This window comes from Neolamprologus brichardi, chromosome 7 (genome assembly GCF_056152115.1).
Source record: "Neolamprologus brichardi isolate AB-2024 chromosome 7, ASM5615211v1, whole genome shotgun sequence".
Lineage (NCBI taxonomy): Eukaryota > Metazoa > Chordata > Actinopteri > Cichliformes > Cichlidae > Neolamprologus > Neolamprologus brichardi.
Window position 1 is genome coordinate 22,688,950 of NC_142110.1, and position 262,166 is coordinate 22,951,115.

The 262,166-nt window shown below is 39.8% G+C and overlaps 14 protein-coding genes and 1 non-coding gene across 24 annotated transcripts; 8 read left to right on the forward strand and 7 right to left on the reverse strand.

The window, feature by feature from the left end:
• Positions 1-1,470: 1,470 nt before the first annotated feature.
• LOC102775868 (uncharacterized) lies at positions 1,471-7,569 on the reverse strand. Of its 3 annotated transcripts, none has more exons than XM_035915967.2 (10): positions 7,355-7,569; positions 6,041-6,120; positions 5,573-5,770; positions 5,305-5,444; positions 4,441-4,621; positions 3,774-4,354; positions 3,561-3,684; positions 2,596-2,670; positions 2,244-2,396; positions 1,471-1,697 (listed from the first exon to the last, which is right to left on the reverse strand). In XM_035915967.2, exons 3-10 carry the CDS (start codon positions 5,750-5,752, stop codon positions 1,494-1,496), a joined length of 1,638 nt encoding a protein of 545 aa, XP_035771860.2. In that variant the 5' UTR covers positions 5,753-5,770; positions 6,041-6,120; positions 7,355-7,569; the 3' UTR covers positions 1,471-1,493. The 3 variants fall into 3 exon arrangements, with proteins under 3 accessions (XP_035771860.2, XP_035771867.2, XP_035771856.2); XM_035915974.2 differs by having other exon boundaries at positions 3,561-3,657; positions 6,041-6,245; XM_035915963.2 differs by having other exon boundaries at positions 6,041-6,245.
• A 2,161-nt stretch (positions 7,570-9,730) lies between these two features.
• On the forward strand, positions 9,731-15,821 carry rpl27a (ribosomal protein L27a). Its single transcript, XM_087844613.1, has 7 exons — positions 9,731-9,874; positions 10,990-11,099; positions 11,568-11,670; positions 12,276-12,339; positions 12,435-12,510; positions 14,571-14,745; positions 15,646-15,821. Exons 1-7 carry the CDS (start codon positions 9,731-9,733, stop codon positions 15,772-15,774), a joined length of 801 nt encoding a protein of 266 aa, XP_087700739.1. The 3' UTR covers positions 15,775-15,821.
• LOC118456020 (small nucleolar RNA SNORA3/SNORA45 family) lies at positions 14,263-14,393 on the forward strand. The gene has a single exon (XR_004844322.2). It is a non-coding gene; the product is annotated as a small nucleolar RNA SNORA3/SNORA45 family (small nucleolar RNA).
• Positions 15,822-17,013: 1,192 nt separating the features above from the next.
• akip1 (A-kinase interacting protein 1) lies at positions 17,014-19,163 on the forward strand. Its single transcript, XM_006782364.3, has 5 exons — positions 17,014-17,267; positions 17,792-18,017; positions 18,160-18,234; positions 18,323-18,454; positions 18,832-19,163. The coding sequence occupies exons 2-5, from the start codon at positions 17,862-17,864 to the stop codon at positions 18,979-18,981; spliced, it is 513 nt and encodes a 170-aa protein (XP_006782427.1). The 5' UTR covers positions 17,014-17,267; positions 17,792-17,861; the 3' UTR covers positions 18,982-19,163.
• On the reverse strand, positions 19,111-21,811 carry cunh11orf16 (chromosome unknown C11orf16 homolog). Its single transcript, XM_035914312.2, has 4 exons — positions 21,785-21,811; positions 20,917-21,148; positions 20,212-20,691; positions 19,111-19,453 (listed from the first exon to the last, which is right to left on the reverse strand). Exons 1-4 carry the CDS (start codon positions 21,809-21,811, stop codon positions 19,260-19,262), a joined length of 933 nt encoding a protein of 310 aa, XP_035770205.2. The 3' UTR covers positions 19,111-19,259.
• Positions 21,812-21,976: 165 nt separating this feature from the next.
• vwa3a (von Willebrand factor A domain containing 3A) lies at positions 21,977-23,191 on the reverse strand. Its single transcript, XM_087844614.1, has 3 exons — positions 22,985-23,191; positions 22,228-22,590; positions 21,977-22,132 (listed from the first exon to the last, which is right to left on the reverse strand). Exons 1-3 carry the CDS (start codon positions 23,189-23,191, stop codon positions 21,977-21,979), a joined length of 726 nt encoding a protein of 241 aa, XP_087700740.1.
• Positions 23,192-24,425: 1,234 nt separating this feature from the next.
• LOC102799645 (nuclear receptor-interacting protein 3-like) lies at positions 24,426-27,654 on the reverse strand. Of its 2 annotated transcripts, none has more exons than XM_087844402.1 (7): positions 27,301-27,654; positions 26,464-26,628; positions 26,257-26,339; positions 25,989-26,128; positions 25,766-25,887; positions 25,572-25,660; positions 24,426-25,113 (listed from the first exon to the last, which is right to left on the reverse strand). In XM_087844402.1, the coding sequence occupies exons 1-7, from the start codon at positions 27,652-27,654 to the stop codon at positions 25,083-25,085; spliced, it is 984 nt and encodes a 327-aa protein (XP_087700528.1). In that variant the 3' UTR covers positions 24,426-25,082. The 2 variants fall into 2 exon arrangements, with proteins under 2 accessions (XP_087700528.1, XP_006782426.3); XM_006782363.3 differs by having other exon boundaries at positions 25,835-25,887; positions 27,301-27,562.
• Positions 27,655-30,261: 2,607 nt separating this feature from the next.
• On the forward strand, positions 30,262-41,199 carry znf143b (zinc finger protein 143b). Of its 4 annotated transcripts, none has more exons than XM_006782362.3 (15): positions 30,262-30,606; positions 32,675-32,790; positions 33,037-33,225; positions 33,466-33,546; positions 34,052-34,248; positions 35,003-35,071; positions 35,156-35,272; positions 35,412-35,487; positions 36,057-36,182; positions 36,776-36,955; positions 37,559-37,786; positions 38,207-38,355; positions 39,233-39,385; positions 39,706-39,834; positions 40,851-41,199. In XM_006782362.3, the coding sequence occupies exons 2-15, from the start codon at positions 32,685-32,687 to the stop codon at positions 40,932-40,934; spliced, it is 1,884 nt and encodes a 627-aa protein (XP_006782425.1). In that variant the 5' UTR covers positions 30,262-30,606; positions 32,675-32,684; the 3' UTR covers positions 40,935-41,199. The 4 variants fall into 4 exon arrangements, with proteins under 4 accessions (XP_006782425.1, XP_006782422.1, XP_006782423.1 ...); XM_006782359.3 differs by lacking the exon at positions 30,262-30,606 and adding an exon at positions 30,608-30,714; XM_006782360.3 differs by lacking the exon at positions 30,262-30,606 and adding an exon at positions 30,640-30,714 and having other exon boundaries at positions 32,678-32,790.
• A 1,104-nt stretch (positions 41,200-42,303) lies between these two features.
• wee1 (WEE1 G2 checkpoint kinase) lies at positions 42,304-56,111 on the forward strand. 2 transcript variants are annotated; one of them, XM_087843324.1, is made up of 11 exons: positions 42,304-42,585; positions 42,680-43,259; positions 43,708-43,922; positions 44,322-44,388; positions 45,234-45,406; positions 45,700-45,968; positions 53,243-53,332; positions 53,426-53,511; positions 53,601-53,771; positions 54,307-54,452; positions 54,860-56,111. In XM_087843324.1, the coding sequence occupies exons 2-11, from the start codon at positions 42,768-42,770 to the stop codon at positions 55,011-55,013; spliced, it is 1,863 nt and encodes a 620-aa protein (XP_087699450.1). In that variant the 5' UTR covers positions 42,304-42,585; positions 42,680-42,767; the 3' UTR covers positions 55,014-56,111. The 2 variants fall into 2 exon arrangements, with proteins under 2 accessions (XP_087699450.1, XP_087699451.1); XM_087843325.1 differs by having other exon boundaries at positions 42,683-43,259.
• Positions 56,112-57,314: 1,203 nt separating this feature from the next.
• swap70b (switching B cell complex subunit SWAP70b) lies at positions 57,315-88,677 on the forward strand. The gene is made up of 12 exons (XM_087843326.1): positions 57,315-57,528; positions 59,830-59,970; positions 67,212-67,385; positions 68,654-68,881; positions 69,395-69,541; positions 69,776-69,884; positions 71,126-71,307; positions 76,688-76,795; positions 80,045-80,211; positions 82,595-82,793; positions 83,441-83,537; positions 85,229-88,677. Exons 1-12 carry the CDS (start codon positions 57,433-57,435, stop codon positions 85,336-85,338), a joined length of 1,758 nt encoding a protein of 585 aa, XP_087699452.1. The 5' UTR covers positions 57,315-57,432; the 3' UTR covers positions 85,339-88,677.
• Positions 88,678-106,615: 17,938 nt separating this feature from the next.
• Positions 106,616-108,236, forward strand: admb (adrenomedullin b). Its single transcript, XM_035914303.2, has 3 exons — positions 106,616-106,889; positions 107,361-107,486; positions 107,836-108,236. Exons 1-3 carry the CDS (start codon positions 106,732-106,734, stop codon positions 108,119-108,121), a joined length of 570 nt encoding a protein of 189 aa, XP_035770196.2. The 5' UTR covers positions 106,616-106,731; the 3' UTR covers positions 108,122-108,236.
• Positions 108,237-113,186: 4,950 nt separating this feature from the next.
• Positions 113,187-135,091, forward strand: ampd3b (adenosine monophosphate deaminase 3b). Of its 2 annotated transcripts, XM_006782356.3 has the most exons (16): positions 113,187-113,422; positions 116,151-116,222; positions 121,447-121,669; positions 121,796-121,958; positions 122,367-122,532; positions 123,951-124,170; positions 124,288-124,417; positions 124,598-124,792; positions 127,162-127,293; positions 128,497-128,660; positions 128,809-128,935; positions 130,943-131,106; positions 131,189-131,309; positions 132,363-132,536; positions 132,766-132,876; positions 133,989-135,091. In XM_006782356.3, exons 2-16 carry the CDS (start codon positions 116,162-116,164, stop codon positions 134,163-134,165), a joined length of 2,328 nt encoding a protein of 775 aa, XP_006782419.1. In that variant the 5' UTR covers positions 113,187-113,422; positions 116,151-116,161; the 3' UTR covers positions 134,166-135,091. The 2 variants fall into 2 exon arrangements, with proteins under 2 accessions (XP_006782419.1, XP_006782420.1); XM_006782357.3 differs by lacking the exons at positions 113,187-113,422; positions 116,151-116,222 and adding an exon at positions 117,832-118,138.
• Positions 135,092-138,166: 3,075 nt separating this feature from the next.
• LOC102796701 (RING finger protein 141-like) lies at positions 138,167-140,713 on the reverse strand. The gene is made up of 4 exons (XM_006782354.2): positions 140,478-140,713; positions 139,883-139,979; positions 139,406-139,560; positions 138,167-138,563 (listed from the first exon to the last, which is right to left on the reverse strand). The coding sequence occupies exons 1-4, from the start codon at positions 140,612-140,614 to the stop codon at positions 138,467-138,469; spliced, it is 486 nt and encodes a 161-aa protein (XP_006782417.1). The 5' UTR covers positions 140,615-140,713; the 3' UTR covers positions 138,167-138,466.
• Positions 140,714-143,360: 2,647 nt separating this feature from the next.
• On the reverse strand, positions 143,361-150,162 carry LOC102797002 (RING finger protein 141). The gene is made up of 6 exons (XM_006782355.2): positions 150,065-150,162; positions 148,733-148,936; positions 148,072-148,180; positions 146,903-147,084; positions 146,086-146,193; positions 143,361-145,998 (listed from the first exon to the last, which is right to left on the reverse strand). The coding sequence occupies exons 2-6, from the start codon at positions 148,867-148,869 to the stop codon at positions 145,848-145,850; spliced, it is 687 nt and encodes a 228-aa protein (XP_006782418.1). The 5' UTR covers positions 148,870-148,936; positions 150,065-150,162; the 3' UTR covers positions 143,361-145,847.
• A 9,240-nt stretch (positions 150,163-159,402) lies between these two features.
• On the reverse strand, positions 159,403-234,717 carry LOC102796408 (alpha-1,3-mannosyl-glycoprotein 4-beta-N-acetylglucosaminyltransferase C-like). 2 transcript variants are annotated; one of them, XM_087844403.1, is made up of 5 exons: positions 234,504-234,717; positions 224,174-224,268; positions 160,921-161,066; positions 160,662-160,809; positions 159,403-160,565 (listed from the first exon to the last, which is right to left on the reverse strand). In XM_087844403.1, the coding sequence occupies exons 3-5, from the start codon at positions 161,047-161,049 to the stop codon at positions 159,403-159,405; spliced, it is 1,440 nt and encodes a 479-aa protein (XP_087700529.1). In that variant the 5' UTR covers positions 161,050-161,066; positions 224,174-224,268; positions 234,504-234,717. The 2 variants fall into 2 exon arrangements, with proteins under 2 accessions (XP_087700529.1, XP_035771063.2); XM_035915170.2 differs by lacking the exons at positions 224,174-224,268; positions 234,504-234,717 and having other exon boundaries at positions 160,921-161,100.
• Positions 234,718-262,166: the final 27,449 nt, after the last annotated feature.

Genomic DNA, 262,166 nt, shown 5'->3' on the forward strand with positions numbered 1-262,166 from the left:
CTCGCTTGCCTGGCTAGCTGCTGTTAACCATTTTTGTGTTGTTATTGTAATTTTTTAAGAAACATAATAAAGTAACTTAATTATTGAAACTCTGTTGTTTTTGTTTGGGCTTTTTCTTCATTGCAGCTCCAATCTCATTTCTTGATTTCTTTATTTTTATTCCTTATTTGTTACTTTTACTGTCAGCTGGTAATATAATCAAGCTTTAGATTATAATTTAGATTAATATTTCCAAAGGTGCAATTCTCTGGTTGAACACGCTGGTAAAAATCCAGACATTAGTTTTACTTTTTCTCCATTTTATATTAACTGTTTCTAGTTTTGGGGCAGAATTTTATTGATTAAATACATCACTTGCTGCCTTTTCGGGCTTTACATCTTTTTTTTTTTCTTTTACTTGTCATAAATTATGAAACTGAATGCTGTCATGGATGAGGATTTATTTTTATGTGAAGTCTAACCACACAATAAGACGAAGGCAGAGCAACTGTAGGTATTAAGAAAGAAAGTGGATAGATAAAGATGAAAGTTGATAGATAAGATGGTATAAATGGGGAGTGGGACACAAAAGCCTCTTGTGCTATAATGGGCTCACTGTCAATAGCATAATTTGCACTGAGGGTACATTCAAAACAGATGTCCTTCCAATATTAAGTCTTACACGGGCTCCCCCTGCTGGGGAAAGTTCGTAATAACTGCGGAACCACAATAACCAACAATCAACCAAAACAATTTTAATGATATTTATTTGTCATCAAACCCACATTGCTGGGATGTATGACACATGTGCCAATGCACCATTATGAAGTAGTTTTTATGAAAAGGTGGAAAACCTTCTGTCTACTGTATAAAGTATACTTGCATCACCTAAAATCAGTGTTGAGCAGTGATTTAACATTAACAGAGTTAAAGTAGACCTATTGTGCTCATTTACAACTCAATTTTTATTTTTAGTCTTTACGAGAGTAATGCTGGGCCTATGAGCAGCTCCTCAAATAAGCCATTTAGCTTAGTTCTTCTAGCCTTCAAGCTAATGTTCTTCTGGTTGGCTACCACTCATAAACAGAGGTCAGCCAATCAGAGATGTCAGAGATGTGTACCTGAGATTACTATATTAAGGATATTCCCTTTTATCAACATTATACCGAGCCAATAGTCAAACAAACAGCCTGAAACTGAGTATTTAAGGAAGCGATCAGAATAACTTTTACATAAGCTGATATTATTATTTAATATGAGCACTTTAATATGAAATGATAAATCATGCAACTGATCTGATTTGACTGATTTCATTTAAAAACTGTAAATAGCATCTGTCTCTGTTTCATTCCATGAACATCCCTGAAAAATGTCACAAGTTTTCAGTTCCATGACATGTATTTTTAATATAAAAAACACAAGTTATTAATGTTATTGTCACAGTTTTTAAAGACTTAAATTTCAACATGTTTTGTATTAAATGAGAAGCTGTAAGGAAATTAATCAATTGCAAGTTATAGGCAATATTTTTTCCCGCTAAAAACATTTCTCTTCTTTCTGGAGTTTTCCTTGTTCTTCCTGTGGAGCCACTGAAGGCGAGCTCTGTCTGTTGTGCCCTGGTTGGCTGATGGGAATGTCTGGTCTGGAAAAATCTCCTTCAGTTTGCTCAAGAAAAACATCTCCAGGTTTCGACCAGCCTGAGCCACCTCTGAGTCTGGCTGCACAGCACAAGGAGAGAAAAAACAACCCACAGTGACCTACGATGAATTAGCTTACCAGAGTAAAGTCCTAAATATTTCAGACCAAGCAGGGGATCCTTCCAGCTTCAAAATCTGATTTCTATTTTGGTTAAACTTATTTTAAAATACCTCAGCACTTACTTGATTACCATACAGTTTACACAAATATCCACGTTCCCATGGCATATTGTCTACTACGCCATAACCATGTACTCAGCACTGAGGAGAAAGAAAATCAAAGACTACAGATTTCCTCCAATATACATTATTATAACTGCCTTGGCTGTAAACATCTTCATTCCTGGTAGATGTAAGTAGTAAATCCAGTCACATCTGCGATACCGCCTGAGATTTGATTGATACTTGATTTGCAGATGAACACAACCTTGACTGGGAGGCCCCATGTGAAGAAAGGGGCCCCGCTTGCTGATACGCGTGGAACTTATCTCCACAGACTGCAGTGCAGGAATAACTCAATTATACCAGAAATTAGGTCAAAGTGGGAAATCCGCTCATATTCCTTACGTAATTGAAAGTAGCGCAATTCTTGAACATCAACAAGACGTCATTAACAAACTGCTCAGCAGTGAAGTAGTGGAGAGTGTTGTTCTTGTCCAGTTTCCTGCGGATCACTGACAGGTCGATGGGCCTTTTGATGATCTGGTAGTAGTTTCGAGCCTGGCACACGAGAGCATAGATTTGATGTAAGATCACAGAGGTGGAACATTTTACATCCTCAGTTAGGCTGTAAGAATTTCGCTAACAGCAATGTCTTGTAGTTATTGCTGTATATACAAATATGCAATGTATATTTGAACCGTTTGGTGCTCATGTATGTTACATTACTGCTGAGGTGATTTGTTGTTGTTGGACTGACCAGAGGGCTGACAGGTTCATGGAAAGGAGCGCTGAGGATTTGACAGTATAGCAGCAGAGTCAACTTCTCACATCTCTGCAGACAAAAGAGCAAAATCAGTTCAAGCTTCTTTACAGTGGAGCACAACACGGATTTATTACACCAGACAGAGGCGAGTGTGAAAAAGCAGTCTGATCTGGTTTGTTTAATAAACATTAATAACCCTCACGTGACACGGTATTTTAGTCATTTATGGCCCAAATATATTTCACACAGGAATACTTTATTAATACTATACTGTTTCCTTTAATTATTACAGATATTATAAAGTGCTATTAATTATGGTTTTCAATAAATGGTTTTCTACTCTATCAAAGCACTCAAAGCACTTTGCACAGGAGATTGTTTGCGTCAGAAAAATCTGGACGCAATCCCCTTAGTTGTGGTGAGGGAGCAGTCTGGGCAGAGGGGGCAATAAACCAATCTGTTTTCATCATCACTCTGGCCATTAACTGTCTAATAGACAGCTTCTGCACCAATAAATATTACTGTTGTAAGTCTGTTAATCATTGTTGACCCCAAACTGGACTCAAAAACGGCAATAAAATCAAAGCTTAAACCCTAACAAATGTATATGAGAGAGTCATAAATTAGTCTACACAACTTAAAATTGTGTGGATTCTTGCTACACCGGTGGATCAATTTCAGTTGGAGAGTAGCCCTTTAATAGTTAATAGTCCTTTAATTTTACAGTAAGCGGGTGAACGTGTGTGTGTGACCTAGTGTCTTCACACTCTTCCCCAGGCAGCTCTCTCACCAAAATTAAGTGAATTGTTTCCAGATTTGTCTGAACCAAACAATCTCCTGTAAGAAAGGATCAACATTTAACAAGCAACCAAAATAAAGGCTATCCTCACAGCAACAGAATGAAAATAAGCATTATAGCTGTACTTTCCCCCTTTAATTTAGGAATTAAACCAGCTTACCCTCTGGTCCAGGTTGGATAGTGTATAAGGTGCCTTGACTCCCTCGCAGGAGTCCATGATCTCACAGTCGTAGGCCTCCACGGGCTCCTGCTCACTTCTACACAGAGTACACACCCAGTCACCTCTGTGGAATACACAGGACCACAGTCCATGAAAAAATACATTAAACCCATATGTCATATATCCAGATTTGTATGTTCACACAGCACTTACAGCGGGAAGCTGCTGAGAGGAGGTATATGACAGCCTATGTGATAAACTTTGGGGCAGCGGTCACAGCAGAGCAGCTCTCCTCCGTTCAGACAAACAGCGCAGAAATCTTCACTCTCCTCAGTCCCAGCCTCAGCTCCAGGCTGCTGGGTGGATGAGTCGGCCTGTTCTCCCAAGCATCTAATTTCACCTCTTTGATCTTCACCATCGTCCCCTTTGATTATATCAACCACACATGTACTTTCAACTTCATCCTCCAGGGGCAGGCATTGGTCCTGATCTGCTTCTTCTTCTCCTGGATCCAGTTCGATAACCAGAGTCTGCTCTGGATCTGGATCCAGATAAAATGCTTCAGATTCAGCTTTCCCATCATCAGATCCACAATCAAACAGGATGTAAGGCTGATCTGGATTAGAGTCACAGTCAAAGCCTGAGTCCTGCTCTGGCTCTCCAGAAAGGGAGCTGTCAGGACAATATGGTTCAGTCCAGGATGTTGGACTGAGATCACATGGCTCTACTGGTTTAGGCTGGAATGATCCTTCAGTTAGCTCCAGTATATCTTCCTCAGTTTGACTGAATCCATTCTGTTAGCAGAGATCAAGACACAGAGGTTAAAAAAAGGAACTTATCTTTGTTGTACATGAAAGTGTTTAGACCTTCAGCTCTGTACCTGTTCAGAAATATTTAATGACACATTGTCACAGAGCTCAGCTTGTTTTTGGCACGGCAGACGTTGCAAAGACACCACAGGCTGCAGTGATGATAAAGACACAGACTGGAAGTTCAGACGCTCCAGGCTCACTACAGGTATGCAGGAATTACCCAGAATCCTTTGGGCCTCTGGGTGAATCCTGTGAAAATGAAGGTGTCTTATGGCAGTGTCTTCAATTCCATTACCAAGATCATTTTCAGCATAAAGTCTCAGTGAGGCTAAATTTCTAAACCGGATTCACCCAAAAATGGAAAAAAACAACACTGATAAAGAAATAGTTCAGCATTTTCCAAGACTTTGGAGGAGTTCATTGATAGGGCAAGCTTTTAAAAGTGATTATCAAGGGTTAGCATTAAGAGTGTAAAATTCATAAGAACATTTTCCATTTTAAACCCATGGAAAGAACAAACAAAAACAATCCTGCCTAAACATTGTTGCAGATCAAGAAAACCACTTCGAGGCAACAACATTCCCCAGTGCCTCCGCAAAAAGGGCAATACACAACAGAAACAATTTAGGAACAGGCATGACCACGACCCCAAACCTATATCACCCTGACTTTTGCTGGGCTTTATGATCATGCAGCTACAGAAACTATAAATAGCACTCAAGTCCAAATGAATGTATTCTACTACACTGTGGACCATGGATATCTGTCAACATCTAATCTGGCAATAAAAGTGTCTATAAACTGGCTGCCCAGTCTGTAACGTACCAAAGCATAGATTGGTTTGGATAAAGAGGACTTTAGGTTCATCCATTGCTCTGTTGTCATCCTTTAAAATCAACATGGCTTTACCACAGCAGACTCCCCTTTTTTACCTTAATCTTCTCAATAAAGCTTTCACACTTTTGTCTGGAGGCCTTTCCCATTTTTCAGATGACGGAGATGTTGCTTTTGTTTTTCTGTCATAAGACTGGTTTGGCTCCTTTTCCACCTCACAGAATCCAGTCACGCTGACCTATTTTGTTTAAAAATTCAAAAAAAGAGAATTTGCATTATTTTCATCTTGCTAAAATCCCATTTACTCATCTCTCATTTACTACTAGTTGTAGTGATGAATCCCTCCTTCTTTAAAACATTGTTTACATCTATATTCACATGTTCTGCCCGGGGGGTTGGTTCCTCTGCTGTGGTTGCCAGATTTGGACCAGTCTCAGATGGCATGGCCTCCAGTGCCAGCCTTACCCTACACTTGGCTACGCATGGTAACATGGTGGCTCGCCTTTGTGGGAAGTTGCCATGGCGTCTGCGAGGCAAGTCTGCCATCTCCAGGAGACTGGGCCTCTTGGGGTGAAAAAACAGAAGAGAAAACAGAGAAGAAGCCGATGGTTTAAAATCTTCTGTGTGCTCAGTGTTTGACAGTGAAAAAAAAATAGTACAAAACCATAAAAGAGGTAGATTAAGAATCAGCAATGTAACACTAATATAACTGCTCATTTGCACAAAGAGTAATGTTTACAACACAAAAAGAGACGTTATGAGCATAACAAAAAGTTACATCACATTAACATACAGAAGGAATTAGGTATAAGGTGAATTGTAATCAAACATTACCTCAGCTTGAAGGCAAGTGATGAAAAAACAAGATGTCTGCTTCAGAAAGTCAGGTGAATGTGTCCTCAGGTGGATGTGAGCTGAGCAGGAGAGGAATAGAAATGTTCCATGTGTCCAGTGTCAAGGGGAACTCAAATGATTTGATTGGTGGAGTGAAGATTCAGCCTCAGCCCCCTGATATTTCAGCACAGCTCACAAATAGAAACTGCAAACAGGTGTTTAATATTTAATGCATTTTCCAAGTAATCATGTGATGCCTTTTTGTGCAGTATAGGTAAAAGATATATTGAGGGTGTAAAAATAAAAGCTCTGCATGTAAATCAGCTATGAAAATATTTGTATATTGTAAAGCCAAAAACAATGTGACAGTGTGTGTGGTTGCTAATAAATCTGTAGCTCTATCAGTGGTTGGCCACAAAACAACCCCTATGCTTTATTATCAAACTTTATTAATGACATAAAAAATAAAAATAAAAACAGCTTTGTTTTGTAAAAATGATGGAATTCCTCTTTAACGTACAAACCAAAGTCTAAAAACGTTTGGACACTGTTCCATTCTGCTTTTATTTACAGTTTTGCACAATTTGCAAATCTCATATTTCATTTACAGAAAGCAGAAACACATCTCAACAAAGTTACATTAATGAAATGAAAAGTTAATATTTGTCTAAAATTGGTGCATTTTCTCATTTTAAAGATTTAACGCGTTGTCTACATTCTGATTGTTGTGAACAAAATATGGGTTTTCAAGGTATTACAACTATTACATTCTGTTTTATTTGCATTTTACAAAACAACCAAATGTTTTTGGAACTGGGGTTATAAAAAATAACCTTTTAAATTTTGAAACACCAACATTGGAGTTTGTGTCTTTTATCAATTCATATATCAGACTGCAAATAACTGATTCACTGTCTTATTTTACTCTTCCAGTAGGTGGAAGTTAAGTTTAATTTTAATAAAACATTTTCTATATACTTTATTAATTTAGTAAAGATTTTCCTCAATCTGAGGGCCAGGCTCTTTACAAAGGCCAGAAAAATACATTTGAGATGGACTCTTGACATGATACATTTTTCCCCTTTTAAGCCAAATGAAATCTTTATCATGGTTTCGTGTGAGTAAAGTGGCGTGAAATGGAAATACTTCAAAGCAGAACAAAACTTTGGGACACGCTTCTACAGAATTATTTATCTCTTATATTAACCTTATTCATTTCCTTGTTTCTGAAATAGAGACAAAAAGTATAACTTCAAACTCATTAAATATATATACGCAAGATAGATTAGGGATTAATAACAAAAATGTCCTTACTTGCTCAGTGGTGCTGATCTCTAGGGCTGCAAAAACCTGGTGGCATGGCAGAGGTGTGTCTTATCTTCCTTCAGAGGCTGATTTTGCAACCTGTTATTCTGGCCAATGACAAGTTACACGCTGGACATTTCACTCAAACTTTGAATAACAGACTGACTTTATGTAAATCACCTTTAACTGTGTCTGTTTGCGGTTGTGTCGCCACAGAAACCCAATAAAGCTACGTGGACATGTATGACTACACGTCATCTTTAACTGTGTGCACGTGATCCAAGCGTGTGTGTGTTTTTACTCAGGGTTTATATTCTCTGCATAATGTGTCAGGGTACTGTTTTGTTACACACATTAGTGACTAATATTTTCTTTAAAATGGAGCAACATGTAACAGCTAAGTAATTAACAAGTTTAAAGAGTTCACTCCTTGTAAACCGGTCAAAGATTAACCCCTGAGTGTGGTGCTGACGTCAGATTTGATTATTTATTCACAGTGTGTACAAATCATCACTATAATTGGCAAACACTATGAAACTGGTATTAAAGGGGCGGGGCAACAGCTTACTAATGTAATGATGAAGAAGGGGAAAAAGCAGCATATTCAATTTGTTTCAGTCAACATTTAAATCTGCATAGACAGAAATGTAAGCAGAGCGTGTCATAGACTGACAGTCTGCCACATAATGATTTAGTTACATTATTGTTTTATATCTCTAGATTGGTGGGAGAATAGAGTCTATAGGCTACTGTGTTTAATCAAAGACCAGCATTACTGTCATTTTCTTTTGTAAGTTGTTTTTAGTTTTCTTTTCCCTAAAGTTCTGGTTCTTTTTTTATTTCAATAGTTTTGGTTTAGCTGTAATAAACTCTAATAATCTTGTTAAGGACATTATATAAGCGCTCTAGTCTGACTTTTATATATGATGATTATATGTTGAAATAGTTATTATTATATCATAGTCTTGTAAGACCCGGCATTTCACTTTTGTCCTCTGTGGAGGACATGTGTCTGAGACCACTACATCAAGCCCCATGTGTGGAATTTATACGGCTCCTACTGAACTGTCGAGATGTTTATGGCATGAGTCAGATAACCTAGCATCCAAATTTGCTAGTTCCTAGTTATAGTCAGTTCAAGAAGTCGAGACAGATTCTTCAAGATTAGGCAGTCCATCAAAGTTATCTCTTATAAGAGGAAAAGAATAAAGCCCTCTTGAAGGTGAGACCCCTCTTAAGCACTTTTTATCCATAATTGACGTTGGACCTCATTATTTTAGCCCTGCTCAGGGTCCTCAAAAACTGGTACGTCCCGAGCATTCTCCTTCCTAATGTCTGATCGCCATCTCAGCAACTATCTCACTCAGCCCTCTGTCAACCATGTATGGTCATTTTAGTGAGCGACATGACCTGAAAACCCAGAATTATTTCTGTCAAGGTTCGGTTGTATAGCAGGCAGAGGTAGGAGCCAAACACAGGGCTCAGAAACAAAAAGATCAACTAAAAGTGGCAGCTTTATTTCCTGAAAGACGAAACTCCGCCCCAAAATTAAAAACTCTGAAACTAGAACCTGGGAACTATAAGCTAGAAACAGACAACTAGCAATTAGCAGCCAGGAAGTTACAAGGGAAACACAGAACACAAGGACCCACACGACGCCACAATGAGCAGAGGGAGACTGAGGACTTAAACACATACACAGGATAACGAGAAGTTGGACCACAGGTGGGAGCACAGGTAGAACTAATTACACACTAACAGGACATCGAAAGCAAAACAGAACACAGTTCACACAGGGCAAAGACTACCAAAATAAAACAGGAAACAGATGGACCAGACACAAAAGGCCAGGGGAAACAAATACTGAGACGAAACAGACTAGATACAGGGAACACTGGGAGGGAACAGAGACAAGGCTACGAAGACAAGTGCAAAAACACTGAAGATGGAGAGAAAGGGCGAGAGCGAGGAGCAGAGAGTGAGAGTTAGGGAAGGGAGAGACACAGAGAGGGGAGATGTAAAATGAACTACACCTAACAAATCTAAATCACAAGCAATATACAATAAAATCAGAAAACTCATAAGTTTCGTTATGAAAAAGTCCTCTTAGATTAAAGACTGGTCCTACTCACCGACTGGCCTCTTCTATAGTCCAGTCATCCACATGGGCAGTTACAAACACTTCAATACACATTGCTGATGCACCCATCACATCAGAAATGGGTCGGTAGTTTATAGTATTCCACTAAATTTGAATGTCAAAAGTGAACTTCAATTAAACGTTAATATTTAAAATATTAGTGTTTGTTGCTCTAGTTTGAAAACATTTTCTTTTCTTTCCTCGTGTTTGTCCTCAGCCATCCAGGATACTTTGGTAAGGTGGGCATGAGACATTACCACCTGAAGAGGAATACCTCCCACTGCCCTACCATCAACCTGGACAAGCTGTGGACACTGGTGAGCGAGCAGACCAGGATCAACTACAGCAAGAAGCCCGATGGACCCACCCCCATCAATGTTGTGCGTGCTGTAAGTATTGCCAAATGTTGTTAAATGTTATTAAAAATGTTCTCTCATTAAAATGTCTCTAATTAGCAGTTTTTGTCATAATAATTAGACCTTTCATTCAGTTAAAAGGACTAGATCACATCTTTATGGGAGTTCTTGTTGCTCTACTTTACTGTAGCTTGGAGTAGGTGGTGGCATGTCGACTTGCCATTTATATTTATTTAGAGTTTGTTTCGCCAATAGATCCTTCTGTGTCAATTTCAGTAATTACTTCCTCCAAACCACAAATGTGTCTTTTAGACCTCATTCCTACAAAACTGCTCAAAGAAGTTCTGTCATTTATTAATGCTTTAATCTTAAATGTGATCAATCTATATGGCTATGTAGCACAGGCCTTCAAGCTAGCAGCAGTTAAACCATTACTTAAAAAGCCATCTCTTGACCCAGCGGTCTTAGCTAATTATAGGCCAATGTCCAACCTTACTTTCAGGTTGGACATCCTTGAAAGAGTAGTTGTCAAACAGCTAACAGATCAACTGCAGAGGAATGGCTTATTTGAAGAGTTTCAGTCAGGTTTCAGAGCTCATCACAGCACAGAAACAGCTTTAGTGAAGGTTACAAATAATCTTTTTATGGCCTCTGACAGTGGACTCATCTCTGTGCTTATCCGGCTAGACCTCAGTACAGTGTTCGATACTGTTGACCAAAATATTCTAATTAGAGCAATCAGAGCATACTGTAGGCATTACAGGGACTGTGCTGCAGGGGTTTGAATCATATCTAACTAATAGACTCCAATTTGTTCATGTAAATGGAGAGTCCTCTTCACATAGTAGTTATGGAGTTCCACAGGATTCCTTAATTCTGTTTACATTTTACATGCTGCCTGCAGAATCATTAGAAGGCATAGCAGCCATTTTCACTTCTACGCAGATTACTCCCAACTTTATCTGTCCATGAAGCCAGCAGGCTTAGATTTCCCGAGTGTGATGAACAGACAGGGACCCAGTGAAGTGCTTGCTCATAGGGGGTCATATGATTGTTGGGTTTTTCTCTGTACCTATGAAGCGCCTTGAGGTGACTTTTGTTGTGATATATAAATAAAATTGAATTGAATTGAACTAAATTGGGTTCAGGTTTTGGTGTCCCTCGGGTACATGCAGCGGGGTAGAAGTCGTGACAGGTGGCGGCGTGATGGCGGCGTGAAGTCCGCGGCAGGTGGCGGCATCCATGGCTGCACGAAATTGTAGAAATGGATGATTTCTGTAAATGTTAGATTTCCATTCATCTAATTGTAATTTTCATGAAATAAAAAGACATTGTACCAGAAACAGAAATAATGTTGTTATATTACATCACATAATTCTGTAAACAAACAAAACATTAGTCAACTTTTGTTTTTCAGTCACTGTACTTAAATTATCTAAAGAAAATATCTAAATATTTTTTTCTTCTGGATCTCAGAAGGATATTCATGTATTATTTTTGCATAGTGATTAGTTATTATCATTAGCTTGTGTTTTCAAATATATATTTGCTTGATGTAACATGAGAATTTAATTGCTAAAATACAAGTAGAACCCGTTTAATTCTATCAATGTCAGACTTTAATCGTATCACTTTTTTGTTAAATTCACAATTGTCTTCTTGGACTAAAAAAAAAGAAAGCAAATTTCCAGTTGACTCTTGTGTCGTTTCTATCATCAATCACCAGATGTCGCTATGGAATTATTGCACTTTGTATTGTTGGGGGCAAATCTCGCACAAAATCGCGTTCGTTCCGAATCCCGTTCCTCTTTCAACTAGCCTCCAAGATGGTAGGTTCTACGTTTTATCCCTGTGCATCCAAATTGGGTTAAATCTACTTCCATCCTTACTAACCTGTATAAAATAATCCACTTTAGATGGTGTCTTATAATACACTCATGTTGTAGGAATAAATGTTGGGTGTTATTACCGTTATTTACTCATTTTTGTGAGGACTTTGATGGGTTCACTGTGTGATATGTTGCTTCTCCTGGGCCTCGGCTCTAGCAGGGAACCTATAGTTTTACCCACACGCAGAAAAACATTTTTTTGACAACGGTAGTGAGAGTAAGGTAAATGTGCAAGGTGTTGGTGGTGTAACCCTGAAACAACCATTGGCATAAAGCGTTAAACCTGCCGGTAATGGTGGTTGAGCTAGCATTAGCCTCATACATGCTAAGCAGCATGCAAGTACTCGGACAAGCTCAGCGGTTTACTTTAGCGTTTTTGTGGGGAAAACATGCTATATATACTCACTTTATTACAGCTTCTTAGCAGACTAACATCACAGTCGACCTGCCGGATTGTTAAGTCTGTTACTTTGCTAGACGAGAGCTATTGTTTCAAATAAACCTCATCCTTTCTTTAACAATAACTGCAAAATATTTGCTGACAGCCTACCAAGAAGTCGAAGACCAGGAAACTCCGAGGACATGTCAGCCACGGACATGGTCGCGTTGGTGAGTATACTCTTTTTGACACAAGTTTTAATTGATTGTTTTTCATCCCCGGACGATATCGAAATGGAGTAAACGTTTACCGACTCTCTCCACAGGCAAGCACAGGAAGCATCCTGGAGGTCGTGGTAATGCTGGTGGCATGCATCATCACAGAATCAATTTCGACAAATAGTAAGTCACTCATAATGATATTAGTGAAATTTGAGTACAGTGTGACTACTGTAAAGTGGAACTCAAGTAAACCTGGCTTCCCTGTATTTGGCCATAAAGGTCTTTGTAAGGTAATATGTCTAAAAATACAAAGTATGCTTTTACCTCAGATATTTAAGTTAGATTATGATGTCCCTCTGTGTTGCCTGATATGATTTGGGGTGTTGTGTTGGATTCCTTTAGAGATAAAGCCAGGTTTTGTCGCTAAAGCAGTAGGGCTGAGTAATATGAGGAAAATCTAATGTCACAATATTTTTGGCTGTATCACAAAAAAAACTATTTTCAGCTATATAGAGCCTAAAATTGCACTGGTACACTCTTTCAAATTAACTGTTTTATATTTTTGACAATAATATATCTGAATGAATCGAAATGTTTGGTTTTTTTTTTTTTTTTTTACCATTTGTTGCACACAGAGGTTTTTGACAAATGACAATACTGTCACAGTAAGTCTCTTTCTGTGGTCAACACTAGATGTTTAACAAACAAAAGATCATAGCAACAAAAAGGGACATTGGCAAGAATTCACAAGACAAATTAAAACAATTGAGATTAGAAAGATGCTCTTTTGTTCTTATAACATAAAAATTGTAAACCAAAAAATGTGATGGCCTTACATTACAGGAACGAACATTTAGATAGTGGCTATAAAAACAACTAACCTACAACCGTCACAGGTATCACAGCTGGTTTATTTAACGTTTCTTTGCTGTGTGGGAGACGCTGACATGCAGGGTTTAAAACGTGTCAGCAGTGGATGACTTTTCAGCTGATGGAATAAATTTGTGGTACTTTTTGTGTCACTAGTTTTATGGCATGTCTTGCAAATTACCGTATTTTGTCTCCTTGTGAAATCCAAACAGTCTCATTGCCTTGCTCCTCTGTAACTCCGGCTGTCGCCATATTTTTCCTTATCAGGAAGTAAACACGCATGCTCGGCGCAGGTAGAAATTTTTCCGGTTGGGAGGGGGGATTAATGATGCATTTGCAGCGTGTGGGAGGAAAAAAAACTGACAGTGAATTGCATGCAGACAGCTTTATATTGCAGCAATTTCAACTTTTTAGGTTTTACAGTAATAGTTTATTTATTGTGTACTATAGAGCTTGCTGTAATATATAACAAAATTAATTGGCGGCAAATTCAGCAAGTCCCTCAACCTGTAGATGGACTCGAGTTACATCAGCTGAGTTGTGGCTGCTGACAATATTCCCTGTTCTGCTCCACAGCCTTGGTTAGCTACAGCAGAACAAGGACTACTGTCACTGTAGGGCAGTGGAATTGGAGTGTACCTCACACAGGCAGAAGAGAGTTGAGGTAGCTGATTGAGATGCCACCACAGCAGCTTGGCCAGTCTTTCTGTAGATTAATACCTAAACAGCTGCGTTTTCAAAGAAAGAGTAAAGATTTCATCCAGTAAATCAGAAACATGGTAGACCATCCCCACTACAGAGCTTATTTACTCAGCCCAAGTCTACTTGGTGAAAACTGCCATGCAATATATTATTGAAAGATATGGAGAGCAGTGCACTGATACTGGGTATTATGAACACAAAGAATTTATTGAACTTTCTCCCAATTTGGGAACTGTGCTCATCTGTGGAACACATTTATGCAAGGTTAGTTCTGCTGTCCAGTTAAGAGATGTGCTGATTAGTTTTTATCTGCTTGTAAAAAAGGCTGTAGGAAGAGAAATGCATTTATCTAATGTTTCTATAGAGACTAGAGTCTCATCTTGACAGACTTCATTGTCTTGGTGTGCTTGAGTCCTCTTAGATTAAACACTGGTCCTACTCACCGACTGGCCTCTCCTATAGTCCAGTCATCCACATGGGCAGTTACAAACACTCTAATACACATTGCTGATGCACCCATCACATTAGAATTGGGGCTGTAGTTTATAGTATTCCACTAAATTTGAATGTCAAAAGTGAACTTCAATTAAACGTTAATATTTAAAATATTAGTGTTTGTTGCTCTAGTTTGAAAACATTTTCTTTTCTTTCCTCTTGTTTGTCCTCAGCCATCCAGGATACTTTGGTAAGGTGGGCATGAGACATTACCACCTGAAGAGGAATACCTCCCACTGCCCTACCATCAACCTGGACAAGCTGTGGACACTGGTGAGCGAGCAGACCAGGATCAACTACAGCAAAAAGCCCGAAGGACCCGCCCCCATCATCGATGCTGTGCGCGCTGTAAGTATTGCTAAATCTTGCTATTATTAAAAATGTTCTCGTCATAATAATTGGACCTTTCAAATCTTTACGGGAGTTCTTGTTCCTCTACTGCAGCTTGGAGTTGGTGGTGGCATGTCGACTTGTCGGCATTGAGTATCACCTTAGGAAATTAGATTGTTTTCTTGTTGAGCAGCTGGAATCAGACATCAGAAACCGTTTTCTTGGTTTTGTTTTTTTAAAGAACAGGTGTCCTTTAAAAAGTTGAAACACTCATAATGGAAAGTTAAACCTTTTGGATGGGTTTATGATGAATTTGGTGCAAAAGTGTACATAGTGCTAATAAAACAGATTTAAGACTTTTTGGTTTTCCTTAATTTTTCTGCTTTCAGGACTCTTTTTTTCCCTCCATTTTACACAAAATTATACTCAGATATTTACATTTTTAAAGAGCTATAAAGTCTGGATTTGTACCAGATAATTTTCCTGTTTTCAGTCATTGAAAATTATTTCTTTTTGTAAACATACTTTCATTTTTATAGAATAGTTACTCTTGTCTATTAAAACTTGACTTTTGTTTTGCTGCATTTTGCTTATTGTGCTCATGTTGGCACACTCCCTTCTTACAGAAAGTTATACTGGGCATAGCCCTACCTGATGCAACCCCAAAGGGGATTTGTGTCTCTGGCTAGAGTTGAAACAGCAGCCTTTTTCCTCGCCAAGCCAATTTCTAACGTTTGAGTTTTGTTGGGTCGACAGACGTTTTTTACTTAACTAGTGTGGTTTTGTTTGTGGTGGTTATCAGTTCATCTTAGTTTGGCTTAGGCTACATGTCGTAGTTTTAGCTGTTAGTCTTATAAGAAAATATTACAGTGTATTGTCAGATAAAATAATGATCTCCATCTGTGCTTTCCTTCGCAGGGCTATTACAAAGTCCTGGGCAAAGGCAAGCTGCCCAAGCAGCCTGTGATCGTCAAGGCCAAGTTCTTCAGCCGACAGGCCGAGGAGAAGATCAAGGCAGTGGGAGGAGCCTGCGTGCTGATGGCATAACGATCTTGTCTGTGTGTTTTTGCAGAAATAAACTGTATAAATGGAAACTTGTGTGTGTGTATTTTTTTCCCCACTCCCAAGTTGCAATTTGATTGGCATGGAAACTGAAGAGATGCTGTTAATTTTGATTGAAAGGTGTGAGGAGCAGAGGAAACTTTTTCATGTGAGGAAATCACCTGGGTCCTCAGCACTGTTGGTCTTGTCCTTGTAAAATCTTTTTGACAAGTGTCCAAGTTGCAGACTGAACAATCTTTAAAAATGCACTGACTTCCTGTTTTGTTCTTTTAATATAGCAAAAGTCAGTCGTTTCTAATGACTTACAATGAAACGGTATTGCTATGCTTTTGGTAATAATAATATAAACTCACCAAAAAAATACAAATTTTGCCGTATGTGCTTCAGAAAGTCAGCACTACATTGAACAATTAAAGAAATGGTCAGAAAGTTAATCCTGATGTTTTTTTGTCACATCATTCCAATTAGAGGCAAAATGTATGTATATTCAAATTTCTAAGGAACTTGTTTATATAGTGCTTAATCAGCTGCTTTTAAACTGCTACCTTTAAAAGAATTTTGTTTATTGGGACGTGGTGATACCCAACACAAACTACCAGATATAACTTGACAGCTTGTTTTTTATGTCTGGAGGCCCGAAATGCTGCATCTGACAAGTCATGTATAGAATAAAACTGTCAAAAATAAAACTTTAATATCAGTAAATATTAAAGTTTTCTCAATTGCATCTGTGTGCAAGCAAAGCTGAAACAATTCAGTAATTGTTGTCATGAAAGTTGTCCATCATTTTAAGAGCTTTCCTTGGAAACACTGGCAGTGTGCTAGACATGGCAACATGAACTTAAGAAGTTCAATTATGAATTTCACTGCAGATTCAGGATAGTTAGGGACAGTCCTGCTCTTTTATTTGCTTTTCCTTTTTATTTGAAGTTATATGAATTAACTAGCTGATTGATAGAAACAAAAATGCAGACTAATCCACAATCAAAATATTCATTATTTGATTTCCACAAAACCGCACAGAAAAAATAACAAGGTACAGCACAACAAGTGACTTGAAGCAATATTTTCGTGATTGTGCAGACATTTTAAACGCATGAATTTCACTCTGGTTCATGATTTGAATACTTCCTCCACCACTAAGGGGCGGGCTTTAATATGTATGATTTCCTGCCGTGTCATTTGAAAGCAGCTAAAAGCGTGACGTGAATGCGACTGAAACGTCAAAGCCAGAGCGTAAGTGTACGGAGCACAGTTTTCTCTAACTTTGCATTCAGTAATCTGCGTACATGTTAAACGTGCAGAGCAGGTAGACGAATAGTCTCCTGACCTGAGGTTTGTTGACGGTTCCTGGAATAAGCAGAATGTGCTCTATGACAACGTCATGCTCTAGAATGTGAGGCGTGCACTTCGAAGTGTTTCACGTCTCGGTGTTGAGCTTCCATCGAGGGAAACGGGTCTGTGCTTAACAGCTGAAAGTAAGTAGCTTCAGAAAGAAGTGACAGCCCAGCTGATTTAATTTGCACGCATGCGCTGTTTCTAGGATATCCGTCCCATACGTTCCTGTTTCCCACACTGCATTTATGGTGATTATAGTTGGTTCAAACCTTGTCGGAGGGGAAAAAAAAACATTGATCTTTGTTAACTGGCCAAAATTTGTTAACACAGTCTTATTTTTGCACTGATGTACATCAGTGCAAAAATAAGACCCCTAACCCTAACCCTAACACAATATGTCAGAAAACAAGTTAACAGAGCTGTTAACTTGTTTTTTGACATATTGCGTTTCTTACGAAGCAGCTGAAAAAGGGTTTTCTCAATATCAGATTAGAAAAATCAGATGCCTATTAGATATGCTGGATTCACAGAGCAGTTTGACATCTTAGTTTTAAAAAATCCCAGTAAGTGGTAAATTCTTTTGTTGTATTATTATAATTTTTTGAACTAGACTGGTATATTTACAATTAAATTCTTGTCTTTTCAATATTTGTGTCCTGTAAAGCGATCTTAAAGCGTTCTTTGTGCCCGTTCCTTGGGTGAAGTGCACCTGATTTTTTTCCCTCCACCTGCCCATGGACAGTCAAGCCTGGCTGGAGTCCTCCCTGCAGCGCTCTGCCAGTCTGGGCTTGGAGGTGCTGCAGCGAGCCTCCAGGCGGAATGTGGACTGGGCGAGCACTGCATCCCAAAACCGCACTATGGCAGATGAAGACACAGATATAGCTGACGAGGTGCTTTTATCTTTCACCTTTAATATTTATAATAATATAACCTTATAATGTAATCTAAATATAAATACTTTTAATTCTTTGTTCAAAGTTTTGTTTTTTGTTTTTTTATCAGCTTGTCTCTTTTCATCTCTTGCTTTTCCAGAGAAATCCCACAGAGCTTGATGATGCCTTTGCAAAAATCGCTGAGTTCATGGCACAAACCACTAGTCATTGCAAAGTTAGTGACTATGTCCCAAAGCACCTCTATGTGGACTTCCAGCTACAGACCTGGGAGAATAAAATGTGGATTTTTGTCTTTGTTGCAGAGATTTTACAAGTCTGGTTGTTGCACGCAGCCCAGTGATATTGAAAAGAACCACATGTCCAGGTTTCACACACAGCCAGCATCTGCAAAGACATCAGCTGCGCTACCAACCAGGAAATGCAACAAATACCAAGTACTTCTGCGTTGTTAAGAGTGTTTTTGATTATTTGGAATAGGAAAAGCTCAGAGGCTGACAAACCCAGAACATTTAAGGCTTTATATTTAAGCAATTTACAGTAGGTAATTTGTTGGCCAAAAAAGTGGCTTGATCATGAGGAAAAGCGAAACAAAAAATTGAGTTGGAGGCTTCAGAAAGTTAGCATTTTACAGTGGCATAGACAGTACCAGCAGAATTCAGGAAACTCCTTTGAAGTTGTATAGATCAAGTTTGCATTTCAGTTTGGGGGCCTGAGTTTTACTATTTACATGTTGTCAAAAAGTTTGACTTTAATTCATCTAAAATGTAAAAAATAATCATTGCATTAAAATCTTTTTATTTGTTGCTTTCAGAACCGCGTGTCTGGATCCAGTGAGGACTTTTATATCGAGCTTTCACCTGGAACATATGCCATCACTGCCAGTGTGGCAGAGTCACAGCAGCAGACTCAGCTGGTCAGTGTTAAAGCTGGGGAGAGTGTCAACCTCACCTTTGACCTCTGACCCCTCAGCTGACCAAACCTGTGTCACTTCAATAACAACTGACCATTGCACATGCTCTTTGTTTGTTTCTTGCTTCTTGTATATAGATTTTTGCATTAAGAGTTTACATTTTATTTTACTGTAATGCACTTAAACACATTCTTACCTGCACTAAGACCACATCAGTGTATTGAAATAAAATATTTTTGTAATCAGTTTTTTGTTTGGCTCTTCAACATGCACTGTACACTGTACACAAGTTTACACTGACATAATATGTAAATATAGTGACATTGTTCTCAGAGAGACTGCAGTCCCACTGGTGGTCGAGGTTTGAAGCTGGTTGTGGACAAAATGTCTCTAATGTTTGCTCTTCTTCCTCTGGTGCCAGGAAGTGACTGGAACAGGGAGCTGTGATTTGGTGAGGCACTAATTTGTGGTTCAGGGATGCTAAAACTCACAGGTTGGGTTGTCCTCCTGGGAGCAGCACTCCCTGCACAAAAAAATAAATTCCATTTGAGCTCACGTATATTGCACACATATCAGAACGCATACTTTATACTACTATCATCAAAAACAGCATGTTGCATCTTTATTAACATTTTGTGAGACAAGTTTGCACTTATTTGTGACCGTAAAACGTGAGGGTAAATGGACTGGGATTGCATTTATGTTTACAATACATCAAAAATAACATGCATGTGTTCATGTGCGCCCACACTGTGTAGCAAGCAGCATCTGCTATAAAGGTAACAGAATAACATTTAATCAAAATATGAAAAACCAGGACCACTCTACACAGCACTTACTGGGGTCCCCAGTAATACACCCAAAAAAGGCGAAGAGGATCGGATGTTTTTAAGATTGGATAAGAACAGACTAGCAGATGGAAATACACTGATTTTTTTCCAAGTTATTTATGAGTTTACAAACAACAATTCAACCAGGCAACATAAGGTCAGGTACAATGTCTTTTAAAATGTTTAATTTCATACACTTAAGTAGATGACAAGGGATTTTAAACATGATGTGATTAAGTCTTCAATTTCAATATTTCCTGTCTTCTAACAGTAACACTCCAGTGTTCTCAGTAAATGTGTCATTAACCTCAAACACTGTAGGACCCATTTGTTTATGTGATATCTCAAGTGGAATCTTCCTGTGATCTATTTTTTCACAAGGTTTCTTTTTTTTTTTGCTCACTTTTCTTTTGATCAGAAGTTATTAACTCAGTGTGTGTCTGATTCTCACCTGGCTGCCTGTGCTGTGGTTCTGGTCCAGTTCTTCTCCAGTATCTCCAGGGAGGATGCTGTTGTTTACTTCTTATCTTCACTGAAGGAGAAGTTGATGCTCTGGTCTCATCATGGGAAAGAGATGAGGAGGAGGAAGATGGCAACTCGGGGTCACTCGTCCTCACATCTGCATCTCTGCGGTCCACCTGCTTGACTTGCTCTGTTTTATCAAGTTCATCTGATTTTCCAAAGCTAGCTCCAAGACTGGGTGGAACTAAACAGGATGAACAGTAGCAAGAGGCACATGCTGAATGGCAGCAGTCGGTGCAGTACAGCTGGGGGGCACAAAGCCAGCTGCAGCACTGATTGTGAGTGACTGCTTGGAGCTCCCGTACTATTCTGGCATGGCGAGAAGCAGAAATGGGCAAAAGCAGACTTTCAGGAAGCACATACACACAACTATTCCACATCAGCACCCGGAGGCTTCTAACACCGTTACCTACAGGAAGGAAGAGTGAGCCCTTTGAGTGGATTACAGATGGTGATCATGAACAGACATTGGTGATTTATCATATGAATATTTATCTTAGGAAACTAGTCTCCCGTTTGAAAACCTTCTCATTAGAATTATTGACTATAAAGAAAAATATCCTTGATTGTATATCCACACCACTGAATGTCATATGATGATGTTATAATATAAAATATAAGACTTCTGCCATACCTCCATAACCATCTCTATGTTCTGCGGCTGCCACCACTTGACCTGGACCGTATCTTCTCAGATCTTGTTCCCATGGTGACAGGACAGCATCACCAGGAGCCAACCTGCATGTGCAATCTCTGCTGTCATTGACCATGTCAAGTGAACAAACGAGCTGGCGCTGGGAGGAGGCAATCTCAAACGTTGCACTTTCTGCATGGTCAAAGTCAACCACCCAAATTCCACTGCAGCCCTAAAATTGGAAGACAGTCTTCAAATATTTACTCGTCCCTTTTTTAAAATTAGATTTTTAGTCCGTTAGAGTCTGACTTTTGGATAAGAGCAGTGACTTTGAGACTAAAACTTTTTTTTTAACTTTGGCTCATCAGGTTATATTTTTATGATCAGTTTTTGTTGGATTGTACTGAAGCTGCGCCACAATAGATTAAATGCTCTATATTTATTCTGCTTTTCCTCTAAACACCAGGACCTTTTCCGCCACTTTTTAAATGGGATGGCACAAGGAGAGCCTTGTGAGAGATTGGCGACCTTACCTAGATCTACCCCACCACGGACCCTGTGACAGCTGGGACATATGGGAAAATTGGGAAAACACTGGGCACAATTTTTGGGCAAAGTGCTTATTAAAGCAGTCAGCATCAATGAGAGCCCTGCTCCGTGCAGCTGATGTGCCCCTGTGCACTCATCCAGATGGTAATACATTAAAAGTGGTGTGGCTGAATACCCTTAAACTTAAAGTCAGCAAATACTGTAAATGTATAGTTTCATTTTTAAAACAGTTGTGCTTTTCCAGGAGTAAATAACTGAATTAGCCCGTATTAGCCCGTATTAGCTGCAGTAGAAACAATATTCAACAGTCATGTGTCACCTGTATTTGTTTTATGACAGTGCCCATGTAATAAAGGCCATCCCGCTCTCTCCTGGCCAGGACTCTGCATCCTGGGAAGAATTCTGGGCTGCTTAGGGTTTGACCAGACAGGATACAGGAGGTAACCGGAAGATTGGGAATACTCCGACTGCTCCTATAGTGTTAAATTGTTGTTAAAACAATGCTCAAAATTTAAAAAGATAGAAAAATTGTGCAACTAGACCTGAGCAGGGGTGAAGATATGTGGTGCAGCTGTGGTATTGTGACAGAGGTGGGGGGACAGCACCACTTGGCTGGATTGAAGCTTGGCAGTGATGGTTGGCTCTCAACAACGTACAGAGGAATCACCTGACAGTAGTAATAGAACAACACATACTCAGACTCACAGTCACTGTGGGGCCTATTTTTTTTAGAACTACCGAGCAACTCTCAGTCGCCTATACCTTCTCCAGCGTGCCATTCAAATCGAATGGAATCAGATAACAGCTCCCCCTTGTGGTCTGTGTGAAAGACTGCAGATAGTCCCTAGTGTTTCTGTCCAGTTTATTTCCTATATCTTGCAAGTAGAAAACGTTCACAGGCCTCCCAACTGCCAGTGCAGGAAGAGCTCTCAGCACGGCCTCTGGTTGATCAGGAAAGCCTGTGAAAAGAAGGTGGATGGCATGACAGGCAGGGTCGGTGAGAGCAATACTCAGAGCAGACAAGAGATCTCTGCCTGAGCTGGAGCTGATGGAGTGAATCCAGGACAGAGCTGTGTACACTGTGTCAGGAGCACAGGAGCACATGTGGCGGGACCAGCAGGTCACCTTCAAGGGAAAGAAAGACTCAGTAAATCTGAGGTTCTGCTCAAGCTTAAAAAAAATGTCCTCAAAGTACTAAAAGCTGAGATAAAAGGGTGAGATAAAAAAAAATGAAGAAAAGGAAAGAATAAGAGTGATTAGTTATTTAAAAATCAAATCATATAAAGGTGAGGTAGTATACTATATGAGTTTACTCAATTTTGCACTTGACTGACTTCATGCGCAGCTGTGATCAAAAGCCCTGTGTTTGAATTCACTGGATCAAAAATCCAAAAGAAATTCAAACTTGTGCACCTGATTCTTGTTTTAAGTTAATAGTATGCTGTACAACCATTCTACCCTGGAAATGAGCATATACAAAGAAATTATTAAAAGCCCCAAATTATCAGATCCCCCTCACCTTGCTTGAAAAGCTCATGATGTTAAAGAGAGAGTCCCTGTGAGACGCTTTATTCAGCAACGTCTGGATCAGCAGGTGTTTCACTGACCCCAGAACAGCTCTCATGTTCTCAGAGCTTTCCAGGACAAACGTGATGTTGCATCCCTGCTTTCCCAGGAGTAGTTGTATCAGTGCAGCCTCACATGTCACCATCTGTCCAGATGTCATAGTAACACTGTGGTAATGGGAAGGAATCACACAGTTTTCTTTTATTTTTTGCCTTTTTTGTAAACTGTAATAGTAAAAAGACAGTGAGAAAGGGCGAGGAATCACCTGAAAATCTTTGAACTATATTTAGGCCAAATGTAACATATGATCACAAAACACATAACAATGAAAATATCTCCATATCTTGTGAACAATAATCAGCTTATGCACTTTTCTAAATGTATAGATAAATTAGACAGATTTATAGATAAATTACAGTTTTTGTTTTTAATGTTATGTTTTTAATAATTATTCCAATTAGTCATAATGCAAAGAGGCCAACTTTAGAACTGTCTGTATTACTGGATCATATTGGAATAACTGATATACTAATGTGTACATCTCTTTAATGTTGCAATAGGTGAAGATGGGACTCATTTAATTACTTTCATGTGTGACTATATATATACTGAACATATACTGTATATATATTGTATATGTTGTATATACTAACTTTATATTTTGCTGGGTTTTTTACATTTTAATATATATATATTTAATATTATATATATATTTTCTTATTTTATTGTACTTTGTAATATCACCCCAAATCTACAAATTCACCATACTATCAGATAAATGTAGTGGAATAAAAGCATGTAGTCTAATCAAATGTAAAGTTAGAGGACTTAAGTAAATCTACTTCCATCAAGTTGACTCAAATACGGAGAGAAACTTGAAACATTTCTTTCTATGTCCGCAAAAATAGCTCACACACTTATTAACCTCCTTCAGTAAAGAAAGCAGCTACAAACATGAGTCACTACAATTGAAATATAACACATTTAAAACACAGATTACATTACCTACATTTTTTGTGTCGATCACAGTCAGCTGCAGACAACAACTTCAACCCATTGTTGATGTCGGTTTCCATGGTGTTCAAGCCCGAGCTGGCCCTCTTCATAACCACTGGAGGGCCTGTTTACCTGCCAGTCGGCAGGCCAGGTCACGCTACAGTTGCTATGGTACAGCTACACAAAAACAGCAGCTGTGAAAAATGACAATAATCTCTGCAGATGTGTCAGGAGTTTTCTTCTCCTAACTCTATTTGATTTTTCCTCTAATTAACAACTCTAATTAGGTCACCTTCAGCTGGTCCCACATTCATAAATGGCTCTCAGATAAAATGGCACTGATAAGATTTTCATGGTGCTACAGCTCATGAGAAAAAATGAGCAAAGGCACAAAAATGTCACCGTTAATTTGTTTATTCAGTGGTACACTTTTGCCTCCGTTGGGTGATAAAACCTATCACAAGTGTCACTACAATCCTGTAAACATTAAAAGGCAGTGACCTCAATGCAAATACATGATTCAACTAGAAAATACATTTACAACATTATCAAATATAGTAGAGAAACGTCTAATCTGTATTCAATAGGTTGTGCTGAGCTCCTAATCTACACAAACTAACCGTTGTTCTCCACGGCTGTAGAATACCATGTCTGGCAGCATAATACTAATTTGCTGGATATTACAAAGAGCTAAAAATCACAGTTATATCACAATCTTAGAGATTACAGCTTCTGTTAACTACCTGCACAGCACGTACTACTCTAGCGACTGCTAATACGAGACTCACACACTCTGGGCTAAAAGAACGCTACATGTTAACCTGCAGGTGCGAGCAGCTGCAGAGTGAGAACGGCTGCCTTAACGGCTGCCAACGTTAAGATCGGTGAAGTCATTGTGGAGCATCAGGATTTCTAAACGCAGCAAGCAAACCGGCAAACAGAAACTGAAACTGTGTGAAGGTAGAAATCTGAAGTTCTCCAATGAGGCATCTGGTTGTAGGAGTAAATGTTCCTATTGCTTTTGGTCAGTGTGGGTTTATTGGTGGGTAGGAAGATTAGTAACCCAGGTCTCTGAAGTCTGTGGAGCTGCAGAGATGAAAGTTGGGGGAGAAGAGGCAGATTTGGTTAGACTTACACAAAGATGATCTGGCTTTGCCAACTTAATTAATAATTAAAGGTAAGCAAGGGTTAACATTAATGAAAGTCACCATTATTATGTTTTCCATATACTGCTACAATAATGAAAATGCAAAACTACTCCAGAAAACAAAATGCGGTGCTTGAAATAAGCAGTGTACGGATATTTTTTGCACTGGTTCTTTATGCGTGAAAAACTCCCAGCAATGCACAACTTTCTATAAGTAGTGGATTACACCCTAATTTAAAAATGAGAGTTTTGTGAAGGTTTTGAATGTTTGATTGCACCTCGTGATACTAATTTGTAGGTATGATAAACTGCATGATACCTTATTTTGAAAGGTATAAATATAATTTGCACAAGAAAAAAATGTTTTTAAAGCTAAACGATGAGAAAAACATCTTACCCTTCACTGAATTGCTTTTTGGCAAAATGAATCTGCTCCCTCACAGTTGTCCCAATCACCATGATCTGCTGTTCTGTATCGATCACACACTGCAAAAACAGAAATGTCAAAACATTACAGAACCGCGCTGGTTATAGTAGAGCCATTTTAGATAGTGTAGTTAATCATCTAGCTTTTATCTTGTATCTGTTTACATCACTGTGTTGTTTCCCCTCCAGGATTGATGGTGGTGATGGATGGTGGTGGCAAAGCAGAAGATTTACCTTGAGTGTCTTTAAAGTCTTGCTGCCCAAGGACATGAGGTGCGTGTTACTTTCTGAAAATAGATGTAATAGATGAACAGTAATATGATGACACTGCTTCATATAAAAGTGTTCTTATAATTTTCATTCAGGCAACAATTGTTGTCTTCCTTACCCACTATGGCAAATGAGCAAGTTATCCTGATTTGTCCGACGGTCAGGCCGAGCTCCTTGATGTGACCATCAATGCAGAGCCTGCGCTGAAATGGGAAGCCATCGATCTCCATTTTGATCTCTTCGACCAGTTCTTTTAAACTGAAAGGGAAACAAAATAAGTCAACAGTTCTCACCTCACATGCTGCAGGTGTTTGCAGTACATACTTAGGAGACACTGAAAAATGAACTGGTGTCAAGAAAATGAAAAATTAGTGAAGACATCTCACCCAAATCTCTCCGCAGTCACGGAGGACATCAGATTCAACTTGCAACCTGTATCAATCAGCAAATTCACTTCCTGTCCTAAACACTGTATACACAGGGGAGGTGCATGTCAGATAGGAGAAAAAAGAAAGAAAAAAATCCTTTATACAAACCATTCACGGATATTTTGTGCTTGAAAATAATTTTTAAGTAGCCCAACGTCCACCCACCTTGCAGGGCACGAGGATGAAGTCATCCTCCTCATCCTCCTGTGAATTTACATGGCTATGGCTCAGACAAACTTCTCCATTGTTTGGTGTTACTCCAGACATGTTTATCCTACCTCTGCACAGCTTGGCCTCCAGTAGGCGCTTCTGGAGAATATTGTGTGGCTGCTACAACAGAGATTACAAACAACACAAGCACGCCTACTGAATATAAATCCTCAGTATTGTCGAAGCCTAAGATCAGATCTACAGTCTGAGCTAAAAATGCTATAATATAAAGACCATCTTTAAGCTCATGTATACAGTTTAGAAAGTACTGTATCGCCTGACTTTGACATATTTTTGTGTTATGGTTTCTTCACAGAATCCAGAGTCATCCGTGTTTGGCTCATTGGTGATTCTAAATTGGCCCTTGGTGTGAATGTGGAAGCAAATTAAATAGCTGTCTGTCTCTTTAGCCCTGTGATGGACTGGCAGTCTCTCCAGAGTATACCTTGCCTCTCACCGTGTGGCAGCTGAGATGTGCTCCAGCCACCCTGCTAGAAGTGGTTAGGAAAATGGACAGACTGATAACAATATAGATTAAGGTTTTCACTTTAGAGTATTTATCATTGATAAATCTCTCTCTCTCTCTCTCTCTCTCTCTCTCTCTCTCTTTCACACACACACACACACACACACACACACACACACACACACACACACACACACACACACACACAAACACACACACACACACAGAAAGAGAGAGGCAATGGTCCTCCTCCCCATCACCTATATAATGTCTATATAATAATGTCTATAACTATAATAATGGAAGGTCTTAGATATGAGGCTCACCCCCTGCTTAGAAGTCCCGAGTTTCTTCAATCCATCCAAAGGAAGCAGATCAGCGGAGTCCTTATGGAGGAACTGGATCGCCTGTTTCAGCCTCCTCTGTTGCCTCAGAGTCGCTGCATCCAGGACCCCCTTTTCTCCGCGGTTCTCTGTCCGCATCCCTGTAAACATGATGGCGGGCGTGTGCGTGTGTTGCCCCTGCTCTCTGACGGCCTGCATACAACCGAGCCTAATGAGGAATCCCCGATGCGTCAAGTCCACTTGAGAAGAGGAGACTCCCCCGTAACATGACAGGTAGTTAAGACAGCCCAAGTTGTAAAAATGAATCCTGCTGTGGACTTTCAAAATAAAACCCATTTTCCAAACGCTGCATAGCCCATCGCGCAATGAACACGGATGGATGTTTTTAATGCTGCATTACAGATTCATGAACTGCTCAACTCTGAGACCCCTGAAAAGTGGATTTACTTCGTTCTTCCACTAACACAACCCCGAATTTATGTTTTTATTGTACAACCTTTAAAAACACTCAAAAAATTTATTTCTGTGTACAAAATGCTGAATTAAGAATATTTCAGGTAAAAGTAAGATTTTTTTCCCTTTGGCTGCTTGAGTGTGCCATGTCAGAAAAAGATTGAGAACTGCTATAATGCGAATCTGGTAAGCTATGTTCATTTGCTTCAGATAACTCAGACTACAGTCTATTAAAGTGCCTACAGCTCACTGTTTACAAAGATCAGCTGTACTGCATATGTCCGCACCACAAGTTTATTTATTAATTTATTGTGTTTCATATAATGTTCAAGGAACATAAATGATTAGAAAACAGAAAAGACGATGGGCCAATAATTCACTGGAACAAAACAGATGCAAACATCAAAAAGTAAAAGAAACACTGTGGTGCACTGAATGTTTAATAATGACTGATAGCGCTTGCACATAATCCACAATATGTTATATTCATGTAGCCTATGCATTTCTTGGGTGTTTGCAAATTTTAGTGGGATGACAAATTTTGTTTAGAACTTTCTGAATCCTCACCGGTTTTATTTTGACAGCAGCTTCCGGTCTCATTCGGTATGTTTGCGTGACTTTGCTTTTACTTGAGGCAGGTAGAACGAAAACAGGGAAACATACGTCACTTTGCTGCAGCGTGACTCCAATAACACGCTCTCACGTGGAGAAACCACTTGCACAAAATGTGATGCTCTATGAGCAGCAGGCCTGTAAGAGTTAACTCACGTTTTGCACAACAAAGGCTTTTTGGTGAGGGGTATAAAGGGGTATAACAGGAAATAAAACTTTTTATCAAATCCCTTTTTTTCTAAATTCTATTTTTAATAACATTTTATTGTTTGTTAGAAAATATGAATCACTAAAAAGAAAGCACGTGCACTGGGCTACAGCAAATAATACAAAATTATTCTCTCTATTCAAATGGGGAAAAAATGTATATATATGACAGCACTGTCCAAATGTTCTTTCAGTGAGCAGCTCACCCTTGCTTTCACCAAAAAGGAGGCATATCCACAAAGCCATCTCCTCTGTCATTTTGCCATCACTGTCATTTGCATCTGAGCAGGAGACAGTGGTTTATGCTCCCTAACAGGACAGACTGGTATTCCTGACATTTAATTCATTTCAATTCAATAGACAATGAAGCGTTCCCTTCGTGTTTGTTCTGTTTCGTGTCTCTGAGGTTATAAGTGTTGGTTTCAGATAAGAAGGCTCAAACCTGCCCCAAGCTGGTTGTGTTTGAAACCTAATTATTGACATCAGTTGGAGCTACATTTACATCATGAAGGTAGTTGTTTACTTAATTAAAAGCAATAATACAAGACTAACAAAATCATTTCTCATTACAAATCCATATTTTTGCTCTGAGGTCAAAGTTTATAATGTGAAAAAATGTACTGAAAGTGTAAAAAAAAAAGTCTTACAGATAATTAAATCATTATTTTCTGTGCATGTGTGTAATTAACATTTCGTTTTTCTCCATTCCATAGCAATCACTTTAAGCAGTTTGTTTACTTTATTATTTTATCTTTATTATTTTATCTTTTTAATTAATTCTATTTTCTTTTTTCAGTATGACATATAGATCAATATTATTATTGTCATATCAATCTATTTGGATTTTTTAAAACTTTAATTGCATCTTTGTCAGGGTCAAACTCAAGGTTGTCAAACATTCCAACATCCCAAATCTGTCCCACCAAAGAGTCCAACACGGCCCACTGTATGACTTTGCAAAGTGTGAAAACTGTAGCCAAGTCACTAAGTATTTCTAGATTTTTACAAAGTTATGATTCATGTGAACATTTGGTGCCTTTCCTCCTGTGATCTTTAAATGAAATGAAATTCTTCTTCTTTTAATGAATGAAAATGTAATGATAGTAGACTCAATGAATGTCAAAGAACTGAGATGTATTTTTGAAAACTGATTTTTCTTTAGATATCCAATGCTAATTATCTATTTTGGTAAACAGTCCTGTCATCTAGAAGACTTGGGAGGGCAAAGGATATCTGTCACTGTGGCTTATGGTTGAACATTTTTAAAATCTTAGTTACCTATACCAGGTGAACTTTCATTCAGATGTACTTCTTTACATTTAATGAAATTATAACATTTGATGGGATTTTCTTATGCAATGACGTTATTAATCTGCTCAACTTCAGATCTAATCGGGCAGTATCTGATGAAATACAAATAGTTAGACAACCCTGAGGTGAATCCTGCATTTCTACAGTCATTCTGGCCTCACTGAGGACTACATCTCTACGTCTTTTCAGCTTCTTTTGTAGGTGTTCATGAGGTGAAATTGTATCAGCTACTTTTAAAAGATGATTATCTGATGTCCTGGGTGTAGTTTGTAGTGTCATGTGTCATTTTATCCCACCGAGCCTCTTTTCACTGCATTGCCCACATTCCCCCTTTTTTTACCCACACGACCTTGTTTTCAACATGGATGCCGAAAATTCTTCCACCACAGCGCAGTTTATGTCGCTGGCGAACCCATTTAACCACATTTTGTGTCGCACGGTGGCTCGGAATCTACAATGTCGGCTGACTATCGTCTACCTTTCATGCTTAAATAATTATTTTGTAACGACGTAGCAGCGCATTTACAGTCAAAAAGCCGAGACAATGCGAAAACGGACGCGGAATGGCGTCTGCCAGGGGCCCGGGAGGCTGAATAACAGCAGTATAGACTCGAATGAACGTAACAGGCACACGCCTAACCCAATAGGAGCGGGCTTTGCGAGTCGGTGACCAATCCCTCAATAGAGAATGGGCGGGACAACACGGTAAGGATAGTTCTGTCATACATGTTCCCGGGTTGTGAACATCGCCGACCGTTTCCTGCACTGTTGCATGGTGGTCGAACAGGAGGAATTGTTGGAAATTTTTCGGAGGTTAGTATATAAATTGGTTTTTACCCAGTGTGCATTATTCCCTCAGCCATCTCTGTGAGAGGGAGTGACAGGTTGCGGTGGGGATTCAGTCCAAGAATGGGAGACGGCTGTTTAATCATAAAATAAAATTGACACCCACCGAGCCAAAATGCTTATGTTATCATTAATTAGCTCGCGGATTCCTCGCTCTTGTTTTCCAACTGCGTCGCTCGTTAGTCAAACGGGAAGCTGTATGGCGTGAGTTAGCTAGCCCTCCGTTTGTCATTCCAGAGCCCTTTTAGACTTCACCAAATCATTTCGAAGTCTCTGTGATCTCGATAACCGCAGTCATCGAGAAACAGTTCGCCAACAACCGCTGTGAAAGTCGTGACAGCGCTGCTTGTCATAGTTAGCAATGTTGTTAGCCTACGAAGCGGCTATCAAGCTTACTCCATTACGGCATGTTTCTGTGGCTGTAGTCGTCAACTCAGCGTTTAGACACGCTGTCAGTGTGATAACTGAATCCTGGGATGCCAAAGCCGGTTAAATACACTTGTTTGATATACAACAGACTTGACTAATGTGGCAAGTCATAGTTGTGCTACATCGTAAGTAGCTAGCTCCAAGTATTGAGTCCAAATCAACAAGCGCCAAAAGCACATCAGCTGTGAGATTATATGCTTATAATTAACGTAAGGTCAAAAAATAATAACTCTTCAGCTGTTAAGGGGAAAAAGCTCTAGTGATAAGACACTAGTAAAAGATTGAATTATCAAATGTGAGCTGAGCAGAGCTGTTAGACTGGTTTATTATAGTTTAATAATTAACTATTATAATAAGTGATGTCATGTTTATGACTTGAACTTGAAAACAGAGCAAGTCAGAAAAACGTTATAACGAATCTTAATATGCTTCTTCTTTCTGCGTTTAATATCCACAATATGTCACCAGAGTTGTAGGGATTTCTTTACATTTTTATTTTGTATTCGTGTTAGATTTTCTGTTCACTTAACTTCCAGAGTTAGTTTGTTCGTTTCGGTTCACTTTTTGTTAGAGATGTTGTAATATATCAGCTGAACAATGTTATCAACCAGTATCGGCCTTATTGACTCATATCACCTATTGGCAAACACATGACATTTACAGATGTTTATCTTTTATGCAACATAAATTTTCCACGTAATAAATGTTAAAAGGTGTGATGAAGATTTGAAATTTTGTTTATTTTTTTATGACGATAAAATAAACAAAATATATGAGATTACTTTGTTTCCTTGGTACAAAAAAGAAAATGAATACAACAATGCAAACACCTAACACTGGTATCAATTCCATTGAGTCAATAGAAATAGATTAACTATGAAGCCTGATATGAAGCAGGTTGTTACATTGGCTCCAATTTCACAAGTGTTGTATCTTTAGTTTGAATGAGGGGTATTTGTCTGGGGCTGAGCTTAGAATAAGAAATATATGTTGCAGACATTTCATAAACAAACTTGACTCACTTCGCAGGTAAATATGTGCTAATGTTGTATGTGTTCACACATGTTACCATGCTGAAACTGGCAAAACAAAAAAAATCATGTAGTGCAGAAAATCTCAAGTTAATTTTTGTTTATAAAAAAAATCTATTTTTGTTTTACTCTTTCACTTAACTTATTTTGTTCCACACTTAGGTTAGGTCATTCTAGTAAATCAAAACTAAGTTATAACACATTATTTCTATGCAGTTGTATGGTTGTTTGCCAGTTTGTTGGTTGTATTTACTGAGTATGTTTAGACACTGAAAAAAACATTTATATATGTATGTATTTCACATATTGGAGGAATAGTGATGATTGGGTTGCACTGCAACAGCAACAACATTAAGTAAGATTCTTAATGGTGACGTCCAGTTATCAAATAACTGCACAGTATCTGCATTTTCGGTGCCTGTGTCAGTATGAATTTCATTTGAGTGTCTTGTCTGTTTCCCCTGCAGCAGCTAAAGAATGCTCTTGGCCCAGATAAACCGGGACTCCCAGGGAATGGCAGAGTTTCATGATGCAGATGGGCAGCCGGTCACACTCTGTCTAGCAGAGGCTGTGACAGTGGGAGGTGAGCCTTTAAACTTTCTATTGTTACAAAAAAATTTACTGACATCACTGCAGAACAGTACATCTAATCACATTTGAATTTCAGTCCAAGTTTTGGTTGAGGATGGCAAAACGGTGTCCAGAAGTAATCGGGTATTAGCTGGGACAAAGTGCATCACATCGCAGTCCTGTTGTTTCATTTTGTGACGATCTACTCCATTACTCCTTAAACTAAAAGTCTATGTTTTACTACTCTCTTATTTCCCAGATGCAGATCAGATGGAGAGTATGGACACAGTGAGTCTGCAGGCTGTTACACTTGCGGATGGATCCACTGCATATATCCAGCATGACACCAAAGGTTCCTTTTCAGATGGACAGATTATGGACGGCCAAGTTATCCAGCTGGAGGATGGCTCTGCTGCCTATGTTCAGCATGTGCCCATGCCTAAAGCGGGTAAATAAAATGGAAATATTGTAATACCAATAGCAGAGTAGAGCTTATTCTTTGTGTACTGTGTTTGTGGCACAGTGCAAGGCTGTAATTTAATTGCATGTCATCTATATTATGTAACAAAAGCTCACTAGTAGCTTTTCTTTCTTTTCTTTGCAAGCTCCTTTGACCACTAGTAGCTAACCAAGAACACACTAATGAAGAAGTGAATGTGAGTAATGTTTATTTTTAATGCATTTTTAGGGGGGGGCAGTTTACAGCTTGAAGATGGACAGGCTGTTCAGTTAGAAGACGGAACAACCGCCTATATTCACACACCCAAAGGTAAATAGCACCTAATCAAACTGAATTTAATTTCTAATTTTTTAAGCATCTTTCATCTATTTAGTTAGATTATTTTAATGTTTCATTTATTGTGCATCAGTAAAAGAAAATAGTCAAAAAACATCTGCTTATCCTTTATTATCCTTTACTCTTTTTTATAAATTTTAATAAATTTTTTTGCAGAGTTTGGCTAAGCTGCAAGTTCACAGACATTAAAAAATGTTCATGTGCATGTGTATCTTCTTTTTTAAAAAACAGTTGTTGTTTATTCATGGGAATTAAAAATGGTTACATAAATGTTAGTGTTGGACTAGAAAATGTACAAAACATTTATAAATAAAAACTCTTAAGGTGAGGGATTTTACCACAAAGAAGCATTAAGTTTGGGTCCAGACATACATGAAACTATTATTTCCCTCCCCAAACTTTTTGATTTTTACTGGAACAAAGCTCAGTTTCATCAGTGAGTTTCAGTTTCTGCGTCCTTCTCCTAATTTCTGTGCAGAAACATATGATCAGGGTGGCCTGCAGGAGGTACAGCTGGAGGATGGGAGCACCGCCTACATTCAGCACACTGTGCACATGCCCCAGTCCAACACCATCCTGGCAATCCAGGCTGATGGCACCATCGCAGACCTGCAGGCGGAGGCGGCAGCTATTGACCCAGAGACCATCAGCGTACTGGAACAGTATACCACTAAGGTACATGTGCTTTGTCTTTGAACTGGTGTGGTACCAGCTCTACATTTTGTGTGTGTGTGTGTGTGTGTGTGTGTGTGTGTGTGTGTGTGTGTGTGTGTGTGTGTTGACACAGAATTATGACAGCGAGAAAGTGGTGGGGTATGCAGTATAAGTGACAGGTGGATTCAAGGATGGGGGTGGGGTGGTACCATCTGAGGCCCTTCCTGTTTGGAAAGGTGATGGTCACGCAGAAGGCTCTGTGGTCTGTGATGTTTACAGATGACACTATGATCTGTAATGAGAGTAGGGAGCAGGTGGAAGAGCTCGGAGAGGTGGAGTGTACTGGAGAGAAGAGGAATGAATGTCAGTAGAAGCGAGACAGAACACGTGTGTGAGTAAGAGGCAGACAGGTGTAACAGTGAGGATGCAAAGAGTAGTATTGATATGAGCTTGCAACGTAGTGGCATTTTATCATGTCACACAATATTTTTAGGTAAAAGAAAATCACTAATACCATTGTGTTCTGCGCACATGTAATTGGCTTGTGTAAAAAGTTATTATCTCGTTATCTTGGCAAGATGGTCACTTGTGAATATGAGATTAAATATTATCTTATTCATAGGTTATATAAAGTTGCCTGTTTTGAATGTTCCATTTTTGCTGTAATAATGGTTTATCAATTTTAAATCTTATAGTTTCATATTTCATATCCCTTGGTTTAATATATTTATGATCATCCAGTAGATATTAAAATAATCTTTCTTTTCCCTCAAAGGTGGAGAATATAGAGAACCCCCTGGGGACCTTTGGCAGAGTTGAAGCAGACAATGGTGTCCACATGCGGGTAATGTTTCTTTTTATTTATTTCTCTTTTTTTTTCTTTACGTTAAGTCTAACATTGAATACATAATTGTGCCTCGTCTTTCAGATTGTGTTACAGGGACAAGACAACAGGCCAGGAAGGGTCTCAAATGTTGGGGAAAAGTCCTTTCGCTGTGAATATGAAGGCTGTGGAAAGCTGTACACCACTGCCCACCATCTTAAGGTAAGTGTGGGTGCTTTGTTTTTCTAAAAAGTTTTTTTTTTTCTGCCTCCTCAAGTGTAGATTATTTAAAGATAACATTTTGTAAGATTTTGCCATTTACTGAAATGCAATGCTTTACAGTTTTGTTTGTGTCCTGCAGGTACATGAGCGTTCCCACACTGGAGACAAACCGTACATCTGTGACTATCCCAACTGTGGAAAGAAGTTTGCAACAGGTAGCAACGGATAATATAATTTTACAAATTGACTCATGGCTAATTTCTTTTATTTTTGTTGCCAAATTTAATTTTTTAAACCCTTGATTAAAATCTCATTATCACCATAGTGATGTTGACAATTGAACTAGTCAGGTTATTACTGTGTAAGTAAGTTATTTTTTTCCTTTTAATGAAGGCTGTAATTGAGTGGGATTTAATTTACTTGCAAAAAATACATTTTTTGTTTATCAAATGACTTGAAATGTGTGGAAAATGCAGACTCTTAAGTAAAGCGCCCCAGACAAACTGCCTTAATTACCACTTGTAAACACAAGTTTAGTCAACCCCATTCAATTAAATTCTATTCTTTTTATAGAGCACCAAATCACAACAACAGTTGCCTGTTATGTTATATTGTAATATAAAACAGTATATTGAAAGAGATCCCTAAAGGTCTCTTTTGAGGTGGAAAAAACTCTTGCTGTTAAATGTAAGACCATATCTGAGATCAGTATAAATATGGAATAGGCTGCTTGTAGGCATGGAATAATAATTTAGCTGAATGTCAAATTGTGTGATCCTTTAAGGCTATGGACTGAAGAGTCACTCGCGCACACACACGGGGGAGAAGCCATACAGATGTCAGGAGTTAAACTGCTGCAAGTCCTTCAAAACCTCTGGAGACCTTCAAAAGCACACAAGGACACATACAGGTAAACAACCACACCCAGAAACTCACTGACAAGTCACAATGTTGTTGCAACACTCAATAAGCCTGATAAGGTTTGTAAACAAACCCAGGAGATTAACTGTTGTTTGCTACTGCTGGTAAAAGCTACATTACTTCAGGGCTGTTAATACAGAAGGGCTGTTTAAGGAGTGTTTGGAATCAAAATGGATTGAACTAACTAGCCACACAGCATTGTCTTTTTTAAACAAACAACACATGGTGGTGAAGAGCTAGGATTGGCTGAACAACTTGAGGGGGTTGTGTCAAGTTGTTCAGCCAATCCTGAACAACAGATGAGGGGAGCTGAAATTTTTCAAAGCCACCATAGTGCAGCAGGAGCACAGGCACATGGTCATCACGAGAAGCATGACGCCAAGTTCCTCCTGCTTGTTTTTTAAAACACAGCAGACATTTTGCAGTTGGAATCACACTGGTTATTTATAAAGGCCTGAAGGCTAGTTTCATACCAGCATTAGTCATGTTAAACAGCTGCTTACAGTGTTGTGTCCTATTTCTGTCAGGTTTACAATTCTATAGATTTCAAGCTGCAGGGTTGACATACTTCATGTTTTGCAGGAGAGAAGCCTTTTAAATGCCCAGTTGAAGGCTGCGGCAGGTCATTTACCACCTCTAATATCCGTAAAGTTCACATCCGAACACACACCGGAGAACGGCCATACTACTGCTCTGAACCAAGCTGTGGACGGTCATTTGCCAGTGCCACTAACTACAAGAATCATATGCGAATTCACACTGGTGAGTCTTCGGTATTTTATAATGACTCAGCTTGCTGAGTCGTTGTGAGTCACTAAGTGCTCTCCAGTTGAACCCCTGGATCTCAGCACAGTTTTTTTTTCCACAGAAGCTGTGCAAAAAGCTTTTAAGCTGTTAATTGATAAAGTTTCAAGATAGCTTAAATCATCATGTCTAACACTGAAGTTTGAAAAACTCTGTTTTACTAGGAAGAACAAACCAACATTATTTTTTATGTATTTTTAAAACTATCTAGAATATCTATAGAATATCTAGATTTTTAGTCTTTTTGTGGACATTTAATCCTTTTACTGGTCTTCTATATAGGATATGTATTTGGATTTCATAGCTTAATGCTAGCTCTAATGTTGAATATATGTGCAGATGGAAATAAGCTAGTAAACTATATCTGGGAACAATCCCTCTGTTCACTGTTCTTCACTACATTGTGATCTTACATATAAAGAAAACATGATGTAAAAGTAAAGCACATATTAATTCTTGAGTGCTGAAACAACACACCAATAAAAATGGGGGTCTTCACTTCTCTTGCAGTTTAATAAATGAAGTCAAAAGCTCATTGTCTTACTGTTTTTTCCACTTCAGGTGAGAAGCCGTATGTGTGCACAGTGCCTGGGTGTGAAAAACGCTTCACAGAATACTCCAGCCTTTACAAACACCATGTTGTTCATACGCCCTGTAAACCTTACAACTGCAATCATTGTGGGAAAACCTACAAGCAGATTTCCACACTTGCCATGCACAAAAGAACAGCGCACAACGACACCGAGCCCATTGAAGAGGAGCAGGAAGCCTACTTTGAACCCCCAACAGGTCAGTAAAATGTAACAAAACAGCTTTATAACAGCTTTATAGCTTTATAAAGCACTTTAAAAACAACCACAGCTGACACAAAGTGCTGTACATTAGAACGAAATAATACAATCACATAAGATATAAATAAAAGCCAAAAAAACCCAATAATAATAATTAATTTGTTAGTTAATAAATAATTTAATTAAAAGAGAAACTCAGTCTCACTACGGTCAAAAGCCAAAGAATAAAAATGGGTTTTAACGTGTGTTTTAAAAGTGGACAGTGAAGGGGCCTCTCAAAATGCCTCTTTTTTTTTTCTTTTTGAAGTCTGTGAGGGATGTAGGAATTTAGAATGGAAACAGATGTTAACAATAGTTCAGATAAAACTGTCTATTTATTAACTTACAAAATTCTAATGAATCCTTAATGTCAATTCAGATGCCATCGATGACCCCAGTGTGAGCTACACGACAGCTGTAGTGGAGGCAGATGACTCCGGATCAGAGCCGGTTCCAGTGGAAAGCTCCGACATGGTTGGTCCGCAGCATGTTGCCCTGGTAACACAGGAAGATGGAACACAACAACAGGTAAGAGAATACAACGACATCATGACTATAAACATATTGCAAATAACAATAAGAAGAAGAAGAAGAAGCGAGGATGCTCATCATATACCGTATGTGAAGCAAACGCCTCAGAAATCCCTTAAAACTACATTCATTATAATGGTCACCAGTGGCAATAGCCATGACTGCAAAATGACATCTGATCCCTGAAAACTATATAGGGAAAGCGACCTTCTGCCCTGACTATTGTAAACATTTTCCTAATGTTTGTGGGATCAATCACCAATGTCAAGTCATGTTAAATAAAACATAAAATTCATTTCTTCTACGAGTCAGGAAGGAGGGAAGCCCAGGATGGTAATTGGCTAACAACTAGTAATTGACAAATGGTTAGACGCTGAGCAGACTGACCTCTCACTCTTTACGTTCGGTGTCACATGACCAAAACAGCTCTGGTGAAAATGGTCTTTACAAACAATGTAGTGACAAATTACTAAATCCATCATTTGAACTGTCAGTTGCTGTTAGTTGGCAGTAATCACATAGCTGAAACTGTTGTGAACTTCTATTGTTCATACTTGTCAGCGCAACTAGACAGCTGGCTGATATGTTTCCTAGTTTGAGTGTTCATTAGGTTTTTGAGGGAAGGGCACATCAACCATCATTAGCATTTCAGAATTTTCCCACGTAATAAATTGTCTTTTTAATTTATATTTTTATAGCAATAAAGTTGCTTTTTTATGCTTTTTTGTTTCAAGTCACAGCTGCAAAGTCTCATGACTGTTTGTCTACTATTGAAAAGACGATTTCTAATCTCAGTGGGACTTTGACCTGGCTAAAGGATGCAATCTGAAGTTGTCAGAGTGTAATTCAGACTCAATGTTCTTTTCTCTTTCAGGTCAGTATCTCCGAGGCAGACCTTCAAGCTATGGGTGGCACAATTACCATGGTAACCCAAGAAGGCACAACCATAACTATCCCAGCCCATGAGCTGACAACTCAGGGTGCTCACTCAGTCACCATGGTAACAACAGATGGCTCAGATGAACAGGTAAACAACTCTCATAGCTCAGTAGACTGCACTCAGAATAATGTGAAGGGCTTTTTTTCTATTTAGAGGGCTTCAGTGTGGCGTTGTATTCAGCTTAAATAACTGAGCTGAAAATCAAGTCTATATATTATAAAAGTAACTTAAGAAAGATCAGCTGCTTTTATTTTTAGTATTTTTTTTAAATCAGGTTTTCAATTTTAATTTATTATTTATTCGGTTTTCTGGTAAACTTCCATGATGGAATCAGATGTGTTTTAAAAATATATTTGTGGCTCAAAAATTAAGCTGTAATTTGAGTACAGCGTTTTTGTCGTCCCCAGGTGGCCATCATGACACCTGACATGGCTTCATTCCAAACTGTGGAGGAGGCAGGTTACAGCCAAGAGCAAGATGATATTCATCCTGTCACATTACTGGCCACATCCAACGGCACACACATCGCTGTACAGGTTGGTAAAGATCATCAGAGGGACCGAGTTCCAGTCATTAAATGTATTTAGTTCACTTTAAGAAGAAGATAAAGGAAAAATTTGGAAAATGTTACATCTTTAAGTCTGGTTGGAACAGGCTCTGTAGTACAGAGGCCCCACCCTGAAAATATGTTTGCCTAAAGGCTTTTGTAAATATAATGAGCAGGTGGGGTTCATCTCAGGAGTGGTAGGTGTGCTGTTGTCCTCTTACTGGTTCAGTCAATTCAGGATCAAACCAAAACTTAGTATGGATGTTATTCAAATTCATGGTGACTGCTAACTTGTTATGCAAAAAAGAAAACCAGCGTTGTAAATAATTGTTTGTTTTTCATTGACACACAATCTTATTATGGAAAGTAAAGGGTTTGGGGTTTTTTTTTTAAAATGCCTCTACATATGGGAGAATGATTTATTTGTTAAAGTGCAGATGTTATCTTTATGTTTATCTAATAAATTCACTAACATTTATCCACTTAAAATACCTTTTTTAAGCTATGTATTAGAGTATCATGCTTAATTTACTATCAAGGCCAAACCCTTAAGGGTATTATAATTACATCAAAGGGCTAACAACCTTTTTATTTCCCTCCACTGTCTTTATTTAACAAATTGCACTGTTTCTGTTATGTTAATGATTTAGCAAAGGCTTATTTTGCATCTTTTCCGTCATGTGACAGTCATCCTCAAGCAGCCTGTTGGGCAATGGTGGTGGTATTGTTTTTGAGAGGGTTGGGAGTATGAATGCATTTACTTCCATATGTGTTTAGACATTGACACAACTTTTATTTTAGCTCCTTTATTTAAGTTGCAATTAAAGTGCTAACTCTCTGAAGTACTTTGAAGGATATTCATGCTCAAGGGATTACAGCACTTTAATATGTGCGCCTTTATTTTGAAGGGACCAAAACCTTGTATGTGCTAATTCTAGTACTGCTCACCTGTGGTCATCAAAATGTCAATATTGTTTGCATTGTTTTCCTCTCTCTTTTTTATAGCTTAGTGATCAGCCTTCGCTGGAGGAAGCCATCAGAATAGCATCAAGAATACAGCAAGGAGAGTCACCAGGCCTGGATGATTGATCGATAAGGACAGTGATTATGAATTAAGACTAATTTCAAATGGACTATGTCAGTGGGAGAAATCATGAGTCTTCCTCAATGTTTTTCCACAAAAGAATTTAGCTTTTATGTGTACATAGAATTTTGATAACTGGAGTTCTGGTGTGCTATTTTGTCCCTCTACATAAAATGTGAGAGGATGAGGGGGGTGGGGAGGGGGGGGCTTTCTAATGTTTATGGTGCACAGTACTGCAGTGTACAGCTAATGCTATTTCTAATAAAAAAAACAAACAACAAAAAGTGTGATTGTGTGACTGCAGTTGATTTTCAACACCCACGTGCTTAATAACTTTGTCTCATTTCAACCTTGCTCCATTGAGAAGTTAAAAATACCTAGAGGACAAAGGGAAACTGTATAACACAAAATTTTTATAAAAGATTACAGAAAGATATGAATGACAAGCACAATAAAAAAAGATCCAGAATAGTTAAAAAGAGCATTGTGCAAACACATTACAGTACATGGAAAACTTTTTCAACTACCCTGAGGAATGGAGAAGAAGTGTACTGGTGCTGATTTTCAAAGAGCAGAACTGTAGTAACTACACGGGAATAAAGTTGATGAGCCATACCATGAAGATGTGTGAAAAAAATGTCTAAGTTAGGCTTCATTCTGAGAAAGCACACTATAGATGTGCTGTTTGCTTCAAGACTGTTGATGGACCCTAGGTCAGAAAGATTTTCACTGTCTTTGTGGATGTAGATAAAGCAGACAATAGGGTGCCAAGAGAGAAACTGGTACTGCATGAAGAAGTTGGGAAAGGGATTTTTGCACAAAATCTTCTTTTAGCCTTTTTTTTAAAAATCTAGTGTCTTTTACGTGTCTCCCATACTCCGTTCCTTCGTGCACAAAATCTGCCATAGAATCCTCATACAACAATATATTTTTCTGCTTTTTTTCATAAATCACTTAATCAACTTGAGCCCTTTTCAAAATGATTAAACATTAATTTATTTTCAAAAATGTAAACTTTTAATGACAGTTTCAGATATTTGAATTATTAAGCATTTATTGAAAAAACTTTGTCAATAAACTTACTAACTACTATAAACATACTAACTCGCATAACTTGTATATAACGGGTGGGTGTTTATGTTAAGGGTTTACTTGATCTTTATCTATCGCGGCGTCTTTGATCTCTTTCCGCCTGAATAAATTGTCCTTAATGGTCGCGTCTCGGTCAGCGTGTAAAGGCACGCGTTCGCGCCAGATTGTTGCTTTGCTATTCATGACGTAACGTCTCCCGAAACCACACTGAACGCCCATCTTTCAAAATTTAGGGACGAGATGTGATTGGCTGCGCATGGCATGTGACCAACGGTCGCGGGAAGTCCTTTCCCACGCGCGTGATAGGAAGGAGTTGGTAGTTGACTCATTCAAACTTTTTGTAAACATTGGAATGGTTTAATTGTGGAAAGACGTGTTTCTCTGTCAGCGAGCCGTCAAGAAGGTAGTGACGGACACTCACATCCGTCGGGTGGGGGCTTTATTTTTCGGAATTAATTCAATATCAGCTCAACTTCGGACGTTGTTCTCGGGGCCATTTTTCAGCGTTGGATGGGCGTGTGAGATTCAGCAAACACGTTAACTTTGTAGGCGAAGCTTCTGAAGGTAAAAGTCGTTCTTTTCAGACTTTTGGATCAGTACCTTTAATTTGAGGCAATTAGAAGTGTTGTATCTCATTAAAAAAAACCCGTCATTTCAGCAGTGCTGTGGATCCGCCGCGTGCTTTTCAGTTTTGGGGTTTTTTGTTTTTTTACGGCGTCAACGAAGCCGGGTTTTAAATCCTGAAAATGTCGAGCTACAGCCGCCATCGGCACGGATCACCTTCTCCCAAAAGTCGGCCAATCCGTCAGAAATTACAGTTCACATGCAGCGACGGAGAGGACGACCTCATCGAGGACATCAATAACAGCACAGGGGGGGAGTCTGGCTTCACGGAGATGGATTCCCCGATGCCAGTGCGACGGATCATCGCCGATAAATGCCTGGACGGGAGCAGCAGCCCCCTGAATCAGTCCGGTGGGGACGAAGACGTGGAGCTATGGGACGAGGAGGAGAGTTTTGGATCCCCAACTCACCTGCAGTCACCCAGCAGTGTTATATTTGCCAACTGCTCGCCATCCCCTCGGAAAAACTCTCGGCTGTTTGGAGGGTCTCCCTGTCGTCCCGGATCTCCGGACGACGGGGGGGGATCCAGCTCCCCGATCCCGGACTGTCCAGACACCCCCCCGCACAAAACCTTCAAGAAACTGCGGCTTTTTGACACACCGCACACACCAAAGGTAAATGTAATTTAATTTTTGAGACATTATTCATAATCAGACTCTTTCAAAACCGAACATTTGAGTGCACTTTCTTGTCTTGTCTCTGTAGTTTAACTTACTGCTTCGATCTTTTCTGTCTTTTCGGGCCTAAAAGTGGAAAGAGATCAGGCCTTTTAGCAAACACACTGATTCAAATTTTTGAACTCCTGGAGAGTCCGTTAATCACCCACTGACCCACTTAATGTATAACTGTACTTATTGCATAACGTTATAGTCATCCAAACAGTTGTATGTCTGGGCATGTCTATCAACGAGTGAGCATTTAATTTAAAGTACCGTTACATTATAAATACCAGTTATTGTTCTTAGCTTATTTTATACGCATTTTGGTTGAAACAGATGGTTTTTATTGGTGTTTTTAGTCCTTCTGCTGTTATTCACTCATCTCTAAAACTGACTTTTGCAGAGTTTATTGTCCAGAGCTAGAAGCTCAGGCCCAGGGTCCTCCAGCAGGAGAGTTTCCTTATTCAAGAAAGTGGACGTTTCAGGAAAGTCACTTATTGACAGTGGCAAGAGACAGCAGACCCCCCTGGTCAACTTTAACCCCTTCACCCCTGACTCCCTCCTCATTCAGTCTGCCACACAGCAGAGAATCAACAGAAAGCGAGCACACTGGAATGAGTAAGCTCATAACTTTATATCTTGCATCTTTAGATCAGTCCTCAAAAACCCCGTGTTACACGTTATTGTAGTTGAAATGTGGCTGCTGGAGTCGATAAACTGCTGTCAATGATTTTGTTCCAGATTTCCCAGCCATAACAGCTAGTCTTTAATTACCTTAATGTTAATACAGCTATGCAACAATCGTTAAACACACAATGTAGTAGCCGATTTTGTAGACCTGTATTAAACTTTACCTGTTTCCTTCAGCACTTTCAGAATATCTAAACATTTGGCAGTATAAGGCCCGAGGTTTACCACGACCTCACTGAACTCTGCCATGTGCTCTTGGAGTCCTCAGTGCTGCCCCCTGCTGTACAGAATGCTAACCCACATTATTCTTTATCTTTAAACTTGTAGCTCCTGTGGAGAAGACATGGAGGCGAGTGACGGTGAAGGAGAGGAGGAAGTGGTGCCACCATCTAAGGTATTTAGATGTTCTTGTCATTTCTAGGCAGATTCAGTGCCTCTATTTTATTGTTGGGGTGTGTTGCTGGCACTGCAAACCAGAAAAATTTTCTTTATTCTGTCTGGGTGTGAATAGTGTTTTCTAGGAGGTTTTATAAATGACTAAATTGTGAGTCATATATTGAAGCCTTCAGTCACAGATATCAAACTCTATAAATATGTGTGGTGTATTTTGGGCTTGTTAAATACATCTTTCCATCACCATCAGTAAGAGCACCAAATGAGAGAATATTTTTTGAGAAATGGTTTTCCATCTGTAGGTAAAGGTCTAGAATTCTGTTCTGGTTATGTTTTTTTTTTTTTTTTTTTGATGGAAGCCACAAATAAACATAAGTAAAATGAATTAGGGGGGGAATTAAGAAAAGATTGCTGCTATTTAAATTTTATTTGGTTCCTTTTAAATTCGTAGCTACAGATGTAAAATTTGTGAAACATACCACAAAAGTTAAAAACAAAACCAAAAAAACAAAACATGAACCACACATGTTAACTTTTTTTTAAATTAACAAATCTACAACAAAGGAAAATTTGGTAATTGTTGAAGTTATAAATGTGGTGGAACGAGATTTAAATGGAAATTCCAAAACGAGTATGTTGCACAATGCTCGTTGTTATTCTAAACACATAGAAAAGGCTCATTCACATGTGTATTTCATATGTAAATTGCCTCAAAACTATTAGCTGGGTGAACCTGTTGGTTTCGGTGGTAACTGGACTGGAAAAGTGAGCTTTGTGCTGGTTGATAGTTGGATTTAAATGATTGTATCAGATTTTCTTTTGTTAAAACTCCTCTCCCACCCTCAGAGGATCACAATGATGGAAAGCAACATGACGTCCCGGTATGCTTCAGAGTTCCTCGAGTTGGAGAAAATTGGCTGCGGGGAGTTCGGTGCTGTGTTCAAGTGCGTGAAAAGGCTTGACGGCTGCATGTATGCCATCAAGAGGTCAAAGAAACCTCTGGCGGGATCAGTAGACGAGTAAGTAGATGGATTTGTTTAAACTACTCAAAAGAAGATCATATTTATTTGTGGTGAATATTGGATACAAATTGGATGAGTGGAAAGATGGCTGGGTTATTCAAACTTACCTGTACTACTGTGTTTGTAATAAGACATGTGTATATACCCAAAGAGACCCATGTTTCCTCTTTCATGTTTTTAAAGGAGCTCACTAAAAGTTCTTTTACTGGAAAGTTTTGACCTCCACTCATGTGAACTAAAAAACCAGCTCCAGTCACGTCCTAATTAAAACGGTCTGTTCTCCTTCACAGGCAAAATGCCTTACGGGAGGTGTATGCTCATGCCGTGCTGGGCCAACATCCCCATGTGGTACGCTACTACTCAGCCTGGGCTGAAGATGACCACATGCTCATCCAGAATGAGTACTGCAACTGCGGCACGCTGTCTGACGTCATCGCAGAGAACTACAGACGGCTCGGCTACCTGTCGGTGCTTGAGCTGAAAGATTTGCTTGTGCAGGTCACACAGGGACTAAAGTACATCCACTCAACCTCTCTGGTGCACATGGATATCAAACCAAGTGAGTAATTGATCTTGATGTTAAAATATTGGGAGTTGCAATATTTGATGTATTTTTTTTTTAAAGCAAAAAAGAATGGCCGTCGAACTTATTGAGAAGTTGGATTATTGGGCTTTCCTGCTTGAAAAAAATGTTTCAGGGATCTCGGCAAGTTCAAGACAGCCAGAATAATCATGCACATTGGTTAAAACGAACAGTCATTACAGACTTGATGACTTGTTTGTTACTCAAAAGTAATATACATTTTGTTCTTATTAAATGACAGGAAATAACTGTTATCTGTAATCACTTTATCTTTAGGCCTTTTGTCTTTGCTATATGCCATGAATGGGCAAAATTAAGACAGGCTCTCTTCTGACAGGGCTGTGTTTCCTGGTTCAGTTCAGTTGTTCAAAGTCTGTCCCTTAGCTTTACCCTAGACCAGGGGTGTCGAACATGAGGCCTGGGAGCCAGAATCAGCCCAGGAAAAACAATCTGGCTCACTGCATGGCTTTGGAAAATGTGAAGGAGGACATACATTTTTAGACTTTTAACTGTATTTTCTTAAGTTTTACAGCTTTTCCTATATCCTTGATACATCTAAGTAATTAGTACTAGAAATCCACCTTAGAAATTTTAGCTTCTTTTTTTTCTTTAAAGGAACTCACAACTTAAAACCCTCTTGTTTTCTAATTACAAGACAGTCTGAGCAATGAGATGTCAAAACCTTTTCTACAGTTTTTACACACATTTTACTATTTAAGCTATTTGTATAGTAATGGCTACTATTAAATTGACTAGTGCAGCTTTTCTTTATCATGTTGAAAAACCTTTATGATGTATAGTTGAAATTGCATTACTTTTCTTATATTACAATGTCTCATAGGTTTACACTGACAGCAGGGGACTTTCAGAGACCACGCCTTGAGGCGACAATTGTTGTGATTTAGCGCTATGTAAATTGGATTGAACTGAAGTGGCCCAGCCCACTTGAAGTGAAAGTGGGTTGTATGTAGCCCACAGCGTTAAATCTGTTTGCCCCTTTTAAGAATCCAAGATGGCGCGGCCACGTCCAGACGCCTCCCTGACCGCTCAGCTCCGACTATCCACATTTCTTGTGCTTTTTACTTATTTTTTGCTCTGGTTTACGTCCCAAAATCCTCTAGTCTTATAGTATACGACGGCAGATCACTTGTAAACATCGGTGACAAGGTTGCACATCTAATCTTGGACACTTTTAAACCCGACCCATCCTGGCCGCCAGAGATTCTACGCGGCGCGGAGAACAACAAAGGACGGGTCGCTCATCCGAGGCGTAGAACAAAGAAGCGCCGGGGGAAACGCGCTGGCATTAGGAACAGACTAAGGCTACGTTCACACTGCAGGTCTTAATGCTCAATTCCGATTTTTTGATCAAATCCGATTTTTTTGTCTGCTCGTTCACACTACAAATAAAATGCGACAGCAAACCATTGACTGTAGAAAACATGGACGACGCGACCCCGCCTCCTACCATTGTGCAAAAATGAAGCCAAAATACCCCGCTTGTGGAGGCTGCCATCTTGCAAATTTGGAGCCAGAGTCTGCGCAGTAGTGACTTGAGGTGGAGCGACTGTGTAACGCTCCCGCCCACACACCCGCTGGACCGCAAACACGCCCCCCTACACTTTTTACGTAGCCCGGCTGCTCGAGTTTTTTGCTGGTTTACCGCGACTGACGACTCGTTTAATTAAGGTAAATACAACCATGTCACTGTTATAAAAAAGACACACAGCTTATCATCTTATAGTTCTAAAATCACTTTGTTGTTAATTCGTTAGTTAGATTAGCCGCTAGCATATGCACTGTGTTGGAGGCTTGTTGCTAGCTAGTTAGCGATGCTACACACCTGCTACTCTTAATGGTCTTCAACACTTGTTTTTTTTATCCATTTTTAGACAGCGATGAGATCAGCTGCACACTCTACAGAGGCCCAGAGTTACTGTTAATATCAAAAATATAATGCTGTCATTTGAGATTTTAACATAAGACTGAGTGTAATGGATCTAAAACTGTTTAAATCTCTACAGCCTGGTAACATGGAGACTTTAAAAACATCAGCAGAACGTTTCAGTAGTGTAGTCTAATTTGTTCTAATAATTAATAATTAATGAATAATAATAATTAATAATAGACTCCATATTATATCAACAGCTACATTCACCCTGGAGAGAAACTAGTGAGGGAGACCATCAGGACCAACCTGGGTTTCCTGGGTCCAGAGGTTTGGAGAAACTTCTTCCCTTTCTTTCATCACAGCTGTCCTGTGCCAGACGTTCTGTTGACCCACTCAAAAAGGCATCATTTAAGAAACACCAGGAAGACTGAAGCTCATCGCATTGATCAAGCAGGACTCATGATCTTCACCAGCAGCTCCCTCACAGGGAAATCTTCAGCACTCCTCCGTAGGCCCGCCCCAGGAGATGGATAAACCCAGCATTTCATCAACACTGTGATGAGACCTTTGGTTTGTGTAATGTTATAAATACTCAGATACTCCGGATAATATATTCAGTCCTGTAGAAAGTTATATATTTAAAAATATATGATCCTCTCTGGTTACTCTGGTATGAATAACTCTGAATCACTTTATGGTAAATAACACACTATGTGTGTATAAAAAAAAAAAAAAAAAACAAAAAAAAAACCTGAAAAAATTCCAGATGACAAGATTGTAGTTTAACATACAAGTGACGACCTTTGACCTTCATCAGATTTTGTTTAATTGTGTTAGACAAAATCTCATATGCTCTTCATGCAGCTGAGTACATCAAGTGTTTAAAACGGAAGCTCTGCAGATCTGAGATCAGCAGCTCTCTGAAACACCAAACTGAGGTCCTGTTAATGCTGGTATATAGTGACACAGTTACATGAGTGATTAATCCTTTTGTTTTGTCTTTAACTTTATCAATAAAACAGCTGCAGCTTTCACTGACAGCACATGTGGTACTTTAACCTTTGTACTGTTTTCATCAGTTCATTTTGCAGTTAACATGTGAACATGTTGGATGATCTGTCTGCTGTCACTCGATGGGGCTGAGGTCTGAATCTGAGGGCAGCTCCTGTAATCACAAAGACAACAGAACCATCAAACTCAGATATAAATTTTATCCCTCAATATTGAAATAAAGCTGATTTCTTTAGTAAATTCATTCACCTCCACAGCTAAACGAATCCTGACAGCCGAGTGCTCATTTTAGCTAGCTAGGTCTGAGGAGCTAGCTAGCTAAGGACGGTAGTTACGGATTAGCTTACAAACACGTTTAACTTACCGAAAAAGTGCAGCGGGGCCTCGGGTAGCCTCTGTCGGGTAGTCCAGTTTACTGAGGAACACCTCAGGCTGTCAGGTTAAAACACTCGGTCGTGTTTTCGTAGTGTAAACGTTGGGCGTCCTCTCAGAGCCTACGCTCTATTTGCTATTCGCGAACAGAGATACGCAAGTTTCTCCGTGACTGCAGCTGTCAGTCAAAGCTCTTATGACGACGTTTCACCCCAATTTAACATCACCGCGGTAGGAATTAGAATCAAACTTATGGGAAAGGAGACCCCTTGAACATCAATCAGCGTGATGAGAACTATTGAAAACAAAAGAAAGAATCTTTGGAAAAAAATTACCTAAGGAGAATTAATTAATTTTAGTCTGACCCCAGTCCCATCCGCTAACATGGAGGTTAAGTTATTTTGTTATTTACATAATAATGTAGATAACCTAATAATTATCCTTATTGCTGTTTTAGAGAGGAGCAGTGCTTCAAAGCATAGTTGCAGATTTCTGTCAGAATCTGCAGATTATGTAGTACAAATAAAATGTTAACGTTTCTCTAACGTTGTCTTCCCAGCAGTTTCACCGGATGGCCAGGAAGCGTTCGCGATGTCTTCTCGGGCGCTTCTCCGGCGCATATAATTGGCGTCAGTCTTGTGTCAGTGATGTAAAAGACGGATTTAATGCGACTTGACCATTCACACAGCAGTCGCTTTCTAAAACATCGGATATGTATCGGATTCAGTACCACATACGAAAGTGACCCAGATCGGATTTGAAAATATCGGATTTGTGCCGTTCACACTGTCATACCATGATCGGATATGGGTCGCATAGGGTCAAAAAAATCGGATTTGATGCGCTTTCGCCTGCAGTGTGAACGTAGCCTGAGACAGCAGGCGCATCGGGCACCACTGCCCAGTATCCCACTGGCCAATGTACAATCCAAGGAGAACAAGCTCGATGACCTAAGAGCAAGAGTCACCTTCCAACGTGACATGAGGGACTGCAACATTCTGTGCTTCACGGAGACATGGCAGACTCCGTGCCGGACCAGGCCATAACTCCGTCGGATTCATTCTTTGTGCTCCGCGCGGACAGAACGGCAGAGTCGAACAAAACCAAAGGTGGATGAGTGTGTTTCATGGTAAACAGAAAGTGGTGTGATGCCGGGAGCATTTCTACTCTTTCCAGCGGCTGCTCGCCACATCTGGAGTTCCTGAGCATTAAGTGCCGCCCTTTCTATCTGCCCCGTGAGTTCACCTCGGTCATCGCCACGGTGGTCTACATCCCACCCCAAGCGGACACAGGTATGGCTTTGTCCGAATTACATGATGTGCTGAGTTCGCTTCAAAACAAGGACCCTCATTGTAGCAGGAGAGTTTAATAAAGCGAACCTCAGACAAGTCATGCCAAACTTTTACCAGCATGTTTCGTGTCCAACGAGGGGGGATCGAATTTTGGATCACTGCTACACGCCATACAAGCAAGGCTACAAAGCTGTCTCACATCCGGCTTTTGGGAAGTCTGACCACAACGCCATCTTCCTCATTCCCCAGTATAAACAAAACATACGGAGGGAAGAAGTAACCACGAGGGAGGTAAAACGGTGGTCTGCCCAATCAAAAGCTACGCTACAGGACGCACTCGACGACGTCGACTGGGACATGTTCAGAGCATGCGCAGTCGACATCAACGAGTTTACGGAAGTAGCGGTATGCTTCGTCAAGTCAAAGGAGCTTGCAAAGAAAAGCGTCTGGACTTCTTTAAGTTTGTCAATATGCTAGCGGAGGAGATTATCCCCACTGCGAGAGTCACCACATTCCCAAACCAGAAACCGTGGATGGACAGATCGATCCGCACTGCAGTAAACGCCAGGACCGCCTCCTACAACGCGGGTCTCGCCACTGGCGATATGAGCGTCTACAAAGCTTCCTCATGCGGCGCGCGGTGAGAGATGCCAAACGCCGGTACCGGGAACGTGTGGAGTCCCGCTTCCACCAGGGAGACACACGGAGTATGTGGCACGGACTACGCACCATTACGGACTACAAAGCCAGGGACACTGCGCCGATCAACGCCGACTCTGCACCAACGAGCTGAATCAGTTCTACGCCCGTTTCGAGGTTAGCCAGGCGGCTAATGCTATCTACTGCCTGACTACCGAGGACAATGACGTCATCAGCGAGAGACCGGTGACCAGCATCGCGGAGCATGACGTCCGAGCGGCATTGAGGAGAGTGAACACAAGGAAAGCGGTGGGGCCAGACGGCATCACCGGCGTCTGCTGTGCTGACCAGCTAGCAGGTGTGTTCACTTACATCTTCAACGACTCCCTGGCGAAGTCTGTGGTCCCCACATGCTTCAAAAGATCCACCATCATCCCTGTGCCCAAGAACAGCAAACCCTCATCCCTGAACGATTACCGGCCAGTTGCACTGACCTCGATAGTAATGAAGGTGTTTGAGAGGCTGCAGAAGAACATCATCTCCTCCTCCATCCCAGACACCACAGATCCGCTGCAGTTCGCCTACCGATCCAACAGATCCACAGAGGATGCCATCGCTCACGTCCTGCACACCACCCTCAGCCACGTGGACAAGAAACAGGGTAACTATGTGAGAATGCTGTTTGTTGATTACAGTTAAGTGTTTAACACAATAGTGCCCTGGAGACTGTTCACAAAGCTCAGGGATCTGGGACTTAACAGCCGTCTGTGTGCATTGGTGTTGGACTTCCTCACTGGCAGAACTCAGGTGGTGAGGGTGGGTAGATGCGTCTCTAACAGCATCACCATCAACACAGGAGCACCTCAGGGATGTGTCCTCTCGCCACTGCTCCACTCCCTTTACACTTCAGACTGTGTGGCCACCCATGGCTCCAACACCATTGTGAAGTTTGCTGACGACACAGTGGTGTTGGGTGCCATCTCATCTCACTTCAGAATGAGTCAGCACAGAGACTACAAGCCCATTATCATCAATGGAGCTCCAGTGGAGAGGGTGCAGTCCATCAAGTATCTTGGTGTCCACATCTCCTCAGACCTGACATGGTCTGCCCACATTCAGGTCCAGACCAAAAAGGCTAGGCAGCGCCTGTATCACCTACGACAACTGAGGAAGTTCAGGGTCTCTCCAAAGATCCTCAGGATTTTCTATACAGGTGCTGTGGAGAGCATCCTCACACAGAACATGACATCGTGGTTTGGGAACAGCTGTGTGAAGGACCAAAAAGCTCTCCAGAGAGTGATCCGTACAGCAGAACGCTGCTGCAGGATTGCTCTCCCCCCGCTTCAGGACACCTACACCAGGAGATGCCGGACTAGAGCAGCGCAGATACTGAAGGACCCGTCCCATCCTGGCAACAAACTGTTCCAACTTCTGCAATCTGGTAGAAGGTTCCGCATCATCCGGGCAAGGACAGAGAGACTCAAGAGGAGCTTCTATCCCCAAGCCATCCGGGCCCTAAACACACACACCCGCCCTCTCACATCATCTATAATTGACTGAGACAGGACTCTCTTCCAGGCACTCTAAACCCAGGCACAATGTACATTTCAAATTCCTTTAATTTTAAATATGTTTATATTGTCTATTCTGTAAAATAGTCAGATGTGTATTCATATTAATGTACAGAATTCACCCGCTTGCTGCTACTACTGCACATTCACCCAATGTCCCCCCCCCCCCTATTTTTGCACATGTCAAGGAGCGTGTCAGGTTACATTTCACTGTGTGTTAGACTTGTATAACTATGCATGTGACAAATAAAGAACCTTGAACCTTGAAGAAATGTGTACCCCTGCTTTATGTGGCCCATTCATGCTGATCTGCATAGCTGCCCCCCAGTATGCCCATTTTAAAACAGGAAAAATCCACACTAAGGTATTTGAGGTTGCGACTGGCCTTCATTCTTATATTTTATAGAAAAGGAGATGAGAATTTAACATTAAAGTTTCCTAGTCCGAAACTAATAGAAGCTTTCTTTGTTTTAGGCAACATCTTTATTTCAAGAAAATCCATAGTGAGCTGTGAGGAATGTGACGAAGATGAAGGACTGACTCCTACTGTCATCTACAAAATCGGTACGCTCACTCCAAAGTTCTATAATATCTAGTTTGTCATTTTATTAAATGTCAGATAGCTCATTCTCACATTCACCTGCGTTCCCTCTCCAGGTGATCTTGGTCATGTGACAAGAGTGAACAATCCACAGGTTGAAGAGGGCGACAGCAGATACCTGGCTAATGAAGTTTTACAAGAGGTTTGTTTTCCTGCTTAAAAAACAAACCAAAAAAAAATGCTTGTACTTATTCTGCTGCACTTCCAACATAATTTTTGTTTTCTCTTTAGGACTACAGTAACCTGACAAAAGCAGACATCTTTGCTTTGGCCCTGACTGTTGTCAGCGCGTCAGGGGCCGAACCTCTACCCACCAATGGAGAGAAATGGCATGAGATCAGACGGGGCAAACTCCCTGCCATTCCTCAAGTGCTTTCTCCAGAGTTTCTCAGTCTTCTTAAGGTAACTGCAAAACACTTGTCTTTCCTTTTAGATCCTTTTAGAGTTTATAAGAATGGGTGTTATTATGTCTTAGCTTTTGTGCTAATCTGAGCCAAGCTGCATGTTCCCAATTACTTAAATGTATAAAGATAAACTGGAGGCCATTTCAAGTTTTTCAAGCAGCCCTTTTCAAGCACTTTCATTGGGTGCTTGAAAAGTTTAAAATTTTAGCTTTCATAGGACAGGAGAGAGCAGACAGGTCAGTAGGGAGTGAGTGAGAGGGAATTTCACATGAGATGGGCCGAGGTGGATTCAAACCCTGGCCTCTGGCATGAGTCATTGACAAACCAGATAAGCTATATTAGCCTTCCTGTGGAAAAGTTTCTTGAATGTTTTTATTTATTTTATTAACCAAACAACTGATCTAATAATTGAATTGTAGTTAATGTATTTCTTCTTCTTTTTTGTAAATCTAAGCAATGTCAACCTCAGCTTTTAGTTTTCTGGTGAATTTATTTATAGGTTTTTTTCTTTTGTTTTTTTCTTTTTTCCCCAGCTTATGATCCACCCTGATCCAACAAGGCGCCCATCAACCTCTGTCATCATCAAACACCCGGTACTTCTGACCACTGCCAAAATGAGTGCTGATCAGCTCCGAGTAGAGCTCAACGCAGAGAAGTTTAAGAACGCCCTGCTTCAAAAGTACGTACTGCACAGAAGCTTACCAAGTGTTTATTGTCTTCACTCATCAGTCTGAAAATTCCTAGTTTGTTTGAACAAGTTGTGTGATGGCAGAAAATAAGCCAGTTATGGAGTACCTATCCTGCACCAGTGTTAAAGGAGGGGGCTGGGAATCATTGCTCTGTCACTTTGAAAAATAAAAGTAGCAAACGCATTATAAGAAATGTGTATTCAGCAATTTGTTTGTATTCCTTAGTTAAAATAATAAACAGTGAGCATAGTGAGCTTGAGGGAGAAACCCAAGGATTGTGCTCAGTTATCTTAGCTCATTTGGTTACAGTTTTCAGCTAAGTCTAGGACTGTTCTTAGTGTGGTCTACCGTCTCCTACGTGTCTCATTTATTCCCTTTTTCTTTTAATGTTCTTCAGAGAGCTGAAGAAAGCCCAGCAGGCTAGAGCGGCAGCCGAGGAGAAAGTTTTATCCACGGACAGGATCTTAACCCGCTCCACAGTCCAGAACTCCAGAACCACCAGGCTTATTGGGAAAAAAATGAGCCGATCAGTCAGCCTCACAATCTACTGAGACTTTATTCCATCCTGATAAGAAGTGAAACACGAAGGCTTATGGACCTTTTAACCAGAACGGATCACTTAAAAAAAGAAAAAAAACAACAACAACAACTTTTTGTTTTGGAGGACAACCCTGTCAGTTGAGGAGTTGGGCTCCTCCGTCCAATCAAAGCTGTAGAGTGTTGATGCACCAGACTTGAACTCATCTCACTAGACTCTTTGCCAATATAGTTCAGTCCTTTCACCAGTGGACTTCTTTTTTTCTTTTTGAAAGGAAGGTAGTTGCTTTACCTTTTACACGTTGTCATTCTTTAGGTTTGCATAGATGTCAGACAGTTCTCTCCATTCCTGTCCTTGCACTTCTCTCGACTAAGTCGAAGCGCATTTCAGCAGATCAAAACTGCAGTGAAGCTTTCCCCCCCCAATGTGTGAATGTACTCAATGTAGCCGTGCGCACCTTACTGCCTGTCGCATGCCTGATGCTGGCTACTAGAGGACCTGAGAACTTACAGGTTCTGTGTTTGTAATGGAGCACTTTGGAGGTAACATGTGGCGCTTACCACATTGTTTCAAAAGAGAAAAAAAAAAAGAAAGAAAAGAAAATGAAAACCTGCTGCTATCAATGTTTTTGTGTGTCAGGGTTTGGTCGGTTTCAGGTTGGATCGTTAATTGTCACTGGCTCTTATTTTCAAGTAGCAGGAGCTCCTGTTTCCATCCTGTTTTGTATCTGGTTGGATGGAAATAGATCATGCTAAAAAAAAAATAAAAAAATTATCCAATGTCTGTGAAGTACCGCAACCAGTGAACCAACTTGTTATCTATGAGGTTAGAATTGATCCATGCTTTTAATCTTGCCTATTGATCAGTGCTGCCAACCCTGCCTGTAGCATTACTACAATCATCGTCCCGTTCTTACGATTCTCATGTGTTCTGTTGGTTTGTTCTTTCTTCTGTCTGTTTTTCATAACGCTTGTCTTCAATTACTGTTTAGGCGAGTATTCCTCAACCTTTTGTTCTTGTAACCCCATAACAGTAACTTTTCTGTTGTCTGTTCTGTTGTTGTACCATGTACATATGTTCTTTTTAATAAATTCTCACCAGCTACACTTCACCTTCTGTTCAGTGGCATTTTTATGAGAGAAAAACTTTCAGAAAGATTGAAAATTAATCTTTAAGCACAAATGATTATTTGTGTTTAACAAAAAATAGAAACAACATCCAGCATAGTGATATACCCATAAGTATATCAGCATTAGTATTTCTCACACCAAAGATGTTTGGGCAATAGAATGTGGCCCTTCTAAATCACATGAGTATTACAGGTCAGGTCATCTAGAATTAGTCACAAATTTGGAACAAATTTATTTTTCTGGAGTTTTAATCATAACTGTTTCATTTTTAAACCCAAGTAAAAATTCACTGTGTAAAAACAAAAAATTCATTATATAAATTTTTTTGCATAAAATAACATATAAACTCACTTGGTTCTAACTGAGATTTTCACAGAAGTTCAGATGAGGATATTAAATCTTTAGTGAAAACTTCACTACAGTTTAATCCAAAAATTGAGACCGTCACTTCACTTTGTAAAATATTTTCAGAATATTCAAATACTATTAGCCATCTAGATTTTAACACAAACATATTCTCAGTTACATTTTAGCGCCTTAATCAAGCAACATTTTTAAATACAGAAATTTTATATTGTAATCTTTAATTTCCCATTTTTAAGTTGTCAGAAAACCGCTGAAAAATAAAGAGATAAAAGGCTTACATGACACCACAGATAAATGAATGTCATTAAATATTAGAGAAAGGCATGTGTACACGATCTCTGCACTGATGTCAATCAATCAACAGGTGAACTTAACAACACACCTTTGTATGCATCTACAAAACATCTATATACACATGCAAGTTTTTATCAAAATGAATGCCTAAAATATTATTATTTATTATTTATTTACATATAATTGGCATACTACTACTAATAATAATATTTTTGTGATTTTTAAAAGTTTAGTAATTTTGAGCTGGCAGTTTAGGTTTTCCATATATTTATATGTTAACGACTTTCTCTTTTTTAGCAAGGTAGTTTCAAACACCTATTATGTGTCATTTTTTACATAAAAAATAAATAATGTTTTTTTACCCACAAAGTCCTCACATACTCTCCGCACAGAGCGTCAGTGACACACACTCGTGCCTGATGTGTGTGCGCTCCTCTCGCTGAGCGGTGCTGCAGTTCTTCATCACGATGCCAAGCACGCAGCAGCTGACGGCGGGTCACGTGACCTTTCCCCGTCGTGTCCAACAGCAGAAGAGAGACAGTTCACACAGCAAGAGAGTAAGAGTGACACGCACGCAGCCGGAGAGGAGAGAAGTAAGAGGAAAAAAGTACAGGAGAAGAAGACGACGTATATTCCACCGAGATGGCCTTGCGGGATGAACTTTTAAAGTCCATTTGGCACGCCTTCACAGCGCTGGATGTGGACAAAAGCGGGAAAGTCTCTAAATCTCAGCTGAAGGTAAGCTGCTTTCCTTGATGGTTTTGAGTTTCTTTTGGCCGCTGGAGGTTTTAACTTTTAGGATCTTTGGCTTTTTCCGCAATAGTGAACCCGTTTCTTCCTATTCTGATTTGCGTGGAAAAAAAAAACAAACGCACACACTTCTGTTAGGCAGCATCAGCTGAGACGCACCTGTTGACAGTTCGCACATCGATTAAAGGAGAATCCCACACTAAAAACCACCACAGAACAAGTAGAGCCAACAGATGTTTGAAAAGGAGGCGTTAACGCAGATGAAAGTAAAGTTATTCAAAAGATCTGCACACACCTCTCATCACTGGAAGAAGCCACTTTAAAACACAGCCAAGTAGAAGATATTTTTATACGAGTACAAATTTCCTGGAGATACCTCCGTGTATGTAAACAACACGCACTCACACTCCTGTGCCAGCCAAACATTGTTCAGGAACGGATGGAAAAAAACAAAAACACTTTTCACTTCAGGAGCATCTAACCAAAGTGAAAATGGTCGCTGCTACTCTGGGGTAAGTGCAAAGAGAAAGGGCATGGGACGGCGTGGCCCTTCCTGGGTTCCCACCCTCTATTGCCAATGTACCGGCCATCCATCTTGTTCTCCTTATCCATTCAGGGTCGGGTTCTAACCCAGTTCTCATAGGGTGAGGGGCAGGGTACACCCTGGACAGTGCCAGTCTGTCACAGGGCTAACACAGACAGACACCTATTCAATCCTGCAGTCAATGTGGAATCGCCAGTGAACCCAACCCAACGTACATGGAGAGAACCCAGGCAAACGCAGGGAGAACATGCAGACTCCACACAGAAAGCCTCCAGCCGGTGGATTCAAACCCAGAATCATCTTGCTGTGAGGTGCCAACCACTACACTACTTTGCTGCACCCAGCAGATTATAGTCTTTGGTTATCTAACAATGCCAAACACCAATGGATGAGAGCATGAATAGGAACAATGGCTGAATGTAGCTCAAGTACTTGTTGTTGTCATTTAAGTATTTCTATTTAATAAGTGGAGCTGAAGGTTATACGGTGGGTTTTAACATTGCAAAACCAAGGGTGTAAACTTTTTAGTCATCACCATTCACTACAACTGGTAGTTTATCTTTGCTGGAATAGAAAATATTGTTTGACAGAGCTCAGTTGACTGACTAATACTCCGAACAATAAAATTGCGCAGTGAAGATCTAAGAAGGAGAACAGTAGATTTACACAAGCTGGGAAGGTCTTTTTGGAGCCATTTCTAAACAACTGCAGATTCCAAGATCATCCCTTCAAACAACTCCACCCAAGTACAAGTTATTCTGCCTACAGTGAAGTGACTTTTACATCTTCACTGACTAAGAGGGTGCTGACCAAGACTACTTCAAACTGAAATTTGCAGCTGTCCACACGGACAAGCCAAATGCCTCCTGGAGAAAGGTTTTATATGAGACATGACGAATACTGAGGTGTCTGGTCACAATCACGAGAAGTATGTTTGGAGGAGTAAAGGTGACTCTGTCAAAACTAAGAACAGGGACATAAATGTCAAGCAAGGGCTGTTGTGCTGCCAGTGATACTGGTACATTGCACAAAGTGGATGAAATGATGACGGAGGGCTACCTTCATATTCTTCAACTTCACCTCAAATCAACAGTAGATGGTTGAAACTTGGAGACAGTTGGATGTACCAACAGGACAGTGATCCCAAATGCACATCAGAACTACCTACATATGTTTGGCGACTGTCTGAAATAGTTACTCAAAACAAAACTATCTTTAAATTCTTGTACAGCTATTGCATTGATGATAATGCATAATAACTGCATTGTCATTGGTACCAGGGCACAGGGTTGCATACGTGCACACAGTGTCTTCAACATTAGTTGTCTGTAGTATACTTACTTTAAATATTCTGATCTGGTCCCCCCCCCCCCCCCCCCTTTTTTTTTATTATCCTGGGAATGTCCCTGTTGCTACTTGCACAATAGTAAGACTAGTTTCTACACAACTGTGTGTCTGCCTAAAAAAGGAGAAACAAATGCAATGCAGCTTTAAGACGCTCCACGTCTGTTGAAAATGGTGAAACACCTTCCTTTGTGGTTCTCTTGGTTGCGCCACACTTATTCTCCAATTACTGCTGTTATGTCCACATGTGCAACCCCACATGGCTGCGAGTCGTCAAAAGGAATTCTGGGCAGGGGCCTTTGTATGACAGGGAACAGTATTTACATTTTGTTTTATTTTTATTTATTTTTATTTCGATCGTTATAATATCTAGTAAGTATTGTTTTCACCTCTGATTTCAGGTGCTGTCCCACAACTTATGTACAGTCATGAACATTCCCCATGACCCGGTGGCTCTGGAGGAGCACTTCAAAGATGATGACGAGGGTCCTGTCTCCAACCAGGGATACATGCCATACCTGAACAAGTTCATTTTGGATAAGGTCAGTCAGCTGTGTAAGCACATTCAGTCACACTTTGTCAGCCTAGGATAGTAAAGTGGTGTTTATTATATCTAGGGCGCTGTCTTTTTCAGTGTCAACACACTGACAAACAATAAGTGCCATTGTTATAGAGGAAATAATAATGGCAAGTTATCAGTCTGCGCTACAACTCTTCATTACTTTGCTTTGAAAATGATACATTAGCTGAAGGCTGTTCAGAGGCTTGACCAGTCATAACAAGTACTTTGTGGGCGTTTTATCTATTTTGTACTAAGGCAGGAGATTGGAGTCATGTTATAGTTGCTGATTGTTTGTCCCTGAGAGCAACGGTCCCGAGTCTTCGTCAGGGCTGCAAAAGCTGCCTGTATGGGCCACTCATAAATAGTGGTGTGATGCTCCTCTCAATCACAATTCTAGACAAATAAAATCAGAATTATCTTCAAAGTAGCCAATTCTTTTTGAAATGCAGTTGTTTCAATTTCTTGTTTTCTTGCTTCATCCTAACTTATTTTAACGGGTGTCTGAGAGAGTGCTGTATGTGTAGAGTTAAAGCACTGAATGACTGGTTGAGAAGACCAGAAAAACTATATAAATTGGGTCCATTTTTAGCATCCGGGCCTTCACATAGCAAACTAGTGTCAAACCTCAGTGCTTCCTCCACCATGCTTAACAGTTGACATGTGTTTTTTCATTTCTTTTTTTTTTTTTTTGGTTGGGCAGTGTTTGCAGAACCGTTCTCAATCAGTATTTGCCTCATACTCAACAGAATGGGCACAGATTCAGATTTCTGCAAGTCTTTGCTGTAGTTAATCGTCTTTGTGTAATCTTTATAAGATATCCTCTGCTATGGGATGTAGCAGCTTTTGATTTCGTAGACATTTTGTCTTACGGTAGATGTTTGAACATGGGGCATTTAGACATGAAACTGAGAAAGTTGTGATCAAGATATGATTCATATCGACCAGTCTTTCTTGATATGAGGAGACTTTTTCATTAAGTAGACTTTGTGCATCTCTGAATACTTTTAAAACCTGATCACAGGTAACTTTTGGAGTCTTGATCTTAATGCTACTGAGGTGGTGTGGCATGGGCTGACATTTTGCACAAACATGCCAATATAATTGTATTAAAAACCACGTTTTGGGAGTAATGTTCCCAAATTCTCATCATTGTGGTGTATGTGTCATAAGCAGCTACTTATCTTATAGAGGGTGTTGAAGCTAAATGTGGTTTTTTAGTTACTAAACCAAGAGCTGGCATACTTTTCCCAGCCTGCATTGTGACTGATTACGCTGTGTTAAATAAAGACTTAAAGCTATTTGTCTGTCACTTGATCTAAGATTGGAACCCACTGTGACCAAAGGGTTCACTAACTTTCTCTTGCAGAAACCTTGTTTTTTTTGTTTTTGTTTTTTTTGATCATGTTTAAAGGTTATTTATTAGTCATATTTAATCGTGCACTACAAAGGTCCATTGATTTACACAGTGTATTAGTAGCTACATTGCGCTGGTGTCACCCTGTGTGTCCATCCATCATTGTATTGCTCCGAGACGGCGGCACAAAACCATTTATTGAACATCAGACCTTTGTGATGATGTAATAACGGGGTCACGGGATGAATGAAGCGTTTGTGATTGCATAGCTGGACATCATGACAAGAGAAAATGCTTATTTAGTCATGTCACGAGCAGCAGTGAGCTCTAGTGGAATTCCTTCTGAATGTTTGGAATTCTTGTGTAACATCAGTGCTAAGTGGCTATTGCCATGATTTAAAAAGGTTCTTAAACTCTGTCTTAATGAAGGGCTTAAGACTTCTTATTCTTGAATGTTGCTGATTTTATTTTATTTTTTTTATTTTATATTTTCCAGTAGTTTAGTGTGGCATTTAATGTTTGTTTGTTTGTTTGTTTGTTTACAACTTCCATTTCAGTCATTTTAAAGATGTATGTAAGAAAAAAATAGATACTTGTAAAAATATGAGTTCTGATTGGCTACCTGATAGACTGTGCTCACTGTTAACTTCATGTCTCAATAATCTGTGACACTTTATTAAATTGATCTGTTAATTAACTGATCAATGAATATAAAATACTTTTTCTCCCCTGCTTTATATAATTAAATGACTGGCGTATAGAAAAATCTTTTGTTTTGCCCTTAAAATGACTTGACTATTTCCAGCAGACCAGTTGGTTCAGCCGGAGCTTCAATATATAAAAAGCTTGGATTAACACTAGTTTAGAGAGGCTGTTTGTATTTGTTTATCCTCTTCGTTGTCTCTGTGGCAGTGCACATTTCTGACTGTTTTATGTCTGAAGTGATTTGTGATAAAGCTGCTTAAATAATTTCTTTCTGGACAAACAGACATACGTGTTGTGTAGATAAGACGTGCTCGTGATTGGTGCTGAAAAATTCTAACCACATTTTCTTTAAAGAAACTAAATGCTGGATTTAGTTTGAGGAAGACACACACACACACACACACATCCCACCCATGCATTGGAGTGGGGTGGTGTTCAAAGCATTCAACTTCACTCACTCCTCAGGAAACTCCACCCTGTCACACAAGGAAAGTGTGTGTGTTTGTGTGTGTGTGTGAGACAAACCCAGGAGAGCAAGTATCTTATTTTACAAGGGAACACAGTTGCTAGTCAGGAAAAGCTTTAAACTGTGTGTGTGTTTGTGCCTTTGTACAGCAGACAGGAAGTGCAGATGGAGGCAGTCTGTACATTATCCTCACCAACTCACCCGTATAGTGCTGCAGAAAATAAAAGGCAGACCTCTAACATTTTCTTTTATAAGAGCACTGATGTGTGTTGGTGTGATGAGATTGTTTAACTCTGTACCATGACCCTGAAACACTTACCACTGCTGATGTAGCAGAAAAGTGATGATGATGTTGAAGCTCAGGGCCGTGCACTTTGTTGTGTGATAGCATGTTGCACTACATAGAAATGTGTGTGTGTGTGTGTGTGTGTGTGTGTGTGTGTGTGTGTGTGTGTGTGTGTGTGTGTGTGTGTGTGTGTGTGTGTTACAAACAGAGATTACTTAAGTTCATTGTTCCAAGTCAAGAATTTTGACACACACAGTCACTGAAAGTGTTGACTGCTGTGGTGACTCCTCTTGTTGCAATAGTTCTCTGCTGTTAGGAAAGATGGAGGACAAAATCCTGAGTCCTCACTTCATGTAAAAATGCGTTGAAGCTAATTGAGATTTCACCAGTCTGAGACTGATCAGGTGGGTTTGTAAGGCACAGTGTTTCCATGCTGAGCTGAGATTGGCAGTAAGACATTTGTGTTAACATGCCTTAAAGCGATTATCTTAATTTGAAATCCATTCTTTTGAAACATCACATTTAATAGGGAAAACAGAAATTTAAAATGCATTTATGCACAGAACATGGACTGTTCTGTTAAGGGTTAAGAGCTTAATGGGCCGGTTTCTCTGTTTAGGAACTTTACAAATCAATTAAGAATTCCTTGAATTTTGCCCAAGTTTAGGGGCCTATTTCTAATGTTTTTCCTTTTCATCAGAAATGCTCAAATGTTTATTTATTTAACACAGTTGTGTATGTAAATAATGTCAGATCTGGAGTAATCTGTGTTCTTGCTGCAGAGCGTGTCTTATAGTTCAGATTTGGTGAACTTTGTCATTCGAATTCACATTAACCACAAAAGACATGGAGAGGAAGATTTGGCTACAGTAACTGGAGGATGCTTTCATAGTTGTATTGCAATATACACCTTTAGTTATCTGCTAATGAGAGCCTCAGCAGTCTGTGTTTAGATTTATGTATATTTATTACGCTTTTTTTTTTTTTTTTTTTAAAGAAATGAGGATGTTGATGCCAGATGTTGGTGATGAACCATCCTAACAGCACCTGTTTTGTGCTGTGGACCATTAAAAAAGCACTTTGTTACTACTTCCCCCTTTTCAAATGCTTTCATATCACATCATACCGTGTTGAACATTCAGCTGCTCCTGTCACTGGTGTGATTCTCATTCCACTGAAGTCTGTGATTTTTAAAAAGCAGACAGTCCGGTTGAACTGGTAACAAGATTTTCTTTTTGTCTTCCAGTTTATTCTAGTCTGACTCGACTTGCTACATTTCTGTGTTGTGTTGTTTCGGTGTGAGATAAGGTTGAAGTTTAGATCCTGAATCCTAATGAACATGTGGCAGTGGAGGGGAGGGGGCGATTTGCTGACAAGGATCTCACTGTTGAAGGGAAAAGACCGAGAGGGATCTTGAAGGGGAGGAGGAGAAAAGACAGCGAAAACCAGCGAGCTAAGAACAAAACGAAAACAAGACGAGCGTGACACAAAGAGAAGCTCTTTCGTAACAAATCCTGCTTTCACGACTTCCCCTTTACCCTATCCTCGCATGGTGTGCTGCTGCAGAGTGATTAAGCATTCAGAACCCCAAACATGATGCGAACACATTCAGCTACCTGAACACATCATCATGAGAGACTCATCCTTATTTATAACAACAGCAGAATATGTTGTTTTTGAGTCAGACTTACTGCCAGAACCATTGACGAATGGCAAAATATTCATGATGGGAGGAGCATCTTTACACGAGCATGTAACTTTTTTTTCATTTTACTCCACCCAAAATCTATTTTAGCCTCACAAACAATCTTTACCTGTTACAGTCTCTAATAGTTGCCAGTAATTTCACCTTCACAAAAGACCTGCAGCTGTTTTCAGCCTTAGTAATCTCCAGAAAGCTCCCAACAGCAACAGATATTCAATACACATTTGTACCATCTGAACACGTACAGAGAATCAGCATGACTGATAAGTTACTGGTAGGCAAACCCACATTTAATCTGCATAGCTAAAGTAAATGAGGATATCTATTTTGCTTATTTATTATTGAATACACAATTTATCGCTGCTAAGGTACATGAAATCCATTTTTATTTTCTCTCATTTTTTTTATTTTTGCATTTTCTTCTGACTTGGCTTGAAAAGGCTCTGAATGATGTCATAGAGATTGGCTATCTCTGACGGGAGAGGTGACGATTCAGAGGCCAATTAAAGAGAAGTTTGGCTGTCGTGTTTCTGTAAACACAGTAGCTGGAGAAGTTTGAACAAATTCTGATAAATCTTTGTAGGTGTGTGCAGTGGAGTCATGTTTGCGATGACTGTATAAAGATTTAAAATATTATGTCACATTTGACCTCTGACCTTTCCCTCAAGGTCAATAGATTGAGCTGAAGGCCAAAGTGATAAATACAGAGAATAGGGGGTGAGTTGAATTTGCTGAAGTTTGTGCTGTCTGAGTGCTTCTTGTTTTAAAATAATAATTTAGAACATAGACGCACAGAGAAAAGAGTAATACACTACAGGAATGTTTGTTTTGTTTTTTGTGAATTTAAAAAAAGTGTTTTACTTCATTTAGACGTCAAAATTAATTGACGTTTAGTCCTAGTTTGCTGTGTTGAGTAAAGCAATCATTTTTAATTTTAAAAGTATCTGTAAATGCTTCAGGGTCACTCTCCAAGGTTGAGGAAGTACTATCGCTTTAACATCTAAGACAGGTTTCTACACAGGCACTCAACCTAAATGAGCACAATAGCAGGTTACATCAGATCTTGAGAACCGTTCAGGCTTTCAAGCTGGATGTTCGTCTCTCTCTGTCACAGCATGGAAAATGGATTCGGGTTCGGGACTAGCTGAAGCAGCACACAAGTCAAAGGTTTATTATCATGTGAACATAATTCACAAACTCACTGTTCTGTATGTTGCCTGTGAAAAAAGGACATTTTAATGAAGCATTTGATAAAACACACAAGCTCAGAAGCTATTTGCTTTGTAAATAACTACTTGCTTATTTTAGCGTTGTGCATGCTAGTGTGGCTGAGCCCCTCCCTCTGAAAGCGTTAGTCTTCCCCACATTTACACAGAGGAAAAAGGAGTGACTTCCCACGCAGCTCTGTAAAGGGGACTGCAAAGCGCATTCTGGAGAGTTCAGCTGGAGGTGATACTTTTAGGTGTTCCTTCCCTGAAGCGCTCAGTTCTTCGGCTTAAAGAACTCAAACAAAGACAGGCTATGAGTAAACACCAGGCCGCCTCTCTGAGATGATAAACTGGGGGGGGGAATTTCAAGTAATGAGGTCAGCAAATGACAAATAATGCCTGTTGTAAGCTCAGTCTCCAGATTTGTACACACTTGGTTTCACACATCCCTCCCCCCCGACACTCTTGCCTCTGTATGATGTCATAGAGGATATCCTTAGTATGGTCAGCTAAGTTGTGCCCACAGAAGCTACAAACCTATTTGAACAGTCGTCTTTAAAATAAAGACAACTTATAGGGGATGGAGCTAAATGGTTTGTTAGCCAGTTAACTGGGGTCTCCACTAAGGCTTAGTGTAAGAAAATCGAGGATTATTTTAAATGGAGAATAATGCAAAGCTACTCAGAATAAAAATAAAAAATCTGGAGATGAAAATAGGTGGTAGTTCCACTAACGTTTGTACTGTGTTAAAGGCTGAGTGTTCAACAGCAATATGAAGTGCTACTGAATGTCCTGACTGCCACCTTAGACCAGTGTTTCTAAAAACTGTGTGATGGCCACTGCAGGTGCCGTAACCATGGTTTTGAGCAGGATTCATGGACTGTAAATATAATAGTTGATGAATCCAGTTACAGGGTTGACTGGTTTCTAATTGCGGCAAACGTTGGAAGATGTTTTGGGATCATTTGTTGGTGGTTGGATTTGCGGGGTGACTGCCAGCAGGACAAGATGTGCTTCTCATCCAAACGACTGCGCACTCAGCCAGCCGGTAGTCTCCATGGAGATGCTACTGTTCACTGGCTCAAAGAAAACATCCCCTCCACACCACTGACTAGACCTTTCCTCCCATTTGGCTCTGGAATTTAAACCCTAGAGGCACTTTTTCTTTTTGTCCCTTCTCAGTTTCTGTGTGCGTTGTAATACACAATCTGTCTTTCCAAACACTCCTGCACACATGTACATCTTAGATACCCTTATGACATCATGTTGCCTAGCCACCCTGGACTAACTAGCATGGGCATGTGCTAGTAGATGAAACACATGTTGTATGTTATTAAAGTTGTGTGTTATGGATTTGATAAATGGATATATCCCATATGTATAATATCTATGCTCTGGTTTGAAACGTCAGCTTTGCAAAAATGTGAGCGTCTGGAAAAGCAGACTGTTCTCCTTTGGTGTGGAACATAACCTGATGATGTTTCTGTTGTGCCACAGGTGAAGGATAACTTTAACCGTCAGGACTTCAACAAAATGTGCTGGACGTTGTCGTACAGGAAGAACCTGGAGCAGAATGAGCTGAAGATCTGTAACGATGACGCCTTCAAGATCTGGTGCATTTTCAACTTCCTGTCTGAAGACAGATACCCCCTGATCATCGTCACTGAGGAGGTCAGAAAACATGGGATGCTGTTGTGTTTTTTGTGGCCCTTCCCTCAGTTGGTGTCATAGAGGGTTGGTTAGTCTTAGATTTACTGATTAAATCATTAAATTGAAAAACGTGACATTACTGGGTTTTGTACTTTTGCAGATCCACTTTGAAGTGCTCTTTAGTGCACATATAAGTAACCAAGGCTGTTGATGTGTTGTGTAAATAGATGTTAAATTAAATGTGAATACTTTTAGAAAGCCTTGTGTACATTAAAACAAAAGCACTTTGCAGTTGTTTTACCGCTCCGTCCTACTTGAGATCTCATTCACTGGTATGTAGCTCTGGTCTGGATGTAAGTGAAGTGACATTAAAAGAAAACAATTCATGTAAACATCAGATGGCTCTAGAAAGGAACAGACAAATTCCGGGCGAGTTCTAGGTGTCGTTTTTTTGTTCACATCTCCAACTTAACATGGAGTAAAGCAACATCGAAAGAAACTGAAGAAGCTAAATTAGGTTTTGAAAAAATTCAGACCACACCAATTGTGTGTAAAGACGCAGCTTTGGGATGCCATCTATGCCATATAATTAGCTTAACCACTTTTCTGGCAAAAGCCCTGCCTTGCACCCTGCCGTCATAAAACCACAGCACTGAACACAAATGTCTTTGTGAGCTGTCTTTGCATCAAAAGTGCTTCAGAAGCTACGCAGTAAGACGCTAACCTGTAAGGATGCCATTGACTAGTTCAGGAATCACATTAAGATTTTTTTTTGTTTGTTTGTTTGTTTGTTTGTTGTTGTTTTTTTTTCAAGAGAGACGGTAAACATCTTACATTTTAGACTGGAGCACTTTTTTTCAAAGTGCTTACTGAAAGGGGAAGCACTGGCGTGAACAGCCTTTTATTTATCTGTAGTCTGTTTTATTTGCAGCATATGATATTGTACGTGTCCCTTCACTGTGTCACTTAGTAGCCAGTGGAAAATGTCCGTTGCTCAAGAGCAGAAAAGGAAGTTTCGAGCTTCCTGTTCTTTTACAAATGCTGGAAGATTTATTGTTGTGTAGGAAAAACATCAGAACTCAAACACAGGAAGATTGTTTGCAAAATAAATGCACATTTTGCTGCTGCAGTCATGTAAGGATGAATTGCGGGAAAAATGCAGAAATGGTGAAAGTTATCTTTTATTGTAAATGAACAGCTGTGCTTTTGATGAAAAATGACTCTGTTCATGTGATGTGTGTGTGTGTGTGTGTGTCTTTGTGTGCCTGTGTGCATGTCTGCATGTACAGATTGAGTACTTCTTGCGTAAGTTGACAGAGGCGATGGGGGGAAGCTGGGTGGAGGAGCGCTTCGAGGACTATAAGCTGCAGCTGAACTCAAAGCAGCAGTGTCTGAATGCATGGGAGCTCATCAGCCTAGTTGGGTCGGGTCACTTCAGTAAGGGCATGGACCATCAGACGCTCTCAATGGGAATCGGTGAAGTCTACCAGGAACTCATTCTTGACGTGCTCAAACAGGTGGGCAGCACATCAGCACAGACTGATGGTACAGTCTTCATCGCAAAGCTCTGTCATCTTACTCTGATTTCAAAGAGTGCCGATGCAGCCTACTGTAATAACTGTGAAGCATATACCACTTTAAATGATAGGAATCATAGATTTCACACTAAATTAAACAGCACATTTAGCACCTGGCAATGAAAATGTCAAAATCCCTCTAAATGTCTTAGTTCACAGTAGAAAAAAGACCCCAAAAATGTGCAAGTTTTTCGATATTTCGATTAATTCTGCTAAAAACTAAAACTGTTTTGTTTGTTTTTTTTAAAGAAAAAGAAAAACGCTGTTTGGGACCAAGCATTTTGAAAATAATTACAGATTAAATTCTAACCACAAATGCAAATCATTGATTAAAAATGGTGTCAAATAATGAAATTTCAGTTCATAAAGTGTTAATTATTGATTTATAATAAAGCTTGCTGTTAGGAGGATGTGAATGTTATTTAAGCCGCTAAGTATTCTGTCTTACTGCAGGGCTATATGATGAAGAAAGGGCACAAGAGAAAGAACTGGACGGAGCGCTGGTTTGTGCTGAAGCCAAACACAATCTCATACTATGTTGGTGAAGACTTGGCTGAAAAGAAAGGAGACGTCCTGTTGGATGGAAACTGCAGTGTGGAGGCAAGAGCCTGCTGTCTGTAGTAAAACTCTGTTTCAGCTTCCTGGCCTTGATTTCTATGAGAACAGCAGCGGAAGAGAATATAAACACGTGAAACACAGAGATTAATTCCCTATGCACATAAGAAATAAAAGACCAGAGAACTGTTTATATAAAAAAAAAAGAAGAAGAAGTATGTTTTGTTATTGTTTTTTGTCTGTGTATTTTCAGCTTGTAAATTCCGTTTTTCTTTGCAGCATTTACAAGATAAAGAGGGAAAGAAGTGCCTCTTTCTCATCAAGTCATCACAAAAAAGCTTTGAAATCAGTGCATCAGACAAGAAGAAGAAGCAGGAGTGGATCCAAGGTGAGTTCTATCGAAGCTGCTCGATAGTAGTTCGATAATAGTTTTCTGCTGTCTGCCTCATTGTTAATAAACAGTAAATTAGTTGTTCACTACTTCTACTGCAAATAAACCTCTGGTAGTTTGACACAGTTAAAGAAAAACTTTGTTCTGCTCAAAACACCTGACCTACAAGGTATCCAGGAGCCTGCTGTAGTTGTTCGGATGACTGAACTACTTCATCTTACGCCTTTTTGATGCGGACAAGTAGCAGCTCTACTTTGAACCATTCCCAAATGACTGAGCTCCTCACTGTATCCCTAAGGGACACTCCAGCCACCCTTTGGAGGAAGCTCATGTCCACTGCTTGTTTCAGCCATCTCTTTTTCTCTCTCTCACTATTCAGTGTAACCTCACTAACAGCTGAATTTCTCTCTTTATGCGAATACCCAGGACATGTAGCTGCAGGTCTGATGAAATGCTTACAGAATCAATCATCGACCTGTGACTTAGGATGTCCTCGGGCCAAGTGCACATATGAACATCGTGAATTGTATGTTCAAACACGATGGTCATTATGGACAAGCAAACCATGGCTCAGGCGGTCCCTCCCATTCGCATATCCCCAAATTGTGTCGTCACTAATCTAGTGACAATTCAAGTTGCCTGAAGGGGACCATGGAGTCCCCGGAAGGGGCACCTTCAGTCATCCCATGCATATACCTACCCCTGACTCCCTGACGATTGCCTTTGAGCAATGGCAACTCCAGAGTAGTATAGAGCCCAGGCTGTGTATTGAGGCAAGCCCAACTATCTCTAGCAGTACTTCCCAACCCCTCACACTGGCTCAGGTGCCTTCCTGCCCAAAGAGGTGATATTCCATGTTCCTAAAGCTAGATTTGTCATCTGTGGATTGGACAGTGAGAGCATCCAACCATGACTGCAGCCTGATCCACAAAACACCAAACTCTCATATCCCCTACTGTTGGTGGTGGTCCCACAAGAGAGCAAGCCCGTGTAGTGCTTTCAGACTGTGCCCGGCCAGACCCCATAGGTTAAAGCTCAGCCTCCTTACTGTGACCTCTCACCCAGGACCAGTTTGCCTTGAGTAATTGCCCCTGACAACATAGCTGCTGGGATCACGCTGGCATGCAAAACTGTCCTCCAGGAAAAAAGTGGCAATTCATAGAGGGGCTTGGAAAAACCAAAACATGAAACAGGAAGCTCTAAAACTAAAGATTTTTTGTGTGATATCCATGTCTCAGCTGTTCAGAACTGCGTGACTCTGCTGCGTCAGGGCAGACCAGCGCCGCACCGCGAGGCTCGACAGAAGCGCAGAGAGCTGCGGCTGAAACAGCAGGCTGAACAGGAAGAACTGGAGCTGAGGATGAGGGAGCTACAGACAGCCAATGAGGCCAAGCAGCATGAACTGGAAAATATGAGGAAGGTAGGAGATGAAACTCACAGTCAATAGTCCCCCGTGGATCCAGTGTGGTCAGAAAAAGTCTGCCTCACTATCACTTCTGTTTCGTAGCATCTCAAAGATGAAAATGAACAGAAGTGATAATCACTTAAAATCACAAAAAGCAAAGCGGGGGAGGAAAAAACGAGAGACTTAGGGCAGCTCTTGGCCATCTTCACTATGCTGTTTGTATTGAAACAGGGAAGTTGATCTTTGTGGTCATGTGAGACAGAAGTGCATATCTTCATGGGAAAAACTGAGTGAGTGTGTATCATTTAGAGACAAAAAGCTATAATAAGTGCAAACTGTACATATAGTACAAGATCAACATGTGATCCTCAGACATTAGAAACGCCATGTAAAGTGAAGCCACTGACTTTCATCCTCTGAGCTAAAAAAAATAAAAATAAAAGTTTATTTTTTGTTGGATCACAGATGAACACCAGGATGTTTAAATAAAATTAATTATGAATGGAGCAGAAAAAACGTCTGTGCATTCTTTAGTGAGCGAGACAAACCTGAGGGATTTCCCTCACTGAAGTTCTGAACTTGTATGTTCGAAAACGGCACTCCTCAAAGCACAGCTCAGTATTCAGTCTCAGATTAAAGAATGAGAAAGGATGGGAGGCATTCCTCTTTCAGCATCCAGCATAAAGTGCACTGGAGCAACTGCACCTCATTGTCAAACTATTCACACAATGTTACAGCACACTGGTGGTTAAAGACCAGCTAATTTGTTCTCACATTCATGTCAGAGAAGTCTTAGAAATGTTCAGGGCTCAACTGTATGTGTGAAGAATTTGCAGTGTTAAAGCTGGGGAAGCCCAAAGAAAGAAGGCCTCTGATGAGCCTAGCTACTTTCAAAGCAATCACACCTTTAAGCCCCGGTGGATGGTTTTTTTGAGGTTCTTTGGATGTATGGTTTATTTGGTTTGTTTTTATGAGCGATTCGGTCCCTGTACGACCACAGTGAGAAGTTGGTCTGCGTTGCAGGACGTGAGCCCTAGTGGGTGTTGAACTCTGCCAGGGCTGCCCTCTGTAATTGATTACGGTCATCATTTTTTATGAACAGGCATAGCCAAGTGTTGATATACTCCTAGCTTCATCTGTGGTTACAAACTGTGGGGTAGTGACCAAAAGAACGAGTTTGTGGATACTAGCTGTGAAAACGAGCTTCCTGTAGAGGCTGGCTTCTTGCTCAGAGCTGAGGTGAGGAGTTAAGCCATTCGAGACGGACTCAAACAGCCGCCACTTTTGCACACTGAAAAAAGTCAGTTGAAGTGTAGGATGTTTCCTTGATGAGGTGTTCCAGGCATGTCCTGTCAAGAGGAAGCCCTGGTGTAGACCAAGGACACACTGGGGAGATTATTTCTCAGCTGACCTGGGATTGCCTCAGTTTTCCCACAGATGCGTTGGAGGTGGCTGGGGAGAAGGGGGTTTGAGCTTCTCTTCTTAGACTGCTGCTTCTGTGTGACCTGGCCTTAGATATTAGCAAAAACTGGATGGATGGTAATGGAGCTAACAAAATTGTCCAGTCTGGTTACAACTATAACTGTTTTCATAAATCTCTCCCCCCCCAGACCATAGACATATACTGGCTATGGTCAGCAGCCTGCCACCTCTCTCTGTGGCCACCCACTGCACTGTGAAGTGATAAAACTAAACGGATAGAGCTGACTGGCACAGATACAGCAACTTAGAAATACAAAGATGTCTCTAACTATTATGGTATAATGTTGGGATTGCATCTTGCTTAACCAGTGTTAAGAAGGCGGTTTGTGGCCGAGAAGGAACCACTGTTTTCAGTCAGGTATGTCGTTACGGCTGTCATTGTTTAAATTAAGTGTCAAAACCAACCAACCAATCCAGCAACATTCCTCTAAGATTGCATCACAACTTAAAATAATCATTCAATAATCATTATCTTGCGCACTTTTAGAAGTGACAGTGTATTTTTGTGTCGCACACTGCAGGGTTACACACGCGTCTCATGCAACTATTTGAAGTAGGTCAACTAAAAACGCTCGTTACACTGAAACTTTCTGCCAGCTCATGAATGCCAACAATAGACCAGCTCCACCCTGCAGTCTCTGACTAATAAATAGTCCATCACTTCCTGCAAATGAAGGAATGTGGATTGAAAGAGCAATGTGGGGGCAGGGGGTGCAGCAGCCATGAAACATGTTGCTCCAGAAAATCCTCCTGCTAAACCTCACTCTCTCTGCTGCTACCAACACTGCTGGTTTCTGCAATTTCATTTGTCTTTTTCAAATGCTGATAATTAGTGGCTGCTCGCTGCTAATTCTGAGAAATAACAGGAAGTGCCATCTTCAATATTGTCGTGGTTAAGTATTTTTGTCATTGCTGTTATTCATCTGTGAGAAATCTGTTTGTTTGTACTGTCCTTCTGCAAGGTGGGCAAATGTTACAAATGTTATGAAATAGTCTCTCAACTGTTTGATTTTGTGATTTTTGTTATAGGAAAAAAACATCATTGCAAAGCAGATGGGCTACCAATAATCAAAAAAGGCCTCTTATCTGACTCAAGGGGTCAGATAAATCTTCTGAGAATGGTATTGTTTAGTTAAACTTAAATCACCGCATTGACCACGTATCAGTGGTTAGGTTTTCAGTTCAGTGTAGGACCGGGGGGTTTGCAGCCAGCATTGTGAGTAAAGCTAAGTTGCAGTAAGACTGGTTCACGCTGCGCTCGTCTAACAGACTGAAGAACAGGACAAGAGTTCTTTGTCTGGAACAGCGACCTCTAAACTCACAACAATCTACCATTGAGGTGTAAGTGTACAACTCGCATAGCTAGCTTCATGAATTAACAATGAACACAAACATGTGTAGCCACACACAGGCATACAGTGGACATTCTCACATACTGCTGCTATAAGAGGAGCACTGTGACAGTCTGCAGACAGTTCACATCAGGGGTGAAGCAAAAAGAGGTTATTGATCAACCACCAGCACAGTTTAATTTACCGAAATGTTTTTCCCTGTTGTGTTCGGTTTTGTTTCGAAACAAACCCACGCTCTACACCAACAGCCGGCAAACTTAAAAATGTGTTTTCATAATTTGTTTGTATATTCTAGTATTGTTGGTGTCACATTCCTCATTGGTCAGTGAGATGCCAAGAGGCCAAAAACAGCTACACACAGTTCGCACAAGACTGTGTTGCCATTTATACGCTTCACATTGTATTTAAATGATTGTAGAACAAAAACAATGGCAGCAATTATAAAAGTTTAACCTTGCAGTATATAGGCTAGGTTGGACATATAAAGGTATTTTATTTTAGTTAGTATTATTCTAGTATTTTTGAACCTTTGCTTCTTTTGCTTCCTTTGCTTCTTTTATAAATACAAAAGCGGACCCTATAAAGTTTTTAGAGCTGACTTGACTTGGAGAAAGAGTTTCGTTACTCATCCAAGTGACTTCTTCACTCTCAGCTGACTGCAGGTTTCCCCAACCTTATAAACAGGTTTGACTCTCATCATCCACTGGAGCACAAACTGTATGTCATCAGGATGCTACAGTCACAGAGGCCAGGGAAGCAGAAGAACATCATATCAAGAAGGTCCTGAGTAAATGTGGTTATCCCAGCTGGACATTTGTCAAAGCTGAGAAGGCGCCAAAAGAACGCTCCAGGAGAGAAGGACAACCGCTGCCTAAGTGAAAACTCCCACATCTCTGTGGTTTTTAAACCCCAAAACAATGAGGTACTCATGGTACCATTCGCACTGATCAGTGGTCTTTGATCAATGGTCATGACAATTTGCATATTAATGATCAAGAAACTAACCTGCCAGCCCATTGTTCCTTCAGTGGTGCTAGTTTCAGTCATTGTGCAAAGGTACTTTTTATAAGTTTGGGGAAACCTGCAGTCAGCTGAGACTGAAGAAGTCACTTGGATGAGTGATGAAACATTTCTCCCACTGAAAATGCTACGTCCAGATGAACAGAATCAACTTTTTGTGGAAGGTGGAAGGTCATGAGAGAATGACTAGTAATCTTCTTCTTCTTTTACTTTTTTTCTAATAAAAACCAAAAAAAAAAAACCCCAAAAATAAAATGCAACTGCAATGGTAAAACATTTGTTATTCCAAGAAGTCTGAACTCTGCAGGACAAATTATTTCAGTGTGTATTACTTCATGCTCAATTTGCCTTCATTGAGCGCTGCTGGTGTTACATTTGCATACCTATTCAGATGTAGCGCATACATTTCTGTTAGTCTGTTATAAACCACAGTCTTACAACTAAAATTAAACATGCAGCAATCCCCCCCCCCCGGACAGGTCTTTGCTGAAACTTCCCCCTCACACCAGTTTCGTTGTTTGTTTTCCTTTTTTCATTCTGTGGTTTTTAAAATAGAGAAACTGCTTTGTAATTTCAAGTTTATTTAAAAGTTATGATGTAGTTCGCCAGTTTCAAAATGGAGCATGAAACTGGTGTGCTGCATACTATATATGTGTTACTACTTTTCAGTTCTCATCCTTGGCTAACCTTTTGTCTGCACAGCAGTTTCATAAAACTACTAGACACTTAAAACAAAATAAAACATAATAGATATAATTACCAGGCTTTAGAAGGGAAAATTAAATTGGAAGAGCTACAGTTCTGGTTGGTTTTTAGCCAATCCCTGACCTTTACTGCAAAATCATTTATCTCCTCAACTAGACTTCACTTGGCAATATGTCTCAAAATGATGGCAATTTAAGGAGAAACTGTACAAATTAAGTATTACAATTACGGCCATAGCTATGAGGACGCCAAAACAAAACACAAACTGGCACATGTGCGCTCTAGATGGCTTTTTCTTTGAAAACACTGGGCATGTTGCCAAATTGATATCATTCCCCCCAGTGTGTCGAGTTGGACTGTAGCATGACTCATTAAGAATGATGACTGATGATTGGTTAAGGTACGAGGAGTGAATCCAAGGTAAAGCCAGTTAATAGTAGGTAACTTTTGCCTTGTGTTATTTTAATTCCAATAAAGGATGAAGTCCACGCTTTATCTTGTTTTATGTCATTATTATATACCCACAGCACACAAACATGTGTAGCACAACTTCTGCAAAAGCAGGAAGATGGAAGCCCTTTACAGTTTTCAAAATTCCAGGCTTTTTTTTTTTTTTTTTTTTGGCTGTTTTAGGACTTTAATTTATTGAGAAGTGTAGCTTTTCTAAGCCCTGGTTATATCCCTGACTAGAGTGTGACATTTTAGTGTATGTAAAAGTAACGCCACCAAACAGTCTCTTTAACCTGACACTACAAGGGTGTGAAATGTGTGATTTCACATACTGCTTTAGTCCACTCTGCATTTCATTTTTGGCTTGTCTGTTGCTCTTTTGGCAGGCTCTGGAGGAGGCAGCAGCTAACGCAGCAGAAGAAGAAAAAAGACGCCTTCAGACCCAGACTGAACTCCAGGACCGTTACAGGAGGGACCTGGAGAGAGAGAAACTGGTCTGTCAATCCTTTTCATCTGCATGTAATGTCTAATGTCTAGTCAGTTGGACTTAATATCATACAAGGACATTTCCTCTGCACCATTACCCCAAACCTCTGATTACTCTGCCTGACAACATCTTAATATTGTTCCGCTACACTTCATTAAGTACACTCTAGTACTGGATCTTCCGATCTTCTGATTAAAATGCCAATTTAGAGTTATTTACTTTAATTCCTGAACAGAAAAACAATTTTAGTGGTTTAGTGGTTCCTACTTCCTACTGTTTAAGTTAATTCTGCATCTCCTCGCTGTATCTCTGCATAATTTCCGTGATGGCTGTTCATCAGTGCAATTCCACTCAGTCTTTGGTCAGTTATCTGAGATATGTATTGAAACATCAGTAGTAGATATGTGCAAATGTCATCAATGGGGGGCTTCCATAGTTGAAGTGCCACATTAAAATGACAGCAATGTTAGCACTGCATACTCCTTGTGTAGTCTTAAGTACTATTACAGATAAAACAAAAAATAAGCAAAGTCAAACACTACCAGGTCCTCAGTTAGACCCCACCATCTGGCCGGGGCCTTTCTGTGTGGAGTTTGCATGTTCTCCCCGTGCTTGTGCGGGTTCTCTCCGGGTACTCTGGCTTCCTCCCACAGTCCAAAGACATGCAGATAGCAAGGTCAGGTTAACTGATGATTCTAAATGTGAATGTGAGTGCGAATGGTTGTCTGTCTCTCTGTGTTAGCTGTGTGACAGACTGTGACTAGACCTGTCCAGGGTGTACCCCAACTCTCACCCCATAGTAGCTGGAATAGACTCCAGCCCCCCGTGACATGGATGGGTGGGTGGGTGGGCCACCAGACTGGTCAATTACTGCACTTGCTTTATATTCAGGGACATTAATCCTCAATTATCAGGCTGCAAATATATTTATAATAATGCATTTTATTTGAGGGCACCTTTCAGAAACCCAAGGTCACCTTACAAGGAACAAAATTAATAAAAGGAACAATATATCACTGTATTATTGAGAGCATGCAATAATGGGTAAGTCGGAACAATTTCCATGCAACATTGTTTTGCTATGACATAATTCATAAATTTTAATTCGACATAAACTTGTTAAATACATAAACTGAGATTAGCTACTAAAATAAACACAAAACAGAAAAGTACTGCAGAGTCTTGAGCAGCAATTTGGAGAGACTTGAATGGATGTTGTTTGTTGCTTCACATTTAAGAACATAGTGTGTGGTTAAGAAGTATCTATGAGGCTCAGCTAACGCTGATGGCGTTTACTTTCTTACTCACAAACACTTGTTTGTAAAAGAGACTGTTTCACTGTGCTCGAATGCCACTGATAACATCTTGACATGCTTGCTACACAGCATGGATGTGGTGAAATGGCAGAGAGATGTTTAACTGTGGTTCTTTAGTCACAGTTCTGCTCTCGGATGTCCCACTTAGTTGATCCTAAGAGACGGCGTAATTTTGATTTGTATTTCTTACTTAATCTTATACATCATTAATACGTTACTCGGTTTAAGTTGGTTGTAACAGCACTTCGCTTAACTCCACTTTCTCTCACTCGTCCACACCAGCTGAGCTACCCACTGAGAATAGCATGAGATTTTTAGTGTTTGCTCAAGATCATCTCCACTAATGAGTTCAAACTCATTCTGCTGATCAATCCTGATGGCCCATTGATCAGTTGATTATAAAAACTGCTGATTAAGATTGTGTGTGCTAATTCATAAACTTCTGATCCCAGAGGTGTTATATGAAGCAGTGTTAATGCTAATAAGTATGTTATACTTCTTTCTACTCCATTTCAGACTTAATAATTGTAATTTCATGTCATTTAGACTCTATTTTATTTTATTTATTTTCTTTTTTTTGTTTTGTCTGAGCACATACGTGTGTATTTACATATATATTTGTATTTGTACATGTAAATGCAAGTATGTGTACTTGTATATATCATTTTTTCTGTATATGTCTGAAATAAAGATACAATAACAATGAGTTAGTGAGGTACGCTGAGCTCTAAGGTGACTCTCAAATGCTTTCATTGAGGCTTTTCCCGTCAATAAGCTCCAAGTGGGATTTGGATAATACAGCAGCCTTTTGAAGGCTATTGAACAGCAATAATATTCAGTTAACAGAAAATATTTCAATTTGATCTGACCATAAGCTAAAGTGATTTACAGCTCTCCACCAGAAGGCTGACATGCTTTCAAAAGGCTGCTGTATTATCCAAATCCCACTTGGAGCTTATTGACGGGAAAAGCCTCAATGAAAGCATTTGAGAGTCACCTTAGAGCTCAGTGTTTTGTTTTTTTTTTGTTTGTTTGTTTGTTTGTTTTTTACAGCATGTTACCTGTTCCTCTGATAATGTGTCTGATGGGAGTCATCAGCCCTCTTTTATGTGAACGCACTTGGAGCAGAAAGCCTGAGTTTACAGAGAGCTGATAGCAGTTGTGATAGCAGTTATCTCTGACTGAGGTTTTAGGTTGCACCTGTCTATGTCTGTTTATTTTACACGTCTTTAAATATCAAACTCGGGTTTCCTGTGAGATGTCGATTAATCATGACAAGAGTACTTTACATATACGCACCTGCTGTGGCACTTTAGAGTTGGTACCAATATGCAAACTCCAACGCTTAATTTAAGTCAAGTCAGTTTAAAAAAAAAAAAATATATATATATATATATAGATCTCTATATCTATCTATCTATCTATCTATCTATCTATCTGTCTATCTGTCTATCTGTCTATCTGTCTATCTGTCTATCTGTCTATCTGTAGATAGATAGATAGATAGATAGATCTCTCTCTATATCTATCTATCTATCTCTACATCTATATATAGATATAGATATCATGATATAGATATAGATCTATATATCATGATATCGATAGATATATATCATGATATATATATATGTATCATGAAATCATTACCAGTCCCCTTAAGGCGCTTTATATTGCATAAAGACCCGACAATGAGAAAGAAAACCCTGAAAATTAGATGATCCCCTATGAGCAAGCACTTTGGCAACCGTGGGAAGGAAAACCCACTTTCAACAGGAAATAACATCCAGCAAGAGATGGGACAAAAAACACACTGAGGAAGGGCCACAGATTAATAATATCTAATGATTGCAGAGTGGTGTATAAACACATACGAATGTATCTTATGAGTATTAATTTTGAATTCCAGGTGAAGTATACTTCTGTGTTTCCTGGTTTTAAAGGTGCGGCAGCAGATTGAGAAAAACCTGGCTGAGAAGTCCACTGAGCTGGAGCAGTACCTGCAGAGGGTCCATGAGCTGGAAGACATGTATCGCCAACTGGAGCATGCTTTGGAAGACGAGAGGCGTGCCAGACAGGATGAGGAAATCATCCGTAAGCTGCAGACACGGTGAGTCAAAGGGTGTGCGCAGGGAGAAATGTTTGGGTTTGTATAAAAAATATTCCCCACAGAGCCTCACTCAGATCCTCTGATGAGGAAACTTAGGTCACTCGGATCTTTGCATACTCCTCCTATCTGGAAAGCATAACACTGGGATAAATATATTCATAGAAATTCTTTTTTGTTACCTTAACAATCCAGCACTGGTGCTACCAAATTTCAGTGAAGCATGAAACTTAATATTCCTAATGAAGTGCATCACATGAACCTCTGTCCAAAGAGCTGAGTCTAAGTCTTTGTTTTCCTAATATAGGAGGCTATACACAGCCAGACTTTCAACTTCTCCTTGATACACTCGGCATTTCCTCCCTCATCTTTCCTTCCTATCTGCTGATGAATACATTCCAGGTCACGTTTGAGAAGTCACTCACCAGCGAGTATTTCCTTTAAATGTAGTCGTTGTGTTAAAAATGGCAATCAGTTCTTTAGAAGAGGACAATTTTCAGTGGCTGTTTTTTTTCTACAACCACAGTTAAATGAGTAAAATATGCCTGAGACCTAAATGGCAGTGTTTTATAATGAAACATATAGGTGCTTAATGACATACAAGAAATATTAAAGACTTGCCACTGAAATTTTGAGAGAGGAGATTTGCAAGGGGCACAGTTGTGCAGCACTATATACATATGAACAGTCTCAGTGACAAAAAATATCAACTATACAAATCATGACATCACCACAAACTCAGATCACCTTTATGTAAAATATATTTCATAAAAAAGTTTGAACTTTTAGATAAATTATGTTTGTATATATTTATGTTTATTATATTTACTTTATATTTACTTGTCTAACAACACTATTGCACCACCTGCTGACACATCCGTTTACAACTGATTTATACATTAGCTTCTTTATTTTATTTTTTTTTCTTTCTAAAACAATTATACTTTTACAGCCTGGAAATATATTTCTCTTTTATTTGTGAAAAAGTGTTTTCCTCCTGCCTGATTTTCTCTTTTTTGTGTGTTTTTGTCACACTTAAATATTTCAGATAATCCGAACAAATGTAAATGTTAGACAAACATAATGCAAGTAAACACAAAATTAAGTTTCTAAATGAAGGTGAGCTGATTGCCCCCTAAACCGAATAACTGGTTGGAGCACCCTTAAAACTGCAACCAAGCTATAAGTGGTAATGAGTATTTTACAGCACTGTGGAGAATTTTGGTCCACTCATCTTTGCAGAATTGTTGTAATTCGGTCACACTGGAGGGTTTTCGAGCATGAACTGCTTTTTTAAGGTCATGCCATAGCATCTCAGTCGGATTTAAGTCAGGACAAGGCAACTCAAAAGTCTGCATTTTGTTTTTCTTAAGACATTCAGAGGTGGACTTGCTAATGTGTTTTGGATCAATGTCCTGCTGCCAAATCCAAGTTTGCTTCAGCTTGAGGTCACAAACAGACGGCCGGACGTTCTCCTTCAGGGTGTTTTGGTAGACCGCAGGATTCATGGTTTATTTACCACAGCAAGTCTTCCAGGTCCTAAGGCAGCAAACAGACCCAGACCATCACACTATCACCACCGTGTTCTACTGTTGGCATGATGATCCTTTTCTGAAATGACACACACCTTTTTGTCTCGTCAGTCCACAGAGTATTTTCCCAAAAGTCTTGGGGATGATTAAGATGTTTTCGGGCAAAATGAGACGAGCCTTTGTTCGTTTTGCTCAGCAGTGGTTTTTTTTGTCTTGAAACTCCCATGCAGGCCACGTTTGCCCAGTCTCTTTCTTAAGGTGGAGTCATGAACACTGACCTTAACTGAGGCAAGTGAGGCCTGCAGTTCTTTGGATGTTGTTTTGGGGTTGTTTGTGACCTCTTGGATGAGTCGTCGCTGTGCTCTTGAGGTAATTTTGGTCAGCTGGGCACTATTGGGAAGGTTCACCACTGTTCCATGTTTTTACCATTTGTGGATAATAAATCACTTTTTCCACACAGGGCCATGTAGGTTTGGATTCTTTTTCCTCCTAAGAGTAAGCACCGTCATTTAGAAACTGCCTTTTGTGTTTACTTGTGTTATTCTTTGACATATATTTACATTTTTTGATGATCTGAAACATTAATGTGTGACAAACATACAAAAACTAGAAACTTAGGAAGGGGGCAAGCACTTTTTCGTGTGTGTGTGTGTGTGTGTGTGTACAGTATACAGTGCACACACTGTTGATAATAGTAACTACACAGGGTCTAATATTTTTCTCAAGAAGTGTCAAATCTGTGGAAAACGCATGTACGGTCCACATGCTTTGTTTATGCAGTGATCTGACCCTCCTGGGGGTAGGGCCCATGCTGAAGCCTGCCTGTAGTAAATGATATATGTACTGTGGACCAGATTACTGGAGGAGGAGGCCAAGAAGAGAGCAGAGTTGGAGCAGATCCATTTGCAGCAGAAGCAGGCCATCTCCGTCACGGTGGCTGAGAAAGAGGAGCTGGAGAAGGAGCGTCTGGCCAAGGAGAGCGCCCTGCAAGCTGCAATGAAGCAGCTGGAGCAGCTGGAGCTGGAGAGGCAGGGGGCGCTGGAGCAGTATGAGGTCAGTGATGGGGGGTATGAATATGGATGCAATAGGACTAGTGTGAAAACTCCTCTGTGGAATGGAGCTGTTACCCACAAATAAATCATTAAAACAATAAAAAGGGAAAAACTCAACTTATCATCATTTCTATGAATGTTGCCATTTTATGACTAAATTGTGCCTCTTGCTGTAGTTCAAAGCAGTTACTGAGCAGTCTTTGAGGTTTGCACCTAACATATGTCCTCAAAGCTGCTTTCAGTTGTCCTTCCTCATATGTAGCACACAGCAGGAGACAGTCTGCTCCACTCAAACTACAGAAGCTGCTACATGTGGTTTAGAGGTGGGAGCCACCTGCATGCTGGAGGCAGAACATGCAGCATCCACCTTGCTAGCAGTGACTGTACTATTTGCACACCAGCTTTCCATGCAAATATGCAGACTCATCATGTGATTAGTCTGTCATTCCCAAAGGAATTCACATTTAATCAAATACTTTGTGGAAGCCTCAGGGACACCTGTTCAGGCTTAGCCATTTAGACAAGATTTCTTTAGACAAGAAATTTAATACTAACCACTTGTGAATCAGTATGCTGATAGGTGCCATTTTTGCATCTATTAAACCTCATACATGTGTTGCGTTTTCTGTTTCTCATTGTGTGAGCCAGACGGTAAAGAAGAAGCTGGAAACTGCGACCAACAACACCAAGACCTGGAAGCACAAAGTGGCTGAACATGAGGGGTTGTTACGGCTCATTCAACCAGGTAAACAGAAACCCAATGAGCATCCGCCTGCACCATGTGGTGCTTTTCTTAAGAGCTGTTTGACAGTTAAAATTCAAGTTTAAGGTTAGGGTTGGGATTATTTTTAGGTGATAGTGATCTGTTTATTCATATAGAAAATATAAAATTAGTTGTTTTTTTTCACTAACATAAATTCAGGTTAAAAAAATAGTAAAAACACATGGATGTTAAAAAGCTTTGGACAACCTAATCACAATGATAGTTAGGATTTTTAAAAATTTTGTATTATAATAAATGCCATTCTATTTCATGTAAAAACTGACCTATGATATGTTATAAACTGTGCAGTCAATTGCAGCTGGTTATAACCAGGGCTGCACATAAGTGGTCCGCAGGTGCGCATTCGCTGTCAAAATAAAAGACGTGCACCAGATAAGAAGTTGCAACGCGTGTTTGCGTACATAAGATTTTCTGGAGGAGGACAGACATTTGTTTAGAACTCTTAAAGATGTCGAAGAAACAAGCTCCTTTAAGCAATTACTTTGGTGTTCCTCCACCTCCAAAGAAATGTCAGAAGGAGTCCGAACCGCAAAAGAAGCACGTATTCTTGGAAAGTGGTTGCAGGAGGTGAGCTGGCTTCAAACAAATGATGAACGCACAGAGATTTGGTGCAGAATATGCCGTGAAAATACCACTCTAGCGAAAAACACTGCCTTTTATATGTACGCAAACGCGCGTTGCAACTTCTTATCTGGTGCACGTCTTTTATTTTGACAGCGAATGCCACCTGCGGACCACTTATGTGCACCCCTGGTTATAATCATAGAAGTTGTCAGTTCACTCTCGGTGTCTCTCTCCGTGTCTGCACCATTGCAGACACTGAGACAACGGGACGCACAGCAGTCCTGTCATTAGTCAAGACAGAGATAAACTGTACCTGAAACCATGCATGTGGTTTGGTAGTTGGCAGCACAGCTGGTCGTAGTTGTGTGTGTCGAGTTATGGTTTTGCTCGCTGATTTACAGCAATGACTCCAGTGAGCGTGATGTTGGACAGCGCCACCTCCTCGAAGGGCATTGAATCACATGCCAGTAGAGGAAGGCATAAAAGTAGAAGGCTACACTCTGCAGGGACAGAGTGTAGATAAGAGAGAAAGGGAGAACTCTGTGGGTTTGGTAAACATTTCCTCTGTGGTCTACCCTGTAGCTGCTAATCAGACAGAGGCTATCATCTAGAGTCCTGCAACTTTTTTGCACTGCTAGCTTAATTTGAAGAAAAATGGCAGTTACACATACAATAAATCCTCAGATTTTTAGCTGAGGATCAGCTGTTGTGGCCTTTTTTTTTTAAGACTTTTTTTTTTTTGGGGGGGGGGGGGGGGGGGGAGGGGGGATTTTTGCTGTTGTGCTTGGGATCATTGCCTTGTTGCATGACCCAGTTTGGCTCAAACTTAAGTTGTTTATTAGATGGCCTCAAAAAATTACTCCAGAATACTTTGGTGCACAGAGGAGACTCAGTGACTGCATGGAGCCTGGGTCCTGTGGGTGCAAATTAAGCTCAAATCATCACTGCTCCATTGCTGCGCTTTACTGTTGGTATGGTGAATTTGTGATGATATGCTGTGTGGTTTACGCTATAAACAGTTTTGCTGTGTGTGTGTATTTGCCATGCAGCAATTTTTTTTTTTTTTTCTGTTTCTGTTTCTTGCTCAGGTGCCAAGGGGCAGCAGAATATCACAAACTGGGGCCCTGCAGCTTTTTCTGAAGCAGAGCTCAGTCTGAGGGAGAAACAATGGCAGGAGACGAAGAACCAAGCAATTTAAGCTCAGTAAAGCTGTTGTAAACCATTATCATAACCTTAAACATGTTTAACTAACAAGGGAAAGATGAGACAGGCCTGCTGGGATGTACTGGAACGTCTCTGATGAAGCATATCTTTGCCGGGATAAAAAGGCATTTTATAATAAGGTGGCATTAACTAATCAATAAATCTTACGTTGCCCTGTAGGAAGCACAGATTGAACTGATAAACTTGGCTCTATGTTAGTGTTGGCCACCATTGATTATCTCTAAAACCACCAACAAGAAAAAGTCACCTCATAATTTAGGGAACAAGATTTAAAATGATAATTATTGCAAAATAACTTTTCCCCAGTAGAAATATGAGACATAATCAGCACAAACCATGAGTGACCATGGGAGTAGTGCCAAACCAAACCAGTAACTATGACAACAAACACGGTCCACGGCTCAAAAGACGAAGACGTTGTTGAACAGAGGGATCCAAAGAATTCGGTATTGTGGAGATTTGTAGCTGTCCAACACAGGAGTGGAATATCATACACTGCAGATACTGCACATATGTGCCTTTTTGTGAAAGTTTCAACAAAGCCACGTAACACCACAAAATTGTTTTTGCCGTCCTTGCAAAGTGCAAAACTGACAGTTTCTCTGCAAGATTTTACAGTGTACATTTTATTGTAAAAGAAATGATGGCAGTAAGGACAGTGGCTGATTAAAGTAACTGACCCTCCTTAGCAGCTCCCTTGCCGTAAGCGTTTCTCTCAGATAAGTGCAGGCACGTGTCGGACATGCGATCTACACGAGTGCAGTTTTACCAAAATGTCAGCAAAACCCACATCAAACCACAGACGTCCACAGATTATGTGTAATGATGAGAAATGTCACAGGGAAAAAGTATTGAACACATGAAGAAAGCGAGGCGCAAAAAGGAATGGAAAGTCATGACACCAGCTGAAATCTATCAGTAATTAGAAAATAATCCTGACGCTTAGTGCAAATTAATGTCAGCTGGTTCAGTCCAAACCGACAGCTTATAAAAAGGTGACTCATTACCAGTGTGTCACAGAAGAGACTTCTCATGATGGGTAAGACTAATGAGCTCTCTCAAGACCTTCACAACCTTATTGTTGGAAAGCATGCTGATGGCACCAGTTACAGAATTTCTAAAATACTGAAGATTCCATTGAGCACTGTTGGGGCCATAATCCGGAGGTGAAAAGAACATTTTTCACCATAAGCCGACCACAACCAGGTGCTCCCCGCAAGATTTCAGACAGAGGAGTGGAAAGAATTGTCAGAAGAGTTGTCCCAGAGCCAAGGAGCACTTGTGGAGAGCTACAGAAAGACCTGGAATCAGCAGAAGGCACTGCACATCACCCCCAAAACACCATACCAACAGTGAAGGCTGGAGGTGGGATCATCATGTGTGGGGCTGTTTTTCAGCATACAGCACCGGCACACTTCATAATATTGAAAGAAGGATGAATTGAAAAATGTACTGAGACATTCCTGATATAAATTTGCTGCCATCTACCAGGATGATGACGATGAAACGCTTCAGCAAGATGATGTTCCCAAACACACAGCCAAGGAAACTCTCGATTGGTTTCAGCAAAAGAAAATACAGCTGTAAGAATGGCTGAGCCAATCATCTGACCTGAATCCAGCTGGAAATGTATGGAAGGAACCAAATTTCAGAGTTTATAGAAGAGAAGTGTGGAATCAGGATTTGATGTTTGTGTGGAAGACTGGGCCAAAATCACACCTGAGCAATTTTGAAGCTGTTGTCACAACACAGTCTTTTGTACCAAGTATTAAATGACTCAATATTAAATGTATAAATTATTAAATTATATAAATTAATTATATAAATTAATTAAAAAAACATGTTCAATACTTTTCCACTGTGTCGTTTTTCATTCTGTCACATACATTTTGGACGTGTGGCTTGGATGGGTTGTTACAGACATGTGGAGATTTTGTGTCAATGGGACCTTTAGAGATAATTGGAGATGTGTTCCATACTTTACCTGCTGTATACAGAATGTTTGTTGGGTTTTTGCCTGTAAATCTTTCTTGCAGTTATTTGCAAACCATTTAAAACTGTAAGAATTGGCAGGATCCTTGTGATTTCATTTGTTATCAATATCTACATTATTGTTTCTCGAACTGACCATAACCATAATTTAGTTTTCCATTTTGTGTTCATGTGTAACACATCCGGCATCTGTACGATGATTGTGGAAGGTGACTCTGAGCTATATGATCTCCTGTAGGACCAATGGGAACCTTACCAGTTACCTTTATACAAAGTTAATAAAGAGTGGAGTACTTAGAAGTTAACAGTGGTCAGTGCCTGCTGTCTGTAAAGGCAGACCATAGTCAAAATAGACCTGAGCTAACAATATACATGATTTGAAATTGGTTTTAAGACATTCAGCTTTATTAAAAACACAAAAAAGAAAACTGTTCTGTTTTAACAGGTTTCATGGATGGAGAACTGTAAAGTAATATGGTAATTTCAGGCAGCTAATCTCTGTGTTTGCTTTTGGTTTGACTCTAGGAAAAACAAACTCTTCATGTAAAACTTGTTTTTGGCCAAATATGGTTCCCCGGTATAATTTTGTTTTCTTTCCTGAATCTCTGCAATGGAGGTGGAGAGTATAAATTTAGCATGACCCACAAAAACCCAATAACCTCATTAACAGGAAATGCACAAGGATGAAACACAATGAAACTATCCTTTAAGCCACGAGTATAAACAATGTGCACACCAGTGCTTTGCACCGTTTTTCTTCTTCCAGTTTGTATCGACTGTGTCCATGATATGCACTACTTTTGATCAGAGTCTGACCCGTCTAACAAGAATTAGCCAAAGTGTATTTTAGGTTCTTTGTTTTAATCCTTTTAAAGAAGCAGAAACTACTAAAACTGCTAAAAACTACTCTACAAACTTGTCTCCTTAAGATCATTTTTACATTAAAATGTAAGTGTTTGTACATATTTAGTCGGCTTTATGTTTTAACAATGTTACCTTCAAAAGAATGTAAACTCATGTACAATTCACTAAATGTTTTATCATCAAAGAGCTGTTTTCAATACTTTGTTTCTTCAAGCTTGATTTCTAAGTGACTCTGGAACATTTCTTGTTTCTGAATATTGTTAGTAGGATTATTTTACTGAAGTCTAACTCCCAGCACAGATGCTAACTGCAGAAAGTTTGTTATTTTAGAACAACCAGTGACTTTGATACTGTAAAAATTGAAAATTGTGATTTAAAAAAAAAAAAAAAAAAAAAATCTATATATATATGTAAAAAGCTCGAAACTGAACCATATAATAAATCACATCTTGAATAACTGACTTTTTTTTCTAACACCGTAGAAGAGTTACAACGATCCATTTAACAAGCTTCTTCCACTTATCGAATTCAGGGATGGGGCTCTTGCTCTCAGCAAGGCAGACGATGTGTATCTGCTAATCTACAGGCAACATTAGACGGACAGATATTTGACCTAAAGGCATTTAAATAAGGTAATGTGCTATTTATACTAAGGTGAGAAGTGGGAGCATCTAAACATGAAAGACTATAGCAAAATGACTTAAACAGGTAAAATAAATAAATATATAGCTCAATTTAAAAAAAAAAAAATGTCTCAATGTCTCTGAAATGGAGAAATTCTCAAGATACTCCTACTTTTATCTCTCAAACTCCAGATTCACATTTTTTCCATTAAACTTTGGTTTACTTTGACACATCTCGCTCTGGCCAGTCAGAAATGAATCTGTGTATGAAAGAGGTCAGGTTATATTTGCACATATTTCCTCTACCCTATTAGCCAGTTTATAAAGTAATAACTGTTTTAACCTTGAGTGATCACTAGAAGGCGCTACAGTGTCATAAAATATGTGCTGTGAGTTTATAGAGCAGCAAAACGGTAAGAGTAAAATGTTAACTGGAGCTCATCTGGGGACAGGATAGTGACAAATGTTGACTTCATTTCTGTGACTTCACTGTCTAAACCTTTAGTTTTACAAAAATAAAGCTCATCACTGTCTCATGTCTCCTGTCTGGTTGTTATAATACAGACAAGATCATAGATACTGCATTTTTCTACAGTTATGTAACAGAAATGACATTAATTAAATTGCCATCCTGGCATTGTATTATTGAGTAATGAGGACCTTACTTAATGAGGTCCAGAGCATACAGGGAGATAACATTAGTCAAATATGAGCCAAATATATAGACGATGATAATATTTGGAAAAACCAGATGTCAATACCATTAATTATCACAGCAAGAATTATGGAAATTTATTTGTATTATTTTAAATGTATCATTTCGGATTAATCGTTTCAGTGTTGTTATTTAATAATTTAGTAGTACTATATTTCTATGTTCCATTGAATCATTGAGATTTAGACATCTGGCTGTTGTTTCAGTGTACCAAAAAAGAATCTGAAAGTACATCTGACATTCTTCGAGTTTCTCTGGTTTTGTTCCCGGAAGTTTAAAAAAACCAAACAAAAAACCAAACGTTGACTTTCAAATGTTCCAGTTCCAAAACAACTGATTAGAGTTGATTTAATCCCAGATTTGTTCAGACTTAAGCGAATGCTTTGTGAATGGAAAATAAGGCATCATTATTTAAGACTCTGACACTATGATTCAACATAGCAGTGGGTAAATAAAGAACATCTTATTCCAGCGGAAGCAGAATGTGACCGTGCACATTTATCTTCATCTCACGCAGCAACGGGAGCAATGAATGGCTGGAAATGGAGCACGGAAAAGAGTCGATAAACAAGCATCGCACAGTGTTTATGCAGCAGTTCACTCATTCACAGCGGCACAGGTAAAGCTGAGTTCAAATTTTGGCCGTCTGCCCTACATTTTAAACGTTTTCTTCAAGATTGCTGAAATTTTAAAGCAGCAAAGTTAAACCACCATGAATTATGGAATGTTAAGAATATATGCAGCCTATATTTAAAAACTTACTTTAAATCTTTAAAGCTGCACTACAAACATCCACAATCAGAATTACACATAATTCCATGTATGCTGTATTATGCTGTGCTGAAGTTAAATGTTTGAATATCTTGAAATTACAGATTTATTTAAACCAAACATGACAGAACAGATTAGACCGACATGGTAATTGTATCATATAAATAAGGTAGACATGGATGCATAATGACTGTTGGCCAATTAAAAGTATGACATTGTATTTTTTTTGATGACACAGTATTGACATAATGGCTAATTATTATATTAAAAAATGAATGGTTAGTAAAACTAATGATAAACTTTACCCAAGCAACATTATAATGTCTTGGTGCATGCCCAACCATCCAGGTAAGGAAATCCCAAAAAGTTAACTCTGTTCATCTGGACGTAGCATAAAATATGGAAATCCCGATGAAAGCAATGACTTCATTATCAAGGCTGAAGCTCTGCTCACCTTGATGTCCAACTCGTATTTGTTTAATTCAGTTAAATTGTATTTATATAGAGCCAAATTACCCCAGGAGTCACCGGACCCACTGTGTGCAAGGACTTGGCGACAGTGGGGAGGAAAAACTCCCTTTTAAAAGGAAGAAACCAGGCTCAGGGAGGGACAGCTGCCATTACTGGTTGGGGGGTGAAGGGAAAAGAATTCACTTCAGTCTGTCACAATATTTAATTAATCCTAAAACGTCTCAAATGAGGACATAACCAATGGAAACTACGACTTTAAACTGTAATCTTCCCTTTATTTTGATCAGTTTAATATATAAACAGCCATCTTTCTGTACAGTGTTTTTATAGCTTACGTTACAAAGTGTTTTAGTCAGGGTGGCAGCTTTATAATGGGAAACCTTTTCCTACCTTAACATAATTTTCATTATTTCCAAAAAATATCAGAATATTTTTCATGATGACCTGCATCCCTTTGCAGCACCATTTCAACCTTTCCTTTATTAAAGGATGGTCCAGTGTATCCTGTTTTAAAGGAAGTATTGGAGGACACTCTGAGGTATCTTTCCTTAGTATTACTGTGCTTTCTAGGTTCCTAACTGAGTGACGTGACCTGGAAATGTCTGCTTGGCGGCAATAATAAGCATTTCTACTTGACCGCAACCTTGATCTGTAGTTAATCTGCAGCTCACTAATTTTTTCCTCTGTTGCAATCAACCTAGAGTGTCTGATATGATTCAGAGGAATGTGACTGACACAGTGTAAGTAAACACTGTTCAAAACAGACTAGATTGTAAAGTCTCCACTTTTAGATCACCCCCGCACCCACACACTCCCCCAGCTTCTCCCCGTATGATCCCCTGCTAAGTTAATTCGCTCCATCCTCTCTCCGTATCGTGCAATAGTCGTTAATTTGAGTGAGACGGGGCAGACCAAACAAACACACACAAAATGCGTTCCCAAATCTGTGGTCCAGATGCGCTCGGCACATACCACAGCTGCACTAACATTGCTTTTTTGCAACAACATGGCCTGTCAATAACGTCAAATACTGCACCGGACGCACCCCCACCCCCAGAAACGTCTGTATCCCATCATCATCTTTTCCTTTTAAACATCCTCACATTCATCAGCTTGGGGTTATGAGGCTTGTGGCACGTGTGCCGCATTCCTGGGAGGTGATGCGAAACAGAAATGCATTAAATTCCAGATCTGGAATCCATCGCAGGGGGTGTACATGAGCGTGTGTGTGTGTGTGTGTGTGTGTGTGTGTGTGTGTGTGTGTGTAAATATGTCTCTGTGTGAAGGGGTGTAGGGTAAAGTGGTTAACAGGTCTCGTTGCCCTCGTTGTCCCGTTGAGTATGAGAACATCCGAGTGTCTGAAATGTCTGAGGAATTCAAAATATACAGCATTTGAAGGTTTTAGGAATTCTGGGCATTTACAGCAAATGGGGCTCTCGCAAACCCCCTGGAGCCTGCGGAGGTTTGTGGAGCAGAAGCGTGCTGTTGGGACTGTAAAATAAAATGTCTGCAGAACATTGACTTTCTATCACAGTATCGCATGTGACTTTTCATGGACCCCAGGGGTGTGATGTGAGAGTATTAAGAGTTCAGGAAAGCATCTGGTGAGAGAGTAGACAAAAATAGCATATCACAGCATCTTCACATTGTAGATCTCGAACGGATGATTAAAAGGTCCCCAGAGAATTCCTGTAAGGGTTGACTATGCAAGCAGATGTCCTCCCCTGCCTCATATAAATGAAAAACACCAAAAGTGGGTCCAGAAGAGTGAGGAATTAACAGCAGCCTTCCACTTCACAACAACTACAATAACTATTACTATTAAAAGGCTGTCTTTGCCTCCCTTTGAGACTTCACCTTCGACCTCATTTCACCTGCACGTCAACTTTCTTTTCCAACAGCGCGTTTTTTATCCCGCCGCATCGCCCTCCTGATATTTCACAACATTAGATTTCAGTTGGATTTGTGTAATGTGGGCCTTTGAGGTTTCGTGAGGTTCAAGGATGCGAGGATTCGGAATCTGGGACAAAGGATCTGGCTCCAATCAGAGCATCAGACTGAGGTTGACTCTGCACCCACAGGAAGGCCAAACCCAAGGCCGCAGAGGAGAACTCAAACCCATCTTTCTCAATTGTTCATACCAGATAAAAATATCTCCTGTCAATGCAAAGAGCCAAGCTAAAGGTGAGCCTTGTGCCACTCTGACCTCGAATTTGTGTTTTTACCAACATAGGTCAAAGGTTACTCGTAATACATGCAAGAGTTCACGAACCAGTCAGCTTGCCTCCTGTAAATATTATGCAAATGGACATACAGATGAATACAGGTGTGTAAGCTGCACACCTGACACAAGTATCAGCACTCAAATGCAAACACGGAGGACACAAATGCAGGAAGCATGCAATTGTACCTAAATGTGCTACAGATAAGAAGAAGAAAAACCACCAACGCACGCACGCACAGGCAAATTTTTAATTCAACTCAGTCAGAGGAAAACTATAACAGGGAAGCAGTGAGAAGTGACTGCTTGGCTGAGTGGTCCAACTCCATCGGTGAGGAATGCTTTACGTGACAAGACCGCAAGACTTCAAAAGTCAGCATCTCATCTTCTTCCTCCCCCATGAACACAAAAGAATGTGTGGCAAGGCGCAAATATAAAACACAAGTGTTCCTGTTAAGAAAAAACCTACAACCCCCATGGACTGCACTGCACTCGTTCCAGCACATGAAGTTATTTCTTACTTCAGTTGAAACCGTCTGACTTTTTATGACTAAGCCAAGTTTGGAGTTGGCCTCCAACCAGAGCATTGTTTACCAGCATCCGACTTAATTACAGCTTTATGAAATCATGCTAAAAATATCCAAGAGCAGCAGGCTCGAAGAAAAGAAGTCAACGAGTCAGCAGAGCTCTCCTTTACCAGGTGAAAATCGTGCATGCGTGTGTGTCGGGGGTGGGGTTACCTGCACAGTACTGTCAGCATTTCTTTATTGATGACACACCCTTCCTCCAGGGTAATGAAGGTAAACATAGGGCTGCTATTTCAGACTGGAGAGGAACAGAAGCTGCTTTGTCCTCACACCCAAAAAGAAAAAAAGAAACCACAACAGGAGAGCATGGCACTTAATCTTAACTTCTCAGGCTTTGAATATGGAGCTCTGCCACAGGTCTACCTCCAGCATCCTCACTGGCAGTTTATGTTGAACAAACTGATGAGGAAGCTGCTTTGAATTTGTAACAGTTACTTGACATTGAATGCTGTTCAACTACATCGAAGCTAGCTGAGGAAAAAGTATGTTTTAAATTTTTGAAATTGACAGTGTACGGTGATGTGAAGGTACAAAATCTTAACATACAAACGTTTTTTTAAAAAGCCACAGAGTTGTGTTTATTTCAACGATGGCTCATTTATTCAGAGGTCATCCAGAAAAATATAATGAACTACTTTGTCCTGGATAAAATGTAGAAAAGTCAGCTCAGCTACTGAATATAATGGCCACCAGTTTCAGCTTGCATAGCTCACAGGTAAAAGCTCGAGTCATGCAGAACAAGTCAGTGTTGTGTATTTGCATAAGGCTGTGGCGATGCTCATCCACGATGACAATGCTGCTGATTGAGCACCACCCTGCACTACACAAGGGTCCAGTGTGTTGCTTGTGCTGGCCTGATGAGTGCTTTGCCCAGTCGTTCACAGCCATCAGGATGAAAGAATAAAGAGAAAAAGGGTTCAGCTTAGAAGGAGAAGGGTACTTTTTGGGTTCAGGTATAATCCAAAAATAATTTAATTTAGTGTGCAGATAGTTAACTACATAGAAAAGGATTAAACTTATGTAAGCAAAATATATGAATATTATTACCTCCATCGAGGAGGTTGTGTTTTTTGTAGTATTTGCATGAATGTGTGTCACTTTGTCAATCTGTAAACACCACAGCTCAAAAGGTTTTGAATGAATTTTGAAAACCTTTGTAGGGGTGTAGAGTGGGGTCATGTTAACAGTCCTTTATAATTTGCTTTACATCCATCAAGGTCTTTAAAGTCAACTGAATCATTTATTGGCTGAAAAATGACCAGTGTTGGGTAAGTTACTTTAAAATAGTAACTTAGTTACATTACTAGTTACTTCTATCAAAAGTAACTCAGTTACTTCAAGTTACTCGTTACTTTCAAAGTAACTAGTTACTAGGGAAAGTAACTTTAGTTTTACTCAGAATTCTCTTGTTCATGTGTTGCTTCCACAACTTTGCCAGTCTTCTAGCTTGCTTACTTGCCACAAGTGCACTGTGCCACCTACCAATAGAAAGGAAAATATAATGTGCATATTTCCACGAGAGAAATTGCCTGGATCGTCATTGACTGCTGCCATGATTCTAGCCTACGTCACAGCGTCATGTGCGCCTTTTACATCCAACACAAAAACTGCAGTCGTGGTGCTTTGATTGTACTCAGAACTCAGAAATTCTGCCTTCTGAATAGGAAGATGTAGGTAACACCAGACTGCAGATGAGCTGCATACAGGGCTGGACTGGGACAAAAAATCGGCCCGGGCATTTTGACTAGAGACTGGCCGCCATTATAGGAAAAATCATAAAGCCTTTGAATGAAAACAAACGCTGTTGTGACAGTGATGTACACTGTTCTGATGGTATATATGCATCAATCTATCAATCCTTTGTTGTAAGATTCAGATAATTATTTTTTAAAAGTGAGACATTTTAAATGAGAATAAGAAAGAAAAGTATTTCTTTGTGCCCACCTCTCCCTTTTAATGCCCTACCTGGCCCCCCTGGCAAAACTTTGCTAGATCCGCACCTGCACAGTTACCAGCTGTCAGCTACCTAAAAAAGGATCCTGGGGTTATCTGTCTCTCAGAAACAGTTCATAACTTCCCTTCAACTCATTTATGTCACCTAAAAGGTAAACCTGTTTCTCCATCACCTGCTCAGCTCTGATGATTCAGTAAGGACATCTCCTGGTCTCATCTTCATGTTTCCCTCTCACCAGATAACCAAACCGATATCATGACCAGCAGGTTTACAGCTGTGGCTCCAGCAAACATCAGCTGATAGTAGAAATTAATACTAAATAAATTCTAACAACAGCTGATCAAGCTTAAACGTGCTGCTGTTGTTTAACGCGACATCGGCTGGTTTCCTGTTTCTGGCGCAAAGTGGGCGATAAACAAACAAGAGAGCCGATCAGCTGATCATTGATCAGTTTCATGATTGAAGTAGAAACGGGAGAGGGAGGGGGGAGAATGAAAGAAGAAGAGGCAGCTGTGCAGCAAAGACACAGAATAACTCCAGCTTTGTGTCTTTTTCATTGTAGCTGAAGTCCGGGACAAACTGTTCCTTTTCACCTCAAAACGCGTAATATTTTCTCTTAATACCAGACGGGACGGTTGGCAACTCTAATAACTTATGAACAAAATAAAGTTCAACATCTTTAACATCATAGCACCCACCCAGCTGTATAGAAACTCCGTCATGCTAGCTAGTACGCAGTACGGAAAAAGTCAGAATAACGAAAATAAACTCCACCTAAACTTGGTTTATATCTGACCCAGATAGACTGCAGGTCATAACTTCTTACCTGAAGTTCAGTTCACACTTGGACCGGCGGCCGCCTCGGGTCTCTTTTCCTCCTGCGTCCCCTTTCCCTCATCCACCTGCTGCTGGCCACCACTTGCTAATGTTACAGAATCTGTGGAAGCTCCGCGATAGCCACCACACGAAGTAACGAGTAACGACCCTATCTAAATCCCAGTAACGACTGATCCTGATTTTGGCATAATAACTAGTTACCGTGCTCGTTACCACAATAATAACGTAGTTACTGTAACGCGTTACTTAATAACGCGTTAGTCCCAACACTGAAAATGACAAACAGCCTTTTAACTATGATTCTTACAACTGTGGTTTGTATAGTCGACATATATAAAGGACTGTATAAAGATTTAAGTATAGTTTGAGTATAGTTGATGAATTTGATTATAGCTTTGTTATGCACATTACAATAACAGGTTATAACCTTCTGAGATTTTCAGTACATGTACTATGTTCCTGAATAAGTTCTTTTTTGGGAAGAAAATAAAAATGTGTCATATTATTATTAATTATCATGCGTTAAAAAAACACCTACTCACAATCGTTCCTCCACTAAATTTCCTATGTTATATAAATATCCTATTTATGTTGTAACCTGTGAGAAATTACCAATCAAAAGACAGTTTTATGTGATTCTGTGCAAAAATACAATCACATTATTATAATTAGGAATAATTAAAATAAAAGGTAAATGAACAGCATTTTCTCATCCTTCCAAAGTGCTTACCACTGCAAGCCACTTTCAACCACTTACACTTTTCATCTAGTCACAGCCCTTTCTTCACCTCACACACACTCACGCTGATGATACTCTGGGGGTGTTTAAGGGGTTCAGTTTCTTGCCCAGATGCCAAAATATTTTATAGTTTTTACAGTGAAAAGCACAAACATTCCACAAACTCATGAATTTCACATCATAACGTTATAAATTATGGACAGAACTTCCTTGTCGTGCACCTGGCATGTAATGAACATAAGAATGATCTGGCCATGCCTGAATGAACCCATTAGGAACATTTATGTAACTGATAATAAAGCCTGAATGACAAAAAGAGAAATGAAGCCATAAAGGTTATGTATTCCATGCGTGTAACAGCCGTCAAAGGCAATGAAACAACAGAGGTGAGGTAGTGCTCGAAAGAACACATCTAGAAAAAAAAAAAAAAGTCCAAATGAAATCCACACGTTACACAATCCCTCTCTCCACTTCGTTTGAAAGTCATGAAACATGTCTTAAACTATAAAGTTGTAATGAGGACAATATGACAGTGATCCTTTGGTTCCAAAACTACAGATTAACTCCCCAGCTCTAATGAGGTGTTATACAATCGCTTAGCTCGCTGGAGTGCCAGGTTCACATTTCAAATAGGCTGCATCACCCAGCGTGAGTGATGGTCAGCGATGCTGGCAAGTTTTGATCCCTTATGGATTCAGCGTCGGGTGATGCTTGCTTCCTGCATGCAACGCTGGCGTGACAGCGATGACTCACGATGGCAGAATGCGATGAAGCAGGAAAGATCATTTCCAATCACACGATTAGCTTCGGAAGAATTACTATAGTAAACATGCTATTTTCAAAACACATTTATGGGCCACTTGTGGGATATCCATCTCTCAGGATTGGAGAAGACAACGTGGAATAAAGCCCCGAAACATCTTGGAAATGCAATCTACATTTTCTCCACTTGTTGCCTTAGTGCAAAAATAAACAGGATAAACAAGGCAGCAAGGAGTACACACCAGTGAACCACAGCAGCATGACCACTCACAGATGCACGGATGTTCTGAGTAACTGATGATCTTATGATGACAGAACATGTGAAGTTAATCTGGACTCAATATTTAGTGTGTTGGATATGAGAGGAATGGGCTCGCCTGAGAGTCAAGCTGTTAAGGCCAGGTGACTGGGTTTGAGCCAGTGCAGGGTAGTAAGACCATAAATCAGTATCACAGAATATTTTAAGATTCTGGCAGGATACCCCTGTGTTATTTATATTACTATTATTTTGGTATAAGTGGCCCTTTACGGAAGAATAGGTCATTCTTCTGTCAGGCCAATGTGGAAAATAAAACATGTATCATAATAAAAAAAAAGAAATTAAACATAAACCAAATCAATAAATATCATCATCTTAAGCTTGTTCACAAAGATTAAATACAGGATGTGTGATATAGTGTTTGGTTATGGTTGGTTACTGTTTTTTTTTTTGTTGCTACTAGATAGAGCAGAGATCTGAAGCTTTAAAAATGTGGACGTACCCTTTCACAAACTTAAGTCACAAATTCATTTGTCCTCAGGAGAAACAGCTGTGATTAGGTTTGCCTCACCTGTTTTTCTGTCACTGTTTGTGGAAATGAAGCAAAACAAGTCCAATAAATTTTTATAAGTGAAATTGCAAACAGCAGTCATGACTCTTTAGATAAATCTGTGGTCTCTTTTCTTCATTCCTATTCTGTTGTTAAGATATGTGAAACACTGATTTCATTTATGCAATAATAACCAGCACACTGGTACATGTGGTATACTGTCCAGTGTTAGTTTGAGTATTTCTGAAATGGTAAAGCTTGTGAGGTAGTCCTGGTTTTGACCAGCAGTACTTAACAGTGGATGGGACACACACACACACACACACACACACACACACTAGGGAAAAGTTGGTAAAGGAGTTGAAACATGTTCAAGGAATTCTAACTCAAGACTGACACAACTTAAAGTTACAGCTGCTAAAATCTCACCACTAGATGTCAGTATGTTGCAGATTGCAGTCAACTGAATTTTGTTTTCTTAACCCTCCCATGTCAAGTACATAGCTACGGTGGACGCTGCAGGACTAACAACTCTATAAAACTTTGTGAAAGAAGTCGGATTAAGTGTATGAGTCAGTGAAGCTCACTTCTGTCTGATGATGTTAGACTGAGGTGAGCCACAGACAAAAAATTCAGTTAGTTGGAACTGGGATGTCCATCTGTGTTCAAGATGCATTTGTTCCTAATTCTAAGCTCATGAGAACACATCAATTTGTTGGAAAACACAATTACAAAATTCTTTTTTTCTGTTCAATAAGCCCCAAAATGACTGACTGTACCTTTAAAGGCACAGCTTACGCTGCGGTGCCACCTTCAGCTCTGCTGTGTCTACTCAGAGTTAAACTGTGTCTGAGTGAAAATATATCTGAGTTTAATAACAACAGACAAGAAATGTTCAAGGTAAAATAACTTTTCTCTCTTTTTTTTAACCTAGCAGGGATGAGGGGATGCCTATTTTTGAATAAAACAAGCGTCTCCGGCATTAAACTGAGACGTTTACAGAAAAACAGGACAAGTTCATGAATATTGTTTGAGTTCATAAAGCTGAAAGTAGCAGTAGCAAAAGAAAGAAAGAAAAAGAAACAATAACAATATGGCTCCACAATAGACTCCACCAGTGCACATATTAGCAAAGCTGGTAAATAAACAACAACCCCCACCCACCCCCTTTAAATATTGCCAGAAATGTGTTTTTTTTCTTTTGCCAAGAATGGCCTTAATACTCTGTCCTAGAAATATAGCTATGTTAAAAAAAAAAAAAGCTGCAAATTTCACAACATTATTCAAGGATGGAAGAAAAGCAGCTGAGAGTTAGAAAGATTCAGTCTTCAAATCTTCACAAGAAAACAGCACCTGCAGAATCAGAGGCTCAAATGTTGCTCGGCGGTGGTTGTTTTGATACCGCGTGTGTCAGGCAACAGGTGTGAATCTGTGAAATATTTTATCTGAATATTTGATCATAATTTGGTTCGTTAATGCCAGCTTGTTACATAAGCATGCATGTCAGAGGTTGTTAGCACGAGCAACAGCTGTTTTGAAATCAAGCAGAAGCACGACGCCCGTGCTGACAACACAATGTTGTGTGAGATTTCTATAAATATTTACAAGACTAAGAAGTAAGATATTTATTGGCCAATGGTGCAAATGTAAAATTTATCTGCGCGGTTGACAGCATTGTTAATAAATATCAGTCAAGACTCTGCCAGGTGCTGATGTTTCTGGCTCTCAAAACCCACTTTCCATCCTACATCCCACCCATTGGAATTTTAGGAGTCTCCAAATGGATCCCTGATGAGGGAAAAAAGCTAATTTAGGTGTAGGGTGTTGTGGGATACATCTAAATACAACTAAATGACCACTGATGCAGGAGGTAATATGAGCGACCCGTAAACACGATCGCTCAAGCTTTAAATTTTGTAGCGGTGTATGTTGATTTGTGTTAACATTGGAATATAATTTAGCTTAGATCCACCAAGGTCTTCAAGGTCAACTTAATAATTTATTAGTTGAAAATTGACACAAAACCTTATAACTTAGAAAATACGATTCTTACTTCTTACGTGTGGTGTGCATTATCAACAGAAAGTCCCATTTAAAGGTTTAAATGTCACACGTGACCTCTGACCTCTCCTTTACTGTCACTAGATTGATCGAGGATAATAATGCTACACAGAACTATTTAAAATGATGTTTCTTCCTGTCATTGTTTGTATTGAGAGCGTGTAGGCATATGGGAAATAATATTTGGGGATCCTAAACATCATGTCATGTTGGACTGCTGACCTCTTCTTCAAGGTCAAATAAGGTAAAACCTTCAACTTTTAAAATGTGTTTTATCTGTAAAATTATGCTTAACATTTTTGCTGCTTTTCTGCTTTTGTTTTTATTTGCAACATTTAGGAAATGAAATCTAACATGATGAAAATGGATTAAACTGGTGACTCCATCAAATGGACCAATCTGTATGCAAGAAGGCTGTATCGGGGAAAAAGGAATATAAACCAGAATTTTCTTTTATTTTTCTATATTAAAGCAAAAAGTCTAGATTGTGAGTTTAATGTGATCCCTGTTTCCTTTTGGTGTAACTGAGTTTGACATCCAGCAACATGCTGAACAAAAGTTCCCAATCTGGAATGAATATTATGTAACATTTAAATAACCAGCTGTTTTATTTGGTACACCATACTGGGAATGAGTTCTTTGGCCTTCAGAACCTGACTTAATTTTTTTAACCATCCTAACAGATTTTGCTCCACATTCAGAATCAGAATCAGAATCAGAAAGGGTTTTTTTTTTTTGCCAAATGTTGAGCTGGTTTACAACATTAGGAAATTGCTGCAGTGCTTAGTGCAAAACATACTGTAAGACAACACTTAAATAAACATAAAAAATTTAATTAAAAGTGCTAAGCAGATAGATAAATACATGAATTTCCTGTAAAAGGTGCTCTGTTGGATTGAGATCTGGTAACTGTGGAGGCCATTTGAGTGCAGTGAACTCATTGTCATGTTTAAGAAACCAGTTTGTGACGATTTGATCTTTGTGACATGGTCCATTATCCTGCTGGAAGCACGCTGTCATAAAGATGAACACAGTCAGTACAAATACTCGATAAGCTGTGGTGTTTAAATCGTGCTCAGTTGGTGCCCAAAGTGTGTCAATACAATATATCCCACACCACCAGGCAGGATTCATGCATTCAAGTTGTTTATGTCATAGCATGACTCTGCCATCTGAATGTTGCAGCAGAAACTGAGACATATCCAACCAGCCATTGTTGTTCCAAATATTTGTTGTCCAATTTCATTGTGTTTGTGTGAATGATGGCCTCAGTTTTCTGTTCTTAGCTGAAAGGGTTGGTCTTCTGCTGCTGTAGCCCATCATCTATTTTAAGAGAAGAGGTGCTCTTCTGCATATTTTGTTTGTAATGATTGATTGTTTGGGTTAATTTCACCAATCTAACAGGTCGTGGCCCTCTGAACACTCTCATCTCATCTCTGGCATCATATTTTCTCTTCTTCCAGGCTGTTTTCTATAAACCTTACAGATGCTTATGTGGGGAAAATCCCAGTAGAGTAGTATCCCATAGTAGTAGTAATACTCAGACCAACCCGTCACTTTAGGGGTGACCTAAATCAATACTCATGTTAACTAAAAGTTGAACAGGGATACATAACAAAGTGCCAGTTGAGGTGATTTGAAATGAATGATATATCCAATAACGTAGCTTGGTTTTTTTTCTTGCTTTATTGGCTAGGCAGACAAAAAACTGGAAAAATAAGTCATTAAATGCTACTGAAAAAACAAAACAAAAAATGAAATGGAAGATATGGATTTGTGGACAGGTGTGTTTTATACACATCACAAGTTGAAATCATGAGTATCTATAACTGATTGATTGATTGTAATCTGTGTAATCTGTGTGTCTGTTTTCCAAACAGAAAAAACCTCATATTGTAACTTTCCGTTGGTTGGAAAGGAACAAAAAGGAATGTAAGGGCTCCACATTTAGGAAAGCACAATTCCAGGAAGAAGGCTATTGCATACCAGAGCAAATAAAGAGTTAATAAAATTCCTACAGTGCCTGGCCTTTTATCTCAGTAGTAATAAAAACAGAGTGAAATAAGTAACTATGAATAGACCATGAATATCACATAATGGATGTCTGCCAAAAGTGAGCTCACACTGTGTTCTACTGACCCTTGGCTGTGGAAGTGTATCATATTCACCCGTCTCCAAACCAAACACTACACTGTCTTTGAACTTGTCAAAATGTATTAATGAACAACAACAACAACAACAAACTGATTTTGATACAACAGCCGTTTGGCCCTGGGTGGTTAGATTTTTGTCATTAGTACACTTTGTTTTGGAAATTCTGCAGCAGGAAATGCGCCAACAGCTTGCAAAGCAAATAAAGTACAACTAATTTAAGAACAGGAAGGGATCACGTTGAAACAGATCACTGACTCAACTTTTGGCCCGTGAAAGCTGCAGTGGCGTTGCCATGACACCACTGTGTACATGTATTCTTGGCATCTAAGCTCCAATAGACCACAAAGCTGACACCTGACAGTGGTACAAAGCTTCTAAAAAGTTACATCAGCTGCTTGCAGGTCAATACATGTCGAAGGCAAGATATTATGAACAAACTGGGAAGAACTTTTAATCTACTACTACTAATACAGTTCATCAAAAGACGCAGAGAAAATAGAAAATGTCTTCACTGCTTTTAAAAGAAGCTTGTTTGTCATAGTTTATTAAACAGAGTCACTGTTGAATATTTGTTTAGTACTGTGCTATAGCTTTTAGTAGGGTAGTATTGCAGTATTATATTATACTAGGGTATTTAGAAATTATATCTCCTAACTTTCTCTATAAAAAGGTACTTTTTGCAATTACCCAATGCAAATTTCAACTAAATAAAATTCACCACTAAAGGGCAGCGTTTCACCAAAAACATATATTATACACTGCTGTGGGAAAAAAACAAAACACAGCATTTATTTTGAGATCCAGTGCAAACTGTCTGGTAGATAGCTATGAAGCACAAACAGTCTACTCCAGTGGAAAGCTCCCCTGATACTTTCTCTCGTTTTTAGAATTGTTTAGAATTTAGAATTTCGCACTACAACCTGGTTTGCCTCTTACCTGTAATTATTTTTTATTTAATTTAATAACTGTACAGTACTCTCTGTTTATAGTAACCATTGTCCTTAATGTAAATATGCAAGAAAAATTGTGTATGTTTCTGTTCCGTTTCCTGTGTACTGTTTGTTTGTATATTTGTATTTTTGGCTGCTGTTACAACCAAATTTCCCCCTTGTGGGACAATTAAAGAATTATTCTATTCTATTCTATTCTACCTTTTTTTTGTAAATCCCCAAAAGTTGATTCTGTTCTTCTGGATGAGGCATTTTCAGTGGAAGAAATGTTTTGTCCAGAAGAACAAAATCAACTTTGGCCCCACAGGAGTTAGTGTAAGAGCTGGAGTTGGAATAACATTCTCTTACCATTATTTGCTGTCCCATTTATTAGAACATCTGTCCTTCCACACTAATGTCAGTTTATTTGTAAAATCCTCACATACTGTATATGGGTTTTAAAAATAAGTAGAAAATAAAAATAAGATACTGTAGGCCTACCCTAGATATAATAATCTTAGGCTTGATCTTTACATGTTGTATTTAGAAACAAGAAAACATCTACACCCATTCCTCTTAACCCACCACAGCAAGTTTCAGGTTAGCATTTACAATATATGCAGCTGTTGAAACACAAGCACAAGAAATTTCTATGGCGGATATAGGAACAAGGCCTCTAGAACACAGCACAGATGATTCATTTTACCACACCTTCTTTTTAAGCCTGTTGTAGCCACGACCACAGGAGGTGCAGTTTCAGTTTCTGCGGGTAATAAGCCTGTGTATATACAACACATAGTCGGAACCACAATTGGACCCAGAAGAAAGACAGATGCATGCGTTCATGCATTGGCTTTACAATTTTCAATAGTACTTGTATTGTGATCATTTATTTAAGTATTTGCACCATCAGGGTGTGCCAACAAAAAGGCAGCTCAGCTTAGAGAGAAAATAAACAGTAATCTACACACAGTCCGTGTTTATTGGCTTCAAATCTTGACGTTTCCACAGTTTTTAACATCGCGTTTCTCCAGCCTGGGAGCACACCACCAAAACCTACAGTGCCATTAGCCACGCACTGTACTTTTTTAAAAAGAATTACTGTGGGGACATAAAGGCCCATCAAACAACTGAACATCTGGCCTACTTTGCTTGTGGCGAAGGCATTTATAGTTGAGTTAACAGAATCGGTTCTTTCAAGGATGTAAAATTGGCGCACTATGAGGCAGTTACTCATTCTTTTTTTTAAGGATGCTCCAAACTAGCCACTAAAGAGATCATTACTCAAATGTTTTACATGGAAGAAAAGGACGGGCTGCCAAAAAGACGTGTAAGGCAGTTTACGGGCAGTATTTTCTGTGGAAGGGAGTGAACTCCCTTTTCCTGGACTTTGGCTTGTGTTATAAATAGTGCGTGTTGTAGAAATGCACTGTAATCAGAAATAGATCAAATCCATAGAAGCATGGTGTGGGTTGTGATATGTAACATCTTTTTCAAGTCGAGCTGATTTTAAGTTTAATATTGTAGTAAATTAAATAATAAATTTAATAGCTAACCTTAGCCGTTAGCTCGTATCATTTTTTCATATTGCACCGCTAATTAATGAAGCATTTTATGGTTTCTGATCATTCAACATAGAGTACATGCCTGGCAGCTACATCCCCAATCTGGAGGCCTAACCAAGTTTTTTTTTTCTTTATTTTGGTAATTTGCAAGTTTGATGCAAAGATCGGCCTCTTAAATATCTGAAAACGTTAGCTGTAGCGGACAGAGATCGAAAAACATGTTTAACCTTTATACGCTTCGTTAATTAGGATGCCTGCAAGCAGCTACCAGTGATTGAGAGCAGCACTTTTTAAGAGATCACTTGGAAGTGCACAAAAGCACACTCTTCTTTCCTAAAATTGCCACACTGCATGCGGTTGCCATAACAGCACAGCGCTAATTTACACATGGTTAGCTTTTTGCAGCTACTTAAAACTAACAGATGGCTCGCTAACACTCAAACGGAGTTATCCAACACACACATTTCAATTTATTTCAGTTATTAACACATTTAAACCCAAAATAACTGCCTTAAAGCATGCAAGACCACAGAGTGTCCTCTGTTAACCCCTCTAAACAACCGATTCCTTCACAGTTGCTGAAAGAAAAGACCAAAAATATGTAAATGGACTTGCAAACAAGTCTTCCATTTGCACAATCAAATACAAACCTTTGACAGAGAGAAGCAATGTAGTTAGGTCAATTTGCAAAACCCCTGAAATGCAAAAAAATATTTCAACACTTTCTCAAAGAGAGAGGTGGGGGCTGGAGTAATAAATCAGAATTATGTAAGTATCTATTAGTCACGCTATTTGCGGACTGCTGTGTCGATTATAGTCTCTATCTACGTGTTTTTGGTCTGACTGACTGTACATGTGGGGTGGATGGGGTTGACATGAACTGTCCCACAGTCCCTCCCACTGGGTATGGCATTCAGGTACAACTCCCTCCCTTCTACTATAAAGCCTCTCATGTTAGCAGCATAAACTTCAGACTTCAACTCATGGTAAAGTCTTTACAGCTTTCACCAAAAAACAAAAAAAAAAAGAACAAAACACAGCTAAAGTAGTAAAGAACAAACTTGGATGTGCACCATTAATTTTGTACATCACAACACAAACTAGAGCCAGAGGTAAGTGAATTTGTCGCTGATTTCTATTTGAGTAAGTTTTGTAAAGAATTTAAATTCTGCAAAATTGGTGAAAAAATTCTGAATCACTGGAAGAAAATATTTTATTTACTTATGCTGTTCTGTGCAGAAAACTCTACATGTTACTGCAATAATGTGTCTAAAAGAGCTTCATCACTCAGATGTTGTGGTAATAGATAAGGCATGACCGCTTCAGTGCCATTTCTGTCTGTTTACCATTGGCAGCTCCCAGCCAACATGAGATTATCTCTGCACACCATCATCTGCTGCTGTGTTTTCACCACAGTCCTGCCATTGGTAAAAGGGGCCACAGGAGAGACCAACACCAGCCTGAGAAAAAGGTAAGCTGCCTGACAAAAGAACCCTCTCAGAACATTGTGTTCATTCTACATTCATCTAGTAGAAGATGCCCACTGTTGGTGACACAAGGAACTTTTATGCCAAGTAGATTCTGAATTTTAGTTTTTTCTTGACATAAGGGATTATTAAGCCAATAATGATAGATATATGTTTTTTTTTTACTTGAATATAGTATAGCTACATCAGCACTACATTTCATAATGGGCAAAGTTGTAGTGTCTTCAGTGGACACTGTCTCTGAATGTCTTTGGCATTTATTCATTGCAATTTCCTTTTACTCACTACATGTACGTGTGTATGAACATATTTAGATTGTATAATGTGCTTTGAGTGGTTGAGAGTAGAAAAGTGCTATATATATATATATAAATATATATATATCACTTAACATCAGTGATAATGTGACAGAGTTGAAGTTCTGTGGTTAACAACCTGTTTGTTCTTTGTGGCAGGTCTAGAGTATGGCTGCAGAGCTATATGAAGAGAGACTTGCGCAGTCGCTTAGTGACAGGCGATGACCAACACTTTGGTGGACCGCAGCAGGACAGGCTTGCCAAAACTCTCCCAACCCCATCAAGGTAACAAGAAACATTGGATTGGTGACCTAGAGTCACATAGTCATTCAGTGTGCTCCTAGTTATTTTCCTACTTCGAATACCTCCATGGCTGTCATTTATGTGTATGAAAGATGTCTGACACTAGAGGTGTTCAAATTTTAAAAGTGTTAAAATTCAGAATTTTGAAGCATCTATTTTTGTTCAAGACGCTACAAATGAAGTCTGAAAATGATCCATTCTCTACTGGATAAAACATGCAAAAATCTAGATATGAAACATTTTGGATTTTACACACTGTGAACATATTATGTGTTGCCAAGCTAGACTTAACAGCACCTCTAAAGAAGTAAATCTTCCCTTTTTTTCCCAGCTTTGGCCCAAATATAAGGTCTAGGAGGTCAACGTCAAGTCAATCTGGTTGCCTCCTAATCACATGTATATACCACGACTTGTTCTACCGATTGAGCCTGACAAAGAAGAACCATCAAACAGACGCCACTGCTCCTAAATCAAAGATGGGACCGGGTGGCTTTGGACGTCGCCGCCGCTCACTTCTGGATGCCACTCAGCTCGTCCTCGAGACAGGAACGCATAGATGCAGCACGGAAACTGGTCAGCGAGTCAGCAACCCCAAAAGCACCCACACGGTGGCCTAAGGCAGGCATGAGAAAGCAAAGGAGAGTCCCTGTTGGGGTTATGTGAGCACTGCAGATGAAGATTAGTCCACGCAGAACTTTTATTCCACAGATTCGGCGCTAGATATAGCGAAAGACTGGCTGCTACATCTGCACAGCCCATCAGAGGAAGCTCAAACCACTCTGGATGAAAGGAAGATTGAAATAAATCAAACTGAGACGTTTGTGTGCACATGCTTAGGTTCAGGTTTCAGTGTCTCTGAACAAGTGTTTGATTTATTGATGAATTCAAGCCAGACCTATGGGACTTGACAAGAATGTCTGTCTCTTCTTCAGCATCCAAAGCGAGCTTGGCAGCTGAGACAGAAGACAATTCACGAGGATCTTCTCCGAAACACAAAGCTTGGAGGAACACATTCTGCAACAAGGGAGCCTTTTTATTTGACTTTTTCTTCAAGGAATCAGCATTACTGGGCCCCAAACTATCAAATGCAGAATCCTCACAAAACTGAACTGAATGTACTGAATTGCTTGTTAGCTACAATTTTTATATATAGATAAACATATAAAATATGTACCTTATATGTTAAAATATGAAAGACTACCTTATAATGTATGCAACTATAATTTCCAGCAACAAAACTACATATTAAACATCTTTAGCTTAACTTCAGTGAAGTATCCGATGTATCTGAAATGTGTCAATTTTTTTGTTTTGCTTTTTTATTTCTATGTATGTATCTAAACAATGAGTTGTACCATTTGCCTTCACTTGATTACACCTTTTTGGAACTTACTCATATTTAACATGTCTTATGGATATTTATCTGCACCTGAAGCAAAGCAGGCCTTTTAGTTTGGGGCTGAGCTTTCACTTAAAGGGAAGGAGAAGGATTGATGAAAGTGCTGTGCTGCCATCTAGCTTTGCAGCGGGCTTATGTGTAACAAATGCAGGCCAAGCCATTTCAAAGCATCTACTTTGGTGTGTTAAATGTTAGGTTTGACATTTATCGCCTCCTATATTTGAATGTTATAAATCATAATCATTTGCTCACAATTCAGCTGAAATTACTTGAAAAGGTATTACTGAACCAGATTAATGTCTTGCTTCGAATACCAGGAACTGTAATAATTTTCAGTAATAAATGAACAAATAAAACAATAAAATTAACTTGAAGAAACCTTTATTCTGTGATCCACATCAATTATTTACCTTGTGTGTGTGTGTGTGTGTGTGTGTGTGTGTGTGCGTTCGTGTTAGGGGGAAATACATGGCGTGTCCCTTGTCATTTAAGGATTGCGTGTGCTGTTTAATAAAATTAAACTCTGAGTCATATTGAGAGCAAAATATGTGACCCAGTGGTTTACATTCCATTCTAAAAATAGCACTACTCATCACCTGCACTGTCTCAAGAAACACATGTACTAAAATTACATTTGTATTGGGTAAACATGTTGCTCGGATTGTGTAAGTTCGACCTCCTGGGACAATAAATTACGTTTTGGCAAAGACAGTCCAAGTTCTGCTTAATGGAGAGGAGTGTGCTCTTTTATATATCAGAAACACTTACATGAGGGCTAGAAAGATATAATCACTGTGGAATGTGACCCCCCACCCAACCCACCCACGCACACGCACCTCCCTGTATGCTGAGTGGTCACAGTGCCCTGAAATGATAAACAGATTTGACGTAAATGACATAAATTTGACATAAAAACATCAACTTCCCCTCTAGGAGGATTAAATACTATGATGGTCTCTGGCTTTGCTATGGGTTTGTTTGCAAAGAATCCTACAAACATTTGAAATATTCAATTATAAAAAGCTCATATTTCACCCATTGCTGTTGCCTGTGTTATTTAATGTGCAAGTAATGAACAAATGGCACACAGACATGTGAAGTTTTCTTCCTCTTGTCAAGTCCAGTAAAGAACTATCTAGGCCAACGAAACTCTGCAACAAGCACTGCGATAAAAACAGCCTGCGTTACATTTCCATTTCTGCCACGTGGAAGGTTCATGATGTATCCAGCACACAAAATAAAGATGTTGGAGTGGTTCATCAACATATTGCATGTGCAGTATCTTGAAAATGGTCAAAGTACACCCTTTCATTTCTAAGGATTTACATATCAGGACATACAGTAAAAGCCAAATTGCAGAAGCTGTGTATGCAAAACTAAGCATTCTCTTATTGCTACCATAGGAATTCAACGGTTAGGTAACAACCAGGTGCTGTTAATCAAGTGCACCTAATTAACTGATCAACAGCAAGTTTGAGTGCCTCAATAAAAACCCAGACATGCTGTCAGTTTGCTGGTGTGGAGCAGTGAGGTACATGTTAATACGTTAAAACGTCACTCATCCAAGTGACTTCCTCAGTCTCAGCTGACTGCAGGTTTGCCCAATCTTATAAACACTACCTTTGCACGATGACTGAAACCAGCCCACTGAAGGAACAATGGGCTGTGAGGTCAGTTGTTTGATCATTAATATTGTAAGATGGCCTCCTTGACTCTCCGCTCAAACCAGCATTCCTCCCTGTCCAGGGTATATACATCCTCATCACTGAATGAGTGGCCCTGGCCTGTAGGTGTAGACATACTGCAGAGTCCTGGCCTGATGAGTTAGCTCTTCTGTGTTATGACAGCTCGTCAGGCCAGGACTCTGCATTTATGCTAGCTTGAGTCATTATGCACATGTACTGTTTCTCCCACTGAAAACGCTACGTCCAGATGAACAGAATACATTTTGGGGGATTTCCTTACCTGGAAGATTGAGCATGCATCAGGACACTGTGAGGGTCATGTTTTTTCGACTTTTCTAGTGCATACAATACCATCAGGCTAACCCTCCTGGGTCATAAGCTGACAGGAATGCAGGTGGATACCTCTCTTGTGTCCTGGATTATTGATTACCTGACAGGAAGACCACAATATGTGTCTTCAACATTGTGTGTGTCTGACAAGGTGATCAGCAACACGAGGCCACCACAAGGTACCGTCCTCTCCTTTCCTCTTCACCCTCTACACCACAGACTTCAGCCACTACACACAGACCTGCCATCTTCAGACGTTTTCTGATGACTCTGCAGTGGGTGGATGCATCAGTGAGGGTGATGAGTCAGAGTACCGGGCTGTGGTTGACCCATTTGTCACATGGTGTGAGCAGAATCATCTGCACCTCAATGTGACAAAGACCGAAAAATTGTTCATAAATACCTTGGAGAACACATAGATAATAAACTGGACTGGGACCTTAAGTGCATGAACGCATGTCTGCAAATGTGAATGAAGTGAAGCAACGATCTCCACAACAATCTGAGAGACTGATATGTCATACAGAAAATGATTACTTCAGCTTATTTGTGCTAAAGGTGGGTCTACAAGCTATTAACAGATGGGCAACATGATGCTATGTCAACACAAGACAACCCCGAGTCTCCACTTTTGTGTTAAAGGTTCAGACTTCAAACTTTATACCAGTTTTTAAATTGTGTTGATAAGACACGTAAAACCAGTTATGCTAAAAATGTACATAATGTTTTTCCTGAATACTATCGTTATGTTTACTGCAGGAAGAAACTGTAAAAACAGCGTTTTCTAAGGAGAGCGCTTGAAAGTGATACACCTCCTGCTTTCAGGCCTGCAGGTATCATGCTTATGATGTTTCATTTATCTTATAGTGGACAGAAATTATTGTTTGAAGTGGCAAAAATAATTTGTGTGGCATCTTATCTGATGCAGAACGCCTGATTGTTCTGCAAATAGTTAGAAATGGATATAAAAAAACAAAAACGCTTTGGCTGTGTTTTTATGTAAATAGCTGCATATAACTTTGTTGTTTGCCAAAGTTGAGCATAGGTTTTTAAAATTTACAATATTGTAACTCGGTTACTAACTCAGTTACTTTTCGGAAGAAGTAACTAATAACTATAATTAACCCTGTCATGCATGAATTATAACAACCTCAATCAGGATTTTTTGCTTAAGTATTTTTATTCATCTTTAGGCATGAAAAGATGAATAAAAATACTTTTAAAAAATCCTGATTGAGGTTGTCATAATTTATTCATGACAGGGTTAAATAACAATAATTACAATGGAACACGTCATACATCTATAGGCACATTAAACGACCAGTGGGCGGCAGGGTATGGAGTGACACAACAGTGTCCATTGTAGTTGTTTATGTGCAAGTATACCATCAACACTGACACCAATACAAGAAAACAGCCTTTGCATAGCTGTCCACTGTAGTGACCACTATGCGTGAAAGGGCTAATTACTAAGTAAGTTGCTCAACACTGCTAATAAAAAATAACAAACTGCAGTGCACCAATGTTAAAGTAATATCAACATTTTATAAATTTAGAGTCACCCTAAATTTGAAGTTTGACCAATTTGACCTGTCCACCTGCTGAATGCGCAGCTGCTGTGGCACTGTATGCTACAGCAGCATTGGACCATAAAGAAGAAGTATCATGAATACACAAAGGAGCTTTAAAAAAATTATCTAGCCAACCGAGGAGAATGAATTTTCCTTTGCTGTCCAGATGGTGGTGTTGCAAGCATTACAGTAGCATTACCTTATGCTGAGCATACTCAGGACCAGTTTACTAGTATTTCAGACAAGTGTGTAGCAGCGGTATGCCACACACACACACACACACACACACACACACACACACACACACACACACACACACACACACACACACACACCACCACCACTATTTCTAAATCAGGGGTCCTTATATATCAGTGCTCTGTTGACCAGGTCAGGATCGCACATCTTGACCTTGGTCACAGGAACCTTAAATAAAAAAATAAAAAAAACTTTGTCAAAATTTACTTCTCTTTTCAAAGTGGTGGAGAAAACAATCCTTTTATAGAAAACAAAAGTCACTTCCCCATGTTTGTTTATATTTGCACACACACACACACACACTTTCTCTAATCAAATACCCTAAAAGGAGACGGTGACTTGTCGCCAGCCCAGTGACTTACACATACAACGTAAGTTGACAAAGAGGGGTGGAGCTTATGAAGTCTCGAGGCTTTGAAAAAGTGACACAGAACTGCTTGTTCATACAAACGGTTCCTCCTGCACTTCCTCTACTGCCAAACAACACTGATGCAGATTACTTCCTTGTTTGCAACACCAACTTTGTACCTCCTTCATACTTCAACCCGGCAGTGACAGCCCGAAGCATCCCGGTGTCTGCTGGAACCTGCACTGACAAGGCTTCAGTCTGCTGACACCTGACAACGGTCTCTACAGTCCCAGGACGTTTTAGCTTTGTGCAAAGCCCTGCCAACAGTAAGTACACGGCAGTCATAATGATTCTTTGTGTTTCCATTGTTTATATTAACTTTATGTCATCATCAGCACTTACCTCATTTGCATGGTGAGCTCTGGCAGACATGCCTAGATATAGTTTGCATATAGATTAAATATCTTAATATGAAGGTGCATATTTCTATTTCTTTTTCTTTTTTCTTTTTTGGCTTCCAAAGGAGTGAGAATCTGTAGGTATTAAAACAAAATAAATGATATATCTTAAACTGCAATCTTAAGGCACAGTCAAACTTTTTTTAAGGCAACAGTTAGCTGTGGTTAGCACTGCTGCCTGACATCAAAATGATTCTTTTTTCCTTTTTCCTTTTATTCTGAAACTTTGCTCCTAATGTTGAATTCACAGCATGTCTGTGGATGTATTCTTGCTCTCTTTACAACACAGTCCAAAACAAGCCTGATCAAGTGCGGCAGCCACACATTTCCCAACAGGTACCAACATGTGTCTTAGTTAACTAATACAAAAATAAATGGAAAAAACCCAAACAAAACTAGATGACGACTAATTGCCTTAAAAATAGGACTGGGTGGTATTCATTCTGTTTCCTCTGTTGTAGAGGAATAAATACAAGACTGCGTTACACCCTAGAAAGACACGAACCCGTGATACAGATCTAGTCAAATGACACTGATGAGCTTATGCATGGCATAAGAATAGTTCATGCACTTCAAAGAAGACACTGTGGCAACGACAAGTTTCCCACAAGTACCAAGTTGCCAGAATATCATTTGAAATGCTTAGTTTGCACATACCTTTGGAGTTTTTGCACTGGTTTGCTGTTGTTTTCTCTGGGCTATTTACACCAACAAAGCAACATAACTGTGAAGCCACATGCTACTTTTAGCTTGTGACAACTTGAGCTTTTATGTGAGATCTGGAATATCAGACAGATTTTATTCATTCACGTTCTTTCAGTCAGGTAATTTGTTAATGATTCAATTAGTTTTGTATTTTTTAGACAAATTCTTCTAGACAGCTAAAATTCCCACGACTACCTCCTTAAGTATAATCCACTACAACACTGAGATAACCCTGATGGCAGCTGACAGGATTCAGTCATGTTGGCATTGTGAATATCTGAGCCTGGTTCTATTAGATATCACTTCCTGGCACCAAATACTTCTACATAGAAAACTGCTCGATAGTTGAGTTTACAATGTTGTAGCCTTTAATCTGAAATTATAAAAGGAGTTCTCATAACAGGTGTAAACTGGTGATAGAGAAATTACTTTAAAAAAAAAAAAGTTACACTTCAACACATAGTTAAGTATTTAAAATGTGTTATAGAATCAGCACTCGCATCTGATGCTCAGCAACTGTCTGCACATACCAGGAAAGTAATGTTTCTGAAATGAGCTCTTTTCAGTCTTTAACTGCTAATGCATTATGTGGATATTTTTTTAATTCTATTGTTCATGTTTAAAATTAATGTAAATGGCATTCTATACTAAAAAATGACTACAGGACTTTTCACATGGATGTTGTGACAACACTGACACTGCATGCTGGTATAGAACTTTGAGACACGCAAAACTGTGTGTAATGTAATGTTGTGTAATGTATACATAGAATTATAAACCCTAAACTAACACAACATTTAAAAAAAAGCTTGTGAAACACAACAGCCAAAGACATTAATTTGGCCTCCAAACTTCCCAGATTCCAATCTGATCAAGCAACCACGAACTCTATCAAGTCAAATCTAACGGCATTAAGGATCCACCTCCTTCATTTTGGTTCCACACAGCACAAGACACTCCCAAAGGTGTCCCAACAATGGCCATACTGATTAGAGCAGTTTTTGTCAGCAATCTACTGAAATGACAGTTGATCAATGCAAACAAAACAAATTAAGTGGGATGTTTTTTTGTTGTTTTTTTAACTAACGTTTTGCCCAAAACACAAAATACTTCATTTTACAAAAGTCCAATTAGAGTTCCAGTCCCTTAAAATATGTTAAGTAAACAGCTACATTCAATTTATGATGGCAACATAAAATAAAAAAGTAATAAAGAAAACTAACTGCTCATATAAAACCAAACTCAAGCTAAACAAACCAAAGCTAAACAAAAATGGGAGCTTAAATATTGGCTGATGATCCCTAAAACTTTCCTCTTTTTAACATAATGTGAACACTCCAAATACAAGTAATGCATTTCAACTTCTTCTTTTGGCTACTCCCTTTATGGGTTGCCACATTGGATCATTTTCCTCCACTTCACACTATCCCTAGCATCCTCCTGTCACAACTCTGCATGTTCACCCTGTCCACTAACAGTACCAGAGACGCTCCGGTATGGAAATCTCATTCTTGATGATCTCCATGTTTGACTTGTCACAGACTTTTTGTCCTTCCTGACGCAAACATCCCCACTTTCCAGTTCACTGACTTCCTTTCCACTAATTCCAAGTTAAATCGGAGCATGATACACGAGCATTTCAAAAACTACGATAACTCAAACAGTCAAGTCAAAGTTGTGTAAAATCATGGTTCGGGGTGTGACTTCAGGTGTGACCGTCACACTAGCAAACAAAGGCAAGGAAGAAGGGATTGTGATGCGAGATAAGGCTGCACTGCTTTGCTAGGAGCCATTAAATGACACCTTTAACCAATGTCAAGTTTGAGTAAATGCTGCCTTACTGAACAACATATGTGTGCAGTGTTATTTATTAAAGCTTTGTTTCTTCTAGATCAACTCAAAATGAGTAAGAAAATCAACATGGCCCTTTTGAAGCAACAGTCGACACCATGCATGGGAAAGGGTGAGTAAATAAAACCATGCAGGACAAACATAATATACAAAAGCACAACAAACACGGATCTCACTAAACTAACACAGGCATTCGTCTCACTCCCACGTATTCAAATGCAGCTATTACACGGTTTATCACGCATGTGTTCACACACCACTTAAAGTTGAACTGTCTGCTGTCTGCAACCTTGAGTGGCTTTTTTGAACAGTGCGCGCTCCTTATAGGTGTGCTAAAAATAAGGGCAGTGAACAGATGATTCCAACTAACCAAACCACTAAATAATTTGCATACAAAGATGGACTGTTACCAGCAATGTGCTTCCTTTTACTGCAGTAAAGTTCATACTCGTGTTCTTCAGATTCTTTGCTACACAAATGCTTTTATGAATGATCTGTAATAGTATGTAAAATGGACTACTTGGTGTGTTTTGGATCATTGTCTGGCTGCATAACTCTGGTGAGGCGTGGTCGGCGGTGCCATGCGGACTGACCTGCACGGCATCCGTAATCACGCCCGCCTGTTAAAACACGGGGATTCAGTTGCCGGTGGATTTTTGTGGTGTGTTGCATGTGCGGATGGCAGCCTGTGAGCTGCAACCGCAGCAAATAAAAATGGCTCAAAGCAACATCCTGTGGTCCCGCCGTGCCTTATTCACGCCACAATAACCCAAGTGCTTCAGCTGAGCTCCAGGTCCTAAAGTAGGAAACAAGTCCAGATGACACTACCACAACAACTTGACCGTGGGAATAATGTTCTTATTAATCCACAGAATATCTTGTCTTAAAATACCTAAAAGGCCTTTTTTGGTAAATGTGAGATGAGCCTTTTTTGGTCAGCAGTGGTTTTCACCTGGAACTCTTTCTTTCTTTCTCCCAATTTCTTATTATTGAATCATGAACTCAAATCTTAACTGAGGAAAGTGAGGCCCACAGTTCTTTGGATGTTGTTCTGGGAACTTTTGTGGCCACCTGGATGAGTTGTCGATGCACTCTTGGAGCAGTTCTGGTAGACTGACCACTCCTGGGAAGCTTCACCACTGTTCCAAGTGTTCTCCATTTGTGGATAATGGCTTTCACTGTGGTACGCTAGAGTCCCAAAACCTTTGAAATTGCTTTGTAACCCTTTCTGGACTGATAGATGCCAGTCATTTTGTTTCTCATTTGTTCTTGAGTTTCTTTAAATTTGAGGTCTCTAGTCTGCTAACATACCTCTATAATTGATTTGCTGGTTCAGCAGGTCTGGCTGTTGTCACGCCTGGGTGTGGCTCGTGAAAATGAACTCAGTTTTCCAAGAAGTCTGTTACTCACAGTTCATTAATAATTTAGCAAGAGGAGACCAATACTTTTTCCTACAGGGCCAGCTAGGTTTGATGGCTTTTTTCCCTTACTTTAGTGTTTACATGGTAAACACCGTGACTGTAGCTGCCAGTACTTACTTTTTGTCCTACTGCCCCATATCACAGATCAGAGCTCACATGTTAGCAGCCAGTTGTGACATACCAGCTTGGATTAGCACCCCATGTTACCCTGACGCGCCCAATACCCTAAAATAGAGATAGAAGGACATTCAATACAACAACAACAACAACAACTAGCAGCTGCATCATACATACAGGCAGTGGACCAAATAAACAGCAGAGCAAAGCCCGACAGAGTCAGTCAGAGAGAAAACCCTGAAGAGAAGCATCACAGATACAAGAAATATACAGTCACCAGAACTCAGGACAGTTTACATAGGTGTTGTGTCAGCAGCACTCAGCTGTTTTGTAAGTCCTGCCCCTGAGTGCCATACCTGTAGAAGTGGCGGTGCCAAAGCTAAGAGGTAAGGGGTCCATAAGAGACAGAACCAGATACGTGAAAGCTGAAATACCTGACTCAACAGGCAGAGACTGAAAGAGCCAAACATGGCCCAAATCACGACAGAAGGTAAGAGACAGATAGTGCTACCCCTACTGATTTTATGTTTCTATTAAAAAAAGACTATGAAGACTATGATGACAACTATTCAAAGAGTAATTTCAAAGAAGAGTTTCAAAGATGTTTATTCAGTGGCTACTGCCTGAGGCACAGAAGCAGCTAGATTTGACTTTCTGAGTGATGCTATAAGTACAGCAGTCTTTAGCTGAGGAAACAGGTGGATATTTATATATGCTATAAGTGAGTATTTTGAAATACTGGCACATTTTATTGATTTTTTTTCTTTTTGTGTAACACACTGAAAATTTAAAAATCATTCCAAAATTGAAATTTTATCATAATATTTCAGAATTTCAGTTTAATTGACGTTTCCAACATAGTCAGAGGATTTGTGAATGTTAGGTTTTTATAACTGGGGGGTTGTAATACATCAAGGTCATCCAAGAGACTGTTGAGCTGTTCCAGCAGGGAGAGAGTACACGTGCTGAAAGGCTCATCAGAAACAGCAGCTCCTAAAATGTGCTAGCCAAGGAACAGGCAGCAAGCGTGTCAGTGTGAGGGCAAATGTTAACGGTATCATCTGTGAAGAATTCCAGATCACTCAGAGGTTTCAGACAGAGTGTTGTGTAAACCAGTAGGGATGCAGTGTGCAGCTGAGAAGTTTGGCATCTGATACACTGGAGCTGCATGTGCTATCGTGTGCTTGTTGATTCCAGTATCCTCACACGGATATATTCTGGATGTGTCCCAGTGACCCCCATGGACTGGAACGTTAATATCCACAGTGATGACATGGTGATCAGAATATCCAAACATCTCGACTGATGATGGGATGTTGGGTAGCAACAGTAGCTGTCACACTGTGGGAATTAAACAAGGGGGAGAAGCTATTAAAAAATAGAAAACCAATCTGCTGTCATTCATCTGCTGAAAATACAAGATCAGGGGGTCCTGAGTTCAGAAATAGCATGTCATGCAATAATACAAATAAACTTGAATGTTTCCCACCAAAAAGCCTTGAGAACCAAAATGATGGCATGCTCATAACTGCTGCTCTAACAACGGGGTCAAATATTTCCTTTCCATTTACAAGCCTGGAAAAATCCTGTGAACTACATACAGGATATCTGTCTGAAGATTCTTGAATGTACTTTACTGATGCCTACCATTCAATAGCAGACCTGTATCAAGTCTGGCACCCTTGCGAACCTAAAACAATGTAACATAAGCCAATCAATATTTGCATGAGCCTGAACTAACCTTCTGATAATATTACATGGTAAATGTCAAAATAAGGAAAGATGGACTTCCCAGGGCAAACTGCAGCGGCAATGATAATATAAACTTCAACAGCTGTGCTTTTCCACATGTTTGAATGTGGCACGTTTGTTGGTGCCAGACAGGCGAGTATTTTTGAAGCCACTTTTCTGCTGGGATTTTCCCTCACATATATCTGTAGGGTTTACAGAGGATGGTTTGAACGGCAGTTCTCTGGGCAAAATCAGCAGGGAATGGCCAGACTACTACAGGCTGATAGGAAGCCAAGAGTAAATAAGACCACACCAGGTGCCACAGGAAACTGAGGCTACAGTTCACACATGGTCATCAAAAGTGGACAACAGAAGACTGGAAAAATGTTGCCTGGTCTGTCTCAGTGTTTTAGCATAAACACCATGAAAGCACCAATTTATCCTGCCTTGGATCAGTGGGTCAAAGTAGTGGTGGTGGAGTAATGGTGTGGCACAACTTATCATTACTGAAACACTACATTGTAAACAGTAATGCGTTTAAATGCTGACCATTTCAATGCCTGTATTACAGTGTAAAGTTTACAATGTAGCATCTTCTGATGGTTGCTTGCAGCAGGATAGTGCAGCATGTCACAGAGTTCACATCATCCCAAACTAATTTCTTGACCACATTGCACTCAAACGGCCTCCACAGTCCCCGGACCTCAATCTGACAGGGAACCTGGCTTCATAGCATCTCTGAGGAATGTTTCCAGCAGTTTGTTGAATGCGTACCACAAAGAGTTAAAGTTGTTCCAACCTTGAACGAGGTGCAACCCAATGAAGTGCCCGCTGACTGTATATTACTTATTACAAAATAAACATGAAACTAATGGTGTCACAATATAGCAGTAAGGATGATGACAACCATAAATAATAATAAAAAAAAAAATACAACCTCACGAATCATTATGTCATTTTTGTTTTGCAAACGTTTACGCAGCTCTGGTTTCACAAGTTCCATCAACATGATATTTCCTACATAAATATATCTTGCTTATCATCACAGCACTTCAGTCACATCTAATTAACACGTGGCGATGCACCGACAGAGGTGTACTGTGTAAGCAGGAGCTTTCAGTGTTGTTGCTTTTCCTGCTGTCACATACCGTCCTCAGTGCGGTGTGCTCTCAGAACACGCGGCCAGACTTGGACACACAAATTTGTTTACTGTAACTTACCTGTTGCACTGGCAGCAAGCACTGAAACACGAGTCAGCCACTGTTAACGATCAACACTTTACCGAGTTCTTTTGATTCCTCGGAGGCGTTCGATGGAAGACAAAACACTGCTCAGTAGACCATTTAACACTTTATTTCTCTTTCACATTACTTCTAGAAGGGAGATGCGTCCTGCATGACACGTTGCCGCGGATCTCAAAATGGTGGTGCACCCCTAACAGTTTTATTACAGAAGCTCTCTTATTCTAGTCTAAACAACAGTGTCTCAGTAACTTTTCACTAGAGATGGTCCCCTCTTATCTACTTTTTCCAAGGCAAGTGTGAGCGAGCGTCTACAGCTTTCTACTCCCCAAGGACACATGATCTAATGCCTTTATTTTTCAGGGCTGTGTCCACTCAATACTACACTATATGACTTTATAACAGTTATTAATAAAAAAGCATAGCATTATTGAGGCACTGCAAATTATTTAATTCCAACACCACTCAAGACACATTCTCTGGTCTGTGTGTTGAAATGGGAAGCTGGAAAACAGCCCCACAACCAACCGTCCTCACTCCGGATTATGTTTCTGGTATTCATGTTTACTGTCATTACTAACATAATGTTATTTCTTCTTTAAGCACTCCCATATTTAAACCCGTTTATGAGACATAACATGTCAGTATTTTGTTCCATTTTAGATTTCAAACATAATTATGACATAACTCCACTCCGACTAATAATGACCAGTATTGGAATGACAGAAGCATTCTGAAATATGATTAGATTAAATTTTTAAACACTGCTTTTACTGGTAAGAAAAATACAGGTAGTTGCTAAAAAAATGTTCTCAATTTTTTTCAGATTTACCACGCCTTTTCCCAAAAGTGTCAATACACGAGGTGGATGAGAGGGTTCGTCTGATGGCAGAGAAGGTGTACGCCTCTGCTCTGAAGGAGGAAGACAGCAAGGATACTCTGGCTCTGTTCACTGTCCCAGAAGACTGTCCCATTGGTCTGAATGAGACTAGAGAGAAGGAGCTGCAAAAGGAGATGGCTGAACAGCTGTCTCAGGAGTCAGTTAAGAGGTATGGATTAGAAACATGCTTAACTGAACATGTCTCTCTTTCTGGATAGCCAAAAAAGAACGACTAAAACCATCAAAAAATACTCAGCATAAATAGTGCTTGCTTCTTTTCCCTCTGTGTAACTAGGAAGAAGAGTTTCAAGTTGAAGCGGTCACAGTCGGTATCTTTGCAGATGCCTCCTGATTGGACACCTACCCCAGCGCAAACACCCGCCACTGCTGAATCTTTGCTTTCAGACTCCTTCCCAGACTTCCAGAGAGTTACCATCAGTGGAGATTACTGTGCAGGGGTAATCAACGAGAATAGTCCATATGTTGAAATATAAAAGATGGACCACAGCCTAGTGAGGAAATATACCATAAAAAACAACTCATTTTTAAATTCAGACCAATGATGTGGTAAAATGCATGTTTGGCCTATGAGAGACATATTTTTACCCAGAATTAAAAAGTCGATCCACTCTATACTTATAAAATGACATTTTCACACAAGAAAAAGAAAAACATGACAGTTGTTCTTTTCTTGTTAAGACTTCATTCGTGGCTGTAAGACAGGGCAACAGGAGAGATCCTTCATTTAGCTCGGTGCCATAGTTTAAATAGGTTATTGCAATCTTTAAAGGCCATTTTGAACCTTTAAGACACCGTGGTTAAACACAAACAAAAGTCAAAAATTAACAACCTCACAATGTTTCCAGATCACAGTTGAGGACTATGAGCAAGCAACTAAGGGTCTCCTCAAAGCCCTGTTCATCCGAGAGAAGTACTCCAGGCTGGCCTACCACCGATTTCCAAGGACCACTGCCCTGTTCCTGCGAAATGCTGAAAATGAGAGGTGGCTAGAAGAGGATGAAGTCCTGCCAGGTTTACTAAACTTTTCCTTTTTGGTGTCAAAAAAGTCCAATTTAATCTTCCTGTAAAAGTGCACGTTTTGTAATTTTCCATCTACTCGCTCACACACAGCAAGAGGTTATGTACAACATGCGCAAGTGCAGGTGTTTAACCAGCTCAGCTGTTTAACCAATGAAATACTCCGACATGGAGAGGAAAATGAGCAAGGCCATTAATATTAAGGGTTCAGGTTTCAGTTCCTCAAACAATTCACACAGAGAGCAGAAACAATATTAAACTTACGATGGATGCCAACTCCAATATTCAATAAAAGTGCTCAGACCAGTTTAAACAACTCACTAATGATTTGATGTTTAGTTGTGTATTGGAGATAAAGATGAAACTTACTGTGTGCCACCTATTCTATGCAGAGCTAATTTAAGACCTCTCTGTATGTGTGCCAGAGATGGTGTGAAGTGTCTGTGAGCCAAGGTCAGTCAGCCTGTTTCTGACAACAGATAATGTCGTCAGAAACAGAACCTGAAAATATTCCAGACAACAGATAAAGAAAATGTACAATCTTAAATATAACTCCATTGTAATAAAGTTTACCGGCCTTAAATTATCTTACTCTTTGTTATAATTTTTGCTCATTTTGATACATTTAAGGTTAAGTTCAATCACTTGCTGTTACTTGCTGTACAAAATAAAAAGTAAAACAAACACACAAAGAGAACAAAACAAAACTCAGTCATAATTAAAAGCCAAAGTTTAGGTTTAAGTGAAAAATAAATAAAAGATACTGTATAATTTCACCCTTCCTGAATACACTGGGAAGGTTATACATGCATGGAAATATCAGAGCTCAAACCTGATTGGGCGAAGCCTGACACAGAGCCTAAAAAACTGACCTCAAATGAGGCAAGAGAAAGACTTGGAGAGTTGGAATTATGTACTAGCCATCATTTCATTCAAATGTCAGAGGTCTATTCGACTCATTTCCAGTTCCTTTTTTTGTATTCTTACACTTCACCAGAGAAGCTTTGCATGATTTTGCACACTTCAAAACAATACTTCTTTATCTCAGCCCCTGGGTACATCTCAATGTGTGAAACAAGCCATCTTAGCTCCTTTACCTGCCCTCACACAGTCTTTCTTCTGATTGGATCTCCCTCATAAACAGAAGGTCTAAATAACAGGTGTGTGGCCAGGGCTTTGAGCCTGAAATGAAGGTATTAAGGATATTTGCTCTCTTTGATGAGGCTGACATTCTTATTTAAAATTGCCAGTATTCAATAGGAGCAATTATTAATTTAACAGTATATTTGTATGTGGTAGAAAATAAGGAAAAATACACTTTAAACTTTTTACACTTTATTCTATAACCAACACTTCAGAGAGTGACTGTTTTTGCAAATAACTTCTGATTGAGCTGCTGTCATCATCTGCAGACATCTTTCCTTACCCCCATGAAGGGGAGGACCCATACTCCATGGAGGGTATTCCTGAAGACCTGAACTATGAGCTGCAGATAAAGGATGGTATAATTCATGTTTATGAGAGTGCTGAGGCCCTGAAACAGGAGCAAGCTTACAGCCTTCCTTACCCCGACCTCGAGACCTTTGCTATAGACCTGAGCCATGTACTTGCGATGATAGCTGACGGCCCAACGTGAGTGCAAAAGCTTAGTCAATATTTCTAACAGATTGACATTACGAACCTTTTGACTGATACCGAATGACATTTATTACATTTTACTCGTAACTGTTTCGTTATTTTGCTTCGCAGAAAATCCTACTGCCACAGACGGCTGAACTTCCTGGGCTCCAAATTCTACCTGCATGAAATGCTGAATGAAATGGCGGAGCTAAAAGAGCTGAAAAGAGTCCCACACAGAGACTTCTACAACGTTAGAAAGGTTGGCTGAAATCTTTCTGCTCAGTCTGCGATGCCCCAGACAGAGGAGAGGGGCTGACGCACTTAGAGCAGAAGCTATTCATAACTTTAGTGCTCTCAGTATAAATAAATATCACTTTATAGGGATGCTGTGAGTTGTCCAGTAAACCCCGTGCCACTGTCTGACTTGTGTCAAACACAGGTGGACACACATATACATGCTGCCGCTTGCATGAACCAGAAGCATCTGCTGAGATTCATACAGACCACATACCAGACTGAAGCAGATCGAGTGGTCTTGGAAAAAGGCAGTAAGAAGCTCACACTCAAGGAAGTCTTTGACAGCCTCCACATGGACCCATATGACCTCACTGTAGACTCTCTGGACGTGCACGCTGTAAGAGAACTCAAAGCTTTCTACTTGTTCCTATGTCAGCATTACCTTGTATAAATAGAAATTGTCCTTGATGCAAACAGTTGAGGCAATAACTCAGTGACTATAAATGACCGTTTGGTTGTTTATCTTTACAAACAGCTTAACAGTTCCTGTTCATTTATTTATTCATTTCAGGCACAACAAAATACATATATTGAACATAAAGTGCACAAAACAAAAAACAAAAATTACCTGAAAAGGAGTGGGACGAAGAAAACGTATTAAATCCCACCCCTATACTCACTCATCAACAAAAAACAATAAGCTTCCCACAGCTACGCCCATCGTTACAACCAAACAAACCATCAACAGCCCCGGGCACATGCAAGCATCTCAATGGCAGCTCGCAACAACAATTAGAACCATCATAACTAAATACAGAATATATAATAATTATAAATTGCGTTACCACAGGTAACAGGCAATAATAATTACATAGTGACAAACACACATACATATACATACATACATATATATCTACACACACATATACATACATACGCACACACTTTTTTTTTTTTTTTTTGGAATCCATACCAGCAATGGTAAGAGAACAGACATTACAGAGCACACTAAAACCATCATTGAGTATACTGTGACCAGACCAACTGTTTGTAGAGGAATTTAAATCTATGAATATTTTTGCATTGTTTCAGTTGTAAACTCAGACTGTTCCAGATTTTCACACCACATACAGACACACAAAAACCTTTACGGGTTGTTCGAGTTCTGGGTAATTTGAATTCCCCGAAGCCTCTCACATTATAAACCCTTTCTCGAATTTCAAATATAATTTGTAAATTTGTAGGTAGAAGTTTATTAAAGGCTTTGTATAAGATTAGAGATGTATTATAATTAACCAGATCCTGGAATTTAAGTAACTTTGCCTGAAGAAAGAGTTTGTGAGTATGATCTAGATAACCAGCCTTGTGAATAATACGCAGTGCTCGTTTCTGTACTGTGACTAATGGATTAGTTGTATTTTTATATGTGTTTCCCCACACTTCCACACAATATTTAAGATATGGAAGAACCAGGGTACAGTACAGAGTACGAAGTGCATCTTTATCAAGGTATGGTTTCACTTTGTTCAAAACTGCGAGGCTTCTGGAAATTTTGGTTTTTATGTGTCTGACGTGTGGTTTCCATGATATTTTGTTATCAATTACGACTCCCAAAAATTTGTTTTCACTCACATTATCAATTGGTACACCTTCAATGATAATTGGTAATTCTATATTATATTTTAAATTACCGAAAAACATTGCTTTAGTTTTATTTATATTTAATGATAATTTATTTATATCCATCCATTTTTTAATTAATTTTAGCTCCCTGTTTACGGTCATTACAAGATTAGTATAATCATCGCTACTAAAAAATATGTTGGTGTCATCTGCGAACAGTATGAGTTTAAGTACTTGAGAAACATCAAAAATATCATTTATGTATACATTGAAAAGTTTTGGTCCCAACACTGACCCTTGGGGAACACCACATGTAATACCAAGTTTCTCTGAATGGTAATGCCCTATGCTAACATATTGTTCCCGACCCGTTAGGTAACTTTTTAACCAGTTACCAGCTTTCCCTCGAATACCATATCTTTCCAATTTATCCAATAAAATTGAGTGATTGATTGTGTCGAAGGCCTTTTTGAGATCAACAAAAATACCAACTGCATATTTATTTTTATCCAGTGCATTGGTAATTTCTTCTACTGCCTCAATTATCGCCATTGAAGTGGTTCTTTGCGTTCTGAAACCATACTGACCAACATTTACTATTTGATGTTTTTCAAGGAATTTTTCTAATCTTGAATTAAAAAGTTTTTCTAAAATTTTTGAGAATTGAGGCAGTAGAGAAATAGGCCTATAATTGGTAAAACTGTGTTTGTCATTACTTTTGTATAGTGGTATTACCTTCGCAATTTTCATTTTTTTTGGAAAACAACCTGACTGAAATGATAAATTACAGACATATGTTAAGGGACTAGCAATATTCAGAATAACCTGTTTAACTACAGACATATTTATGTCATGATAATCCATTGAAGACTTACGTTTACATTTTAATGTGATATTTATTACTTCTTGCTCATTTGTAGCTGAGAGGAACAGTGAAAAGGGATTTGATTTTATATTACTGATATTTTCATTTTTTTGACACGGGATGTCCGCTGCTAGTTCAGGGCCAACATTTATAAAAAATTTATTGAACCCATCTACAATGTTACATTTCTACTGCAGTCCCTTTAATGAAATGAAAATGTTGTGATCGCCACTGCGCTGCATGAGCCTCACTGTCTGACCGATCAATTATTCTTCTAGGGAAGGCAAACCTTTCATCGGTTTGATAAGTTCAACTCAAAATACAACCCTGTGGGGGCCAGCGAGCTGCGGGAGATTTACCTGAAAGCGGACAACTACATCAAAGGAGAATACTTTGCACGTCTCATTAAGGTATAGTATGAGTTAAAGCGCTAACACCACTTGAAGGCCTGCTTAGCTGTAGCTAAACTGAAATTATGTAAAGGCATCAAACTACATGCAGAATTTATTTGCTCTTGTTTTGGCCTGTCATGTTTGACACGCGTGCGTGCAGGTAAATAGCCAAGGTGGAGAACAAAAAAGGAACTACTTTACATTATTCATGTTGAAACAGATCCAGATGGTGACAAAATAGGAGGCACAGATGTAATTTGACAATTAAATAATGACATTTATACTTTTCTTCTGTCAGTCTCTTTGAGACAGATAACTGAAGGACATTATCAGCCACTTCTCAAGTGAATCTCTATTAAGTATAAATTCATTTAGAGCTACAGATGTACAGTTCTTGTCCTGGTTTGCAGTCTCAGTGTGCCAGTTGATCTACAGTGCAGAACAAGCACTACCAATGAGAGCTACAGCCTCTTTACAAGATCCTGTTAGCAGCTGAATAATAATGAGGACAACTAGTTAGTAGAGCCAGCTGTCACGGAAAGCATGAAGGCCTTTTTTTCCCATTCAGACAAAAGATATACAAAATACAAAATGCTAAAGCAAGCCAACAAATATGAGGCGTGACCTAATAAAGCCTATGTGTGGGAAACAGTGCATTTACTCATGTTTAAACTTGAAACTGTAGCCTGTTGTTTGACTACAATTGACATTTTTATCAGCGCAACTTGAACTGATCCCACAGAAAAGGAGGAAATTGACCTGGATATAAACTGCCTACAGTTAAAGCAATGAAGTACAGGCCACCATCCCATCATATGTTCAGGATGTTCCCAGTTTTGTTCCCATATTTTTTTCTAGACATTATGACATCACTGTGGAAAAAGCCCAAACATAAATAATCAAATAACAATGGCTAAATTCCACAAAGCTGCTTTTACTTTTTAAGGCCCTGGTGTTGTGCATGCTGAGTCACTGTGACATTTTGATACAATCAAATGTTGCTACACGTACAAAGATTTGAGTCATATTCATGATGAATTGGAATAAGATATATATATGCCTCACACGCACTGGTAGTGCTGCTCATCTAAGCGATGCTTTGGCATATGCAGTAAAAAGCACAAAGTGTTGCCATATCCGTCCACTGAGCAGTTACAACTAGTCACTTCTGCTTTATCAAGAAACATCCTGTTTCTTCCTGTGGTTTGTTATCCGTTTCAGGAAGTCGCCGCGGAGCTGGAGGAGAGCAAATACCAACATGCCGAGCCCCGTCTGTCAATTTACGGCCGCTCTGCGAGCGAGTGGGAGAGCCTAGCGACGTGGTTCATCCAGCATAAGGTCCACTCGCCCAACATGAGATGGATGATCCAAGTGCCCAGGATTTAGTAAGCATCAACTGAAGGCTAAATCCAGCATAATTGGGTTCTGAATAATTACACTTCTCAGTCAGCTGTTTTCAATAAGCAAACAAACTGTAAAATGTTTGTGTCATATGCAGAAAGATGGGTTAAATTTGCTCATCTTGTCTTGCAGTGATATTTTCAAGTCAAAGAAATTAATCCCAAGCTTTGCCAAGATACTGGAGAATGTGTTCCGCCCCCTCTTTGAGGCTACAATCAACCCTCAAAAGCACAAAGCAGTCCACGTGTTCTTAAAATATGTAAGTGTCAAAAGGGAGAAGTTTTTAGTGATGGGATTTCCGGCTCTTTTTAGAGATCCGGCTCTTTCGGCTCGGCTCACTAAAAAGAGCCGGCTCTTTTGGCTCCGAACCAGCTCTTCAGGTTGTTTTGTTGCTTTAATTATTTAATCATTAACAATAATATAAAATTATGCAGAAAAGGAATTACTAATGTAAAAAAAGTGGTTTTATTTATATATGTTTATATATGGTCCCTAGAGACAAAGCACGTACAAACTCTAAAACACATTTCTAGCGTTAACTGAACTTCCAAAACAGAGCTACCCAGATCACTTAAATTACACAATTGAAAGCATGTGTGTATTGTTTGTGTATTTATAGATAAGCACTCATATTTATTCAAATAATTTAAAAAAAAATTCTTTTACCTGTTACTACCACACACCAAATCCGGTTGTTGATAATTCCTGGCTTGTGTAGCCACTAGGTAACACTGCGCCCTAGCATCCTGGAGCACTTCTGTTGTCTTTTTTACGTGATTCTGAGTTTTTACGTGTTTTGGAGTTTGTACGTGCTTTGTCTCTAAGGGCCACCATAAATATACTTTATTTATTCACTCCACATAAAATGTAATAAATAAATCATATAATACAAAAAACAACTATTTACATTTTAAACTTTTAACTATTTAAATTTTCAGCTTTTTCCTTTTAAACAAATTTAACGTGAAACAAAACAAAACACTGCAAACCACAACACAATTAAATATAAATTTAAATATTAAAACAAAAAGAAGATGCACATTCTCTGTCATATGGGCCTGCATGATTTCTGAATCCTTTATCATCTGCAACTGAAAATAGTGGATGATTACTATACCTTTCTAATGAGATGTTGTTGCCCCTGGCTCTCTTTCTCTCTGGCTCTGTTCCTGTGCTGCTGCTAGTGTAACTAACGCCCCTCCCCCCTGTGCCCAGCGCAAAGTACAGGCCACGCATGCGGAGTTTAGCGGGAAAAAAGGGCGAGAGAGAGGGTGAGAGAAAGAAAAAAAACCTCACGGCTCCCAATAAGGAGCCGGATCGCGTCGTTCACTTCAAAGAGTTGGCTCTAAGAGCCATTTCGTTCGCGAACGACCCATCACTAGAAGTTTTAATGTGCAATAGCAACCATATACAGACATGAAAAAATGTAATGGTACCTTTCCACAATTAAATAAACAAAAAACAGAATCATCTGATTCTTATATCAGCTTACAGAAGAATCAGATGATTATTTTATGCTACTTAACAAAATGAAAATGGCAGGACAAAAAACAAGGTGGTGGCCTTAATGCACCTTTTGCAGCCATCAGTACCAACAAGTGATCTCTGTACTTCACAATAAGACGTCTGCATTTCCAAACAACAGGTAGTTTGGCCCACTCTCTCATGTTTGAAGGATGCTGACTCCACACTGCACTTTCAGATGTTTCCATAGATGCTTAATAGGATTAAGATCCTGTCTCATGGAGTGCCATTTAAGAATAGTCCAAAGTTTTATTCCCAGCTATACATGCTTTTAGCTGCATGTATTGGGTCATTATCTATGACCTGCGACTGAGGCTGAGCTTTCTGACACTGAGCAGTATTTTTCACACCAGCATGCTTTGGTACTCTCTAGACTTCATTGTGCTCTGCCCAGATTATATGTTTCCTGTGTCAGATGAAACAAAGCTGCCCCAAAACAAAAGCATCCCCTTACATGTTTCACAGTAGGCTTGGTGTTATTCTCTTATAAGGGTTCATTTTTCCTTTCAACAAAGAGCTGATGTGGGTGGCTAAAAAGCTCCAGCTCTTTCTCCTCAGTCCAAAGGACATTTTCTTAGAAACTTTGGAGCTCGTTTTGGTGAATTCCACTGAAATGATTCATTGTTTCAATAAACTGCAAGGAAACAAACAAATGTATCCACGTCTGTCCGTTCATTTCAGTGTTGTGTTACATATACTTTATGTTTTGCAAATGTGCTGATGAGAATCTGTTTTCCTGTAGGTGACGGGATTTGACAGCGTGGATGACGAATCTAAACACAGCGACCACATGTTCTCTTACAAGAGCCCGAAGCCTGAGGCATGGACCACAGATGACAATCCTCCCTACACCTATTATCTGTTCTACATGTATGCCAACATAATGGTTCTCAACAACCTCCGCAAGTAAGCCCTGCCCATTAATCTCATTTAATGCTACGTGGTTTCCATGTAGTAGTGCACAAAGTAATTATGGATCGTTCTACAGGCAAAGAGGACTGAACACCTTCCTGTTCCGTCCCCATTGTGGAGAGGCGGGTTCCATCACTCATCTTGTCTCCGCCTTCCTGACAGCTGACAACATCTCCCATGGACTCAACCTTAAGAAGGTTAAAACCTTAAAATCATATTGAGGTTTGATACTCAGCGTCTTGTGTTTGCTGATGGCACAAGATGCCGGCAGATGATATTTTCTGCAAACAGGTCCATCAGTAACGAGCAGTGACACGCTAATCCACACGAGTGCTTGTTTTTAGCTGTCACATTTTAGCTTTGCATTAAGCTTCATTTCAGGACCCCAAGTCCCTCTCCGATGTGCTCATAGGAGAATAAAAAGAGCTTGTTTAAGTAAGATGTGTTGGGTAGAATACCATTTACCATCCGGTTGATGTCTAAACACCAGAGAAGTTCCTGCTGTGTAATATAATATTCGACTAAATGTAAAGAGAAAAATAAACAGCCAACAGATGAGGTTAAACACTGCATGTATAAATATGTAGGAAAGATTTAAAACAGTTAATCACATTCTCTAATAATTGCATCATGTTTTCAATACTGCTCAAATTTGGAACACATTGTATTATTGCACACAGACGACATTAGATTAGCATGACAAGTGTTGCTAAGATTAGCGCTGCAGCCCTTAACATCCAAATGCCTGTGCAAAGAATGTGGCTACATGTTGCTCCAGTCAGTTATGTCAGTTTACGTGGACACATCTTCCATACAAGCACTTTCCAGAGTGCATGTTTAAAGCTTTTTCTCTGTCACAGAGAGAGAGGGGAGTGCTGCCATCTTCTGGGCTCCATAGCCCAAGGTTTGTTGTGTCATAACATAAGATATGGTTTCTAAAAGCACCATTTAAACATCTTGTCATCTACTTATGCACATCTGCAAGGAAAAAAAGACAATGTGACAACTCAAAAACTTTGCAGGACAAAAACCTTTTGAATTTTGATGAGAAAGTCAATATTGATTTAACGCTTAGTTTTGAATAACTTCTTATAATTAGGAAGACTTGCGTGTCTGCACCATCTACAAAACGTTTCCCTTGAACTTCTACTTGTTCTGCTTGTAATTTCATTAGGTTTTCCCACAAATAAAATGAAAATAACAAAACAAAATCGTTCTATTCGCATTACTGTGTTGTGTCTCCTCGCCAGAGCCCAGTGTTGCAGTATCTATACTACCTGGCCCAGGTCCCAATTGCCATGTCTCCACTGAGCAACAACAGCCTGTTCCTGGAGTACTCCAAGAACCCCCTGAGAGAGTTTCTGCACAAGGGCCTGTGTGTGTCCCTGTCCACCGACGACCCCATGCAGTTCCACTACACCAAGGTCAGAAACACAGGAGAATATTTTATTTACCTTTTCACAGTCACTTTGATCACAGTAATTTGCTCCAGTCTGGTGACTTCTGTGAGACTAATCGAATAATCACTGTCAGTATGTGGTGCACAGAGAAATACAAGAAATTTCTCTCTTCTTGAAGGGTGCTGTACAAATAGACCTGCCAGCCTAATCATAACATTTCATTTGTTAATATCAGTTTTTTGAAACATTTCAGGAGGCCTTGATGGAGGAGTATGCCATTGCAGCTCAGCTGTGGAAGCTGAGCACTTGTGATTTGTGTGAGATTGCCAGGAACAGTGTCGTGCAGAGCGGCCTCTCACATGAGGTAAGGTCAGACCTTTTGTGCTTGGGGGATGCTCTCTTTAAAAGTCCTTATTGTAAAATGATGCATTTGATACAACAGATACAATGGATAAAATAATAGATAAAAATAAAAATGTCTTTATTTTTTTGTCCCATACTTTTGTATTAAACATCAACTCAAGTTGATCTGCTGCCTGGGTTGTTTAAAAAGACAAAGTCAGTACTTTTTGGAAGTTTGAAATCCTGTTACTTCTGGTGTAAAACAAACAGCATTTCATTTAAAAAAAAATGCTTTATACAAACAGTCACATATAAAGGTGGTAGTGTGATGGTCTGGTGCTGCTTTGCTTCTTCAGGAGCGGGACTTTTCATTATTATTAAAAGATCAGTTCATGCCCTGAAGTTCAAACTGACTTGGGCTTAAACAGCAGGATGATGATCTCAAACACACCATCAGCTGCACTGCTCAAAAATACTAAAACAAAGGCTTTAATGCGGTTCAATCAAAGTCTGCACTTAAATCCAATTGAGTTGCTTTGGCATGACCTCAAACACGCTGTTCATGTTCAATTAAAGCAAATCAGCAACAAAGAATGAACAAAAATTTCCCCACAGCGATTTGAAAGACTCATTGCCAGTTATTGCTAATGACTGACTGTAGTTAACAACCAGTTATTAGGTTTAGGGGAAATTACTTTTTTCACATAGGGTCAGATAGGTTTGTTTTTGTGTTAATAAATGGAATCATCATTTAAAAACTGCTTTTTTTTGCTGTATTTGGGTTCTCTTTGTGTAACCCAAATGAGGGGTCAAATACTTTTTTGAGGCACTAAATAGCAGTGCAGACTTACTGAAAGAAAAATTCTACAATATTCCAGTAATTCTACAATATTCCAGTAATTTCTTTCGAAAACTTTATTGCTCACAAAAATGTAAATTGGCACATCCAAGAAGAACCCTAAAATTAGTACCCATCCTATTACCACTGAAAAGCTAGATAAGAGAATGTCTGACAGTCCAATAGTACTGACTTCATTGACTGCATATTTATTCTGTGCAATGAGTTAATTCTGGAAAATATTATATCTATTTACAACTTTCCAACCTACATCTTTTTAACTGTGCTCCCTATAGGAGAAGAAACACTTCATTGGGCCCAACTACCTACAGGATGGACCGAACGGCAATGACATCAGGCGGACAAATGTAGCACAAATCCGCATGGCCTATCGCTACGAGACTCTGTGCAATGAGCTCAGTTTTCTAGTGGACGCAGTGAAAACCGAGTTCGGCGACAGTTCAGCTCAGTGACCGAACACACCAACACAAACTGTGCTTGGATATGTCACACAGGGATAAAAGGGCACAGGCTAGACAGCACAATCTTTTAAACGCCCTCTAAAGGTTCCTGATGCTTATTAGGAAAAAAATGCAGTTTTCTACATATTTGATGCTTGTTGGTAAAGGTGGCGGTGTTTTGACCTCATGTCACAAAATGAAAATGTGATTGTAACACCTTCCAGTCAGCATGTATATCATTTCATTAGAATAACAGTCTATTTTCATTTTGCAAGTTGTTTACTGTGGATGTGGCTTTTGGATTGACACATTAAGAAAGGGGAAATGGTTTAAAAGTTAGAAAGCAACAATTGATTTTTGTTCTGCATGTTCTCTGCTTGAAGATAATACACGTTTGGGGTCAGACTATGCCGTGTGCATGGATTTCAGGCACGAGCATAATTTTGACAGACGTTAATGAAAGGCCAGGTTAACCGTTACAGTGAAATCTGTATTTAAGACCTGTGTTACACTCGCAAACATGTAACTGTTTAGAATTTTCTTTTTATATATGTGATGTCATTTTTAAATAGTTTTCCATTCCTAAAATAAAGGCTACAGAAATGTCAGAGATGTTTGTCATGAACTTTCTTTGAACCAACCTGCCAATAAGTTACAGAGGAAACAGATGCTGTTTAAACTGAGCAATCGTCTGCTGCCTGCACACGGCATGCAAGGGGAGAGGTTTCAAAACCTTCCACACATGTGAGTGTTTTATCATTATGATAGGGGAAGCAGGCACAGTTGTGATCAGGAATACAAATTTCTAATTGCAAAAGAGGGATCAAGATGTCAGCAAATATTTCTGAATCTCTTTTGAAGCCAAACATCTGACACTAACTTGATAAGAATGCTAGCTGATGTTTAAAATAAATAAATAAATCATTTAAAAAAAAAAACTGACAGTCTCTCTGCAGCTTATGTGTAACCTTATCTTTTGAAGGCTTTTGAGGGCATTAAATCTTGAAAGGTTAAAATACCTTATCACAAAGTTCAGTTAAAAAACAAAAACAATATATCTTATTTTTCACTTTTTAATTTTTCTTTTTTTTATTTTATTTGGAGCCTAAACCAAGTGGAAGGACTAGTCATCAGGGATAAGTCAATCAATAACTTTCAGTCATGAAACAGTGCCCAAGCCTGAAGGCAACATGTTAGATAATAATCATTTGCAAAGTTGATACAAAGACACTAAGACAAGCATTTTAAGTTTTGTATCTTAACTACAACATAGCAGACAACTACCAGAGCAGCTCTGGCCTCTGAAGGTCAAACGCAAAATAAATAACAGGTCAAAATGATCCCCATATACCCATTTGCAAATGTTATCACTATAAATTCTCAATAACCTTTGTCTTTTTTTAATGCGCAGTCATTAAACCACACGAAGAAGTAGTTTTTACTCTTATTTCTAAATGAACCTCCCACACAGCCATTGTTCAGACCTGTAGAACAATGCTAATGTGAGCCATTTAAAACTCAATAACTGAAGACTTTTCTAAGAATTTTGCCTTTACATTCATCAGAGGCCCCACACTGACAGTGGCTATGACATCAACTATTCACACTTGTGAAACAGACTGTAGTGAGTTGAGTTGAAACAGTTAAATGGTAGTCATTTTTTCGTTTTGAACATCCAATTACTTGGCTTGATTAAAGGGAGACTGTACAGAAATGTTACTTTTTAACACAACAAAAAATATATAAATATATTTAAAAAATGAAAACAGGCATCCAGTCCACCGGAACACAAACCCATGAAGTACAAAATAGTGAGCATCTTTTTATTAATGATAATGCTATAAGAACGCATCTGTTTTATTACACTTCTTTTCACTCACTTTCAAATTAAAAAGTATCCTTTACTGATGCTTGGACTCCTTTCAGAAGCAATGCAGGATAATGCTGCCACCTCATGGTTGCAAAATCATATACATCCCACACAGCAGTTTATGTTTTAGGGCATGTTTAAAAATATGAAACTGGTTTATGTAGATTCAGATGCAGGTATGACCTGACCACACAGTCATGTAACCACAAGATCAGATGCCATTTTCTGAAGAACGTGTTGAAAGAGCTGCACATCTTTTGAGCCTGTAAAATCTCAACTTGAATGAATGGATTAAATTGCCAGATAACATTTTATGAATCTCTTTGTTACTTTGCAGGAAAACCCAGAGAACCGAGGTGTCAAAACGTGACAGCTGTGGAAAAAAAAGAAAAAAAAAAACACCCAAAAGTTTTACCTTTGGTCACATAAAATTAACTTCACCATTCACATAAAAGTTTGCCTCATCACTGAACAAAATCTATTGAAAAAACAAAAGTTGTATCCAAGATGGCCGACTTCTAAATGGCCACCATGGTGACCACCCATCTTGAGGAGTTTGCCCCCTCACATATACTAATGTGCCACAAACAGGACTTTAATATCACCAACCATTCCCATGTTATTACGGTGTATCCATATAAATGGCCCATCCTGTATATGTGATCAAATGCAAAAACTGAAATTCACACAACAAAGACCTAGATAACCAATTTCTTTAAATACAACTTTAATTAAGGATTTAATAAATAATAAAGATTAAGGCTACTGCATATTTACATTTAATAAAATCAACACTTTAAATCCACTTAAACAAAACAATTTTAACTCATAACTTAACTGTAAATTATATATGATATCAACGTGGATGGATGGAAAAGATTTCTACAACAGTCAGATTAAAATCATCTTAACAAATAAATGTAAATACTTTTAGAGAAATCAGCACAGCTGACAGGCAAGGTGATTTACAACAGTTAAGACACCACAACGAGCCAAGTCCTTAAAATCACATGAGACTATTCAGTCCTGTGTCCTGAACTGCACCAGAACAGGATTTTAGCATAGATTCACATAACACAGCTCATGGTCCATGTCATGTGGGGTACAAACAAGCAGGGATACATTGCAGACATCCAAACAGCTTTATAGATGGAACATAAATTTTCACTTTACTGCTTGTCCAGAAGCCCTGGCAAATACGACAAGTATGTTTGGTGTCTTGGATTTGCACATGAAGGAAGAATAGGACATTTTGGGAAATAATGCTTATTTGCTCTTTGCCGGAGATTTAAGATTTGATCAATACCAATTTACTGTCTGTATGTTCACTGCAAGGCCAGAGTCAGTTCCCAAATTTAGCACAGAGACTACAAACAGAATGAAAAGAGCCTGATGCTGTACAAAAGTTGAAAACAGTCCTGCAGGGACTTCATGAAGCAACTTAGCCATGAATCAGTCATATTAAGCAAATTAGATATAATTAAATATAACATATTCAAAGATGACTTAATAACACTGGCTACAGCCGGCCTTTTCTCCTTGTTTCCAGTCTTTGTATGAAGATAATCTAACTGCTGTCCTACATTTACAGACATCTGACTTTTCCTGGACAGCAAACAAGACACTTTCCCAAAATATCAAAGTGATGATTTAAATTATATGAACGAGAGTCATACTTATCAAACTTTACAAGAAAGTGCAACTGTGTCTCTCTCATTCATATCGAAGGAAGGCAATGTCAACATTTATCAGCATTTGTTTTATAAAGTGCCACAGTAGAGCGGCTACTCACAATCCCGGAGAACACGTCTATTCTGTTTTATGTCACTTTATCAATGCCCTTTGCTGCTAAAATATTTATTTACACCTATATGTATACCCACACTCCTTACCCATACTCCATACTGGTACTCAGGTTGTTGCACTCTAGTTATAGTATTATTTATTGTATTGTCTTATTACTTGTCATTTCTGTTTCTTAAAAACAAAACAAACAAAAAAAACCAAACTATTTATTCTAACTTTAAGAAAAAAATTCTGTTTCTTCATTATTTTTGTTTCTTTTCTCTCCGGACCGTGTGTACATAATTTCGTTCCACTTTATGTTAACATGTGATGCGAATGACAAATAAAGCTCCTTGGATCCTTGAATGTTACAATTTATTGTAATATACAAATACAGATTTATTTTTCTAATTCAAACAACATATCACAAAACTGGTTTCAAAAAGCATCCTGGGATTTTTAGGACTTAAAAGAGGAGATTTTCATTGTCAGAGGCTGTCACAAAGAATATAAAGAGAAGAAACCTGCTGGATTCTTTTCTATCTTGCTCTTTAGGAGGAAAAAGTCTTCTTATGTGGGTGTATCTCCATTTCCTATGTACTTAGCTAAGTATTCGACATTTTAAAGCATGTATGGGTGGCCTCCCTCATTAGTCACATTAGGGAAGTAGTCTCTGAAGATCAGATATTACCCACGATTCGCTGTCAGCAGTCACATGCAGATGACATGCTAGGTCGCTTAGGCTCTGGCCACTCCTACAGAAACAGAAGAGGGTGTGAAATAATTACTGTGTGTGTGTGAATAACAGGAAGTTTAGATTTTTCAGTAAGGTCAGTCAGGTTTGCAATCAAGGAATTGAGAAAATAATATCCCTCTGTGTTCTAAAAATGTCCGAAAGTTTTAACACAACCCATCAATCAGCCCCCTAGCCTTGCTTCTGGATGAGAAATCACTCTGCTGCAAAGAAATTATATAATTTATGCAGATTGTGGAGCATTAAATAAATATTTCTGTAGTCTTACAGCACTGACACCTGTGGTGAGCAGGAAAAAATGCATTAACTGCATTGTTAGGCCACTTGGAGATTCGGGCCGGAAACACAACATTTGATATTAGCACAAGTGTAATGGTTTTAATGGCACGTACGTTCCAACATTATCATTACTGCTCAGCTGGCAAATATAAGATCAAGTGGGTGTATTCAAAGGGACTGAATGCATTTGCATCAGAATCTGTGGGAGCTGGGGATCACACATGCTCGTCCTGAGGCACCAAAACCTTTAAAGTCTTTAAAGGAGTCCTTTTTTGTTCCAAACAAAACAACGACCAACCTGTGGTTAAATTCTCCAGAAAAGCTTTAGCTGAAACCTTTTAAATAGCTTTTTAAAATGGTAACCCTACAGCTGAGTTTTTAGACCACCAACATGCCCAAGTAGTGAGGTCCCACTTTGATTTGGCTGCAATGACCTTTGGTGTATGTTGTTCCACTGCTCTCCCCCTATTTCCTGTTCATTGTCACTATCAAATAAAGTCATAAAAGTACTTATAATTGCTGAATGTGCTATAAAATGTATGCTTTATGTCATGACTGCCTGACCTGCTGGCCTGGCAGGAGTCAGCCAGGAGCTCAGTAGAGGGGCTCTTTGCAGACGGCACCTGAAGACTCTGGCTGGTGATGTCATGATACAGCTTGATGAACTGATACAGGTTCATGATCTGCGATGCTTCCACCATGCCATTCTCCTTACTGATCTGTGAGGAAGAAAAGGCAATCATGTGACTTAATGACTGGTAGTGCATGCAGTTTCAGTCTTACACTGTGCCAAAATAGTTGGCTATAACCCACCAATGACAGGCTTCTCAAGCCCAGCAGGGTTTTTTAATCCAAGCTACCAGTTGATAGCTGCTATCAGCAATCTATTACAGGATGTATTTCTCTAGGGGCAGTAGGCTGATGTTAAAATTACCTTTCCCCTTTTACAGGAGTATGGTTTCACTCACATCTGTCCCTCTCTGTCATAAATGTGTGTACAGATGCCTCTGTTGGCATGTGAGGAAGGCTCTTTGGTCTCACCTTGGTACACACAACCCTGACAGCCACCTTCCACAAGGCTGTAGCATCAGATCCTGGCTGCACTTCAAACAGCAGGTCATTCTGCTGTTCAGCAGTACTGACAGAGAAGAATGAGAGAGGGGAGAAGTTATGTTTCTCTCCATAAACCATTCAGCCAAATGACAAAGCAGTGCCGCAATATTCATAACAGAATTTTTACATTTATTTTTCATCATGCTGAATTTCAAAAATGTATTTTCATTACTAATACTTAACAACACTGCTCTGTGCTGTTCACTTCGTGTGTTTATTTCACCTTCAGCTGCACTATCATGCCTTGCAGTTATTACCTCCAGGAGCCTGTAAGCTAAAAAACCTAGCTAGTAAACTAGCAGAAATGTATGTAATGCTAGAAAATAAGGAAGGTTAAATCCCAGATATCATAAAAGCACTGACGCTAGCTCTCAAATTGAAAAGTCTACGTAAAATCAGCCCAAAGGTACACTTTTGAACTAGGTTAAGTTTGTCGGCCTGTTCATTCTGCACAAAACTGTTTTTTATTAAAGAAAAGCCACTTGCTGTTCTCTAAAGCTGTCTTTAACGACCTGTCACTTACATGTCATTAAGTTCAGCCAGTCTTCCCAGGAACTCCTCGTAAGTTAAGTAGCGACTGTCACGAAGCAATTCTAAACATTTCTCCAGCTTCTGACGGAGCTGGTTCATAACTCCCTGACCTGAGATCTGCTGACCCATCCCGGTGTTGTGTTAAAAGCACCAGTAACACTCGCAAACCAACAGAGGAAAAATATTTTTCTAAGTGGAGGATGAAGCTGGCGGTTGGGCTAGCAGTTTCCGGTTGCCTAGGTAACCCTCTAACGTATTTACCTGAGCCATTTGGTAAGCCAGTTATTTGGAGCACTTTAATGGTCACAGGTTAATAATAGCTATATTTGTAACTAGTAAAATCGTATAAAAAGCCAAAAATTTGTGACTTGCAGTGACTTACTGCAAAAACAGATTCATGCTGGTCTTTGAACAGTCATAGTAAAACAGCATAGGAGTGATCACACATGGCACACATAATGAACAAAGGTTACACAAAAGTCAGAGAGTGCCTTGACACAGGAATATCTGAATCATTACACTGTGGTGGTGAAGTGATTAGCACTGTTGCCTCAGAGCAATAAAGTTCCTGGTGCAAATCCTAGCTGTCACAACTGACTCATGAAAAATGCAAAATTCTTGAAAGATGGGTTGTAAAACAGCTAACCGATTATTTACAGAAACAATGTTAGTGGAGGTTACAAATGATCTTCTTATGGCCTCTGACAGTGGACTCATTTCTGTGCTTGTCCTGCCAGACCTCAGTAGAGCATTCGGTACTGTTAGCAATAGTTTATTACAGCAATTGGAACATGCTGTAGGTATTAAAGGTATTGCAATTTGAATTTTCAATAATCCTTGGCTTCACTGTGTCTTTACCTCCGTAAAAGCTATGATGGGGTATTGTTATCACTCTGCTGGGCGGTGGGCAAGCAGCTTGGACACCTTAGTTTGTGAGTTAGGTGTTCTCAATAACTCAAGAACGAGGCAATGTAGGAGCTTCAAATTGATACCATAGGTGTAACTACAAAAAATCAGATGAGTTAGAATCTCAGTGACTTCGACCTCAAGGTCAAGGTCAAAGGTAAAGTTTTATGAAAGTCTTATGAATATGATAACCTAAGAATAAGGTGATGTAGGAGCTTCAAATTGACACCACGGGTGCAACAACTAAAAATATTCGATGAATTTGAATCTCAGTGACCTCGACCTCAAAGTCAGAGAATCTTGTGAATGCAGTAACTTGAGAACAAGGCAAAGTAGTCTAATAGGAGGCTGAGGTGTAGCACTGGCAGTTGCCAGTTTCCTTTACCATTTTTTGTCTCTATCCATCTTCTTCGGGTTATCCAGGGCCAGCTAGCAGGGGCAGCAGCCTAAGCAAAGAAGGCCAGACCTCCCTCTCCCTGGCCACCTCCAGCTTATCAGGAGGGACACCAAGGTGTTCCCAGTCCAGCCGAAAGATATAATCTCTCCAGCATGTCCTGGGTGTGCCCCGGGGCCTCCTCCTGGTGGGACATGCCTGGAAACCGTCCAGAAGGCATCCTTATCAGATGCCCGAACCACCTCAACTGGCTCCTTTCGATGTGGAGGAGCAGCGGCTCTACTCTGAGCCCCTCCTGGATGGCTGAACTTCTCACCCTATCTTTAAGGGAGAGGCCAGCCCCCCTTCGTAGGAACCCCATTGCCACCGCTTCTATCCGCAATCTCATTCTTTCGATCACTACCCACACCTCATGACCACAGGTGAGGGTAGGAACGTAGATCGACCGGTAAATTGAGAGCTTTGCTTTTACATTCAGCTCTCTTTTCACCACAGTGGACCAGTACAATGTCTACATCACTGCAGGTGCAGCACCAATCCGTCTGTCGATCTCCTGTTCCCTTCTCCTGTCACTTGTGAACAAGGCCCTGAGATACTTAAACTACTCCACTTGGGGCAGGAACTTGTTCCTGACCCAGAGTGGGTACTCCACCCTATTCCGGCTGAGGACTATGGCCTCCGATTTGAAGGTGCCGATCCTCATTCCCACTGCTTCACACTCGGCTGCAAACCGTTCCGGTGCAAGCTGGAGGCCATCACCTGATGAAGCCAACAGAACCACATCACCACAGCCTTCCACCGCTTGGCTACGCCTAGAAATTCTGTATATAAAAATTATGAACAGAATCGGTCACAAAGGGCAGCTCTGGTAGAGTGCTTCACCCACCGGGAATAAGTTCGACTTATTGCCGGCTATGCAGACCAAGCTCTTGTAACGGTTATATAAGGCTCAAATGGCCCATAACAATGGGCCAGACACCGCACTCCGAAAGCACCTCCCACAGGACACTCCGAGGGACACGGTCGAATGCCTTCTCCAGGTCCACAAAACACATATAGACTGGTTGGGCAAACTCACACGCACCCTCAAGTATCCTTGAGAGGATAAAGAGCTGGTCCAATGTTCCACGATCAGGACGAAAACAGCATTGTTCCTCCTGTATCCGACTAACGGACGAACTCTCCTTTCCAGCACCCTGGCATAGACTTTCCCAGGGAGCCTGAGGAGTGTGATGCCCCTATAGTTGGAACGCACCCTGTGGTCCGGTAAACATGGGAACCACCATCCTGGTCTTCCAATCCAAAGGTACCTGATCTCCATGCAACATTGCAGAGGCATGTCAACCAAGACAGTCCAACGACATCCAGAGTCTTCAGGAACTCAGGGCGGACCTCATCCACCCGAGGTGCTCTGCCAGGCTCTGGGTCTGGAATTGTTTAACTGCCTCAAGTGAGAGGCCTGACCAGGGGACAAGGGCCCGGACAACATATCTCCTGGGGCACACAAACCACTCCACCACGATAAGGTAGCAATTCGCAGAGGGGTATGGTTAACATGTAAACCACATGAACAACTAGGTTTCACTCTTTTTTTATTTTAAAATTAAATGTCCCACACCGCCATTGAGTTTACATGTTCAAACCTGTAAAACAATGCCAATGTTAGCCATGTAAAACTCATAAGATTAAGCATTTATGATTTTTTCCTTTACATCTTAACACCAGTCTGATACAGTAGGTTACATCACTTAGGCTTTTATTGCCAAAGAAAATCTTGTTTCCAAACAGAATAAGCTGTATAAAAATGTAGCTGAGTATCTGTTTATTAAGGATAATACAGTAAGAATGGTTCTGTTATTACACTTCCCTTCATTCACTATAACAAATACAATGTCTGTACTATGCCAGGACCTCAGAAGGAATACAGGATAATGCTACCATCTTACGGTTGCAACATCACATTACACAGCAGTTTATGTTTTTAGGGCATGTTTAAAAATATGCCCTAAAAACATAAACTTTATAATGTAAATATTAAAAACTTTCTTTGACATTTTTCTGAATGGACCATGCAGTCATGCACCAAGATCAGACACAGTTTGCTAAAGAGCTTGTAAAAGACTTCTCTTACTGCTGCACATCTCTGGGGTGTGTATATTTCAGCTTGAATGAAAGGATTAAAGCGCTATAATAACATTTATGAAGGCAAATATAATCATCTCCATCAACTATACACAAACACCCAGAGAAGTGAGGTGTCAAAATGTCATTTGATAGATAAACAAAATGAACAGAACTGAAATATTACTGATATTTCAAAACTATAGACTCATATATGGAATAAATTGCTAAAATAAATGTGAAAAAATGCTAAACTGAAGAATTCACTGAACTTCATACAACAAAGATCTAAATAAGCCATTTCTTTAATACAACTTTAAATGAAGAATTGGATTTGAGTAAAACAGAAATGAAATCTATAAGGTTCATACATATTCACATTTAATAAAAATATTTCCGGAAGAATCAACTTCGAGTGTCACAGCTATGTCAACTTAAACTGAAAGTGCCACTAGGGATCGGTTAGACCCAAAAAAACAAAACACAATTTCAGTGATTTACTTAACTGTTCCCCTACAAGCTGCCCCTCTCTCAGTCATTAAGTTGCTTTTAATTACAGTCACGTCGAAGCACAGAGTGCAGTTTTGGGAGTGCAAACTAAAAGATTTCTACAGAATTCATAATAAAATAGTGTAAATAAAGATGAGGGAAAAATAATTAGAAATAAATTCATAAAAGTAAAAAGAGGAGAACAACTTATGTGACAGGCAAGGTGATTTAAAACAGTTAAGACACCACAACGAGCCAAGTCCTTAAAATCACATGAGACTATTCAGTCCTGTGTCCTGAACTGCACCAGAACAGGATTTTAGCATAGATTCACATAACACAGCTCATGGTCCATGTCATGTGGGGTACAAACATGCAGGGATACATTGCACAGACATCCAAACAGCTTTATAGATGGAACATAAATTTTCACTTTACTGCTTGTCCAGATGCCCTGGCAAATACGACAAGTATGTTTGGTGTCTTGGATTTGTACATGAAGGAAGAATAGGACATTTTGGGAAATAATGCTTATTTGCTCTTTGCCAGAGATTTAAGATTTGATCAATACCAATTTACTGTCTGTATGTTCACTGCAAGGCCAGAGTCAGTTCCCAAATTTAGCACAGAGACTACAAACAGAATGAAAAGAGCCTGATGCTGTCCAAAAGTTGAAAACAGTCCTGCAGGGACTTCATGAAGCAACTTAGCCATAAATCAGTCTACAGCAAACAAATCCCCTTTAAACTTCTCTATTTTTCACATTTAGATATAATTAAATATAACAAATTAAAAGATGATTTAATAACACTGGCTACAGCCGGCCCTTTCTCCTTGTTTCCAGTCTTTGTATGAGGATAATCTAACTGCTGTCCTACATTTACAGACATCTGACTTTCCCTGGACAGCAAACAAGACACTTTCCCAAAATATCAAAGTGATGATTTAAATTATATGAATGAGAGTCATACTTATCAAACTTTACAAGAAAGTGCAACTGTGTCTCTCTCATTCATATCGAAGGAAGGCAATGTCAACATTTATCAGCATTTGTTTTATAAAGTGCCTAGTTAACCCCAACCACCTATTAGTAGTACTTTAAGCAACATTTGGTTATTCTGGGTTCCATTAAAATGTTACAATTTATTGTAATATACAAATACAATTTTTTTACTTCAAACAACATATCACAAAACTCCATAAAGTACATCATCAACAATACTCTGGTTTCAAAAAGCATCCTGGGATTTTTAGGACTTAAAAGAGGAGATTTTCAGAAGCTATCACAAAGAATATAAAGAGAAGACACCTGCTGGATTCTTTTCTGTTTTGCTCTTTAGGGGAAAAAAAAGAAACCTCTCAGTGAAAGTGGTGTTTTGTGTTTCAGTATGTAAAGTCTACTGAAGTGGGTATATTTCCCTTTGCTATCTACTTGGCTCAGTATTCTGCATGTTAAGGCCTGTGTGGGTGGCCCGCCTCATCAGCCAGGTTGAGGATGTAGCCGGCTATGTCATCCTCTGTGGGGATATCAGACATTACCCACGATTCGTTGGCAGCAGTCACTTGCAGACGGCAGATTGGGCAATTTCGGCTCTGGCCACTCCTACGGAAACAGAAGAGGGTGTGTAATTTAATGTTTTACAACGCTATAGATGAATTTGAATAATTCAAGCTTATTTGATTATCTCACCATTTATCAATGCATTTCTGACAGAAGCTATGTGCACAGGGCAGGATGAGGTCAGATTTTCCATCCATGCAGATGCAACACTCCTCTTCATCGGTCAGCTGCTTCACTCTGCATGGAAATGTATATAGAAGAGGGGAAAACAATTTCATTATTTTCTTTAGCGCTAGGCACACTTTATTTTCATTTTTTAGAAATGAAAACAAAAAGCATAAGAAGTGTTTTAGAAACACTTTTTTATGCTCAGGATTCGCCTGAGGATAAATATCTCTCGGGTTATAAAAATGTGTAAAAGCCTTAAAATGACCCATCAGTCACTGCTCCCCTCAACTTTACAGAATAAGGAATCGCTCAGCTGTAAAAAAAAACAAACAAACAACAACCTTAAAAATATATAATTCATGCAGATGGTGGGGCATTAAAAAAAACATTTTCTGTAGTATTGCATCAGTAACACCTGTGCTGAGCAGGGAAACTACATTTTGGGCACTAGGAGGCTAAAGCTGGAAACAGCATTGATATTTGCACAAGTGTAACATTTTTAATAGCGCATATGTTCACAAACATCATTACTGCTCAGATGACAAATAAAAGTCCAATATTCATTATTCTTTCAGGTCTGTCGTAGGAAAACTCTCCTTCAAAATCTGGCAGTGATTACAAGTGAGTGCATTCACTGAACAAAGACCTCTGCTGCATGTTGTACCACTGCTCTCTTTTCCCATAATCCCTGTCCACCTTCTCTATTAAAAAACATCATGAAAATCTAATTGTTGTGTGTGCACTTTATATCATAGCTGTCCATTTCCTGGTAACTGACCTGCCCATCCACATGCTGGCCTGGCAGGAGTCAGTGGAGGGAAGCTCGGTTGAGGGGCCCTTAGTGGCACCCTCTGCAGACAACACTTCGGCTGCCTGGCTGGTGATGTCACGATAGAGTTGGATGAACTGATACAGGTTCATAATCCGCGATGCTTCAACCATGCCGTTCTCCTTATTGATCTGGAAGGAAGCAAAGGCAATCACAAGAGCACTCACAGAGCAACTCCCACCAAAGGGCAAAGGTTATACTAAAACTGTGATGTTTTCATGACAACGTGCTGATGTAAGTAGTTCTCATAGATCATTTGTGCTGATGTGAGCATTGTTAATATGGAAATCTAGTGTAGCATATTAATCTTGTTGTTTGCTGTGATTATAATGTATTCAAAAATAATGTTTTAAAGAGTTCAAAGAAAGGAAGTGCTTATGCTACTCAATGATTATTATACTGCTTTAGAATCTGGAAATGATCAGATGGAAAGTTTTTCCTAATTCATGTGATCCTAAACTTTGACCTTGAAACATTACATACTATAATTGTGCATTTTATTATTTTAACCATATGATTGGACCAGAATTAGCTGACATCTTTTAGCTTCTATAACCTGTAAAAACATGAGACTTTAACATCTATTCATGCAGTATGTGATTTTGTGGAATTTTATGATGTCATGTTATGACTCAAGTTGTTATTAGTATCTACCATCACACAAAATTTGAAAATGATATCTTGGAAACTGCAGACAGTTGACATCTAACAGACAGACACAAACAAATGGAACCAACTACATACACAACTTTTTGTTTCTTCATATTAATTATGAAGAAACAAAAACTTTCTAATTTTGTTTGGCCTGGTCAGTGGCAGTGTTACATTACGTTTAAAGTTAAAAACTGATGTGGAACAATGAGTTAAACTGTCAGAGATCTATTACCCTCACCTACCCTGTAATATTATTATGATCCCCAGAAAGGGCTTGATTTTTGTGAAATAGTAAACATGATTCTGATAGGAGTCCATTTCCAAACAATAAATTGGTTTTAACACGGTTTCCACATATAAACACAATTTACAGGAGTATGGTTTCACTCACATCTGTCCCTCTCTGTCATAAATGTTTGGGCAGATGCCTCTGTTGGCATGTGGGGAAGGCTCTTTGGTCTCACCTTGGTACACACAACCCTGACAGCCACCTTCCACAAGGCTGTAGCATCAGATCCTGGCTGCACCTCAAACAGCAGGTGCTTCTGCTGTCCAGCAGCTAGTTTGGCCGTACTGAGAGAGACGGAGGAGAGAGGGGAAAAGGTTATGTTTATCTCCATAAACCATTCCAACCATCCTCCATAAAGCACACAGATTTGATTCATGATGAATGTTAAAAAAAACTATTTTCATTGCGCCTATTTTCATTGCGCCTTCTTTTTCAGGTGTTTTCAATGATTATTTTCATCAATAACACTGCACTGTGTTGTTTATTTTGTTATCACATTAATCTTTTTTTCCAGAATTGCTGTAACAAAACCTTTCTCTACTCCACCTTCTGTTGCATTATCATGCCTTGCAGCTATTACCTCTAGGAGTTTGTAAGCTAAAGGTAAACTGGCAGAACTGTGTCTAATACTGGGGGAATAAGGAAGGACAAATCCCATATGTCATAAAAGTACTGATGCCAGCGCTCAATTTGAAGAGTCTATGTAAAACTAGCCCAAAGGAACACTTTGTGAAATAGATCAAGTTTCTCCACCTATCCATTCTGCACAAAAACTGTTTGTCTTAAAGAAAAGCTATTTGTTGTACGGGAAAGCTAATAATCTTTAACAGACTTACACGTCATTAAGTTCAGCCACTCTTGCTAGAAACTCCTCGTAGCTTAGGTAGCCGCTGTCACGAACCAATCCGGCATGTTTCACCAGCTTCTCAGGCAGATGGTTCATCACCGCCTGACCTGAGATCTGCTGACCCATCCCGGCAGCAGTAGAACTCACACAAGAGCAGAGGCAAAAGGCAGCACCTCATTCAGTTCTTCCAAACCTGGTGGGAAATGATTGCCTTAAATTATTAGTGCCTTAGATTAATATTTTAGTTAAAGAAAGACATACAAAATATAGTGAAAACATACAAAAATGAAGTGTGCATTCATCTATATTAAAATATGCTGTGGCACAGATGATCGTAGGCATTAGAAAATATGGCATGAAGCATACCAAGACCCAGAATTTAACAAACCAAAATTTCAAAAAGGAGCAAAAGGCATAGGACCAAGATAAAGAAGTGTACCTTTCTTTCTGGGATTAATTAAAGGTCACCCGTTCACATTCAGCTGGTTCAGAATGCAACAGCTCGGCTTCTTAGTGGACAGTGTCACATCACCAAAGTCTTTGCTTTTCTCTACTGGCTCTCTGTACATTTTAGAGCTGACTTTTAAAGCATGTTTGGGTCCTTGCTTCCTAACGGAGATATTGGCCCCAAATGAGCTGGTTTGCAGCCTTAGCTTCACAGCTGGGCTTTCTTGGCCATCCCACATTTTTGGCTTAAATCTATGCATCTAGTCGTTCTAAGAAACACGTTTATCAAATTGCTTTCACATGATATTGTTTGTTTTTTGCGTTTTTCCTTTCATCATCACTTATGGTTTCACAATGGTTTATGTATTGCTTTTAACTGAATTGTCTTGTGTACTTTACTGTTATACTTGTTCGCCCCGGCCTTTGATTTTTTATTTTTGCATTTGCTCGTCTAAAAAGTTACTATTACACTAGTAATCCCTTTAAAACTTAGTTGGAAAGGGACAGAATATTAATAAAACACGACTAGATAATTAAAAACACTTAGATGACTATCAGATAATAACAAACTCATCCTCTCCCACCAACTACCTCGAGACTTCTTGTGGCTGCATGCATACATAGAACATATCGATCTGTCAAACCTCACGTAGACCTGACAATAATCTATAAGTCATAAAAAAATAAACAGCCAAATGCTCGCAGGGGCAGCAGCTCTGCTGTATTAGCTAAATTAGCATCAACATCCAGCGACGCTAACAACGTCGGCATTTATTTTAGACTATACCAGAAGAAGCGAAACGTAGAAAATGAATGAATAAAATGGGATAAATATGATCCTCTGCTGCAACTGTGACACGTAGGTGCTTCTTACCAAACAGTGCAGAGTCCACGTAGGAGGCACCATCCAAATTTCACCACTAGCCTCGCTTTTAGCTTCTGCTTGTCTTGGTACCACAACACTGGCGCGGCTTCATGACGTTGGAGTGTGACGACCTTACGTCAGTCATTTGCGTTGGTAATAATAATAAAATTATTGATAAACAAACCAAAAAATAATTAATCAAACAAATAAATATTAGGCCTACACAACATTTACCCGCTTCTGAAACTTGTTTTGAAAAGATTCAAAATAAATAATAAGTTTGGTCTATAAATTAATTCGTTCCCTATCATTTTTCCTTTCATTTTTTTCCCTATCATTTTTTGTATACATTCTAGAAAGATCTGGATTTTAAAAAAAACTTTACTGAATGTCTGCTGTAGTATTTATAAGTCAAAATAACAATAAATAAATAAATAAATAAAGTAACATAAATATAACTAATAAAAAAAAAAAAAAAAACTAAACAAAAAACAGGAACCAAGCCAACTTTCCTACATTTCCTTAGAGATTAAACAATATAGGACCATGTCAAAAGGAGCTTGCAAAGAAAAGCGTCTGGACTTCTTTAAGTTACTTGAAGACGTTTCACCTCTCATCCGAGAGGCTTCTTCAGTTCTAAGGTCAAATGGTGGAGAGTCCCAGATATAACCCTAGTGGGAGTGTCCCCCCACAGAGGGACAAAAGGACCCCCTGATGATCCTCTAATCGCCTGAGCCAAGGTGTGGAACTGGGTGTGGGTCCCAATCAGCCAGAGTTTCGGGTGGGTTCATTGTGAAACCTGGCCCCACCTTATCATGCGAATTCCTGAGGTCAGATGGCCCAGGATGTGAGTGGGCCTTAAGGCGTCTGGGAAGGGATCTCAAAACTGGATTATAGATGGCAGAGAGTTGGTGTCGTAAACCACCGCCTCTGTTCAAAGATGGTCGCTCACAGTGGACATAGATGGCTTCTTTCACTCCTCTTTCAAACCATCTGTCCTCTCTGTCCAAAATGTGAACATTGGCATCCTCGAAAGAGTGTCCTTTATCCTTAAGATGCAGATGGACAGCTGAATCTTGTCCTGTGGAGGTGGCTCTTCTGTGTTGTGCCATGCGCTTGTGAAGTGGCTGTTTGGTCTCTCCAATGTAGAGGTCTGGGCATTCCTCGCTGCACTGTACGGCATACACCACATTGTTAAGTCTGTGTTTTGGCGTTTTGTCTTTCGGGTGAACCAGTTTTTGTCTGAGTGTGTTGCTGGGTCTGAAGTACACCGGGATGTCATGCTTGGAGAAAACCCTCCTGAGTTTCTCTGATACACCGGCTACATAGGGGATGACAATGTTGTTGCGCCTGTCCTTCTTATCCTCCCTCGCTGGTGTCTGATCTTCTTTTCTGTGCCTCTTTGCTGACTTTAAAAACGCCCATTTAGGATAGCCGCACGTTTTGAGTGCTTCCTTTACATGTGTGTGTTCCTTCTTTTTCCCTTCAGGCTTAGAGGGAACATGTTCTGCCCGGTGATGTAGGGTCCTAATTACTCCAAGTTTGTGTTCCAGAGGGTGATGGGAGTCAAACAGGAGGTACTGGTCCGTGTGTGTGGGCTTCCGGTAAACTTCGATGTTGAGGTTGCCATTCTCTTCAATGTGCACAGCGCAGTCCAGGAAAGGCAAACAGTCATCCTTCGTGTCTTCCCTGGTGAACTTGATGTTTTTATCCACAGCGTTGATGTGCGCAGTGAAGGATTCCACTTCTTGTGTCTTGATTTTGACCCAGGTGTCGTCTACATATCTGTACCAGTGGCTGGGTACTCTTCCTTTGAAAGAGCCAAGAGCCTTTCTTTCCACTTCCTCCATGTAAAGGTTGGCTACAATAGGTGACACGGGGGAGCCCATAGCACAGCCATGTTTTTGTCTGTAATAGCCTTCGTTGTATTTGAAATATGTAGTGGTGAGGCAGAGGTCTAACAGTGTGCAAATCTGATCGGGTGTGAAGTTGGTCCTCTAATCGCCCTCTCCAATCTTAGAAGAGGTTTACAAGTTTGTGGACAAGGCTCAGCGGGCCCAACACTCGAAAGGAAAAGAAAGACAACGCAGGAAATTTCACACCTTGCTTTCAAAAACACACACTCCTCATTCTGAATCTGAACCTACACAACCCATAGAAGAAAACACACCTGAAGACAGTCAGGAGAAATGGGTTAAGAACTTTTCAGACAGGAATCTCACTGAACCTGAAAAGAGAGTATTAGCCAAAGGTCTCAATTTTGCCATTTCTCCACAACAGTTGCCCATAGTGGACCTCATCACAGCCACAGAATCTGCCATTCGGATTAATAAATTATCACAGACAGAAGCAGAGCAAATCAGGATGAAAGTCTCAGCCACCCTCTCCAGTGCCAAAGTCCCTCCGTCCAACCTCACAATACAGGAAAAGAAGGCCGTCGCTTCCCTGAGCAAAGACCACAACATCACTGTTTTACCAGCGGATAAGGGAAGATGCACCGTGGTCCTAAACACTACAGATTACCATACAAAGATCACTACTCTCCTCAGTGACAACAATACCTACGAAGCCTTAAAGCGAGACCCCACAAGCAGCTACAAAAAGAAAGTTATAGCTTGCCTTCAAGACTTGGAAAAGGACAAAATCATTGACCGCCTTACTTATCACCGCCTTTACCCAGGGGATGCCATACCCTGCGTTTACGGACTTCCAAAAATCCACAAGGAAGCTGTCCCACTCAGACCCGTCAGTAGCATAAACTCAGCCACTTATAACATTGCAAAACACCTTGCTACCATCCTTGCTCCCCTCGTGGGGAACACCCCACACCACATCAAGAACTCCACCGACTTCACTGACAAGGTCCAGAAACTTACCCTGGATCCAGATGAAACCATAGTGTCCTTTGATGTAGTCTCTCTCTTCACTTGCATACCCACCACGGAGGCAGTGGAGACTGTCAGAAAACGACTACAAGAAGACAACTCCTTGGAGGACAGGACCAACTTCACACCCGATCAGATTTGCACACTGTTAGACCTCTGCCTCACCACTACATATTTCAAATACAACGAAGGCTATTACAGACAAAAACATGGCTGTGCTATGGGCTCCCCCGTGTCACCTATTGTAGTCAACCTTTACATGGAGGAAGTGGAAAGGAAGGCTCTTGGCTCTTTCAAAGGAAGAGTACCCAGCCACTGGTACAGATATGTAGACGACACCTGGGTCAAAATCAAGACACAAGAAGTGGAATCCTTCACTGCGCACATCAACGCTGTGGATAAAAACATCAAGTTCACCAGGGAAGACACGAAGGACAACTGCTTGCCTTTCCTGGACTGCGCTGTGCACATTGAAGAGAATGGCAACCTCAACATCGAAGTTTACCGGAAGCCCACACACACGGACCAGTACCTCCTGTTTGACTCCCATCACCCTCTGGAACACAAACTTGGAGTAATTAGGACCCTACACCACCGGGCAGAACATGTTCCCTCTAAGCCTGAAGGGAAAAAGAAGGAACACACACATGTAAAGGAAGCACTCAAAACGTGCGGCTATCCTAAATGGGCGTTTTTAAAGTCAGCAAAGAGGCACAGAAAAGAAGATCAGACACCAGCGAGGGAGGATAAGAAGGACAGGCGCAACAACATTGTCATCCCCTATGTAGCCGGTGTATCAGAGAAACTCAGGAGGGTTTTCTCCAAGCATGACATCCCAGTGTACTTCAGACCCAGCAACACACTCAGACAAAAACTGGTTCACCCGAAAGACAAAACGCCAAAACACAGACTTAACAATGTGGTGTATGCCGTACAGTGCAGCGAGGAATGCCCAGACCTCTACATTGGAGAGACCAAACAGCCACTTCACAAGCGCATGGCACAACACAGAAGAGCCACCTCCACAGGACAAGATTCAGCTGTCCATCTGCATCTTAAGGATAAAGGACACTCTTTCGAGGATGCCAATGTTCACATTTTGGACAGAGAGGACAGATGGTTTGAAAGAGGAGTGAAAGAAGCCATCTATGTCCACTGTGAGCGACCATCTTTGAACAGAGGCGGTGGTTTACGACACCAACTCTCTGCCATCTATAATCCAGTTTTGAGATCCCTTCCCAGACGCCTTAAGGCCCACTCACACCCTGGGCCATCTGACCTCAGGAATTCGCATGATAAGGTGGGGCCAGGTTTCACAATGAACTCACCCGAAACTCTGGCTGATTGGGACCCACACCCAGTTCCACACCTTGGCTCAGGCGATTAGAGGATCATCAGGGGGTCCTTTTGTCCCTCTGTGGGGGGACACTCCCACTAGGGTTATATCTGGGACTCTCCACCATTTGACCTTAGAACTGAAGAAGCTTCTCGGATGAGAGGTGAAACGTCTTCAAGTAACTTAAAGAAGTCCAGACGCTTTTCTTTGCAAGCTCCTTTTGACTACGATGACCTGGATGACTGAGAACCTTCACAGACAATATAGGACCATCTTATCGTGGAGTAAACCCCCCCCGCCCCAAAAACAATCCATTAAGATCTTTGTGTGAATGAATGCTATACCAGAAATTCTGACATTGTGAAACGGAAAAGTAACTGATTGCTCTTAGTTAATATCTGTTTTGTTTTGGGGTGTTTTTTTGTTTTTGTTTTTGTTTTAAATTGTTGGTGTACAGTTTTTCTTTTCCCCACCTCAGTTTATTATGCTGAAGAAAATACAGATCCAAGAAAGTCGTGTAGTTGTGTTTTATAAAACACATTAAAATAAGAATGCTGCCACCAGAATCAATCATCCACTGATTCTGTTTATGCATCTTCAGTGAACTTCATCCAGCATTCATGAAAAAAACTTGTGCTTTTTATTTCCTAGTCTGTTTTTTCTGATACAAAGGTTTTAACAGTTAGATTAGATGACTTTGTTTGCACCAAATATATTTTTAATGTTACTGTTATTTCTGCACTGTCATTTTAAATATATTGCATAGATTCATACATACAAATAACACCAGCCAGATATCAATGCTCTTAATCTCCTGAGACCCGCACATGAGGGCATCACATTTTCTTCTTGTGCTTCATCAGTATTGTCTTGGAGAAAAGGTGTCAAAATAGCAGCCAGCTCACCAAAATTAAAGTTTAAAAGTTCTTCTAGATCCAAGTTGTTTAGATTATATTGTGTTGTTTCAAACACTATAAATCTGACTGTTTAGTGCTTTTATCCAGAGATTAAACAGAGTCAGATATGGTCAGCGATCTACAGTGAATGTTGTCCTCATCAATGAGATAAAGGTAAGAAAATAGTTTAGTTTATTCATTGAAACATGTTTATTTGTGTTTAATAACACATATGACTGATGAGCACATGACTTTTAGCACTAATAATGTGAATCCTTTCTGGAATAAATTTCTTTATCAGAGCTCAGACTGCATGCTATATACAGTCTGTGAATAACTGTAGTGATTCTTGAGCACTGTGGTTCTCTCTGTAGGATCTTTACTGTAACATAGAACACACTTTGAGAGGATTGTTATGGTGAATTACTGCTATATAAATACAACTGCACTGTACTCATTAATTGTACTTTGGTCAGCGATGATGGCAAAGTGTGCTCATCCTTTTAGTGAAAATGTGTGAAAAGGTGGCGAAGGAAATGCTCAAAACAAAACAGTTATCTGCTTTATCAAGTTGCTCTTTCACATTAACAGTCTCGGGAGAATGTTTAGCAGGACTGGAGTCTGCCTGTGCTGCTGTTAGTGGTCCTCCATGTGAATGGATGATAAAAACCTTCTGACTGACTAGCAGGTGTATAAGCCCTCTACTGGCTCTTATCTAGAGGGGCTCATTACCACTAATAATGTTCACTGAATGACATACAAAACGTCTTTTATCAATCGCACTGCTTTAGTTCATTGAGGTTTGCAGGTATTTGGATATGCACAGCTCTCTTAAGCTTTCAATGTCACATTTCATCAGGTTTAAGTCTGGACTGTGACTTTTCTTTTTCAGCCATTCTGTTTTAGATGTGCTGTATATGTATCTGTTAAACAGACTGGTTTCTATATGGTGCTTTTCTGCTCTACTTTAGCCCTGAAGGCGCTTTATACAACATGTCACCCATTCATACCCATTCAAACTAGCACTTTTTTCTACACCTAAGGGCTTTCTATCTAACATTCATGCACATTCATACTCAATCAGTCATTTCATTTGATTGTTGGGTTTTTTCTCTATATGTATTATTGTAGGGTCTACCTTACAATATAAAGCTCCTTGAGGCGACTGTTGCTGTGATTTGGTGCCATATAAATAAAATTGAATTGAATTGAATTCAATAAATGCATCAGAGGAATTTAGGGTTCAGTGTTTTGCCCAAGAATACTTTGGCATGCAGACTGGAGCAGCCAGAGTTTGAAGCACCAACCTTCCCACAAGTAGATTATCTGCTCTCCTGAGCTGCATCCTCGTCCTGCATGACCCAGTCTGGGCAAAACAAACGGCCTCACATGTGATTTTAGAATACTTTGGCATGCAGAGGCATTCATGGTTGACTGCATGGTGGCCAGACTCTGTGGCTACAAAACAATCACTCCGACAACACTGTGCTTGACAGTCAGTGTGAGCTGTTTGTGCTGATATGCTGTGTTTGGTTCTGTGCATTATGGCCAAATGTTGGTCTCATCTGTTTGTTTACATTAGTAACTTTGCAGATCTACGCCATGTTGCTATGTTCGTTTCAGAGAGAAGAGGCTTTCTGGGAAGGATTCCAAACTAGCCATACTTGTTCAGTCTTTTTCCAATTTTGCTCTCATGAACTTTAACATTTTACATGCTAACTGAGACCTATAGAGTGAGATGTAGTTCTTGGGTTTTTTTGCAGCTTTTCTGAACATTGCACAGTCTGATTTGCTTTTGTTTTAACAGAGGTTGTCACACTTGATGATTAGTTAATCAAGTGCAGAGCATTAAAGGTGTACTTAGCGTTTCACATGACTGTACATTATAATTTCTAGACAACCATGTTGACGTACAGAATTAAGTTTTATTGTCAGGCACAGTCAAATAAATTCATGCTTACAATTTTTTTAACTTATCAGGTCCTAATATTCCCAAGTAATTAAAGAAATAGAAATATTAATGATCAGATGTCTGGTATAAGGTTGAAAAATAGTGGTTCTGTCATCTTTCTCATAAAAGTGCAGGGGGACGCTGATGGGAGAGTGATTAGGATTGCACATGATTGTAGGAGGTCAGGGTGGCAGAAGGTGATTTAAAAAAAAAAAAGCAAGAGGAGGTAGTGAATGTGATGAGGAGAGGATGAAAGGGACAATACATTAGACTGGAAGCTACCTGGGGACAGATGTAAGTGAATATAATGTAAGCCTCAAGAGGAAGACATCACAAAGTAAAAGGTGAAAAAACACTTACACCTGAACCGAAGCATGAGGGGAAAGTCCCAGAAGATTGCTGCTGAAAATGAGGTTTAGGATGTGCACAGGATGAATAAAAATGAAGGAAAAGCATTGAACTTAGTTCTTGTGAGCTGAAAACTCATTTGGTGTTTGGCTCCATCAGTAATCATGCCATCTGTTTATTTCTGGCAACCACAACACCTGAAGGGGACTCACGCAGAGGAGAAGCTGCAGCGCAGACGACACCTGTAACACTCTCCGACTAGAGCAGGGACATTCTTCATGGCTTACTGTGCTTCATACATGGTTGCACTTTGTTTATTTACAGTCAGCCCCGCGCCTCTGCAGCGTAATGATATTCTTTCTGTTTACTATGCATAATATTTATTTGCATATCTGTTCATCCTGAAAGAAGAATTATGTCCCATAAGTTTCCCAGATGGTGAAGCATCTTCAGGCAAAATTGTGAACACACACACACACACACACACACACACACACACACACACACACACACAAAGATTTACTATAAAAAGTTCCAAAATGGTATTATGTTAAAATATAAATATTTAATCATTTAAGCTTTTTTCACTATAGAGCCAGGTTTCTCAAAGTGTGGCCCGTGGTACCGCATACAAAAAACATACTATGGCACATTTCACACTTTATGTATAATTCTGATATTGCTCTTCAGGAAAAAACTGTGGTTTACTCTTGCTTTGTAGATTGTGACATATATCGCTGCATGAAACAGAGGGTGTAAATTATGACATTATAATTTAGGTGCCTCACTTTCTGCGCTGCCTGTTAAGAGTTATAAGATTTTTAAAAGTTACTCTTTATTTTACTTGTAATTACACTATAGTGTATAGACTATTATTATAATTAATAACATTCTATACACCTTCAATGCACAATTTTAGTCATATTTTATGATATATGTACCTCTTAGGTCAATAGGTAATCTGTATATTTTCCGTTGTTGTTTTTATAATTTACCACAAGGTGGCAGCAAAGTACTCCAAAGAGCATATTTGTCAACTCTCACAGATTCGTTTAAAACTCACCAAAAATTACCTAATGACAAAAACGAGAGCTTGTAGTTAATGTTAATATTATAGTATTTAATTAAATTTCTTGCCCATCTAATTTTTTTGCCAGTACATTTTGCATTTGTTTGAGTAACCTCACACAGGTGGTAGATTCTTTTTACTCAATTCAGGCATGATGATCGTCTGCATATTTTTTTAACAGTATTACACAGCTTGACTTCTCTTTTTTAGGTATGTACTTACACTGAACAGCAGGTGGAACCTTCTTTTTTGTAAATCATTAACAGATTGTCAGACAGCTGTATCTCAGGAACTTACAAGTCCTCACTCGACACATCACGCATAGTTTAATGAGCTTTAAAAACACTTCCCTATAGTTTTTGAAAACTGTGTTTAATATTAGATGTAGATAACAGCTATTCTATGCTCTTGCTCACTTCTTTTAGACAATACTAAAAAAAGGTAGCTGATGAGTCTTTGTGCCATAAAAATGTTTTTGTTTATTTTACACTTGTGTATTTTGCCCCCCACTGTGGATTTAAAAAGTAAGCAACAAGTTTATCTTTTGAACCACAGACTCTGTGGAAAAACCCTTGGGGTTCACTAATTGAAAAAAAGATAAAGATGAAAGAGATATAATACCAGCCAAGTTTGAATATTTTTATACACAGATTTTCTGAAAATGAACAGAAGTATAAAAGCTCCATACTGTACACATCAGTCAATTTAATACATCACAATGAAAACATACAGCAGATCTCTGGCCAACCCAAGAAAAATGTGGATTGATTTGAATTCAGCAAACAGTAGAAGTCCCAAATGAAGTCACAGCATCTGCATTCAAAATCACCACGAGCAGAGAATCATTTAAAAAGCTTTATTTCTATATTTGAGCAACAGGCTGCACGGTCCATAAACTGACACTTCTTATGATGAGCCATTCTTTCTGGCTGGCAGTGATGACAATTCGTACGCACTCAATATCAAAGCCTATCTTGTGGTCCACATTGTTAACCTCAATGTTTCCAACTTTAAACTCCCCCAGTGTGATGTAGGATGTGCACTGCCTGCCCTGTTTGGTGTCCACAGACTTTTGGCCCACTTCCAGAGCTCCGTGGTGAAGAATGTCATTTTGTCTGTCCTCTGTGCCGGTCAGGATTTTAATTCTGGTGATTTTTGTTGGTTTGTTAAAGATTATGATGAAGAAGTCTCCAGTGCACGGAGGTTTCCCCCAAAAATACTCATCAACAATACTGCTGTAAGCCTTGGTGGCGTCATAGTTTTCAAAGACATTGATGTTTGTGTAAAGGCTGGCGGGGGGGTTGTCGGGAATGTCTATGGAGTCTTCCTCAAAGTCATCGTCCTTCAGCTTGTTCTCAGCACCCTTGTAAGAGGAGTAGTAGCCCATGTGCTGGAACAGTGAAGGCTTGAAGCGGATCACGTCCTTCTGTGCCAGCAGGCCTCTGAAGTGGATGAGGAGCCAGTCGCAGGGCATTTCCTGGTAGAACATGAGCAGGAAATGAGCCAAGCGCGGCAGGTCTCTGGAGTGATACAGCTTCCCGATGTAGCCCAGCTTGGAGAATTCCAACATCACCCAGTAGGAACCTTCTCTGGAGGTGATCACCTTCTTCAGTGCCGTCAGGAAGTTCCTGGAGCAGCGCACATCGTCCTCTAACATCATGTAGAAGTCGGAGAGGTTTGTGCAGAAGTTGAGCAGGAAAGCGTAGTCCACGTTCTGCTTGGAGCGGAAACGGACCCTGTCCTCTGGGTCGTTGTAGTTCCTTTTCAATCCGTCCAGAGACGGATAGTACTCCTCTGGAGCTTGGATTACTAAGAGACGTCCAGCTATGATGTGGTGTGCAAACTTCCTGGTGATTTCCTGCACCAGGTTCTCACACCAGACCAGGTCGAAGTCCGCCAGATGGACGACAACCACAATCTCTTTCAGTTCCTCGTAACTGGACTGATCAAATATGGATTTGATCGTTTCCAGGAGGTAGTTTCCCTTTTTCCTTTTGACCGACGACAAGCCAATGGTGAGGTACTCTGTTCCAACAGTGAAAAACAGTTAGTTTAGTTAGTAAATATTTTCCTGTTCGAAGTAAAAATGAATTCAAACTGGTATCTGGTAGAAATGCCTACTTTTACGTGGTAAAGGAAGCCCCGCAAGGTAGCGGTATGTCACGTTAATGGTCCCAGAGAAATTGGACAAGTCTCTGAACGTGTGCACGTATCTTTCAGAGTTCGGAGGATGGATCAGCGTCTCTCCTAGCTGTCTTTTTTCAGCCTCCTAAATCACACACAAACATGCAAACACAAAGAGTAACACCTGTAGGAACACTTCAGGCAGAAGAGTCAAAATTTCAAAAAACAAAACAAACAACAACATGATTAAAGTTACCAGCACATATCCATCATCCATATAATGGTTGAAAAAGAGCAGAAAGGCGATGAGAAAGCCGAGGAAAGGGAAGATGGATCGTTTCCTGAAGCACCTCATCTTGTCCATGGACTTCCACATTACCCTCATGATCACGTCTCTCACTGCTGAACATGACGGATAAAACAGAAATGTAGACATCAAAAAGCAAATAAAACTTTATGAGAGCTTGGCAAAGTAATTTCGGTTTTATTTCAATCACTGTGAACACTGGGATTACAACATCGTTATGAAGGATTAGTGGAAGACTTACGGTAATAGAATAACAAGGACTCGTAATCTGTTTTAATCAGGAGCTGTAATTTAATTTGTACATTGTGAAGACTACAGAGTAAGGTATGCTGACCTCATGTTTAACTGGAAAAGAAGTCCTGAAAGTGCTGATAGGAGTTGCCAATAAACCATTTTGTAAATTTACAACATTTCTATTTATTTTTGTTAACAGAGCTGCTTTATGTAATTTATCTTTCCAAAAAAGCCCAATACTCACAGGTTTCAGATTCTTATGTGACAATTTTCCACCTCAGAGATTTTTAAAAATTCTTTAATTAAAAGAATAAAACATGAAACACATAAAGGAAGAAAATCACAGGGAGGGCAGAGTTGTTAAAGAAAACAAAAGAGAGGTAATCGTGACTGCTTGTAGTGAGTGAGGTTGTTCAATTTGCTGGAAAGAAAAAAAATAATAGGAAAATTTCTCAGTTCAAACTAAACTCTGTGTTTGTACTGAATAAACTTCAAAGAGCTTTTCAGAAACTTGTAACATTTTAAAGGATTTACAATTGATTAAATCATTCACAAATGACATCTGTTGTATTAAATAAGGAAAAATGTCTTTATGGCTTCTGGTGGTTGGCATGCAAACTATAAATATAACAGTAAGATGTTATCACCTTCTCTGGCTGTTATGGCTGATGTGTTATCACCTTTTCATGCATCTACCAGTAACATTAGTATTCATTTGAGATGTTGTTACCTGGCACTTGACATGTTTATGGCCAATATTTACACTCTTGTTGCCAACGCCACTAATTCCAGAGAAAAACCTAACCAAGGTAAGTCTCTGTGTGCTTTGGCTTTTGCTTCTTTTTTGCATTAAAAGGTATAAGCCATAGGAATACAGACACTAAAAAGCTTTGTGGAGCAGAAGAAACTGTGAAGTCAGATGGTAACCCTCTCTGTTGTCAAGCTAGTAACATTTGATCCATTCGTACTGTCTGTGACCTGGGAATGTCCTTTAACTCCCACATTAAGCAAATCTCTGCCTATTTTTATCCGCGTCACATTGTCAACACTGCAGACAGTCTGTGTCAGAGTGACACTGAACAGTAAATGCCTTCTTTTCTATTAGACTGGACTGCAGTAATTCCATACAGTACTGTGCAATTTCTTGACCCGCCCCAGATTTCTTCATATTGTACCTCCACACAGGCTTGCTCCTCTCCCTTTTGTGAGTGTGGACGCTTCCTCTCTTTGCTCTTTAAATGCTTTTCTGCTTTTATTGATTTTTATGCTGATTTTTTCCCTTTTTTCCGTATGAGCTTACCTGCGATAGCTTCTGGACACTTATAGATCATTAGGACTAAAGCGTTCTTAACAGAAACAGCAACATTTTTATACTTACTGTATCTTCAGCGCTTCGTGTGTCTGTGGCCTAGACACAGCTGAAGCCTGATTACAGCATCTGGGCACCGAACAGCTTCAATAGCCTGGAAAGGTGCTAACCGCTAGGCTAACTAGCAACAAGATGCCTTCCCTCTCCACAGATGACTACCACAGCCTCCTGCAGAAGATTGCAGTACTGGAGACAAAAATTCATCGCTTAGAAGTAAACGTGGAGGTAAATGGACTGTGTGGAAATGAAACAACCTTGCCTTTGATTCAAAACAATGGCGATGAGCAAGCTAGTACACAACTAAGGAGCACAGATAACATGACCAAGAAAGTAGACTCTGCATTATAATAAATCCTCAAGCGATAATCGCCACTTGGATTGTTTTGGTGCAAAACCAAGACATAAATCATGTCTCCTGGAAGGGGGAGGACGTATCGCAGGCAGAGCACAGCGAGCTGAAATCTCTGAAACCGACTGGCCTTCACTTCCTACGAGACAGAGAAGCTCTTCTACCCCAGTATATGGGAGGAAACAGGACTGGACAGCCGTGAATAGGAAGGTTAACAACAAACCTCCAAAACAACTGAATGTGAAACTGCAGAACAGATTTGCTCCACTATCAAAGGACCCTGGATCTATATCGGACAACCATCCATCTAAAAGTAGTGAAGTAAGGTCTGAAAATCTGTTGAAAAGCAAAAGGCCACAGGGAAAGCTAAAGGCTAGGCCTGAAACTCTGATTGTGGCTGACTCTGCCATAAAGGATGTACAAAGGATGTGCGGTAAGAACACTAAAGTCCTCTGCTTTCCTAAGGATATGGTCAACAACCTGAAGGAGAGAAGTCTTCAAATTGCAGATGAATATCCAACTGTGACAAACATTGTTCTGCATACAGGGTCAAACGATGCGTCCAAACAACAGACAGAGGAACAAACAGTACTCCAAGAACAGACAAAGCCCAGCAGAAACCTTGAGGAGGAGCCTCATCTGCCCCCACCTGGGATGAGCTTCAGAAAGGAGAGACATCAGAGGCAAGAAGAGGGGTCCCTATTTGCTTCCAACTCTCTCAACAACACCAACGACCAGGACCAGGGACCACGACCTTCCCCAGTCCTCCACACCCCTGACAGGCCATCACCCTCCTCCCCCTCCCTTTCTCCCTCCTCGCCACACCTGAAATTCACTGAGGAGATGATGGAGCGGGTCAATGCTGGGCTCAGATCTACCCCCCGGCCCAATCCCTTTTTGTCCCCCATAAACCCCCCACCAGAGCAGCCAAAGGTTCGCCATCGAGCCCCGCCCTCAACAGAGCAATCAAAGTTACATTGCCCAGCCTCGCCCCCCTTGGTTCAAATTCAAATCAAATTCAAATTCAAATTCAACTTTTATTTGTCACATACACAGTCATACACAGTACGATATGCAGTGAAATGCTTAGACAACTGCTCGTGACCTAAAGAAAAAAAGAAAAGGCTATGAATAAGATAGGAAATAAATATGAAAATTAAAAAGGGTAGATTTAACTAGGAAGGAATAAAATAAAATAAAATATAAAAATTAAAGTTAAAAATGAAATAACTGTACAACACAAATTAGAATGAAGGGTAAATTTAACTGGGAAAGAATAAGATAAAATATATAAATTAAAGTTGAAAATAAAATAACTGTACAACAAAATACACAATACACACAGTATAGAAATATATAAGAATGTATGAAGAAATATAAATATAAATATATATATATATATATATATACACAATAACAGCAGTCCAGTGTGTGTGTAAGAACTATATGTGTGGGTCAGTACTGTGTGGTGGTGTGATTGAGAGACCGCATCGCCTGCGGAAAGAAGCTCCTCCTCAGTCTCTCTGTGTTGGTCTTCAGGGAGCGGAATCGCTTTCCTGACCTCAACAGAGAGAACAGTCCGTTGTTGGGATGGCTGAGGTCCTTCACGATCTTCCTGGTCTTGGTCCAGCACCGCCTGCTGTAGATTGAGTGCAGGTCAGGGAGCTCGGAGCGGATGGTGCGCTCAGCTGATCGCACAACCCTCTGTAGAGCTCGTCTGTCCTGCATGGTGCTGTTCCCGAATCAGGTTAAGATGTTTCCCGTCAGGATGCTCTCTATGGTGCAGGAGTAAAAGTTCCTGAGCACCTTGGAGGGCAGTTGGAAGTCTCTCAAGCGTCTGAGGTGGTAGAGACGCTGACGGGCCTTTTTCACCACGGTGTTGATGTGACAGGACCATGACAAGTCCTGCGTGATGTGAACTCCGAGGTATTTGAAGCTGTCCACTCTCTCCACTGGGCACTCGTTGATGACGGGGGTCTGGTAGTTCCTCTCCTGCTTAGTGCTGAAGTCCACTATCAACTCCTTTGTCTTACTGACGTTTAGAAGGAGGTTGTTCCTCTGGCACCAGTTCTCCAGATTCCTAATCTCCTTCAGGTAGGCCGTCTCGTTGTTATCAGAGATCAGGCCCACCACGACGGTGTCGTCAGCAAACTCGTCGTCAGTTCCTCCTTACCACCTTCATGCTCTGTCTCCACAGTCTGATGTGTGATGTGTGGAGGGTCTGGGCTGCAGGGATTATGGCAGTGGTGACTTTTCCCAGGAGAAGCTGGGACCCTGTTTACTAGAAGGTTTTAAAATTTCTGTACTTTTAGGTGACAGAAGGAGACATGTGGCCTATTCAAAACACAGAGAGCGGCACTCTAAAAGATCTTTAAATATAGTAAACATACCTTGTGTGCCACAGACTGCTCCCAAACACGAGGGGACAAGTAATACCTCTAAAACACTTAAGTTGGCTTTATTAAACGTTAGATCTTTAGCTGGGAAAACATTTTTAATTAATGATTTAATCACTGAGCACAGCCTTGATTTTATGTTTTTAACTGAAACTTGGTTGGACCAAAGTAACAGTGGAGCTGTTCTCATCGAGACGACCCCTCCTAACTACAGTCTTGTCAGTGAGGCCAGGGTGAGCAGGAGAGGAGGAGGGGTTGCTGTCTTATTTAATGAATCATTTCAATGTAAGCAGCTATCTCCTGGAAGTTTTCAGTCTTTTGAATATGTGGCTTTACAGCTGAAGGCCCCATCCAAAGTTGTGTTTCTTAATGTTTACAGGCCTCCCAAATACTGCACAGACTTTTTTAATGATCTCAGTGAACTGCTGTCTGTGATCTGTGTTGATTTCGACTGTGTAATTATTGTTGGGGATTTTAACATCCATGTGGACAACCCTCAGGACAAAGGGACTAAAGACCTGAGTAACACTCTGGGCAACTTTGGGCTGACTCAGCATGTAACAGATGCCACACATAATAGAGGACACACTCTTGACCAACTGATCTGCAAGGGCCTGACCTTTTCAAAGGTTACTGTGTCTGATGTGGGCCTGTCTGATCATTACTGTGTTTTCTTTGAAAGTAAAATTTCAGCCCACACAAATATATCAACAGCAGTGATCACAAAATGGTGTATAACTGAATACAGTAGTGAGATATTTAACCAGATCTTCCCCTTAACACCTGGCCTGTCTAGAGGTTCAGTCAATGAGCTCGTCAATAGCTTCAATGCTAAAATGTTAAATGTAATGGACACTATTGCACCCATTAAGGTGAAGGTTATCTCTGGAAAGAATAAGTCTCTCTGGAGAAACTCCACACTGGTGAAAAATGAAAAAAAGAGTGTAGGAAAGCTGATCGCAAATGGAGAAAAACAAACCTCCAGGTTCATTATGACATCTATAAAGAGAAACTTCACAATTATAATTTACAACTGAGGAGTGCAAGGAGGTCCATCTTCTCTGACACCATCACCAAGAACAGCCATAAATGGTAAATGGCCTGTATTTGTATAGCGCTTTTACTAGTCCCCCCTAGGGACCCCAAAGCGCTTTACACACCCAGTCATCCACCCATTCAGACACACATTCACACACTGGTGGAGGCAGCTACAGTTGTAGCCACAGCTGCCCTGGGGCAGACTGACAGAAGCGAGGCTGCCATATCACGCCATCGGCCCTTCTGGCCAACACCAGTAGGCGGTAGGTGAAGTGTCTTGCCCAAGGACACAACGACCGAGACTGTCCGAGCCGGGGCTAGAACCGGCAACCTTCCGATTACAAGGCGAACTCCCAACTCTTGAGCCACGATTGCCCAGCAAAGACTCCCTCAGATTAACAGCAAAGACCTGGAGGACATCTTAGGTCAACTGAACTCCTCCTCTTGCTGTTTAGATGTCCTGCCAACAAGTTGTTTCAAAAAGGTCTCAAAGACTTTGGAGTCAGACCTGTTACTGATCGTCAACTCTTCTTTAATGTCAGGTGTGTTTCCAGAACCACTAAAAACTGCTGTAATTAAACCTATACTGAAAAAGGGCAACCTTGACAAGACACAAATGAACAACTACAGGCCGATCTCAAATCTCCCATTCTTAAGTAAGATCGTTGAAAAAGCAGTTTCTCAACAGCTCAATTACTTGTTAAAACAGAATAACTGCTATGATGCCTTCTAGTCAGGTTTTAGACAGAACCACAGCACTGAAACCAATCTGACCAAAGTGTTTAATGACATATGTCTGAATACAGACAGTGGAAAATGTCAGTCTTAGTTTTGCTGGATCTCAGTGCAGCATTTGATACAGTTGACCATAACATATTACTCAAACGACTGGAGAACTGGGTAGGTCTCTCAGGAACTGTACTAAACTGGTTCAAAACATACTTAGAAAACAGGAAATACTTTGTAACAATAGGTAACTTCACATCTGAGCAGACAAGTATCACATGTGGAGTTCCCCAAGGTTCCATCTTGGGACCCCTTCTGTTTAACATTTACATGCTCCCACTGGCACAGATTATAAAGAACAACAAAATAAACTATCAAAGCTATGCAGATGACACACAAATATATATCACAATGTTACCAGGAGACAGAGGCCCTGTACAGGCTCTTGGTAAATGCATTGAGGAAATTAATGACTGGTTGTGCCACAATTTTCTCCAGCTAAACAAAAACAAAACTGAGGTAATAGTCTTTGGTGCCAAAGAAAAACAATTACAGGTCTCCAGAGAACTTCAATCTATACACCTAAAAACCACAAACCAGGCAAGAAATTTGGGTGTAGTGATGGATGCAGACCTAAACTTAGAAAAACACATTAAGACAATAACAAAGTCAGCTTACTATCACCTTAAGAATATATCAAGGATAAAAGATCTGATGTCTCAACAGGACCTGGAAAAACTAGTCCATGCATTCATCTTTAGTAGGCTTGATTACTGTAACAGCATCTTTACAGGTCTACCTAAAAAATCAGTCAGACAACTACAGCTCATTCAGAACTCTGCTGCTCGAGTCCTCACTAAGACCAAAAAAGTGGACCACATCAGTCCAGCTCTGAGGTCTTTACACTGGCTGCCTGTCCGTCAAAGGATAGACTTTAAAGTTCTGATGCTGGTCTATAAAGCTCTGAATGGTTTAGGACCAAAATACATCAGTGACCTCCTGACCCAGTATGAACCTTCCAGATCCCTCAGGTCATCTGGATCCGTTTTTTTTTATCAGTTCCCAGAGTCAGAACCAGACATGGAGAAGCTGCATTCAGCTTTTATGCTCCATATATCTGGAACAAACTCCCAGAAAGCCTCAGATCAGCTGAAACACTCAGTTTATTTAAATCCAGGTTGAAGACTCACCTGTTCTCAGCTGCATTTGAATAAAGCACCAAATCCACACTTTTAAGCTTAAATTTCAAAACTTATATTTTAACTACTGATTTTATCTACTGTTCTGATTTTTTTTACAGTTTTTTTTAATCAATTTTAAATCATGCTTTTTATTGTTTTTGTTTTTTAATGTCTCTGTAAAGCACTTTGAATCACCTTGTTGTTGAATTGTGCTATATAAATAAACTTGCCTTGCCTTGTTATTTGTGGTCTTGAGCAATAGCTTTCCAGGATTTCAAAGATTTTCTGGACTGCTTTTTCATTTTCAGACCAGTCCTTGCACCTGCTAATTTTCAGAGGACTGTTTTTTGCTTGTTAAGCCATTTAACACTGACCTATGAATTATTCAGTCATAAAAAAAATAAACCAATTCAAGGGATGAACTAATGTTGTGTCTACATGTGAAAGACAGCCCAGCAAAGGACCAATTTTTAGATTGTGTCTTTAGAACTTTGTTACTTAAACATCTTCTGCAGGACCATCAACACCACAAGTACAGTATGCCAGAGCCAGATAGTGACACTATCATTAACATCTACAACAGCAGTGATCTGCAAAGCTGTCCTCAGGCTGTGTATGTCCTTAGGATGTTTGAGCCACCGCACTATGATACACTGTGGGCTCATCCTCCACTCACTCCTTTTCACTAAGTTCTGTCTAGTCTCCTGTAGCCTGCGTTTTGTCCTTTTTCTCCTCATTTGTGGTTTCTCTATGCTCTCCCTACTGTTCTCATTCCCATCACACCCAAACTGTCATGGCAGAAGGATGCCCGTCCTCGAGCCGGGTTCAGCTGTCGGTTTCTTCCTGTTAAAAGGGAGTTTGTTTTTTCCTTTGCACTGTCACAGAGAGTTTGCTCATAGGAAAGCTGATCACTGCGGTCCTTTCTATAATATTGTGGGATCCTTACTTTATAATATGAAACACCTGTTCTATAGTTATATAGTTCTACAGTTGCTATACAAGAAACTGAATTTTAAAAAAATTGAATTAGTGCAGCTTTAAAGGGGCGTTTCACTCCCAATTCAAAAATACATGTTTTTCCTGTGGCCCGTGTTACTTTTGATCCAGCTTCATTGTTTTGTTGAAAAACTCTACAGCCATGTATCACTCCCAGAAATCCTAACCCAGTTACTTGGAAAAATCCAGAAACTCAGTGAACAGATTTAACCTCCTAGGACCTGGCGTCCACATATGTGGACATCACATTTTGGGTTATTTAGACCAAAATACTGAATTTTGCTCTTGAAGGGCCTGACATCCATTTACGAGGACATTATACTGCCAGTGTTCTATCAAAATTTTATATTAATATCCTCATATGTGGCTCTCATTTTTCTTAGAAACAAAAATTAGGTAAAAAAAAAAAAAATCTGGCAATTCTACATTCATCAGGTCCCAATCAGCCCAAATATCAAAGAGAAATTAAAAATGCATGCCATGGAAGAGTTCAGGTCTTAGGAGGTTAAACCAGTGTTAAGGGTCGACTTGAGTGATGTAAATGGCATTACCGGATTGGAATGCGAGGCTCTAGCAGCATTTGATCCTATGTTATTGTCTGTGACCTGGGCTGTCCTTTAACACCCACAGACTGGAATGCAAGGCTCTGTGTAGGAAAAAAATCTAATAGGAATGACAGTGTCTATGTGCATGTCTGCGACTGAGTACATAGGAGCCATTTCTAACTAGAACCAGTTCACTGCTACCATCCCATGACACGTTCACCCACACAAAGAGCCAGCTGCTCCTATTGTTCCACAGAAAAAGGAGACATCTCTACAGCCGACATCACCAAAACTGGGTAACTTCCACGAAACAATATAGATGCATAAATAGCACTAAAGCCCAGACCAAAAACATTTATTTCCAATTGTTTCAAAGTGGTCCCTGTATCAGGACGAGGTTATTTAATAAAAACACTATGACTTCATGAGAGCTGGAACTGAGAATTTTTAAAGCTGGTTGAGTAGCATCAGTACTACACTGATTCCCTGTTGCAAGGCTGCTGCGCGCTCTGGTTTAGATTCATCATCATCTGACTTCGTGGTTCAGGCTAGCTCAGAGACTTTTTGTGTTCCAATAGTTTCTCCAACAAACAGGGTTCAACGCTCATTTTGGCCACACAGTATTTGAGACGTTTTTACATCAAACTAGGCCTTAAGGGCTTAATCAAAAAATAATAATTGCTGGTTTTTGCAGCCTTGGAGTATCAATCACAAAGCTGGAAGGATATCCATCTTTAATTAGATTCTGATGAGCTGCTCAACATGACAGATGTGGCCAATGGCAACGGCACAAATAGGCTATAGAAGGCTGATTTTGAAGGTTTATCATTGGATTATGCAAAACGGCTGCTATTAATGGATAATTTCTGTCATTAATCTACCTGCTTGCGCAGGGGTCTGTCGGTCATCCGTTTAGCTTGCGTGCAGAAGGAGCACACGCCCGGTGATGTTTCCGAAGTCATTAAACATCAGTGACATCTCTCGAAAGAAAACAAACGCTCCCAGGCCTGTTTGGGGTGATATATGCTCAGTGTCTTCTAACGAAAAAGAATCACACCGACTACACAGTATGTCCTATTTGGAACCTCATCTAAAAAAACAAAAACTAAGCATCCCAGGACACGCTCTCTAATTTTGATGTTTCGTAACACGAAAACGCAGCATTCAGTGTGAGAAACCACAAGCTCCCCGGTGACAGGGACAATTTTGGCAAAGGCCTGCTGCTGGGCCCAATAACTAAATAAACAACTTATTATTCATTGTGTTATTCATTGCTTGAGTTCCATTTTAGAGGTGGGGGACAAAAAAATAAAAGATCTGCCATCTGCAAGAGAAATAAGCCATTTTATGTTTCTGTCATGAAAAAGCTCCAAACGGCGACACCTGAGAGATGCAGCGGTGAAAATAAGTGGAAAGACAACGACGGCTGTAAGTCAATATTATGAACGTCTTCCCTAAACCACCTCCACCTACACACCAACTCACACAGGAACCGTCGTTTTAGATAGAAGCCTGCGAACATCAGATATTGAGACAATGAAAAAATGTCCAACAAGGCCAAATAAGAACCGCATGCCTGCACTGCAAGAGAAAATACAAAGAAATTAGATTTTTGTTTGCTTTCTCTCAGTGAGTCTAAACAACAAACAGGCCCCTTATAGGTCACGTACATTTATATGGAAATGAAGGTGCGTCTGTGAATAAATAAGCACTATTTGTTAGTGTGTTTGCTTTAGTTTAAAATGTTTCTCTGCCAAGTTGTTATTTTTTTTCTCCCCCTCAGCAAATTATCAGTGCGTCTGCCCTGTGAGCTCATTTCTAGGACTGAAGTCATTTTAGATTAGAGCCGGCGAAATAATAACAGGTAGAGGGGAATACCAATGAGTTCCAACGTTAAAAATTGTTATGCGTCCTAGGAGGGTTTATCTTAAGTGCTGCGCATTAACAACAGTCTCTCCAAAAACGGAAATGAGGGGGAGATTTGTCCTGCTCAGTAATATTTTTGTTTTACAAACACAACAAGAACGGCGGTAATTTCCTTTTTTACTGACGTGTTTTCTTAAACCGACGGAAAGAAAGGGAAATTGCTGCAATGCGTAAAGGTATTAGAAGCCAGGTCGTCCTGGCTAAGGCTTTTGGAGGAAAAATAAATTTTTTGACAAAACGAAATAAATGCTGCTTCAAATACAGCGTGGAGACTTTTTACGTAGTCCTAAATTGTTCTGAGAAGTCAGAGAATTGCAGCAAATTAGAGTGACTGTTCTTGAATTGCATATTCAAGCTGCCAGAAATCAAAGCCATTTTTATAGCCCAGCTGACAGGGTTTCAGTTTTTCCTCCTTTTGTATCTCCTTTCCAAATAGGATATACAGTGGGGCAAAAAAGTATTTAGTCAGCCACCGATTGTGCAAGTTCCCCCACTTAAAATGATGACAGAGGTCAGTAATTTGCACCAGAGGTACACTTCAACTGTGAGAGACAGAATGTGAAAAAAAAATCCATGAATTCACATGGTAGGATTTGTAAAGAATTTATTCGTAAATCAGGGTGGAAAATAAGTATTTGGTCAATAACAAAAATACAACTCAATACTTTGTAACATAACCTTTGTTGACAATAACAGAGGTCAAACGTTTACTATAGGTCTTTACCAGGTTTGCACACACAGTTGAAGTGTACCTCTGGTGCAAATTACTGACCTCTGTCATCATTTTAAGTGGGGGAACTTGCACAATCGGTGGCTGACTAAATACTTTTTTGCCCCACTGTATGTATCTGTCTATGTATATATTGTCTATACTGTCTATATTGTCGCTTTCTTTTTAACCCCAGTCATTAGAAAAAGCAGGGAAAGATTTATTTAAATTGATATGGAAAAGTGAAAAAGAACACAGCTTGCCTTTGCAGCTCCTAAGTGTTGCAATTTCAAGCTTGCTTGATCTTCTTCAGGGAGCTTCAAGAAGTAGTTTCTTTACACTACAGATACAGTGGGGCAAAAAAGTATTTAGTCAGCCACCGATTGTGCACTGTGAGAGACAGAATGTGAAAAAAAAATCCATGAATTCACATGGTAGGATTTGTAAAGAATTTATTCGTAAATCAGGGTGGAAAATAAGTATTTGGTCACCTCAAACAAGGAAAATCCCTGGCTCTCACAGACCTGTAACGTCTTCTGTAAGAAGCTTTTCTGTCCCCCACTCGTTACCTGTATGAATGGCACCTGTTTGACCTCATCATCTGTATAAAAGACACCTGTCCACAGCCTCAACCAGTCAGACTCCAAACTCCGCCATGGCCAAGACCAAAGAGCTTTCGAAGGACACCAGGAAAAGAATTGTAGACCTGCACCAGACTGGGAAGAGTGAATCTACAATAGGCAAGCAGCTTGGTGTGAAAAAATCAACTGTGGGAGCAATCATCAGAAAATGGAAGACATACAAGACCACTGATAATCTCCCTCGATCTGGGGCTCCACGCAAGATCTCATCCCGTGGGGTCAAAATGATCATGAGAACGGTGAGCAAAGATCCCAGAACCACACGGGGGGACCTGGTGAATGACCTGCAGAGAGCTGGGACCAAAGTAACAAAGGTCACCATCAGTAACACACTACAACGGCAGGGAATCAAATCCCGCAGTGCCAGAAGTGTTCCGCTGCTGAAGCCAGTGCATGTCCACGCCCGTCTGAAGTTTGCCAGAGAGCACATGGATGATACAGCAGAGGATTGGGAGAATGTCATGTGGTCAGATGAAACCAAAGTAGAACTTTTTGGTATAAACTCAACTCGTTGTGTTTGGAGGAAGAAGAATACTGAGTTGCATCCCAAGAACACCATACCTACTGTGAAGCATGGGGGTGGAAACATCATGCTATGGGGCTGTTTTTCTGCCAAGGGGACAGGACGACTGATCCGTGTTAAGGACAGAATGAATGGGGCCAAGTATCGTGAGATTTTGAGCCAAAACCTCCTTCCATCAGTGAGAACTTTGAAGATGAAACGAGGCTGGGTCTTCCAACATGACAATGATCCAAAACACACTGCCCGGGCAACAAAGGAGTGGCTCCGTAAGAAGCATTTGAAAGTCCTGGAGTGGCCTAGCCAGTCTCCAGACCTCAACCCCATAGAAAATCTGTGGCGGGAGTTGAAAGTCCGTGTTGCTCAGCGACAGCCCCAAAACATCACTGCTCTTGAGAAGATCTGCATGGAGGAATGGGCCAAAATAGCAGCTACTGTGTGTGCAAACCTGGTAAAGACCTATAGTAAACGTTTGACCTCTGTTATTGCCAACAAAGGTTATGTTACAAAGTATTGAGCTGTATTTTTGTTATTGACCAAATACTTATTTTCCACCCTGATTTACGAATAAATTCTTTACAAATCCTACCATGTGAATTCATGGATTTTTTTTTCACATTCTGTCTCTCACAGTTGAAGTGTACCTCTGGTGCAAATTACTGACCTCTGTGATCATTTTAAGTGGGGGAACTTGCACAATCGGTGGCTGACTAAATACTTTTTTGCCCCACTGTATCTCAGTTTCTGTTAATATTTAAAGGGACAGAGTTTCAGGAAAACAAGGTCGAACACTGAGGTGGTTTAGGTCAGAATATGCCACCTTTTACACCCCATAATGGATACTGCAGATATGTCAAGACGCAGGATACACTAGTTTGATTAGGTAGGTTCCTCTGATAGTGAGGGTTCTGTGAGACAATGTTAATGAGCTACACTATATGGACAAAAGTACTGGGCCATCTACAGGAGTTGCTCAGCCCTATAAACTCATGCCACTGAGCTCTGGTGGAGAGTTTTTGAGCTGATGTTTATGCCAGGAGAAGATCTGGAACTATGCAGCTACTGAGTCAGCAGATCGTTGGTGACTTTACACACTATGCACCACTGTAACTTTATATGGCCTTCCACTTTATAGCTGAAGTCGCTGTGGTTCCTCAGTGCTTCCACCGCATAATATCACTTACAGGCGATCGTGGAATATTTAGAAGAGAAGGCATTTCACAAACTGTCTTGTTCCAGCGGTGGCATCCTATTACAGTACCAAGCTAGTGTAGTGGTCCCTGTTGCCAGACCTGAACGCGATGTTCCTCTCCTTTAGCAGCTGCTTGACCTCCCGGGTCATCTAGGGCTTTTGGTTGGGATAAGCCCGGATACATTTGACTGTTGTAACAGTGTCTATGCAGTGTTTTATATAGCAGAGAACACTGTCTGTGAACATTTCCAAGTCCTGATGTTCAAAGATATCCCAGTTAGTCCTGTCAAAACAGTCCTGCAGCTGCTGAGAGGCACCCTCTGGCCCTATGGTAATATTCTTTGTGATGGTAGGAGCAGTTTTCTTGAGGGGGGCATATACAGGGATTAGAAACAGTGACAAGTGGTCAGACTGACCCAGATGTGGCAAAGGTCTGGCCCTGTAGCCCATTTTGATGTTGGAATAAACTTTGTCCAGAATCTTGTCACCCCTAGTGGCACACTTGACGTGCTGGTGGAATTTGGGGATTGCTGTTTTTAAGTCTGCGTGATTGAAGTCCCCTGCTACGATATGTACAGCGTCGGGGTAAATGCTCTGTTTATTATTGATGTTTGTGTGCAGGAGTGTGATCGCCGAGTTAGCATTAGCATCTGGTGGTGTGTAAACAGCTGTTATTATGACAACGGTGAACTCCCTAGGTAGGTAGATGGGCCTGCATTTGACAGTCAGATATTCAATGTCCGGTGAACAGTGACGGTCTGTTATCACTGTGTTGGCACACCAGCTGTTGTTCACATACATACAGAGCCCCCCTCCTTTGCGCTTACTGTCCACTGTTCGGTCATGTGGCTGTGTGGTGTAGCCCGCTAGCTCAATAGCTTCTATTTCTTTTCCATATTGATCCTCTTGGCAGATGCACAGGTTATCACAACACATTATTTAAATATGGAAAGTATGTACCTTCGGTGGGCCCTCTTTGAGCTTCTGCAACAACAGCTCTGTAGTTTCCAAACATATGAAACCTTTTGGCAGCAATGTTCCCTCTAATTATTCATGTGTCTAAGCGAACACACAAACTCCCTGAGCGATCCCATGGACCACTGTGAGCAACATTAGACGTGTGCACTGTGGTCACGCTAGCATCGAATCCATCCAAGTTACATGGTTTATTAAAATAATCAAATTACAGCATTTACATTTATGTTAGACTACTTTTAATTAACCGCTTTAGCCCACTTACAATGAAAATTTAAAAAAATCTTGTTCATGACCTGTGTAGTATGTTAACACTATTGGAAGTAAAAATAACTTGAACTCCAATTTTGAAAACACAACTTTCTTTCTTTTTAAAAAAAGCTCTGACTTGTATCATGAGTCTGTGGTCTGGGAGAGAGTCTGTAACTCTCTGTCTGCAAAATATAGTATATAATGACCAAAGCTGGGCAATTAATTATATAGTTACTTCTTCAAAAAAACAGTAACTGAGTTTTGCAAACAACAAAGTTTTTTGCAGCTGTTTACCTAAAAATGCAGCCAAGATGGTATTTTAAATAAACATTTCAAAATATTCACAGAACAATCAGCTGTTCTGCATCAAATTTGATGCCACACAAAATATTTGTGCTACTCCAAAAAATAATTTCTGTCCACTATGGGATAAAGGAGAACAACAGCCTGATACATGCAGGCCTGACAGCAGGTGTATCACTCCTGTAACACCTGTAACATTCAGCAGTCGCATCATTGTTCTGACGCACGCAAGAAAACTATTGACTACACTACACACTAACTACACAAGACAACATACTAACTTTAGACTCCAAACACGCTAAATCTTTCACATCTCAAAACACCGCCATCACTCCTAAAACTTCCCCCTTTCCTAAACAACTAAATGCCATGTTGCCATATCACTTTTTGATTGGTCGACATGGCACATTTTTCAACCAATAGGAAAGAGTGGAGGTTTTTTTTGGTTTTGGTTTTGCTCACAGGCAGAGAGTGCATTCGAGCGTTTTCCTTATAAAACGCAGTTTTTACCGTTTCTTCCCGCAGTAAATATAAACAACGATAGTATTTAGGAAGAAAACAAACATTACATGTATTTTTATCATAACTCTGGTTTTATGTGGCCTATCAACACAATTTAAAAACTGGTATAAAGTTCACACAATTGTTCCGTCTGTCCTGCTCACATCTCCAATGGTTGTCCACGTTGTCATTAATGTGGCTTCACTCCACATCAGCCACGCTAGCTTTGCTAGCTAAAACACCGGTGTCGGCACATAAAGACGCTGTCATAGCCTGTCACGTTGATTAGCTGCATATATACGAATGTGAATCGCATCATTGGCTGGACTATAGGATAAGGTGGCATCGTTCGAATCCCTTTTTTTTGTGTGTGTGCGCAACGCAGATTTTCTGTGCGCAGAGACCGTGCCAGCAGTGCACAATTGCGCACACGTGCAGCTTAGAAGGAACATTGTCAGTATTTTAGCTTCAGACCAAAAATATGGAGCAAATATGAATCTGACATAAATATTAGAGCTGTTTTATTAAATGTATTCTCTGTTTCAAACTCCAATGTGCCTAGTTCTTCATTCCAACTCTAGCTAAAATGAAGATTTAGAGATTCTTTAAAAAAAAGGTCTGATTTGGGGAATAATTTGGAAAATTGAAGGCCTGAAGCCTGTATGAAAGTTATAGGAGCCAAGCTTGTGAAGCTTTAATAAGTGAGTGTGTTGTGAAAAGTGCTGTGAAAGTGTGATCAGAGAAAATAAATGAGAAATGCTTTGAATTCAACAACTCCCATCTAGGTACCCTTCAGCAAGGCACTTAATCCCCATTAGTGTCAGTAGCAGCACTAGGAGACTGTGATTGTACTGGGAGGCTCCCAAGTGGGAACGCGTGTAACTGTGTGAAATGCTGAAACAGAAACCGCTTGTTCAGCAAAACTCTCGCCTGTATACATTTAGACAGGAAAAGATGGATGAGATACTTGTTGCAGCAGAGAAATTGCTGAGAGACTCCACAGGGATGTATTCTTATACATGACAGCTGGCTCATTATTGACTCGATGAACACGGATGATTTAAAATAATTAATGACACTAGCAGAGACTGTACCACATCTGCTGTGTAAAGACATTCATCACAGACAGCTCTCAGCCACATTACCCCTCCCTACAGCTCCGTGCAAACTGGGCTTTTGGACGATGACAAGGAATGGGGTACAAGACACGGTGGTAAGTTAGAAAATTAAAATGTAAGTACTAAAACATAACTCAATTAAGAGTGGGTGTTTTTCCACAGGTCAGTAGTGAACTACATGCACAAACAATCGCAAGAAAAAAAAGAACCACACTGGGCAAAGTCAGGAAGCCAGGAAGAGCCTGAGGAACGGTTTGAAGGAAGAAAGTGACTTTTACAGCTAACCGTGCCCAGGTGTAGCTCATGAAGCTAATTACCCGTCAATTAGCTTCTGCCACACAAAGCAAGGCACAACTAAAACAGAGCAGAGACAGCTAGCGCCTGGGTGATTGTCACACTTCAGCCTGAAAAAGCAGAAATGAAAGAAAGGTACCGTATAACACAGTGAAGGGGCACCATTATCTTTAACAGGTTTCAGAACAAAAGTTAAAGTCAAAACACATCTCCTCTGTTTTATTGCCAAGCTTCTTTTTTTTTCTTTCCTGCTCTCTATTGTCATTGTGTGTTTTAAAGTAGGAGCTTCACTTAGAGGCAAATGCTGTAAACGCCTCTCAGGGAAAAGAAAACAGCAACATGCTACTGTCAGCAGACTCGAGTCATACTCGTTTTTCCTCCTGATTCAGTCGTTGCTGATTCTCTAGATGTGAAACTCCAAAACCGATTGTTCATATAGTTTATATCAATTTGGATGATGACTGGAATTGATATAATTTATTTGCAGATTTTTTTCCCCCTGTTATTTAATTCAAGTGTTGTCATTTAAAAATGTCTTTAATAACTGTTTTTAAGTCTGTTTTCTTCACGCTGTCTTCATTATATTCGAACATTTAGTCAGTGCAAAACTCATGTGACACGAGAGATAAATATGAGCATTGTGACTCCGATAAAAGCCATTTAGCGACAGGCGGATATCAGTCAACAAGGCAAATATTGCCCGATACTTGTATTCAAGCTTGTTCATTCCTGGAACATCAATTAGTTTTGTCACAGCCGCCGACTGGGTAATGATGTCATTTTTCAAGCCCAGTGTATTTTCCCTCACATAACAACCTTTTCCTAAACATAACATACGTCAGTTTAAGTGCCTAAACCAAACAAAGATCCTCAACGAATGCAAACCACAGTCTGCTGGTTGAATAACCAACTCATCCCACCTCCACCACCATCACGCCAACCTTCTAACACACACTGATTCTGATTCTAAAATGGGAGCATTAACTTGGTATGCCCAGACACCAGCCTCAGGAGGATATGTTGTATGAAACATTAAAACACGTGCGCTCTGACAAAACGGCATTATAGTACCGTACCAGTAAAAAAACCAGACAATTTTAGATTAGGTCAGTGACAAGATTGGGTATAAAAAGATGATCCTAGAGAGGCAGTGTTCCTCAGAGGTAAAGATGGGCAGAGATTCAACAATCTGCAAAAAACTGCATTTACAAACAGTGGAGCATTTTAATTGTTTCATCGTCTTTCTTCTTCTTATTGTCAAATTCAGTGGCTGTTACAGTGTACAGTACATAACATCTGGAAAAATCTCTGTGTGCAAAGGACAAGGCTGAAAACCAATATTGGACGCACATTAAAAACTGCCATGAAAATCATTGTGTGGACTCTTCCACGCTTGCAGAAATCATTGTCTGTGAACACGCTTCACCGTGGCGTCTACCAATGCAGTTTATGTCATGTAAAGAAGTTGTGTGTGAGCATGATCCAGAAACACTTCTGTCTTCTCTGGGCCAAAACTCATTTAAAATAGATTGAGGCAAAGTAGAAAACTCTGTTGTGGTCTCTGCATCTCTGACTGTATGGGGCTGCATTACTGCCTCTGAACGCACTCGAGCAGCTTTCACATGATATGAAAACTATATATAGAAGTTTATAGTATACAGGAGTAACATATGCTTCCAGTCTGATGAAGTCTTTCAGGGAATGCATTGGATATTTCAGCAAGACAATGCCAAACCACATCCATCGTCATCTGCAGCTGAAATTAGCTCTTATATATATGTAAACAGATTTTCTATAGTGAGATTTGCATTTTTATTAATTTTTTTTGTTTGTTTCTTACAGACAGCATGACTTCAAAAACTCTCTCAAATTTTGCAGAGAAAGAAATAAGTCTGCATCCGCTGATCTGCTAGACTGTGGATGATACATTTAAAACTGTTTTTGAAATTCAGAAAATGTTGATGTTAGGTGCATTTAACTAGATATAAAGTATGTTCCCACACTCCTTATCACTATAATTTTATTTTCAAAAACAAATATAAGAACAACCTTTTGCTCATGATCACACAGAGCATTTATTTTTTTAAATGATCAGTCTGATATTGCTGCATAAAGGAGTCAGCCCATTTGTTTCCACTGAAGATTAAAAAAAAAAAAAAACAGAAGAAAGAAATCTCATAAATGTGTAGTTCATTTATTTTTAACAAACTCAGTCTTTTCCTCACACTTGTTCAAATATGTGGAAATAGTGGATTTGCTGCTGACTGTTTTTGGCTTCACAGTAGCATAGGCATTAACAGCGGTGCCCACTGATTTCTTGTTACGTTAGTTTGATAATTATAGATTAAAAATCTGATTAGATACAGCATATATAGCTTCAATTTGCTGCTTTTGTGACTTCCAGCATGCAAAATGCTAGCACTCCAGTCACATGTCTCAGATTTTTCCATTTCAGTCTTTTATCCCACTAAAAAGTCTAAAATAAAAGGAGTTCCTTGTGTGTCACCTTGAACAAAATAAAAGCACCCTGAGTGAGTGATGTTACATCAAATTTATTGCATTCAAAGTCACTGCAGTCTGAACAATAGTAATGACAATGCTTTTGCAGTAAGGTTGTTTCACTTGTGATTTAGAACAGATCATCATAGCGCTGAGACGTGCTTGGGAATCTGTGCCAAGGGCTCTTAATGGCTTTTTTAAAATCCCCTCCAGTTTATGAACTTCATGCCGTCTTGTGGAACTCTTGTGAATATAATTTAACACACATTGTACATCTCACACTCTATCCTGCTATTATTCTCCATCCCTATCCTGCCTCGGCGGGCCCTGGGCAGAGAGCTAATGTGGGTCAAAGCACTGACTGCTGTGGAGAGCCCATCCTCATTACAGTCGCCACCACTGGGACCGCAAAAGCCTTTTATGTTCGTCTATGACCTGAAAGGTAAATACGCTCCAGCTGCAGTTTACATGTACTGCAGGCCTGCAGCACACATCATGCTTTAGAAGTAGAGAATTATGTGTGCTTAGGGCGAAAGCCTACTTTAATCACTAATACAGAGCATCTGCACTTTGCAGTAACTCACAGAGATCTGATTATTTTAGGCAAAAATCTGAGACCAGTACTGGGACTACTACAGCTCTAGTATCCTATACTTGCTTGATTTTACTCAGGCAGTTTTAAGTAGGTATACATATTTTGGAGCTGTGGAAAATTTCGCCCTTTGATTACGCATAACACTCCAGTTAAACTCACAACTGTTTGAAACGAAGAAAAAAAAAATCTGCAGAAGCAGGAGCAGAGATATCATCTTTTCTATTCCATGCATTCTACTTCCTGCTACCCTGAAGCGCAGATTAGGTCCAGTCTAGAGAGGTCTGATAAGCTCACGTCTTTCTAACTATGCAGCTCCCCATCCACAGATCTTTTGTTTTGTTTTTTTCATTTTTCAAACGTGTGCTCTTCACCCCCCTGTGCGAGAACTGCAAACAGACTTTGATGTGTAAAATCGGTGCAGCTACCCTCTAAGGTAAATTCAGTCCCTGCAATGAACAACTAAGATCTGCTGCTCAGCATAAATGCTACATGCTGCACCTTTTTAATATCCCAATTACACGAATCATTATCAAAAATGTTTTGTTTTTTGAGGAGAACCTGGAGAGAACTATGGGGGAAAAACACCTCAACAGACCCGTTCATAGAACAACAGTCCAAAAGCTGCAGTTTAAATGTTTTCCATCAGTACGTACTGGCTTTTTTGGTTTTCCTCTGATTCTGATTTCTGTTGTGGACTGTTTGTTGTCTCTGTGTGATGCTGATATGCAAGTCAGTCACAGTCTCGTGATAGTATAATCAAATAATTAGGCACAATTTGGTGTAAAAAGCTGAATCTTTTGTAATCTTTTGTTTGTAGTCCATTTAGACTTTTTATCAATATATACTCACTGGTCACACATCTGGCTAGTATTGGGTTTGTCCCCCTTTTGCCTTTAGAACTGCACAAGTTCTTCATGACAGGGGGTCATCAAGGGGAGAGACTTTGGTCCATATTTACATGAAATCACACTTGTAGATTTGTCAGATGCACAGTCAGATGGAAACTTCCTGTTCCTCCACATCACAAAGGTGTAATATTGGTCTGAGATCTGGTTACTGAGTACGGTGAACTCTCTGTCATGTTCAAGAAACAAGTTTGAAATGATTTGAGCTTTGTAACATGGCGCCTTGTCCTCCTCAAAGCAGCCATCAGAGCATGGGTGCACTGTGCCCATAAACGGATGGAAGTGGTCAGCAAAAATACTCACGTAGGCTGTTGCATTTAAACGGTGCGTAGTTGGTACTAAGGGGTTCAAAGTGTGCCAAGAAAAATATCCCCCACACCATTACATCATCAGCACCAGCCTGAATGGTGCTTTCATGATGTTTACAGCATGTTCTGACTCTATCTGAATGTTGATGCAGAGCTGAGACTCAGGACATGCAATGTTTTCCAATCCTCTACTGTCCGATTTTGACAAGTTTCCTGTTCTTAGCTGACAGGAATGGCACCCAGTGTGATCTGCTGCTGCTGTAGTCCATCGCTTCACGTCTGGATGTTGTTTATTTAAAGATGCTGTTTGCTCTTCTTTCTTTTTCTTTCTTCTGTGTTTGGGTGTTGTGCTACTATTTTTTATTTTTTATTTTTTGCCTGTCCCATTTGGTTCTTTAGCCGTCAGAATTGTTGTCTGAAGACCAACAAGGATACCCAATGGATTTATTTTGCCAAATGGATCATCATGGCATTGCCGTATTGGTCCATTTGATCGACCTTTGTTTTTATTATTTATTTTATTTTATTTTCAGTTGTTACAGACGGGACAGACATGAGTGAGGGATAGGAAAGGGAGAAAGAAAGAGGAAGGAAAAGAAAAACAGAAGGGGAGAGGGACAGTGAGAAAGGGGGGGAAAAAAAAATATCTCCGGGATCACCTGTTGAGAGAAAAAGAATAGAAAACAAGCAAAAAAACCAAAACAAAGCAACATACTATACACAACACCATCGCATTAATCTAGCTAAGTGTAAACAGCAGTAAATACTAAATATTGAATGTTGTTGTGCAGCACGCAGGACAGACAGCGCATATTGTGCTTTGAAGTAGCAGCCAAGAAAGGTGTGATTCAAGTCTACGAACAGCGAACACCTGTGTGCACACCTGTGTGGATCGGCGCGCTTGTATTCAAATGGTTTCCCCATGTAATGGTCTGCAAGAGGATGTAGAGAGCCATAGCCCTGTCCCCCAGGGCATGAAGCAGGCATGGGGGAGATCCAGGCCCCAGACATCCAGAGGCCCCAGAGTGCAAGAGCCCAAGGAGGACCACCGGAGGGGCATCCGTGCCACCTTCATGGGAAGGGCTGAGGATCCCCAGACGAGGGGTCACCCAGTAGCCACCGGGCAGAAACTAGAGGGAGCTGCACCGGCGTGCCCGCCGGCTCCGCCGGCAACCAGCTGTGCCAGAGTGAACCGAGCCGCAGGCACAGAGGCCGGAGGCCCGAGGGCCCTCCGCGCCCCGGAAGAGGCCTGACCGAGCAGCAGGCGCCAGGCCCCGCCCCCCGGGTGTTGTGCTACTATAAAGACTGTTTACACTTGATTTCCTAGATTCAAAACTACTAAAAAACTTAACAATCAAAGAAAAGTCTTAAACACACCCACTGAAAGGATAACGTCCTTGCAGCATCAATGGTTTGTGGCTTTTTAAGAATGACATCTTTTTAAAGTATGATCTCTGTTCTTCAACCAGCATTTACTCCTTTTTAAAAATAAATTTTGACTAACTTCAATGTACAACTTCAATGTACGGCCACTGACAAAAACCAAAATGCAAAAACTGAAATAATGATAATGCTGTTATTTTCTTTGGTGCTGTGAATCTGAGATAAACTCACAGTAAACAGATAAACGTGATGTACAGGTGATCATCGCCAGTCAGAAAACTGAAGAAGAAATAATCCAGTTAAAAATAGACTGCCTTTGTACTTGATATCAACTTCAGGCAAAGCTGGGCAGTACCATAAAACACTTTTTTAAAATATTGTTATGAAATTTGTTAGTATCTTACAACATTTTGTTTTTGTTTTTATTATATAGCCTATACATTTACTAGATAGTTTGTTAGGTATAAGGCCTTGAGGTATGTGGACATGGTTAAAATGATCTGCTGAAGTTCAAAGTGAGCATAAGTATGTGGAACAAGGTCATTTAAGTGACTTTAACATGGTAAAAACTGTTGATCTGCTGGGATTTTCTCACACAACCATCTTCATGGTTTATAACAATGGTCCACAACAGAGAAAAATCCAGTGATCAGCAGCAGTTCTCTGAGCAATAAAGCTTTGCTAATGAGGTCAGTGGAGACAGCTTCAACCTGATGGGTAGGCAACAAATGCACAGAATACACAACACAGCAAACTACAATTTGCATGGGGTCCCCAAAATTGGACAATACAAGAGTGGACAAACACTGATTCGCCCGAGTGTTTCTTTGTGGTATGACCAGAATTTGGTGTAAGCAACACAAAAGAACGGATAGACCAGGGGTCAGCAACCTTTAAGACCCAAAGAGCCATTTGGAGCCGGTTTCCACGCAAAAGAAAACACTGGGAGCCGTACATACTTTTTGACATCTAAAATGAAGATAACACTGCATATATTGTTTTTTACCTTTATGCTTTGTGTGAACAACTAAGGTGTGTTGCTTATGAAATCCATGAAGTGCTACAGAGAAAATTACATTTTATTTATGTAATTAACACACATTAACCCAGCTGAACTAAAATGATCCAGCAAACAAAAACTGTTGTGAGCCGCCAACCATATATCGCCTTTGGGCTTTTGGAGCCTTGAACTGACTTTTAAAAAATAATTGGAAAAAAGCACTATGCTGCTAAAAAATGAAAAATAGATATTTGCAAAATTCTGCCTAAATATGTATTTTACCTGGTTAATGTGTGTGGCGAGGTGTGGTCTGCAGCGCTGCTGCAGGGGAAGAGGACGCACCTGAGCGGGACCCGCAATCACGCCTCTCCGCCTTAAAGTCTGTGCTATCTATGCTGTTGTGTTGGTCTGTGTTGTGCTGTGAGCTGAAAAGCTACAGCCGGCTGTGTGCATACAGCAACCGTGTGTGAAAAGTGGTCAATAAAGAGATGCTGAAAAGCGTGTTCATGCAAACATTGTCGGGTCTGCAGTGATATGTTTACAATAGGACTTCTGCTCCTGAACCTCTGCGCACAGCGTCTGCAAATCGGGGCTGTACGAAGTCACTTTCATCTTTATGCAGGACTGTAAGCTGTCATCTGTGAGGTGTGAGCGGTGTTTGTTTTTAACATAGTTCACGGTGGAGAACAGCTGCTGACATAATGTGGATCCGAAGATCCATAACTGGCCTACCTGGGGTTGAAAGTCTCGATATATGCACGGCGTTTCGGCGGGTATATCGGCTTCCGCGAGTGTGACGCTTATTTTGAGCAATGAAAAAATAATAAAATATAATTTTATTTTTATATTTCAATGTCACAATAATCCTCCAATTCAGAACTACAAGTTAAAAAAAACAACTAACATAAATAAAATACACTTCAGCTAAATACTAATTTATTTTCCCAAACCACGCGGAGCCACACTATACGGACTAAAGAGCTGCATGCGGCTCCGGAGCCGCAGGTTGCCGACCCCTGGGATAGACTTAGAGACTTAGAGCTTTTTATTGTCATTGTGCAGTTTCTTGCACAGCGAAATTGGGTAGCTGGACCACAAAGGTGCAAAAGTAAGAAGAAGAGAAACCAATATACAACGAGGGGGAAAATAAATAAATAAATAAAATAAAATAAAAAGCAATGTATATGTATACATATATGTGAGTGAAACTATATACATGGTGTATGTGTAAGAAACATTGAAACAGAAACTTTGTGGGTCTGTATACAAGGGCAGTTATATAATATAATAATTAAATAAGGGTGGAGGGGCTATGGTCATTTAGGGTGGAGATGGTAGTTCTACTGGGACCAAAATATTGCACAGAACATGGAAAGACTGAGATATTGCACATAGATGATCAACAGCAGTGTCAGGGTTGATGTGTTGGGGAAGTCTTTACACACTCTTAGTTTGCATTAAGAGTTCTGACAGCCCATGGGAAGAAGTTGTTCTTTAGTCTGTTGGTTTTGCACCTGATGGATCTGAACCTTTTTCCAGAGGGCAGGATGTTGAAGAGGTGGTGTTTAGGATGGAGGTGGTCCTTTATAATTGCCCTGGCTCTGGAGAGACATCTTGAGCTGGCAATTAAGTCCAGGGAGGGGAGTGGACAGACGATCACCTTCTCTGCAGTTCTGATGACCCTCTGTAGTCTCTTCTTGTCAGCTGTTGTGCAGCCAGCGTACCACACAGGGATGGCGTGCACCAGCACACTCTCGATAGTGGCACGGTAGAAGGACACTAGGAGTTCAGTCTGCAGCCTGTTCCATCTCAAAACCCTCAAGAAATGGAGGCACTGTTGGGCTTTATAAGGATACATCCTTATATTAGTGGTTCAGGTTGGGAGTGTTGTTGCAATGGTGCGAGAGATATTTTAGGGCCCCTCGGTACATATTTTTAAATGCTACAGCCAACCTGACTATTGATGCTGACCATGTTATTTTTTTATAACCACAGTGTAGCCATCTTGCTTGCGACATAATTCAGAATAATGTGCCACGTCACAAAGCTCAAATCATCTCAAACTGGTTTCATGAACGTGACAGTGAGTTCACTGTACTCGAATAGCCCCTACAGTTGCTAGATTTCCATCCAATATAGCACCTTGAGTGTGGTGAAACAGGAGATTTCATCATGGATGTGCAGCCAATAAATCTGCAACAACTGTGTGACGCTATCATGTGAATATTGACCGAAATCTTCGAGGAATGTTTCCAGCACCTTGTTGAATTTCTGCCATGAAGAATTAAGGTTGTTCTACCTACAAAGCAGGTACTAATATACTAACCACTGAGTTTAAAAGACAGATGTAGCCACGGGGATGCCATGTGTTGTTTTGTTTTATTGATTGCGATTTTGAATACTCCGTTATGTCATATTTGTCTTTGCTGTTTTTTGTTTTGTTTTTGTTTTTAAGTTCGAGGTTACCATATTAGTGCTAAGCACCAAAGATCAGAGCTCATTTGGTCGTATTTTCTGAATTTAATTAGACAATGGTTTCTACGTCATTAGTGAGCTCAGGTCAACACACTCCAAATTCCTTGTTAGGATTGTTTTCCATAAACACACCAAGCCAATTAACAGTTAATAGGATGTAGGCACTGATGCACACATACATTTGGACAATGTTATAGACAAGATGACAGCATCTCATTTAAGTCAGCTGTTTCAAAGATTTTGTTTGGCACGACATGTAAATGTAGCCACAAAAGCAACACAGACATACTGTCAGGGTTATACAATGATCATTAGCGTGATAACACCAGGTTGACAATTCGTATGAAATAAAACACGGAGAACTGTGTCTGACTTTAACCTCCTAAGACCCGAACTCTTTCACGGCATGCATTTTTAATTTTTCTTTGCTATTTGGGTTGATTGGGACCTGATGAATGTAAAAACAAAGAATTACCTTTTTTTTTCTTTACCTAATTTTTACCTCTGAGAAAAATGAGATCCACATATGAGGACATTCGTTTTAAATTTTGATAGAACAGTAGCAGTATAATGTCCTCGTAAGTGGATATCAGGCCCTTGTAGAGAAAAAGTAAGTATTTTGGTTTAGACATCCCAAAATGTGATGTCCACATATGTGGACGCCAGGTCGTAGGAGGTTAAAGCAAAATCAGTAAAATGATAATTAGCTTCTCATTCATCCACCACAAGCAACTATCCATGCAGAATATGTTGCTATGTAACAATCCGGTCAGACATTACTCCTACAACCCCACAAATTTTTTTTTCTCATTTAGATGCAAAAAAATGTGCGGGTGCATTTTCTGAATTGACTGATGCTGTAATTTGTCTTGAGAGAAAAGACTGAGCTTGTAAGATACGATCAAATGCTCTATTGCAGATAAGAGGATGTGATTGTGTTCTGAGATCAGCATTGAAGTTTGAACGTCTAGCGTTTATGGCTGACTGAAGATAATTATGAAGATCAGTGGAATTTACTGAAAGCTACAAAACAGCTACTAGACAAATCTTGTGCTTTTTGTTAACCTCGGCTTGACAGAAGATCAGTGGAAGATAAATTCTTGGACATTTCATTAGTTTAGCAGCAGAAATGTCAAAAGGAAGAAAGCTTAAAATTTAGCATCTGTGTGTACACCATCACAGCTCCGCCTTTGCCTCATTTCCTACCCATTTCCTAAGCTTCCTGTAATATGAATATCAACAGCTATTATGGTCACGGAAAATCCATATGCAATGCGGAATAATAATGAAGAGAACGTGGTTTCACAGAATGCAAATAATCTCCTAAAACTGCTGCTCAGCGCCTGTAATGAGATGCCATTTTAATAAGCCTGCGTGTTGAACAACAAAGCCATTTGGTAAACACCATTGTTCATTTGCCTGTTGACACCAGGGCAGCACATGAACTGACACGGACACCGCTGAGCTGCTGTGTGTTTGTGGGTTGGAGTGTGTGGGTGTGTCGGGAAAACAGACATCAGGAAAGCTTTTGATGAAGGGAGAACATTTTAGTGTTTTCACATCGCATGTTTTTCAATGATTCTTTTAAATGAAGTTTTCTAATATATTCAACATGATAAATGTTACGCAAGTAATTTTTTTTAAACTTTGAGTTTAAAAAACAGAGGAGTCTGTTTACACCGTGGTCACCATACTAAAACTACACAGACTCATTTATGGTAGGAATTATTTTGAAAAATAGACTACGGGGACACCTTGCGTCTTTGTTTTATGTTTGTCTTTCCAAATGAAAAAGCACAAAAATTGGATGTATGTTTTGTTGGTGACTTAAGAAAAAATTCCTCTTAAATAGCCATTTAGGGCGCTAACAAAAATGAATTGCTATCAGCTAGTACTGAAGTGTACATGCTGGTTGAAAAAATACATACTGTACATGTCAATCTTTTTTTATCCAATAATTTTGATCTTCTGCAGATTTATTTTTTGAGCCGTGTTTGTATTTTTCAGAACAAGTATCAGAACAAGCTTTATTTTGGAAGCTTAGTTTATACTGAAAGAAAGTTATTTCACAAAAAATACAAACTAGAGGGTAAAAGTAATTATTTGCTTCATAATAATAGTCAGTTGTGTATTCTTTTGTCATTTGTTGTACTTTTCAACAAGTCTCACATGTGTCTCCAGAGACTGAAACCTATTCTTGTTTGGCAAATCTCTCAAGTTCTTCCAGATTTGATGGTCTTGTATCATGGAACTTGGACTTCAGTCACAGGTTTTCAGTGGGATTTGTGCGGCCCAGTTCATAACGTTCACCTTGGTTTTCTGGAGGTAGTTATTTACTTGAAGTGACAGTTTTGGGTCATATTGGAAGACAAAGAGGGTTTTTTTTCAAAATCTTTGCATGTCTTTTTTTCTTCATGATTCCCTCCACCTGTACGGGATTCTCGGTTCCAGATGGGCTGAAGCATTCCCACTGCATAATAATCCCACCACCATGTCTCATTGTGGGGATGGTATTGTTTTTTCTTTCTCCAAATATAAACAGCACCTCCACCACCAAAGAGCTTTAATTTAATCTCCTCTGACCAACAGGCACACATCCAGTACCCATAATCTTTCTCCAGGTTGTTCTTAGCATACTTCTGTCTGGTTTGAAGGTGTATCTTCTGCAGAAGTGGAGTTTTTCTTGGTCTGCAATTTTGCATTTAGGTTATAGTGTCTGTCTTCTCGGCAAAGTCATTCACTCGTGTCTCGGCAGATGTCTTCAGATACATCTCTCACTAGTTTTCTTTTCCGGTGTCTTTGAACTCTCTCACTTCCTATCTCTGCCAGACTTGTTCTGTGCTGTGTTGCTCTCTATGAATTTCTTGATGATGATCCAATCTTGGCACTTGGAAACACTGTGATAACTTTGTATATTCATTTCTTGCTCTGTGAACATCAACTATTCTTTCATCAAGTCTAAATGAAGATCTTTTGTTTGAAGTTTGATGCTTTCTCATGTGACAGCTCAAACTTACTGTATGCAAATTGGAAGATAACACTCAGCTGTAACTTGGTTTTACAAGCTTTGAGTATTACAAAGTTAAAGCATTGTACTGCACTAATTTGTGCAATGGCTCAATACAAAGGTCAGTTTTCACAGGCCCAATTATATTTACCCTGTTAATTCTTCCTAAAATCATTCTGTTACAAATAGAGATAATTTATTCTTCTTAAAGAAAACTAGTTTACAAATGCTATGTTGTAAATCCTTTGCTTTGTTGAAAAAACTCCCCCACTTGCCCTTGTTAAGGCCAAAATACTAGCTGGAGGTAGGCGTAGTGAGTGAAGCAGTGAGCGTATGCTGCCGTGTCTTTCTGCCGCTGTCTCTGTATGTTTGTTTATTTGGTTTTGTTTTATTTTCACTGTAAAGTATTTAACGTACCATTTAGCCCTTGAGCACTATCTTTGATTTGACTCTGGAAAACCTGGGCTGTATCGTTTATCGTGCTAATCAACTCCTCTGAGCACCTAACTCACCAGCCTAACACGAGCCCTCACTGCTGTTTGGTTGGTTAACGCGCCTCAAGTATCTGGCTTCTCAAGCTGTGGGTCGTATACATAGTGCCAAGCAGGTAATTACAACTACTTTTCTGGCAGCGGCTTGTTAATCGTAGCCCTGTGGCTTGTTGGCTAACGTGGTTTAACCTGGCTGTGTGAACAAATGGAGAAACTATGACTCCTTTTTTAACTGTATGCTTGCCGAGTGTTGCTTGGCTTTATTGTTGAACTGTGCTGTTTTTATAACCATATCAAAAGCTTGGACCTTTATGCAAATAGCGAAATGCTTCACTATTCAAAATCTGAATTTCTACATCTAAATACGAGGGCTTGGCTGCCTCCCCAAACTTATGTGTGCTGTGCCCTCTTGGGGATCGTTTGAAGCCCACGCTATGCATGCATTTACTCGTTTTTTGGGAAACTGACTTTTTCTGCAAATCCCATTCATCTGGACAGTCTCTAATTTTTCTCAACTAGACTGGATTCTCCGCCCCTTAAAATGGTGTTCAGTGAAAGTTCTGTGGTGAATAAGACTTTCATTCATGACCTCTTTGTCTCCTATGGTTTCGCCTTTTTTATGACAGACATTTGGCTACTAGCTGGTGATTTAGCTCCTTTTGTTAAACTGACTCCTGAAAACTGTAATTTCCTCAACACACGAGGTTACCACCTCCACGACAACAGGTTGTGGAGGTGACCTGGCAACCTCATGGCAACCTCATGTTGCCAGGCCACCTCCACAACAGTTTTCAGAGATCACTTTAAATGCAGAGTGATGCTCAGAAGGGACTATAGTACTTCTAAACTAGAGCTGTTCGTGATGGATCTGTCCTCTCCTGTCCTCAGTGCTTTAGTGTATAGACGTGTTCTTATCAAAGATTTCATCCAGGAATTTTCAGACTTTTCGTTTGTGACAATGCCACCAATGATAAGCTTCTAATTCTTGGTAACTTCAATATTTACACCTCCAAACCTTCGTTTGCTGAATTTTTACAACTTTGGAGTCATTTAATTTAACCCAGTCTGTCAATGGCCCTACATACAAGCAAGGACACACAGACCTCATCTTGATTGATGCGTGTCCATCTGATCATAAACTCATTTTCTTTAATATTCCCATTCCTCACTCACCTCCTAAACAAACCCTCGCGCCCTTTTTAATACGCCCTAAATGTCTCAACCTTCCCCATTTCTCTGCTGCTTTTGCTACATCTCCTTTATTAATGAAAGTTCTATTCATCGCAATATTCCTGATGAGCTACTTGCATGCTGTAGTTCACCTTGCACCAACATTATGGACTCAATTGTTCATTTCAAATGCAGACGGTATAAACTAAAACTCAACCTTGGTTAAATAATGCCACTCGTGCAGTAAGACAGGAAAGTAGAATGTGTTTAGAGACTATTTGAATAACTATTAGCGCACCATCAAGGCAGAAAGAGCTAAATATATCACTAAGATTATTACAAAGAATTCTGGTAATCCTAAAGTCCTATTTAACACAATTAATTCTGTCCTGCATCCCGCCACTGCAGCCATAGCTGAGACTGCCTCACACACACAAGGTTCATTACTAAAAAAATTTATAATATCTGAGCAAATATTCTGCTGTAATCTCAAGACCCCTGTGAGCCACAAACATGCTCTTCTTTTCTCACTTATTTCAAACCAATCTCTTTAGCTAATATTACTGATATAATCATGCACATGAAACCAACTACTTCCTCTCTGGACGTGTTCCCTACGCCATTTTTCAGTGGTGAAGACAGTTGATCCCAACATCCTCATTATTGTTATAGCAGTGTCTTCAAAGGGACTTTTCCTCATTCTCTTAAACTATTGTCCAACCAAAAACTGGTTTGGATTTATCATTTCTAAGCAATTTAAGACTGATTCCTAAGCTGCCGTTTCTGTCTAAGGTTCTGGAGAAACTCGTCTTCCTTCCTTTCCTCTTCTCTTTCAAGGATGCCAATATTCACATTTTGGACAGAGAAGACAGATGGTGGTTTGACGGGGGAGTGAAAGAAGCCATCTATGCTGGATGTGAACAACCATCTTTGAACAGAGGGGGTGGCCAAGAATCACCTACACCTGTCACCTACAATCCAGTTTTGAGATCCCTTACGAGGGACCTCAACACTCATTCCCATCTTGCATCAGTTGAGGCAAGGTCTCACGATAGTTTCGCCTGAAACCTCTACTGATAATGATCCAAACACTTTTTCAAACCTTGGCACATGTGATGAGCCATATGATCAAAAGTGGGTCAACAACCCTCTTAAGGGACAACTCCCAGTATGGTTTAAAGATCTGGGACCCTCCACTGTCTTAGAACTGAAGAAGCTTCTTGGATGAGCGGTGAAAGGTCTTCAAGAAACTTTCAGAACTGCAGTCGCTGTTCTTTCCAAGCTCCTTAGGTTACTATGACCCAGATGACTGAGAACCTCCACCGAACTATGTCTTCCACCAGTTGTCCTCATTCTTGAATACACACAGTATTCTGGATAAATATCACTGTTATGCAGCTGATACACAGTTCTATCTCTCTGAAGCCAGGTGATGATGGTACATTGCAGAAAGTTTCAGATTGTCTTAGTGACATAAACTGCTGGATGCCCTAGTTCTCAAACTAAACCACGACAATACTGACATTATAATTTTCGCCAACCTGTCTTATAAGAAATAACTTGTGCCCACTATCAGCTAATGTACCTCTCCACATTTAAAACCTTGGTTTCATTTTCAGTTCTACTCTCAAGCTGGACAAAAGACTAAACTCAGTTGTTTCATGGCAGTTTTTTCCAACTCAAGAACATTTTTAAACTTAAACTTAACGTATCATCCAAGGACCTGGAAAGAGTAATCCATGTTTTTATTTTGTCATGTCTTGATTACTGTAACTCTCTCTATTTAGGCAACTGTCCGTCAAGTCTGTTCTGCCTGCAACGTGTTCAAAATACAGCTGCAAAGATTTTGACAGGTAGCAAAAAGAGAGACAGTATTACTCCAATACTTGCATCTTTACATGGCTGCAAGGTAAGTACAGCATCGATTTCAAGGTTCTATTATTTGTTTTTAAAGCTCTATCTATCTATCTATCTATCTATCTATGATTTGACTACAAAAAGGAGCAACAGTATTATTGGTCTATGGAGCATATCATGCAATGCTAAAAAAAACAACAGTAACATATATATTAAAACATATATATATTTAAAATCTAGCAGAAAGAAAGCGGCCTAACCAGTTTGTTTAAAAATAATCTAATCCCATCTCCAAGGAAAAACAAGCAAATTTGCAACACCTGTTATCACATTTGTATTTTTTTAATGCATGAGATTCCCTTAAAAAACTCTCTCTGCCCACTTCAATCACTGAGGACACACTAAACACAATCTCTCAACAGGAAAAACCTACTGTTGCTCTATCTCTGGCAGATTGGCAGAGTAGTTGTTTAACAACACTGCAGGCATGTCAGTCGCTTTGAATCAGAAACTCAGGTAAATAAAGAGTTATGCAAAAGCCACTTTATTAAAAGCCAACTTTCGAGACCGAGAAGATTTTTGCATATGTTTTAATTAGAGTTGCTCTGAGTATGATTGAGGCACTAAAATTGAATCTCCCGGCCAGAATTAAAGTTGATGCAGGAATCCAGACTCAAAGGAAAGTGCGAGCAGTGGAATTATCAGCAAGTAAACAGCATTTCTTCCAGAAGAAAGCAAATCTTCTTGCTTCCAGCTGGGAATTTTACCAACTGCATCTCTGCCTGGTTCGATGTGTTTACTTATTCATCAAGGTGGAGGCGGCCAGCAAGTTTCTTAGACTCCAACAGTTACCATCTTCCTGCTGTTGTACATGAGGGGTAGACGTGATTAAAAATGAATGGGAACATGTGCAATTGCAAGACCTGCGAGGAGTATTCATGCGCTCATGCTGCATGTTTGGTTGCAGCACGCAGAGATGATGTGGCTCTCTGATGTGGTGAATATGGTAGTAACAAGATACACATAAGCTAATCACATTTTTTGAATATGCATTGTTTTTAAGATGTTTTAAAGCAACAACTATAAAGCTAGCTGTTATACATATGTCTTTATGGTTTATTGTCATAATCAACTGCTAACTGCACAAAAAAACAAAACACCCTGAAAGACCCAGAAGAAAAAAAAATGTACAAATGAGGAATAAATAAGAATCAGGAAAATGTTACGACTTTTACTTTAAGTGTTTCAGCTTATATGTGTCCCTTGAGTTCAGTCACTAATTATGGCAGACCAAAACACAGTCAGTGCTCTGCTTCTCCCTCTCTTTCTTTCACTTGTTCTCCTCACAGTGGCAGCAGTGTGTATGACTTGCTGTGGGGTTAATTTTAGGCTAGTAAGAGGCTGAAGCAAGGAGACCAGGCCTATGCCAAACAGCTGTTCTGTTCTGACACAGAGTGCGTGTTACTGTGGAAAAGCAACTTTACATTCACAGAGTGTTGCTAGCAGCCTTTTTGTTGTTGTTTTTTCCCCACAATAGATTATACATTTTCATAGTTTAATACTCGAACTGCCACGGGAGTGATTGTGACACCTTTGAATTTTAAAAATCATTTATCGCTGTTAAAATTCATGACTTTTCCTAAAATGCGTTTATTCGTCATATAGTGAATTTAGTTTGAGTGAAACAAAAAGGCAAACAAACGAATAACAATAACAGTCACTTTATACCTGGAACTGCCAAGGACATAATTCTCACCCACATAGAAATGTTACTACAAAGTTGTTTATAGCCTATGCATCAATATGCTGGTCTTTTTATTTGACATCACATCCTCTGGCGTACACCACCGTATTTGTGGCACTTCGGTCGGTCGTGCATCTCTTGATATTTGTAACTTGCCACCACTGCCACAGCTGGGTGAAAGACACGAATGTACAGTCATATTTTACCGCCTTTTAAAAATAATATTCCAGTACAGAAACTCAGATATACAACTGGATATGTTGCACCAGTTTGAAAACTTGAGACTTTGTGCAAAAAAAGACACACACCAAAGTCCACTTTTGACTTTTTCTCTTGCTATATCAGCGCCTATGTGGTGGTATTGTCTTTGTGGCGACTCCTGTCGCTCAGGACAATACCGCAACAGCTTTGTGCGTTTTAACAGCTTGCATAAATAGAAGTGACGGTGTGATGATGTTGCAGCGCCGTGCAAAGCGACTGATGTGGAGGGTGTACTGGCGCTTCGCACGACAGGGGGTGCGTGGCAAGCATAAAACCAGCATTATGTATGTTTGTACCCTGCTTCTTCCTTACTTGTCACGTTCAGCGTCTATGTATGTCATCCATACGTAAATTATGATCACCAAAATTTGCCTTTGTGACAAAACTTTGTTTGCATCAACATCAAATGCAGAATAAACACCTTGAAAAAGCGCTGCAGCCTAATTAACATAAAGCAGCAGTTGAGGCATTCCATGTATTGTTTACAGCGAGAGCTAGCTAGTTATGATTGACATAACTGCATAGGTGAAGAGCTGTAAGCTGAGGCTGCATGCCTACACAATACATAGAAGTCCACCAGACAGCTGAAATATTACAGGGACAAAGTCACAGCATCATCAGCTTGGAATGAAACATCACTGAAGTGTTGTAAAAAAATGGCAACAAGGTCTCTGCCTAATCCTAATCCTCAGATTATTGTTGAGGATTAAATTCTAACACTGACACAAACAAGGAGGACCAGTTTAGATTGCACAGCTGTTGGTCGAGTTTTGCCGTCTAACTGATTTTATTCTGGACATGAAACCAAGTTCTTCATGCAAGTTCTTGAATTCATTTAATGCATTCAAAAATGATCAGTTTATGATTTAAACTAAAGGACACGCACAGGGGCTGCAGTAAAGAGTGGGAAGAAAAGTGTTAATTGAAGTTTAGCTTCTTTTTTTGACACCTGTGATTTTTTTTTTTTTGTTTAACCAAGGGAAGAGAAGGAAACATAGCGGGGAGGCGGTGATGCAAGTTTTAGTTCTGAGAGGTGGTATCAGTAAAAAAACAACTATCAAAACAAGATCTGACAACCCAAACTTTCATCTCTAGAAACCTGACTTGTATAATTAAGTGGGGGATGACATCAAGTGGGTGGCTAACTGCAGCAACATTTTTTAAGCTCAAGTCACATGTGATGCAGTGTAATGTGTCTGTTAATGATAGAGAGGGTGAAACACATTGACAGTTTTTAGAATTTGTCTGCAAGTTTTATGCTTACACTAATAATCTGTAACATTTTCTCACTTTTGTTCTGAATGTCTAAAATGTCAGCTGGGTTTTGGAGGGAATACTTTTATACACAGACAAGAATTTGGAAACAATCAGCATATTAGACCTGTTTTTAGGTTTTGGGGCCTTTGTCCCAATTCACAATACAAGTAGGATGACAGAACAGCAAAAGTTTACATATTTCTGGTCCGAATGTTATCTTCAGACCAGAACATTTTACTTCAAATGTCCTGACTTGATACTTGTATACTTTCCAGTTAAAGAACTTGTCTTTACATAGACTGCATATAAATGGACAAATCCCTGGAAACATGATTTGTGGATGACCACTTTGAAGTGCTGAGTTTGACATTTTGGCCATTGTCATTTTGTTTTTTAGTTTTGTTTTTGTTTCTTGAGCCAGAATTTACTATATCTAGAGTGCTAAATTATTACACTTCAGAATACTTGTTTTCTTAGTATGATGCTTCCATGGACTGCGCGATACACATAACATCTGATTAGTGCTAACACATAAAATACTAGAAACTAGAAATTCATGGACCAAAAAACAAACTCAGTCCTAGCATAGCCTAGAATTAAACCCACATTATATTCTATATTTGATAATTACATTTGAATGTTCCAGCATGCAGTGGGACAAACTGGCAGGTGTTACAACAAATGGGTGTGCAAATGTGAAAAAGAAAAAATGTCATCCTATTGAAGTGGATGAAAGATAGATTTACTCAAATGAACCCAGCAATGAATGAATATTTTTGCATTGTATAATACACTAGGACGTGTTATGCAAGTTAGTGATGAAAACTAATTATGTTGTTGATGTTCATGAGGGTGAAGAGAGCACTCAATATATAAAGGCCGTTTATTGCACTTTTGGAGGCGAATGAGACTGAACATGGTGACATAGGCTAACACACAGGTGTCAGGTGGCTCAGCCTGGGCTAAAAAGAGTATGGGACATGAGAGCAGAAATTCACGAGCTTTGTGAAAACAAAGGCAAGAATAATCTGGGACTCCCAGATGCAGAATGGAAGGCAGATCTTACATTTGCTGTTCACGTGACGGTCCATCGCATTTCCTACCTCACACACTGAATTTGACTGAACTGAAAGAAAAAAAGAATCTGCAGATAAAGTAACTGAACTATGAGCAAAATAGCAAGTCTTCAAAATTTTACAAAATCATGCAATTTTTTTTCATAATTGGTTTTGGAAATGTTGATTTGGTAGTGAAAAAATGTTGCAGTTTGTACTATGCCATTTTTGTTGCCTAATTGTAACATCTATTCTTACCAGTAGCAGTTTATAAAGAGATAAAATGAATACCGAGCAAAACTGAATTTAGCTTATTGGTGCGGCCCTCCACAACAGTCCCAGTTTCACATGCAGCCCCTTGAGAAAATTAATTGCCCGCCCCTGCTGCACAGACATATTGGTCTCACAGCTATATGATATCTATTTTGGTCAGATCCAGCAGTGCAATAACAGTATGGTGAACGGCAGCCCAAGAATCAAAGAATAAAATGCAAGGAGAGCCTCTCAGGTCATCTATCTACGTTGCTCTTTGATCCTAAACTTCTAACACTTGCAGAGTTTTCCGAAGCGCCTCTTTTGTCTCCAAAGCTCTAAATCTTGCTGTTGGTGGATGCGTCTCACAATGAAAAATGGGGCCAGTCTTTTGAACACCACCATCACCACATTTCTCTCCCAGAGTCACACAGTGTAAAGCGCTCTGACAAGTCAAGCGTACAATCTACAAAGCCCCAGCACCAGAGGTTCGGTTGGTGTCGGTAGCTTCTAAATGTAGAATTGATGAAATTAACATCAAGATAAAACATTAATATGTAAGAGAAGATTTGTAGGTACAGAAAGCAGAGGATGTTGGTGTTTATTTCATCTGCCAAAGGCTAAATTATTTTTAATACTGCTAATTTGTCATATAAATCATTTTCCGCCTCTTCAACTTGTTTTGCTTGATGCTAACAAACTGCCTGTAAGCGTATAGGAAAAAATACTGATACAAGCAAAGTTATGACAGAAGGAGAAGTTTCAAAGTGAATCAATCTCCCAGGAAACATTACGCCTGTTTCAACGCTGATGTAGACTTCAAAAACACTTTGTAATATATTTCGCTTTCATCATCTGTCAGTCAGCAGAACTGTGGAAAATACTGTATATTTTAAATGTAGCTTATGAGAGCTCTCAGCTCTGAGCAAAGGGGGAAATAAAGCCTGTCTGACTACAAGGTTAAAGCATAAATATGTCTATTATTGTTTAAAAGATGTTTTTAAAGTAGTTTGGTTCATTATTATTAAAGAACAGGCTTGCTCGTCTCAGCATTCTCTGCATTCAGTGTGTCGGTCTTTTCGTTGGAGCCAGGGTGCAAAAAGCTCGACTGATTATTATGTAGTGTCGGGATCAATGATGGGGCGTGGTTACTAACCCAGTGAGCTTTTTTCTCCCCAAGGTTTTTGGGATGTCAAAGCTGAGCTGAATGTCGGAAAATGACAAAATTCTGTAGAAATGTTAGGAGGTGGTTGGTTTTGTGGTGGTAGCGGGGGAGTGAGTAGCGCTGGGTCATTTTGAGAAACATGGTAGCCTTGGAAACATTAATAGCCTTTGATGACTTTGATGAAAATTTTCTTCCTCCATTAATTTATCACAGGAAAGTCAGTCAGTGTGATGCTTTCAGCAGCGCCGGCTATAGACGTACACCGGGAACTGACAAGGACAACAGGTCAGATGCCTTGCTCAAAGGTATTTAAGAGCAAAACATACAAAAGGATTAACCTTAAAAACTGAGTAAGAGAGAGAGAGACATTTTGAAAGAGTTGTTTTCATTTGGTCAGGTTTCTTCATGCTTGGTTCACATAAAGGTCTCAGCTCTATCTGTGCTCTAGGTTTTTTATCTGAGTCCAGCAGAATTTAGTGGCAGATATAATGACTCACAGTGAGAAATTACTGCCATGGTAGTACAGGTCTTTATAGCAAAAAACTGATATTCACTGGGAACTATGGGACGCTTCTTCAAAGATCTCCTCCACCCCAAACTGCTGGCATGTCAGCTTTATCAGGCAGAGTTTCAACAAATTTTTTATATATTTTCAGAACTTTTTTACGGCTGTATTAGTTTGTTTGATTTGTGCAGTAGTATATAATTTCACCATACCACACCTTTATTCCACAGAGATCTAAATGTTTTGGTTTTGTTATATATAACAATATATATATGATATAATCTCTCCAGTATGTCCCGGGGCCTCATCCAGAATCCAGCCAGGAGGCATGCAAGTCAGATGCTCGTGAATCACCGCCTTACCATGGTGGAGGACAGGCTTGTGAGGGTGCACAGGACCAAGGCAAATTGGTTCTGGATGAAGGGCCAGATGAAGAGAGTATCAGGCAACCTGTGAGAGGCAAATCATGGAACCAGTTTACCTTGCTTAGGATAAGGTTACTGGGGCCCCACCCTGGAGCCAGGCCTGGGGAGGGTGCCCAAGGGTTGCCTCTGGTGGCCTTAGCCCATAGGTCCTGGCTGGGCACAGCGTGAACAAGAGGCATGGGTGTAACATCCTGTAAGCCCACTATCTGCAACACACGCAGTTGAGTGTAGCGTGCATTGGGTGGCATTCAAGGATGCTACATGCTCCATCCAATCCTTTTTGAGAGCTGCCATCAATTTAAAATAAGCTAAATGTTTTTTCTATTTATTTATAAGACTGGCAAATTATTGCATTGCAAATGTTCCAGATTGGAGATACAAAATTAACCAGTTCATTTAATCCAAGAAAAGCAGTGGGGATGAAAAAAAAAAGGTAAAGGGAAAAAAGAGGACAAGAGGAAGTGGGACAGAAAATCTGACAAACAATAAAGAAGGAATTTCATATGTGATGAAATTTCAGTGTATTTCACACATGCTCAGCAGCCCTCATTACTCAACAGAGGTGCATGTGAGAGTGCATACGAGTTCAAACACTCTTAAAGCCTGCCAGCTCCTTGTTAGAAAGTCTGTGTGGTGTTACATAACGTCCACGTGACACTTCTGCAGGTAACTGTCGCACTGTAACACCACCAGCACCATCACCTAAGAGAAATGGCATATTTCTAGTAATTAGAACTACTCATGTTGACAATTTATGTCGTGCAACGCTGAAAAATTCACAGCCTCATTCACTCAGCATTTCCTTCTGTTGAAAGCTTTTGTGAGCTTGTCGCAGGTCAATTCTTAATCAAGTATATTTTACTGCAAGAAAGTTATGTGGGGAACCCCCCAAAAAAAAACAACAACCCAGAAAATCTAAATTAATACAATCTAAATGAATAGACAACATAAATCACCAAAACATTGTGAGAGGAAAAAGGATTCAAATATTTGTGTTGAGAGTGTGAGTGTCCTGGACTAAAATAGGTGAATCCAGCTGCTTCCCATTTCATCCTGTCATTGTTTCATTGATGGACAGTTTGATGGTACTGCTGTGTGGTTTAAGGGCACTTCAGCAGAATTTACTGAGGATGCAGGTGTCAGACGGCTACAAGCAACATAACATTTTGTTTGTTGCACAAAATGCAGGAAAACATTAAAATATATTATATTTTTTTACATCACATCTGGTACACTGTACCAGGGGTCATATAATAATTTTTATGATTATTATCATTATTACCTTTTTCAAGGAGGTTGTGTTTTTGTAGTAGTAAGTAAGCCAGATCGGTGAAATGCTTCTGTAGTAAATAAAAGAAATCTGTCAGTATGACTCTTATCGACTATATAGATTTTAAGATTATGTGTATAATTACATGAATCTATAATTGAATTGCTCCCAGTTACCTGCTAAGCTAATCATCAAAACACAATCTAGCTGGTCCAGGAATATAAACCAGGAAACTCTGCAAACATACTCTCCTGCATTTACCGTTTTTTTTAATGCCTCAGGACTGACACGCTGCTGATCTACCTGTGTGAAAATGTGTTTGTGCGGGCAGTTATAGAAGCTCTGTGACTCATTAAACATTCATCGGGCAGGCGAGCGTCTGCTGAGAGCTGATTCTTGGCATTTAGACGAGAGGGAGACTACAGTAAACACATTTTCTGAGTGCTGCTCTGTGGTCCACATATAATCAATTCTGCTGTTATTGCATTTGACTTGCTGTGGGGCAATAGGGCGAAGGGATCTGATATCACCGAGGACCTGCCAATAATAAATTTCAACACGTGAGAAAAGACCAAGGGGTGGGGGTTGTTCTGGGAAGTGTCAAGCTAGTCTGAACTACATTTTCAGTAACAAACAGCGCTCCTGTGAGAAGTCAACAATGCCCCAAGGTGAGAAGAATGCTATTTGTCACTGTAGACGCATGACAATGTGTGCTGCATCAGTGCAAAACACGCACTAGCTGCCCGCAGTGAGATTTCACATCTGAAATGAAAGTGCCTGAGTGGGAAATACAGACAATATTAAGTATTCTCAAAGCACATCACTTCCTCTCAGTTTTGCAGGAACAAGGGAAATCCGCACAGAGCATTAAAAAGGGCGCAGTCTCATTGCCACTACTTTGGGCGGTACATATGTGGGAAACAGAAAAGATTTAGAGATGCAGCAGAATATGGGGGAGAGGATGTTGGTCTCCATGGCGACAAGTGTAATAGAAACATCAGTGTGAGCTCAGTGGAAGAGTGGCATTGAGATGCCCGAATCTTTGTGACTCTGAAACGATACAGCTCACTCTGAAATCATCCCACACCTCTACAGAGAGCGAGAGGAGGGAGAGGTGTCAGAGCGCACAAAGCTCTGCTCTGAAGCGCACGCTGTCACTTAAATTCCCAGTTTTTTTTTTCCCCCAGAAATATGATCATCATCAAAAAATAGAGCTTGATTCACACTACAGCTTGGTGTCCTAATTCAGAAGTGTTATAGAGGAAGTGATGCGCGGAAACAGCATGTGATATAAAGCAAGTCGTCACCATGTGACACGTAGTGAGTTCTGATGACAGAACGGAGGAAACTGAACAGTAGGGATGGAAATCAAAGATCTGATTTTGTAGTCTCCTTTTTCAGTTCAAATCCATTTCACTAATTACAGCAGTGATGAGAAGACAGCACCATTCAAACTGTTGTCAGTGCAGCCACAATAAGTCTGATGTTCGAGGCTTATTCAGTTCAGTAGAGCATTCAGACTATTATTTATCCAAGCAGTCACCTTGAGCTCACGACCAAAAAACAAAAAAATGTACGAGTTCAGTCAGTCAGCAGGCTAAATGAGCAGACTCATGATAATTCCTCTGGCTTCAAATGAGGAAGAAGTATCGCACTTTCGCTCAAAGTGACCGTGTACTGCTGACAGCTACAAAAATACACCGTCCTCTTAACTAACTATAACTATAAATGGACATGCAAGTTTCAACTGTTAGCGAGTGCTCATAGGAGATCATTGGGTTTCTACCAGTGTTCCTGAAGGGTTTTGTTTTAACCTTCCAATATAAAGTGCACAGTCTATAAAATGTCTTTGTTTGTTCATCTGTGTGTTCATTTCTGCCTATCTGGAGTCAGGTTGTGGTGGTATCAGGGTAAGCAAAGTTTTTTGCAAAGTATTTCTAGAAGCAAGTGTAGCAACTCAAAAGATGGAAAAAAAATGGCAATGTTATTTTGAAGAATGTATGAAAATGAATGGGGGGGAAAGACACAACTTAAATTTCAATGGCCACTAAGATATAAAAAGTGCATTTATAGAAATGTCCGTCAAAACCAGGAAAGTCCATTTAAAAGTTTGTTGGCTTTGCACAAAAATAAGGTTTAAAAAGCAAGTTGTACTTCTGCTATGCATGTATTACATTATACATTCCTTAATGGCCCTAGCCTCTACCCACCTCTACTCATCCCACACAAGCAATTCAATTCAAATAAATCTTATTTTATTTATATAGTGCCAAATCACAACAGTATTTGCCTCAAGGTGCTTGATACCATGAGGTATGTAAAGATCCTACAATAGTAGATTGTCCACTGGTTGTTGAGGTTTTCAATGAGCAAATACGGTGGGAAGAAAAAATCTATTTTAACAGGAGGAAACCTCTGGCAGGCCCAGACTCCAAGAACAAGAAAAAGAAGTCACTATACCACAATCAGAGGTTGAAATCTATGCCTTCTACTATGACGCAGAAATAGTCGTAATAAAGAACACAGAACATTCACTGTGAGTAACAACATGAATCGGCTTAAATGTTTCTTGTTTCAGCTGTTAATTGGCTTTTTGTGGGCAAACTGTCCTAATAGCGTCTCAAAATTCTCCCATAGGTTAGAGGAAACCCACAAACTTGTAAACTATTAGAGATGCATGGATTGCAATTCTCTTGGCACATGACAAATACCACATTGCTATTTCCTTTCTAAGAATTACATCAAGAAAAAAAAATAGTTCGATGCAAAATATTATTTTCATAATGAAAAAAAAATTGCTTTGAAAATTTTTATCTTTTCTTTTGATCCCTGCTGCTGGCTTGTGGCTGGCTTTGGGCTCTGGATAGCTTTGGCTTTAGTCACTTTCCCTTTGTTAGCTTCTTTCAAATATTAAGCTAGGTAAGGAGGATTTACTTGTCTGATTCGGTCTGTTGTCGCAAGCGTTTTCAGTGTGTTGTCGCACGTTTTATTTAAACAAACTTTGTGTGTTTACTTACTGTGACAACCTTTAACACTATAAATATATTAGTGTGTGGCTGTGAGTGTGTGTGCAACTATTTGCATGCGCCACTGTGTGGATGTTGTGTATGCATGAAACAATCAGCTCATAATTGTAAGCAGCCGGCTGACCAGATGCTCATAGGTTTGGACCGAGAATGCTGGAAATTGGCCAAATTAAGTCCCTGGCTGGTTGATCGGTGCATCCCTAGAAACTATAACGCCTATCTTACTTCAAGCTCAACCCATATGAAGGAAACTCATTCCAGCTGTTTGCGTTTCTAACCTCATGATGTCATTCTTTCAGTATTTGCAGTCATGGCCATAAGCAAGGATTAGAATAGAGATTTAAACTCCAGTTAAGGTGATTTTTCAAGTATATATATTTACAAATGTACCTGATGTTAATGAGCTTTTTCTGGCATTTTTAGCCCATTCATCGCCTCAAAGCAGGAATTCCCACATCAACTAAGGACTACATGTAACTGACCTGTCAGTTCATCAGGTGTGGGTTTACAGTTGATTTGGCATTAGTCCACCAACTGTTCATCATCATTATCATCACTACCATCTTTAACTAATGGTGTTTTTGTGTAGGCCTAATGTTGCCTGGTCATATTTTTTCTTTCTCGATTAGTTCCAACCCGTCACTGTTTAGACTGACGTTGGATACATGACAGTTTTGCGGTTAATCACAGAGCATTCCAGGAGAAATGGTTGTTATTGAGTCCTGTCATTAAGAAATCAAGGATTTGCTCATCAAAAAGTAACAAGTAAGCAAAAACTGTGGGAAAAATTAAACCTTCCTCGTGTTTTGCTGCAATGCAACAGACAGAAGAAATATTTCAGGAAAAACTCTGAACTCTTCCACAACGAGGAGATCCAGTGCCTCGGCTGTGTAGTGGAGGGGTGCATTTCCAGCATGGTTTCATCTGTCTACTTCTAACTTTCCTGTGATGGCACATTTCTGTCTTGACTAGTGTAATCTATAGAGCGTGAAATATGACCGAACGGCTTTATGGCTTTGCAGTGATCAGATTTCAACCAGTGTGTAGACAGGACTGGTAGCTGAATATAACTTTGTAAATTATATTCTATATTAGAGTCAAAGACAAGTCAAGCCCTTGGAGAAAGGATGAGTATGTTGGCCATTTGACCTTTCAGGTTTCATATAAAAACATGTAGCAAGTGATTTGTGCATTGAAACTAATGAAAGGATGCTTAAAAGTCCATTCACAAACTTAAGTTCACGAGGATTAAATTCAAAGTAACGCCTACAAAACTATGCTAAGTACCAGTATGTGTTTTAAATTATATAATTTTTTATGCATTACAGCAGCGCAGTAAAGATGATAACTAGCAAGGACTGTCGGGAATGTCCTGAGAAAACAGGACATCGTGAGCAGGAAAAAGCTGGAGGAGTGATGAGTTGCCAGTCTGAACAACAGTGAAGTTGTAAATGATAGCTGCAGTCTGTAATTATTTACATCAGTCTAAAAAAAAAAGGAATGTCAGTTATTCACAAGATGAAGCGAAGCAACGGTGAAACAAGATGCTTTCCAGGAGCAAGTCAACCCCTCACATGTCTGACTGATGAGCATTCTGGGAAACATCATTCTGAACTCCCGGTGATCTCCAAAGCATTTATTAGCATTCTATTATGTTCATCTTATAGTAGCAGCTTCCTGTGCACACTTTTGGCAAACAGCTGAGAAATGATGGCTTGCTGTTTTTCTGCACTCTCTCATTTACAATGTGGGTTTTTGGGCTTGTTTCCAAATTACTGCTCCTGTCTGATTTTTTGGATCACTGTTTACATCTCTGTTTGGATGTAATAAATATCTGATATGAATGTGGGCTGACAGCAGTGTCACGAAGCGTTCAAGGGATAAGAAAAGCCTCCACGCTTTTACTGCTCAAATTAACACCCAAGGTAGTGATAACCAAAATCATGACTGCATGCCAAGAAGAAGATGGATAAATAACAATTCTGAAATTCAGACTTGTATTTATGGAGCAGGTATAATAAAGTTATCCCCCTCCACTACTATTAAAGATGATATCATGAGTTAGGCACAATGTTTAAAGTGTAAGGAGCAGCATGCATGTGGACCTGCTAAACTGAGCAAGTAAAATACAAAGTAGGACGAATGCTCTATCAAACAACAAGACACCATCTGCACCATGCATCCATTTTTTGCTGTCGGTCTGGGCCTTGGGAATTGGAACAGCAGTCTATGAAGAGATGCCCACACCTCCCTTTCCACGGCTACCTCTTCCACTTCTTTGGTGGGACACCAAAGAAGTGGAAGGGGTCTCTCCTCAAGCAACTAAGAGGAGACCCTAAACCTACATGTTGAAGAGATTATGAGTTTTGGCTGGCTTGGGAAGGCCTTGGCATTCCCCCAGAGAAGCTAGAGGCTGGTAGCTGAGTAGAGGTCTGGGCATCTCTATAGACTGCTGCCTCAGCGACCTAGACCCAGATAAACAGCAGAGGATGGATGGATGGATTTTTATATATTATCCTGACCACTTCTATTAAAGACACAATTGTGTAACTCTTACCCAATGAATGTTTAGGGCCACAGATCTGTTGGGCCCTGTTTATTCTGGACAATCTAAAACGTACTGGCTTGTTCTTAGTTTATAAAACATATGCATAAGCCCATGTTTATGGAAGGGAATTAAAATAGATAGGGAAAGGCTGCAGGTGGAGGGTTGACTGCTTACAGCAAGTCTTTTTTTTTCACCTTATAGATTTTGGATGGATGGATTTTAGCTAATGCAGCTTTAGGCTAAGTAAGACATTTTGTTGTCAAGACTGAACTTCAGTGCTCACTGTGAAACACATCTTATGAAATCCACACAAACATATTTATATTTGACATGTTCCTGTCTCACTTTGGAAAACATGTCTGACTCCAGGGGTTTTAAACTGTCATCATGAGGTTCCCTCATCATGCTGACATGAAAATTGTCCGACTGACACAGTTTGTCGGTAATAAAACGAGCCTTTAACGTGTGGGAAAATGTCACATGAAGATTGTTGAGCGGTTTTGATGGGAATTTCATGTTTCAGATTAGATGAAATTGGAGTGGATTGGATTAGACTGGATATACCTATAATAAATTAAGTTAGAAAAAAGAAAAAAACATGACTTACAGACTTTTATATTAGAGGATTTGCTGTTTGGTCCTCTAAGATGAAAAGAAGTTGAAATGCTAAACCAAACTGTCCTACATCACTTCTAAATTATTTTTAAATTAGTTGCAATAAATGAATAGATGAATATTAATCAGCTAATACTTAGCTGTAAGCCTCCTTGTTCCTAAAGATTTCATCAGCATTAACACAGGATTGTTGGGGTGGGATTTTGTTTGTGTGTTCTCAAAAGGATTAGCTGAGGACATCCCACAGTCTCACAGTTTATCTTTCTGCTTTAAAGTGGAGATGTGGATGTGCTGGGAGAAAAGGTTTCTCTTTTTTTCTTTCTTGGCAGAGAGCAGCAGAGTCTCGCTCCCTGACGGTTTTTCTTCACTGAGGCGCCGTTTTGACGAGAAGAGAAAGTGACAGAGAAGGACCTGCACATCAACCTCAGCTTCATCAATTAAGATTTTTAAGCCATCTGAAGTTACTCTCATTTCGAGTCTGAGAACTGCACGCCTGCCTGGAAGAATAATGAGAGGATGGCTCTACCAGAGGTTTACTTCGACTACGAGTATAACAATTCACTGCAGGAAGTGTAAACCATCTTCTCTCTGCTGACCGGATCAATTCTAATTTTGTTCCTAAAGTCAATACTTCCCTCATATCCCCCTTTTTCCCCCCTGCAACGACCTTATTTATTGGACCTTTGTGTGGATGTAGACGGTTAAATTCAATCTGATTTTCTCACTGATCTCGTAATGTGTGATGCATTTTCGTACGGTTCTCACTTCCACTTTGTGATCTGATCTGGCACCTTTTTTGTTCAAAGACACAGATATCTCGTCCACTGTGATTCTGTTTCTCATCTTTAGGGAGACCTCTTTATGTAACACTCTACTGTGGGCTCCTCTGTGAAATGGCATGACGGCATAACTCTATTAAACAAACCTGTTCAATTCACAGCAAAAATAAAGATGAAAATTTACATTTTTTCATGAAGGAGTGATGCTGCTTCACTTTTCAAGGCTGAGTTGGAAAGAAATTTGCATATTTGAACTCTTGAGATCAATAACTCCTAAGAAAAGGTATTAGAAGACAAACTACACCTATTTCCAACCATGTCATTAAGGCAGACATGCTGGCAGCACAGGTGACTATGTTCAGGCACTGTTTACATTTCACGCTGCAGGGGGTCCTGTTGAGTCACACGGTCTATAAATGTGACTTCTAATTGATTTTGAGATCGTCTGTGCATTTTACAACCTTTGATTTTCAGTTATAGACTACGCACATTTGGGGGAAATTTTAATTACAGTGAATATCTAACTGAAAGTGCAGTAACCAAATTTAAAGAAGGTAATTTAATGCGAGGCAAAGTAGGGCTCCTACATCTGACAGTATGTGAGAGCAAAGTTATTCATGTATATGTGTCTTTCATGGGTTCTTCTTTCTGTATTGCACTTTTTTTTGCAGTCTTTGTCTCTGAAGTTTGCCCAGTGGCCCAATAGTGCGGTTTGCACACTTGTCTAACTAGTAAAAGATCCCTGGTTCAGTCCTAGGAGGAAGCCCAGATCCCTTTGGGGTTGTTTCAAGAAGTGCATCTGGCATATGGCATCTGCCAAATCAAACATGAGGAGTGACATCTTGTCAATAAGTGAACAGCTGAAAGGTTTCATTCACAGAATGTCACCTCCTTCCTTCCTTTATTTTTTATATTATTTATTTATTTAGTTAGTTTTACTATAGTTGCCTTAACATGCAGAAATAAAAGTATACTCAAACTTGAGTATTAAGTATCTGTCTTCATTTATTTGTATTCAGGATGTGCATGAAGCATGTTTAACCTTTGCAGTATTTATCTAAAACCTTAAAGTAGCTGTTGAGGTGTTTTAGGGTGGGTGCTGGTTGACCTTTAACCTTGATGGATTTTTTTTTTTTTAGCCTGAACTTCATTTACTCAAGAAGCTTTGCCTATTGCCAAGCTGCCATTACATATAGGAACGGGGTCTTCACAACTTGCTGGTACACTGGTGTTACCTGAAAGTACAGCCAAGTCCCAAATGAACTTGAGCTGATAACAACATAATATGAAGATGTTTGGACCCACCCCCTCATCCCAGTCCCTCGGACTCGCCACTGGCTGTTCTAGAAGTTAAGAAGCCTCTCGGAAGAAGGGCGAAATATCCATTTGCCTTTTTCAAGCTCTCAGCACTACTATAACCCAACAAGTTCTCACTCCCAACGCTAGGTGACAAATCGTCAACATGTTACGCTCCTGGACACACAACACGGAAGATCAGAAAAAAAATGAGGAAACATGAGAACCGTTTGGAATCAATCTACACATGTTCGTTCATTTTACTTAAATCGCTTTGGAAAACACTATTTAACGTCATTAAAGTGCTGGTTAGGGTTAGGGATAGGATTAGAGCTGGAATACATGGCTGGAACGTATATTACCGCGGGACCATCATTCTACTGTATTTCACCCATAACCCGGCACGTAGCATAAGAATGCGGAAGGTCACCTTTCGCGTTCCTCAGGAACGTCGCGGGACGTGACAAATCGTCAGGATGTTACGCCTCGGCAGTGAGAACGGGCTGTATAACCTGGATGAATGCAAATCTACACAGACAGCTGTTTACTCAGTATTCACAGGGATGGTTGTTCAGTATCTGACCACCCATCTAAATATTGTTGCAAACTACAAGAAGCCACCAGCTCCTAACATTGCTTAGATCCTAACACGCAGACATCTTCTTTCTGATTTGTAGAGACCTTGGCTTGAGGACAGCTGGATTCAAACCATCAGATCTGACACAAGAAAAGTAATTTTAAAGAGCAATTCCCACTGTAACCCCTTTAAAGTATGTTGGGAGTTTACTTTTTTTATAGTCTAGCTGCTCTAAGAATGTGGTGAGCCAGCGCCTTTGTTCCCGTAGAAAATAACTCTGTAATGCCTTTTGTTTCATGCTGCCAACATTCACGATAATCAAAAGGATCTGTCAGGAAACTTTGAAACTGGGTCCTTCAAAAGGTGTGGCTGTCTGGCAAACCTGCCACCAACAGAAGAGACAGGCTGAGCTTGTTAGGACTGGAGGAGCCGCGTATTGTATATAGCTGCCAACTGGGATCTTTAAACATCGCAGCAAGGCAAACTTTGCATCATCTTGCATGCAATAATCTCAGAACAATTGCCAAACCATACTGCCCCAGTTTAAGCACATTCTGCTTTATATTATGCATGCCTGCAAGCTGAAAGAAAAGAATCTTCTACTGTTGAACTGCATTTGAATCTGTATACTGTCTGCTTTTATCCTTTACCTTTTTATGGATTTTATTTTTCTTTGCTTGTCTTGTGTAGTAGGGGAATTCAAACACTGAAAGGAAAGGGTAATATGTAGAAAACAATGTATGTAGAAATAGGGTCTGGTGTGGAATAATGCAGTTTGTCCCACCTACTCACAGACTAATAGTAGAGGTCAGCCTTTTCCTTTCGCGTGTCTTTCCTATCAAACACGACCGGCTGCGAAGTTAAGCGTGACTAAAGCCGTCTACAGTTCAATGACTGAATCAGCAGAAGGCGTTGTGAAATCTGTGTTCTTAATGAAACCTGAAAGCCAACTAACAAAGTCTCAACAGACAGAAAAAAATGATGCATTCAGGTGCATCTTGCCTACTTGTAAAATTAAACATTTTCAATTCCCCATTCCTTGAATTACTGTCAATGTTCCTATGTCGTGACTTGATGACTACTGTTTTTAAGCCTTGTGGCGAGAATAAGGCACGGCGGGACCACGGAGTATCATTTAGAGCCATCTTTATTCACATCTCACCACAACACAACCCCCACACACCTGAGTCCCCGTGTTTTAACCCGGCGGGCGTGATTACGGATGCCGTGCAGGTAGGGCGGAAGCACCTGCACCTGGATTAGGTTTCATTTTAAAATTTTAGTTCTAACCTTTAGGGCCCTACATGGTCAAGATCCTCAATATTTATCTGACCTGCTGAAACCACATTCATCTTCTCGGGCTTTAAGATCATTAGATCAGAGACTGCTGGTAGTACCGCGCACTCGTTTTAAAACTCGTGGTGATCGGGCCTTTCGGACTGTGGCACCACGGTTGTGGAATTCTCTCCCACTGTCTCTTCGCTGCACGGACACCATTGATTCTTTTAAGAAACAGCTGAAGACATTTTTATTTAGAAAAGCATTTGATTAATTTCTTCTTATGCTGTTTTTATAGTTTTATTGTTTTACATTGTTTTATTTACTGTTATATTGTTTTTATATTTCCATTTCCTGTGTTGTAAAGCACTTTGTGATTTTTATCTGTGAAAAGCGCTATATAAATAAATTTGACTTACTTACTTACTTACTTACAAGTCTGGGCTCTGTCTGGTTAACTCGTGGACATTTACCCAATAGTCCTGAAGCCACTGATTTTGTTATCTTGGTAGTGTGCTTAGGGTCATTGTCCTGTTGGAAGCTGAACGTTCGCCCTAGTTGAAAGTCTAGAGCGCTCTGGAGCAGGACATCATCAAGGATATCTTTGTACATTGATACATTCATCTTTCCCTTAACCTTGACTAGTCACTGTCCCAGTTCCTGCTACTTACAAACAACTCCACACAATGCTTTAATGTAGAAATGGTATTGGACAGGTGATGAGTTGTGCCTGGTTTCTTCCAGACAAGATACTTGGCATTTAGGAATTTAGGTCTGTTTCTTCAGACCAGAAAATGTTGTGTCTCATTGTCTGAGGGTCTTTCAGATGCCTTTTGGCAATCTCCAGGCTGGCTGTCATCTGCCTTTTACTGAGGAGTGGCTTCCATCTAGCCACTCTACCACAAAGACACAAATATTGGTGGAGTGCTACATAAAATGTTTTCCTTTTGGATGGATTGCCTCTCTCCACACACTAATGCAGGAGTGCTTTCAGGTCCTCGGTCACCTCGCTGACTAAATACCTTCTACCCTGATTGCTCAGATTGGCTGGGCGGCCAGCTCTTAAAAGAGTCTTGATGTATCGATATATCTATCTTTGGGCAATAAGCATCTATCAATGACTTCTGTAGCCATAAATCATTCTACTCTAGTTCTGTCAGGACGTTTAGTGCATTAGAAGTGAAAAATTACAATACAATGAAAGCTTAAATTGTTAAAAAGTATATATAAAAATTTCCATCATCATTGCCACACCAGTGGGCCAACTGTGGCAGAAATATGAATAAGAGAAACAGACTGACCAATTTAGCGTAGGACATATTTTTCAGATTAAAAATACCCCAAAGGCCCCCTCAGTCACTTACATGCAAACTAGAATCATTTCTCAAATTTATTTCACATACTGGAGGGCCAAAGTAAAAAAAGAAAAATCACTATTTTATTGTAAGCATAGAATATATCTGGTTAGTTGTGTAAAGTTCATTTCAAATTGCAGTTTGACACACTTAAAGCTAGATACTGAGTGCATTTCTGCTTTATGCTTCTACTTGTCCTTAAGGGCTGTTTTGCAGAAGAAGTACTCAATGAAGTCAAGGGTAACAGAATAATATAATGAAAGAAGCCAGCTTACTTTTATTTGTCTACATATGGCAGTTGGGGGGAAAACAGAAGATGGGCAGCAGCTTTTCACTGTGAGAATTCAAGAGCCTTTTACTGTTTTTCTCTTCTGAAATGACTCAACATAGATGGCAAAAAACACGAGTTGGAAGGGCACTGGAATGAGAAGTAAATCTTCCTTTACATCACTTATGTAGTCATTTTACCAAGAATTTCTCTTTTCTTAAAAAGTATTTTTATTATTTAAAGTGTTAAATAAATCTTAAGGATTAAAAAAAATGTCCTTTAAATTGTTTTTTAAATAACCCTAAATCGTTAAGAATCTGCTATTGTTAATTTACACATGTGGTCTTCCTACCGTGACATCTCAAAATGTCTTCCTCGAATAAGGAATTATTTGTTTTAGTTAGAACAGCTGTGGCCTTACCTAAGCTTGCACTACTTGCAGTGCACTACCAACTGTCCAGATGCTGGTGCTTGTTGCAATCAAAATGAATGAATGCTGAAAGTTTCTAATGTTCAAAGGTTATCATATTGACTACATATTTTGCTGAAGAGGAGGAGCTAATAATTTTTGAGCCAGTAGGGTCGGCTACCCCCCTGGCAGTCATGGTTTCTAGAAAAAAATGTGTATTCCTCAGCTGGTTGGTGACTGGCTGTTGGTTATTACTAGTTGAAGTTGGTTGCAAACAGGCATATGGAGGTCACTGTCAGGTTGCTGTGGTTCCCCACAGTTTGCCTGGAAGATGACAACATATCTATAAACATCTCCTTACCACTTGGTAAGTAGTTGGCAAGTGTTTGCAGACAAGCTTGCATCATCTATGCAACAACCAACCATGGCAACCTGCCAACACCTAAACCAATTACAAGGAGGTTTTTGGTGCAGTTTTACATACTGTATCAGCAGCCAGGGACTTCCAGCAACCATTTACCAACTGATTGGGGAATGTTTTTTTCCCTAGCCAACTGTGATTGCCAGGGGGTCACTAAACCATTTTTTGGTCTGAGTGAGTGAGCCCTAACAGCACCAGATTTCTTTCTGTATTTTTACTCAATGATGTTTTCTTTTGTGGCACTGTTTGTTAAATTGTCAAAATTTTAGTTTTCTATGTAGTCAGGGTACTGGCAGCGTGCTCATATTTGCAAAAATCACTCAACTGTAATTTTAGTAGAGTGAACATTTGTTGTGTTCTGTTTCAGACAATATAACCCTGTCAAAAATGTAGAAAACACAGAAAAACTATCGCTGAACAACATGATAGAGTTCAAAATAAACAAGGGTTACCTACAATACCAGAGCCTGGAATATCCAGAATAGAACGCAATTGTTGATCACAAAGTGATGTACAGTGAATAAAGGATTTAGACTTGGACATGGAGCACAAAAAGAGACATTGAAGTTCACTTACATCTCCAGATAATATATAAGATGAACCACCAGCAGGTGATACCTGTGGCTGCAAAAAGACATCTGATCCTGTCTGTGGGAAAACAGGAATTGACTCTAACCTTAATGAAAAATGTTCTGATGACATTATGGGCTCTGTCACTCATTTTTGGGTAATTCTAAGAGAATTACCATTATTAAATTATGTTAATTCAAAGACTCAGAAAGAAGGTATTGGCCATTGACTAATGACTTGTGATTAAGAGGTTGCAAGATAAACAGCACATCACAATCAGATCCACACTTCACTCATTACAATCCAGTTTGAAAATACAGAGGATGGTGAGGACAAAGATCACTCAGGCTGACGGGGTTTCACTAAGTCATAGGTGCAAAGTAATGAAAAAGGCAAGAATAATCCAACAGAAACTAAGACAAAAGGACACTTGACTTCCGTACACAAACTTTCTGAAACCAAACAAGTCGCCCCCTGCTGGTTATTAGGAAGAATGCAGGTTTAAAGAAGCTCCCCTTTGGCTTCACTTTTCAGACCCAGAGGCTATATTCATCTTTTATATACAGTCTAGAAATACTACTCGATATTCAGCTGGAAAACATGATGGCACTACTCTACGAGTTAACAGGGATACACAACACAGCACTACTGCAGACAGTGAAAATGGAAAATAAGAAAATAGAATTTGACAGCTCAGTAGCAGGCAGGCTTCTGTTATGAAATCCTCCCTGGGATTTGCAAAAAGAGGGGTAAAAGCAAGCTCTGAATGTCAAATGCTTAACTGATCCAATCACTGACGGGTTCCAGTTTTTGAAGAGCATATCCATGCTAATTAACGCAATAATCCCTGATCTGAAACACCGTTGAACACATGTCACAGACCATGTGTTTGACTCGTGTGCTCTTCACAGTTCAGCAGGGTGCTGATATAAATGGAGGATTGATAAGCTTCCATCTGATTGTCCTTCTGGCTACAAATTTATGGCCCACTCAGTGACTACTGAACTGTTAAGTAACTAATTTGCTCATTATGAACAGCATTATCATTGCTTATCATTCATTTATATTGATTTCTGTAGGAAAAATCTGACTGACGGATTTTTTTGTGACTGCTTTTTTAGTCCATGACAGTCAGCGCACATTGGTCTAAGGCATGAATACTCATAAATAAATATATAAACCAGTCAGAATAGTATGACTCCGAGGACCGTAATGCTCCTTGGTCAGGAAGATGTCAATTCACTGCAGGGGTCTAAATTATGACAGCCATAAATTTGAATATTCTCCCCACTCGTTTCAATGTAGATAACACTTACACACACCTCTCTGTTACTGCCAGTAATCGAAAACTAACCTAAAATCTAAAACCTCAGTCATCAGGAAAAAGGACAATTTTTTCAGTCAATCACAGTGAAATGTTAGTCTCAGACTACCTCGCCAATCTGACCTTATTTCCTTCCACAAGAATCGGTTTAGATACTCCTGACTCCTCTGCTGGACAGCCTTCTTCTGGCTTTTCTTCTTTATTTACATTATCTGTAAGAAGTCCCTTAATAAGGGTAAATTAAGCATTTTTCACATCATCTGTGATCAAATTGCTTCTCCGTCTCTCTGCCAATACAGCTAAATGTCTGGATCCTCTGACGGTGTGGTCACTTTCAGCCTGCCTGATCGTGTTTGGGAAACAAATGTTCCAGTTTCCTCACAGTGTTTTAAAGTGAATTGCCTCACCTCCACAGAAACCTTGAGTCTTGCTATGATTTGATGCAGAGAAGGTCTGTCATTGCTTAGAATAACAATTGGACTTCTGACACTTCTGACACGATTCTATTTGGTGAATAAAACGTGAGGCACAGCAATGGCAGCACTTCTAACAAATGAGCAAAGGTTGCAAGTTTATTTCCTTGAACCAACTTTTTTATGCATGTATCTGTGAACAGTTTAACAGGTCATATAACTTAAAAATTTTGAGGTTTGTACAGAGGGGCTCAGAGTCATTTAATAATGAAGACTTTGACAATGTTCCTTCTTTGTGTTGCATCATACAACGCTTTGTTATTTCCAGATCTACTGTATAGGACATGCTACCCCAGTGTCCCCTACATACTCCAATGAGTTTCCACTTTTTAAATTTTTATCTTTGCACACAATTTAATCAAACTCTTCTCATCTCTTCTTTTATGTTCCTCTTATAATCAACGTCCCTTTTTTAGACTTAAATTGTTGTTTTGCATGCAAAACAATTTCTTGTCAACAAATGTCGCAATTTTTCAGCAAAAAATTATTTTGCAAAAGATGAATGGTGCATTTCACTGATCTTGTCCTCATCCACGTTCCCTTTTTCAGCCTCACGTGACTTTCTCATAATTACTTTTCCCAACAGAGGTGAAAGCGGCTATTTGAATCATTAGACATGGACGCTCGGCTCTCCTCTCTTCCTATCTGATATAATCATATATCATCGATTGAGATCATCTCTAAAATGTAACCTTCAGCATGGAGGTGAATCCACTGTGGGAAAGTTTCTTAAAGTGAATAGGGACAAATGTCAGAAAAATCAATTATCATGATATAGTAACTAACCATGGTTGGTAATGTTGCAAAATATGGGTAGATTTCTTTTAGGTACCAGATCAGCACTATATAAAGTATAAAGTCTAATTGCTGCTTTTTCTATCCATTAAGCAGTTTAGCATTTGGACAGCTCTTTCAAAGGATAGATTCTCTTATGCACAAAACGTCTTTTAAAGGAAGCCAAAAGCACAGATCTATACAAAAAAATGGGTTTTGAAAGAAACATTCTCCATCAGAATGTGGCATCAGGATCTGCACTTGATAGATGGTTTGCAAGTTGCTCTTTGTTTTCTATAGAGGATTCATGTGTCTGACTGCACAGTAAGCTTAGCATTAAGCATATATGATACATAGACAGATACATAGATATGCATATGGTGGTTTTTGTATGTTTAGACTAAAGCTGCTACTAGTAGTAATTATATATAATGAAACACATCATAATTATCTTAATCATCATTTCTTTTGTCAGTGTCTTCTGAGCTGCTCTCTTTTTTAAACATCACTTTTTTGTCTATTTTTCCTTTTTTTTTTTTTTAGAAAATGTCCTTGAGTTGAAAAAAAACCCATTCTAATAATATTTCATCTTATTGCATCTTATTGCAAGAGAGATGCACTTCAGAAGAGAAAAAAGATGATGACTAAAGATGAAAATTTGCTCAAAATTGCTTTCTCTCTGGACACAAAGATCCACAGATAATACAACAGAGAGCGAGTAAAATGTGAGAATGGATGGATATATTAAAATGCCACAAAACACTTAGTACTATCAAATGAAAATTTGTCAATATTTATAAAAACAAAAATGACAGGAAAAAAATCACTCTGCTCTAGGGCTGTGAGGTCAGTACTTACCTGTGCCTTTTGATGAAATGTTTAATATGATTCATGCTTTAAGATATGTATTTATGGAAAGAATATGGCAGAGTTCCCATTGGCTGGTCAGTAATGTCTTGCCCTACCCACTGAGCTACACAGTACCAGAAGTTTTTGGCACTGACAGGCAAAATCAAGAGGATTATGTGCTCCGCCTGCCAACACAGTCTTTTGATCAGAGGCCAGGTAATATCAGACAATCTACATTAATCCTACCCCCCACCCCTCCCTTGGTTCCTGTTCTCATTCTGGCCGACCTCCTCTCTTACCAGGTTGTTATCAGATGGAGGGATAATTAAGCCTTGTGGGACTACAATAAGCCTTCCTCTTCTAAGTTGTCAAAAGTTAGAGGGAGGCAGACCAAACGCCTTTGAAACACAACCGAAATAAAAGAGCTAATCTGACAGAGACAACAAACGTATTATTGATGATGCCTGGTTTCCCTTTGACCCTTATCTTACTTCAGGATAAAAGTTCAGTCAGACTCGGGGCAGATTTGTAATCAAAGCCTTCTAAACAAACCTGCAACGAGGAGAAATACGCACCAGCGTTTCTTACTGAAATATGAAAGAACTTCCAAAAATGAAGAATTAATTTTAGCAAAAGATGAATCTGTTTTATATCATTTTAATTATGATCGTTTAAGGTTTTGGACTGAAATCTATTTTCTTAGGCTGGCAGTTTAATATATTGTTAAGTGGTGCGGCACTCCCTTATTCCTTCTTGAAGTCGCAAAAGGGTTAGAGTGTGCTGATGGCTAAATATCAGAGATGGGAATTTGGAGGGATAGATTCACTTTTGGAGCCAGCCTTACATGACCATCACATGACCATCAGAGTAACTGCAGTTTTTGGCACTTTTGCACTGAGTTATTTTTTTCATTTCCCAACCTAACTTCAACTCTAAATGGATTTTGGACTCCACACCTAATGATGTGCAGGGACATACAGGATAATACTCATAGTACTGTGCAAAAATCATGAGACAACTCTCATTTCTTCATATTTTGCTTCCAAAAGTTCAGAAGATGATTTTTTTTCTTGTCTGTTAAGATATTTAACACTAACCTATGAATTATTACAGAAAAACAAAGGCACACTGGCATGGTGGCCTCACAAGAAGGTCCTGAGTTCAATTCCACCATCAGGCCGGGGTCTTTCTGTGCGGAGTCTGCATGTTCTCCCTGGGTACTCTGGCTTCCTCCCACAGTCCAAAGACATGCAGTTAGTGGGGATAGGTTAATTGGAAACACTAAATTAGGTTAACAGTAAATTGCCCATAGGTGTGTTTGCTGGAGTGAATGAGAATACAGTGAATGGTTGTCTCTGTCCATGTGTTAGCTCTGTGACAGACTAGCGACCTGTCCAGGGTGGACTAGTGATGTGTCGGTCGCGAACAAAACGGCTCTTAGAGCCGGATCTTTGACGTGAACGACGCAAGCCGGCTCCTTATCACGAGCCATGGGTTGGGTACCCTCTCTCTCGCACTTTTTTTCTTTTTTCCGCTTCACTCCGCACACGAGCCTTGTGCTTTGCGCTGGGATGAGGGGGGAGGGGCGGTAGTTACACTCGCAGTAGCACAGGAACAGAGCAGGAGGGAGAGAGAGAGAAAGAGAGCCAGGGACAACAACGTCACATTAGAAAGGTGTAGTGATCATCCACAACTATTTTCAGTTGTGGATGATAAAGGATTCAGAAATCATGCAGGCCCATATGACAGAGAATGTGCATCTTCTTTTTGTTTTCATATTATAATTTATATTTAATTATATTCTGGTTTGCAGTGTTTTGTGTTGTTTCACTTGAAATTTGTTTAAAAGGAAAAAGCTGAAAATGTAAATAGTTAAAAGTTGAACTGTGACTAGTTGGTTTTTGTATTATATGATTTATTTATTACATTTTATGTGGAGTGAATAAATAAAAGTATATTTACGGTGGCCCCTACAGACAAAGCACATACAAACTTCAAAACACGTAAAAACTCAGAAACACGTACAAAAGACAACAGAAGTGCTCCAGGATGCTCGGACGCAGTGTTGAGCTTTTGTTACCTAGTGGCTACACAAGCCAGGAAGTACCAACAACCAGATTTGGTGTGTGGTAGTAACAGGTAAATGATATATTTTTTAATTATTTGAATATATATGATTGTTTGTGTATAAATACACAAACAATACACAAACAATTGTTTGTGTATAAATACACAAACAATACACATGCTTTCAATTGTGTAATTTAAGTGATCTAAGTAGCTCTGTTTTGGAAGTTCAGTTAATGCTAGAAATGTGTCTCTAGGGGCCACCGCATATATTTATATATAAACATATATAAATAAAACCACTTTTTTTTTACATTAGTAATTCATTTTGTGCATAATTTTATATTATTGTTAATAATTAATTAATTAAAGCAACAAAACAACCTGAAGAGCCGGTTCGGGGCCGAAAGAGCCGGCTCTTTTTAGTGAGCCGAACTGAAAGAGCCGGTTCTCTAAAAAGAGCCGGAAATCCCATCACTAGGGTGTACCCTGCCTCTCGCCCTAAGACAACTGGGATAGGCTCCAGCACCCCCCCCCCCCCTCCCCCCGCAACCCTGAAAAGGATAAGCGGAAGGGAATGGATGGATGGACAGAGGACAAAGGCACCAGGGGATGCACCGGCAAGGAACTAACAAGGGACTTGTTACTAGCAGCCAAAAACATGTTCATATTTCTTTAGCTCAATCTTTGAAAATTGTCAAGGATAACACAGTGTGACATATAATAATATTTTTGCATCAACAAAACTAGATATGTCTATCATTGTGTGCACTGTGTAAAAATAATAGGGAAACTGGACAATCTGGGTACAAAGAAGTAGTGGGAAGCCTAAGAAAAATTACAGTAAATGACAATTATCCAAAAGTCATGTCCTTCAGAAACAGCAAAAATACAGAAGCATCCAGTTCTACCCCTCAGCCTCCCAGCAGATGCACTTGTGGTATGAATTTAAAAATCCTACGTCGCTTTGTTCTCAAGTTATCGCGTGCATACTTGGATAGGAAAGCACACACTACTACATTATCAGTTACGGATCAGCTTCCCAGAGCTGGATCTCAACGTTACTGAAGCAGTGTGGGATCTTCTCAGCAGAGAACAGAACAAAACACAGCTTTTAAAGAGCTTTGGAATGTCCTCCAAGAAGCCCGGAGAACTATTCGTCAGGACTACTTAATGATAGCACAGAAAAGCTTGCCTGAGAGAGTTCAGACTGTGTTGAAGAAGAAACGTGTTCAGAACACATCGACTTTCAAGCTTGTTAGAACTGTACAAAATGCTTCCACATGCTTCAGTAAATAACTGCACATATTTCTCATTTTTATATAAAAATAAGGAAATTGGTGCAAGACTCACAAAATATATAGTTTCTGTATTTAAAAAAACAGAAGACCTGTGAAATTTTAATTTAAGTGTATTCTTCCAAGAGAAGCATTTTTGGCAGGAGGATGTGTATTTATGGTAATAAAGGAAGATATCTCTTAATAACATGTGGATGAGTTTTTAATAGTTTTGGAACAACAGTGAAGTTCCATGCAGTTCCACATAAATATGATGTATCAGGCTTTGGTTACAGACAGAAGCTGTTAGCAGTCAGTTCTTGGTTGGTTACTGTCTTAATCTGAGAATAGTCAGGAAAGCTATACCCGCTGTATCCTTAAATAATTAATAATTGGTCTGTTCCACTTCAATATGTGGATAGTTTGATGAACTATTACTTACAGACTTTATGGTCTATGGTTCTCCAATTAAATGTTTTCAGGATGCCTGTCCTTGCAGACTTGCATGCTGCAGGTTAATAAAAGTATTTTTTAATTCATCCCTGTGTCCCATTTTATTGATTTTTTATCAGGAATCGCTTAGCACCGATCAACACTTAAGCTGAAAGAAAACTAAAACAAGGACTGAATGTGACCATTAATCAATCATCCACATGGTTTAGTATATTAGAAGCTACAGCAAAGCAAAGCAACCTGTGGAGAATATCAAACGTCATCGTACACGTGAATTGACCCAGAGTAATACATTTAATGCTATAAGTTATTTGCCAAAGTACTATCTAATTCAGCAAATAAATACATTTACAATTTAATGTCTACTTCAGAAGAACTCTGGACGGTAGTGTTGGTGTCGACAATATCATAACCTTCTCTCAATCTGAAAGAGTCAGCAACAGAGAATTAATAACATTTACTGATACCTGACATGTCTGAAACCTTCCTTGGCAAACAAAAGGTTGCTGTTTGATTCTAGCTGGAGACACAAATACTCATTGGGGTTGCATCAGGAAGGGTATCTGGTGTAAAAGTGCTAAATCAAACATGCAGAGCCACCTGTTGTAGCAACCCTTTGTGATGAGGGAGGAGTCAAAAGCAACTTAACTGAAACCAAACCAAAAAAAAATAGTTTGGGGGAAAATAAAGCTTCAAAGCTTACAGCGGGTTATCTGTTCTTCAATCTCAAGTTTTTATACTAAGCTAAGCTGATTGCAGCTTCATCTTTATTGTCAATAATTTCGTCCAACTCTCAGCATGAAAGAAAAAGAGTTTTATTTAGATATACAAGTTAGATTATAAGTGCAGCATAAATCTCATACATAATTTCCTTCCAGGAAAGGCAAAGATTAAGGTCGCACCCTGAAGCAATTGCATACACCCGATCAGCACCAATAATCTTTATGCATGTCAAAAGTCTCCCTTTTACTGGACACAAACAGCTGTGGGTGTTTATCATATAGAGCAGCGGTCCCCAACCCCGCATTTATGTAACTCTGAGGTATAAACCAGTAGAGCCTGTTTAACTGTTAAATTTGCAGTCATTTAGAGAAAATGGGACTATTATTTCATCTGCAGTTATATTTGGTATAGCTCTGTTCTAGGAATTCCCTGTCATTCTGCAAGCTTTACCTGGAAAGTCTAAAAAGGAGGGAGAGCAGGCGCAAAGAACAGAGCAGCCTTCACAGTCAACTGGAAATGGCACTAATCAAGTCTGAAATAACATGAAATAGAGGTGCTGGTGAAGGTGGGTTGCAAAGTGGCTTGCAAGAGCAGCATCAACCATATGCATCTTTTTTAGTTATTATAATAAAGAAAGTCTTTGTCATTGGCAAAATTTTAAGTGGAGTTAAATAAGGCAACAGGACACGACAGGCAACTGACAAATTGGCAAAAGATCAAAACCAAGGACATTTCCTAAAATGTTTTTTACACCTACTTTTGCTTTTAGTTACATTAACCAGAAAAACTGTCATAACCTGAAAGAACTAAATGCTCTTCTTCCATGCTTCAAAATACAAATAAAATGATATTAACACAAAAATGTTCTCACAGGATCTGAGTTCTCAACACATCTCCTTTTGCCTCAGGTAGGTCAGAACTGATAAGCATTCAAGGGTTTGAAGTGATATTCTGCTTGCTTTCTTTAGACTTCTGATTCACAGCCCAATTCTAGAACAAACAGTATTCACAGATTTTGCATACAATTACAGCTGCGAATTATCACATTCAAAGAAATGATGACACAGAATGATTAGCAGTTCCTGTGTATGACGAGAGTCACATTTGTAGCAACAATTAAAATGTGTGATTACAACAAACTTGACAACATTGTGGAAAAAAATCATTGACATACTGAAGCCTGAAGCACTTTTAAAAAGAAACTACAAGAGTTAGAATACAAAACCAGTACCTGCCTGCTGATGTGGTCAGGTTGTGTGCTGCTTGTCCCCTGTGTTCGCTCTCTGTGCTGGCATGGGGCAGATTTAATCACAACAATAAGACAGCCTGAAAGGAAAAAGAAACAAAGCAGAAAAGAAACAAATATAAGGTGACACATTTTATTTTTATCATTTAAAAGACTATAATGCTCTTTCACCCACGCACACTCTAATGAAGTGTCTGTCCATTAGAGACTAAGGACTGCATGTTCAGTCAGACTTGAGCATTAGACTTTCACAAACAGCATTTTCTCTGATGAACAGGTTTTTTTCCCAAAACATTGCGTATGTGTTCAGACACAACACTCTCATTATTGAGCATCTCTGTAACAGCAGACATTTTAGGTACACCTGTTCAACCGCTCATATCTAATCAGCCATTTACATTGCAGCAATTCAATGCATTTAGGCATGTTGACATGATCAAGACATCTTACTGAAGTTCAAACCAAGAATTAGAATGTGGAAGAAAGGAGATTTAAGTGACTTTGAATGCAGCATGACTGTTGGTACCAGACGGGTTGGTCTGAGTATTTTAAACACTGCTTATCTGCTGGGATTTCCCACACAATGTGAGAAAAAGTATCCACTGGCTGGCACCAGCTGAAAATCCCTTGTTATTGTCAGAGGTCAAAGAAGCTTGGCCAGAGTGCTTCAAAGGCAAGAGTAATTCAAATAACCACTTGTTGCAACCAAGGAATGCAGAAAAGCTCTGAATGTAAACCTTGAACCTTGAAGCTGATAGGCTACAGCAGCCGAAAACCACACCAGGTGCCACCCCTGTTAGCTAACATCAGGGAACTGCAGCTAAAATTCAGACAGGCACAACAATGCCTGGGTATTGTTGCTGACCATGTCCATCTCTTTTTGACTACAGTGTACCATCTTCTGAAGGCTGCTTCCAGCAGGATAACACAGCTTGTCATAACGCTCAAATTATCCTCTTGAACAGCGGTCCCCACCCCCGGGCCTCGGACCGGTACCGGTCCGTGAGTCGTTTGGTGCCGGGCCACGAGAGTTGAGGCTCGGGTGTGAAATGTATGGTTTTCAGGTTTTTTATCGGTTTTCAGCGTTATTTTGTTATCGTTTTTATCGTTAACTCGGTTTTCCTGGGTCTTTTCACGTGTGTTATGAATGTATCTTCTTTTTTTCAGTACGAGTTTTATTTTGTTGTATTTATCCGCGACAGCTTACAGACCGGTCCAAAAATATTGTCAGGCATAAACCGGTCCGTGTCGCAAAAAAAGTTGGGGACCGCTGCTCTTGAACATGACATTTTGTTCTTTCTACTCAGATTATCTTTGCAGTAACCAGAACTCAGTTCAATAGAGCGCCTATGGGATGTGATGTATGTATGGTTCTTATCATGGATGTGTAGCCAACAAATCTGCAGCTGTGTGATGCTATCATGTCAATATGAACCAAAATATTTGAGGATTGTTTATAGCACATTGTTCCTGTTCTAGAAAGATATAAAGTGTCTGGTAAGTGTTTCACCTAAGAAGCCAAGCGGTCGCGACAGATGGCCCCGCCCCTCCCTGAGTCTGGTTCTGCTGGAGGTTTCTTCCTGTTAAAAGGGAGTTTTTCCTTCCCACTGTCGCCAAAGTGCTTGCTCATAGGGGGGTCATACGATTGTTGGGTTTTTCTCTGTATGTATTATTGTAGGGTCTACCTTACAATATAAAGCGCTTTGAGGCGACTGTTGTTGTGATTTGGCGCTGTATAAATAAAATAAAATTGAATTGGATTGAATTAAACAATACAAGTACAGTACTGTATACCCACAGGGGTGCTGGCCATTAAAGGGTTATCCTAACCTGTTTATTGTGTTATCTGGTAATGTTTGACTGAATTTATAATCATATTTTATACAAAACAAACTAACTTGCAAAGAAAAGCGTCTGGACTTCTTTAAGTTACTTGAAGACGTTTCACCTCTCATCCGAGAGGCTTCTTCAGTTCTAAGGTCAAATGGTGGAGAGTCCCAGATATAACCCTAGTGGGAGTGTCCCCCCACAGAGGGACAAAAGGACCCCCTGATGATCCTCTAATCGCCTGAGCCAAGGTGTGGAACTGGGTGTGGGTCCCAATCAGCCAGAGTTTCGGGTAAGTTCATTGTGAAACCTGGCCCCACCTTATCATGCGAATTCCTGAGGTCAGATGGCCCAGGGTGTGAGTGGGCGTTAAGGCGTCTGGGAAGGGATCTCAAAACTGGATTATAGATGGCAGAGAGTTGGTGTCGTAAACCACCGCCTCTGTTCAAAGATGGTCGCTCACAGTGGACATAGATGGCTTCTTTCACTCCTCTTTCAAACCATCTGTCCTCTCTGTCCAAAATGTGAACATTGGCATCCTCGAAAGAGTGTCCTTTATCCTTAAGATGCAGATGGACAGCTGAATCTTGTCCTGTGGAAGTTGCTCTTCTGTGTTGTGCCATGCGCTTGTGAAGTGGCTGTTTGGTCTCTCCAATGTAGAGGTCTGGGCATTCCTCGCTGCACTGTACGGCATACACCACATTGTTAAGTCTGTGTTTTGGCGTTTTGTCTTTCGGGTGAACCAGTTTTTGTCTGAGTGTGTTGCTGGGTCTGAAGTACACCGGGATGTCATGCTTGGAGAAAACCCTCCTGAGTTTCTCTGATACACCGGCTACATAGGGGATGACAATGTTGTTGCGCCTGTCCTTCTTATCCTCCCTCGCTGGTGTCTGATCTTCTTTTCTGTGCCTCTTTGCTGAGAGGCACAACACAGAAGAGCGACTTCCACAGGACAAGATTCAGCTGTCCATCTGCATCTTAAGGATAAAGGACACTCTTTCGAGGATGCCAATGTTCACATTTTGGACAGAGAGGACAGATGGTTTGAAAGAGGAGTGAAAGAAGCCATCTATGTCCACTGTGAGCGACCATCTTTGAACAGAGGCGGTGGTTTACGACACCAACTCTCTGCCATCTATAATCCAGTTTTGAGATCCCTTCCCAGACGCCTTAACGCCCACTCACACCCTGGGCCATCTGACCTCAGGAATTCGCATGATAAGGTGGGGCCAGGTTTCACAATGAACTTACCCGAAACTCTGGCTGATTGGGACCCACACCCAGTTCCACACCTTGGCTCAGGCGATTAGAGGATCATCAGGGGGTCCTTTTGTCCCTCTGTGGGGGGACACTCCCACTAGGGTTATATCTGGGACTCTCCACCATTTGACCTTAGAACTGAAGAAGCCTCTCGGATGAGAGGTGAAACGTCTTCAAGTAACTTAAAGAAGTCCAGACGCTTTTCTTTGCAAGCTCCTTTGACTACGATGACCTGGATGACTGAGAACCTTCACAGACAAAACAAACTAACAAACACAGATTTACCCTTCTCAGGTTATCTGCAATGGGAAGGAAAAGATGTAGCTGTATCCATGCTGTCTTTGTGTTTACAAAAATGAGCTAAAAATTTAAGATTTTAAGCTTATCTTTTACCTTCAGGACAATTAGGCAAAAAGGGGGTCTGACATGGTACTAGCAAGGTGTAACTCTGAAGTGAGCGTACATCATAATATAAAACTTTTTTTTCTTTAATCTTGATCTTAGTTAAATATTAATAAAATAGGGAATTTGATAACCTTAAATGTAATATAGTATTATGTTTTAGAACCTCATATGAAATGAGACTTACTTTGTCTTACAGGTGCGATCTATACAAATGTGCTATAGGTGCTAGTAAGACTTGAAAACCACTGTGTATGAATGAATACATTTTTTTTTAAATGTCAGTTTTTGTAGCTTTACATAAACATAGAAAAGTGCCACTAGAAGTTGAAGACTGGTGTCTGTAAAGGACAAACCACAAAAGTACAAACTTTTACTCTTTGTTAAGGGTACAATGGTCCTACCACAATAAGAAGGTCAATACGAGGATACTGCCGCAGTAGCAAGCTATTGTACCACCAAATGTACAATAAAGCAGTGTTTCCCAACTTTTCGGAGCCATGGCACACACCACCAAACAAAAATGTCACAAAAAGTATATTGATCATTTTTCCCCGTGCACCAGGTATAGCAGAATTGGCTCGGGTTGTCCCCAATATCCCATTTTTTGCTTTCTTCTGACCACTACGCATACTAGAGCCTTGATCTGGGTCGGAATTTTCTCCAGGACTCCAGTTTTACTGCCAGTTGGCAACCCATTTAATTAGAGCAGGTAGTTGTACTGCCCTCTAGTGGAAGAGAATGTAATTGTTCTGCCCGTTAACGCCGATCGTTTAGAGCACTAATCAGGTGAAACCAGATAATCTTGCATGGCACACCTGATCATTTCTCAAAGCACACCTATGTGCCGTGGCACAGTGGTTGGGAAACACTGCAATAAAGTACTTGGTCTTCTGAATGTGTATTCATAGATACTTATGTTTTAAATGCATTATATTCCGCTTTAATGTGTATCCAAAGAATCTGATTCACATTTTTAATGAATTTCAGTAAACCTCTAACATAAAGTGTGACAAAGTTAGAAAAAGAATCTAAAAATAAAAAAGGAAGCTGCTCAGGAAAAGCATCAGCATCGACCGTCCAACAGCAAATCTCTGACTAATTTGTCAAACGGAGCATCTGTTTATGGCACCAAAGCCACTCTTGGATTTCAACTTGGATTTGATGTAGCTATCATGTTATGCTGAGTGTTCTGTTCCCACTTAATACAAGATGCTAAATTGTGGGAGTGAGAGGGAGTCTGCTTCTTGTGGGGCTGCAGCCTTGATTAAAAGACAATTCTGGTGCGAGCAGATGGCCATGTAGACTTTGCTTGCTTGCTTAAAAGTAGGCTGTCCACCCACCTTCCATATTTTTCACACTTTAGTTTGTCGAAGAGAAAGCTGAAAAGGAGCGCGACGACTCAAGGCCAAGGCACATCAAAACACACTTTCTATTGTTCCATTGTGAAATTGTTTTGTTATTATTTTTTTCTAGTTATGAGGTTTGTTGTGACATGCTTTTTTTCACAAATCTGTTCTGTTTGAGCCTTGTTGTTTGTGTACTGCATTTTGTTTTGTGCGTCATGACTTTGCAGCTACAACATAAAATGACTGATATTAAATGATTCATTTAATGATTCAGAAGTGACACTTAATTGATTGGAGGTTAACTATCAAAAAATGGAATATGTACTGAATTTCAGATTTTGTCTACTCAAATATGCTTATGTTCAGCTACTCTGTTTTTGCAGAATTCAGTTCAATTCAATCCAATTTGATTCAATTTTTTAGTGCCAAATAAAAAACAAATATTGCCTCAAGGTGTTTTATGTTGTAAGGTAAAGACCCAATAAACGGAGAAAACCCGAACAATCAGATGACCCCCGATAAGCAAGTACTTGGCGATAGTGGGAAGAGGAAACTCCCTTTTAACAAAAAGAAATTGGTTTGGTGTTAGGGGAGAGAGACGGGACAAAAGAAGGGACCCAGAGATTAAAAGCAAGCAAAACTGTTGTTTTTTATTTTATTGGTTTTTTTATGTTAAAGAACTGCTTGACATGATCTTAAACCTGTAAGACCAGCTCTAGTCTCGGGTCTCACAGCTTGGCCGGTTGACCTGCCCTTGTGCAAGCACATCCTTGTTGGTCTGACAATGTGTTACTTTAAAAAGGACATAATGGAAACTGCAATAGCCGAATAAGACCAATACATTAATTTTGGAATGCAGGAAAAAGAAACTTTAAACACCTTAAATTGTGACAGCTTTGAACACACCAAACCTACGTCAGGTTTCATGCCTGAATTTGAATTTTTGTATTTGCATTTGTGATATTTAGAGATTCATATTTTGTATTCCAAAATGTTCCAGGTTGGTTTATTTCTGTTTATTTTCATCTTTGTTATAGTTTACCTATGTGGAATTCGGTATTTCAGTTTATCCTGCTGCCCCTGTGTTCCCTGTGTCTTAATTAAGTTCTCAGTTTTCATGTTTGGGTTTCCTGTTTCCTGTTTTATTGTGGCAGTCACTTGCTGCACAGTTCTACCTTCTCTGTCATGTCATTGGATTAATTTTTGTAGTTCAACTATTGTTCATTACTTTATGTGATTTAGCTGTGTTTAGTTTCCCAGCTCATTCCCTATTAGCCCAGCCTGTCCTTGAGTTCTTTTTAGAGCACCAGTTATTTTTGGGGGGGGACTATTTGGATTTTTGTACCTCATGGACTTTTTACAGTCAGTTTTCACAGTTTTACTTGTTTTGGTATGTATTTGGGTCCTTCTTCCTCAGTTCATGATAACCTAATGAACATTGCAAGTCTAACCTAAATTTGCAGAAAGTTTACTTATCTCCAAACTGACAGACCCCATTAAAAAGAAAAAGTCGAGTTCATTTTATATATCACTAACTCAGCAAGCCACACACCATATCTTCTAAAAACAGAAAGCTAACTTGTCTGTGTACGTATGTTTCAACACATCTTACATTTACCACTCAAGGCTTTGAGTGTAAACCCAGCAGAATTGACATATTTCAATACGTGTGATTTATTTATAGGTTTGTAGCAGCTTCCCAGTACCTGCCAGCAGCAGCAACACGCAGACCATGCTACAAGAGAAGCCTCCTCTTTCATCAGATATATAAAGAATTATATTATGTGTGGGATTTATTACTCAGAAAGGCTTGTTTTTCTTCAGCATAATAATGTAATGTAAAAGATTACATTACAAAAAAACACCTGGATTTTACTAAGCAGTGTATAGGCAGGTGTACAAATCTGTAATCATAACAAGGTGTAATATCACTTAAAATGCTAGTTTTTTACTTTTATTTCTAATTAATTTTGGTGAATAAGCCTTGAGTGTGCACTCAGTGTATTGAAGGAGATTTAATTAATCTAATGACAACCACAAACCCATCCAACATAAATAAATCAAAGAGAAGCTACAATTTCAGTCAACCAAGATTTTCTTTGTTTTTTGCTGACTTCCACTCTCACACCAGCTGCAGTGATGTAGCACCAAGACATTTTAGCTGCGCATAACAAGTGTTACCACACCCAGCACCTCCTGTCGGTAACAAATGTGAAACTTTTCAACCAGCAAGGCTCGCCTAGTGCTGCTTTTGAGCAAGCATAAACACTTAACTGTGTTTCAGTGACAAAGAAAATGAATATTTATTATGAACTGGCAAAAGTTGAATTGCTCCCATCAGACTTCTGCTTTCTTACTAACTAACAATATTTCTCAAAGACAGAGGTGCAACGTGACAACTGAGATTTTAAAAGGCACTGAGGAACATTCAAAGACATAAAACAAATCTTGAGTGGACATTTCATATTTTGTAACCAGAGGACAAGTTGCGTCACGAGAGTTGCGTCCTTTATTGTCCTATTAGAGGTACAAAAGCTTGTCATTGGGGTGCCATCCTATAAGATAATTGACAGAAAACATCTTATTTTTATAATTATAAATTCATAGCCTTGGAAATGCACTGCAGTCCATATAGCATATTTCTACTCTTACCAACCTCACCTCAATTTATTGTTCTCAGTTGTTATTTTATCCTGGAGAAAACCAAACAGGCCTAGGGAGAAATGATCCCACTGAAACTAGAACCTTCATGCTGTGAGGCAAAAGTGCTAACAGTCTGCCACCAATATAGAAGTGAAACACAATATGAGACTTGAATCAAATGATTTTTATTTAACTTAGTACTTTGCATTTAGTAATTAGTTAATATTTAATCTCTGGCTCACTTCCACAGCTTGTCTTTTGTCCCGTCTCCCTCTCATCAGCCCAGCTAGTCATCATGGTAGATGGCTGCCCCTCCCTGAACCTGGTTCTATTGGAGGTTTCTTCCTGTTAAAAGGGAGTTTTCCTTCCCACTGTTGCCAAGTGCTTGACGTATGGAGTCACCTCATTGTTGGAGTTTTCTCTCTACTATTGTATGGTAAAATGTAAAAATCTTAAAGTCTAAGAGCAATATTAATATTTTACCAAACTTTATATTTAATCATAAAAGCTAAATGAAAGTGTGCAATGATGCACTTATTATTACTTGGGAACATGTATACCATTGTTTGTGTTTTTTTACCCTTGAGATTGCACGCCTAATTACTTTGGATACCACTAATTAACCCTGCAGGCTACTTCGGTGTTGACTGGGCGGCTATGGCTCAGGAGGTAGAGCGACCGATTGTCTACCAGTCGGTTGACAGTTTGATGCCCAGCTACAGTCTGCATGTCAGCAGATCCTTGGGTTGCAATTCATCTATTGCGGTGTGAATATTAGAGGTGCTTGAATATAGAGGAAAAAAATGCTTGTGTGATCGAGTAAAGGAGGCTTGTAGTAAAAAGTGCTTTGAGTGCTCAGTTAGAGTAGAAAAGTGTTATATAAGTACTTGTCCATTTACTGTTTAAACTGCACTTTTAAGGACAGCAGTGCAGTTTTAATGTACTCCTATTTCTCAAAGTGCAGTGAGTGATGTGAGTGAACATGAAAGGACTGTACTGTAAAAAACAAGCAAACAAAAAAACTGTTTTGCTCTCAAGAAATTCGGTGCATGCTTCAAAAACTTTATTTGCCCAATTTAGCTCTGCTCGCTCGATATGATGGTAGCAGACTGACACTGATTTGTAAGTCATACCAACTGTGGTACAACTTGCTATTCGTGTTTATTAGCTCTGTTGCTTCTCTCATTTACATTTTTTTTACCTGCCTGTTCATCGATCCATGAGCGTGAGCTATTTCACCTGTCTGCACCCCTGAATCTTTCATATGATGTCTCGAATTTAAAAGAAGGCGAATGTGTTTGTTTAAAAGTCCCGGGCAGTTCTCACACGGTAACAAACTGAATCTAAAAAGGTGTCAGAAGCTCTTTGTCTTTCCACAAACAACACAGATGAGGTCAATCCAGCCATTTCCTTCATTGATTCCCTGTATTAAATCTATATGAATCACAGCAGAGGGAGTGCAGGTAGAAAGGAGGAGACGAATCAATGAAAAAGGATTTTTAAGCTGCAAGAAAACAGGGATGTGGAGAGAGGGCCTGAAGATCAATGCGAGGGCAGTGACCCTAATATTCTGTACATTCAATCAAGAGTTGTGTTGAGGACTACTTTGCGGGCCAGCCAGAAAAGATAAAAATATCCTCTGGAGTTGTCCTTTAGCAAGAGTGAAGGAAATCCTGGCTGATGGTAAATCCAGTCTGCACTAAATGTAATTTCTAATTTTAAAGGGTCTATTAATTCTTGTCCAGCACCTCTGCCAGTAGTAGTTTTCACAGGGGTCAGAACTAGAGCTAACATTAATAACAACTGTTGTCAGTCCAGCTGGATGTGGCTGACAACAGTGTTTACCATTTGACAATGTCCTTTTGGAAATAACATATGAGGCCATTAGGTGCCATAATAGGTCAGACCCCACACAAACACATCCAGGTTAACGGGGAGCGACAGTAAATCACTCTAATCCAGCCATGAGATGAAGGCAGGTTATTCCCTCATGACGGTGGGGGTGGGGGGTTTGTGTCACAAGCTGAGCTACAGTTTACCAGCTTGAGTCATGATGAAAGCTGTGATAGAGCTCAGCTGTCACTCAGGATGTCTGAGCCACAAATCTCTGATCACCTGCCTTAAACAAACACACACACACACACACCAACAAAACCACAGGCTGCACACCTCAGTTAGTGGGGACATAGAGAGATGCTCAGGGAGAAGATCCAGCTGTGGAGCCATCACACAGGATCTACATGCACGCATTTGGCATCAGCTTTGTCACAGACATAAAAATACTATGTAAAAATCTGACAAGCAGCCAAGGCTTATTTGTGCAAGATTATCTCTTTTTTTCCCCTCCCTCTCTCTGTCTCCATCTCTGCTCTTCTACAGATCGACATCATCATCGCTGATGCTGCTACCCTCCAGGTCCCTCAAGCAGAGATTTGAGTCATCTCCCTCTCATCCTCTTCCAGCCCTCAGCCCCGTTGAGTCCGACTGTCAATACAGAAGCACTAAATGCTGCTCAGACTGTCAGAGAGAGACTGCAGCGTGCCTTTCACACTTTACACAGTGTGTGTACAGCCTGCACGAGCACAAAGTATCCTACGCCTGAAAGGACAAATGTGGGGAAAGGAGGAGAAGCGGCTGTTTGAACAAGACCCAAACTCCGCAGAAGTTGGTTGTACGGCTTCTCACGACGAGATGGGAAAGAAAAAGAGAATGAAGGGACCAAACTGTGAAAATAACATCCAGGGAGATACGGAGCGATCGTACCTCCCCACGGTCCACACACACACGCACACACACAGATCTGTGTATTTCTGCTGCCGCGCCGCTCCACTCACCTACAGTAAATCACTTCCATGACTCACGCAGAGGGGAGATAACCGGCTCTCAGGAAAAGTGGAGTAAACACTCGTTGCAAAGGCAGGAAGGGCTTTCGCTCGCTCGCTCTCGCTGCAATGCTGCTATCTCTCATCCTCGTTTCTCCTCCTCTGTCTCTTCTTTCGCTTTGATCTCTCCCTCTCTCTCTTTCTCTATCCAGTGGTGCCCCCCTCCTTTCTCTCTCTCTCTCTCTCAAACTCTGCCAACCCCTCACGCTCCACCACAAGGTGTCACAAACACTGTGTCTGCTCCCACTGCCTCTTATTGGCTCCCACTTTTCTCTCCTCTTCTCTCCAGCCCCCACCCTGCACTATCTCTCTCTCTCTCTCTCTGGATTTTCTGCCTTAAAGAGGCAACGTGTTACACCTATAGCTACACAAACTCAAAGCATGTCACTTCAGCCGCTTTATTTATTCTAAGTGGGTAAGCATCGCATAAAACCACCATCGCATTTGTGCCTGCCTCAGGGAGTTGTGAGCCCTGGGGCTTATGTAGTGACTTTGCATAGCTGGAAGGCTATGCCAAGTCGCTTTGTGTAGGCACTTTTATTTTTTACTTCAAGCAAATTTATTTTTACTAACACTATTAGCATGATTGAAATGCATAAAATACATTTCTGGTCCTCTTTAAAAAGGGATCTCCAGACACACTGCAAAACATCCTAAAGCCAGCTTCCAAGTGTGGCAAACTGCAGTTCCTCTAATGGCCACTTGAGGCCAGTTCCAAAGGCTAGTTGAAACAAAACACTCCAAAGTCAAAATGCCCTACTTTGCAGCATAAATAAATGTAGTCACAGCATGCTTTGTTCGATTTATGTCAAACATAGCTGGTATACAGAGGCTCGTGGCTTATGAAGTTGCATTTTGAAACCTCGAGCTCAGCAGTTTCAGCATCACTTGGATGTTGGTGTTTTGTAACCGGACCTGACCTGCGAAGTGAAATGGATTTTGAGAGGAATGGCGCTCATTCATTGGCTCATACTTTGTGACTGACAAATTATGAGTTAGTGTGCTTAGCCTGGATAATCCTCTTTTCAGACTCTCATAATGAAACGTATGCATTCAATAAGGAAGATTGATGATCTCACATCTGTCCACTCCTAGGTGCTGCTGGCTAAATCTGAGCTTTTTCACTCTCACTTTCCCACGCTGTCAAGCTGCTTGTGTTATCACTGGTCTGGTCAGATCACCTTCTCCCGGCATTCTCCAGGCCAATCAGGATTCATGCTGCGTAATTTAAATCTCACTGCGCATCTGTTTTTCTCCTTTGCAGACGCCTTTGTGCAACCGACCTTCTCCCCATGTCCACTGCTCATCACTCAAGCGCCGATCCGCCAAGACAGGCCATTGGAGTCTAACGGCCAAACGCCTATCTATATTCTGTTCATATTTTCAACAAATTGTGTTCATTCTGTCTAATGATCTCCCCTTATTGAAATGAGCATGGGTTATAAAATAAACCTAATGAAACCTTGGGGCATATTCTAATAGAGTTCTGTATGATGGGAAGTGTTTTTACAACCACAACAATCACCCCTGGCCAGCCATTAAAAGACTGCAGGTTTAAAAACACACCGAATTATTAAAAAAGCCCGGTTCTCATCCCTTGCCCACTTATGCTTTCTTGTTACAGTAGCCCAGTTTTCATCAGTGTTGCTGGTTCCTCAACACCTGATGTGGACCTTGTTAATCTGGGTGACTTCCAAGCCAGTATGGCTTCAGTTATCTCTTTCTCGCTCATCTCCAAGGTTAGCATGGGTTGGGTCTAGCTGGGGGACCCTTACTGAATACAGATGCTCTGGTTGGGAGTCGAACCCCCGACTTGAAGTTCCAAAGAACATTATTGGGACATGGGAGTGACAGGCGTGTGCCAACCTGGTTATCTGACTGTCGTCGCTGTTTGGTTAATTGTGTGTCAGTAATGGCAAATTTCAGTCTTGCATTTAAGCTGATTATTTAGCACTTCCTTCTAATATGTTACCTTGCGGCTCTTCAATAACTAAATGTGTCAGTCAGTGAGTATGCTCCAGCTAAGACTTCAGAATGAGAACCTACAAACTAATCTTTGACTGTTGGTAATGTCCGTCTTTTATGCAGCATTCTTCTAAACAGTTGAAGAGATTTTAGGTCCCCAATTCCAATCCAACCAAACCATAAAAGGCAAATGATGACGAACGATGAAGTCCTGTTACCACAGCGATATAATTATCTCTCATTTCTGTTAACTGTTAGATAGCTAAGCTATTTTGTGAAGGCACTAGCTTATGTCTTCTAACAAAATAAGCATAAATGCACTTTAAAGACAACACCTGGGTGTGGCTGAACCTCCTTGTCCCTATTTTCTCAAAGATTTTCCTTCTCCACTGAGACAGTTAACAGACTCTATACTTTCGACTGTCCAGCAGCATCTGAGTTCATAAAGTAACTAGTCTGCTACGTGGAGCTGAAAAACTTGGAAATGGTTTGAACTTCTTATGCTCTCATTATTTCTGTCACTTTTTTGTGTACAACTGCTGCGACACCATGAACGCTGTTACCTCCTTTGTACCTTTACCGTGCCTCCCCGCTGTCTTTAAAGTCCAACTTTTCGTTCCGTCTTCAAGTGTTGCCATTAGTAACAGGTTTTAGCTTCGGTTTTAGACGTGATAACGTGTCTTTTATATCCATCGTTATATATCAAAGCTATCTACTGATAAAGAGATTTCTTTTTAAAATGATAACAAAGTTAGAGATGCATTTAATGTGATACAAATATTTAACATACATATGGCCAGGACTGGGGAATATCAGTGGATGCAACATTTAATGATGAGTTCAAGCTGGATCTCTGCCAAAGGAGGCCCAGGAGTCAAGTTCCCAATTTGCAATTATAATTAGCCTTCAAGCCCCTTTAAATGTAGAGCCCGTGTATTCTCCATGCCGCCCTGTCTTTATATGATATTTGCTCTAATTCAGCGTGGAAAACACATTAAAAGCAGAATCAGCGATGCGCTCGTGCTGAAGGCGTGAGGTGCTCCGTGTTTTTTCATGTTTGACTATCAGAAAATGTGCTGCTGCTGTTTTAAAAATGTAAGGGTCCTAAATCATGCAGATCACACCGTGTAAGACCACACAGGAGCACAGCATTCCTGCTGTTACAGCACTGCTGTAAGCACGAGCCTAAGTCAAGTGCAGCAGCTTTGATATGACAGAAAATTAAAGAGGACTGCTGGAACATCTGTCCTGCTCTTACAGGGGGTTGGAGTGTCTGTCGATTATGTGAGAGGTGTTTCTATCCATCCGTGTCTGCTTGTTTGTTTATTATCCTGAAGAAATTTGGTGGAGGGACTCCCTTAGTGGACGTCCAGATCTAAATTTGTGATTGGCACCTTCACATCTTTATTTACAATTCTGAGATTCCTTCACAGGCATGCAGATACGTTTTTTTAATGTTATATTTTATTCAAATAAACATATACTGTTATAGTTAGAAGAACTTGCTTTTACACATGCACCAATATTGTAATGAAATCATTACTTCACACTTATATTTTATTATTGTAGCTGTTTGATATATTTCAAGGATGAATATGAATGTTTCTGTGATCTTCCCAAATGCACAGTTATTTGAGATTATGATGATTATGATTGCAAAAACTGAGAACTGAAAAGTGACCCCAGTGGTGTAGGATCAGAATCCATGTAAACACTTTTAAATTGACTTTCAGTTTTCTAGGCTGAACAACTGCTTACTTTAACATAAATTTTCTTGCAACCTAAACTAATTTAAACATTTTTCTTATACACAATATTACCAAAAGTATTCAATCATCCATCCAAGTAATTGAATTCAGGTGTTCCAATCACTTCCGTGGCCACATGTGTATAAAGTGAAGCACGCAGGCATACAGACTACCTCTGCAAACATTTGTCAATAATGGGTCCGCTGTGGTACTATGATAGGATGCCACATGTGCAACAAGTCCAGCTGTGAAATTTACTCGCTACTAAATATTCCACAGCCAAGTGTTAGTGGTGTTATAACAAAGTGGAAGCAATATAGAATAACAGCAACTCAGCCATGAGGTGGTGAGTATAAAATAATACAGCACATAGAGTACAGAGATGTCCAACTTTCTGCAGAGTCAATCACTACAGATCTCCAAACTTCATGTGGTCCTCAACTTCATGTTTGTATGTGTGCAATCACGATGGGACACCTGGACAAAAAATTCTAGGCCGATATTTTTTTTGTCCCAGTGAAGCCCTTAATATGACTGCACACCAGTGCACAAAGCAGGCTCCATAAAGACATGGATAAGCGAGTTTGGTGTAGAAGAACTTGACTGGCCTGAACAGAGTCCTGACCTTAACCCTACATAACACCTTTGGAATAAATTAGAGAGGAGGCTTTGAGCCAGGCCTTCTCATCCAACAGTGTCTGAACTCACAAATGCGCTTCTGAAAGAATAGTCAAAAATTCCCGTAAACACACTCCTAAACCTTGTGGAAAGCCTTCCCAGATGAGCTGAAGCTGTTATAGCAGCAGAGGGTGGACCGACATTATATTAAACCCTATGGATTAAGAATGGGATGTCACATGTTCAAATGCATGTGAAGGCTGATACGGGAATACTTTTGCCAATATAGTGTATAATAACATCTGATATGAGCCAGCTCCAACAAGTAAATAAATTTTTTTTAAAAACATGACATGAAGGGTAGCACACAGTAACTATGAGCTGATTGTGAAATGAGCTGAAAAGTAGCCAGAAACACGGAAAAAAACAAAACGTGGCATTTCGCCTTTCATAAGAACTGAACAGTGGGTATTTTTAATAACTCATCCATTTAGACTTTGTCTGATTTGTGTTGTTGGTGCTTTTTTAAGCACTTTCAAAGAAAATACATGACAAACAATGTGGCCCAATAAGTTTTTTGCTTTAGTTTTGCAGAGTGAAATTGTGGTCTTTTATTAGTCTGTTACTTAGCTGTAATTAGCAGGTCTTTGTGTGTTACAGCCACACATTTTATGGATGAAATGTGCTAACCAGTGCTGCTAGATCCCTAGTCACGTAAGCCTAGTGATTGGTGGGGGACCCCCCTGGCAACCCAAAATCTTTGTGAACTTCAGCCACCACTAAATGAATTAATTCCATTTTTAACTTAATAGGTGGCTGGCATCAGAGAATATACACTTTCCTAGCAAATGCTTGTTGTGAGGGGACCAGTCTTTATACCTGTTGTTTGGGGCTTAGCCACGCTTCCTAGCACTGCCTACCCTGCTTTCCAATTATGGCCCCTTGTGGCTCCAAAGTTTTACTTTAGTTTGACATTATGGCTACATCTTCAGTTTTACTTGATTTGAATCCTTGTTACTTTATCATTCCCCGAGGGCTTAAATGGTAAATGCACAGCAGTTTAGAAGAATATTTTTAACAGGAGATAGCTAATCTTGGAGCTAGTGAACTAAACTAAAACAATAATAAATAAAAATTAAATGTATATTAATATAAAATCCATAAACTTGATTATGAAATGACCATAATGATCAAATATTATAAAACTGCCATTTGTGTGGGTGGCGTATTATGAATAGTATCTTTAGTCTGTGATCCCACCCTGTACTAACTAGAGCTTCATACTGCATAGCTCAGCATGGCTGCAGTCTTTGTTAAGTAATCAGTGGACTTCACATAAGCGTTAATTTAAAAAGGTTTTTGAAGGGAAGAGGTAATTTTGCAATAGTTGCTCATCCACTTGTGAAATATAAATGAGTAAATTATTATTATTATTCTGCCAGCGCCACTCAGCATAAGATGCAGTGAGAGTTGACATGATGATTAAGTCAGAAGCCTGAAGCAACTGTCGATGCTCAGTCCACTCAAACAGAAAACAGGTATCAGTGTCCACCAGACCCACTGATGCTCAGTATCACACACACACACACACACACACACACACACACACACACACACACACACACACACTTAAAGCCATATATTTAGTATACTTTATTAAATATTATTTATTTAATATTTCTATACTTGCTATCAACACTACAAGGTTGTTCAGTTATGCATCGGGTGCTTAGTGTGTACTTTAGATATTCACACATGCTTTGCATAAAAGCTAAGTTCAGTGAATAGATGAATAAATCAATAGAAAACTGATGAAGTGATACAAATATATGCTCAAATACAACCATGTACTGGTTTCTTGGTGTTGTACTTCATGACCTTCTTCTTTATGAAATGTGAATATAGATTTCCTGTTCAGAAAACTGGCTATGAAAGTTTCAGGACACAGCTTAATTAAGGGTTTTAGACGTTCAAGACTCTCCAAGAATGTTTTGAGGTCGACCGATGACTCTTTAATCCAAGGGAAACACAGGAGGGCGGGTGGAAGGTGAGGACAGAGAAAAATATTTGAATTTTCTCAAACAGTTTGACACAGCCTCGTCTTGTCTCTCCGATAACGGATGCAAATTACTATTTCCTCCATCTGGGATACATTAGAAAGAAGATCTTATCATATTTAGCTGCCAAACAAACTTAGAACTATAACAACTCTGTGCAAGCCTCGCAACCAGATAGCAAATGAGTAACAGCCACAGATACAAAAACACAAGCAACAGACTCTAATCTAATGTGTTTGCCTGATTAATGTGGTTTTAAACAGATTTTCCTCTCACATAAAATAATAGTTTATTTGGTGAGTCAAAAGAATTTCTTGAAAGTCTAAAACAATGGGCCTGAGATCACCAGATTAGCTATTCTCCCCCTTCTTGTATATCATACAGAGCCAAAACAGTGAAACTGAGTGTTTGGGTGATGGCACAAACACTTTAACTGTATTCTCTAACACCACAGTCATTTTAAGTTTGAGTTGTCTGATGAAATACAATATCTGTATCTGCTTCTGACCTTTACCAAAAGTAAACAGACAATATCTGTATGTTTGGCCCCTCGCTTGTCATATCCAAGGTCATTTACCTTTCATCCAACTAGAATCATCCCCACTTGTTTCTAGCAAATATACAGGTGCCAGAGCAGCACAAACTGGTCCCGAAGTGAGAATCACTGACTTTAGAGGCTATGGGAAGAAATTTACATCGGATTTGCATATGCAGCTTGAAGATTATGTAACATTTGCTTCTCAAACTTTTCAAAAATGCTGGCTGGTTCACAAAAAGCAGCAAGACAGAACTGGCTCAGCAACAACAAAGGAACCACATCTATAGAAAACAGATAAATGTTTGATTTGGAGTTCAACCTAAGAGATATTTCTCCTCTAAACTTCTTTTTTTTAGGTAATGGTCGAAAACTTGAAAAGGTAAAGCTTCTCAATATTTCATGAGAAAAAGAACATCCTAATAACATTCATGAAGGAAAATCTTGTTTCATCATCTTTCCCCTGCTGTTAATCATTTCATCACATCATCCTCTGATCATTCACGATCAGGAGGATTGATGGTGAAGTCGACCCACTAAACCACCAACCTGTATATAGAACTCACCTGTGTTTAAGCAGCTACGACAGCAAAAATTATGCTTACAAACCGATGCATCTGTGTTGATAATAGAATAGAACAAATAAGATAAAGGAGGAGAATTTTCCTGTCTTTACTGAAAACCTGTAACAGATGGTGTTATGTAAGGGATCTAAGTACTTCTTTCACCACTGAAATACCATTAACTCAAAACATGATGCAATGAATGATTAATACTGGACCTTGAGGTGTGCAGTCAGAGCAATGATTGTTCAAGGTAAAAAAGTCAATGCTTTCCCTCATCACCTCCATACATCATGCGATTTCCAAACACTGTTAGAGCGTAGACTATAACAGCAGCAGCAGTGAGATTTCTTTTTCCATCATTGGTGGCCAATAGCGTTTCACATCACCAGCACAACAGAACTGGAGCGCCATCCATTAGCCTGTCAGAAACTTTGAATTAGAATTGATTCTTCTTGCCACAATTATTCATCTGTTCCTATTATTTATCATGGTGACAACAGTGCTGCTGTGTTTGATTGGGTGATTGCCTCAGATTTTGGGGTGCAAAATTAGAAGTCAGAGAACAGTTGCTCCCCAAACACTTGACAACTGATCTGTTTGGCCAGCGTCTGGAGAAGCAGCGGAGCCCAAATGAGCACACTTATCTGAGTTGCACTCACTACATACTGATTTACGAGATGTTTTCTCTGTTATTAAGTTGTTTTGTCATTTGTCATCTTTTGTTCAAACTATAAAAAAAGACTAACAAAACATCAAAATTGTGATAATTTGCTTTTTGAGGTGACATGTGTGAGGCATCGTTTCAAGGCATTTCTTTATATGTGTGACTGACAGAGAATATACTGCAGAACTGATTGTGAAAGCACTGAAAAACTGTTGAAACACTAACTAAAGCTGCAGCTTTATGTTGACTGTGGCATGTCGCTTAGAGAAAGTATGAGTGGCAGCAAATAACTACCGCTGAATGGCAGAATGCGAGCATTAATATCTCGGGCAAAGAATAAAAAATGGCTATAATCTAAATGACATCGGGTAAAGTAAACAGGGACATCGGATCACTGAGGTGAAGCAGATGACACAGCTCAGCAACACAAGAGAGAGGAGCAGTGGATACATGATTGATGGATAAATGAATGAATGAGAATGTGAATAGTGCCCCAGAGTTACTCAGGCATGCAAAATACACTGGAATTTCACCCAGGCTAATTGTAAGAGACATGTAAACTTCTGCAATACTAACTCTATTAGACGCTATCCATTTATTCTCTTTGGTTACAAAGCCATTTCTAAGGCTTTTGGGCTCCAGGGAAGCACAGCCAGGGCGATTACAGTGGGAACATAGGGATGGGAACCGATAAGAATTTAGTGATTCCAATTCCATTATCAATATCACTTATCCATTGGATTCCTTATAAATTCCCGTCGGCTTCACTTTAAGAGTCACCACCATCCCTAAGCAGCATATCATTGCGTTCATGCAAATTGTTAAATACTGTGTAGTCAAATGTTTGTGCATGTTGGAGGTATTTTCCATCTTGCCTGTGATCAGTGTTGTGGTCATTACTCAAAAAAGTAACTCCAAAAGTAAAAGGTTATTACATACGGAGCCCCGCAGGGGACATGGGAGAAAAAAATTTAAGACGGACTTTTGCGCGATCTCGCAAAACAAACTCGGGATCGCGCAATTTTTTTTTTCTCCCATGTCCACTGAGGGGCTCCGTAATTACAAGTATTACACAGAACTCTTTTCTTAAAAGTAAATGGCCTGTATTTATATAGCGCTTTACTAGTCCCTAAGGACCCCAAAGCGCTTTACATATCCAGTCATCCACCCATTCACACACCGGTGATGGTAAGCCACAGTGTAGCCACAGCCACACTGGGGCGCACTGACAGAAGCGAGGCTGCCGGCCACTGGCGCCACTGGGCCCTCTGACCACCACCAGTAGGCAACGGGTGAAGTGTCTTGCCCAAGGACACAACGACTGAGACTGTCCAAGCCGGGGCTCGAACCGGTGTTGTGCCAAAAAGTGATTGCCTGCCAAAAACCGATTTCCAATGTTTCCGTGTATTTTTTTTATGTGTAATATCTTGATGTATGTTGATAAATAGACTTCGGTGAACAGCGTTTACAAAGGGGTTATATATAGAATTAAAAAATTATCTGTTTTTTCAAGTATCTTTACAGCTCTGTGTTATTGTACTTACATTATAACCAATCCGGTCCTTTATCCTCGTTTAAAATATTTTTACAGAACTATTGTCATATTTGCTGCCATTTCTGCTGTCCTCTTGGCCAGCTTACTCTGACAAAATACATTTTTAATGTTAATGAGATTTTTTTTAACTGCATAAATAAAGGTTATATATAAGTCACTGCCAAAAACTGATTGCGGCTTCTACCTTGTTACACGAATGTTGTTTGTGGCTCAATATGACTTTATGTCATCCATGAGGGATGCATTTAACATATGTTTCACATATTATAGCCCAACAAGTTACTTATAGCAGTTTAAATACGAGCAATCAGTTTTTGGCAAATACCGGAAATCACTTTTTGGCAGACAATCACTTTTTGGCACAACACTAGTGATGGGATATCCGGCTCTTTTTAGAGATCCGGCTCTTACGGTTCGGCTCACTAAAAAGAGCCGGCTCTTTCGGCTCCGAACCGGCTCTTCCGGCTCCGAACCGGCTCTTTGGGTTGTTTTGTTGCTTTAATTAATTTATTATTAACAATAATATAAAATTATGCACAAAAGGAATTACTAACGTAAAAAAAAAAGTGGTTTTATTTATATATTTTTATATATAAATATATGCGGTGGCCCCTAGAGACAAAACACGTACAAACTCCAAAACACATTTCTAGCATGAACTGAACTTCCAAAGCAGAGCTACTAGATCACTTAAATTACACAATTGAAAGCATGTGTGTATTTTTGTGTATTGTTTGTGTATATATGAGTGCCTGTACACAGGCATATATTCAAATAATTTAAAAAAATGTTCATTTACCTGTTATTACCACACACCAAATCCGGTCGTTGCTACTTGCTGGCTTGTGTAGGTAGGTAACAAAAGCTCAACACTGTGTCCTAGCATCCTGGAGCATTTCTGTTGTCTTTTGTACGTGTTTTGAGTTTTTATGTGCTTCTGAGTTTTTACGTGCTTCGGAGTTTGTACGTGTTTTTACGTGTTTTGGAGTTTTTACGTGTTTTGGAGTTTGTACGTGCTTCAGAGTTCGTACATAATTTGAAGTTTGTATGTGCTTTGTCTCTAGGGGCCACCGTAAATATACTTTTATTTATTCACTCCACATAAAACGTAATAAATAAATCATATAATACAAAAATCAACTATTCACATTTCAACTTTTAACTATTTAAATTTTCAGCTTTTTCCTTTTAAACAAATTTAAAGTGAAACAACACAAAACACTGCAAACCACAACACAATTAAATATAAATTAAAATATGAAAACAAAAAGAACATGCATATTCTCTGTCATATGGACCTGCATGAATAAACTTTCTGAATCCTTTATCATCCGCAACTGAAAATAGTTGTGGATGATTACTATACCTTTCTAATGTGACGTTGTTGTCCCTGGCTTTCTCTCTCTCTCCCTCTGGCTCTGTTCCTGTGCTACTGAGTAGTGATGGGTCGTTCGCGAACGAAATGGCTCTTAGAGCCGACTCTTTGAAGTGAACGACGCGAGCCGGCTCCTTATTGGGAGCTGTGAGGGGTTTTTTTTCTCTTTCTCTCACCCTCTCTCTCGCCCTTTTTTCCGCTAAACTCGCGCGCGGCCTGTACCGGCAGAGGGGGGAGGGGCGTTAGTTACACTCGCAGTAGCACAGGATCAGAGCCAGAGAGAAAGAGAGCGAGGGACAACAACGTCACATTAGAAAGGTATAGCAATCATCCACTATTTTCAGTTGCAGATGATAAAGGATTCAGAAATCATGCAGGCCCATATGACAGAGAATGTGCATCTTCTTTTTGTTTTAATATTTTAATTTATATTTAATTGTGTTGTGGTTTGCAGTGTTTTGTGTTGTTTCACGTTAAATTTGTTTAAAAGGAAAAAGCTGAAAATTTAAATAGTTAAAAGTTTGAAATGTAAATAGTTGTTCTTTGTATTATATGATTTATTTATTACATTTTATGTGGAGTGAATAAATAAAGTATATTTATGGTGGACCTTAGAGACAAAGCACGTACAAACTCCAAAACACGTAAAAACTCCAAAATGCGTAAAAACTCAGACGCACCTACAAACCCCGAAGCATGTACAAACTCCAAAACACGTAAAAACTCAGAAGCACGTACAAACTCAGAATCACGTACAAAAGACAACAGAAGTGCTCCAGGATGCTGGGCGCAGTGTTGAGCTTTTGTTACCTAGTGGCTACACAAGCCAGGAAGTATCAACAACCGGATTTGGTGTGTGGTAGTAACAGGTAAATGAATTATTTTTTTAATTATTTGAATAAATATGAGTGCTTGTCTATAAATACACAAACAATACACATATGCTTTCAATTGTGTAATTTAAGTGATCTGGGTAGCTCTGTTTTGGAAGTTCAGTTCATGCTAGAAATGTGTTTTGGAGTTTGTACGTGCTTTTTGGAGTTTGTATATGCTTTAGAGTTTGTACGTGCTTTGTCTCTAGGGGCCATATAAACAACCACTTTTTTTAACATTAGTAATTCCTTTTCTGCATAATTTTATATTATTGTTAATGATTAAATAATTAAAGCAACAAAACAACCTGAAGAGCCGGTTCGGAGCCGAAAGAGCCGGCTCTTTTTAGTGAGCCGAGCCGAAAGAGCCGGATCTCTAAAAAGAGCCGGAAATCCCATCACTACTACTGAGAGTAACTACCGCCCCTCCCCCCTCTGCCCAGCGGTAAGCACAAGGTTCGCGTGCTGAGTGAAGCAGAAAAAAAGTGCGAGAGAGAGGGTGAGAGAAAGAAAAAAAAAACCACGTGACGGCTCGCGATAAGGAGCCGGCTCTCGTCGTTCACGTCAAAGACCCGGCTCTAAGAGCCATTTCGTTCGCGAACGACCCATCACTACACAACACCGGCAACCTTCCGATCACAAGGCGAACTCCCAACTCTTGAGCCACGATCGCAGTAACAGGAGAAAGACAAATACTTTTTTTTTCTCTAAGGAGAAAGGCATTCGTTATACTAGTTGTTACGCTACTGTTATGTTACTCTGTAAAATGATATGAAACACACCGTCTCACACCTGATAATATAAACCTAGAGGCCACAGCCCCTAATGAGGACACGTGATCTTTCTCTTAGCATTTAGGTATGAACACAAAGCCGACAGCATATATCCAAGATGTAAACCATCACAAAGAGAAACGGAGTTTGTTACCTGTTGAAGTTCAGCAGCGACTGGCTTCACCACAAATGACTGCTCACTTCATCACGGTGCTGGACTGGGGTCAGCATTTATGCTGCTTTAGCATCTCTCTGGGTTCTTGGGTAGCTTAGCATTAGCATGCTATGCTTGCGGGGAGGTAAAGTTGTGCAAACAGTATAATACAAATGTTTCTCTCCTGAAGCAGTCTCCATTTTACATTCTCCCTCTCATCCTTTTGTGCAATAAAAATAAAAGTAATGTCCATATCCACTCTGTAAACTGCTTATGTGGGATTACGTGGGTTAAAAACTGCTCTTTTTGTAGAAGACGATGGATATAAGTGCACGCACTGACTTCATTACACAAACATCCACCATCAGAACAGGGTATGGATAAAATAACTGTTTTGAGTTGTGACCTTTTTAGCTGGCTTAGTGCAGGGAACCATGTATTTTGTTAACATCTTATCCAGCTTGGAGTCAATGGGGAAATTGGAGTCTATCCCAGCTTTCATGTGTCTAACACAGGGAGACAGCTCTTCATATGCACACATGCACACTTCCATCCAAGTTAGAATCACCAGCTAATACAACAGTCTTTGGACTGTCGGCTGAACACAAACTACTTGAAGCTGACCCACAGGCACAAAGAGAATCTATATACAGTCCCGATCAAAAGTTTAAGACCACTTGAAAAATGGGAAAAAATCTTACTTTGCATGGTTGGAGCCTAACAAGGTTCAAAGTAGAGCTTCAACATGCAACAAGGAGAAAGGGGAGTGATACAAAACATTTTTTGAGCATGCAATTGATTGAAAACAACACTCATATTTTATAAACTGAATAGAAATTTTTTTTTTTTTTTAAGTAAGTAAACCTTGGGTTTGGTTAAATTGTACACAGTATAGATGGCAAAAGAGTGCAAATGGGCTATAAACACACGGTTAGCAAAAGAACAAACAAACCATGACAGGGCTATTTATCCTTCTCAGGTTATCTGCAATGGACAGTTTTGTTGTTTCCTTTCCAAAAGGGGAGGGGAAGGAAAAGATTTAGCTGTCTCCATATTGTCTTTGTGTTTACAAAGATGAGCTGAAAATGTGAGACTGGATGCATGCAGCTTCTGCAGGGAAGAAATCAATAATCAGGACCCCTGGAGAATCACAAGATAAGCCTAAAGTGTTGCAGAAAGATTACAAGGATAACAAGAAAAACAATTTCTGCTAAATAAAATGGTTAAAGGACACTGCCCTATTAATTTTTTTAAATTCTTGATTTGTTTTCTTTTGAATCATAGTTGCACCTCTAGCTCCCATTACATCCAGGCATCACTCTTTAGGTGGGATAACAATATTGTAGAGAAGTCTTGACTTTGACAACGAAGGTTTACGCTGAGCCTGAAGTCTACTCTGACCTTTCTGAAGGTCATGCCGTACATGTTGATGAAAACACCACTTCCGAGTCTGTTTCATGAGATTTTGCTATATTGATACAAGCAAGATGCTACAGAGCTACCACAGAATTACAGACAACTTCAAGCTCTTTTCAAACTGTGACACTTAGCCTGATTTTTTTTATCTTCGGTATCAAGTTACATTTATGAATGTCGGTTTTTGAACCTGGGATTAAGCATTATTTTCTCTGCCTGAGATGCAGTCATGACATGAGAAACATCTATGATTTTCTTATCAGCTACCTAAGCTGTTAGCTGTCATTTATCTCTTTGAAACTTTCATTTCCCCAAAGTTGCCCTAAAAAACACTGCATGTGCATAAACGCTTTCATTTGTATTATGATTAAATGATCCCACAGAACACTGAGCTGTGGCTAAGGTGGTTAAGTGGGTCATCTACCGGTGGAAAGGTTGGTGGACTGATCCCCGACTCCTTCACTCTGCATGCCAAAGTATTTTTGAGCAAGATACTGAACCCCAAGTTGCCCCAAATACATCCATTTTTGAGTTCATGTAAATATTTGAAAGTACAGATACTCTATATTGCTAAAATTATTCACTCGTCTGCCATCACTTGCATATGAACATGAGTGACATCCCATTATTAATCCATAGGGTTTAATACAATGTCAGCCCACCCTTTGCTGCTATAACAGTTTCAGCTATTGTGGGAAGGCTTTCCACAAGGTTTAGGAGTGTGTTTATAGAGTTTTTTAACCATTCTTCTAGAACCAAATTTGTGAGGTCGGACACTGATGTTGGACAACAAGGGCTCCACTCTAATTCATCCCACACCAAATTTTCATCATCCAAATCTTTATAGAGATTAATTTGTGCATTGGTGCGCATTGATGTTGGAACAGGAAGAGGCCATCCCCAAACTGTAGTCAGACAAGTACTGTTCTCCTGATAACCACCAAACTCATCCATTGGCTTGCCAGATGGAAAAGCATGATTTCTGTCTCCTGAGCACACATCTCTCCTTCTCTAAAGTCCGGTGGCAGCGTGCTTTCTAGCACTATCTGACACGTTGCTCGACACATCTGGTCGTCCAGACCATTCCATGAAGCTCTCTACGCACTGTTCTTGAGCTAATCTGAAGCATACATGAAGTTGGGAGGTCTGCATCTATTTACTACTCTGTGACATTTCTTCAGCATTTGCTGAGCCCGATCTGTGATTTCACAAGTGGCTCGGTTGCTGTCGTTCCAAACCACTTCCACTAACAGTTGACTGTGGAATATTTAATAGCGCGGAAATTTCACAACTGGACTTGCTGCACAGGTGGCATCCTATGACAGTACCATGCTGAAATTTACTGAAGCTCCACAGGACGACCCATTCTTTCACAAATGTTTGCAGAAGCAGTCTTCATGCCAAGGTGCTTCATTTTATACACCTGTGGCCATGGAAGTGATCGGAACACCTGAATTCAATGATTTGGATGGGTGAGTGAATACTTTTGGTAATATAGTGTAAAAGTGCTGTATGAATATGACTGGGCAAATGAGACTTGTAGTAGAAAGCACTTAGAGTGCTAAACTCAGTAGAAAGGTGCTATATATAAACATCAGGCCATTTTCAATCTCACAAATGTTTATTTTTATCACCGGTAATGGAAAACAGTTAACCTCTAACCTGCCTCTTCCAGTTGCCAATTACTATATTTTCTAACTGTGTATCTATTTATGTCAGCCCTGTTGGTGTAAGAGGTGAATGCAGTTACAGTGTGCAGTAAAGGGAAACTCAGCCACCCAATCAGCCCCTGCCATGCTTCTGCTCTGTCCCCACAGAGGCAAGGTCTGAATATTTCATATCCGATAATTTGAAGGGTTGCAAGAGTTCCCAGTGTGACTGCATATTCAGTGAACCACTGCTCGCATTTTAACCCAGTGGAACGGGATGAAAGGCAGTGCCGTGGATGAGATGTGAACTGCTTGTCTTCACCTGGAGGATGAGCCAGGAATTTCTCACTGCTGTTTTATTAAGGTCATATTTTCTGAAACGAAATGCAATATTCAGTAATGGATTTGAAACATCACTGGGAAGATATACTTAAGAGTAGTGGTCCTCCATAAACCACCATCCTACAGACTTGCAATAGAAAGATTTGGAAATTAAAAATTTTTAAAGAACAAATAAATGAATAATGCATGGTATCAGATTATACGTGTTTATAATGAAGGTGGGGCTAATTTTATCAATATTTAACTCCAGGTTAACACTTCCAGTCTTGCTGTTGGATAAGACTAAGCCTTACCAGCCTGGTTTTAATTTACCGTTCCCCAGTCTAACCTCATGCCTATCAAAGGGCTTTCTTTCTCAATTCTAGTTACAGTCATGGAGTAAATGAATTTCTGAAGATATTCTCATCAGATTTGCCCGTGCAGTCCTTGTCAGTATGTAAACCTGACTAGAATGAGTATATGAACAGTTGTTAATGCTACATTCACTCTGATGCACTTTCAAAGACCTGACAGTGTGGCCAGCCTCGACTCTTGAGTGTAATAACCTTCATAAAATAGAAAAATAAAGTGTTTTTTCACCATAATAACGGCTTTCGTTGTGTTGAGTGAGTCATCTGTTTGAAGGAGTCTTCATAAAAGAAAAAGGTCACAAACTCAAGCTGGCTGCTTGGTGATCTTTCAAGCCCAGGCTGCCACATCATAGTTTACAATTACACCTTATTCTGCATCACACATTGTTTCACAAACTCAGGCATGATTAAGGTTTCAGACTTTTACATTTACACCATGTAGTTGTGTTTGAAGATCTTCTTTTGACATTAAGTCCAGTTTAAGTTAAGTTCAGTGTTACTGACAGTAGTTATATAACTAGCCGTGTGAAATTCAGGACTTATTTATTAATATAGTGAAGGATTTGTTAACACCCAAAAGCTACATGCCATAACCAGTGCAGGCTGGAGAGGACTGAATTCTGGACTGATTGCAAATGAAGAGAAAATAAAATAAACATTTTATCATCATACCTAGACAATAATGAAACCTTAATATTATACTTTATATAATAAAGCTGTGGTATTCTATTAAGAAAAATCACAAGGCAACCAAAACAATTGGTCCTTTCTGTCTTCCCTACACCCTGGAGTGCCCGATTATTAAAACTGAAGATTTAAATCCTTTGAAACAGGTCGTAATTATACAGCTATTTCAAAAAAAAAAAAAAAAAGACTCAACTGTTATCTGATCAAAATCAGGAGCTACAAAGAGGACAAAGTAGGTACAGATAAAGAAGTAAAGTAAAACTTAATTCTAAGTTGATTACATTTACAAAAGGTCCAGGGAAAAAAAACACAGTTCAGGTGGCTGTAAAAACAAGCAAAAGAAGAATCTGACAAATTAAAGAATAGTCCAAAGTCATAGTCATAGTCATAGTCATAGTCCAAAGAAAACAGCTAAATTATGCTCTGATCAGTGTTTCTAGGTATGAATAAAAGTGAATTTCACTGTATGGGAGTTCATAGTGAAAACCAAACAGCAACCTTTGGGGCTAAAAAAAAAATGACAGCAATGCAGAAGTGCAAAAATCAACTCCTGTAGAGTTACCTGAGACTGGCTCCAAAAGGGAGTTAACTCCCATGAATGCCAAACCAAAAGCATGATCATAGCCCGGTTTCTCGCTTCATAACAACTGTACAAGTTTTAGTTTTTTTTACAATTATTTCTCATCCATTTGGATAATGGTGATGCTTAAAGTTGGTGGTGTGTGATCAACAAGCTTTTCCTTAGTCTTATCTTCATTATTTCAAACCTTCGAAATGCATCTCGCGAACATGTTTGTGCTGTTGGTACCTCCTTGAACATTTTTAATCTTTCTGTGTGGTACAGGTGAGCCAAGGAGCCTGCGTTTCTGGAGTCTGGAGTGAGATTCTGCTATTCTATTAGTCTGTTGCTTTTTAGTGTTTGGTTAAGAGTATAATCTAACCAGTATTTTAAAAGCACTACTCTGAGCACAGAAAGTGCACTGCAGGCTACATTCACTAGTTCAAACACACAGTTGTACTTACACTACGATGGTCGCATCAGGTCAATTTCAGATTCAGAATATTGCCCAGAGACTTTTTGACCAGTTTTTTAATCTGTGCCTGAAAAATGCCAGCGTTTAAATCACTGGCTTTCTAATTAGTGTGTTCTTTGCTCCTGCACAGTTTAGGAATGCAGTGTGCTAACCAGGTTTTCCAGGTTTTGCTGATACCTATGCATGCCACCCTCTTATCAAAGAATGGTCCCATCTGGCTGCAAAGAAAAAAGCTACATGGCATTGACCAAGCAACCATGGAGAAGAATGAGTTTCTGACTGTGCAGGCTGGCAGAGTGTGGCCAGAACTGGCAAAAAAGTTGCTGAGGAGATCACAAGAAAATGGCACATAAAAAGAGACAACGACAGAAAAGGGCAAGGCAAAAGCAATCATCTCTCACTGCTGCATGAAGGATTTCCATTCCAGATCAGGTCTAATTAGAATCTGCAATGTCACACTATACATGATAATACTTGAAGTTGAATGAATGAATGATCTTTATTGCTATTATACACAGTACAATGAAATTCAGTTTGACTTTGTTTTAGGATAAAAATAACAATAAATAAAGAGCATAAGTACAAATAGGTAAGTTATTAAGGATAAAAATAAACTTAAACTTAGCAACAAACGTAAGAGCCCCAGATCTCAGAAGAGAAGAAAACAGCATAATTACCACAATGTAACCAGTGTAAAGTGTCATTAACCAGGTAAAAGGTCCTCAGTGTGTTTTTAACATGTCCACTGAGAGAAGTGAAATAATACTGATTATCTCTTCATCATGGCAGCTGATAGTGGGGGGGGGGCTATATTAGGGAGCAAGTGAGCATTTTTATTTTGAGAGGGAATGGTGGGTCATCAGGAGCTAAGGCTGCTTGATAAATGTGGGGAGCAAAGGCTAGCCAGTGCAACAACAAACATCCACAAAACACTTTGTTGTGAATGTGGCTGCAAAGCCGCAGACCAGTCAGGGTAACTATCCTGACCCCTGTCCACCGACCAATGCACTATGAAAAGAAGGAGAGAGGCAGTGTGATGCTTTGGCTAATGTTCTGCTGGGAAACCTTGGGTCCTGCCATTTATGTGGATGTTACTTTGATGCGTACCACCTACCTAGGCATTGTTGCAGACCATGTGCATCCTTTCACGAAAAGGGGCTGTGGCCTCTTTCAGAAGGATAATACGCCCTGCCACAAAGCAAAAATGGTTCAGGAATGGTTTGAGGGGCACAACAATGACTTTGAGGTGTTGGCTTGGCCTCCAGATTTCACCCCATTCCAGCATCTGTGAAATGTGCTGGACAAACAAGTCCGATCAATGGGGCCCCTAACCTTGCAACTTACTGAATTTAACATCTTGGTGCACCACAGCACACCTGCAGATATCTAGTGGAATCCGTGCCTCTATGGGTCAGGGTTGTTTTGGCAGAAAAACAAGGACCAACACAAAAGATTAGATGCCTAGATAATATTAAATACCTCGGAATACACATTGACAATAAACTGGACTGGGCTAAAAACACCACAGCACTTTACAGAAAGGGCCAGAGTCGTCTCTATTTTTTGAGGAGACTGAGGTCCTTCAACATCTGCCAGAAAATGCTCAGGATTTTCTATGAGTCTGTTGTGGCCAGTGCGATCCTCTATGCTGTTGCATGCTGGGGGAGCAGCCTAAGGGTCGCAGATGCCAACAGACTCGATAAACTGATTCGTAAGGTCAGTAATGTTGTGGGGATGGAGCTGGACTCCCTCAAGGTGGTGTCGGAGAGGTGGATGCTGTCCAAGATAAAGACCATGTTGGATAACACCTCCCACCCACTCCATGACATGCTGGTCAGTCACAGGAGCACGTTCAGTGAGAGACTGAGAGTACCGAAAAGCAGCACTGAACGACACAGGAAATCATTCCTGCCTGTGGCCATCTCCCTGTACAACGCATCCACTTAACACACTGTTTACTGCAACAGCTACACCCTTTTTGCACATGTTCTTTTTCAGCTATTTATTAATAAGTGACTTTTATGTATATATATATGCCTGTATATATTGTGCTATTCTTAGTTAGTGTATTGTCTGTCTCTGTTAATGTTTGTTTATAATGGAGCACTGTAACAAAAAATAATTTCCCTTAGGGATCAATAAAGTATTCTGATTCTGATGATTCTGATAGGCAGGTGGTCATAATTTTATGCCTCATCTGTGTATATCTTTATATGTTTGTTTAAATATGTTTTAGACTGTGGTTTTCAAAGTGTGTGGGGTAGACACGCTCTCTCTGGTCTACTTCCAGATGGCCACAGCACAAATCACTTTACTTTCTAGTGATGTTTGGCACAAATAACTGCAGATAATGGGATGTTGGGGAGAAAGGGATTCTTTCTTTTCCTTTTTTTTCCTCCAGTTGAACATGTTTAGAAAACAACCAAACACAGAGGACATTTCACTTCAGGCCAGCTTGCTCACTGAGTTCTGCTCTGATCAAACCTCAAGGGTCCTCCACAGCCTTTTCACCGACATGCTCCAACTCATCTGGCTACAGTGTGTTCCTGGAACAAAGCATTTGGCTCAACCTCTTATCTGCTAATCAATGTGAAGAGACCACTCAACATAATTGATATAGGATGTGATGATGCATGTTTTTTCCCCCCCTCAATCTGAAGCACACACACACACAGCTGGATCACACGGCTAACTGGAAACTGAAGAGCAGGGCGTTCTTTCAGACAATAAGTTTGCATTTGCATATGAATAACAGCAAATAATGAATTCCTCCTACTCTTTATTGTTCGACGTGAAGCTGTACATGTGTACTCGCTTTAAAAAAAAGCTGCCGTGAACAGCGGGGTGCTCAGTGGCATTGTTTGAGATGTATCACTAATACGGTATATCTGAGTGATTCCATTTAAAACATCAAAGCCTAAAACCGTAACGCACACATGATGATATTTCATACGACTTTAGTGACACTGATGTGTTTTACTACTTGTGCATAGCACTGATGATAATGAGACTCTCTGTATTTATTGTAACACAAAAAAGAGCAGAAATGAGCTGTAAACAAAAAGGCGCATTTGTAACCAACAGTTGTACGCCGAAAAGCAAAACATCAGTGTTTTGGGACCTGAATGAAAATGTCCTACAGTAAGAAAGAGTGTGCTTCTGCACCGCGAGAGAGAGCAGAACTCCCAGTGGCTTGTTCGGCTCGCTCATCTGAGCGAGTCAAACATAACAGAGCAGTGACGGACGTGGCTCCTGTCTCACCGGGTTTCCTTCTCTCCTTTATGAATAATAGATGAAATATTTTTGCCTTTATGAAAACAGTCACTGGGAAAAGATTTTTTTTTGTAATACACAACCAAGTGCTGTTTTTTAACCACATTATTTTAAAGTCAAGGCCTCAGCGTGGCCCAGGTTTTGTTGATTATTGTTATGCACATTCATTTGCATTTTCTTCTGTTTCTGGAAATCAAGACTAAGTTTACACAAAACATTAGATGGAAACTCTGCAGTTAGCAGCTTCAAAATATCCATCCATTCGTCCATCCATTCATTTGTCCATCCATCCATCCATCCATCCTCTTCTGTTTATCAGAAGTTGGATCACAGTGGCAACAAGCTTTGCGGGGTATTCCAGATGACAGAAGTTTCTAGTTCTACCCGGGGTTCTCAAAGCTGGGAATCTAGCAATAATATTGAGCTTATTCTGTAGCAGCTGGATGTATGGTTGAAAAAAGTAGGCTGAGTTAATACTTTGCTTTTGAGTCCTTTAAAAAAAAAGATTTCATACAATTACCTCTATCAGTCCTGTGAGTACAGCTGTATGCAATACCAAGAATGCACTGGGAGTGAGGCTGTGTTAAATCTGTGTGTGCTTTTTTCACACTTCACTACAGAAGCCTTCCTTTGTCACGCTGCCTACTTGGGAATAGTGAGACCTTGAAATCTCAGGAGAATTCACTGAGTAAACAGGAATTAGCTCAGTGTGCTATTTGGTGAGAATTTTAAAAAGTTGCTCCATCAACCAAAGTCCTAAAGGTGGAGAAAGAGAACCAACTAACAAAGACAAAAAAATGAAAAAAAATAATAAAAAAATATTATAAAATAAAATAATATAATAAAAATAATAATAGTCATAAACAACATTTCACAATTACATAATTTTATGTAATTGTGAAATGTTGTTTATGACTAGTTGAGCTTCAATATTTGGTTGAACGGCTAAAGGTAAAAATTTGGTTTAGGGTAAAGAGTTTGGCACTTACAGTGCGGGAAAATTAGGATTTAATTCTCTGCTGAATTTGTAAGTTTACTCACTTAAAAAAAAGGAAATACTGAACAGTCTCTGATTTTTATGATAGTTTCATTTTAATGGTGAGACACAGAATATCAACCAAAAATCCAGAAAAAAAACACTTTTATGTAAATGTTATAAACTGAATTTCATGTCACTGGGGCGCCTCTGTCAGTGCACCCCAGGGTGGCTGTGGCAACAATGTAGCTTACCATCACCAGTGTGTGAATGTGTGTGTGAATGGGTGGATGACTGGATATGTAAAGCGCTTTGGGGTCCTTAGGGACTAGTAAAGCACTATATAAATACAGGCCATTTACCATTTACCATGAAATAAGAAGTATTTGACGCCTAATAACCTGGACAGAATTCTGGTTCCCACAGATTGGCTGTGTGTCCAAGTGATGCACAGATTACAATCAACCCATCAATCAATTATAGATACTCCTAATCATAACTTGTTATGTGGATAAGGCACACCTGCAGAGGTCAGGCTTAAGTTTGCCATTGAAGATCTAGATGATGTTCAGTGGCAAAAAACGAGAAGGCTCCTTCTTAAAGTGTGGCTGACAGTCATTTGCTGGATCATCAACTTACCTTATTGGTAATTGATAATTGTGTGTTTCCCTGTGCACAGGTCTTCCCTGATGTTCCGTCCCTTGTGTATAGTGAGTATACTGTGTTGAGAGAGAGTCGTTTCGTTTCTCATTGGATTTGTGGATTTCCCTCCTTGCCTTCTCTTCCTCTGAATGTACCTTCTGCTAAATCTTGTGTAATTAATATTGCCCGAGAATAAACCCTTCAAATCTGTACACGTGAGTTTAGCTTTTGACTCCTGCCCCCCTGCTTAAGATGCGACAGCACTCTTGGAAAAAGAGAAATGTTGAGTATGATCCAAAGATCACCATTCCTGCAGTCAAGCACAGCGGTGGAAACATTATGCTTTGGGACTGTTTTTCTCTTAAGGGTACAGGACAACATCACTGCATTGAGGGACCAATGGGTCTTCCTTCATAACAGTGACCCAAAACATACCACCAAGGCAACAAAGAAGTGACTGAAGAAATGCATAAAGGTCAAGGATTGGCCTAGCCAGTCTGTAGACTTCAGTCCAAAAAAACTCCATGGAGGGAGCTGAAGCTTCGAGTTGCAAAGCAGCAGCCGAGAAACTTAAAAGATTTAGAGCAGGGGTTTCAAACTAGCAGCCTGGGGGCCACTTGTGGCCCACGTCACCCCTACTTGTGCCCCGTATATTGACTTGAAGAAATATAATGCAATGGCCCTTGAAGTGGGGAGGATTTGTTTGTTGTTGAGTGCAATGTTAAAATAATTTCTTTGAAACGCAAAACTTATTTAATATGAAGGCAACATGAGCAGAGAGTACAAACATGTTGAGGGATTGGCTGTGTTAGTTCAGTGAGCGAGTTATTTGTAAGTTTTCACTAGCAGTCAAAAACTAATGTGTACACTTATGCCTGCTTTTTTATTTTGTTAAATACGAATAAAATCATAGCAGAAGTGTCGCCACATGTCTGGCCAGGAAGAGAGTAGCAATGTGTTTATTTGGTAGTTCAATGAAAGGCTTCAGTTAGTTAAGAGTGAGAAATGAGAGCCGTTTGGAAAGAATCTATACATGTAAATGTGTTTTACACTCTGATCATGAATGGCTTTGGAAAACACTATCTGATAGGGTTAAGGTTAAGGTTAGGGCTGGAATAGACGGCTGGAGGGTGTGTTACCACTGCGAGCGGCGCTCTATTGCATTCAACTGAGAATCCGGAGCGTATCATAAGGACGCTGAAGGGTACCTTTCACGTTACTATGAGACGCCTCGCGACGTGACAAATCGTTGGTATGTTATGCACTGGGAATGAGAACGCTCTGCCTGAGACGTGTGCAAACCTAATGAACAACGACAAGAAGCATTTTACTACTGTCTCGATTCATGCTCAATTACTCAGGTAAGCAAATCCCAGAAAGTTGATTCCGTTCATGTGGATGTTGCATTTTCAGTGTTTCTCCCACAGGAAACACAACATCCAGATGAACAGAATCAGCTTTCTAGGATCTTTGTTGTTGTCACTTGTTGTTTGCCAAAAACAGTGATGTGTTTTTCTGGATTTTCGGTTGATATTCTATCTCTTCCTATTAAAATGAAATTACAGTTCTAATGTTTACTGGGTGACCAGATGGAGAACCATTTAGAGATTTCTTCAATCATCAGAATGTGTGACGCACATCTAAGCAAACAGTTTGATCCACCATTACCAGTACACTCAAATACCTTTGGATAGACATTGCAGTCACTGAGACATCTAACCAGACTGTAGATACAACACTGCTTCTACACAGGATAATCAGAAAAATAACCTTAATAAGATATTCACCCTTTCAGTGGTCTATAAGTAAATATTTTTCACAGGAGGTTCTAATGTTACTCACTTACTGCTCATTACTCCTTTACAAACTGAGAGATCAGATCCAAACAGCTAAGCGTGTATTTCAGAGATTAAACAGCAGCAGAGTGAACGTGTTCATTAACATGCGCATGTCCTTCTGAACACAGCTACAGCAGTGAATGACAATGGACTGTACATAAAAACATGTCGTCTCCTGTAGCAGCTCTGTGTCCTTCATAGCACAAATGTGCAATGAAGCAACAAAGTGCTTTATTAGATGTCCCCGGATAAATCCGGTCTGAGGCAGAATTCATGTTTCTACTACACCAGAAATGTTTGGCTGCAACTCAAGAGGGAGGATCCACTGGGTGTCTGTCACTGGAGGGGACTGCCTACAAGTTTAAAACTATGTAGGTTAATTCTTCAGAATGAAAGTCGATACTTTCAATACAGACAATCGTCTAAAAACAACCTTTGCTTTTCCTCAAACGACTCACTGGTACAATATTTACAACAGTTCTGGGCCACATGGCTTCAACCTGATAAGACGATGATTTTTTGTAGAAAAAAAATCTCACAGTCATCTCCAAGCAGACCTGCCATGTCTTTCTTTATATTCAGTCATATATTGTTTACAATGGTGGACCCTTATACTAAACATGGCCAAAGGTTTAAATAATAAGGCATGTTAAAGAATAACAAAGATTCCTCTGAAGCAGTTTGTTCAGCTGACTTCAGTTCACTTTTATTTAGATAGCACCAATTCACAACAACAGCTGACTCAGTTTTATTTTGCAGAATAATGATGGTACAATATTAGAGAGGAAACTCCAATAATCACACAGTCTGCTAAGAGAGAAAGGAAAACATCTGGCAGGTCCTCGTGGAGGTGCAGGCATTTGCTGGGACCTGTTGGTGGGTGGAGAAGAAATGCTCTGTAATAGGTCCCAGACCCAAGTATGTCAAACAAATATATTGTTTTTTAGTTATCAAATAATCAGTCAATTTTTAACTGTTCAAAATAAAAAGACAGACAAAATTGTTCCTATTAGTTGCACAAGGTTGCAGTTACTATTTTCAGTCTCAGCTGATCAGCTCAGTATTGTTTTATTTCTTTGGATAGGAATTACGAGGGGAAAATGCATGTCTTAGATTCCAAGGAAGTTTCTGTACTTTTACTTCATGTCATGTGCAACCAACATCAAAATGTCACATTCAGTTTCCAGTCACAGAAAACCCTCTGGACTAAAAAAGTTATTTTATTATTTACTTTTTGGAAAATAAATTAATTTATAGTCCTGGTCATTTTGATTTATTTATTTTTGTCATTTTCTGGGGTTTAATCACAATCAATCACAATCAGAAGTTGGAAGCAGATATGAAAGATAAATAAAATGACTTCTGTCATTCACATAATTATCTGAACTCTGTGAATTATTTTCTTCTTTAAATGAGCGCAGAGACATAAAACATAACAATTATCTGGCAAATTTCCACTCTTATTGCAGGAAAACAACCAGTGCCGGTTCGTATTTTTGACCTGAGAGATGATGGTGATAAGAGGCCTGGACTTATTTTTATGTTTCTAATTTTAAGTGGGGCAAAACAGGAAGGAAAAAGGCAGCAAACCAGCCTTTGATTTATATTCAAATGAGAAGTATACAGGGGAAATTGGATTTCTCTTTCATTTCGGAGAATGAATTTCCTGGTGGCAGATCGTATTGTATCATCTCGTGGCGTTAATATCCAGCTCTGAGCGTCGGTAGCTGCTCTTCATTACAAAGACTTGGAGGAACTTTTACACCTCCTTGCTGCATAAATGCAATGACAATTTCCATTTCTGTTCCAATGTTCAAACAATACCCCCACGGCCATTTAAGACATTTTTTTTAACCCATTTTAATTTACACATGAAAGGCGATAACATATCAAAGGAGTTCTACTTTAAATTCAACAGAAAAGTTGCCTCTGCCTTATGTACCATATGTCAACGAACTGCGCTAATTCTGCACCTCAAAGCAATCCAGCCGGAGGAGGTTCCTTTTGTAGGTGTAATTGAGTTTGGGGTGTTTATACACTGATGAAAAATTCAACAACATACACAAGAACTCTAATCAGACCACACTGGCTCAAGGGGGGAAGAAAAAAAAACCCCGACCACCAGCCACTCACCATTAGCAGCGAGCTTTTTCTGAGGCAACATCCTTTAATCACTGATTCTGATTTAGTCTTTAAGTTTGGTCCGTATGTGTTGTAAACCCCAGTGGGAATCACCAGGCTTCCAGGCTTCTGTGATGTTGCTCATCCAAGCACACACGAAGGAAGCTGCAAGTTGATACCACAGCACCCTATGTAACTTTGAGGACCAGCCAAGGGCGCCAACAGATTTGTTCCTTTCTATTTTTCATGCTTTAGTAGTAGAAATACATGTTAAAATTTGGTACTATACATGCACAGTCAATACAAATTACAGTAAGCTGACAGCCATATCAAAACACAGGAACCGTGTCAGGAAATTGTTCTTAGTATGCTCTTCGACTACTGTCAGACATGTGCTAAAGAGAA

Bases quoted from the DNA above. Each gene is read 5' to 3' on its own strand.
- wee1 (XM_087843324.1), top strand. From the start codon at position 42,768: ATGTCGAGCTACAGCCGCCATCGGCACGGATCACCTTCTCCCAAAAGT. The intron at 53,772-54,306 runs GTAACTGCAAAA...TTTTTTCCCCAG, and splicing joins AGTTTCTCAGTCTTCTTAAG to CTTATGATCCACCCTGATCC. The intron at 54,453-54,859 runs GTACGTACTGCA...AATGTTCTTCAG, and splicing joins AAGAACGCCCTGCTTCAAAA to AGAGCTGAAGAAAGCCCAGC.
- znf143b (XM_006782362.3), top strand. From the start codon at position 32,685: ATGCTCTTGGCCCAGATAAACCGGGACTCCCAGGGAATGGCAGAGTTT. The intron at 38,356-39,232 runs GTAAGAGAATAC...TTTCTCTTTCAG, and splicing joins AAGATGGAACACAACAACAG to GTCAGTATCTCCGAGGCAGA. The intron at 39,835-40,850 runs GTTGGTAAAGAT...TCTTTTTTATAG, and splicing joins GCACACACATCGCTGTACAG to CTTAGTGATCAGCCTTCGCT.
- rpl27a (XM_087844613.1), top strand. From the start codon at position 9,731: ATGAGACATTACCACCTGAAGAGGAATACCTCCCACTGCCCTACCATC. The intron at 11,671-12,275 runs GTAGGTTCTACG...ATTTGCTGACAG, and splicing joins TTCAACTAGCCTCCAAGATG to CCTACCAAGAAGTCGAAGAC. The intron at 12,340-12,434 runs GTGAGTATACTC...CTCTCTCCACAG, and splicing joins CCACGGACATGGTCGCGTTG to GCAAGCACAGGAAGCATCCT.
- admb (XM_035914303.2), top strand. From the start codon at position 106,732: ATGACCGCTTCAGTGCCATTTCTGTCTGTTTACCATTGGCAGCTCCCA. The intron at 106,890-107,360 runs GTAAGCTGCCTG...TCTTTGTGGCAG, and splicing joins AACACCAGCCTGAGAAAAAG to GTCTAGAGTATGGCTGCAGA. The intron at 107,487-107,835 runs GTAACAAGAAAC...TTTTTTTCCCAG, and splicing joins ACTCTCCCAACCCCATCAAG to CTTTGGCCCAAATATAAGGT.
- LOC102799645 (XM_087844402.1), bottom strand. From the start codon at position 27,654: ATGGGTTTTATTTTGAAAGTCCACAGCAGGATTCATTTTTACAACTTG. The intron at 26,629-27,300 runs GTGAGCCTCATA...TCTCTGTTGTAG, and splicing joins TCGGGACTTCTAAGCAGGGG to CAGCCACACAATATTCTCCA. The intron at 25,661-25,765 runs GTAAACAGATAC...CTGTTTTTGCAG, and splicing joins AGGGGAAACAACACAGTGAT to TGTGTGATCGATACAGAACA.
- ampd3b (XM_006782356.3), top strand. From the start codon at position 116,162: ATGAGTAAGAAAATCAACATGGCCCTTTTGAAGCAACAGTCGACACCA. The intron at 127,294-128,496 runs GTATAGTATGAG...TATCCGTTTCAG, and splicing joins ACTTTGCACGTCTCATTAAG to GAAGTCGCCGCGGAGCTGGA. The intron at 128,661-128,808 runs GTAAGCATCAAC...CTTGTCTTGCAG, and splicing joins ATCCAAGTGCCCAGGATTTA to TGATATTTTCAAGTCAAAGA.
- vwa3a (XM_087844614.1), bottom strand. From the start codon at position 23,191: ATGACATCTGGACAGATGGTGACATGTGAGGCTGCACTGATACAACTA. The intron at 22,591-22,984 runs GTGAGGGGGATC...TTTCCCTTGAAG, and splicing joins TCATGAGCTTTTCAAGCAAG to GTGACCTGCTGGTCCCGCCA. The intron at 22,133-22,227 runs GTATAGGCGACT...TACTACTGTCAG, and splicing joins TGAATGGCACGCTGGAGAAG to GTGATTCCTCTGTACGTTGT.
- swap70b (XM_087843326.1), top strand. From the start codon at position 57,433: ATGGCCTTGCGGGATGAACTTTTAAAGTCCATTTGGCACGCCTTCACA. The intron at 67,386-68,653 runs GTCAGAAAACAT...CTGCATGTACAG, and splicing joins TGATCATCGTCACTGAGGAG to ATTGAGTACTTCTTGCGTAA. The intron at 68,882-69,394 runs GTGGGCAGCACA...GTCTTACTGCAG, and splicing joins TTCTTGACGTGCTCAAACAG to GGCTATATGATGAAGAAAGG.
- akip1 (XM_006782364.3), top strand. From the start codon at position 17,862: ATGGACAGTCAAGCCTGGCTGGAGTCCTCCCTGCAGCGCTCTGCCAGT. The intron at 18,018-18,159 runs GTGCTTTTATCT...TTGCTTTTCCAG, and splicing joins ACACAGATATAGCTGACGAG to AGAAATCCCACAGAGCTTGA. The intron at 18,235-18,322 runs GTTAGTGACTAT...TCTTTGTTGCAG, and splicing joins AAACCACTAGTCATTGCAAA to AGATTTTACAAGTCTGGTTG.
- LOC102775868 (XM_035915967.2), bottom strand. From the start codon at position 5,752: ATGGCAGACTTGCCTCGCAGACGCCATGGCAACTTCCCACAAAGGCGA. The intron at 4,355-4,440 runs GTACAGAGCTGA...CTCTGCTAACAG, and splicing joins CATTAAATATTTCTGAACAG to AATGGATTCAGTCAAACTGA. The intron at 1,698-2,243 runs GTAAGGAATATG...TGTGCTGTGCAG, and splicing joins ATTGCGCTACTTTCAATTAC to CCAGACTCAGAGGTGGCTCA.
- LOC102796701 (XM_006782354.2), bottom strand. From the start codon at position 140,614: ATGGGTCAGCAGATCTCAGGTCAGGGAGTTATGAACCAGCTCCGTCAG. The intron at 139,980-140,477 runs GTAAGTGACAGG...CTTCTCTGTCAG, and splicing joins CTGGCTGAACTTAATGACAT to TACTGCTGAACAGCAGAATG. The intron at 139,561-139,882 runs GTGAGACCAAAG...TCTTCCTCACAG, and splicing joins TCAGGGTTGTGTGTACCAAG to ATCAGTAAGGAGAATGGCAT.
- cunh11orf16 (XM_035914312.2), bottom strand. From the start codon at position 21,811: ATGGGCACTGTCATAAAACAAATACAG. The intron at 20,692-20,916 runs GTATGGCAGAAG...TCCTTCCTGTAG, and splicing joins ACATAGAGATGGTTATGGAG to GTAACGGTGTTAGAAGCCTC. The intron at 19,454-20,211 runs GTGAGAATCAGA...TTTTTTGTGCAG, and splicing joins ACCACAGCACAGGCAGCCAG to GGAGTGCTGCTCCCAGGAGG.
- LOC102796408 (XM_035915170.2), bottom strand. From the start codon at position 161,100: ATGTCTACATTTCTGTTTTATCCGTCATGTTCAGCAGTGAGAGACGTG. The intron at 160,810-160,920 runs GTAACTTTAATC...TGTGTGATTTAG, and splicing joins TGGATGATGGATATGTGCTG to GAGGCTGAAAAAAGACAGCT. The intron at 160,566-160,661 runs GTAGGCATTTCT...CTGTTGGAACAG, and splicing joins GCTTCCTTTACCACGTAAAA to AGTACCTCACCATTGGCTTG.
- LOC102797002 (XM_006782355.2), bottom strand. From the start codon at position 148,869: ATGGGTCAGCAGATCTCAGGTCAGGCGGTGATGAACCATCTGCCTGAG. The intron at 148,181-148,732 runs GTAAGTCTGTTA...CGTCTCTCTCAG, and splicing joins GTGGCTGAACTTAATGACGT to TACGGCCAAACTAGCTGCTG. The intron at 146,194-146,902 runs GTCAGTTACCAG...ATTTCCATGCAG, and splicing joins GCCAGCATGTGGATGGGCAG to AGTGAAGCAGCTGACCGATG.